General features: G+C 41.4%; 1 protein-coding gene and 1 long non-coding RNA gene across 4 annotated transcripts; both read right to left on the minus strand.

Moving 5' to 3' along the window:
* Nucleotides 1–928: 928 nt before the first annotated feature.
* LOC141994523 (uncharacterized) lies at nt 929–84782 on the minus strand. 2 transcript variants are annotated; one of them, XR_012641154.1, is made up of 4 exons: nt 84569–84782; nt 76456–76513; nt 1980–2066; nt 929–1148 (listed from the first exon to the last, which is right to left on the minus strand). It is a non-coding gene; the product is annotated as an uncharacterized LOC141994523 (long non-coding RNA). The 2 variants fall into 2 exon arrangements; XR_012641153.1 differs by lacking the exon at nt 84569–84782 and adding an exon at nt 77067–77367.
* Nucleotides 84783–95857: 11075 nt separating this feature from the next.
* LOC141995217 (neuronal acetylcholine receptor subunit alpha-7) lies at nt 95858–197655 on the minus strand. Of its 2 annotated transcripts, none has more exons than XM_074966233.1 (10): nt 197075–197655; nt 195347–195486; nt 140353–140397; nt 132227–132336; nt 107473–107552; nt 104866–105033; nt 102537–102731; nt 100860–100946; nt 99386–99495; nt 95858–96980 (listed from the first exon to the last, which is right to left on the minus strand). In XM_074966233.1, exons 1-10 carry the CDS (start codon nt 197127–197129, stop codon nt 96462–96464), a joined length of 1509 nt encoding a protein of 502 aa, XP_074822334.1. In that variant the 5' UTR covers nt 197130–197655; the 3' UTR covers nt 95858–96461. The 2 variants fall into 2 exon arrangements, with proteins under 2 accessions (XP_074822334.1, XP_074822335.1); XM_074966234.1 differs by having other exon boundaries at nt 96813–96980; nt 99381–99495.
* Nucleotides 197656–217546: the final 19891 nt, after the last annotated feature.

Here is a 217546-nt window from a genome sequence, read left to right on the forward strand (position 1 = left end):
CAAATATCAGGAAAATTAAAGTCACCCATGAGAACCAGGGCGTGCGATCTAGTAGCTTCTGCGAGTTGCTGGAAGAAAGCCTCATCCACCTCATCCCCCTGGTCCGGTGGTCTATAGCAAGACTCCCACCACTACATCACTCTTGTTGCTCACACTTCTAAACTTAATCCAGAGACACTCAGGTTTTTCTGCAGTTTCGTACCGGAGCTCTGAGCAGTCATACTGCTCCCTTACATACATACACTTGTTATACCATTTGTTATACCACTGAAGCTAGGTGTGAGACTGGCTTGGTACCCCCAGCTGACGACCCTGCCACTGACTCCAGACACCAGGCAGCCCTGTCACAACCGCAAGACCAGCACGGCCTGCCTCTAACCCAGTAGAACCAGTTGTTCTGCCTGATGAAGCATTGCCTCCTCTTCCCCCAGCGTCTTTGGACGACTTCTCAAAATTTCAAGATCTGTTCAAAAGAATTGCCAGTGAGCTACGAATTACCCTGGAGGAAGTCCTTGAATAGCAGCATGAGCTAGCCGACATCCTGCAGCCCTCTTCTTCTTCTAGAATTGCATTGCCTATCAACGCAGCCCTTTTAGAACCTGCCAGTACTTTATTCCTTCCAAGGGCTTGGAATTCCTTTCTACTCACCCAGCGCCAAGCTCGCAGGTAGTAGACGCAGTTAATCAAAAGAACAAACACCAGTGTCTCCACTCCACCCCTTCCGACAAGGACAGTAAGCGATTAGATCTGCTCGGACATAAGGTATATGCTTCCTCCATGTTGCAGTTTCGCATTGCTAATTATACAGCCGTTCTAGCAAAGTACGACCACAAAAATTACAATAAATTCATGGACTTTATTGATTACATTCCAGAAGAAAAGAAACAACAATTTACAGCCATAGTTTCCAAGGGACAAATCATCTCCTGCACTGCTCTTCAAGTTGTCCTTGATGTGGCCAATATTGCAGCCCGGTCCACTGCCGCAGCAGTCGTGATGCGCCGGGGTCATGGCTCTCATCCTCTTCCTTTCCCCTGGAGGTCCAGAGTACCATTGAGGATCTCTCCTTCAACGGTGACAAACTGTTTGCCTCCACCACAAATGACGCACTCCACTCCATGAAGGACTCCAGGGCAACTCTCCGGTCTCTAGGAATTCAAACCCCCGTGACCAGAAGGCAACAATATAGATACCAGCCTTACCAGGAACCACGCAACCCCACATACACCCAGCAATTCCATAGATCTCACGAGCAACAGCAACAACAGCAATGCCGGAGACCCAGATACCAACGCTGCCGTCCCAACTCCTTGGCAGTGTTTCAAACCCCTCTGACCAATAAGCGAATCTGAAGCTTTGGTCGAGGGTATAGAAAACAATATTCCCACTTCAGCGCTTACACCGCCTGCCCCTATTTTTGGTCACTGCCTACACCCATTCTCCCATCAATGGCGAAATATTACCACCAACAAGTGGGCTTTAGAGGTCATCACAGCTGGCTATTCCTTCCCTCCCCATCCCTCTTCAGGGACCCCTCTCATGAGCAACTGCTCCTCCAAGAAGTACAACATCTCCTTCAATTCGGGGCAGTGGAAATTGTGCCCGAACAAAACAGGGGGAAAGGTTTCTATTCCCATTACTTCTTAACAGAAAAGAAAACTGGGGGATGGCAACCAATCCTCGACCTTAGGTGGGCTAAACAAATTTATCAAAAAGCAAAAGTTCAAAATGGCTACCCTCACCACCAAAATCCCAGCACTGGAGCAGGGTGATTGGTTTTCAGCCCTCGAACTACAGGACTCCTATTTTCATGTGACTATTCACCCAGCCCACAGACGTTTTCTTCATTTTACCCGTTTGACACATTTTAAATACAGAGTGTTGCTCTTCAGCCTATCTACCACCCCCCAAGTTTTCTCCAAACTCATAGCCGTGGTTACTGCTCACCTAGGAAACAGGGCGTTATAATATTTCCTTACCTCGACGATTGTCTCCTCAAAGCCTCAACACTCAACGAAGCTCTTCAATCCACGCAGCTTACCATCGCTTGCTTCCTTTCCTTTGGCCTACAAAATAAACAAAAACAAATCTACCTTATCTCCTACCCAACAACTGGAGTTCATAGGAGTGCACCTCGGTTCCAGAATGGGAATAGTGTCTCTCCCACTCAATTGTTTCAACACCATAAAACTCCTGGTTACAAAACTTCGCAACAGTCCCCAGGTCATAGCACAAGACTGCCTGCAACTGTTAGGCCACATGGCCTCGTGTACTTTTGTGGTAAAAAATGCACGCCTATACATGAGGTGCTTCCAAGCTTGGTTGGACATGGTTTACAGACCGAACGTACATGCTCTAAACAAGCATCTATCCATACCCTTCAGAGTCAAAGACTCCCTCCGATGGTGGACAGTTCCCTCCAACCTCTGCTCAGGAGAAACAGCAGCTTCTGCCTTCTTAGCAATCCCTGAGAGCATGGAATAAGGGGAGTTGATGTTTTTCTTTTCTTTTCTTTTCTTTTCACTTCAGCTTTTGTAGCTATCCAAGTCTAGTTCACTGCAGTTGCAAACCTTCCTGTGAATAAACCCACTACCCTTAGGTGGGTGTTAGTTGCTTGTACAACACTTTGGATAAGAAATAAAATTCTGAAAGCAGCTAGATAGGCAAATAATCTGGAATGCTGCTGGGCCAGAATTGAAATACATCCAGACTATACATCTGCTTTATTAAAAAGCAAGAAAAGCTTCATCGAGACAAAGAAGTAATTTTGTTAGATGGGTTTATCAGCAGTGTTCTTATGCCCCAGGGAGTTGGAATGGCCTTTGGAGGACATAGATATATCATTAAATTCAAAGAAGCCTGTTCTTTCATTTCTTCCAACAAAGCAGAAGTAGTAGAGAGAACAAAATTGGATTCTTTGAAGGACTGAAATGTGTGGACTTTCAATAATCCCAGAACCTGTACATTTTTTTTTTCAATGGTGACATTTCTTTTCCCCATTGTTTGACATTCTGAAGGGAGACTTTCTACTTTTGTAGAGACACCCTCCCTCCTGTTGGGTTTTCTTATCTACACTTCAGCAAATTTTTACCTGTTGGTTTTTGGATTTATTTGTAGATTTCTTAACGTGAGTACCAACAAAGTAATTTCCTGTGTGTTACAATTACTTTAGTTACATTGTTTTTATGGTAGATCAACATTGGTTATTTCTACAAGACAGTTTGTTCTACTGTCCTGGGGAGGACAGAGGTTATTTATAATAATAGCGAGTCTTGGAGGAAATGTAGTACAGCCTATTAAACTATTTGATATAGCACGGTCAGGTTTAGTTACTTGTTCCTGCATTTGGTTTTTTATGATCAGAATTTACTGAATTATCTCCTTATGATTAGTTGAGTACCCATAACTCCAGCTGATCAATTGGAGCTACAGATGCTCAGCACTTCTGAATATCAAGACCTATCATTGACATGGCAAGTCAATGAATTACTGGTTACCTAGCTCATTCCTCAGCCAGTGTTGTTCCCTATTTTATGTTTTGTTGTATTGTATCTGTCTGGCCCTGATTAAAATGAGCCAAGTGCTGGATCTTCCACCACTTCCCTAGGGAGACTGCCATTCCACAATCTAATAAGGTTACAGCAGAACCTCAGAGTTATGAACAATACAGTTACAAACTGACCAATTAACCACACACCTCATTTGGAACCGGAAGTTTGCAATCAGGCAGCAGCAGAGACAAAACAAAAAAGCAAATACAGTACAGTACAGTGTTAAACGTAAGTTTCTAAAAAAAAATAAAGAGAAAGTTTAAAAAAAGGGTTGACAAGATAAGGAAACTGTTTCTGTGCTTGTTTCATTTAAGTTAAAATGGTTAAAAGCAACATTTTTCTTCTGCATAGTCAAGTTTCAAAGCTGAATTAAGTCAATGTTCAGTTATAAACTTTTGAAAGAACAGCCATAATGTTTTGTTTGGAGTTACAAAGATTTCAGAGTTACAAACAACCTCCATTCCCTAGGTGTTGTAACTCTGAGCTTCTACTGCATTAGGAATGTCTTTTCCTGATACTCAGCCCAAATTGTCCTTTGTTCAGCTTCATCAGCCACTTAAGCAATAGTTAAGATAACTAGACTCTCCGCATCTCCTCCTACAGGCTGACTAGGGGTATGTCTACAGCAAAGAAAAACCTATGGCTGGAACCATGCCAGCTGACTCAGTCTCGCGTGGCTCAGGCTGCAGGGCTGTTTCATTGATGTGTAGACTTCCTGGCTCTGGCACATTGGGACCCTCACACCTTGGAGCATCCCAGAGCCCAGCCAGCCTGAGCCTGGAAGTCTACACAGCAATGAAACAGCCTGAGCCCTGCAAGCCCGAGTCAACAGGAATGGGCCAGCCACGGGTTTTTCTTTGCTGTGTAGACATACCCCTGTACATTATTCCTCTCCTGGGCTCAGCAGTTCATTATGTGTGTGTAACAGGGTGACTTGTAATTCGCTTTGGCCCCTTTGAAAATCCAACCTGATTCACTGCCACTCAGTGATGCTGTAACTGGGGGTGTTACCACACCTTCTGGCTTGAAGCAGTAATAACAAACACCAAATACATGGTTTCCATCATCAGCGCCTAAATTATATAAATTGTTCTATCACCCCTGCTGACACTTCCCAGGTTAGTGATTGTTTAACATAAAATGGTGCATATTGTTAAATAAGAGTTGACAAGTAGATGGTAGTGACTATATTAGAAATTGCATGGGAGACTGACCGACAAAGTCATGTTTAGATAGATCAAATGAAGAAATATAAGTGATGCAAAAATACAACTGTACTTTTACAAGGGACAGTTCTTATAGACCATAATGTGCATATCTCAGTGTAAATGGACTTTTAAGTATTTTAGAACCCAGAAAATCCAACCAGGCATGAAACCATCTGGGGAAGATCAACAGTGTGGGAGGGAGGGCAGGGGTGTGTGAAGGTTGTTGGTTTGTTTTGGGGTCTTTTTTTTAATTATTAGTTTGATTTTCCTATTATTTTTTAAACTGAATTGTTTTTATTGTAGAGATGGGTTTGAATTACATCTCTAGAGATTAAATAAATTTAGGGGTGGCTTACAATTGGAACTGAACTTTGTGGCTTGGTACCATCTCCATACACTGTATTAAACAATACACCCAGAAAATTTTATAATAAAAAGAGCACAGTAGATTTTTTTTCCTCCTAGTTTGCAAGGAAATGTAAAAAGCCATGCTGACAAACCTCTTGATTAAGAGAGAAAATAGAATTGCTAAAGAACTGTCAGATAAAGGTTTCTTATAATTTCCCTTTAAATATGACATGAAGCAGTTATTGCATATTTTTATTAGCTATTAGAATTCCATTTACCATCTTATTTTATACAGAGATGGCAGATTTTTCTTCCATCATTAGCTAATTCAGTTTGTCTCTGAAATATATTAATTACCACCTGCTACAAACACACTTACAATATGTTCCACATTTCAACAAGTAAAAAGACATCACATTTCAGACCACTGAACAGATGAAAAGGGAGGAAAAGTTCAGGCATTAGTCACTGAAATGTGATATGAAAAGAAAGTATCTCAGAAGAACTAAAACTAACATAACCTGAACATCACATTAATAGGTTAGTTTTCTTCTGCATCTCATTAGAACTTTGCTCATATAAATGAAATATTTCAGTTTCATTGCCTAATATATTCTATGAAATATACCAGTGTTGTACTACTTTGTATTTTCCGCATACAGTTCTTTTTAACTTAAATGTTTAGACTACCTCATCTTAACAGCATAGAAAGGCCATAAACAGGGCAGCAAAGGACACAAATTCCAGAATATTGAAAAGGTTGCAGCTGTACAACAGAAAAGCATTGGCTTAATCCAAAAAGAGTTTCACAAACAGAGTCAAAAAACTATTCAAAATACATGTCAGACTCATCATATTATTACAATAATTTTACATTTAGTTATGAATACAACAGCAGGTACTGCAGAGATACTCTGCTGCTGCAAAAATGGAGACAGAGAATAAACTGGAGCTCTCAAATCTTTTAAAGCAACTAATGCCCCAGTCCTACATTGGGACCACTGTAGTGGTCCCTGGTACCCATGTGGAAACCCATAGACTTTGGGCCCTTAAAGCGAAAACAAAAGGTGACTTCTGGGATTTATCACCCAGCTTAACCCACTCTTTAGCATCAGTGGCCTGGGATTGTTTCCCACATTTGGCACATTAATTAACTCATTGTCACAATAGCTTTGTGAGGTAGGTATTACTTCTCCTATCACGGAGATGGAGAAACAGAGACTCAGAAAGATTCAGTGACTTGCTCAAGGTCATATAACAAATCATTAGCAAAGTGGGGACAAGACCAAGGTTTTCTGATTCTGTGTCCTGTGCTTCAACCTTATCAAAAGTGTTTTTCATTATAAAGATGTAGACACACATTAATACTGTACTATGGAAATTAAATACATGATATGCTGAGGTACTTTGCCAAAGCTAGTCATATTGTGACCCATTAATAAATAATTATACAACTAAATGGTCACATCCATTTAGTTTTTGATTACAAGTGGTTTCAATGATTCTCAGGTTCATGTCTTTCTAAAGTTGTTATGGCAAAGAATATAACTGCGTTAACAAATGAGCTCACTCGAACAGAAAAATCCATTTTCCTTTCCCCTTCATTCCCCTCACTAGCACCCAAACACAGTAATTGATAGGGCTATTATATCAAAAGAATATCAGTGAAACTACACAAAGGGCAGAATACAAAAGACATGGTTTATGGTTCCTTTGCTAATTAGAACTCTGGTTTTGTTGTTTTAAGACTATATTGTTCCAAATGTTTTTATTTTTTCCTTCTACAGCTCTGTGAAAAAATGCTGCTTCTTTGATCATTGGTTTAAAAAAAAGGGTTACGTCAAGAAACGCCACAAAATGCAGCGGTGAATATCATCTCTCTTTAATAGGTTTTTCATGGAGCTTTTAATAATGGATTTCAAAATGAAAAGACTATTTTTTATACAAAGCAGATGTCTGGAAAGGCACACAATAGGTCTACAGGTCTGCTATTTTTTCTGTGGGTCTCCCCGTCATTATATTATAATGTTGGTCTCCCAGTCATTATATAAAAAGATTTAAGATATCAGTTCAGTAGAGTGAGTTGATTAATCTCTCATACAGTTCCACTTGCCCTACTTAAGAAAAAGAAACCACAAAAGGCATTGTACAATCTGTCATCTATCTCTATGCAGACTTTAAATTTCAGTGTAGAACATCCCAATTCCTAAGTAAATTAATAGAGGTGCCACTAAGTTCAGTACTTCTAAAGGAACCGCCACATGGCCAACACCACTTAACATTTATCTGCCAGGTTCATTTCAGCACATCTTTTCTTTCCAACTGCCTTGTCTTAATAGTGAAGATGTTCTGGGGATTTCCACTACTACTGGACCTGCTTTTCTAGAATTAAACATATGCTTCTCCCCTTGTTGGCAAATCTGCTATAACAGGGCCCACTCCAAAGCCCATTTCAGTCAATGGGAGGCTTTCCACTCACTTTAGATCAGGCCCAAGAGCTTGATTGTGCTACCTGTAGTACCTTTTTTTACCATTGTTTGTTTGTTGCTAAAAACACTTATGTTGTGGTAGTGCCTAACGGCCACTACCAAATTGGGCCCATTGTACTAGATGCTATACAAATATCTACGAAATTATGGTCCCATTTCTTAGCTCTGATGCCTTCAAGGAGGTTCCAAGGCTTTTTCAGGTAGGAAGAGGTGGCTGGTACAGGAGCATGAGGCATGCCAACTTGGCAGGTGACCGAGATCCAATGGCTTCTCACCTGTGCTGACAACTTTAGCCCGTGCTTATTAAACTTTTGAGAGAATGGGTTTCTGGTTTGCAAAAGCATCTGTCCTGGAAAACAAGACTCAGTTCAATTAGATTAGAGGCGTGATACAAATATTTTGCATAGTTCTACTGCAGACCTGTTTCAATTTTGGAAACAATCAGAATGTGTATTTATTCCATTACAATGAAGTTTTTAGCTCTTTGATTTCACCTGTGCTAACTAAATAGGTAGCTGGCGAGTAGAGTTCCCATTTATAGATCTATTTTTTAATTATTTTGTTTAACTTCCATGACTTCTGTTATAATTCCTCAGTGATCAATATAGGCTGTTCAGCTCCCATCATGAGTTTTAGTGTAACTGTAAATTTTCACACTTGACAATTTAAATACTTTCTTGAGTCACATTGCATTTTTTGTGATGAATAATTAGAACATTATCCTTAAAAGAAACAACTTATTAAATTACCTGTAGCAAGACAAAGGACCAGCGGTAATGACATTCTTCTGGCATAAACTTCCCAAGGATAAGACATAAAAAATAAATGTCATTGGCCCAAAACTTTAAAGTAAAATATAATATAAAATTTCACCAAAAAGTCAAACATAAAACTTTATTAAAATAAAACTTTAATGTAAAGGTTTTACAGTTTAACAAACTCTGGTGCTAAAACCAATGGATTGGTATCAAAACAACCCCAAAAGTCTGCAGCTGGGACTAAAATGGTATGGTAGGTTGTTTTTCTAATTATGTCAGAAGCTGTCACAGCAAAGAAAAAAGCTACATCCGAAAGACAGTCAGATCCAGTGCATTTAATATAGTGCTCTGAGTTAGAGAAAGAGAGAAATATTGAGGGCATTTGTCATAAATATAAAGGGAAGGGTAAACCCCTTTAAAATCCCTCCTGGCCAGAGGAAAAATCCTCTCACCTGTAAAGGGTTAAGAAGCTAAAGGTAACCTCGCTGGCACCTGACCAAAATGACCAATGAGGAGACAAGATACTTTCAAAAGCTGGGAGGAGGGAGAGAAACAAAGGGTCTGTGTCTGTCTGTCTGTATGATGCTTTTGCCTGGGACAGAACAGGAATGGAGTCTTAGAACTTAGTAAGTAATCTAGCTAGGTATGTGTTAGATTATTATTTCTTTAAATGGCTGAGAAAATAGCTGTGCTGAATAGAATGAATATTCCTATCTGTGTGTCTTTTTTGTAACTTAAGGTTTTGCCTAGAGGGATTCTCTATGTTTTGAATCTAATTACCCTGTAAGGTATTTACCATCCTGATTTTACAGAGGTGATTCTTTTTTTACTTCTATTAAAAGTCTTCTTGTAAGGAAACTGAATGCTTTTTCATTGTTCTAAGATCCAAGGGTTTGGGTCTGTGGTCACCTATGCAAATTGGTGAGGATTTTTACCAAACCTTCCCCAGGAGGTGAGGTGCAAGGGTTGGGAGGATTTTGGGGGGAAAGACGTGTCCAAACTGTTTTTTTTTTTCAGGAACCCAGATAAAGTTTGGTGGTGGCAGTGGAAATCCAAGGGCAAAGGGTAAAATTAATTTGTACCTTGGGGAAGTTTTAACCTAAGCTGGTAAAAGTAAGCTTAGGAGGTTTTCATGCAGGTCCCCACATCTGTACCCTAGAGTTCAGCGTGGGGAAGGAACCTTGACAGCATTATTAATAATGACTGGCACTTTGTTTACTTTTCTTCCTTTGAACTAAAAATGAAAAAAAGCAAGTTTTCAGCTCTACAGAACACTTGATATGTCATGAGAGAAATTTCCAGTAGCTGCTTTAAGCATTCATAAGCCAGAATAAGCAATGAACTTGAAAAATAAAGAAATGACACATTAAAACAGCAGTGGTTCATAAAATAAATATAACTGAAAAGTCTGGTGGTATAAAGTAGCCGAGAAGAAATTCAAAACGCTTGAAATTGTGAGCAGTTTCCTGTTTGTTAGAAATTCAAAACTGTGGTCCATTTTAAATTAAATTAAAATGAGCACAATTTTGTATACAGTTATTCTCAGAAATAAAAGTAGGGCATTGGGGGAGACCCTCAAAAATGAGTGAAATGAAATTTTGCTGAGTATTTAAAAAAAAGAAGTGTCTGGAATGTCACGCCAAGCTTAATCAATTTTATTGTGAACAGGATGTTTTCACTTCAAGAATGACAGGCCCAGAACTGAGCCTGAGTTAAAAATTACATTTTTCAATAGAAAATGTCATCCTGATTTTGGAAAAAATGAAGGATACAATCTAGATAAAGCTTTCATTGCAATGCTGGCTGCTTGATATCACTTCCAACAGAGTGCTGGATTTGTCTGTGATAGCTGGTGAGTATGGGCATGGCATTGTAGTGATTGATGAATGTCTGTTGTGCTGGACTGTCATATTCCCATGGGCATCCTGGAGCATGGTTTCTACTCTATTTCAGTTCCGTGAGTGCTCTCAATGATGGGTTAGGCAGGTAAAGTGGAGAATGGGCAGAGAGCAGGGAGGATGCGGGCACTCACATGCAGCTGTAAATCAAAATCAAGTTAGTATGTCATTTTTGGCCTTACAGTATCCCTTCATTTTTTTTTCATACAATGGAATTTTGTCTATTAAAGTTCTCTTTTTGCCCTTAGAAGTTGTAATACTTCCAATTTGCCAGAAGGAAATAGTGGTGGAGCTTACATGAGGGAAAGAAAATCCTTTTTATAGCACTTTCTTTAGTTGATGAAGTAAAGTTGTCAGTGAGGTTCAGTTGGTAGCTCTCTTGCCTGGGATCCTAAAGTCTAACATGCTTGCCTCTAGGCCATTTGTCCGCATGCCAGTACAAGTCCCATATTCCAGGTTCTAAATCCAGTGACGACAATTCGGTGTAGTGCTTTTTTACCTAACTGCGTTGGCTGTGCAGATGGAAGTGAAAGATCCCTATGGCATGTTTTGAAAAGGGGAGGAGATAACTCCAGGGTGAGTCTAATGAGTGACTGTTCCCCCTCAGTAAAATAGTTTCTTATGTCAGAGCATATCATCTGCCAAAGTTGTCTGCATAGAGTCACTGCACTACTACTATCTAACTCATCACTCTGGAAAACTACATTTTGTTCCACTAAAAAAGTCTGGTTTCAGAGTGGTAGTCATGTTAGTCTGTATCAGCAAAAACAATGAGGAGTCCTTGTGGCACCTTAGAGACTAACAAATTTATTTGGACATAAGCTTTCATGGGCTAGAACCCACTTCATCTGATGCACTGAGTGGAAAATACAGGAGCAGGTATAAATACATGAAAGGATGGGAGTTGCTTTACCAAGTGTGAGGTCAGTCTAACGAGATAATTCACTTAACAGCAGGATACCAAGGGAGGAAAAATAACTTTTGAAGTGGTAATGAGAGTGCCCCATTTCAGACAGTTGACAAGAAGATGTGAGTAACAGTGGGGGAAATCAGTATTGGGGAAACGAGGTTTAGGTTGTGTAATGACCCAACCACTCCCAATCTTTATTCAGGCCTAATCTAATGGTGTCCAGTTTGCAAATTAATTCCAGTTCTGCAGTTTCACGTTGGAGTCTGTTTTTGAAGTTTTTTGTTGAAGAATTGCCACTTTTAGGTCTGTTATTGAATGACCAGAGAGATTGAAGTGTTCTCCTACTGATTTTTGAATGTTATGATTCCTGATGTCAGATTTGTGTCCATTTATTCTTTTACGTAGAGCCTGTCCAGTTTGGCCAACGTACATGGCAGAGGGGCATTGCTGGCACATGATGGCATGTATCACATTGGTAGATGTGCAGGTGAACGAGCCCCTGATGGTGTGGCTGATGTAGTTAGGTCCTATGATGGTGTTCCTTGAATAGATATATGGACAGAGTTGGCACCGGGGTTTGTTGCAGGGTTTGGTTCCTGGGTTGGTCTTTTTGTTGTATGGTGTGTAGTTGCTGGTGAGTATTTGCTTCAGGTTGGGGGGCTGTCTGTAAGCAAGGACTGGCCTGTCTCCCAAGGTCTGTGAGAGTGAGGGACCATCCTTCGGGATAGGTTATAGATCCTTGATGATGTGCTGGAGAGGTTTTAGTTGGGGGCTGTAGGTGACGGCTAGTGGCGTTCTGTTACTTTCTTTGATGGGCCTGTCTTGTAGTAGGTGACTTCTGGGTACCCTTCTGGCTCTGTCAATCTGTTTCTTCACTTCACCAGGTGGTTACTGTAGGTTTAAGAACGCTTGATAGAGATCCTGTAGGTGTTTATCTCTGTCTGAGGGATCGGAGCAAATGCGGTTGTATCTTAGAGCTTGGCTGTAGACAATAGATCATGTGGTGTGGTCTGGATGAAAACTGGAGGCATGTAGGTAAGTATAATGGAATAGTTTGGAATTTTATTGGTGTAAATAATTGCAAGGTTTGGCAACATTTGTTATCAGCAAAGGAATCTTTTCCAAACTACCTTAGTGCAAAACAAATTTAAATTTAACAGACTCTTGACAGCTCATATGACAGTAGCATCTCACATGGATACCAGAAGATTAGGTGTGATTTCTCTTAGATGATGTCTCACTAGTGAAACATTATTTTAGTTTTTTTCTGTTTTATTCTGTTACTTGAAAGTCTTGTTTATTTGTATTGAGGTAGCACCTAGAGGCCCCAATCCCACAGTGCTAGGCACTGTGCAAATCTATCACAGAAATGGCCCCTGCCCTAAAGAGTTCATAACATAAATACAAGATTATAAACAACAGGTGGCTACAAGCATACATAATACTTGGACAATTTAGATCAGTATGAAAAGCAATGATCAATTTTCATTTTGTTCTGAGATCAGGTGGAAGATGGAAGTACACCAAAGTTGAGAATCAAGAGCATGAACTTGTACTGAGTCACCATAAAAAATAAAGGCTTTATGGCTTGCATCAGATGTTTAATCATGCTTGTGCAATCTGTCAAATGTAGTTTTTCATGGTGTAGTTTCAGGGATGGGTGGGATGATTTAGCTGAGAACATTTTGGTTTTTAAAATCTTAGAAAAATATAGCACAAGTGGAACAAATCCTTTTAATTTAGGGGGATCAAGCAAATCATCATTCTCAACCTGGTTAGAAAAATCAACTTCATGGATTGTGTTAGATGTCAAATCACTTAAAGCATATCTCTTCACAATTGTTCAGCTCATTCACTGTGAGTCGAGCTGCCAGTTAGAACCAGTGCACCAGCCTGGTGATTATTCAACACTTTACACAGCGCACACTTTCTGATTTGCTTTTCCAAAATGTGTTTTTATATAATGTGAAGGACAGCTATGTGATCCTACAGCATCTGGAAGTAACGAGTGCTGCTCAGAGGAGATGCTGTAACTGGGAGATGCTGCAGCAGTTAAAGTACGGACAAGTGTGACACCTTCCATTTGGTTCAGATGCCACAAAAAGGTACAGGTCTTACTGATTTCTTTTGGAATACAATCCCTTAGTGACACAATACATGACTTGACAGAAACTCCAGCACAGAAGTTGTAGTGCCTTTGGCCTTGTAACAGAGTGGCAGGATTGTCCTTTTGCTTCACCCTATTGGTAAGTGTTGAGATCCTGCCTGGGAGCTGTAGGATAACTGCTGATGACTCACAAGGGACAGGTGTGGTTCCTTAGATTCCACTCTGAATGTGAGGGAGGAGAGAGTAGTTTAGCGACAGAGCAACCTAGTGTTTGGGACCGAGTCCTGAGGGAAGAAATACTAGGTTTAGCCAAATCTATAGTAAAGGAACTTTAGGAGTAGCCGTGCCTGCGGAGAAGGTTTAGACTGAGGACAATTTGGAGTTGGTTTGGAATTATCTTTTTGTTAAATTGGACCCCTAAAAAAAGTTTTATTTATTATTTGTATTATCATAGTACCTAGGAGCCCTAGTTATGGATCAAGACCCCATTGTGCTAAAACCCTGCTCCAAAAAACTTGGAATCAACATTAGATTGCCATAGAGGGATACAAACAAAGGGAGTACATGGATAGACTGGGTCTAAGCACACCAGTGGACTAACCCATGTCAAGCTTTTTGCAGGCATTATGGAAAAGGAGAGTTATACAGAGGGATTAGGTATATTCTCTCTGTATAATGAGGTGGCTTTGTGAATATTTATGGGGAGCTCCTCCCAAGTGTGAAGAGCAGTGTGAGAGAAGGAGGCTGACATCAGGGAGTGATCGGAGGCAGGAGTTAACATCTGATAGTGAACGGCAGATGGTAGGTAGGAATAGGTGAAGAAGGGCCTTGAAAGTGAAGAGAAGAAAGTTATGTTTGAGGGATCCAGTGAAGGGATGTAAAGAGAAGAGTGATGTCAAGGCTGATTCCCCACTCTGGCACTTCGAGTGCAGAGGTGGGGGCCTGCAAGGACTCTAAAAATTAATAGTGGCCACTCCAGGCTTGTATTAAACTCCCAAGGTTACAACTTCTTCTTTTTTTTTTTAACCTTGGATTGGTTAATGCTGCGACCACCTCAGCACAAAACCCCTCTGAGAACTTGGGAATTCCTTTCTGTGGGGTACTCTCAAGCCCTTTCACCCCCTTCCCCCCCAGGGAAGAGCTGAGAAAGAAGAACAAAGGAAATCAGCTGTTGCCGCCAGCTAATTAAACAATATATGCACAAACCTCTTAGGACACAAAAATCCAATTCTGTTCTTTAAAAAAAAAGGTAAATTTTATTAAAAAAACAAAAGGAAAAATACATTTTGGAACTTAGGCTATTGCTAGATTTAAAGAGAGCAGCTACAATGATTAAGCATCAAGAATAGTTTCTTGGGGTCCAGCTTAAAGGTTACAAGCAAAACAAAAGCATTTGGGGTTAGCACAGAGGAGTCCACAAGCCATAATGAAATAAAAGGAGATAAACCTAATCACATCTTCCTAGACATTTTCTGCTCTATTTACATATCTGGAGTTTTAAATGAGTAGTTTCTAGGTATGATACTGATGATTTTTTATACCTGGCCCCAAGCTTCTTACAGCATAGTTGCAGTCCTGTCTGCCTCTCCCCAAGAACAACAACAAACAGACAAAAGGGGACTCTTGTTTCAATTTTTAAAAAGTTCTAGCCTTCCCATTGGTTTTTTTGGCCAGGTGCCCACTCACTTCCTTTTACCTATGCATAGCAGTGACTTTTAACCCTTTACAGGTAAAGCAAGTAGAGAACACCTACTAAGAGGGATTTTATAGCTAACTGGCTGGCTGGGTCCAAAAAAGGGAGCTATTCTCTGCCCTCCCCCTCCCCCCATTGATTACAGGTGATATGGTCAAAGTGACAGGCTAAGAAATGATTTTTTGCAACCGCATTCTGAATGACTACGAGTGGGGTAATATTGTATTTGTGAAGACCAGAGAGAAGGATGTTGTAGTAATCAAGACACAAGATGAGACCCTGGGCTGAGAAGCTTAGTTGTATGGATTGATAGGAAAGGCTGTATCTCAGGGTATGTCTTCACTTCAATTAGACACCCCCAGCTGGCCCATGTCAGCTGACCTTGGCTCACAGGGCTCAGGCTAAGGGACTGTTTAATTGTGGTGTAGACATTTGGGCTTGGGCTGGACCCCTAGTTGCTGGCCTGAGTAACTGGCAGGAAGGCATGGTGAGAGTTTTGTGGAGGATGATTAAGAGCTCTGTTTTAGCCATGTAGAGTTTGGGCTGTCAGGTAGACATCCATGCAGAGATGTCAGAGAGACAGGCTGAGATTTTAGCTTGGACAGAAGGAATTAGGTCTGGAGTACAGAGGTAGATGTGTGAGTCATCAGCACAAAATTAAACCACCATCTCTACGCTGATGACTCACATCTACCTCTGTACTCCAGACCTAATTCCTTCTGTCCAAGCTAAAATCTCAGCCTGTCTGTCTCACATCTCTGCATGGATGTCTAGCTGACCGCCCAAACTCTACATGGCCAAAACAGAGCAATTAAGGATTGCTTATCAAGCCTAATTCTCCCTCAGGTGTGGCCTGTCAGGTTAATTGGCCACTTCTGAGCCTCTAACCCTTTTTCCAGGATAATTTGGGGTTAATGAGGCTCAGAAGTGGCCAATTAACCTGACAGGCCACACCTGAGGGAGAATTAGGCTTGATAAATTTGAGTAGCAGCTGTGTTAGTCTGTATTTGAAAAAAGAAAAGGAGTACTTGTGGCACCTTCATAGCTCACGAAAGCTTATGCTCAAATAAATTTGTTAGTCTCTAAGGTGCCACAAGTATTCCTTTTCTTTTAGGCTTGATAAGCAATCCTTAATTGAGGATGGAGCCCAGCTGAGCAGGAGCAGGCAGGGCCGGTATAAGGCCAGGAAGAAAGGACAGAAAAAGGTTGCAGTGTGGAAGCCTCTAGTTACTCTCTGGGCTTAGAGAAGGAAAGGAGAAAGCCCAGGGGGAGAGTAGAAGCCCTGGGATTCTGGCTCTGAGGGAAGAGTGTAGTGGAGCAGAAGCCTGATAGGGGTGGAGTAGGAAAGGCTCAGGGAAACTTCAGCAAGGATTGGGACAGGGCAGACCTTAGACACTGATTCGAGGGTCTCTGAGCTGGAGCCTGGAGTAGGGGGTGGGCCTGGATTTCCCTATCAGCCCCTGGTGAAGTGGCATTGCCTTGGATTGGAGGACAGTGGATATGATACCTGGTCAGCCAGTCCAGTGAGACTTTAATCCCTCGGAAGGGAGATGCCTTATAGTGACCTGGCCAAAGGACCAAGCCATGGAGAGGGAGCATCCCAAGTCACAAAGAGGAAGCACTGCAACTCCTGGAGCATGAAGCGGCTGCAGTGTGAACAAGAGACAGAAGTAGGCATCAGACCAGGCAGAGCTATTCCCCAGATGTAGCCCCAAGGAGGTGCCCCTAGTGATAAGTAGAGAACCCCATGACAATTGCCTAGACATATGGTGTAGAGGGAGAAGAGAAGGTGACTAAGGACAGAGAAAATTGGAGAGGAGATGAGAAGCATCCTCTGAAGGACACTCCAAAGGAGTAATTAGAGAGGTAGGAGGAGAACCAGGAGATTACAGAGTCTCGGAAGCAAAGAGAGGACAAAATTGCAAGAAGAAGAGCCTGTCAGTGGTGACGAAGGTATCATAACAGGCTAATGAGGATGGAGTACGAGTTTTGGCTAGAAGAGGTCATTACAGACTTTGGTAAGAGCTGTTTCAGTGGAATGCAGGGTGATTGCTGGATTGGAGAAGGTCTAGCATGGAATTAGAGGAGAGAAACTCCAGACAGCAATTGTAAACAGCATGTTCAATGAGATTTAAGATGAAATGGGGGGGGGGGGAGAGTTGGAGAAGCAAATGGGGTCAGGAGTGAGTTATTTAAGATGGGGAAAGACTCAAGCATGATTGTGTTGTAGAGGTTAAGGAGAAGAGTAAAGGAGGGAGATGAGATTGGGTGTGAAGGAGATGGATGGGAAGCTGTCAGTAGGGCAAGTGGAGGTGTTAGAGCACAGCTGGTGGGTGTGTGCTGACAACACAGCATATTTCACTACTGATTTAAAGTGCCATTTTCATATTGATAGAAATATTTTTTGCTAACAGTTTTTTATTTTGTCAGCAAAAGCCTTCTTCCCTTTATGAGAGCCCACCTGATGTAGATTGCGCTTTGTACTTTTTAAGCTTCTTTTTGGGGTGGGGTCACTGGCTAGGGGGAATGCAGACAAAGCAGGAGAATTCTGTAGGTCTGAGAGTGTCCTAAAGGCAGTATAGAAATGTTGTCAGTTGCATGCTGTGTTACATGCAAACACTTCTACATTTTGGGCTGTAAGTTTACACTCCTCTGCTACAACCACTGCTCCCGCTCACACAGGTTTCAACAGTAAATCTATATATCTAAAAGTTTTCAGCTGAGCTCCTTACTTGATGCAGGCCAAAGCCTCTGCCCTGAATGAAGGGGATGGAGTCTTACTAGGGTTGCCAAGTGCCCAGTTTTCAACCGGAACGTCCAGTCAAAAAGGGAACGTGGCAGCGTAGGTCTTACAGAGCACAGTATAGTGTTACACAGGGGCCATGAACTTATTGTGTGCTTCTCCCAGCCTTGGCCCCACTGTACCGTAAAGCTGCACCTCTCCTGTTTCCTATCAGGCTGTCTGCCCTGGTGGAGAGGGGCAAGATTTGCTCTGTAATGTTGATTCTGATTTCTAAAGCTAGAGCCTCTGATCCAGCCAGCCTGTAGACAGGAGAGCAAAGATGTTAATAAGCCATGTTTACACTCTCCTGGTTGTGAGGCCAGCCAGGGTGGATCAGTCCTTGGTGCAAGTTAAAAGATCTTGAAAGCTCCTCAAACTTATGCCTGGTTCCCAACAGCCAGAAGGGGCAGTTCCAGCAACTGGGGCTTACTGGGATGTAAAGATGCTACGTTTATAACTCTTTTTTTTCTCTGGGAGCAGCCACAGCACCAGGGGCCTAGAGAATGGATGGCCTATAAGCCACTACTATAGCCATACACAACCCAAGGATTCTTCTATGCTGGGGGAATCCTCAAGGGACTCCTCTGCACCTGGAGTAGCACAAAGCAGCCGGAGTAGAGCCAAGATACTGGCTCTGTATTAACGCTACACCAAAATGTTGTAAGCAAATCCAAAAGGAGAGAAATGAAAGCTGATGTTTCCCTGATTGTGTCTTTAGAGGGTGCTGCTCTTAAAATATAGTAGCATGTAAGAAAAATTTGTGTGGTGAGAGTTAACAGTGGGAGCAATACGACCTAAATAATTCGAAGAAGCTGACAGGCAGTGAAGTGCTTTGCCTGTTCTGTTCTCCTGTCTGCCTTAATGAGCACAGAGTTTAGAACTCTGTTAAGTCTTGCATTCAAATTGGCCTATTTGAATTTATAATAAAAGGACTGAATTACAATAAAAATATTGTAGTTATTTGCCTAGACATAATTAATATTAATGCTGCTAATAGTGTCAATGACATAATAAGTATTCCACATGGCTGATCATTAACTGGGAAAGCTAAACTTTCCTAAGTGTTTCAGGAGTCTGTATAGTTTTTGTGGAATGTTGACATGTGGTGGTAATTAGAGAGAACAATAGGCAAGTAAAATAATGCCTTTCATTTTCTTAGTGTTCCCTTAGCATATCAGCAGATCTCAGTAGTGATATGAAATGTTTGGTATGTGTCCTGTTCTACTGTCTGCATGTAGAGAAATGTTCCATTCCCACTTTGCCTCAAAACTTGCATGCTGGGAATTTAAACTGGGGGGGAAAAGACACCAACAGAACCTAGAACTGTAGATGTGTTTTAAAAGTCTTGGTGAAAAAAAGATGTATTTTTAAACCACAAGACTCTGAACATTACCTCAGCTCAAAAAAGATCAATTGATACCCTAAATCCTTGGATTAAGCTAAAATTACCTATGATCTATCACAAAAAAACCCCTCTTTTAAAGATAAATTACAACAAGTATTAAATATTTTGAAGACACAGAAACTAAACTATTACAATCCGTTCTCTATTACTAATCCATAACAGTTTATGTGACTTAATGAGCTCAGTCCTGGGCTCTGATCCTGGAAAGCTGCTCTGAACATGCAGCCAAGGAATCTTCCTCCGAGCGGGAAATCCTTGGATGGTGCAAAGATAGAGTAGCTGGCCCTCTGCAACCAGCCTACCCTGGCATAGAGGATGTGTTGGGGGAGGGGTGGTTGTTGCACAGAGCAGGGAAAGGGTGTGGTAGATTGCAGCCACTGGTTGCTGGCAACATAGCTTAAAGCAGCTCTGGAGCGGCTCTACATTTACACCAGGGACTCTTTTGGCCCCTGGCCAGTCTAAGGTTGAAGGAACAGAAAGATGGTTCAGAGCTGTTCCATCTCCGCACCCCACATAGAGCAGCTATGGAGCGAACCTAATATGTTCAGTGACTAATACTAATTGTATATTTTAGTGGAATTGCCCCGGTGATATAATGACAGAACACAGTAAGGATGGAACAGCCAATATCTTCCTTATTTGTTCACAAACCCCAGGAAAGCACATGTATAACAAGTGAGGCATTGCCACACCACTGAAAAAGAAATATAGGCCCATTTTATTACCTTTTAGGGCTGTGTAGAGCAAAAGCAATAATATTTCAATCTGATAATCTTCTTTGTGGTTTTAAGGATAATAAAAAGGAGCTATAATTCTTTGAAGGTGGTCTTGTGATTCCACACTGCTCATTTTGTTGCCTTGCTTGTTCCAAGTTTGTTTGGTCTCTCGAGAAAGGGCTTGTTGCTTGGGGATGAGCTTTTACTGCACTGTGCATGTTTATATCATCATCGCTCTTTTTAAAATGCTAGTCTGTAGTTTTGAATGGTTCTCAAAAAGAATTGTAGAACATAAACCATCTTACAGGGATTGCCAGGGCGAGGGGAAAACTGGACCCAGTTTTAAGTGTCTGTATAAGTATTTGTGCTGAGTGCCTGTCAGATTTAAAATGTGTCTGGCCTAGATCATTCCCTCTCAATGGATCCACTTGAGCTACAGTGCCATCCACACAGTCCCTGTCCTTCCACACTGGCTCTGAGGCCTCCTGTTCTAGGCTTACTCAGAGAGTAGCGCTATTGAGGTTGTGTTACCAGGGTCTCCCCTGGCCATGGCTACCCCAAGGATTCCTTTAGTAGAGGGAGGCATAGAAATGGTATAACAGAGTGGGAGGGTGTATTACTGTTTCCAGATCCCAGGTTTGGTTTGGGAACAGTCCACCCCCACCTACAGAGTTGTTCATTGCCCTAAAATCCTGGACTCTCTCTAGATTCTTAAGTTGGCTATAGTGCTACAAAGATTTCTCCCTTCAGTCTAGGATAGGAGAGGCCTGTTGATCTAGGATAGTCTGAGTGATAGTTTAACCCACAGTCTAAAGGGGCAGAGACATTGTTGGTGAAATAAAAACAACACAAGCTTTCCCCACCAGCAGTAAAAGTATATACAAAGGTGAGCTTTATACCTGATTTAAATATCACTTACAAATGGAGCATGAATTAGAAAGTCAGTGATCAGCAGGAGTCGTCTGATCAGATTAGGCCCACATCTCCATGCTATGGTAATTAGCACATGATGACAAAGATTTAAATGTGTTTTTTTTTTTAAAACATTACATTTTTTGACATAAATAATAAAGGGAGCAAATATGCCTGTAATTTATTTTTCTTTCTACAAAACATTGAGGATTGAATCAGACTGTCAGAGCAGCATAATATTAAATAGTTTGCTTTCTGGTGTTCAGGGAGCTGGTATCGGATTTCTGATCACACTCCTTGTTCTCAGAGGCAGCAAGGCAACCCTGTTTAGAGATGCATAAGTGATGAAGGATTCAGGTTCATGCAGTGTTGGCAGTTAATTAAAAATTATCTGCTGTTCATGAACAACCAATTCTAAACCCATCTGCCAGAAATTCAGATTAGATGTTTGCTTTCCAGAGCGATAGTGGGTAATCTGCTAAGCAAATCTTTGCCCCCCAAAATATTATTGAAAAATTTCAACAGCAATCTTCTCTGTTAAATGATGGATGGGAGAACTAGTTCTGTAAAAACAAGGAGTGATCTGGACCACAATCTGTTCACCAAACCAAATCTGAACTTTCATAAAGAAATTAGAAAATTATGGGGGGGGGGGAACCAACCCTGCTTCTCCCGCTCCAAATAATTCATTCTCTCTTCCCAACCTATAAAGTCTACTGGTTTCCCATCATTCAGTATTGCTTGCAATGTCCTGACCCTTCAGTAGGCTTTTCCAGCCACATCGCCCAACATGTCTGGCAGTGTCTCTCCTAGGGTTCTTGACTGTTGCTGCATACATGTTATCTTCAGAACTTGATGTGCATCTCTGATCAAGTTTCAGAGTAACAGCCATGTTAGTCTGTATTCGCAAAAAGAAAAGGAGTACTTGTGGCACCTTAGAGACTAACCAATTTATTTGAGCATGAGCTTTCGTGAGCTACAGCTCACTTCATCGGATCAAGGAAGACCACAAATATGGGGCATAGGGTCAAATACTGCACTCCCTTTGGCAGATTCTCTGACAGTTCTGGATGTGGCAGATCTGGTGCAGTTCTGCTGTACACTGAGGCTGGGGAACGGGCTGGATTTTAGGAAGCCATGCAAGAGGGTCCATATTTTCTGTACACCATGTAGCATAGCTCCTCCATACAACCACATGGAAACAAATCTGGAGAGAAGCAGCTGGATCCTCCCACAGATCCTTGAGATTGCAACAGCAGCTGAAATGTGATTCTGTAGTCTATCGCGGAGATTCCTTCTCCCCAAACCTCTGTGGACCACTCTAAAAAAGAGCCTGAATTGCTGATCTGAGCTAACTGTTTGGCTAACACTAGGATTTCCAAATCTAGAAAAGCTAGAGAGGGCTATGGATGGAATGCACTATAAAAACCTTTTGATTGGCTAGGAAAGACAATTAAATTAGACATTGTCCATCTTTAGCAAGAGAACAAATAACCATGCTAATAGCATTATCAGTAACTACAGGGCAATCAAAAGGCAAAATACGGTATGAATTCTGCAGCCTGAAGGCACTTTAGGATTGTGCCTTTTAAGCACTGGCCCACATTGGGGGCAGCACGGAACTGCACAAATGTAGTGGGAGCTCCAGGCAGTGATAGGTCACTTCCAAACATTGTGATGATACAGGTAATACATTTTACAGCACACAGTGGGTCTCTGCAGAAGAGCATAGGACTGGAAAACGAGGGTCAGGTGGGACACAGTGTGGAGTAATATCTGGAGCTTAGGAATGCAAGTTGGTGACCAGTCTGCCCCTGCCAGCCACATCACTTCTTATTGATAACAAAACCCACTTGAGGAAAAATATGTATGGTGGCCTCCATTTAAAAAATCAACAGTTCTGAGACTGATACAACTGTTATTTCTTAACCTAAAATATCAGGGCATCTCAGATAGCTGTTAGTAAATGCTGAATGGCAACCATTTTACACATGTGTTGAAATAAAAGCTTGTAGATGTTATGGTTGAACTGAAAGACCTGATTTTCAAAGGTTCTGACCCACCTGCTCTTGCCGATTTCCAGCAGAGCTGGGAGTGCTCAGGTCATTAGTGAATAATGAATACATATAAGAAAAGTCTCTGTATGAAAAGATATGCTGCTGATTGAACTACCCGCAGCTTTAGTTTCACTTGCGTTTGTATTATATATTTGAACCCTAAGCAGTTGTGTGGTACAATGTGTGTTCCAAAGTGACTAGGGAGCTAATATTGCAATGTGAAATGCAGAGTTTGAATAGTATAGCCATGGCTTCAAATCTGTGTGCTGCTTTTAGAATAGTCTGTGCTCCAGCAAAGCATTAGGCTGCAGCACACGAAGGAGAATAATAAGAAGGCCCAAACAAATTCATGGCAGTGAAAAGCACATCACGGACTGTGAAATCTGGTCTTTTGTCTACTTTTACCCTATACTATTCAGATTTCATGGGGGAGACCAGTGTTTCTCAAACTGGGGGGTCTCAACCCAAAAGATGGCTGTGGGAAGGGGGGGAGTGCAAGGTCATTATAGGGGGATTTCAGCATTGCTACTTTTACTTCTGCACTGCCTTCAGAGCTGGGCAGCCAGAGAGTGGTAGCTGCTGGCCGAGGGCCCAGCTCTGAAAGTAGCAGCACAGAAGTAAGGGTGGCAATACTGCGACTCCCCTACAATAACCTTGTGACCCACCCCACACACAACCTCCTTTCGAGTCAGGACCCCTACAGTTACATAACCATTGTTGGGGACACTGGGGCATGGCCACTAGGTAACTCGAGGGGATGGAAGACCATGAGTGTCGATGAAGCCCCCTCGCACTAGGCCCAAGTGTCCTTGGAGGGGGGGGGGCCCCCCACCTGGAGGCACTCGCAGCAGCTCTGCGTACTAGGCCCAAGTGTCCTTGGCCCCCCTGCCTGGAGGCACTCACAGCAGTTATGCTGAGGATCTGCAACAATATACTGCAGAGTCAGACTGCCTGAAACTAAACAAGGCCAAACAGGGCAGATATGGAAGAAAAATGCTGAATAAAGCAGCTTTATGTATGGTTTAACAAATGATACAGAGAACAAGGGAACTAGCTGGGAACTGGATTGGCTGGCTATATGGATACTTAGGGCAGCTTGCTATTGGATAAGTGTGCTGGGAAAAAGGATGTATAAAAGCCTGTGTAACTTCCTGCTCTGTGTGCAGGATTTGAGATTCTATTCTCCCTGTACCTTTTTGCAGCTGCAAATAAACTTTTCTGCTTCTCCAACCCGTTGTGATTATTGGGTGTAGCACACCGGGTAGCGAACCAACCTCAGCTGTTGTTTAGCCTCTTGGCACTGGGTGCCGGCAACACCATGACCTTTCAGATTTAAATAGCTGAAATCATGAAATTTACTATTTTTAAAAATCTTACGACTGTGAAATTGACCAAAATGGACCATGAATTTGGTAGGGCCCTAATAATAAGAGTGAAATATAATTTGCCCTGATGTCCTGCTTACGCTTGGATCTGCCAAAGGGTAGAATTTGGCTCTTTATTTATAGACTCTATATCTGAAATCTACATACATTGGGTCAACCCCAGAACTGGCCAGTTGCCTTAGATAACTAAGTAACATTACTCCGGGATTGCCAGCTTTCCCTTGATATTCTTTATTGTAAGTATAAGGAGTCCTGCAAGTACACAGACAGACAGACTTTATCTATCTAAGTGTACGGAGCCAGGGTGGCTTCCCTCCGAACCAGAGGGTAAAGAGCCACCCTCTCAGCCTGAGTGGACGGGGCCAGCCCAAGCTTATGCCAATCCCCGGAAGGGGAGGGGTGGGACAGGAAGTACAAAGGGTGGGGCCCTTTGCCCAGTGAGAGGCACACCAGGGAGGGAGACAGACACAGGCTGCTCCCTCCAGACCCTGCTGCCGACCCGGGGAGGCCCTGGGCCAGGAGGAACCTGACCAGGAGGAAGGCCTGTGGCAACCAGGACTGCCAGCCGCTGAGTACCCGAAGGACCTGGAGGGGCCAGGCTGTAACCCGGGCCAGCGTGAGCCCGACACATAGGGGGAGCTGGAGCTGCCAGCAGCTGAATACCCGGACGAGCTGGAGGGACCAGAGAGGCCCGCTTGAGAGACCGGGTAGGAAGTAGCCCAGGGGTAGAACTGCACCGTGTGGTGGGTGTGTTTGGTCAGCAGGGCGCAGATGGCCCCCTGCTGACCCAGCGGCGGGACCTTCGCCTCCCGCCACTGTCAGGGCCCTGGGCTGGAACGCAGTGGAGTTGGGTGGGCCTGCATTCCCTTACCCCGGCCAACCCGCCTTGGGCGCTCCCCTGCCGGAGGGGCACGCTTGCGGACTCGTGGGGGCGCTCCCCTGCCGGCACACCTTTTCCGCTAATTCCCCAGCGCCCAAAAGGTGTGACTAAGGCTGCCCGTGGGACCATAGCTCTCCATCGCCCCCTAGGGGCTCGGTGGACTGGTTGAAACCTGTCACATAAGGCAATAGGCAAGCTCATAAGGTTGACTATCATACCTGTTATAAGTCTTTTTATCTAATAATTCTGGTGGATTATAACTCATCCATGCTTTATTTCTAAAACAAAGTCAAAAATACAGCCTCATACCATAGCATGTACTAACATCTGAATGTAGCTGCTTCTTTTCAGCACTATAGTGGCCATAGTAAAAGTTGGAATACTGGGGAAATTCCAAATGACTTGAAGAGTATTAAAGTTTTACCAGTATTCAGAAAGGGAAAGCAGAATGACCCAGGTAATTATAGATTGATTAACCTGACATCAGTCCTGGGCAAAATAGTGGAAAAACTGATATGGACTTCAATAAAGAATGAAAAGACAGAAATATAATTAATGCCAATCAAAAATTTTTCATGGAAAATAGGTTTGGTTGATAAAGGGAACTTTGTAGAGTGTAATGTACTTAGGCATTTATAAAACAAATGATTTACTATCCCATGACATTCTCATAAAAAAATTAGCACGATATAGTATCACTAAAGCACATGCTAAATGTATAGAGAACTGGCTTGCTGACAGATCTCAAAGTATCTCTCAGTGGGGAATCATCATTGAATAAAAAGTGTTTCTAAGGGGGTTCCCCGGGGATTGGTTCTAGGCCTGGCGCTATTCAACATTTTTATCAATGTTCTGGGAGTAGGTATAAAATCACTGGTGATAAAATTTGTGGCCGATACAAAAACTGATGGAGTGGTAAATCATGAGGACAAAGCAATCATACAGGGTGATCCAGATAAAATAAAAAGCATTTTAACAGAGCCAAATGCAAGATCCTACATCTATGAGCAAATAATGAAGGCCATCCTACAAAATGGGGGATTGTACCCTGAAAAGTCTTTAAGGGTCACAGTAGACAAAAAGCTCAACATGCACTCCTAGTGCATTGCTGTGTCCATGGAATTTTTGGATGTATTAACAGGGGAGTAGGAGCAGGGAGGTGAATTTACCTCTGTATACACCATTAGAGAAACAAGTACCAGAATACTGCAAACAGTTCTGAGTTTTAGAAAGATGTTTGAAAAATTGGAGAGGGTGCTGAAAGAGCCATAAAATGATTCCAGGACTGGAGAAAATATCTTACGGTGAGAGATTTAAAGAGCTCAATCTGTTCAATTTATAAAAAAAAAATTTTTGAGAGATTGTATCTTGATTACAATGTGTAAGTACCTTCATGGGAAGAAAATACCTGCATTAAATGGCTCTTCAGCCTAGCAGAGAGGGCATAACAAAAGCTAATGGCTGAAGATGAATCCATACAAATTCAAATTAGAAATAAATCACTGATTTTTAATGGTGAGGGTGATTAACCACTGGAACAAATTACCAAGGGAAGCGGTGGAGTCTCTTGATGTCTTGAAATCAAGACTGGCTGCCATTCTGGAAGAGATGCATTAGCCAAACACAAGTGATTAGTAAATGGGTGAAATATAATGGCCTGTAAAGGCAGTCAGACTAGATGATCAAATAATCCATTTTGGCCTTAAAATCTATGAAGTTAGCAGAGCTGGGAAAACAGTGTAAACCCCCTTCAGTGAACATTCAGTTACATATTTAAATGCATTTATTTTGGCCATGCTCTCACCTCTTTTGTGTTTACTTTCTGCAAACAGCCAAGCAAGTAATTTTTACTGATGCAAATGTTTGCAGTAAGCAGAGTTCAAGGTCAAAAGTGCATGGGTCAAGTGTAGACACATGAGTATCTGTGCTGGAAGAGCTTGCATGTTCATCCAGTTGGAACCAGATCTATTCTGTTTATCTGACCAATCCGTACCTGATAGCACAACACAACTTGAATTTTGAATGTTTATTATTGAATGTGATCAGCTCTTCCAGTGAAAAAATGATATTGGAGGGATATGATGAAATTGCAATCTGCTTTGGATATTCTGTGAGCATAACAGGCTTTGTAAATCCATGAATGTTTGTGCATTATGCACTGCGCTCTAGAGGAATAAGTATTACATACGGTACCTTAGAGCTTTGCTGGGCCATGAACCACTAATGGATCAAAACCTCTACCCACCTCTAATCCCCTATTAGGAAAGAAGTATAGCAAAAGCTGAGCACTGGTCTGTAAGTTTCCTCCTGGAATTTAAGGATCTCTGAGTGTATTCTCCATATTTATGGTCTCTTCGCTAGCCCTTAAAGAGGGTGAAGAATGTAGGAATAAAATATCTAAACCAATGTTCAACATACTAGATGAGTGTCAGTTTTCTGATGACTTTTTAAAAGAAGCTGGGATTAACACAGTGTGAACCTCACGAACTCCATGGTTCTGTAAATTTGTTACCAAAGGGATGCTTGAATTCCGTGAAACGAGTTTGCATTTTGTGAATCCCAGCCTGTAAGTAGCTTGAGAATTTTGTTCATTTCTTTAGGCCTCATGTGAGGGGAGGGAGGTGAAGATCCCCAGTTGTTTCCTCCCAGAAGAAATAGGGGAGGAGTCCAGCATGGTGTATTTCTTTTCCTGCAGGGGAAGAGTGTTCTTCCATCCCTTCTCCTCTCCCTGATGGAGGGATCAAGCAGGAACCCTGCCTAAACGGGGAGTTTGTGTGTTCTTAGACAAGGTCTGTGTGGTGGCAGCAGACTGGAATTGGCAAAAATCCACTTCATAACACCATGTGAACCAAAAGGTTTGAATTATTCTTGTTTTTTGAACTCTTAGTATTGGCAGTTTGCCAGTGAGGCAAAACAGCCCTAATTAGGACAGCTACAGCTCTACCATTTCATTAAGTGACACAAAATAAAGTAAAAATAAAAGTTCTGACTCAGTTCCCTCACATGCAACACAATTTACTACAAGTTCTTTGATCTAAATCCAAATTTATCCTATGTGCATGTTGGATTTTTAAGATCAGCCTTATCATAATAATAAATTCTCATTAATGATTAGTCTGGGCCTATCAAAAGAAAGGGCAGGAGTTCTCAGGAGAGAATCTTGTCTCCTAGACATTCAAACAGTGGTAATATAGATGCTTCACTATTACTATTCTATAATGCAATGGGCAAATTAACTCTGAAGGCCTTGATTCTCCTCTTACTAAAGTCAAGGGGCGTTTTGCCATTGAATTGAGTCGGAACAAGGGCAGACACTAAATGTGTTTAAAGAAGCTACATGGGTAGTAAATGTTGTTCTATCTTCTCGTGTAAGGCAATAGGTGCAATCCCTTAATTAAATTTAGCATTCTGAGAGTAGCAGGCTCACTACATGTACTGTAAATTATTTTTATATATTTTTCAGTCACCTCACATTGTGACTGGTGCCTCTAAAAACAAACAGACATGGTTCCTGCCCCACAGTGCCTACAGTCTAAATTTATCGTGTCTCAACAAGTGAGGGTCATAGTGTACTGGAGGGAAGGGAATAGGAAGGACAAGGGCGGTACTCGGGAAGACATTGGCACATCTTGATGATTCTGCTACTTTTTTTATTTTGAACTCTGAAGACTTGAAACCAAGGAACTACTCTTCTAAAATTCACTAATGCTCTCGTGAAATATCATTTGACACAAAATACTCACATCTCACTGGTTCTGTTCTGTAGTGTCTTGTTTTTCTTAATATTATGACTAGCCTGAAATGTATCCAGTGAATGTTTTTGCTACAGTATAAGGTTGTGTTTTGGGAAGAGAAGCATCAGGCAGTAGCAGATGAGGAATTGTATTTAGAATGCTAATAATCATCTAACTGTGTCATGGTTTCACTGAATTAAACTCCTTTTGGCCAAAATAAATTTGACCTACAGGAAATCCCAATTACTGACTATGCAGCAAATCCCACTCCCGCCTTTGCTCAGGAAAATGCAAGAACTGCCTCTGTGACTGGCCCTGAGTGGGATGTGAAAGGTTTCTCATGCTTTTTCGTCTATGAACACGCATCCAGGGAATGGTCACGATCTTTATTAAATTAACTCAGGAATACCAAGAATAGGAAATATGTTCAAGTTTTTAAAAAATCTGTATAATAAACCCCAGTGTTTCCTACTCTGGGGCCTTGTCTTCTATTTATGCTAGGCATGACTCTACAATAAATTCAGGGCTTGAATGCTTTATTATAAAGAATTAAAATATGTGGTGGTGTTCCCTAAGGTATGGGGTGAAATAGCAACTATAGTCTACCCTATAGAAATGGGTGTAATAGTAACTGGGGAGTCAGTTATTCATAAATTACTGTAGAACCTCAGAGATATAAGCACCCTGGGAATGGAGGTTGTTCATAACTCTGAAATGTTCATAGTGCTGAACAAAATGTTACGGTTGTTCTTTCAAAAGTTCACAATGAACATTGTCTTAATACAGCTTTGAAACTTTACTGTGCAGAAGAAAAATGCTTTTTTTTTTTTTTTTTTTAGTAGTTTAACACAGTACTGAACTGTTTTGGGTTTTTTGTCTCTGCTGCTGCCTGATTATGTACTTCCAGCTCCAAATGAGGCATGTGGTTGACTGGTCAGTTCATAACTCTGGTGTTTGTAACTCTGAGGTTCTACTGTAGAAATCTAACTGGGGTGTCATCTGAGTTACGGTTTAATCCTATGCTAATGGGTAGCTTCTTGTTGCTCCTGGCATAGAGCATGATTTGACTGGCCATGGATTATAACAAAGGTACTGCAAAAGATAAACTGCCATTGAGAAAGGAGCTACACTTCCTCAGGAAAATAAGAACATAAGAAGATCTTGGTTTTCTCAGAATTAATGACAGAAAAGTGTCAGACATTCAGAACTGACTATCACCTAGACACCAAATCATGCTGGAAATTGCTTTCCCAGAGTTAACTGAGATGGGAAGATAAACCTGCATATATTCAGTATAACAATAACTGAAATTATGCCATGGGATGAAAGTACTTACTGAATGTACATATTGTAGATTCAGAATAGCATGCATCAGACAGTAGGGTAGTGTGAGACTTCACAGCACATCTGCACGAGACTGGAAGAATATTATATTTTCATAAAACTGAACTGTGACCTGTGTGAAATAAGGCTGAAACAATTTTACAACAATATGAAAACATAAGTTTCCAACAACAGAAACAGGGAGGTCATTATCAACTGTTTTGAAAGTGGTCAAAACCCTCACAAAGGAGGGCCACGCATTTGCTGCTATTATATAAGATAGACTTTTGAGGACTGTCATCTTTCATTCTCTAGGTATATCTCAAAGTGCTGTACAAGGTAGCAAGTTCAATATTGTAAGTACAATGAGGGTTTTGGTAAATGGAGGAGTCATTACTCATGCAACAATAACACAGCACTCAGCTTGGACCTTGGGATCAATCTGAGCCCTGATGCAGTGCCCACGCTTTTGAAAAGCAACATGACCTCTTTAACTCCCACCTAAGCAGTCACTAGCAAGCTATAATAGTTCATCCTTTACTGATCTATCATGCTGTTTTTCCACACCCACGCACCAGCAATGCTTCTAGGAGTTCCTTGGCTTTATTGTGTCATTATAATAGGACATACGAAACCTGTTCTTCTACATGGAAGAATAACAAAAAAAAAATACTTTGAACTTGTATAGCACTTTAGCAAAGCACTAAGATACAATTGTAACGATCAAACCCCACAATATAATTCTCTTTTTCAGAATAGCAGAAGAGAAACAGAAAATAGTAGCTGAAGGCCACAGTGCTGTTCATGAATCATGAAAGAAGACTGGTGTTGTGGCAAAACACTAGACTGGAACTCAGAAGATCTTGGTTCAGTTCCTAGGTATGCTGCAGACACTCTGTGTGGCTTTGGACAAGGTGCGGAGGCAGAGATTTTTCAAAGGATCACATGAGACTTATGTACCCAACTCCCTTGAAAATCTCCCTCTTAATCTCTATGGCCACAGGCTTTGACTTCTAAAATATTTGCTTATTTCCAAGATATTCCAAGCTCTTTGCTTATGTTTCTTCTCTTTACCCCAGCCCACTGCTGTTTATGTATTAAACCAATAGTCCATTGCTAACAACTAAAACTAGCATGTGCTAGTAAAAAAAAGTTTTCTGTCAACTACTTAAAATGCAGCTGTACTCTAAAAAGTCAGATTATCTGATTCCATTGCATCTTGATGAATTCCAGAAAATTTGCTCAGTTTAAAAAAAGAAGAGAGTGGGGTGGGGGAGTCTAACCATTACATCTGCAAGTCAATCTGGGTTCTTTCTAGTTCACACATCGTCGCAAGTAATAAAAATCCTGCTTTCAAAACTTAGTTAACAATGCTATTGATATGTGTATCCTCTCAGAGACTGTAAGGCACCAAGAGAGAACCAGTATATTCTGAAGGGTGCTGTTCTGACTCCATTATCTGCACAGACAGGAAAATGTTTGATCTGCAGGCCCCAGTGCATAGGGAAGCCATGGTCTCAATCCAAGACAAAGAGACCATATGTGAGAGGTAACCTTGAATGTTCCTTAGTTTCCAAATATGTCAAGTTAGCCCTAAGCTGATATGGTACCAAAGCATTTCAGAAACAATGCAGCTGAAAAAATGCTGATTTATGTTAATTAACGCAGAACCTTAAACAAATTAAAACTACTTGTTAATTCAGTTGGTGACAGAAGCCATGCTGAACCATCAGGGTTTAATAGCCTGGTCATTTATTACAGCTGTGATCTGCAGAGCACTGTAGAATGTTAATTTGGGTGGGTTAAAATTGCTAAAGGAATATGATTCATATGAATATGGATTCATGCCACAAGATTTAATCTGAGCAGGGAGAGACTCTCTCATGGGACCTTAGCTATTTGAAATCTGTTAAACTGCTAAAACTGCTGAGGCTTTCAAGTGAACTTCACCTCTCTTGAGGCTTTTTAGAGGGTCGTTTCCATCTATGGTGCTAAGTTATGAGTGAAGTACATCTCTCCTAAAGTTGAGACCATATTCTCACATTTATGTACTGCCCATGTTTGTGGCATAAAGTAAATGTAAGATAAGAAATGGAGCTCTTGTACTCAAATCCTGCAAAATGAATAATTGCCGTGGGAAGTGGCTTAAACTGTTTGAGTGTAAGAACCATTATTGAAAATAAACCCGTGCATCGCTGGGGCCACTGTCCAGATAAATGAGAGAGGTGTATGCCTGGTATAGGAGACAAAGGTTTTTGAGACACCAAAATAAAATAGCCTTAATAAAAACTGAAGTGGGAGGAGAAAAGCATAAATTACACCTTGCTATGCCAGTCTGACAGGCCTGTTAGAGGAGAGCTTCATCCTAAAAGAAGGCATGCCATTTCAATATCACCTGTCCTTTATTTTTATTTTTTATTTAATTGTTTCCTAAGATTGGGGCCCTTTTGTTCTGAGCACTGTGAAAATCCACATTAAGAAACAGTCCTTGACCCAAAGAGCTTACAATCAAAATAGAGTGACTATGGGTTGAAGTGATGTGCCTTAAGCCACTCAGCTGGTCACTGGTAGAGCCAGAAAAAGAACCCAGTGCTCTGGACTCACGTTCCAGGGACCTACATACCAGAATGTGCTGCCCTTTCTCTGGGCTTCTGTTGGGGGTGGGAAGTAGGGGCCATCTGCAAATCTGCCATGGCTCCTACTGACACCGGCTGCTGAAAGGACTGCATTGAATAAGTGGATCTCCCATAGCTGTCTTAGCCACATGTTATCTAGGCCAGGCCAGTCCACTCTTCAGGCTGTGCAGGCTTCTCTCATCTCTCCCTCCAGTAGAAGGACTCCTACTGAATCTATATCACATGCTAACCATCTACCCCACTGATACTTTCCAGATCTTATAACTATGAGCCATTAAACCTGACATCAGAGTTAATTCTATAGACAATATATTGTCCTATAACTTGTATTGACCATCAGCATCCTTACACTGGCCTGTGATTAAAAATCATCTCTGAGAATTACATGGACTCTCTTTAATAAATACAAACATTCCTTCCCTGGTTCTTAATCAAGAATTACAGGTTATATAATGGGTTTTTATACTCAAACATTTTCAGGCACTTGCCAAGATAAAAGCTGTATTACAGCTGGGGCATGATAATGAATAAAATGTACTGCATAACTACCAGGACAATAGACCAACTCATATTACTGAAGTCAGTATCCAGAATTCAATGTGAAGTTTGCAGTCTATGTGGAAATTCATGGTTTTAATTTTAATTATTTGTTTCAGATAGTTTCAAACGCAGTTAATAGAAGTTCTGGGGAATCACCCACCCTGTGTAATGAAGCTTCTATTCTTCGGCTAGTTTCAGATTAGAAATACAGAGGAAAATGGCAAAATTATTTGGAGCCAAATCTTCAGCTGTGTCTGAGGAGCACACCGTGCAGGAGCGAATGAAGTGACATAGAGTTCACCCTTACTGCTGCCTGGTCCTGGGATGGTAGTCCAGCCCATAGGCATAATCTAGAATAGCCTGAAGCTTTCTCTGAGTTATTTCCGTTATCAATGGCCCCAAGGGACTGAAACAGCGCTTGGGGATTTGAAGGGCATAAGAGCCTCTATACATCACAGAGCATTCCCCTTCCACTGGGCAATGCTCTTGGGATCAGATATGCTGGCTTTATGCACCTGGAAACCTGGCCATGTTGAGTAGGTAACTTAGGTGTGCACCATATGGACCTGCAAAAAGTACATGTATTTAGGATGGAGTAAGATGGTCACAGTTCTGTTGGGATCAGATAAGGTTAGAAGAAGGTGGTTCAACTTTCCTTTTAAGTAGAGCAGAGTACTTCTCTGCATCCAAATTCCCTGCTGAGTTGGAGAAGGAACTGTAGAAAGGCCAATACATTAATCGGTGATCTGTACCAGTTTGCAGAACCAGCGTGAAATTCTACCCTGACACTCACACCATGGAATTCCATTAACTTTAGTCAAGTTGCATAATGTTGTATAAAGTCAGGCTGGAATTTGGCCCTGACTATCTAATTTTGGGTCTCTGATTTATGAAGTGAGGAAACATGTTAGTAATGGTTCTCTCTCACAGTTGTTAAGCCTGGCCCATCTCCAAACTTCTGTGGCCTATCCAGTTATGTTCACATCCTTCTGTGTCTCTCTGGCTGCAGCCATGTGAACAGCATGCATAGGTCTCTTCCACATACCAATAGTCTTCCAGAGCTTTTGTTCCATAGAGGCACCCATGGTATTTAACTAACTTCCTCCCCTGCACTTCTGTTTCTCAGATCTAAAAATAGCTTGGTCCCCTTTTCCGTGGAGGGGAGGAGGAGGAGGGAAGGCGTTTGTTCTGCCCCTGCTGTAACTGCTCTGGGAATGTATGAAAGACTTTTTAGTCTCCATCTCCGCCTTTCACAAAATTTACCTCTTAAATAATTTCACAAGTGGCTTTACCCCACCTTTCCCCAAAATCTGTGAAAGGGGGAGTCTTTTCAAGTGTGTCATGTCCTACAATCTTTCCCTATGTTTGGACACATATATTCTGTTATTCATCAAAAGCCTATAACTACTGTGATATACCAGCAGCTATACATTTCCCTTTTGAAAAACCAATTATAAAACAAAATGCTAGCAATAAATATTGAAGGAATAGAGCCACTGCATATGGAGATGAAACAAAAAGTTGTATTAGATTTAGATAGCTATGGACATAATCATTCATCCTGTGATCCGCGAGCTTCTGGCTGCAATTCAAGGAAGGCTCCAATGAACTTGAATAAGAAATTAAAAATGAAAACCTTGACAAAAGTCCCCATGCACCAGAATGGATGTTTAAATCAGTTTTTCAGGAATACTAAGTCATCTGTGCAACAGTACCTCCTCTTCAGCCTCGCAACACTCCACTTGATTAAAAAAGTTCAGCGGAAATTTAGTTAGTGAAACAAAAAAGCTGCCCACAGCAGTCTGAGGGCAGATTAAGGCTAAACTATGGACTGATTTACACCTTGTGCAATCCCATTTATTTGTAAATCAGCAAAGAAATTTGGCCCAAAGTACTTTTACAGCCCTACCATTTCCATCTGGCTATAATTAATGGAAGTTATTACTGACTAAAATAAAACCTGTAGAGATTCTTAGAGAACCCCGGTGTATCTGTGGGTTCTGAAACATAAGGGACAGCCATGTTTTGACATTATTCCTTGAAGTATTTCCTCAGGAAGGCTATATTGCTGAAAAAGTAGATTCCATAGTGTTCTTTCTCATTTCCAAGGTTAAATAAAAGCAGCTGCCAAAGCACAGACATACCTTCAGGCTTCAAAGCAATTGAATGCTTGGAAGTACTGTATCTGAATGTTATCAAACTAGCAAATCTCCAGTAACTGCTCCTGTATTTTAATGGCATCCACTAGCCTGTGGTGAGGTCTGTTATGAAGACATCGGTACTGGTCTAGCGTTGTTTGCTATAACGCATTATGTATGTGAGAACTGTTTGTAGTAAGTCTATATCCTTCTCTTTGTTAGTTTCAAACCAAGGCATAAGGTATCCCTTGGTTTGTGTCATTGGTCTGTACCTGACAACTTTTCAGAATTAAAATTAGAAGGATAAGGAGGAGTCCACCCCATTCTGTTGCTGGGGAACTGAAAACATTAAAAAGTTATAGTCAAAATGCTGAATAAAGCAAACTTCCTATAAAAACTAATCACTCTCACTGTTTTCCCATTTTCTCTTTCTATGCTCCACTGTCACTTCATTTTGGCATGTCACACCCTGTGTCTCCACTGGGGGAAAAAAGATATGATTTTTTTTTTAAAAAAACAAGATAAGAATCTCATGTAAAATCCTAGTGGTAGTCCTAGGGAAACTATGTAGTTTTACCTTGATGTAGCTAGTTGAAGTAAACGGTAGACCTCTCCCCAGTGTTTACCTCAAATAGCTATCTGGAGATAAAACTGCCGGTACATTGATTCCTAGCAGAATTTTACAGTGAGATAACCATCTTGTGGAAAAACACCTTTTTCCTCATGAAGACAAGCCCTTACTGTGTCCCTATAATTATCTATAAATTTCTCTCCATTTTAATGTGTTTTTTCTCCTTACCTCATACACGTGCTCTCTCTCTGACATTGTGGGCCATATTCTCCAGTCCGTGATTGCAGCTTTGCAGTGATTTCAACTTGGGGCCTATTAGCCACTGGTGTGGTTTCGGTGACAAGAATACCAGGTTTTGATAGCGAGCAAAATCCATAGAGTTTTGTGAAAACCTGGAACTTGTCACTTTCAGTTTGTTTGGTTTGACAGAAGCAGCCATTCAAGTAACTCATCAGGTGCAAACATTTGGTTTTAGACTGGAATTGAGGGGAGTAGATTTGCCCAACTGGAGCACAGTCTTTGCTTTAGTCATTTTTTCTTGGAAAGTATTATTTTCATGGATTCTGGCAGTCCTAACTCTTCCTTTCATTATAAATTATTTTATGTTTCCATTAGGCAGTAAGTCACCCTGGAGCTTAAGTGTAATTTGTTCAGCCAATTTTTTACTACACACAATATTCAAAGATTCTTTTATTTCCACCATTGATTATAACTGTTTTCATATTTTTTTCATAGCCTCTAGTCAGGGTAAGTTGTCTGAGTTGGCAGCTGGAAAAAGCTTTGTTCTTGCATTCTCCGTTTAGTCTTGTGAAAATTAGTTTAAGATTGACATATCTCCGCAAATGAACTGATCACTGACAAAGGCATAGGATGAATTTCTTTAATTTAGTGAGAGGAAGGAAATGCATCTTACTGGTTGTATGGCCAGTATCTGCATGCCTAATATATATCTTCAGTCTCTTTCCTTTCTAATTAAAATACAGTATAAAAGGTATGCTTGACAATTTGTAAGACCTGATGAATATATAAAAATTCCGTTACATAGTTTTCAATTTATAAGATCATTTCATTACTTCAAGGTAATATATGTACTACAAGAGCCTCTTAAAATATCTCACTTTATGAAGTGTGGAAAATAATCTGTTGCTTTATATTAGGTTTGTAATGAGTGAGAAATGTGTTCATAATTGTCACTATCCATGTGCTCTGTAACATGCAAAGATACATATTATGTTTGAGTGACCAATTCAGGAACTTTTCCTCTGTCTTTCCCAAGCTATCTGTTTTTCGAGGAAGGGCAGTGGGTTTGGAGGATGTATTGCATGCTGTGTTCGCCTGCAGAGCCTTGCCAGGAGAAAGAAAATGCCTCTTTTGCGGGGTTGGCCATAGCGTCCACCTTAATAGTGCTAAGAAAATATTTTGAAATTTTATGGGAGTAATGAGTCCAAACAATTCAACGTTCTTTGGTGTAACCCCTGCAAAGAGAACCAAAATGCTTTAGCCATCTCATTTTAGATCTGAGGGAAAAGAGGCAGTGCTTTGATATTAACTAACTTAAAGTTACAGGTGCATTCAACTAGCTTTGGCAAAATTACTAGGCCTCTCATTACCATGCATCTAAAACTGCACACTGTATTGATTATGTGCTAAAATTAATTGAACATTACCGCTTGCTCTTGCACTCAGTATTTATTCTGTTCCATTTCCAAGATCCCTAATGTTTTTGATTAGGGTGGTGTTGCAGGTCATGTATCTCTATACACATGTAGGTGTTTTTGCCATATTTTCCATACTCATGCTGCTGTTTGAATTGAGATGAATTTTGTAGCTATAGTATATAATAATTTGGCATAGCACCCTTCAGTACCACAGAGTGATGAGATGGAGTTCGTTCCCCTATTAAATCTACACTGCACAGTAAACCTGACTACCGTAAGCATCCATGGCTATAGAGGCCCTACCTGCCCCTTGTGTTCCAATGGCCAGAAATCAGTGAACTTAAGAGGTCTTTTCAATTGTCCGCTCTGAAGAGTAGGTCTCAGTTAATAAATGTGCTTTATCTATTTACATTTTAAACAATGCAATAGTAGATAGGTCTTCTAATATGTAAATACAGGCTCTGGGTTTGTATTTACCGTGCAGTTTTGAGGGTTTGTATTTTCTATTGATCTGCTGAGATCCATAATCATTGCAACATCAGATTTTTAAAACTAGTGTCCCTGCTTCTCCACTCATTACTATGGTGTTAATAGGATATTTTGCAAATATCTTGGAATGGTGACTTAGTAGGTGGTTTCTTTGTAGCCCTTGAATGTACAGCAAGTCCTCAGAAGGTAACTGATTGACTAGTAAAATGAACTCTGCTTCAGTAATGTTTTCTGCTATTTCAAAGCATTTTGGCATGAAAGAGCCTTTGCCCAAAGTTCATGTCCTAAGAAAGTAGATTTTATTTAAATATTAAGGGCCAGATTTTGGAGCCCTGGCTGCTCCCACTGTGATTCCCCAGAGACACACATCATCCAAAGTGGTTGGGAGAAGGTGAACTAAGGTCCTATCCCTGCTCCCTATTGGACCATGGAAGTTGCTCAGTAAGAGAAAGGGAATGTGTTGCACCATCTGAAAGGCTGCTGCAGTGCATGTTCCCTTTTCACAGCAAAGGAAATGGGGAGGGTTCATGTCTCCTGAAATTGTTCGATATTATACTGAATTGTTTGCAAAATACTGTATGATCATGTAACTAAAATTGTATGATAAAGCATAGACACGAGTAGAAGAGTTATAGCTACATGTGTAACCTTAACTGCAGAATTTCCTGACTTAAGGTTAAAAGAAAAGGAGTACTTGTGGCACCTTAGAGACTAACAAATTTATTTGAGCATAAGCTTTCGTGAGCTACAGCTCACTTCATCGGATGCATTCAGTGGAAAATACAGTGGGGAGATTTATATACATAGAGAACATGAAACAATGGGTGTTACCATACACACTGTAACCAGAGTGATCACTTAAGGTGAGCTGTTACCAGCAGGAGAGCTGGGGGTGGGGTGGGGGGAAACCTTTTGTAGTGATAATCAAGGTGGGCCATTTTCAGCAGTTGACAAGAACATCTGAGGAACAGTGTCGGGGGGAGGGGGAAATAAACATGGGGAAATAGTTTTACTTTGTGTAATGACCCATCCACTCCCAGTCTCTATTCAAGCCTAAGTTAATTGTATCCAGTTTGCAAATTAATTCCAATTCAGCAGTCTCTCCTCGGAGTCTGTTTTTGAAGGTTTTTTGTTGAAGAATTGCAACTTTTAGGTCTGTAGTCGAGTGACCAAAGAGATTGAAGTGTTCTCCAACTGGTTTTTGAATGTTATAATTCTTGACGTCTGATTTGTGTCCATTTATTCTTTTACATACTGACTTAAGGTTGTGTGGTTAAATACTTAAACATTCTCCTTCCATAGTTTATTTGATGGAATGGTTATCCAGTCCCCTTTTTATTAGCTATGGTACTATAAACCAGATACCAGAGTGTAACAACCACATCAAAAGGACTTTTTTTTTTTATTTCTAGTTTGTTCTATTTCTGGTTTGCTTAGCTTTTATTTACTTGCTTCAGGCAGTTCTTTCTTGTTTTGTTTTAAATTTAGTTTCTCTTGGGTCACAGGAAATAAATCTTGAATAATAAACTATGTTTTAATCTTTTCTGCTAACTTGACTTTCAGTAGATGACAGGAGAGTGGAGTAATGTGGGTATACAGGAGTGGTCTGCTAGTGGAAATTTTACTGGGACCCTCAAAAGTGAATGGCCCCACTGCTCAGAAAGAACATCACATCTCTGAATTAGATGCAGTGTAGAAGAATATTTAAGGTACCGTGCCAAATATAAATTATTTAAGAGCACAAGCAGCAGGTGTTTTCAAGTGAATCTTGGTGAATTAAAAAATTGCTGACAAGAATGGGATCTCAATTATTTCCCAGGAATCTCAGTAACAAGAATGTGTGTTCTTTTGGAGGGGGTGGGTAAATCCAGAGGTGTGCAGGATGCTTGATTGGAAAAATAGAAAAGTCAAGGTTCTTGGCCCAGAGAAATTCCTATCTAAAGCTAGACCAAGGAAAACACAACAACATTCATGGAGTGATGCAGGTAGGACAGTGGTAAACAAAGGGAGGAAGGGATACAGTCCGGGACTGGATGGCTGGGATACAATCACCTGCCATAAGCAAAAGGCAGCGGCTGTTCTCACTGGTGATTGCAAGTTATGTGTATAATTAAGTCATATTAGAATGCATTAAGGGTTGGAGCACTTCAGTCAACTAATGTTTTAAAATATCCTTACACCTCAAGGATGGGCAGGAATAACAAGGTGCTAATTGCCTGTTTACGGATCCTGGCTATTGGTTCCTATAGAAAAACAATCTGAACTATTTTTAGATTACTTTAATTTATGTTCTTTAAACTAAATATATCAATTTAAATGTTGTATTAATTTCACATGCCCACATCTTGGGTCTAACAGTACAGCACTCTAACCATCCTAGGCTAGTATGCTTCTCAGCACAGCAAGCACTTTTACAGACACAAATGGATTTCATTAGATTTTGTTTAAACAGATATCATTTGCAGAGCACCATTTGGAACAACACATTGCCTTTCGATTGTGCTTGGGATAACAGCAGCTTAGCCCATGTGCACACAGCACGAGTCACCTTTTCCACTGTCTTGCCCCGGTATAGTCATCGAGACCTGTGCGATGGGGTTGTACAATCATGTTGCACTCCCTTTGCACAGCTGTAACTCCACAAGGGGCAGTGTGGTATAGGACCAATGGGGAGTGTTTGTGTGCACAAATTAAGATGTATAATGTCCTTGGCTATTAATTGTTAAACCCCAAGCACTGGATACAAGACAATAACATGATGTCGGATATTGTATATCGTACTTCACTAAGTATATTGTACTTCACAACCTTGAATGGCTTTTGAAACAAATGTTTATTTTTATAATAGAAATTGCTTTGGATAAGGATCAGAAGCCTCTCTGTATACTGTTGCTTAGAATTCTTTTTCATCTGTATAAATCGGGGTTTCCTTTTGCAAATTGTATGTAGTTTCAGATCTGTTTTATTACCCCATGTCGTTATTCATACTTCAACCCATGAATTTTAAGAGGTAGACATAGGAATAAATTTATTATTAATTTCCCCCACTTTGTGATTGCTGATTGTTATATGGAGCAGCAAACTGGAGAGGGAATATTCTAACTGAACTGACCTCAGATAACATGCTACTGTTACATCTATAGATAGGGAGAAGAGAGACAGCCCTTAGCCCTGGGCACTTTATTCAAACAGAAGTGAGCACCAATTCCCTTGTTACCGCTATGTCTTCTATCTACAATTTTTAGTCCTTGCACATCACTAAGGTATCTAAGTAGCTGGTTTTGTACAGGAAGAACCAAATGGCAATGCTCGTGAGAATGTGCTCTGCATGTTCTCATCTAAGACAAAATGATCAGTCTATTGTAAATTCTACCTAAATCAAAATAAGGGACAATAAAGACTTAAAGACAAGGCAAGATCGTTAAGAATGAAAAAGGAAATGTGAATGCTTTGATATTAATTTTACTATGAGATTTAAAAGATCTGATGGGAATTTGAATGTTAGTTAATTATTTGTTGAAGAAATCTGAATGAATTTTGAACTGGAGCCAGTAATATTTACAGAAGCAGCAACTGTTCCTGTTGTTCTTTGTCACAAAGACAGTTCTCAAGGTCTTAATAATAACCACCTAATTTCAATTTTAGCCATTGTCATTTAATAATATCTTACACTTAAAATAACCACATTCAATCCTTTCATCCAGAAGAACTCTCTAATGTGCTTTATGCTGTGTAGACAGGAATCATGTTACTGAAGTGCAGGTACTTCTGGGGTGGAACCCAGCAGCTATATAACAGCACACAGAAACAGTGTGCCACAATTTAGGACAGGAAATTAAGAAAAATATTTCCAATTAAGGTTGCAGAGAGTATTTAGGTAGACAGAATGTAATTACCTAGACTGGAATATGGCCAGGACTCCAGAACTAACAGCTTTATAATGAAATAAAAATTCTTTGTTTACAAATATTTTATTCTCATGAGAGCACTCTACATTCTTCTAATCAATTTCAGCATTATCAAAAAGAAACAAATGACAGCTATGATGCTATGAATAGGCATTACATGGTAGGGGACTTTTGTATTGATTTGTTCTGGGATTTCTGTCTCTGAACTGTAAGATCTAATTTATCTAATTTATAAAATTTCATTCATCTGTTTTCTCATATTTATCCCTAACAGATGAAATCTTACCCTCCTGATAGGAAACAGTTGATTCATTAAAAGACAGACAGATCTGATTTTTTTTTCCTGTCAGGTTATGCTGCCTTGTGTAGATTCTTGTTGTTTTCTGACTTTACCTTGAATTTAACCTACAGGTGCAGGTTATTCTCTCTTTCTTTATTCTGGCAACACTTTTCTTTCTTTATAAAAGTGCATTGGTGATTGCACTATTAATTGCATCACTATGCAGTAGTTTTTATTGTGATAATGTAATGCAAATCAGCTTGATTGAACTGAGCAAGCACTACATTTAGAAAGAATGCTGAAGTGTAATTTGCTAACAGTGTATATAAAATCACAATACTACGTCACAATCCATAAGCTACAAATCACTAGCACTTTTACACAGTTACGTTTAAATTCTCAGACTTCCATTCCTCTTATTGATATTTTAATTAAGGTGGACATGAAATGTGGTCTTTTTTTATTGCTCTGAACAAAACTCTCTTGTGCAAAATATATTCCCTCAGTTGCTACTGTCAGGCAACTGGGACCAGGGTGGTCTAGCATTGTGGTCAGAATAGGTGTCAGGCCCAGTGGTTGGAGCAGGAATTGGGAACCAAGGACAAGGGTCGGAGCCAGAGTCACTAGTTAGAAGCTGGAGCCAAGGGTCAAGCCAGAGGTCAAGAAATGGTTCCTACGTTAGTCATTAGGCACATTTGAAAAGGTTGCCCACACTGTGAAGAGCAGCTCCTGTGTTTACTCAGCTCTGATGCAGCCAAGAGAATTAGCTGTTTGGGTGCCAGATATACATTTCAGCTGAAATTGTAAATGTTGCGTAGGAGATCTGGATGCACGAATCCCCATTAACATGACTCTGTGCTTTGAAAATCTCAGCCTTCATTGTTAAGGTAAATTTGTAGTAGAGAAGCAGGATTCGCATTCTACCTTATCTAATGGTCCCATCTGGCCTTGAAGTCTAAGACTTAATGAATTGATGCTTGGTCTTGATGTATGTCAAATTGTACTTATTTTTTGCCTTTGGCATTCTGTACTGGGAGCTACATGCCCATGCCACGGAAGACTGTAACCTACAAAACCATAGAGGTATATAGATTTTAAATGCCTATGGGCAGAAATGGAGATGAGACCCGTAGTGTAACCCTGGCTCTGAATTCTTCCAGCCTTTGTTCAAAATCTGAACCCAGATCCAAAGTACTTGGTTGTCCCCTATGGACCAGACTCTACATTGTCTCGTGCTGCTGTGGACTTGGCAAAAGTCTCAGGTAGCAAAAAGTCCACCGGGGGACAAAGTTGCAGCGTTTGAACTCAGATACAACTTCAAAGGGAGCAGAGACTGGGCATGGCCAGACGCTGTGCTGATGCAGCAGCTCCAGGTACTCCCAGAAGAATTAAGGCTGAGGAAGGGAATTTGGCCAGATTTCAGTTCCAATCCCACAACACAAACCACCAGAGCTCATTTTCCCTAGAGAACTCCTTAAAAACCCCTCTGCTAATAATGCAGTACAGCTGATTTCAGTAGCAGCTCAGACACCCAAATTGATTCTGAGGGTCTTCATCTCACAACATCCCTATCCCAGTACCTAGGCTGATGTGACCAACGTTTTGTTAGGGAAACTGGGGCAGTAGCACCACCTGCCTGCAAATATCATTTGAGCTAGGAGCTTAGGCGGTTCAATTTCCCCTTAGCTTTCCTAAATCTATCTCATGCACTGTTGAGTCTGCCCTTACAGAATGCATACACATCATCATAACAATTAATTATTTGTACTTATATAAGCACCTTCCAGTGAAGGATCCAAGTTGGTTTTAATCTGTGTTTGTATCTAATATCCATATACTGATATTGCATTTTGTCTAAATCAATACACTGGTAAAGATGATTGTAGCCAGACAGCCAGCCCCCCCCCCTCAGACCAGCATTGCTGGAAACACACGGGAGCCAAAACACCAGGGCACTCCAGCACAGCCTTTGAAGCTGAGAGAAGCACAGGTGTGCTGCGACAATGTGCCTCTGGGAACGTATACAACAATTGGGCTCACAGCAGGCAGAGGCGCTGTGACAGACATGGCTCTTAGCCCCTACTAAAACAGCATGATGCACACACACCAACATCCTAGGTGGGAAAATATTTACCCTGATAAAAGAAGTGTCCAGTAGTCGAAACTTATTGTTTCTCCCTTGCAAGTGTGAACTACTCTTGCGAGAGCTGGCGTCACCCCGACAGACCAGCCCCAATTTAGCATAGAAAGGAGAAAGAGAATAAAGGAGTACAGAGGTATAAGTAGGGGACCTACAGCACCATGATTTTTGAGTGCTTTTCACTATCTATCTGCTGGTCAGATAAGTGACAGCCTCCCAAGGCTTCTGCAGCTAAGAGGGTCCCTGAGCCTTGTCCCTTATTCGTCTTTCCGCGGAATTGAGTGACCGATCCTGGCTTGGCACCGCTGGAATCGAGAGATGCAAGGAGGGTAAGAAGCACCCACACCTGATCTCCTATCTTTAGTGTACACATATTTTGAAATAGAGCTCTATACTTTGTTTTCTTTCTTTGGGATTGTAGCTTCAGTTTTGTAACTTGTTTGTGTGTGTAACATCTCTACATTTAAACAAGTAGGCACTAGCAATTTTGTAACCACATGATTAGAATCTAGTTTAATAAATTTTGGTAACCATTTGTGCATAAGCCTGACTTGTTTCTCTGGTTTACTGTGAAGCAGCCAACACAATTAAAGAACCTCAGCCGTTTTGGCTATAAAGCCTGGCCATTAGGTGAGAGTACTAAGACCCTAGCGTTGAGTTGTGCCGCCTCCACGGGGCAAACTCTTGGGGCACCTGTCAGTCAATCCTGACTGCCCGCTGCGAAGGAGCTCTGAGCTCTAGCAGTTAAAGTCACGGGTGTGGAGAGGCTCTTAGTGCTGCCATTGGGGCACCTGTCAGTCAGTGTTGACTGCCCGCTGCGAAGGAGCTCTGAGCTCTAGCAGTTAAAGTCACGGGTGGTTAGGACCTTGGGGCATCCGTCAGCCTAGCCCGGGCTGCCCGCCGCGAAGGGACAGTGCGTCCTAGCGGTTAAAGTCACGGATGGTATAAACGGGCATAGCTGGCACCTCACCAAACATCCCTGGCCATCGGCTAACAATGATATACCTTGTTATGAAATGAATTCTGTGACATTTAATTTTATGTTATTCCATACAGAAGGGAGAAGAAGAACCACCAGCAAATTGAATAGCAGACTATTAGAAAGGTCAAAGTGGTACAATTTACAACCCCATTCCACAGACTAAAATACAGCATTAATTAAAATTCTGAATGTATATTCTTGTTATAAATTGTAAAGAGAACAAAAGAAGCATAACACAAATCCATTTTTATGACAACTATAATGGGAACAGCTAATGCTTCATATTTAAATCATTCAGATGCCAAATAACATTGCGATTTTGTAATTTGCTATTTTATGATTCTCCACCAATGTTGTACTTCTATTCCATTTTTGCAAAGGAGATATTTCTATTTGGAGTTGTATGTAGTGGGATATGGAGCACATGTTAACTATTTTTCATTGGAACTACCCAGCATTTTCCAATAATTTCACAAACGTGAAAAAAAATACAAAGACTAGATTAGTTGCAGTGCTGTCCCAAGAGAGAGCATAAAGCAACCTGACCCTAAAGATACAGTACATTGCATGGGGGCGTATTCAGCTTCATATCAAGTAAGACAGTTTCACAATTACCAGACCCCCATCTGGCAATTAATTCGCCTCCTGATCATCCTGCAACCACGTACTCCTATGAATAAAGTATATGCATATGGAAGTGTTTGCAGGACTATCATCCATCTCTTTTTAGCCACCTAGCTGACTACAGAGAATTATAGCCAGCAGCTAATGATTGTTTTTAAGTGCAGGCAAAAATAAATACATAAGTTTGCATTTGATTTGCAGAGGCTTTGGTGACCAGAATCCATGCTTTATTAATTTTAGATATCTCTCTCTATTCCATGCTCCTTGGTTCTTTATGCCTCTGATTCATTGGCCACTGTTCAGCAGCCGTGCCTACACCAGATTAAAAGTAATCTCTTCCGCATCCTTGGTTTTACTAATGCTGCTTCTTGGCTCCAGGAGAGGGTCTGGCTCCTGGCACTTAAGCTCGTTTGCTTAGAACCTGTTTGTGCATCACTTTAGAGATGTAACTCCCTGACATTGCAAAGATCTGACAAATGGCAGTATAACTGAGAGCAGGCAGACAGAGTTGCTATTACAATATTTAAATATTAAGCACACTGGACTGAATTAACTAGAAAATGTAAACCAGGGGTGTAAATGAGGCAAAAAATGAGTAATTGCCATGGTAATATAAACTGTACCAATTTTGAATTCATATGTTATGCTAAGGGAATCTATCTCCAGTCAGTCACTGAGAAGTCATGAGGGAATGTAGCTGGGAAAGGGGACGTGGTCAGTCACAGGGTATTCCATGTGTGTCAAATAATAATAATAATTAATAATAATGTTGCAAACTCTCCTGAGATCTGTCTGGTGCTTTTCTTAAAGCCCCAGCTGCTCAGATCAGGTCAGAGATTACATGAGAAGCTCACCTTTCATTTTTTTTTTTTTAAAAGTAAGCTTCCAGCCCTCACATTTATGAAGAAAGGCTTGAAAATGAGAAGCGAGTGCACCCTAAAGACTCAGAAACCAGGAGGCAAATACAAAGAACTCAATATATTTTTTTTAAAAAAAACCCTCATGATTTTGGGTGACTGACTCATGATTTTTGAATGCTTGGGCTCAGCAGTACTACAGCTGAAGTCCTGGCAAGGCAATTCGATGGCCATGCAAGCAGCTGACAAATAACAAGATACAGTGGGGAAATTAAAGCATCCCTTGCCACACACAATAGCTGTTCTATCCCTGCCAGACAGGAGAAATACTACTAACACTTTCAGTAATTTAGGCAAACCTCATACAGAGCCCCAGCAATTTGGGGAAGCCAAACTGTCAGACCAAGCAGCATTTCAGCACTCAAAATATATTAAATGTTCTGAAATGACATTTTTTATAATGCTTTAATTTTTTGAATGGCATCCACTGAATTGGAGAATGGGATTAATATGGGAAAGCTAATACATATAAAATAATGGGATCAATTTGTGGCAAAGACTTTGCTAGCCTCAAGTACAGTAATAGGGATTTTTGAAAAATATTACACATCTGAGATGAATTTTCAATTTTTAAGAGATTCTGATCTGATTTTTAAAAAAATCCTCATTAGCCGCTTCTTTGGAATTTTCCCAGTCATTCTAGTTAGAGCAGAAATGGCAGATTGCTGGGATTTAGGATATTATATTAACTTTGTTACAGTAACAAGGACCTGAAATTGCCAAATGTGATTTCTGCTTGTAATCCCAGGTTGGAGCAGTCATTAAATATCTTCAACTAAATAAAGAAATGTGCATCCTTCTCTAATATGTATGTAGCTGTTCAAATATATTTAATTCGAATATTTAGGTAGTGTCTGTAAATAACTTTATAGGAATCAGTTATATTTTGTACAATATATTGATATCATTTTAATATTTTATTTTGCTGGATGTTACCAAATAATTACCTTATACCTGTATCAATTGTACATTTTTATGTTAGGTCTTTAGGTAACTCTCACTAACAGTGTGGCTCTTTGTCCTTGTCTAGTGGCTAGACTACATATAAAGAGTTTTATGAGCTGGCTACTGCCTTTGAACTAACCCCCGACCCCTCTCATTTGGTTCAAGCAGGAGGGTCTCATGCTTATGGATCCAAAGTTCCTGGATTCTCTCCCTGCAGATGACCCAACCGGGGGGGAGGGAGGGAAGGGGGCACTGACATGTATATGTAAAATATTGTTATCCTTTATAAACTATCTGGCTATACATAGGATTTCTATATTTTCATTTCCACTGAATAATAAAATCATAAAGAAATAGGAATGTAGGGAAAGGATCTTGAGATGTCATCAAGTTCATCCCCTTGCACTGAGTCAGGACCTCCTAGACCATCCCCGACAGTGTTTGTCCAACCTGTTCTTAAAAAACTCCAGGGATGGGGATCCCACAGCCTCCCCTGGAAGCCTATTCCAGGGTTTAACTGCCTTCATGGTTAGAAAGTTTTTCCTTATATCTAACCTAAATCTCCCTTGCTGCCGATTAAGCCCATTGCTTCTTGTCCTACCTTCAATGGACATTGAGAACAGTTATCTTCATAACAGCCCTTAACATATTTGAAGACTGTTAGCAGGTCTCCTCTTAGTCTTCTTTGCTCAAGGCTAAATGTGCCCAGTGTTTTTAACCTGTCCTCACAGGTCAGGTGTTCTAAACCTTTTAACACTTTTGTTGTTCTCCTCTAGACTCTCTTCAATTTGTCCACCTCTTTCTTAAAGTATGGTGCCCAGAATTGGGCACACTACTCCAGCTGAGGCCTCAGTGCCGAATAGAGTGGAATAATTGCCTCCTTTGTCTTGCATACCACACTTCTGTTGCCACACGTAGAATGATAGTAGCCTTTTTTGCAACTCCATCACATTGTTGACTAATATTCAATTTGTGATCCACTATAAGCCCCTGATCATATTCAACAGTATTGCCACCTGGCCAGTTACTCCCCATTTTGTTGTTGTGCATTTGATTTTTCCTAAGTATAGCACTTTCCACTTATCTTTATTGAATTTCATCTTTCTGGTTTCAGATGAATTCTCCAATTTGAAGGTCATTTTGAATTCTAATCCTGTCCTCCAAAGTGCTTGCAACCTCTCCCAGCTTGCTGTCATCTGCAAATTTTGTAAGCATACTCTCCACTCCATTATCCAAGTCATGAATGAAAATATTCAGTAGTACTGGCCCCAGAACTGAACCGTACAGGATTCCACTATAGATTCCCTCCCAGTTTCTCAGCAAACCATTAGTAACTGCTCTTTGAATGCAGGCTTTCAACCAGTTGTGCATCCACCTTATAATAATTTCATCTAGACCTCCTTTCCCTAGTTTACTTATGAGAATGTCATGTGGGACTGTGTCAAAAGCTTTACTTTAATCAATAGATATCACATCTATTGCTTTTCTTCATCCAGTAGGCCAGCAACCCTGTCTAAGAAGGAAATTAAGTTGGTTTGGCATGATTTGTTCTTGACAAATCCATGCTTGCTATTCCTTATAAGCCCATTATCTTCTAGGTGCTTCCAAATGGATTGTTTACTAATGTGTTCCAGTATCTTTCCATGTATCAAAGTTAGGCAGACTGGATTATAATTCATCAGGTCCTCTTTGTTCCTCTTTAAAGCTAGGTACTATGTTTGTCCTTCTCCAGTCCTCTGAGACCTCACCCATCTTCCATGAGTTCTCTAAGATATTTGCTAACCATTCTGAGATTGCTTCAGGTAGTTCCTTAAGTGTCCTAGGATCAATTGCTGACTTGAATACATCTAAATTATATAAATACTCTTTAAACTGTTCTTTCCCTATTTGTGGTTGTGTTTCTTCCTCTTTGTTGTTAATATTAATTGTGTTGAATAGTTGGTCACCATTAACCTTTTTAATAAAGACTGGCGAAAAATAGGCATTAAACTCCTCACACTTCTTGATGTTATTAGCTTTCCTTCCCCAGTAGATAGAGGAACTACACTTTCCTTCATCTTTCTTTTCATCCTAATGTATTTTAAAGAACCTCTTCTTCTTATGTCCATTGCTAAATATAATTCATTATGTGCCTTAGCCTTTCAGATATTGTCCATAAATACTTGTGCTATTCTTCTGTACCTTAGCAATTAGACCATATTTCCACTTTTTGAAGGATTCCTTTTTGATTTTCAGGTTGTTAAAGAGCCCCTGATGAACCAATATTTGCCTCTTACTATTCTTCCTCTCTTTCTTTCTTTCTGATTGGAATAGATTGTGGTTGTGCCTTTAATATTGTCTTCTTCAGAAACCACCAGCACTCTTGGACTCCTTTTTCTCTTAGATTTTCTTCCCATGGAACCTTACATACCAATTCTCTGAGTCTGCTTTCTTGAACTTCATTGTCCTTATTCTGCTGCTCTTATTCCTTCCTTTCCTTAGAATCATGAAATCTATGATTTCATGGTCACTTTCACCCAAATTGCCTTCCACCATGTTGGTCAAAATCAAGTCTAAAATGGCTGTCCTCTTGTTACTTCCTACACTTTCTGAAACAGAAAGTTGTCCCCAATACATTTCAAGAACTTGCTGAAAATTTTGTGTTTTTCCGTATTACTTTTCCAACAGATATCTGGGTAAAGCCCCCATTACTACCACGTCTTGCTTTTGGGATATTTCTGTTGTTTGTTCTAGGAATGCCTCATCTGCTGCCTCCTTCCTGATTTGGTGGTTGATGATAGACCACTACCATGATGTCACCCTTATTTTTTTCCCTTTTATCTTTATGCAGAATTTTCAACTGATCTGCCTCTCACCTCCTTCAGGACCTCAGAACAAGTGAATATATTCTTGATGTGTAATAAGATACCTCCTTCCTTTTTATCCTGCCTGTCTTTCCTGAAGAGTCTATACCAATATTCCAATCCTGAGACTTATCCCACCAAGTCTCTGTGATGCCAGTTAAGTCATAATTTAGTTTATGTACTAATACTTCCAGTTCTTCCTCTTTATTCCCCATTACAAGTAATTTGATTGGTATTCTGCATACTGTGTCAAATGTGGTCTCAAAGCTATGGGTGTATTTTGTCCTTTCAAGCAGTTCAGGTGTTTTGAACACTCAGTCAACATCTCAACTGCTTCCACTGAGTATACAACACTGTAAGAGGCAGAAATAGAAAGAAGCCAAATGGCTGATACTGTGGTGTGTCCCAAGAAAGGGAAAGTACTTTCCTTATGAGTAATAACATGGCAACAGCCTGAGGACCGCATGCGCAACAGGAAGGGAGTGAGCTGTGAGATACAGTGGTGACCCAAAACTCAACATCTGCCACAGTCGCAATAGTGGTACTATAGGATCTATAGGAAATCACTGAAGTTAATGTATATATCTGGACCAGTGAATGTTTAGTTTTAATGGTATCCACTCTGCACATGGGCAGCTGTATCATTTGGATATCTTACCAACTCTTATATTGAATTGTGAAAATATTTCTATTCATTTGGACTTGCTAGTGAAGAGAAGATAAATGAAAACAGAATTATGGTGAGCATACTGGTGTACAGACAAGAGATGTGCATACTAAGAAACGATCAGTCACATAAGTGCAAACCCACAGAATGTAGTGGGTTCCACAGATGTCAATGACAGCATCATCTATAGACTAGGAGTTGCTTTAGTGTCACTGTGAGCATCATTTAGCATCTGTATCCTTTAATATTGGTGGTGATGCAGGAGGAGAAAAGATCCCAACTTGACTCAGTTTCCAGTCTGAGTTTGCAGGATTGGCAGTTAGGGGAAAAGAAATATATTTGTATTTGTAAATTGGGCACATTAGATCTGGATATGATTGAGACGTGATGCCATTTTAGAGTCCCCTCTGGGATAAAACTACACTTGAAGGTAACCTGGCCAAATTTTAAATCAGGGAATTGGCATCTTTGTATCAGAGATTCTCTTTCAGATTCAAGTGGATCCTTGTTCACTTTCTCTCCTAAACAATTGGTAGCATTGCCAACTTTTCATCCTAAAAGTGACTGTATTGCAAGGGGGGATGAAATGATCCCTGCATTAAGTGTGGTTTCTAAAGTGCTTTGTGCTCCTTTTATATGAAATATGCAATATAAATGTGAGTCCTTATCATTTTTATTGGAGATTGCTAAATTTTCATTCCCTCCCTTCCCTCATATTTCTTTCTGAAATGTTGAGATAATTACTTAAAACAAACCAGTATTAGCTATTTGGCAAGATTATAAATTATTTAAAACTTTAGACAAGTCAGACTGAAAGCTAAGGGCAGAGTAGGGCAATAAATAATAATACCAGATACTGTTCTGTACATCAAAATGTAAATTTCCTATAAAGACATCATTGGTGTATCAATTCAAAGTTGTTTATCTATAAAAACCTATTAAAATAAATGTTTATAGAATTAGTAATTCTTTTGTGATGGAGAATGGGATTAACATTGGAAAGGGAATACATATTTAATAGAAGGATCAGTCTGTTGTAAGGAGTCTGCTCACCTTAATTAGATTTGTTTTGCATTATTAAAGAATGCCAATCACAATAGCATCTATGTGCTGTTATTCCTTTGAAGAGTTCCTAATCTTTCCATTTAGCTAAGAAATGCATCATGTTGTTGTTCAGGATATTCTGTCTGTTAAAGAACTATATAAATATCAAGAGAAATAGACTTTTTTTCAATCTTTTCTAAAATATCTCTTGGGCAGTGGCTAGGAAGAACTATTTCAGCTTATGAAAGCCACAGGATTATAACAGGTTATTAAAAAAAATGCTAATGGACCATTAATGGCATGATGGTTGGGGCAACACTATCACAATTTTGTCAAGTACACTCGGGTGAAATCTTGGCCTTATTGAAGTCAGTGGGAGTTTTGTCATTTAATTCAGTTGTCAGGATTTTACCCCAGGTTTCCAATTTGTTGCTAGTTTAGTTCATGTCCAGAAAAAGATATTTGTCCATAGAGCTGTTTTATTACTGCATAAAAACGTGTTGAGATAGATTGGGAATATGTTTGATAGCTATAATAGATGCCATGACACACTGCACAAACTCATTTAAAAAAAAACTCTTCGGAGCTAGCAATATGTCAAGTAAGATGTCCAGATGTGAAAGGGCTGGTGTGCATGGGAGAGGATTAACCTTAGCTTTCACGGTCCATGTGTGATCGACTAACAAATCTAATTATTCTGTATTTATCTAATTATGGGGAGTGGATGCCTCCTTAGTGACCCTTCAGACAGGCTATAAATAATTGGAGGTATTTATTTCATATGACAGACTGAATAGATGTTTTACATTCATCCAACTCGTGAATGATTTGTTTTTCCTTTTCTGTGCATACCTGGAATATCTGTCACATTCTATATTGACTTTTTTTCCATTGAAAGGAAATCATTTTCAGACTTCCTTAAAATAACTTCTGATACCATTTAAACTGGCTGGACATCTCCACTATCTGTTTATCTCACTAAGGAGAGAAAAATATTCAAGCTTTCGCCATCTATTCCAGTAGAACTCAGCTGTAACTGACGTCTTTGTTTAAGTATCTTATCATTTCTTGCCAAGCATCGTGATGGGTGCAGAGGCGGCAAGTTGTATGGGCCCGTGGTGCCAGGACTCCACCAATGTTCAGGGCTGGATCTCTCCCCCGGCCCCGCCTGCCACCCTACGCACCTCCCCTGGAGCATTCCCCAGCCCCGCCTGCCACCCCCGCACGCCTTCCCCGAGCATCCCTGCCTGCCCTGGACAGCGGGCGGCTGTCCCCTGCAGCTACATGGTGCACTCCCTTGCCGGCTGCTTCTGGCGACGGGGGCAGGCTGAGGCGGCTGCTGCGCCTGTGGAGAGAGGAGGCGCATGGCAGCCCTCCCACCTCCCCCGGCAGGCGACTCCGAGTTGAGTCCAAGGCAGGGCTTATCCTGGCTGGACCTCCTGAGCAGCAGCCTCGGGGAGCTTGGGCGAGTGTCATGCCGGGGGGGTTGGGGTCGGAGCTTGCTGCTGCCAGCGGGGAGAGGGCTGTGGTGAGTCCTCCTCTCTGGTCTCCTGCCCCAGCCCTGGGGCAGCCTGCCTGCTGCACCCCAAACTCATCTCTGGCCCAGCCCCATCCCTTCCACCCCTCCTGCACCCCAACCATCTGTCCCAGCCCAGAGCCCACACCCAACACCCCAAACCCCGTCCCGCAGCCTCCTGCATCCCAACCCCCTGTCCCAGCCCAGAGCCTGCACCCCAAACCCCCTCCTGAACCCCCTCCTGCAACCCAACCCCCAGCCCAGAGCCTGCACCAGGCACCCAAACTCCGTCCCAGAGCCTGCACTCCTCCCGCTCCCAAACTTTGTCCAAGAGCCTGCACCCCAAACCCCCTCCCGCCCCCAAACTCCCTCCCAGAGCCTTAGGCAGGTACGGGGGCGGGGGGGAGGGAACGACTTGGACCCGTTCTGGGCATCACCAAAAATTATACAAACCTGCCACCCCTGGATCGTTGTAATGTTTTTGTTATCTGAATATTTTTGGCTAATAAGGAGGGAGTCAGTTCTAAAAAAGTATATGCTTTTTTTTATATTCAGGATTCTCTCATTAGCCCTCATTTGTTTTCCAAAGAAGCAAAAATTAGAAAGAAACTAACTTACACAAAACAGTGGAAGAAAATTATAAGAGTCTTTCAATTTGGTAATGTGGTCTGAGCATTGCCTCAGTAATAGAATAAGAATGAATTGTTACCAATCTGATTTAGTAGCATTTTACCTCCACTTGCACTTCCTTTGTACTGTGTAAATAACTATACAGGGCCGTGAAGAATCAGTCCCAGAATATCCCCAACTGAGAAGACTTAACTTTGAACTCAAATCCAGAACTGAGATTTTCAACTCAGGCTCTATTTACCTCCCTCCAGATCAGATTGGTTCCATGGTGTCTCATTCTTATATGAAGAGTAAATATGATTCCATTCCTGTGATTAATGCATGTTCACACGAACAAACATACAATAATAGTCTGTCCTTGTCCCTCATTTATTGATGCTAGAGCCTTTTCAATTTTCTGGAAGTTAAACTTTAGCCAAACACAAATTATTGGACTCACAATGGGGTAACTGAGTGAAATATAACAACCTAGGGTATGCAGTAGGTCAGATTAGCTGATCTAATGATCTCTTCTAGCCTTAGAATCTGAAGCTATGAATCTGTCCTCATGACAGAAAAAGATTGGCTTAGAAACCAAAACCTGTGTTTCCAATATAATTTTGATATGTAAATTATCATCATGCACTTCTAAAAAATGAAAAGGCAATATTTTGAGAACTTGTATCCCCTTATCTCTAAAAGATGAATGTTGCCAAATTTGTCTGTAAAGATGAAATATATGATGAATTTAAGACATGGCTTATCTTCATAATTATAAGAAAATGTGAAGCTTAATGAATAATTCCTGCAGATAAAAGCCACAATGAATTAATTGTTTAAACATCTGAAAAAGTCTTATACTGAAGATTATTTATTGCTCAGACTGCCAGAGTATTAGAAGTTTCCACAGTAAAAAGAAATTACATGACAGATTTCTTCATGTTTTTATCTATGTGTATGTGCATTGAAAAGGTGTGGGAAAACTTTGTAATTACTGCAGCATTACCAACTTACAGCACTGTCTACCTGGAACAGGAAGTACAATGGAGATAAAAGTTCAGGATATATGATGTAGAATGTGTTGGTCATACTGCAGAGATGTAGGAATGGAAATGCAGTTACACTCTGGATACTCCTATCAACCCTAAGTAAGAAAGAAACACTTGTCAACTGAAAATGCCACAAAAAGGGAGGAGAAATAAGGCACCTTCAACATTAGCATTAAAAGTGTTTCTGCAGCACTTAAAACAAGAAATTATTAGTGCCAAATCACCTTTCAGAGTTCTATGTGCCTGGGTCAAAACAACAAAAACTATGGCTTGCCTGTTAATCATTCACTGGAAAATTGGTCACTTTTTAACTGATAATTTAAAAATGGAAGTGGTGGGTCTTGTTTTCTACTGTAAGCATCTGTGATTCAGTTTTTCTTCTCTTCCAGATGCGATTTTTTTTCATCACAGCCACCATCCTTTTATGAAAGTATGCGTTAAGTGAATCACATATAGTCTAGGAGGAAGTTGCATTTGGCCATGTCATAAATATAAAGGGAAGGGTAAACCCCTTTAAAATCCCTCCTGGCCAGAGGAAAAATCCTCTCACCTGTAAAGGGTTAAGAAGCTAAAGGTAACCTCGCTGGCACCTGACCAAAATGACCAATGAGGAGACAAGATACTTTCAAAAGCTGGGAGGAAGGAGAGAAACAAAGGGTCTGTGGCTGTCTGTATGCTGCTTTTGCTGGGGATAGAACAGGAATGGAGTCTTAGAACTTTTAGTAAGTAATCTAGCTAGGTATGTGTTAGATTATGATTTCTTCAAATGGCTGAGAAGAGTTGTGCTGAATAGAATGACTATTCTTGTCTGTGTGTCTTTTTTGTAACTTAAGGTTTTGCCTAGAGGGATTCTCTATGTTTTGAATCTAATTACCCTGTAAGGTATCTACCATCCTGATTTTACAGAGGTGATTCCTTTACTTCTATTACAAGTCTTCTTGTAAGAAAACTGAATGCTTTTCATTGTTCTAAGATCCAAGGGTTTGGGTCTATGGTCACCTATGCAAATTGGTGAGGATTTTTACCAAACCTTCTCGAGGAAGTGAGGTGCAAGGGTTGGGAGGATTTTGGGGGGAAAGACGTGTCCAAACTACGTTTCCCAGTAAACCCAGTTAAAGTTTGGTGGCAGCAGTGGAAATTCCAAGGGCAAAGGGTAAAATTAATTTGTACTTTGGGGAAGTTTTAACCTAAGCTGGTAAAGATAAGCTTAGGAGGTTTTCATGCAGGTCCCCACATCTGTACCCTAGAGTTCAGAGTGGGGAAGGAACCTTGACAGGCCACAGCTAGTTTCTGGACTCTGTTCAGTTACTGCTTGTGAGGGACAAGTCCAGAAGAACAACAAGAAAGAGTCAACAACTTCATATAGCTGATTTGCAACAAAGATCTCGTGAAATAATTTAACTAGTGAGAAAGTTGTTTTTTCTGCATTTTAAAGATAAACAGCAGAGGTGACTGAAGTTAACTGAGGGCAAGTCTACAGCAATTACTCTAATGCAGCTGTGCCACTGTAGCGCATCTGGTGAAGATGCGCTACGCCGATGGGAGAGAGCTCTGCCATCGGCATAATTACTCCACCTCCACAAGAGGCAGAAACTGTATCGGCTGGAGAGTATCTCCCACTGACATAACACAGAGTGGAAACTGCTTTAAGTCAATGTAACTTATGTCACTCAGAGGGGTGTCATTTTCACACCGCTGAGTGATGTAGGTTACATTGACTTAAGTGGTAATGTAGACCCGCTCTGAGGTGCTGCAGTTCAAAGTGACTCTTCCGATTACTTGCAAATGCATTTTATGGCAATTGTTTGTTCTCAAAGGTCAACAACAAAGGCAACTAAAAAAATTTAAGCCAAACATTTGCTATCTCCAGTGTTTCTTCTTTTAATTATTTCTCAGGTTATCCTTTATCTGTCACTGGTAATGGGAACCCAGTTAACATCACTAAGCCACATCTCATTTCATCTGTAGAAGCAGTATATTGTGGGTTTCTAAAGAAACATATTGGCTATATTTCCAGCATTGGATAGGCAAGAGGATACTTGGATGCAGTTACATATTATACTGTAATTTCTGAGTCATCATCTTCTGCCGCCTCTTTCTCTGTGCTAGCATGAAACACTCCATCAGTAAGGGACACTACACTTGATCCTTAACAATGGTATTCACCAGTATATTGGTATGGTCAAAAGAATGGTGTTGCATCAGTAGAACTGGTCACACCTGGGGCCAAAAACAAACATGCATGTGAGAGGTGCTGGGGGGAAAAGCCAAAAGGAAGTAAATCCTGTCATTGGGTAAGTCATTTCAGCTCTTTGTGCCTTAGTTTCCGTTCACATCGTTTGTCTGCCTTGTAGGCCACAAGCTTTTCAGAGAAGGGAGAGTCCTTCACTGTTTGTTCCGTGCCCACCACAATAGGGTCCTCCTTAGTCTGTTTACCGAGCTGTCTCTTCCCCCCACAGCCCATCTCCCTGTTGGGATCTGTCCAGGTGGCCACCTCTTCAGCCTGCCTATTCCCTCTTGGTTATTAACTACAGAAGGAGAACCCTCCCTTCAGGGTTGATTATTTTTGGCCAGAGTTTCAGGGTGGGTCTCATGTAAGCCTCTAACTCCAGAACAGATCATGAACTCCTTCCTCTCATGGCCCAGTGTGGGATGTGTAATCCCCATTACACTGGACCGTGTGTATTTGGGAAAGGATATATGATACAAATATGCTGTCTATGTAAATATATGTAATGCTAAAACTACATCACATCTGGAAAAAAACCTGACTCTCTGTGCCCTTATAGTTTCTGCCTGCCATAGATTCCTAGTAACTACCCTCTGGGGTGCTGAAAAGAAACAATATTCAAATACTCCAATATTATGTTCCCATCTTGCATTGCATGTACTTTTAAAGGTTCCTTTTCTATAGAAAGTCACTGCAAGTTTTTCAAGGATTAATCAAACTCTGCTACCAGGATTATGGAGTTTGTAAACAAGGGAAGCAGTCTCGAATGCTAACACATGCTTATGTCTCTCTGTGTATTTAAATATTCATATTATTTTTGCTCCACACTGTTATGTGTTGGGGGCTGGAAGAGAGCCTGTGAAATGGTGAGCTTAGCCAACCCAGTTTGCTTCCATATAGCTGCTGCACAGTGAGTTAGTGGCAGAACTTTATTTCCCAACACATTCTTTAAAAAGTTATAGAAAACCGGCCAAAAGGCATTAAGTTATTAAACGCTGAGAGCATCCTCCACTGAATTCTCTCTCTGACATGATTAATACTTTTCCTGTGCCCATATGCTTTGCAGGCCTAAACTATAAATAATTTAAAGGGAAACACTTTTCAGATTGATAAATAGTGCATTGAACACAGTCCTGGAAGAGTTTAGCTCACGTTTTCCTCTGTCAAGGTGCAATGATCCCTTACCTTTATTTTCTTTTGATAATACATGCAGCTACAGTGCAAGTACTTTACTGCAGCGTATAAAGTGCCACAAAGCTACGCTTTAGAAGAAACACAGAGCACTTTCAGAGCCTTAGCTCTCTCTTTTCCTATGGATAACAGCTAACTTTATTCACCAATTCTTTTATAAGTGGGTTTGAATTTATTTCAAGAGGATTTCAATATGACTTTGGTTCCACATCATAGAAACCCCCAACATAGCTCATGCTAATTGACACCCTGGTTGTTAGTCTCAGTAGACAGGTCAAGGAACGAATTTAAAGTGAATGCTCCTCTCCGGCCTATAGATTGTCTGTCTCTCCAGATTTGAGCTCAGGAAGAATCAGCCCTAATCTCCAACCTTTTCCATGCAGGATTGGGGCCCTAAATTACAAAACTGATGTAGGCAGGGAGCTTGCCATCAAACATGGACATAAAACTTCATGTACACCAATGCCAACAATGATGCCGGAATGGAAACCTGAGATGTGCCTGCTCTTGTTCCATGGGAGAAGGTAGACTAACGCTACCAGTCTAGCACTACGTTTTTTTTAACCAAAAAGTTTCAACTGCTGCCGAGTCCTGTTGTGCATTTGACATATCAACAAGTTGTTTTTCAAACAGTAACTTCTAGTCTCCTAACTTAGTGTCACTCCATCTTTGTCTTAAAGTTGGCCACAGACACTACATGAGTCATGCCAACTCCTACACGTTCCTGACATTCTCCCTCCTTCCATGTATTTCATATGAGCTCAGTTTTGGAATTCTATATGGCCCTTTCCTTGGGAGAAATGTATTCCCATCACTGCTGGCAATCAGTCAAGCAACGGGCATTCAGGACTGGATGGATGTAGGAGGAATCTATTGTTAGATCTGGATGGATGTAGGAGGAATCTATTGTTAGATCTGCTACATGCTAACTCAGGACCATATTCTTATGATCGTTCTGCAGGAAGCACCACTGTGTATTTTGAAAAGTTCCTTACTCCATGTGAGTATAGGTCTGAGGTTTGGTAGAACTGCATGAAGCTCCATGGTGTCAGTTCATGCCATCTTGAACTTAAGCTGACAGTCTCAAAACCACTGAGGGCTTGTCTTCACTATGGGGGTAAGTCAATCTAAGTTACGCTACTCCAGCTACGTGAATAATTTGAAACCATCAGTTCCTCCCCAGCAAGCCAAGGATTTGCTCAAATTTCATCCTAGGTTTCCTGAAAGTTTCATACACCTACCTTGGACTAGTTAGAGGTTAGGTTATGAAACATTCACACAGCATTAATTTTTAGAGACTGTGCACAGCTAAGATCAAAATCTGACCCTTACATTCCAGGTCTCGGGATCCTAAGCAGTGGTACCTGAGGAATATCCATATATAACAGTCATTAAAATCAGCCCAAGTCTTCACTGAGCTTTACTTGAGACTCTCCCACTGTGACTGAAGTGCACCAGTGCAGCTCTATTGGTTTAAGCGGGTACCAGTGTAGATCATCCACCAGCATTTTTATCAGTGTCTCCTCTCACTGTGCTCAGATTAGGACTATATGTCTATAAATACAGCGTTGCCTTGGTGGTGCTGTGGAACATCTGATGAAGATGTGTTATGCTGACAGGAGATGCGCTATCTCGTTGGCATAAAAAACCCACCTGCGAGCAGCAGAAGCTCTCCCGCTGACATGGCGCTGTGCACACGAGCGCTTATGTCAATGTAATTTATATTGCTCAGGGGATGGAATATTCACACTCCTGAGTGACATAAATTTTGCTGACATAGGCTATAGTGTAGACATCGCCTTATTGGTAAGAATACCAGCAACCAGGCTATACCAGCATATCTATCATTGCTAACACTGGTGCTAAAGAAACAATGGGAGATTTTCAGAAAACTAATATTGTAGACACAGCCTTAGTGGGTCTGTTTGTATGAATCCTGCACATGCGAAACATAGACTAGACCCCAAAAATCTATCTGCATGAGAAGCTGATTACAGAGTGAAGGAATAACACAGAACTGGTGATGCAGGCAATTAGATACAATGGGATAGGTTAAGAATGGAGTGGAAGCCTTAACTTTGAATTTCCCTTGTTATAGTGAGTCTGAAGCAACCCATTAAATATTATTTTAATGTATTCATTTGGGGTGAAATTCGCCCATGTGAAGAGGGCCTGCCCAGTCTATGCATTGCTTTCACCCTATTTAAGCCCTTGCAAAAGCCTTTTGTGATTGATTCATTTGAACATGGAATGAAGAAGGAAAAAAAACTCCATGAAAGTGTCTGAGAAACCCATTAGAACATAATGATATATTAACTCCATTGAGCTGATGTTGCTTTTTGTGTTAATGTGGCAAGAAATAGGTTTGTGTGGGTGGTTCTGTATACTAATCCCAGCTCTTATTACTTTTTACTTATAGAACAAGTGTGGGACTTAGAAACAAGACATGATAAAGAGAAAAATACACTTAAATCCTCCCTGAGCCATTACGTTACCTTTTTATATTATTACTAAGGTATATTATGTGGATACTTAGGGACTGATTCTGCAGTACACAAATAGGGCAAAACTTACCTCTTTGCAAGAGGATATAAGCCCTCTTCACTGTAACAAGAGTGCTCTCAGAAGAGATATATGTAGATAGTTAATACATAATGTGCCAGTAGATGGCTGTAAATAGCTTTCTTTGTTAAACTCTCTACATCAGCTTTTAACATGCAGCTCATAAACCCCATCTAAGTCGTCAAAACACTGGGACACAGGTCCCACTGCAGGTAAATGAATTTCACCTACAATGCTAACTCACATGAGTAGTTCCATTAATTTCAGTGGTACCTGATATCTCTTGTATGAATAACTATGGTAGAATCCCATCCTTATTGTGTTCCTAAGTGGCTGATTGGATGCGTGTTCATACTTTACTGGTAGATAAGTAGGTAGTACAATAGAGGAATAATAATACAGTAGATATTGCAATAACACAGAACCCTTTGCAATATTAATAAGAAGTAGTAATTCATTAAATTATTATATTACCCTATATTTTAAAACAACCATCTCTGTGTTTAAGGGTATTTGTATTTGATTACATTTAGGTTCAGCTAAACTGTTCTGTTGGTCTGATTGTGTGATTGGCAGTGGTGGCTCTATGCTTCTTGGCAACATAATTGAGGAATGAATTCAAGAAAACATTCTAAACAAAATGAGTGTTGATGAGTTAATTTGGTGGCTTATACAGTTGCATGATTTTGCAGAGCTGGAAGCAAGGAAGAGTCACTGTAGTGAGACAGCAAAATAAATAAATGAGCATATACAAAGGTGGGATAGGTATCTGGCATAGGTTGAAATTGTTCAACACTGAGCCAAGATGCAGTAACATGTCAACTTGGGAGTCAAAATGTTATCAGCTACATGTCATTGGCCTGATGAGGGAGCAGGGCTTTGCACCAAAGTCAGAAGGTACTTCAGAGCTAGTCTCTCCTCCAGCCAGCCATGTTCTTCATCAGCAACACAAAAAATAAGAAGGCTCAGCTGATGTAAATGTGTTGATGTGACTTTAAGCAACACTGAAGTCAGCGAAGCACCATTGATTTACACCAGCTGAGGCTCTTTCCACAAGGCTTTTTTCAGCAAAGCACCTAAACACGTGCTTAAGACTCATTAGCTTCAAATACATTCTTAAAATCAAACACATGCTTAAATGCTGTCCTGAATCGGAACCTGCATGTTTTCTAAATTTGTTTCTAGCTTATAAATCATGGCCAAAAGCTGTTAACAGTGTCTATCTAATTTTTACAGTCTTTATTTATAGTAAATGTTAAGGGCCAGATCCCTACTGATGTAAATTGTGACATGGCTTCACTGAAATCTGATTTAAATCATATGAGTCTCTGGGCCTATATTTATAAACATTTTGATTCATAACCTCACCCATTCTTATTTTTTAACTACTAAATTTGTATGCAGGCTGGATGGGAGGTTCCCGCAGCTATACATGGACTAAAAAAGGTATATATATCACCACAAATACAGGCATATCTATAATTTACATATCTTGTATACACATTGTATCCCATCAGGTTCCAAATAACGGAGGGGCGTAAATAATATTGACTTAAGTGCTTAAATATGATTTTAGGAACACTAAGCTACCCATTTTGAAACTCTTGGTCTGTTAATGCATATCTTAACATGATCTTCAATATGCCAATGCTACTGACACCTCCATAATAAAGTGTCTAACACTGTAGGATCTAGAAACATGTTTCATCTTCAATAGCCCATACAGTTCTCTTGTTATCTTAGACCTTCCTATTGTCTTAGACCCCCCTCCGCTCAAAAAGATAATGGAAGTAAATATCTAAGAAGCGAATCAAAATACAATTTTTACAAATTTTCATTACAAATATTTTTTATCTTGATATGTGCCTGTTTACAATTTCCTCTGTTTAGAAGACTATTAAAAATATGCTGTGATCTGTTTCTAGAACAGAAAACAATGGCAATAACTCTTGAACTGAGAGCCTATTCGTTTAATTAAGTGATGGGATAATTAATAAAGGGGCATTAAATTCCTAGATTTCAAAGTTGAAGCACAACTGTGGTAGGGTTAGAGAAGGAAATTCCATGTATATCGGAGAACTAGTGTTGCATTATTCATGGGGAGATTAATAGTGTACTCTCATTACTTGAAAGTTTGCATCTGATTACTCTTCTCTTCAACACCATGCCATAAAAGAAATGGGATTTTTAAAGATGTTTTATGACCTTGCTGCAGTTAAAATCTACTGCAATCATTTTCCACCCCGAAAAAACCCCAAGCCCAATCAATGAATTCATCCATGAATTTGTTAAGTTTATCTTGAGCTTTTAATACAAAAATATTTGTTCTAGTTCTAAAAAGTCTTTGATCTGTTATTAGGTTAATAAAACTTGGTAACTATTTCTCTAAGCAAATTCTGTCCTTTTTAAAGGTCTTCTTAACTCTAGGCAATGTGAAAAGAATAACAGAAATCTGTATAAAAGAGCTCCAAAGTAGTATTAATTTTATTAGACTATGTTAAGTGAGTCTTAGAGCTTGTCTAGGCTGTGGATTTCTGCACCAGTACAATATAGACTGAGGTACCTGCACTGGTGGGAACCCTTACTATAAATGATCTGCATTGGCTTACACATTTTATACCAGTGGAATGCAGCTACACTTAGGGCTTTGCCCCCTAGCTGCTACATTAGTGTATCTATATGGTGCAGAAAAACACAAAGTAGATCAGGGGTCGGCAACCTATGGCACGCGTGCCAAAGATGGCACGCGAGCCGATTTTTAATGGCACACTGCTGCCTATGAAGTCCCAGCCACAGGCCCCACTCAGCCCACTGCTGAACCCAGGCAGCAGTGTGCCATTAAAAATCCTGCCCGCCCCGACCCACTCTTCTCCGCCCCACCCCCGGGCAGGGTGAAGAAGCTTGGTCCTGCCGGCTGCTGCAGAGCAGGCAAGCTCCCCGTTCCCCGCCTCTTCCCCCAGCATGCTGGGTTCCTGCCCCTCCTCCTCTCCCTCCCTGCCGCCGATCAGCTGATGGCCCTTGCGAGGGAGGGGGAGAAGCGGAGCCACAGCGTGCTCGCTGCTCCGGGAAGGAGGCGGAGAAGAGGTGGGGACGGGGCCTTGGGGAAGAGGGGTGGAATCAGGGCATATCCTCTCCAGCCCCCTGCCATGAGCCGCTCAGGGCAGGGGGCTGGGAGCACCCCCACGACCCCAGCCCACCCCCCCAGCCCTCTGCCCTGACTCCTGCACGCCCCCACACCCGCAGCCCTGACTCCAGCCCCTCCACCCCTGACTCCTGCACCCCCCTCACATGCCCTCAGCCCTCTGCCCTGACTCTTGCACCCTCCTCACACACCCCCAGTCCCCCTCACACCCCATGTCCTGACTCTTGCACCCCCCACCCTGAGCACCAAACGGGAGCTCCTGCACCCCCCACCCCACCCCCCACATTCCCACCTGCACCCCTCGTACCAAATGGGAGCTTCCCAGGTAAGCACTCCACCCCCAAACCTCCTGCCCTAACTCTGAGCCTCCTGGATCATTCTAGCTCCTGGCCAGACCCTACACCCCAACCCCCAGCCTGCTCCTTCACTCCCAGCACTGTGCTCAGTGCACTCCCACCCTCAGCTCAGTGCAGAGAGAGAGGAAGAGAATGGGCTAGAACCAGGGAGAAGGTAGGTACCCACTCTATATGGGCCGGGCCGGGATCCCAGACCAGCAGCGGGCTGAGTGGGGCCGGCAGCTGGGACCCTGGCTGGCAGGAGCCAGCAGACGGAACCCCAGACCGGCAACGGGCTGAGTGGCAGCGGGCTGAGCCGCTCAGCCCACTGCCAGTCTGGGGTCCCAGCCACTGGCCCCACTCAGCCTGCTGCCAGTCTGGGATTCTGGTTGCTGGCCCCTTGCCAGCCAGGGTCCTGGCCACAGGCTCCGCTCAGCCTGCTGCTGGCCAAGGTAAATGGAACCACAGGCTGGCAGCGGGCTGAGCGGGCTCGCGGCGTAAGATCAGCGTTTTAATTTAATTTTAAATGAAGCTTCTTCAACATTTTGAAAACCTTGTTTACTTTACATACGACAATAGTTCAGTTATATAATATATAGACTTATAGAGAGAGACCTTCTAAAAAACGTTAAAATGTATTACTGGCACGCGAAACCTTAAATTAAAGTGAATAAATGAAGACTCGGCACACCACTTCTGAAAGGTTGCTGACCCCTGAAGCAGACCAACCCACAGTCCATATATATATAGAGGAAGACTCAAACATTTATTCCCTTTGACCTCAACTCAGAAGGGAATGTAAAGATGGTTGGGCCTGAGGCTCAAGGAATGCAATGTATTTTCCACTCTGCAGTCAGTCAGCTCTGCTAGCATGGTACAAAATGAGAGCTCGAACCCTGACCAGGCCCTCTCCTGCCCCATTTGGGGTGGCAAGCCATGTTAACAGTATTATCCCAGAGTGCTCCTTGCATTCAGATGAGCACAAGCACCATGACTCTGAGTTGGGGTGCAAGCAGGGTGAAGGCTCATTACACCCTCCCCACCTTTTACACCCATGAAGCTGTCAGTGAAAACATGGCTCTTATTTTTCAACACGCTGTAGTATATGGATCATATTATGGTGACTGTAATTGTTCTGTAGTGAATATTTTGCAATGCGTTAACGTGATACTTGGTGGAATTGAAATGAAGGCTGTTTAAGTGTTTAATTGCATTGAGTTGCATTATTTTTTCTTTTTCTTTTGTTATTTGTGATGTTAGATAACTAGCATTATTCAGAAAGGTTAATATATTCTATAATACATGTTGCTGCCAGGTAATGCTGTATTGCTATAACTGAAATAGAAATGGGAAGTACATTTATGAAGGTAAATTCCAGAACTGTAATAAATAAAACCTGTATGAAAAAAGGGCTGTTGAATTTCAGGCCTCTCTCTCTCATATAGAATCATAGAAGATTAGGGTTAGAAGAGATCTCAGGAGGTCATCAAGTCCAACCCCCTGCTCAAAGCAGGGCCAACCCCAACTAAATCGTCCTCGCCAGGGTTTTGTCAAGCCCGGCCTTAAAAACCTCTAAGGATGGAGATTCCACCACCTCCCTAGGGAACCCATTCCAGTGCTTCACCACCCTCCTAGTGAAATAGTTTTTCCTAATATCCAACCTAGACCTCCCCCACTGCAACTTGAGACCACTGATCCTTGTTCTGTCATCTGCAACCACTGAGAACAGCCTGGCTCCATCCTCTTTGGAACCCCCATTCAGGTAGTTGAAGGCTGCTATCAAATCCCCCACTCTGGACCCCATCCCTACCCTCCATCTTATCTACCTCTCCCCTCAGCATAGTGTCATCCACAAACTTGTTAAGGGTGCATCCATCCCATCATCCAGATCATTAATGAAGATGTTGAACAAAACCGGCCACAGGACCAATCCCTGGAGCACTCCGCTTGATACTGGCTGCCAGCTAGACATCGAGACCTTGATCACTACCCATTGAGCCTGATGATCTAGCCAGCTTTCTATCCACCTTATAGTCCATTCATCCAATCCATACTTTCTTAACTTGCTGGCAAGAATACTGTTAGAAGAAAAGGAGCAGGTTGACCCAGAGGCAGATTTTGAGTATGGGTTTCTTTATTGCGATACTTGTTCCCCTGGACCCAATTGTCCAGTAAGCACCAAATTAGTTACAGCACACTCTTTTTGTCTAAGTTAGTATGTGCATGCCTACATCTGTTACAACACCCCAAAAACCCTTATTAGGTAATAAAAACACCCATTCTGTTAGTAAACCCACCCTACCTATTGTGCACAGCATTATGCATATCACACAGGTATTTTTACCTTAAAAATACATTTCTTTGCAGCAATCTGCTGCTGCAGTTCTCAGGGGAGGGAGGAAGGGGCCATGACCCCGAGCTCATTTATGTAGCTGGGAAAGGAAGGGAGGGGGAGATAATACTGCTGTATGCAAAAAGTATCTTTTAGATCCCGACATTCCTTATGCAGCTGTGAGCTTATCTATCCTCAACAAACTGAAGGGGAGGGCGAGGGATGACACTTATCTATCAAGCAAAGAAATGGTGCCTACCTGTAACTTTACTCCCTAATACCATATCAGCACACCAGCGGTTTCCCAGGTCTCTGCTTAACCCTTACATATCCCAACAAATACTGTGGGAGACCGTATCAAAATCTTTGCTAAAGTCAAGATATATCACATCCACTGCTTTCCCCAAATCCACAGAGCCAGTTAGCTTATCATAGAGGGCAATTAGATTGGTCAGGCATGACTTGCCCTTGGTGAATCCATGTTGACTATTCCTGATCACCTTCCTCTCCTCCAAGCGCTTCAAAATGGATTCCTTGAGGACCTGCTCCATGATTTTTCCAGGGACTGAGGTAAGGCTGTAGTTCCCCAGATTCTCCTTCTTCCCTTTTTAAAGATGGGCACTATATTTGCCTTTTTCCAATTATCCGGGATCTCCCCCGATCACCACAAGTTTTCAAAGATAATGGCCAATGGCTCTGCAATCACATCAGCCAACCCCCTCAGAACCCTCAGATGCATTGCATCTGGACCCATGGGCTTGTGTGTGTCCAGTTTTTCTAAATAGTCCTTAACCTGTTCTTTCACCACTGAAGGCTGCTCACCTCCTCCCCACACTGTGCTGCCCAGTGCAGCAGTCTGGGAGCTGACCTTGTCTGTGAAGACGGAGGCAAAAAAAGCATTGAGTACTTCAGCTTTTTCCACATCCTCTGTCACTAGGTTGCCTCCGCCATTCAGTAAGAGTTCCACACTTTCCCTGATCACCTTTTTGTTGCTAACATATCTGTAGAAGCCCTTCTTGTTACCCTTCAAATCCCTTGCTAGCTGCAACTCCAATTGTGCTTTGGCATTCCTGATTACACCCCTGCATGCTCGAGCAATATTTTGTATTCCTCCCTAGTCATCTGTCCAAGTTTCCACGTCTTGTAAGCTTCCTTTTTGTGTTTAAGCTCACCAAAGATTTCTCTGTTAAGCCAAGCTGGTTGCCTGCCATATTTGCTATTTTCTGCACATTGGGATGTTGTTTTCCTGCACCCTCAATAAGACTTCTTTAAAATACAGCCAGCTCTTCTGGACTCCTTTCCCCCTCGTATTAGTTTCCCAAGGAATCCTACCCATCAGTTCCCTGAGGGAGTCAAAATCTGTTTTTCTGAAGTTCAGGGTCCATATTCAGGGTCTGCTGCTCTCCTTTCTTCCTTTTCTCAGGATCCTGAACTCGACCATCTCATGGTCACTGTTGCCCAGGTTGCCACCCACTTCTACTTCCCCTACCAATTCTTCCCTGTTGTGAGCAATAGGTCAAGAGGAGCACTGCCCCTAATTGGTTCCTCCAGCACTTGCACCAGGAAGTTGTCCCCAACACTCTCCAAAAACTTCCTGGATTGTCTGTGCACTGCTGTATTGCTCCCAGCAGATGTCAGTCTCCCACGAGAACCAGGGCCAGTGATCTGGAAACTTCTGTTAGTTGTCCGAAGAAAGCTTCGTCTACCTCTTCCTCCTGGTCTGGTGGCCTATAGCAGATGCCCACCACGACATCACCCTTGTTGCTCTTGCCTCTAAACTTAACCCAAAGACTCTCAACAGGCTTTTCTCCAGTTTCATACTGGAGCCATGAACAGTCATACCGCTCTCTTACATACAATGCAACTCCTCCACCTTTTCTCCCCTGCCTGTCCTTCCTGAACAGGTTATACTCATCCATGACAGTGCTCCAGTCATGTGAGTTACCCCACCAAGTTTCTGTTACTCCAATCACATCATAGTTCCTTGGCTGTGCCAGGACTTCCAATTCTTCCTGCATGTTCCCCAGACCTCTTGGATTCATGTACAGGCACCTAAGATAACTAGCCGATTGCCCTACTTCCTCTCTCTCTCATACTCACTCTCTCTCTCTCACACACACACACACACACACACACACACACACACACAATTAGTGTGTGAATTTAAGAAGCATAAAAATCTGTTGGTCTTTGCTGTTGCAAACCTTGATAGGAAAACTGTAGAGCACAACTCTGGCTTAAATTGATTGAACTGTCTGCCTCCACAAATTTGAGAGTCTTTGGTATTCAAGCCAGGCAAGGGATAGAGTAAGAGCAGCCATCTGATTAGCCGAAGACCTAGAGTTCAGCTTGTCTATTACAGGTGAAAATTGTTTTCCTTAGAGTGTCCAAGATATTAATCTGAAAATCATATGTTTGCTTTAAATTATTGTTTGGAATGGACATCAGAAAGGATTAAGGATTCTCTTATGAAATAATAGAACATTACTTTCATTTTCTAATAGTCTAGCCTTGTGTTCTGCTCTGAAAGCTATGCTATCCTGTTTACCCAGCACAGCCGGGCATGTCGTATGGGAAATATGGGTATCTGTGATTGCTGTGACTACACCTATAAGTACTGCCTGGTGTTTGAGAGCAAGCCATAAGTTCAGAGCCAGTGTAGCCAATTCTGTGCCTTTCCCTCACATTCTCTGCACTGTGGCAGTGGGAAGGTGCTCTGGCTATTTTTAGTTGGGGGACAGTCCCAGGGCGATTGTTGTAGCTGGTGGAGTTTTGAGCAGCACCATGGTGTCTGTCCAATAGAAACTGGGGGGAGGGGCCAAGAATCTGAGCCTAAAGTGGGTGGATTCATGTTTCCTGTAGCAGTGATGTGTCTATAATGATGTCTGCTGTGTGTTAACTACAGTAAAGAATAATTCGAAGTGTGAAAAACACACAATAATTTTTCCCTTTCATTGTTCATCAGCCCACATGCAAAGTGAAAATATAGATCTCTGCTTATTATTGATATAGGATACCAACACATTACATAAACAAACTCCTAAGTCTTTGGCTCTCTCCCACTGTACTTATTGTCCCAGAGACCGAAGGAAACTGCCTATTATTAATGGGCATTAGTTCATTACAAAAACTCATGAAAAGGAGAGTGACAGATTTATTCTTTTTTAGAGGGATTTTGATGTAGGCAGAATGTCTGGCACGTGGGTGTGTGGATTATATTGCATTAAATGAGTTGTGAGCCAGATTCTCTGCTGCCTTGAGCCTTGCCTAGTCATTTACACCTGTGCGAAGTGACTATAAAATGCTGCCTTTCTGATCTGGTGGCATCCCCCAACTACTCTGTATTCATATTGCACAAATATAAATGGTGAGAGGCAATGGCAAATCAAGCCTTGTGCAGCAGTGTTGGGAATGAGAACTACAAAGTGGTTCCTTCAGCCATTCTGGTCATCAGCGCATGGCCCAAATGTAAAATCATGTGTTCTATGTATGTGACTTCATCAAAGTACAGCCACAGTGCAGCTTCTTTTTATTTTTGCCTTGTCTCTAGGACCTACTGATGCAAACTGATCAATGTTTAATTGTCTTGGAAAAAGTCAATCAAATTCTCAAAAATCAGTCTTGCCTGGGGAACATAATGGAACATTCAGCTATATCTTACAAAAGGGATTTTACTTGCCATGAAACTTATTAAAGTGAACAATATGTGCTGATTTGAGACCATAATCCTGAAAACTCGTTCTTTTCAGCAAGGTTATTCCAGGCTATTTTATCAGGGAGAGTCTTGGATTTTTAGAAATATTTTGCATTTATAATTGGGAAATACGTGAAAGCTGCTGTCAGTTCATGAAACTGAGCTGTAAACTGAGTGTCTGTGAGAGGAGAATGTGTAAAAAATGGCTAGTTATAAAACTAGTAGAATATGTAAAAACAGTCTTGAAAAGTTATGAATAAAAGAACAATCTCTGTAGAAAATTAAAACAAAAGGAAAACAAAAAAGCAACAGCACAGGCTAGTGTTTATAATGCTAGTAAATAATGTATCATCTCTTTTAATAGTACCTAGTACCTTTTTAGTACATAGTAGTAACAGAGAGAGGGTTTAAAGATTTGTCAGTAAAACACCTAAAGGTTCTCTCTCCCATTCAATGCATGTGAATATTTTCCATTAAAGTTTATTAGGAGTCCATTGCCTGGAGTATAGCCCCTTAACTGGTAGGAGAACTCAGTTTGCTAGTGTAAGACAGCATCTCCATATAGATCCAAACTTTTGCTTTGTCATTCCAGACAAAATGATGTTGCAGTTAACAACTGTTTCTAGTATGGCTTTCCTGGTCTTCTGAATTAGATTTACCATTTTTGATTGTCCCTTCCTAATGTGTTCTCCTATACTCAGTAATTCAGTTAGTGAACTCTTTCCTTCATTTGTTTGACAGCTGGTCCTTGACAGCCAGCCCATAGTGTGGGGCAGGACTCAGGTGGAGAGAGGGAGTCACTTCCCTGGGTAGGCTCTGGTGGTTCCAGCCAATGGCAACCCTCCTTAATTATGGAGGCTGCCTTGGTTAATTCCCAGTGTTGTTTCACGGGCTGGGGTTGGCTGGCTAATAGGGGGTCATCTATAAAAGAACCGCAATGAGAAGAGGTGACCTTCCATGATCCACTCTGCATTGCAGCATGAAGAAATGCCTCTACCATTCACAAAGTTAATAGTCATAGATGAGGTGTCTGCCAAATTCACAGCTGTGAAAATCATGTCTCAGTCTGTGAAATATGGTCTCCCCCATCAAGTATGGTCTCCTCCATGAAATATGGTCTTTGGCTGCCCAACTTTGAAGGCAGAGCTGAGAGCAGCAGAGAAGTAAGGGTGGCACAGTATTGCTACTCTTACTTCTGTGCTGCTGGTGGTGGCAGTGCTGCCTTCAGACCTGGGCGCATGGCCAGCAGCTGCCACTCTCCTTCCACCCAGCCAGTCAGCACCACTGCCAGCAGCAGAGCAGAAGTAAGGGTGTCAATACTGTGGCCCCCTAATAGACTTGCAACCGCCTGTTAGGCCAACACCCCCAGTTTTAGTCTGTTTGTCTAGTTTCAATTTCCAGCCATTAAATCTTATCAGACCTTTGTCTGCTAGATTGAAGAGTCTTGTATTATCAAATTTCGTTCCCCACATGGGTATATATAGTCTGCAATCAATTCACTCCTTAAGCTTGTACTTGCTAAGTTAAACAGAGGTAGTTCCTTGAGTCTGTCACTATAAGGCATATTTTCCAATCCTTTTATCATTCTTGTGGCTCTTTGAACCCTCTCCAATTTTTCAATAGTTTCAGCAACAAGGGAAGTTGCTGGAATTGTTATCACCGGCTCAGTGACCTTGGACAAAAAGGGGATTTATTTCTGATGAAAGTTTTGATGGTCTATGGGAAGGTTGTTGTTTTTCTCCATAGTCTATTTCAGAGCTTCTGTACAGCTATGAAAAGAAGCCTAGCACTCAAAGGAAAGAAATGAATAAGATAGGTATTAGTAAAGACTGGACTACAGATATGTCAGCTCTTTAACAGCAAAAAAAAAAGTCCACAAATCCCAGGAGCAGATGGTTGAGCACAGTCTCCTGATAACATTGAAAATCCCCCCCAATTGTTTGCACAGAAAACTCATCTAAAGTGAAAGTAATGAACCATGAACAATTTAATTAAAGCCAGAGGAATTTGAGTGAGACCACTGAAGGGCACAGCAGCCATCTCTCCCTCATATCATCAAAATACATACATAGAATGACACAAGACTGAGTGGAGGTAGTACTGCTATGGGGAGATTTATGTTGCTGTGTTAGACATAATGAGGAAAGTCCAGATAATCAAATCTGGCCTTCTTAAACACATGCCCATAAACCATCATTATGATTCTTCTAGATCCATAAACAATTTGTCTCTCTGAAGCACCTCAGAATACTAGAGGTGCTTACAGAGCCAAGAATATAGTTGTTATCCTATTATATTACTCACAAATATTTGCAAGCAGATGGTGATTAGATCAATTGTAGCAGCATTTGTTATTATAAGATCTTGTATTGTGTGTGTTTGAGAAATAGGATTTGACTATGACATTTAGCACTGTGTCATAATGTGTATGCACAAAAGATTGTGCAGGCAATCTTACCTTTAGTGTTTCCTGAGTGTTGAGTGCTTAGTCATGCAACCATAACATTCTTGACTCTTCACATGTCTTTTGAATGGAAACCCATTTCTTCAACTTAGTTTTACTGCCCCCCAACCCCAAAAAGCCTTTCAAACACATCAGCATCTTCACACTTTTTCTTTTTATATTCCAGTGATAACATTAAGCTTGAACATGCTGGCATAGCTGGAAGGGGAATATTGTTGTGTTGACTTTTTGTGGCCACACTAGTCTGATACTATCATGATAGCTGCTATGCCCTTCAATGATAGTTGCTATGCGGTCTCACTCAGATAAAATCTCAGAGAAAGATGAGTCCAAATCAGAACCTATTACCTGAAACCTCCCAAACATTGGTGGTTAATGTAAAATAGAAGCTGAATTACCCCGGTTTGGAATTTGGAAAACTAATGTTAGGGCTGGTTGAAAATTTTCCATCAAAACTACTTTTTGACAGAAAATTGTGTTTGCTGCTATATGAAAACTTTTCCTGGAAAGTGTCTGATTTCTGCAGAAAAATTTGACTTTTATTTAAAGAAAACAAAAATTTTGGTATCTGTTTTTTCAACAAAAAGTCAATAATTTTCTTAAACAAGCAAACCATTTTCTGACCAACTCGAATCAAGACCCTGCCTTCTTGGATGGTTTCTGATATTGTGTGTTGATTTTCCCAGTTTCTTTTCTTTAAAAAGAGAAGAATCAATTAACAAAATGATACTAAGATAGCAAATCATGGATACCTACCATAATAACCCTAATTATAAACATTGCAAAATTAGACCTAGATGCCTGTTCTGATGAGTGTGAGCAGAAATAATTTCTCATGAATAAACTGACTGATTTCTCTATTGTAACGTAATAGAATAATAAGGCATGTGCATGTGTTCATACACACACATCAAAAGCCATTTGCAGTCAATGGAAAGATTCTCATGGACTTCAAATATGCTTTGGTTTGAGCCCTTAACGAACAAATAGCTAACACCTTTTAAAATGCATTTACATCTAAAATGAGATGTAAAACCATTTACAATATGACCTTACCTACATCTAAAATGAGATGTAAATGGTATTAATTTTAGTAAATAGAAAAATAAATTGAAGGAGTAAATAGGCATTTTAAAGCCTAAGCTAGTAGAAACCCTTTCATTGCTAGTTTTTCATTTTAGCTGTCAAGAATGGTTTCTGTCAACAGTTTGCCTTCCACTAAGCTAAACAGAAGGCAGAGGTTAGATCCAGACAGATGGCTGTCAGCAGACTGCTGGTAGCATTCTGTAGTCAAAAATTAATATTCAGCATCTGCAACTTAATACACTGAGTATAGTTTACAAAAGTATACAAAAATACAAAAGTATAGTTTCCTGCTCTTGTGCAAATAAATTTTGACCTGGAAAAAATGTTTATTTTAATATATTTGTTGATCCTGCAAACATTGCAAAAGCATTAAATAGGCCAAATAGCCTATGCAGCAACATGATCAATGGGCCACAGAGATGAAGTTTAGACTGATTTTAAAATTATATTACTCTGCCTGTTCTCAGAATGATGGTGAGAACAAGAAAAGAGGAAAGTGAAAGTCCCAGAAATCTTACCTGCTGCTGGAGCCGTCGAAAGCAGAAAAAACTCAAGTCTTTCTTGCTCTTATTCCCCTATTCTGTTTTCCTCTCTTACTCCCCTCACTATCCTTTGTAAGCATAGCCTTCTCCAGACTCCGCAGCCTCTCCTGGGCATTCTAACTGTCCCAGGCTCAGAACTCCAGGCTTCTCATTGGAACATTTACTTGTCCTCCACTTACTCAGAGGCTGTCACCCCCTGCTCTTCCTCAGGCTCTTAGAAGGTCAGGATTGGCCTCTTTTAGGACAGTGGTTCTCAGCCGGGGTACATGTACCCCTGGGGGTTTGCAGAGGCCTTCCAGTGGGTACATCAACTCATCTAGATATTTGCCTAGTTTTACAATGGCTACATAGTCAGTACAAACTACAATTTCATACAATGACTCTATATACTATGCACTGAAATGTAAGTACAATATTTTTATTCCAAATTATTTATTTTATAATTATATGATAAAAATGAGAACGGAAGCAATTTGCCAGTAATAGTGTGACACTTTTGTATTTTTATGTTGGATTTTGTAAGCAAATAGTTTTTAAGTAAGGTGAAACTTGGGGGTACTCAAGACAGATCACACTCCTGAAAGGGGTACAGTAGTCTGGAAAGGTTAAGAACCACTGTTTTAGCACATGTAATATGACAAGTTACATGTGTATGCCCCCTACTGTCATTAGTTACCTCAGAAGTGTATTGCGTGCCAGATCAGAGCCTGCTGAAATCAGTAGAAAGACTTCCATGAGGGTTAATCTCCACCTTTTTTGTATTTGTGCTGCAGCACTAACAGAAACCTATATAACAAATTAAGGGAGAATTTAAGGTCAATCATCAAAAGACTCTCCTACATGTTTGCACATTTTTCTTTCTCAGATGTATGTAGTCCATCATCCATAACATCCTCTGCCACGCTGACCTATTCAGATAGTGGTCAATAGTCGGTCAGACAGTCATTCAGGAGTAGAAGCAAGTAGATTTTTTTGAATATTTTCATGTACAAGAGGAGCGTGTTATATCTACATGTAAACTGAGAAATTAACTTGAGAAAATCCGTGATGGAGGGAAAAATGTGAGGAGTAAAAACCATGCTCGTCTCCTAGCATTAGAGAGAAACAAAATACAACCATTCTTCTCATTTCTTGAATAAAATAAAATAAAAATATGTTCACTTACTGACGAGGTTGAGAAGATTTCCGTGAGAGCATTATCTGTCTTACATTTGCCAAGATACCTGGGGGAAAAAATCACAATTGCATTTAACCACTGAGACACGACTAATAGACCAGAGAAGCACTCGTGCTTAGACAAAGTATTGCAAAGCTTTAAATCCTCTCATATCTAACTACATAGGAAAAGTAATTTGAAAACAATGGCTTCCCAGGAACTATAGGCAAAGGTATTTTAGATCATAAGTCTATTGTACCAGAATACACCAGTGGTCTATGGGAATCTGGTGTATGTCAATAATTTATAGTTCAAGGCAAGGGATAATTGATTACAAAAAACATTGAGGCCTATGTAAACGGAATATAGTCAGGCCAAATGATTTGTGAAAGATTGTACTTTGCGTTTGATAGTTAGGTATTGAAAGCTTAATCATCGTCAAAGGACCTTCACCCTTTCTGGGTTCCCAAACTGTAGTTACATGTCCCAGAAGCAGCGCACGAGTGAGCTTGCTGTTCCAGCCATTCACGTCACAGCATGGTTTTAAGAAGGCAGTACGTGAAGCAATAACGTTTGCGAACAACTGCGAGTAGACAGACTCTCCTAGAGAAGGCACTAACCTCTGTTGTGTGTTTGATCCCCAGAGAGCTGTCTTGGAAAACAGAGGATATTGCCTTCGATTGAGGGGGCTAATAAGAAGGCCCATAGGGTGAACAAGAGAGAGATCTCTGTGCAAACAGCAGCACAAAGCTGTTGCACTGACCAGGGAGGATGGAGAAGTGCCTTGCTGTCTCCAGATAAGCAAGGAAAATCTTCCTCCTCAATCAAGCTAAGCCTGAGATTTTGCAAAGTGCTAGGTCAGCTGTGTTATGCCAACCATTTCTTTTATTTTAGTCTAGTTTTCTATCTCCTTTTAATCTTAAAACTGCTGCTGTGCAGGTTTTTCACACGCAGCACTTTCAAAGAGAGCAAAGTCCTTCAATCCTTAAGCAAAGGCAGGGGTGAAAGTAAGTTAAAGGACTTGCCAGTACCCCGGAGTCCTGAGTAGGGGGCATGGCCTCAACCGGAATAGGTGTGGCCTCAACCGGAAGAGGCAGGGCCTTAAATCCCTGGGCCCTTTAAATCTTGATTTAAAGGGCCCAGGGTTTCAGCTGTGGTAGTGGCAGCTGGGAGCCCCAGGCCCTTTAAATCACCCCTGAGCTACCAGCTGCAGAGGCAGCTGAGAGCCCCAGGGCTTGGGGACGATTTACTGGGCCTAGGGCTCCAGCTGCCGCTACCTCAACAGAGCCCCAGGCCCTTTAAATCACTGAGGAGCCCTGGGGACTCCCAGCTGCCACCGCTACCCCAGGGCTCTGGGCTCTGGCAGAGCTTTAAAGGGCCTGGGGCTCCGCTGTGATAGTGGCTGCTGGAGCCCCGAGCCCTTTAAATCCCCACCTGAGTCCTGCTGCCCGAGCCCTGGGGTAGTGGCGGCCGGGCTCCGTCAGGGATTTGAATGGCCGGGGCAGTAGCGGGGGCTGGGAGCTGAAAGTCAAGCTGGGTTCTTTTTGGCTTGTGTGTAATCACTGCAGCTACTACAAAAACAAAAATTCTACAGGCCCAGTTCTGTCCTCTTTTAAACCGATATGGCCCCATCATCTTAAATGAGATTGCACGTGTGTAACTGCAGGCAGAATTTGTCCTTCTGTCGTAGCTTTGTTAACAATTCTGCTGATGCATAAGCCAGAACAGAACTCTGCTCGTATTGATGCTGCCATCTTGAAACATAAAATCTAAGGCGCTGTGACCCTGAATACACCCAGAATGGGATTTACTCCACAGAAGAGTCTATGCAACATTTAAATCACCAATTAAGACCCATTTTTAGGATTTAAGTGGTACATAGGATTTTGCGTGAGCCCTGTGCCCAAGGCCTATTGGGAATAGAACCATTAAAGTAAGAGAGTGACATTTTTTCATAGGGCCTGATCCAAAGCACATTGAACTCAATGGGAATTTTCCTATTGACTTTAATGAGAATACATTCAGGCCTATAGCAGGTCAGTTTGTGACCCTGCTGTGGTTTAAGTTCCATATGTGATGCCTTGTTCTCCCTTTGAATTGCCCATCTTTGAAGTTCTCTCCTGTCCGAAGAAGCTCTATCATCTGAGATTTATTATGAATTTTCCTTAAGCAGCTCACAAGTGTTTTTAATTAGAAAAATATGAGAGCTGAATCCTTCCAATCATTTTTACACTGCTTGCTTTTTCTGTGGTATTTATGACTAAACAGGTTTCCAGGGAAATACCTTTTTGGAAGACAGAATGAGGGTAGCGATAAAAGCTTTAGAAATATTGTGGGCTTAAAGAACGGGTTCTACTTTAAACATAAACTGTCCTGAGGGGGAACAAAATTACTGAATGATATTATTTAACATGCTTTTCAGAGCCCCTATTATGGGTTTTTATAAAGGTAATTGTTTTGAATGGGAAGTTGCTGTGGCGATGCTGTGATTGTTGTAAAGATATTCTGATTAAATTATGCTTATTTCTAGTTCACTACAAGATTGTTCAGTGGGAAAATGGGCATGTATATACCTACAGTCAACATACAGACTATTGAGAATTGTATGCATTTTCAACAAGTGTATTTGCAGATTTACAAGGCACTTTGTAATGGCTCCTTCAACACAAGCGAGCTCATTACCATACAGCCTATTATTCCCACATGGAAAAAAATTTAAAATAAAACCCCAAATCATTACTTTGTTTCTTGCCGTTTTCAGCACAAACTATTACAGTCTTTGAAAGGTTCATATCTGTGGCAGTTTTTGTTAAACTGAAATCTTCACTAAAAATAAAAGCATTCATTAGCCCTTCCCAATTTGTATGGGAACCCTGACACAGGGCCTAGTTGTACATTGCAGCCTTTGCCTTCCTTGAGCTATAGGCCCCACATGGGCAATGGAATGACAACACTGACATCAGTGGGCTTTGGATCAGACCCCAAATTGTTTTAAGTAGATGGGGGGTGTTGGGCTAGCATGGTGGCCTAAGATAGGGATGGAAGTAAATGGATTGATGGATTTGGGAAGGGGGGTCAGGGGGAAAGTATTGTATCTAGGGAATGGCCTGATTCCCTAGTGAGGAAAATAATGAAAATTTCTGATGAAGGTACAGAAAGCCGGAATAAAAAGGCATTTTCATCTTTGTTAACAAATCATGTAAAAAATTTGATTTTGAAAACCTGAGACACCAGAATTGGTACACAAATAATGTGAGTGCAGTCACATACCAAATATGTGCACATTGGTCACAAATTTTGTATCTGCATATAGGAGATTTGCATATGCAAGTGGCCAATTTGGTATTTCTTTTTCGGTACACAAATATCCAATTTGCAAATACAATAGCAGTCATTATGGCAGATCACAGCACGTGTTTTTACAGGTAACTGCGGGTTCCTCCCAGTTTAAAAATCGGGCCCCAAAGCATTGTTAGAACACAAAAGTTCATGCACCCTTACCCATGCATGCCTTCCACTTCCCTGTTTTAAATTAAGGATGTAATCCACTGTGTGTAAACAACATTCAAAGCCATTGAACTGGACATGTGTGATAGGATTTCAGACAGCTCTTTTTAGATGTAAGTGCCCTTTAATAGAGGAGTGCAGATGTTTATAATGAATACAATATGTTTCCCATACTTCAGAATTAAATTATTGAAACCTGGGCATTAGAACCTATAACCTGGGATAAACACTCAAATAGAATAGAAATATCTTTACTAGTTTACAAAATATACAGCAATTTACAAGATAACATAAACACCCAGCATACTGCTGAGCTATATAAGTAGATTCAGTTGTTTTTAAAGTGCACACACAAATTTGCAAACAATTCCATTTTCGCTTGAGTTGCATGCACAAAAAGCATTCAGGGTGAAATCTTGGCCTCACTGACATCAATGGGGATTTTGCCATTGTCTTCAGTGGAGCCAGGATTGTGCCCTCAGTGTCCACATGCAAATCAGTGCTGCAAATCCTCAATGGGGGCCAAATCCTCTGCACCAGCCAAACTCCACTCTGTGTGGGGCTAAAGAAGGAGCAATGCAAAGATGGCTTTTGTAGTTGCCAATACAGACAGAACACACAGATACCATTTTTAACATTAAAAAAACAAACTGACTATTGTGACGACCTATCTTTAAGAGCCAATAATACTGAAATGAAAGAAGGAGTTATAAACACTACAGCAATAGATATTTGAAATTCAGAAGAATTTCTGGATTTTCTAAAGTACAGTATGAAATAATTTAGACCCTAAATTTGATAGTGTACTTTTCAAAAGACAGTAACAGCTGGAGATGGTCTGTGTTTTCATTGTACACCTAGTAATTAACCATAATTTCCTGGTCTCCCCCTTTTGTTGCTGTATCTAATCCTGTTTTGCTGCTGTATCTATCTGAGGTCAGTTTTCAAAGATTTGCATCAGAGGGCCAATCCTGCTCTCATTGAAGTCAATAGGAGTTTTGCTGTTAACTTCAGTGCAGTGAAGGATGGGACCCAGAAAGTTCCACCTGAAGGTACAAGGCTAAAAATAATACAGGACTCAACTCAGTTAAACAGAAAATTCCTGCAGCAATCATAAAAAGAAACGGAAGTTCTTATAGTAGCACCTTCAGTGCATTGTTGTTCTTCGATTAGCATCGTGCTGATTCAGCAGTTTAATTAGTAAGAACGTCGTTACTTTCCCACACTTTCTTTTCCTGCCCTGGATAACAATCCATGTCATCCGTTTTTTCATTGTATTTCATCTATTTAGTTATGAGATTCACAAGGGCTGAGGTGTTGAATCTGTCATTGTAGTGGCTTCTGCACTAGGTGTGGTGCTTGAATAAGGACTGCTGATATCTGTGAATCATAAAAAAGATGGATAATAGAGTGTAGGGGTAGGCAGATTTTAAGCAGGGTAGTTAAATAACACCTAAAACCCATTTAATTCACATATGTGCAATAACAAAAGTTCATCTCACACATAAATAATTCACGTTCTGACGCAAATCAGTTCCTCATATTTTAGATGTCTTTTTGATGCTAATGTTTCACGCACTTAGCCCACAGGCGTTCTCAAGTTAATAAACCTCTACTTGTTCCTTACTTATCTAGGGTTGGGCTCTTGATTTTGTATGATGTGTGTAGTGTATTAAACAGTCACAGTTATATCATTTTCAGCACATAGCTGCATATGATTATTTCAAGGTATTTCAGTGGCTTCCAAGAGTTTCTTCGATTTGAAATCTTAAAAACATAACAGCCATACTGGGTCAGACCAATGGTTTATCTAGGCCACTATCCTGTCTCTGACAATGGGAAGTGCCAGATTCTTCAGCGAGAATGAACAGAACGGAACCATTTCAAGTGACCCATCCCCTGTTGTCCAGTCCAAGATTCTGGCAGTCAGAGATTTAGGGCCACCTGAAGCTTGGGGTTTGCATCCCTGACTAACCTGGCTCATAGTCATTGGTGGATCTATCCTTCGAGAACTTATCTGATTCTTTTTTTTAACCTAGTTATACTTTTGTCTTTCACAACAGCCCATGGCAACAAGTTCCGAATCTTTCCTCATTTGAAACTCTTTTCCTCATTGGTTGCTATGATATTGTAAGGCTGGAGTTCAGAAGTTTCTCAGTTTGTCCTGCATTAATTCATTTTTTATTTATTTGTATTGTGGTAGCGCCTAGGACCATGGACCAGGACCTTATTGTGCTAGGTACTGCACAAATGACAGTCCCCGCCCCACTTTGCTGTCTTGTGTCTGTCTTTCCAGTAAACAATGCCACTCCTGCTCATTTAAACTTCACAAACCATTCCCTTTAGCAGTGTGCAGTAAGTAAAAGGAGCATTGCATTGACTTGAATGTCATAAGTTTCTGTTTTATCATGGTACAAATGTCCTGTTTTCAGCACTAAACACAGTACATTTTATTGGGCTAAATCTCATCAGTGACTCCAAGTGTTTTTTTCCAGATAGAAAGTAGGAAAAAGTTTAATAGTCTAACAACTGGCCTTTTAATTATTGATGTCTGTAACTCTCGAGATATAAGGAAGTAATAAATAGTCCCAGGTACAACTTGTGGGTTTCCTAAGATCCTCTCTCTGACCACCACTAACATTTGACCAATTTATACCATGGTTCAATGACCTCCGAAAATTCACTGACCTCAGCCTGTTGGCTACTCATTGGTTTTTCTTCAAAATAAAATGCTGACTTTTAATTATCAAATTCACAGGGTCTCAGTTCTACAGGACAATTTATAATATTCATGAGAGCTGGGACTTAATTAAGTTTTCAAGACAGACCTGCCCAGTGGAGCAAACTTGAGCTCCTAGGCAGGCCCCTGCTCCCTGGTGTAGCCCAAAAGGGATTCTGCACAGATGTAGGGATGTGCCATCACAGAGCAACTTTCAGGACTGGAGCCTTGGGGGGGAGCAGTCATTCAAACAGAAAGCAGCTCCTCTGCTTATAACTTTCTGGCTTGTCTCTATAATTATTTCAGGGGTGTGTGTTTAAATAAAAGCTCTCGTCTAACCACACTCTTTTCCGGCTTGATATTGCAGAGAAGTCCCCATAATCCTGGAGGTCAGTCTCTTGTTCAGTGACATTATTGCAGGATCAAGTAGGAAACAAAGTTGATATGGAAAAGGGCAAAGTTGAAGCATAAAGTCAAATGTCTTGGATAAATAGCAAACAGCACAGGAACAAAATTATGGAAAACATGAAAAGTAGCCCTGGATCTGAAAGTCTTTTTTTTTTTTTTTTAATGAAGCTGTGGAAGCTTAAAAAACTTAAAATATATGTGATCTTCTGGAATGCCAGAGGCTACATATTGTGACTGCTCAGTGTGCTGACAGGAATGCTGTTTGGTAAATTGTGTGGTAAACTAGTTTGTAATAGCAACAGTAACAACCCTGCTGCTATCATGCTCTGACAACCCAAATGGTATGTGCGTAACACACCTAGTCACTTGGGATGCCTGGATGTCTAGTACATTGTTGTTGCTACCTGAAACAAATAATATAGAATAACATGGTTTTCCTTCCACTTTGTCTCCCTAATCTATTAGACCTCAGTTCCTTATAACAGGTAAAAGATGGAAGGTGGGGAAAAAATAATGGAACCCAATATTTAATTCCCATCCTCTTATGTGTGTGCAGTTAGCACTAGTTGCAGACCTATTAAATTCAGTGGAACAGTTCACAGATGTTCGAAAGGCAAAGCACGCACCATTTACCCTCACAAATCCAAATAATTTTCCCTTCGTGCAGCTTTCCGGTGGTAGCAATGGTGGAATCTATAGCATAGAGGAAGCATATACGTTTTTTACACTATGATGCCTGTCCTTACTCATCAGACAACACAGCTGTAAAAAAACCAACAAAACAACTTTGCTCTCACCAAACTACAGCTTCAACCAGTGGATGTGCATTAGTGGTGATTTTTGTGTCTGATTTTCCTAGTGTAGAAAAGGTCAATGGTTCAAAAACTCACTGGGAATTAGGTGCCTAAATACCTTTTAAAATCTGGGCCTTAAGTGCATAAATCACTTTTGAAAATGGGGGGCTTAGATTAAGTCACTAGGTCTTTTTTGAAAAGTGTACCCAAGGCTTTTCTGGATCTTGTATGATTTAGAGCTTTTTCAATTTAAAAAAAAATGCTGGTGTAAATCAGGGAAGTCAATGAAATGGTGCTAATTTATACCAGCTGAGGATCTTGTCCTCTGTCTCTCTATTTAGCTATAAGTCAATAAACCAGTGTACTTCATACAAATAAGATCTGCATCCAAATTAAAATTAAGGGCTCACGACTTACCAAGGAGATCCATTTTCCAAGCACAGCCACATACTCGTATAAAAGCATTCTCTTTTATTACAAAAGTTTTCAATGTTGTATAGAGTTTGCCACACCCACCACAGCAGCAGATTCTCAGTCCCCTGTTAACAGTCCTGTTATATCTACGTAGGTAACAGGCAAAATCGCTTGACAAAGGAGGTAAGAAAGAAGTACTTCCCTGTAGAGTTTTGCCCTCACTGAAGTTCCACCTCCCACCCCCCCACCCCCCCCCTCTACTTTCCTTTTAGCTCCTTACCTTATGTTAAGTGGCAATATCAATCACGCTGTCTCCCATCAGACCAGCCTTTCCACACTCACTCGTTTCCAGAAGTGTTGTGACTCAGCATAGCTTGCTGTATCTTCCATCACAAAATAGCAGACCTAGTGAACCCTCTGCAGTGCAGTAACTGAACATTTATAACCTCACAGGTTCCTTTGAATGAGTGTTACGATGAAAAATATATCTGTGTTCACCAGCTTCTTTAAAGGAATCTCTTCCTTTGTTTCTTGCTTTGGCCTGCTATCGCAGGTATTGGACTCTAGCTACCAAGGAATTTTATCCCCAAGGATAGGGGAAAGCAAACAAAAGTAGGTTTCAGAGTAGCAGCCATGTTAGTCTGTATTCGCAAAAAGAAAAGGAGTACTTGTAGAAAAGTAGAAATCCTGTAGTAATAGTTGCACTTTGGTTTAATTTGCAAAACATTATCCATTGCTTTCACTCATTATGCCTAAATTCAGCAAGAAAAATGTATTTGGGGCAGAGGCATATACTCTAATTAACACAAAGAGAAGCTTTCTTAAAATGTCCATAAAGGAATGCCCATTGTTTTTCTCAAGAGAATGAGAAATCAATGTTGCTATAGTCTGCAGGAAAAGGCTATGGATTACCTGTAAACTCATGCCACTCCCTGACACAGATCATTTTCCAAATCAATTATTCAGTTTGCAGCGTTGCAGAAAGAATACTGAAGGTTCTTGAAACCAACTCATCACAAATGACTAAAATGCGAAGGAGAAAATACCCAGTCTGTTGCACAGATATATAACAGCACAACTTCTGCTGGTGGTAATGAAAACTGGCTGAGCAAACACACCGCACACCATACTGAGCAAAAGGAAACTGAGACACGATGAAAAGCCCCAGAAACTCATGGAATGGAGAAGATAAAAAATGAAATATTTAAGTTGGTCTTGTGACTTTAGCCAAAATACTCAAACTTGGCTGTTTAACGTTAGGCTTACAAAAATGAGCCTGTAGCTCATCCAGTGCTTTCATTTTACACATACACTGCTGAATTCCAACCTCCTTTTGTACTGATAAAATGGCAGTCAGTGTCTGTTGCAGCCCTGTCCTCATGCCAGGTCGTAGCACAATTTCCACTGGTTCTGGGGCTGTCAGGAGCCAGAATGGGAAGGTACAAGAAGAGGTTAACTATACAGAGACACATATGGGGAGATGTGAAGCCAGATCCTCCTCTGGCTTCATGTGTTTATACTATGTACATCCATAGAATTCAGTGCGGTTATTCTTGATTTTATACCCACGTAGGATTTCTACACTGCAGCAGATGGGACATTTTCCACTGCATTACAGAAAATGCATGAGAAAATAAATGAACTTTATTCCAATACTTAGTGGCTGTGAATCCTGGCTCGAAGAATGGGCGTTTGGAAGCCTTACATCTCTGCAGTGAAATTCATTACAGGGTGGGCACCATTGGGTTCACAGTGCAATCTGCTAAGTGATTTCAAACCGACAAGGAGCTTTCTAAAAAGGCAGACCAGGAGCTGAAAATAATTGTGATGCTCCTAGGGAGCTTGTACATCCTAATCCCTTCAACCTGCAGTTAAAAATTCCTGTAAAATCTCAGGAGGGTTTTTTTCCCCCTTGTACAGAATGGCATGATAACAGGCCAGGCATAATTACTGTAACAGAAAACCTATTAGGGAAGCTACTTTCAGTTCCTATAATTTTGTAGAGAATTTAATTATATTTATTCAGTCTTGTAAGCCTTGTCAGCCTTTTGGCATTGTATGTCATATTATGCTTAGGCAAATGAAAAACATAGGTTAGCCACCTTTTTTGCTGTTTACATTTTGCTGAGTAAAACCCAAGTAGCTGTTTAAACCTTTAAATATGTTTTGTTTAGTAGAACCAAAATATATTATAATTTGTTAAGTGTTACCTTGTATATGCAGCTATGTCGTGTATTGCTCTGAGTATCTCTCTGAGATTTAAGTGCCAAAACCCCCAAAATAAGTTTCTCCATTCTTTATGCTACATACTGCCCTTGAACCTTGCATAGAAATCACATGGAAATCAATGGCAGTTCTATCACCAATCAAGGACTCCGAATATGTACATCAAGGATCAAACTGTGATAAGTGATGGTTCTTTCAGAACTCTTGGATGAATACCATCTGATCTTGGTGACTTATTACTGTTTAATTTATCAATTCTTTCCAACTCCTCCTCTACTGACACCTCAATCTGGGACAGTTCCTCAGATTTGTCACCTAAAAAGAATGGCTCAGGTGTGGGCTCTCCAGTGAAAACCAGTGCAAATAATTCATTTAACTTCTCCAACATAAGAAGGGCCCTACTGGGTCAGACCAAAGGTCCATCTAGCCCAGTATCCTGTCTTCTGATAGTGGCCAGTGCCAGGTGCCTCAGAGGAAGTGAACAGAACAGGCAATCATCAAGTGATCCAGCCCCTATCACTCATTCCCAGCTTCTGGCAAACAGAGGCTAGGGACACCATTCCTGTCCATCCTGGCTAATAGTCACTGATGGACCTATCCTCCATGAATTTATCTAATGCTTTTTTGAACCCTGTTATGGTCTTGGCCTTCACAACATCCTCTGGCAAGGATTTCCACAGGTTGACTGTGCGCTGTGTGAAGAAATACTTCCTTTTATTTATTTTTTAACCTGCTGCCTATTAATTTCATTTGGTGACCCCTAGTTCTTGTGTTATGAGAAGTAGTAAACAACACTTCCTTATCTACTTTCTCTACACCACTCCACAATGGCCTTGTCTTACTTGCATGTTTCTTTAGCATCTCAGTTGTTCAATGATTCAATCAATAACCCATTGATTGTTTTGGCGGGCTTCCTGCTTCTGAGGTACTAAAAGAATTGCTGTTAGTTTTTGTGGCTTTTGCTAGTTGATCTTCAAAATTTTTTTTTTTGCCTGCCTAATTGTATCTTTACACTTAACTTGCGAAAGTTTATGCTCCTTTCTATTTTCCTCAGTAGGAGTTGACATCCTATTCTGAAAGGATGTCTTTAACCGTCTTGTTTGCTCTGCTGTTTAGCCATGGTGGCATTTGTTTAGTCCGCTTACTGTTTTTTTAAATGGGGGTATATATATAGTTTGAGCCTCTATTATGGTGGGTTTTTTAAAGTTTCCGTGCAGCTTGCAAGCTTTTCACTCTTGTGACTGTCCCATTTAACTACCTTCCTCATTTTTGTGTAGTTCCCCTTTTTGACATTAAATGCTACTGTGGTGGGTTTCTTTGGTATTCCACCCTCTCCCCCTCCTTCCAACAATGTTATATTTAATTACATTATGGTTGCTATTACCAAGTGGTTAATCTATATTCACCTCTTGGACCAGATCCTATGCACTATTTAGGGCTAAATCAAGAATTGCCTCTCTCCTTGTGGGTTCCAGGACAAACTGCTCCAAGAAGCAGTCTGTCTAGAAACTTTATCTCTGCATCCCTTCCTGAGGTGCCATGTACCCAGTCAATAAGGGAATAGATTTTCTGTTTTTGTAGCCTCCCTGAGTATTTCATAATCACCATCCTGGTCAGGTGGTTGGTAATATATTCCTACTTCTATATTCTAATTACTCAATCATGGAATTTCTACCCAGGGAGATTTAAGATTTTTACTATATTTGACTCTATGCTTTCTTTCACATATGGTGCCACTCCCACACCAGCACAACCTTACTCTATCATGCCCTAGATATTTTGTACCCTGGTATTGCTACGCCCCATTGATTATCATAGTTCCACCAAGCTTCTATAATGCTATTTAATACCAGGCACTCAGTAGTTAAGCTGTCTTATTGTTTGGACTTCTAGTGTTTGCATACAGCCACTTATAAAATTTGTCAATATTTAGTCGTCTGCCTTCATATGATGTCGTTGAATGGAACTCTTTTTTTCATTTGACTGTTTCTCTTCAGTTCCTACCTGTACTTTATCCTCTCCTCCTTACTAGAATATAGAGAGACCCCTTTTAATAAGTCCTCCCCTCCGGGACATCTCTGTCCTAACTATCTGTTCCTCCATGCCTGTCGGTTTTTGCCCGGACCTTAGTTTAAAAACTCCTCTACACCCTTTTTAACTTTACATACCAACAATCTGGTTTCATTATGGTTTAGGTGAAGCCCATCCTTCCTGTACAGTGGAGGCGACAGGGATGGAGGGGTCTGTGCTTATTCAGTGAATCATCCAGCTGATATAGCAAGGAACCCTTCCTGACTAGATATACACACCTGCCTACCACTTTCAAGTTTCTTTTGCTTTTAGACAATAAATTGCTACAAAGCAAAACCTTAAAAGCCAAACTTAGCCATGGAGCCTGACTCTGTGCCCACTTATCTAAGGGTTATGGAAGGCAAGGCAAGTTCTAAAATACTTGGCCCAGTATTTATTCTTGCAACGGTTTCATTTTTCTGTTTAAAAAATATTTTACAAAAAATATCACTTGATCAGTGAGAGATGGGAAACTGTGTGTTTACAACAAAGTTGCATTGATATAGTAACTATGTATCATTAAATGGTTTAACAGCAGCATGTAATTTCTCAGCATGTGATGACTAATTCAGTACTGCCCCACGGATATCATGTATGTATCACAGTTTAAGATCAGATTATCCCAGATTTTTGGTTTCTGAAGTAACACCAAGCAAATAGATGTGCTACTTTCAATGTATTGCTATTTCCTCCTCCTTTTCCATGTTTGCAATAAGCCAGAATAGTGGGTAAGTGATAACTACTGGAATTTTATACTAATTATGGTCCTGTCCCATGGGGATAGATTGATTCCCATTGACTCTAAAGGGTATTGGACCAGATCCTGTAACACCTAAAGGGTAAGAGATAAGTGTTACATAGTCAATACGTTGCTTTCATTACAATCTTTTCTTGTTTAGGTTTTATGAAAAACCTCAGTTATCAACGAGATGTACATGGTCCAATGTGACATGAAAAGGTGCCTTGTTATTTTTAATAGGTAATTTAGTAATTATTTGCCTACTACAGATTTGGAGCGTAATTGTTCAACATCCCTTCTTGGGTTTTTTACAGATGCAAATCAGTACATTTCTGAGAACCCAATAAGTTACAGGTGACAAAGATGCAACTGAGTTAACACAGAGGTGGGCAAACTACAGCCCACGAGACCGTCCTGCCTGGCCCCTGAGCTCCTGGCCTGGGAGGCTAGCCCCCGGCCCCTCTGCCGCTGTCCCCTCTCCCCTGTAGCTACGCCACCACATGGGCGGTGCTCTGGGCAGCGGGGCTGCACACTCATGCAGGGCAGCGCGGTAGCGTGTCTGGCTCCGGCCGGGTGATGCGGCTGCCAAACATGCTGCTCTGAGCGGCATGGTAAGGGGGCTGGGGGTTGGATAAGGGGCAGGGGGTCCTGGGGGGCAGTCAGGGGACAGGGAGCAGTTGGATAGGGCAGAGGTTCTGGGGGGGTGGGGTCTTGGGGGGCGGTTAGGGGCAGAGGTGGGGACAAGGAGCTGGGGGGGTTCTGAGGAGGGCAGTCAGGGGGCGGGAATTGGAAGGGGTTGGATGGGAGGGGGCCAGGCCGTTTGGGGAGGCATAGCCTTCCCTATCCGGCCCTCCATACAGTTTCGCACCCTGATGTGGCCCTCGGGCCAAAAAGTTTGCCCACCCCTGAGTTAACATGACCAGAAGTTGATTGAAAAGCCTTGTACTTTTTCCCTTTGATGGTCTAAATGAAAGTTATGAGAGAATTTAGTTTTTGTTGCATTTAACTCTAGTAGCATTGATGACTGCAATTCTATTAATAAAAGGTTGCCCTTGAGGGTAAGTCTACCCTGGAGAAAAATAAAACCCACAGCAACGGGTTTCAGCGCCTGTATCAACTGACCCGTCTTACAAATAGCTACATTTGGCTAATAGGGCTAAAAATAGCAGTGCAGATATTGCGGCTGGAGCCCCGGCTCCTCGGCCCACCCTCCTCACCGGGTTTCAAGAACCTGGGCCCCAGCCTGAGCAGGAACAGCCACGCTGCTATTTTAAGCCCTGAGTCTCGGCTCTGAGACTTTTGCAGTGTTGCTGTACCCTTAGAAAGGAAGTATGTGCTTTTCTAGGTCAGAAAAGAGATGGTGTGAGCTCATGTGAAATTTAGTCTCTGTGTATGGCATCTTATGCAAATAAGGGATGGATTCCTAATTCCTTTCAAGGTGTTTTTAATATGTAATGTACTGTTGTTTGGTTTTAAATAGCAGCAGCGATGTTAAAAGTGAAGTAACAGCAGAAGGTATTCTCTTGTGAATGTAGACATGCCAGACATTAGATCTAGTGTAATATCAAGTACTGGATCTGTTCAGAGCCTTGCTACACTATGTTGATCATCATAATTAAAGAACAAGTAATTGATTGGTATGGGTCTGGAGAACGTTTTCAAGTGTTGCCCAGGCCTTCTTGACCTCCCTTAGACTCCCCGCTCCTGTTAGGGTCAATATACTTTCTATCATGATTCACTCCTCTCATCTATAGTACATAATAAACTGGTATGAGTCTGGGTTTCCACTGTATGGAATGTAATACCTGTGCAAGTGTTTGTTTTGAAACTGTCACCTTCTTTTGGTTGAATACTTATTGCCACACATAGTTGAATGCACTTGAGTTTTGGAATCTGTAACCTTCTGGTACCTGCGTTCTACAGAAGCATGAATTTTTCATGACTTGCCATTAATGACCACATAAGAAAAATATGAAATTAGTGCATCCTCTTTTGAAATGATATCGAAAGTCTCAGCCTAATGCCAGATAGTAAGAACCAGGGAGGAAGGGAATGATATAAACAGAACCTCTTCTATGCTGTAGTTCTCAGTAGACTTTTTCCCTATGGATGTTCCACTGATTCAATTTTCTATGTAAATTACATGCTCCTTGATCTGCTCAGTACAATATTCTTCTTGTGTAGCCCACACAGAAACCTTACAACTGCCAGAATGTGGCTGTTTATGTATTCAGTTGATAGCTTTTTCTCCTGTTAACCCTTGATGTAGAACACACACAAGATTAACTTCACCATAGTTACAAAGTGCCCCAGCCCAAGGCATATGTGCCACTTCAGCTTCCTTTGAGGGACTTATAAGAAACATATGGTGATATTTACTCCCATGCAGAAGGCCAGCACAAAGTTCATGCATCACTTAAGTGGTTTGCTAGGCAGAGTATGACTATACAGAGATCAGGAAATTTCCACTGAACTTCTTCAATCATCCTGAGAAACTTTATTTCAGTTATTTGGGGTTTGTAAATGTATTGATCAACAAAATACAAGGAAGAAACAGATCAAAGAACTTTTGATCTAAAATATTTATTTGGACTGGACCAAAAAGGTGTCGCATTACTTGTATAACAAACAATATTTAATGGATGTATCATCTCTTTCTAATGCAAGCTGTCCTTTGTTTCTTATTCAAAATAATGTAGCAAAAGGAAACTAACTCAGGGCTTTGGTTTACTTTTTTTTTTCCAATACAAAGTAAAAAGTGGAGCAGTCACAAGTGATCTGAGATTAAACCCCACAGCTATAGTCAACATAAATTTCAAGAATCCTTTAAAAAAAAAACTTTTACACAATATTGTTAAATCCCATATAAAATAATTTACTATTTTAAATATTGTTTAAATATTTTATCTATCTTTAAAACTATTAACTTTTTAATTTATGGTTGGAATTGATTTTTGGCATAATGACAATTTATTTTTTAAATATTAAAAAGCTTCATATTCAATATAAAAACAGACAAAGTAATGTCTATTGTCCACTAATATTGTATATGATACCAGCGCTCTAGAGTGAGCTTTTTAGTGTGTTTGCCAGACAAGTCACTTGAGAGAACTCACTCACCACAGTGTAAGATCATAACAGATCACTATCAACATGTATCTTCTATATATTATGTACACACAGAGTATATAATATTTAATTCCCAACTTGATGCATAGGGTTTTAAGTGTACTTCCCCCAGCATTTAGATCAGACTATCTTTTAGCACATATACATATAATACCTACAGTTTGGCAAGAAAATTTTACCTATTTTGCTCAGGCCAGCAGTCTGAAAATTTACAACTTTAAGCAGTATCTTCACGTAACAAAATAAAAATTCACTGTTGTAATTGCTGGCAACTGTCATCTTGCTATTTGTCTAACAGGCTGTCTCCACTCTAAGAAAATTAGGACTCATAATTTATCATTGGTGCATTTCTGTGTTGGCAGTGATGGAGGCTATAGTGTAGACATGAGGCTGGTGTCTTACCACCAAGCTGTCAAGCCCAATTCTTAATAGTGTGAAATATCAGTGGTAAAACACCTGAGATTTAGATATACTATGGCCTCCACCGTTGCTACCTCTGGCAGAGCTGCCCCATAGAAAACTATAGGTCCCACTTTTCCAAGTGTAGACATGGAATGGTAACATAGGAGCTCAATGTCAGATTGTAATCCACTTTCCATTGGGCTACACAACTACTTCAACAATGAACTTTAGAGTGTAAATACGAAAGATTTTGTTTAACACTAAATTCCATTTGATGGGGAGCAGTGTAGACTGACAAAACATTTCTACCGCCATCTTACATTGTACCAGAAATTTTGTCCATATCCAGCCAGATGGTCACATTAACAATGATTTCTAAGCCAACATTTTTAGAAATAATTTTTTTTCGAGGGAGTGGATAGCTCAGAGTATTGGTAGAGATCTTTGAGAACTACAAGCAGGTGAGCAAATCTCAAGAATATACTCCATTTATATTCACTCAACTAAACAACTGAATTTGATTCATCCTGTACTTGCACTCACTTTCTGTGAATATGCTAACAGGTGAATTGGCTAGCAGGAATTTTTGCTGACTCAGCACATTTTAAGCGATTGTTTAATAAATCGCTCTAAAGACTTTTCAACTTGAACACAAGTATTTGCACAAGAAAGCCATTTGGCAGAGCATAACTCCTAGAATCAGGGAATCATACCATGTGACTCCACTCAAACTCAGGTTTCAGAGTAGCAGCCGTGTTAGTCTGTATCCGCAAAAAGAAAAGGAGGACGTGTGGCACCTTAGAGACTAACAAACAGTGAACTGCTGATGAGCAATCTACAAACCAAGAATTATTCAGTGAATAATTTTGAATAAATACATCTAAGAAACTGATTTCCTCATGGACAAATCAAAACCAAAGAGACTAAATTAACTAATCAGTGTAAATTATTTGCTCAGCTCTAGATATTATAGGTGGGATTCTGTGCTGCACTTCAAGAGGCACAGCACCAGGGGAGGGGAGCTAACATAGCTTTAAGCCTCCCCTTGCGCCTCCTGATCCTGGGCTGCACAAACCCCCGGGTGCAACATGCCCAGGCCTGTCTAGATTACAGCAACCTCCCTGGCCTGCCCTATGGGAAGCAGCACTGCCAGGAATCTCCACAGTGCTGTGTATTGTGGCTCAACATCCTTCCCACTGCCAGCATGCCCCCTATGCCAGAAGAATACTCCCCCAGCTATATAGAGGACTTTTTAGGGACCCCTTTCACCACTCTAGGCTTTTTATTTGGCAGTAAGGGACCAAAGTGGGGATGAAGCTCTCACCCAAAGCCTTTCAACTGTTTGTAATTCAAAACCGGCTAAAATCAGTAATAACCAAAAGAGGCTCCTATCCCATTGCTCTTACAGCTGTCTGAGAAGTTAGTTGGATTCTCAGTCTAATATCCACTTCAATAAAAACCTCCCACAACTGGCATCAATTTGCAGCCTTCTTGGCAATCTCAGAACTGAACTAGCTTCTGCTGCCTAAAAAGAGCCCCGTCCTCTGAGATCATAGTTCAGGCACATTGGCAGGACAGAGTAGGGTTACTTTTGAGCACCTGCTTTGTAGACACAGGCTGCAGTCTCCAGCATGTCAGCTCAGCACTTTCCTTGAGCACCACATTCACTTGAAAAGTTTAACATTCCATGGGGAGAATTTTAAAGGTACAAATGGTTAATGTTAAGCACCTAATTACTTATTTGTGCACTTAAAACTTTGCCCACAGAATGATTTTCTAAAAAGGAATTCCTATTTAAAGTTTCCTGGTGAATATTTACAGCTTATGCACAACAAGAAGAGTTTTCAGCATTAAACAATGCACTGAGCAAAAAAGCTAACCAGTTTTCTTTCCATAATACATATTGGTAAATCAACAGAAAGATGATGCTATATCTAAAAGACTGTGCATGCATCAGACAAAACATTAATTTTGAACACTTAAATGGCTCATTTTGCTTTAGATTTGTCATTTATTTTTGAGTTTGTATAGAGAGAGTTATTTTTGCCACATTGGAAAGCAATCAGTAAAAAGACACGAGTCTCTCTTTAACAAATGAAGATGTAGAGATCTTGAATCCTGCATTTTCCTTTTAAAAAAAGACAGACATCAATATAGCAAAATAGGTTCAACAAAACTTGGCAGTTCAAAGAATGTCTTTGCTGGAGAAGGCAGTGGGTATAAGCCCCAAAATTAAATTCCTTGACAAATCATTTCAAGTGTGTTTTAAAAATTCAGCCCCCACTTTTAGTGCTGTTAAAATTAGGATCTATGCTTCAGAGCCGGCTCCCATTAAAGTTGGTAGTGTCCATTTTGGCAGCCTCAGTTTTTAGGAGCCCAACTAGACACACTTTTCTGGGGCCTGATTTTCAGTACAGTAACTACTCGCTTAACGTTGTAGTTATATTCCTGAAAAATGCTACTTTAAGCGAAACAATGTTAAGCGAATCCAATTTCCCCATAAGAATTAATGTAAACGGGGTGGGGGGGATTAGGTTGCAGGGAAATTTTTTTCGCCAGACAAAAGACATTATATACATATACAGTATAAGTTTTAAATAATTTTAAACAAACTAATACTGTACTCACCAAAGATACTGTGAAGCTTGGTTGAGGTGGGGCGTAGTAGGGATAAGGCACAGGGGTTTGCCCCACTCCGCCCGTCTGGCGCTCCTGCCGGGGAGTGGGGTCGGGGGCTTGCCCACTCCCCGCCTGGAATGCCAGGCGGACGGAGTGGGATAAGCCCCCATGCCCCAACCCTGCTCCCCAGCAGGAGCACCAGGTAGGCGGATTGGGGCAAGCCCCAACGCCCTGACCCCGCTCCCCGGCAGGAGCGCCGGGCAGGCAGGTGGAGCGGGGCGAGCCCCAACGCCCTGACCCCGCTCCCCGGCAGGAGCGCCGGGCAGGCAGGTGGAGCAGGGCGAGCCCCAACGCCCTGACCCCGCTCCCCGGCAGGAGCACCGGGCAGGCAGGTGGAGCGGGGCGAGCCAAAGAACTTTATAACGGAACGTTGCGCAACTTTAAATGAGTATTTTCTCTAATAGATCAGCAACCGATCGAAACAATGTTAATCGGGACGACTTTAAGTGAGGAGTTACTGTATTGCTGAGTACCTACCCTCTGAAAATCAGGAGGGTCAGCTTGGGCCCCCTCCCACCCCCATTCACTAGTTGCTTCTGACAACATAAGCTGGTGGGAGTGTTCCCCCATTATAGCGCTTGTGTCATTTATTAGCTAAGGGCCTGATCCAAAGCTCATTGCAGTGAATGGAAATCTTTCCATTAATGCCAGTGGCCTTAGATTGGTCCATCAGATACTTTAGCAATAGCTCACAAACTGTGGACTCAACCCTACAAACCGAATGTCCTATTTACACACTTCAGTGGGAGTTAAGGTCCCTCAGCATCTCACAGGTTGGAGTGAGCCCTATAGACATTTTACTGTTTTTAAATGTGTCACTGAGTAAGAGTATATTCATGATATGGCATGTTTTTTTTTAAAAAAAAGACCATGTACTCATCTATATGCTACATAGCATACCTTGAAGGATCACAGACACTTTGCAGAATTAAGCAAAATCTTTAGACACAGCCTCTACAAAGTTTGGTGCCGACATTAAAATGCCGATCGTACAAATGATTGTGAAGACAGAAAAGGCCATCAAGCAGAGACGGTCTACCACGGAGGCTGCAAACTTCCATTCATTGCAAATGGCTTCCTCCTCATCCTGGTCTCTGAATCGGTTTGCAATATATCGGACTTCCTCCAAGATCTTAGCCAAATCTGGGTCACCTTCAGAGGGGTGTCCACTGTGCAGGAGAGTCTCTTCTTCTGTTGGTGAACAGGTCATCCTCCCACAAATTACCCCAGAATCAGTGGTCGGAGTGCAATGGACCCCTTCCAGCCCCCGGAACCCAATATAGAGCATATTCCCATTACTGGCTTGTTGTCCACTCACAGTGTTCATATCTACACTTGACAAGCTACATCGACGCTGCTTATGCTGACAGGCAGGGCGTACTTTATCCTCCCCTGGTCTCTTCATCCTCAGGAACCAGGCACACCAGTTCAGAAGGATGATTCTTGTCTGGAAGAAAATTGAGAAGTAAAACATCTTTGTAAACAGAAACTGATCATCATCAATAGCTATTTGTATTTTAGAGCTCTAGTGCTCTCTGCTCCCCATAGGTGCGGTGGGCACTGCCACATGCCCTGGCTTGAAGTGGTTTCCATTCTACACAGTGTTTATTACAATTTGGCTAAATGGCTCTCAGGACCTCCACTATAAAAATTGTTCCAGCGCTCCTGTGCTCCCTGGTCTCTATTTGCTGATCTTGCCCTGTAGCCTAGTGGTGATGTCATAATTGTCCTACAGTCACTCTCAGCCATTGAGTCCATTGTCCCACTCCCAGCAGGCTGCTAATGGCCATATGCAACTGTCAAATTATGATTGCTGTGGGCTGGTCTGACAGGTTGATTTTTTTATCACATTCATGTCAGAACAGTGACATGACAAACTTTGCTGTTTTTAAATTGAAACTATGGACTTTCCTTTGATTAGAAAACAATTATTTTCAATGAGACTCGAAATAGTTTTGCTTTATACTTGAGGTAATAAATAAAATAAGTGTTACAAACAGAAATAAGAGTGAAAGAATTGCAGTCTAATACTTCAGTGCTTTTTGGAGGCAGTTGCTAAAAATATGCCATACTAATTGGATTGAATTGCTATATTTTACAGTGTCTTTACTATACTCGCACTCAATCCTTTTATGACAGCTGATTGCAAACTGTATAAAACAGACCTGCATATACCACAGGGTGCAGATGGAACAGAAAAGTCCTTGGTAAAAACGATTAGTTTCGTTCCAGTGGCAAATCAAATCACTAGGTTTCATTTTATTGGGTTTTGCACTGCTATTCAAAGAATGCTCCAGTTCAAATTCAGGCTTCCAAAATTCAGCTCTAGCCGGATTTCAAAAAATAATTCCAGTGTTTCTTTTTCCCAGTCATAATGTCATTTCATTATCTCAAACCACATGTCACTCTTGCAATGTAATTTATATTGGATTTAGTCCATTTGTTATGATTTTAGAATGCCACTTAGGGTAGATAGATATACTCCTGATGCCATTTTGAGGGTAAATGTTTTTGCTAAAGACAGATTTCACATGCTCTTGTCTTCATATTTCTCCCCCAGCCCCGCACTAATGTAATTCAGCTAAAAAAATAGACCACCTTTATTAATCTAAGGCCTGATCCAAAAGCCTGTTGACTCCTACTGAGTTTAAATGGGCTTTTGATCAGGTCTTCAGTGCTAAGTCTTGCTTATTTTACATGAGTATTCCAACTTATTCCAGCAGGAATATTTATGCAAATACAGTCATCAATATTTGGTTTTCTATCTCACACTGCATTGGTCTATACATAATCAGTTCTATTTCTGCATTGGTTGATACTTAATCAGTTCTCTTTCAATTTTAATTTCCAATGCCACCACCTAACTGCCTATAATGTAAGCTCTTCGGGGCAGGGAATATCTAATGTTTGTAAGGCACTGGGGCATGGGACTGTAGGTATGGGACTGTATGAAGTAGTGATCACTCGTTCCTGCCTAAAATCTAAGGAGAGTACTTTCCACCTTCACTATTGACCTGATGCTGCAGGATGCAAGGTGAAATATATGGGAATTGAGAATGCACCTTACCCTTTGCAATATCAAGCTATGCAGGATTCATAGGGTATGTCCACACAGCAATTAAACACCCACAGCTGACCCGAGTCAGCTGACTGGGGCTTGTAAAATTGGGGTGTAGACATTCTGGCTTGAGCTACACCCCAGGCTCTGGGGTTTAGACATACCCTTAGCATTATCTCATCAATATTCAGTTACTATGCAAGATTCTAGTTCTCAGCCATGCTATGATAGTGCTTTCCATAAAAACAATAATTCATGGTACTAGCTCATGAAGATGGCATTATACTTCAGCGACAGTGGAATATGACAGACAAAGATACTAACTTTTCATTTGTAGTTGACATAGTCCCTGGCTTGATGGTAAAGTCAGTATATAACTCACAGAAAGCTCAAAAATTCTCGCTTCCACCTTAACATACCTCTCTAACATATGGTCATAGCTGCAGCTGTTCACAAGTAAACAATACTTAAATCTATAGCAGCGGCTGTAATGAAATTAATGTGTTCTTATTGGACAGAGTACTTCATATTCTAGGTGGTTTTAGTTGTATTGCAGGAAATTTTTAAGATAGAAACAAGATGACGATCTTAGTTCTTGCAAGTGTTTCCCTCTTTCTGAAAAATGAGAGGCCCACAAAAGGAAACGTATGCGGACATTTTTGCTCAGCTGTGAAGCTTCGGTGGGGGAGGGTATCAAGAAGTAATGATAGGTCACCTGCCACTATGACACATCTCTAATCTGAAAATTTATATAGTGAATAAGTAGATATAAATGAACTGGAATCAGACCTTACCCACTTTGGCATTTTCCCCCCATCTGGGTCATGATGGTGATATTGCAGAACAATAACAGTGACAACAACTGAAAGGCCAACAATAATCATGGTGCTGGCAAAATACTGAGCTGCAAAAATAAACACATAATCAAGATATGTAAAATTATAGTGATATACAGGTGCTTCATACACCTATATAAACAGGTATTAATCTAAAGGAACACAGTTAAAATGGAAAACAAACCTGATTCTACACAAGCTACTTTTTAATGCATTTGGGAGAGATTTTTCAAAAGCAGAAAGAGTAGTCAGGCTCCAATCTCTCACTGATTTTTCAATGGGAGTTGGCAACTGTTATGTTCATAGCATATACATAGGGAAAATAGATAAAAGAATTAAATATTCTTCCTGTAAAGTTGCGGCATAACACTGCTTTATTCCTTAACACCCATGAACCAAACCCAGAGAGCGACAAAACAGGCTGCTCCCTAAAGCAAGGCAGAGCTTAGTCCACTGACAGCATAAGAGACATATCAGACTCTTCCTTAGAGAGCACTATACCCTGCAAGCAGGACCAGGAAACCCCTTACATATTTAAAGTGATAATGTGTAATTTTAACACTGTTTTTAATAAAACATAAGCACCAGACTCTTTTTAGTGCCTTTGAAAATCTCCCCTTTCGTTATTGTTATCATCATTATTAGTTAGTTGGTTAATATCAGAGAGAGTGGTTGGGGTTTTCTGCTTATATATCAATTGCCATGTGGAGGAACTGTAATGAAAAATTTCCTCTCCCCCTTCCAGAGTATATTTCAATCTGCTGTTTTATAGACCCCTCGCTTACTGTGTTCCAAGACGCAACAACTGCATACTCCAAAGAAAATTCTTTGGCATTATCCCCAGTGATGTCCCATTTGTTTTCTTTATTTTGATCCAGATCTTCCAGCAGACCAGAGGACTCAAAAAATATGTAAGAAACCAGAGAAACCCCCCCACAAGAGGACCCTGCTTATGACAAACTTCACTGGATGCCAAGGTAGTAAGAGAGGAAACTACTATGAGTGGATAGGAGGCCTGCAGTGATCAAACCCTTCAGCAAGCAAACCCTTCAGCAAGCACCCTGCCTGCTCTGCAGTGTCTCCTACCCCCAAGTGAGTGTTTTCTCACCCAAATGTCCCTATGTTACCACCACTGCGCCTTTGTGCTCCCCCAGCACATGTTCCATAACCATTCTCATTGTCCCCCTAGTGTGCTCCCTATTTTCCTCCCAATATACGTTCCCCCAGAAGGAGTGGTAAGCAGCCTCGATTCCCACTAAAATCATTGCTCTGCACCATGCAGGATCAGTCCTAAACATCTCTGATTCAACTGCACACAAATCATACACTTTCTAAATGTGCCTTATTTTTGGCCTTGAAGTGATTTAATTACAACTTGTCTGATTTAAAAAAAGAGAGAGAAAGAAAGAGAGAGAGAATAAATTGAAGTTACCTATTAATGGCACAGAATCTGATGTTGCTGGCATAATTTCTGCCACAAGTAGCATAAAGACAGTAAGAGACAATAAAACTGTTATACCTGAAAGATAAACATGAAGTACAGAATTAGGACAGCAGCTTATCAGGTAATTGCTATCCACTAAAGAACAGATTTGAAGAAGTGCTGTGTGAAATTTATTCTCACAATCATACCCTTACACTGATTGTACTCAATCCTGTTCTCTTTTGATACTACTTTAAAAACTCCCATTTTAGAGGGTAGAAATCTTGCCAAACTAGTTTAATTTTTTCTAAATCTGTGTTTTTGATATATCTGATACAAAAGCCTTCGTGATTAGGTCCCAGTTTTTGTGCACTTGTACAAATGTAGAAGCTGGACCTAATAATTTCTTTTTGGCCTTGTTAAACCTTGCTAGACTAATACAGCACTGTTCACTTCGCATCACTGTCCAAGGGATTTGATAAAATATGACAAATTAAAGTACTTTTTGTTTTATGTTCCATCACCCCTTTTGAAAAGTTCACGAGGGAGTCTTTTGTTTTGAGCTTTCAATAACTTGATACAGTATGTGATGTGCTGATCAATAGGTTTGGAAGACATGAAGCTAAAAAGTACAGTAGTTAATCCCAGAAAACAGAAATTGCCCTGGGAGAGAGACTGATGTTCTCTCTGAAATTAGCAGTTGATCTCTGAGAGTTGCTTGCTCTAAGCAGTTCTGATACTGATTTCTGGATTTTGATTTTTGTTGCTCACTGATTTGCCCCTCTGAATATGACTCAGCTGTTGTCCTGATAGGATCTCAGGATTAGGTTTGCACAGAGGGAACCACTGTCAGCTGGAAAGGGACTGAAGGACAGGATAGCGCATCCTAAAAATTCAGAGGGTAGTCAGAAGTCAAGGGCTAGGGAAGCTGGTTCTGAAATCCAAGAGAAACATACACTAAACATTAAAATGGCACTTGTGCAGAGATGCCCAGTTTACATTCTGTCTTTTGAACAACCATTTTCATTAAATAGAAATTAATACATTTGTTATGTCCAAATTGGTGGTGTAAAATTTCATAAAATATTTAGCAGCTACCTTAACTATCGTGTATCAAAAAGATTCCAGTTTATCCACTCCCCACAATCCAACATTTAGCCATACATTTACAAAAAGAAGATGGCCTCACCACTAAAATATTTAAATGGAAGGAGCCCAACTTTTTCAAAAGGATGCAAAGGGTGACTCCTGGCTCTTAATGTATCACTTACTAGTAAGAGGAATATAGACTGAAAATAATGCCAGACTAAAATGCCAAAATACATGTTCTTTCCAACATAACCTTTATTCAGTGAAATTATTTTTCCCTCCAGCACATAAGTGTCAAACAGTAGCTCTATTTGTAATACAGGATTATACAGTTAAACATTGTAATGCTACTTGTATGTTTTTGTTGTTTATGTAACTCCTAGCTCCACCCTAACTAGTAGTATGACCTATTCTTTCATATCTTTGCTAAGATACCACCGTAAGAGATGCTTTAAAAACACCTACATACTTTTTATTAGATAGAAATGCAGCAAGACAGACAAACTTTTTCCCTGAGCATGCTGAGGCTATCTAGCTACATTGAAATCAGAAGACTCTTATAGAGCCAACTTTTAAAATACTTGGTAATGTGTTTACCTAGTGAGATCTTCTCTCCTGAGTCAGCCGGAAGCAGAAAAACTAATAGGGCAAGTGCAGATATCAGCACGCAAGGAATGAGAAGATTGAGTCCATAATACAGAGTCCTACGTCTCATAGTCACTGTGAATGTCACATCTGGGTAAGGTTCTTTACAACATTCATAAAAACTCTCACTCCTCTTCCCAGGAACTCCTGCACAGGAAAAAAAACAGGGAGAAAAGCAGAAACTAATCTGCATATAACCTATGTTAATGTAGAAGCTACATTTAGACAAAAGCCTCCAAGTATCTTCTGTGAAGTCCCACAGCAATTAAAATGTTCCTCTTCAATGCCAATTCTCCTCTCTGTTACATGACCAAAATTAGGTAATAAAGAATCTGAGTCAAAAAGGTTTTCAATGAACTTGCAATGATCAGAGTTCTCTCAGTGCCTCATAGAATCATAGAATATCAGGGTTGGAAGGGACCTCAGGAGGTCATCTAGTCCAACCCCCCGCTCTAAGCAGGACCGATCCCCAACTAAATCATCCCAGCCAGGGCTTTGTCAAGCCTGACCTCAAAAACCTCTAAGGAAGAAGATTCTACCACCTTCCTTGGTAACGCACTCCAGTGTTTCACCACCCTCATAATGAAAAAGTTTTTCCTAATATCCAACCTAAACCTCCCCCACTGCAACTTGAGACCTTTACTCCTTGTTCTGTCATCTGCTACCACTGAGAACAGTCTAGATCCATCCTCTTTGGAATCACCTCTCAGGTAGTTGAAAGCAGCTATCAAATCCCCCCTCATTCTTCTCTTCTGAAGACTAAACATCCCCAGTTCCCTCAGCCTCTCCTCATAAGTCATGTGTTCCAGTCCCCTAATCATTTTTGTTGCCCTTTGCTGGACTCTCTCCAATTTATCCACATCCTTCTTGTAGTGTGGGGCCCAAAACTGGACACAGTACTCCAGATGAGGCCTCACCAATGTCAAATAGAGGGGAACGATCACGTCCCTCGATCTGCTGGCAATGCCCCTACTTATACATCCCAAAATGCCATTGGCCTTCTTGGCAACAAGGGAACACTGTTGACTCATATCCAACTTCTCGTCCACTGTAACCCCTAGGTCCTTTTCTGCAGAACTGCTGCCGAGCCATTCAGTCCCTAGTCTGTAGCGATGCATGGGATTCTTCTGTCCTAAGTGCAGGACTCTGCACTTGTCCTTGTTGAACCTCATCAGATTTCTTTTGGCCCAATCCTCCAATTTGTCTAGGTCCCTCTGTATCCTATCCCTACCCTCCAGCGTATCCACCACTCCTCCCAGTTTAGTGTCATCTGCAAACTTGCTGAGGGTGCAATCCACACCATCCTCCAGATCATTTATGAAGATATTGAACAAAACCGGCCCCAGGACCGACCCCTGGGGCACTCCACTTGATACCGGCTGCCAACTAGACATGGAGCCATTGATCACTACCCATTGAGCCCGACAATCTAGCCAGCTTTCTATCCACCTTATAGTCCATTCATCCAGCCCATACTTCTTTAACTTGCTGGCAAGAATACTGTGGGAGACCATGTCAAAAGCTTTGCTAAAGTCAAGGAACAACACGTCCACTGCTTTCCCTTCATCCACAGAGCCAGTTATCTTGTCATAGAAGGCAATTAGATTAGTCAGGCATGACTTGCCCTTGGTGAATCCATGCTGACTGTTCCTGATCACTTGCCTCTCCTCTAAGTGCTTCAGAATTGATTCCTTGAGGACCTGCTCCATGATTTTTCCAGGGACTGAGGTGAGGCTGACTGGCCTGTAGTTCCCAGGATCCTCCTTCTTCCCTTTTTAAAAGATGGGCACTACATTAGCCTTTTTCCAGTCATCTGGGACCTCCCCCGATCGCCATGAGTTTTCAAAGATAATGGCCAATGGCTCTGCAATCACATCTGCCAACTCCTTTAGCCTCCACCGTCTTCATATGTTCTTCACCTTTTATCTTTTTTTCCACCACATTTAAAATGCCACTGTCTCAGACCTTCATAGCATGTACCAATCCACTGCTTGCTAACCCTAACATGTAGCTTTTTTTTTTTAATATATCTACAAAGAATGCTGGTTCATGTGTCTGCCAAGGATCTGTTAGTAAATGGACTGATGGATCAGCATGCATTTGTACTGGTACTTGCTACCTGAGCTGTGTACATTTTTACGATCTGAAAAAAAAGACAAGGGGCCTGATCATCATTTACACAAAGGTCCTTTTATACTGATCTACCTTTCCATCCACTTTAAAGCCCCTTTACATTCCCAAAGTACAGAGTGTAAATGAAAATCAGGTCCAAGGAGCTTACCTACTAGATCCCACTCTCCATTTGAAATGTATCCAGATATATCTGCTTCTTGCATTTGTAAGTCCAAGGACCATCCACCATAGGTCCAGGATCCAAACTTCAGATTACACTTCTGAACATCAAATGGAAACCAGCGCACATCTATGTAGCAGGAGCTCTTGAATATGCCTAGAGTTTAAATAGAACCAAAAAAAAATCTATAGAAATGCTTGTTTCACATACTGTTTCATCTGTTTTTGTAAATGATCCCTGTTACACACTGCAGCTGTCCAGTACTTACTCTGAGAGTATGTCTACACAGCAAAGAAAATCCCGCAGTTGGCCTGTGCCAGCTGACTTGGGTTCGCAGGGCTGCAGCCCAAGCCCAGAAGCGTACACAGCAATGAAACAGCCCCGTAGTCCGAGCCACGTGAGCCTGAATCAGCTGCCATGGTCCAGCAGCAGGTTTTTCTTTGCTGTGTAGACAGACCGTAAAAGTACACTTAATATACCTCAAGAAGTGAAAAGGAAGACAATTCAAACTTACTATAGTAATAGATTTGCAGAATCTATATATTGATTATATACCTCCTTTCACTGAATTGCATCGGTCACTTCTCTACTTCTCTTTTCCTGGTGTTACTATTCTCTTCATGATGTGGCTGGGATGGGATTTCTGTTACTAAATATAATGAGAGGCCCTGCAAGATGATTTACTGTCTTTTAAGATTTACATAACATTGGCTCATTCCTTTCAAGAAGGCTAACCTCTATTTGTTGCGTTTATTGTATAAAACGATGGACAAAGTTAAACATGACAGATCAAGGACCCATCACTCAGCACCTTGAAAGATCAAGTCCATAAACACCAATTGGAGCTTCCTATGAGCAGAAGGGTAGGAGACTCCATGGACCATACCTAGGACCGCAGTACATTTAATTTACCTGGGAAGCACTTGGATGCTACAGGGATGGGCACTCTATAAGACCCCAAGTTAGACAGAAGAAACCTGATTCTAAGAATTATATTCTAGGGAACAGAAATAGCACCAGGTGTCCAATCAAACACGGATCACTATGTTTCAAAAATGAAATAAAAGCATTCTCAGGAATGAGCTACAGACCAAAAGCTGTTCTGAGAAAGTGTTTGGTGCATCATTTCAAATAGCAAATCCATCCAAGAAATTAGTAAACTATTTACTATAAGAATGAATTCATGAACAGAAGCGCCAAATTCATGGAATAAATTAATCATGTTTAATTATTCCCTCAGCCTCAGGAAACAATATTTTTGTATGTCAAAGGGTCATGTGATTTTTATTTCTATTCATACTTCCATACTTCTGAAACCATAAATTGATACAGTAACTCCTCGCTTAACGTTGTAGATATGTTCCTGAAAAATGCTACTTCAAGCGAAACGATGTTAAGTGAATCCAATTTTCCCATAAGAATAAATGTAAATAGGGGGGATTAGGTTCCAGGGAAAACATTTTTGCCAGACAAAAGACCACACACACACACACACACACACACACACACACACACACAGAGTATACGTTTTAAACAAACAGTTGTTTGTACACAGCAATGAAGAGTGTGAAGTTTGGTTGAGGTGGCTAAGTCAGAGGACGGAAGAGGGTGGGATATTTCCCAGGGAATGCCTTACTATTAAATGATGAACTAGCACTTGGCTGAGCTCTCAAGGGTTAACATATTGTTGTTAATGTACCTCACACTCTACAAGGCAGCACGAATGGAAAGAGAGGAAGACAGCATGGCAGAGAGAGACAGACACACGTGTGAGAGAGAGAGAGGCACGCATTACCCCTTTAAGTTTGCTGACCCTACTCTGAGTACATTGCCTTTTTAAGTAGATCAGCAAGTTGAGACAGCAGCTGCTGCCAGCAAGCTCCCTCCATCCTAAACCCCGTCGTCATCCCCCTGCTCTGTGGAGATAAGGTGCAGGAGCAGGGGGAGGGGGATATCCTGACATTAGCACCCTTCTTCCCCCCACCTCTGCACAGCAAGCAGAAAGCTCCTGGGAGCAGCTCCAAGGCAGAGGGCAGGAGCAGCACCCGGCAGTGAGGGGAGGGACAGCTGAACTGCCAGCAATTGGTAGCTTGCTGGGCAGCTGCTGCACAGGGAACTTAGGGGAGCGGGGAGTTGCTAGAGGGCTGCTGGTCCACCCTGGTTCCAAGCCCCCACCAGCTCGCTCCAACGGCTAAGGTAAAGCAGGCGGCTGCTAAACAACGTTGTAAGGGAGCATTGCGCAAGTTTAAACGAGCATGTTCCCTAATTGATCAGCAACGTAACAATGTTAACCAAGACGATTTTGAGTGAAGTGTTACTGTAATAGGAAATGGGGCTAAACCAGTGATATGACAAAGGATTTATATCATTGCAATTGATAATTTTTTTTTGTATGGTGGTATCCATGCAAGATTGTGTTCTTAAATAATGCATACATAATTACAGGTACATATGTGTAATTTATATAGTTTTAAATCTAGCAAACAGGTACTATCTAGATTTATATGGCGTATGAAAGAGTTTATATCCAAACTATGAGATGACTTCATATATGAGTAGGCAAGAGCTATTACATGAAAACAATCTACTTCTTACCTGGGGGCAGGTATTGGCAGTGTCCTGAAGAATTGACCAAAACATTGGTATGAAATGTCGCATCAAATCGCTCATCAGCACTAGAATGGGAGGGAAGAAGACCTGAATTACACTCTTTGATGGAATCAATGAGGTCTTAAAGAATTGCAGTATTCTTACAAAATTTGGATTTCCCCTACCCTCCCAAACCAAAAACCTCTTGATTGTATTCTCCTCTAACTCCAACTTTGTCCCAATGTCATGTACCTGACTTCAGTGAAGTTACTCCCAGTAAACACAGCTGCAAATCAACAGTTAATCATCTCATTTGCTCACTCGCTGATCAACTGGTGTAAGTCTAGATTAATTACCATGGCATCGTGTGATTTATTTCCCAAATTGAAACCAGCCCTTCCCCAAAATCCTAGCGGAACTGTACAAGGAGATCTGGTCTCCTCTTGTTGCCAGCAGCATATAACTTTCATTAGCATTAAGAGGAGTTAATGAACATTGAGAGGATTTATGACCAATTTCTCCCCCTTGCCTGCCCCCAATACAATTACAGACTACTTTTCGTCAGTGAAAAGACTATTTAGTATATCTTAAAGTCTGGTCAATCCCCACTGACATCAACAGGCGTCTTCCATTCACTCTGTGGTCACCAGATCAAACTCTGAGTATTTAACTCAGAATCGACAAACCAGGAGGCTGGTTAACTAAAATCAGACCTTATTATTGTTTCATCTTTTAATCTAATAGTGCTGTGAAATAATTACTATTAGTTCTGTTTGTAATGCCTTAGATCAGAGGCCATCAACCGGTCAATCGTGCTCAACTGGTCCATCCTGGAGCCTCTGACAGTCGATCACAATCTCCAGCCGCTAAAAGTCTGGTGCGCAGCGAGGCTAAGGCAGGCTCCCTGCCTGCCTTGGCCATGCACAACTCCCGAAAGCAGCCAACCCACCCCTGAGGCCCCGGGGGAGTGGGGAGGCAGTGGTTTCCCTCTGCATGCTGCTCCTGCCTGGAATAGGGAACTGTGGCCAATGGGAGCTGGAGTGGGGAGGGGCAGTGCCTGCAGAGAGGGGCAGCATGCAATGCCACGGGCTGCAGGGGGTGTGATGGCCGCTCCCAGGTACATTGTAGGGGCAGGGCAGGCAGGGAGCCTGCCTTAGCCCTGCTGCGCTGCTGACCAGGAGCTGCCCGACAAGGAAAGTGCCTCCCAGCAGGAGCCCGCACCCCAACCTCCAGCCCTGAGCCCCCTCCTGTACCCCAACCCCCTCCCATACTCCAAACCCCTCAACCCCCTTCCCCAGCCCAGTGAAAGTGAGTGAGGGCGGTGGGGGGGGCCTCAGGGAAGGGGCAGAGTAGATCCTGAGTTGCACTTAAATTCAAAAAGTGATCTTGTGCATAAAAAGGTGGGAGTCCACTGCCTTATATTATCAGTATAGATGCAACTATTATTAAGACTAGGAATGAATTAGCTTCTTTCCTTTGTTTTAAAATGTTGCTTAATTGCATATTTGTGTGTGTACAAAAAAAAATCAATTATTGTCAAGTGATATCTCAAATACATTTGGCCTGGTATGAGGACGTTCTATAGCTTGTGTATACAGGAGGTCGATCTAGATGGTCACAGTGTTCCCTTTTGGCCTTGGACTCTGTCATTAATGATTTTCTTAGGTGATACACATGCTAGAAGCTGCTATATGTAACATATATTAAAATGAACCAAAACCAAACCAACCCAAAAAACCCACTTTCTGTTCCTGAGACAAAAGTGTAATGGATTAACTGCCTTAATTCTATTTGTTATCAACAGAGATTTTTAACTAGTCATAACAGCAAATAGCTACGTATTGTTTACTGTTTGGGCTGGTTTCAGGCCTCCTCCTTTTTTCAGCCTCTTAAATGAATTTGGGGTGATTGGACTGATGGGTATTTGGTTTGTGCCATGTCTTTTTGTTTGTAAATCATGTATGTGTGTGTAACTGATATATTTTAAAAATCGTGAAGTGAGGAACTGCTGTACAATCCCGATTCTGAGGCAGCTCTCAACTCATGATATTTCCAGATGTTTGGGATGCTCTAGTGATATGGTCTGTAAAAGTATCACCTGAATGGAACGTCTTACAAGGGTTTGGGGTGAGACTTTCCTATTGCCAGTGTCCCACAGGGGATTCTTTTGTTCTATATATGTGCAGTACCGTAGTACTCTGCTGGTAAGTAACCCTAACCCTAAGTAACATCCACCACTCGTTTACACTAAAATCATCCCATTTGGGTAAGAATTTTTGGCACTATCAAAAACAAACCAGAAGCTTGGTGTAGACAGCTTGGGTATAGGGTCTCCTAGCTGTGGACCTGCACATGAGAAAATCCCAGAAAATACAGGTGAAATTAGTCTGGGCCATGAGGAAATGCTGCCAGCCCCTCTTGAGACACTGAAAATAGGTGACAGCACCCTCAGTCATCTGTCTCCAAGACACAGTCTGTGCTTTTAGCTCATTAAGACACCCAAGTTATCTACAGGATGGTTTGAAATTGACCAGGCTCTGATCTCCCTGCCTATTAGCAGTTTAGGTTCTTCTCAACTTCAAAAACAGCATCAGCAAAGTAGGCTTTGGATCTGAGCTAGGGTGAAGGTACAATATTCATGAGTCTGGTGGAAAATAAATTGCACTGAAGAAAAAACTACATGAAAGGAACTGAAACCAATTAATAAAGCTAAATTAAGAGAAAGTAGAGAAGAAAGAACACCCAAACTTCAGCAAAAAAGGGAAAGAACTGGAATGCTGAATGAAAAATTGTGAGAAAAATGAATTAGGAAGCAGCACTAGCAGCAAAAGAACGTGTATCCCTATTTTAAATCCTCTTTTCCCATTAATTTCTACCAGTCCATTCTATTCCCAAGCCTAGTTTTTCATCGTGTTTTCAGTATTGTGACATATCAATCATGTCTGTGTAAAATGGATTCTTCATTTTTTGTGTCGTTCAGCACTTACTGTGGGTCCACTTAAAGCAATTGAGAGTTATAAGCACTCATCGCTTTTCAAAATCCAACCAGTTATTTAGGTGCTTAATTTTAGGTACCCAAGTTTGGCTACATTTCTTCCATCTACAACATCCCAATATAGGGCTTCAGCCTGAGGACCAGATTTTCAAAAGTGTTTAGGCACCTAAAGATACAGAGTGGCATGTGATGGAATTCTCAAAAGAGCCTAAGCAGGTTAGGTGCTTAATGGCCATTGGTTTAAATTGAAGTTAGGCACCTAAATTGCTTAGTTACTAGCTACATCTGTAGGCACCTAAATGCCTTTGAAAATCTGGCCCCTTGTGCATTCAACTCCCACTGTCTACCTAATTACGACATAGCACTCAACACCATAGTATCTGAATGCCTTTACTTTAATGGTACTTAAGGACATTCAGCACCTCACAGGATTGTACCTTTAACCCCTAGTAAACTATTCCAGAGTACTCTAAAGAAAGAGGACCCAAATATTTGGCCTACTTTGCTGCATAGTTCTGTGTTTGAAAAACTAAAAGTAAAGCATTCATCATTTTAGAGTTGGTTACTTTGTACTTCAATTTTTTCCCCCTCAAAGTTTCCTTTGACTCTTTACTATTAATATTATCTTAACGCTTTTAAAAATGTATCCAACTATTGATGATTGAAGCAGGAAGGACCAAGGACACAGTTGGAAACGTAAGAGGTATTGTCAGTGAGTACAAATGCAGAATTAGGAAGGGCTGTGGATTGAGGGGTATTAAGAAGGACAAGGGTGCATAAGGAAAGGGTTTGAGTCTAAAAGACTCTAAGGCCTGGTCTACACTGTGGGGGGGGGGGTCGATCTAAGATACGCAACTTCAGCTACGAGAATAGCGTAGCTGAAGTCGACGAATCTTAGATCGACTTAGAATCACTTACTTCGCGTCCTCGCAGCGCAGGATCGACAGCCGCCACAACCCCATCGACTCTGCTTCCGCCTCTTACCGTGGTGGAGTGCTGGAGTCGACGGCAGAGCAATTGGGGATCGATTTATCACATCTACACTAGATGCGATAAATCGATCCCTGATAGATAGATCACTACCCGCCAATCCGGCAGGTAGTGCAGACATGGCCTAAAACAGCAAATGCTCCATAATTGAAACTGAGGATGAGAGGAAGCCGTGTGCCCTTCTAGCACAGACCCACCAAGCAATACTAAGAAGCTATCTTTATTGCATGCATTGTTTTTAAAAGGCAAAACAGAATTATTTTGTATATACCATAGATCGAAGCATTGATTTTGTACAGTACTGCAATTTAGGTGAGATATTCCAATGATGATTGGCCATTGCATTCAGAGGCACCAACTCCATGGGTGCTCCGGGGCTGGAGCACCCACGGGGAAAAATTAGTGGGTGCTCTGCATTCACTGGCAGCCAAATTCCCACCCCACCCCCCCCCCGGCCCCATCACCTCCTCCCCTGCCTCCTCCCAGTGCTTGTGCTGCCAAACAGTTGTAGCAAGCTCTGGGAGGGAGGGGGGGCTGGGATTTGGGGAAGGAGTCGAATAAGGACAGGAACGGGGTGGAGTTGGGGCAGGGACTTTGGGGAAGGGGTTGGAATGGGGGAGGGAGGGAGTGGGGGGGTTGAAGAAGTCAGTGCCTATGATTGCATTGATATATTTTTGAATACTGTAACTCAGTGTGGTCATGGAACAAGGCAAGAAGTGTTTGATTACTAGGTAGATATTCTCTAACCACTGTTTAGTGCCGGTAATTAATATATTAAAAGAAATAATTCTGAATAATTTGCAAAACAGAGAAAAGAGATCTGCAAGAGTAATTTAATCAACTGTAGTTACATTGTTTCAAGTTCTGAACAGAAAGTTTACCATATTAAACAATGTATTTGTCAGTGTCTTTGAAACAAATTAATGTGAAGGCTGAAGACAGCGACAGAGCTAAATTTTGCAACTGTGATGTGCATGGATATTGGTTAGAGAATGTGTTTCCAGAGAAATGAAAGCAGAAGATGCAACTCATTCACTTTAAAAGAAAAAAGGCCCAGTTCTGCACTCCGTACTGTTCGATCATATTAAAGAAGTTCTGTATTAAAATCACAAATGAGTTTGATTCCCCAGAGTTTAAATTCCAGGGTATAACTAATTAAGAGGTCTCTTGGGTTTTGATACTGTTTCTCTCCCTCTCTGTGTGAAACGTGCAAGCTGCTAATTGTGTTAGTACATCCTAAGACAGAGTCTGTTCTCAAAGCAATACTTTGTAACAACAGAAACAGCACACAGAGACTCCCCGCCCTTTTGTTGTATTTATTTCGCTTTGTTAACAATTGTGACTAAAATAGAGATAGAGGATGTATGTGGATGGATCCTTGGTGTGGATAATAACTGAATGACCAGGGAGGTGCCGGCCTAAGAATCCAGTGTCCATCGGCCGAAGAAGGCTTCAAGTGGAAACAACGAGAGGACCCCCGGAGGGCAGACTGGAATCCACCCAACAGCCTCAAGGATGGGAGAACCAAAGAACAAGATAACATCTGGCAGCACGGAGCCGTCAGGAACGTGCCATCTGCTGATTGGTTCAGCAACAGCATGATGAAACAATTCCCATAGACTGGCATAGGAAGAAATTCCTATAAAAATGGACTCTAGAAAGTGAGAACTTTGGGGTCTGATTCTGCAAACCAACTTCCAGGAGCATCAGATGAGCATCTGACAAGGCCCTGCTCCCTCCTCGTGTCCAGGCCACCTGGCCAGTGGCTTGGCATGAACAACTCTAAGGCTGGTAACTATGATAACAACCTTGCAGAACCTGTGTGTGTATGAATGAATAAATATGAAATTGAATGGAATGTTATAGCTATAACTAACTGCTTAGTATGATTCTTTCTGTATTCACAATAAATGTGGTATTTTGCCTTTTCCCCTTAAATAAGATCCTGCTGGTTTTTATTTACTGGTATAACACTACTGACATTAAATACTTACTCATGCAAGTAAATGCACTGACATCAGTAAGGGGTGCAGGCCAAGGCCCAAACTAATTAGAGTTAAAAACAAACATAACACTGTGTAACATGAGTGGAGACACTGAGGTACATAAAGGAATATTAACTTACTGGAACAGATTCTAGTCCTCTCCTGACCCAGAGACTGAGCCATGCACCACACAGTTATTCCCAGGTTTCAGAGTAGCAGCCATGTTAGTCTGTATTCGCAAAAAGAAAAGGAGTACTTGTGCCACAAGTACTCCTTTTCTTTTTACAGTTATTCCCGAGGATCTTAGCCTGCCCCTCTCCCCCCGATTTCTGGGAATTTTGCATAGGGTAAAATTTTCCAAAGCATCAAAGTGACTTAGGTGCTTAGTCGCATTTTCAAGAGAGACTTGGGTGCAGAATTCTGACTGAAAATCATCAGTGGGATATAGCCCTCTTATTGCTCTTTAGAAATGGGACTAAGGCACATTTGAAAATTCTACCCATAGTCGAGTTTTTAAATTGCTTTTTGAAGTGCAACGCTTCAAACTGAGATACGTTAGCTACCTAAAAACATGTTTTTCCTAATGAAGCTTCAGAACTTCATAACAGGGTATCATCATGATACGGACATAATGATATGTTCACATAGAGGGGTGCAGAAGAATCTGACAGTTTTTTAAGAGGTGCAGATACTGATTGGTATAAATTGAGGATGAAAGTGTTCTGGGCTTAAACACAAGGGCAGTTCTGACACAGAGTCATCTACTCAGAAAATTAATACATTTAATGCAGGGTAAACCTGTGGTGCACATTCCAGTGATGGGCTCCTAGGCAGCAGGCAAATGGCTAAAGAGCATACCCACATGTCACTGACTTTTAAGGTGCTATGTAAATTATCAGCTGCATTCACTGGCAGCCACTAAAGAGAACTTTCCGAGGTGGCTTTAGTTTGCATGTATGTGCAGCTAAAATAGAACACCAGGAATCAAGATTTACCATGGCTCAAACACAGGTCTCCTATTTGTACAGCAGACACAGAGTTGGACTTTATGCTATTTATCATTGCAAAAGGAAGTAAGTATGCAAATGTAATTATTACATTCACCCCCTCCATATTGGGACTGCAACACATACTCCATACGGTAGGCCTGCCCCACAGATGGCCATCCTTGGAGTAAGGGTGAAGGAGCAAATCTTTTGGTGCATGCAAGGGAGCTTGACTCCATACCAGCTCTGCCAAAGAGACTGCGGGAGGAGGGGAAGTTGGTAGTTTCCTAAAAGAGGAGATGGGGCTGTATTCAAACCCATGAAGGAGACGTGCATGAACCAAGGTCTGCAGTAGCAATCGTGGTGAAGCTGTGAAGCTGCCAATAGCGTGCCACTGACGTGATTTGGATTTTCTCTCCACCTAGCCCCTCACATAGTTGACTACATATTAAAATGTCTTTTGTACCCTGAAAGCAGATGGTGAAATTCTACAGAAAAAAATTATCACAGAGTAAAAAAAAGCTAAATTCTGTTATGAGACTTAATTAACATGGAATGATGAAAACAATGAAGTCAGAACATTGTAGCTGGAAAATAATAAGCACACCTCACTAATATGGGTGTGATAGTCTATACCATCATGTTCACCATTTTTGCAATACAGTACTATGATAAATTTGCACAAAGGCTGCCTTGGGAGGTATCATTTGAAATGTCATAATCTGCTGAATATAATTAGCCTGGTGAAATGTGTAGCAACACTATGTGTGAATTTAAAAGCTCCTTCTATATGATCATTACTGAAATAGGTTGTGACTCTGGGTAATGCCCACAAACCAGTTCTTCGCAGACAAAGACACACTGGCCCCAACCAGGAGTTACAACAACTATCAGCTGCTTAAGTGTCCAGTCTCCAGCAGGGGGAAGAGGTAAACAAGAAATTTACATTTCGTCACAGATATGGTCCAAAGTGCACATCCACAAGCAACTGCTTGTTGCCTGCACTCCAGCAGGGTGTGTGTGTGTGTGTTCAGTAGTGAGCTGGATAGTACAAGATGCACATTTCTGGGGGAATAAGGCTGGGACTAAGAAGTTGCTGGTGTTGCCCTATCCGTAATTCATGAGTGCCTGGTCAGGGTGTGCATGTATTTAATCAGGAGTGGATGTTCTGACAGAAAAGCAGTGTATAAAGCACCCAAGGCTAAAAAATTAAGGGGGCACAGCTGTTCAACAGTCCAGATTGTACCCTGGGGGATGTCACAATAGGGCAAGGCAACAAAACATTCTACTCTAACCCCCACTGCATCAGTCCAGGCAAAATTCTCACTGATGGCAATGAACAAAGGGAACTACTGAAATGGGCTCTAGGTGTTTAGGTACCATCTTCAGGACTGGCCACAGTTCATGTATCTACTTACAACCTAGAGACCATCAATAGTTAAAAGAACAGGAGTACTTGTGGCATCTTAGAGACTAACAAATTTATTAGAGTATAAGCTTTTGTGGGCTACAGCTCACTTCATCGGACGCATAGAATGGAACATATAGTAAGAAGATATATATATACATACAGAGAAGGTGGAAGTTGCCATACAAACTGTAAGAGGCTAATTAATTAAGATGCGATATTATCAGCAGGAGAAAAAAAACTTTTGTAGTGATACTCAAGATGGCCCATTTAGACAGTTGACAAGAGGCTATGAGGACATTAACATGGGGAAATAGATTCAATATGTGTAATGACCCAGCCACTCCCACAAAAGTTTATGCTCTAATAAATTTGTTAGTCTCTAAGGTGCCACAAGTACTCCTGTTCTTTTTGCGGATACAGCCTAACACGGCGGCTACTCTGAAACCTATCAATAGTTAAGGTACTATATAGCAGCTGAAATAAACTGTACTTCATACAGCAGGTAAATCATTTTAACATAACTTCTGTCAACCATACACCTCATTTGGAACCAGAAGTACACAATCACACAGCAGAGACCCAAAAAAGGGCAAATACAGTACTGCGTTAAATGTAAAACTACTAAAAAATTAAAGGAGAGCAGCATTTTTCTCCTGCATAGTAAAGTTTAAAAGCTGTATTAGGTCACTATGCATAGATTATCCAACCCCCTGCTCAAAGCAGGACCAATCCCCAATTTTTGCCCCAATCCCAAATGGCCCGCTCAGGGATTGAACTCACAACGCTGGGTTTAGCAGGCCAATGCTCAAACCACTGAGCTATCCCTCCCCAAATTCAGTTGTATACGTGTGAAAGAACAGCTATACCGTTTTTGTTCAGACTTATGAACATTTCAGAGTTATGAACACCCTCCATTCCCAAGGTATTCATAACTCTGGGGTTCTACTGTAGAAGTTTTAAAGAGAAATGAAGGCTTGCAGCTACTGTTAATAATAAATTGGCAAAGATTATATACACAGGCACAGTGGGCTGATAGTAAAGTTTACTGTAGCTGCAGTGAGCTTCCCTCCATTAGGATACAGCTACCAGTGAACATAGGTAAGGCTTGGGGAAATGGTTAAATATAAGCATAAATCAAAGTGAAGAAGCAGTCTAATATCTATGGCTTTAAATTTGCAGTTACAGCTACAAGTCCATATGTAAGTCAACAGGAAATGAAAGTACCTGTTTCAAAATACCATGCAATTATATGAGACAGTTGTGAGAAGACAATTACGCTACACTATCCACAATGGAAAAATTACACAAGAATAAGGATTATTTTTAAAATATAGTCAATTCAGTCAGGTAATTAAATGTCTGCCTGTAGGATTTTTTGTAATAAACATATGTACCAAATAGTATTAGTTTTCAGTAAAAGTGGTGTAAAAGTTAATGTACCAGGATTATAAAAACAACATGAATTAAGCATGACACTCAGAAGTAATGCAGACATCACATTCAACTTCCAGTTATATGAATTAGTGGTACATATCGTTATCATAAACAGTGTAAGTATTCACCAGTACTATCAAGTATAGCAACATTTTTCAAAAGTGGCCTCTAATTTTGGGTGCCCAGATACCTAGGTACTGATTTTCAGGAGTTGCTAGCACCCGCCTTGCCCACTGAGTGCTGTTGGTTTTGAGAGACCTCAGCATCTCTGTAAATAACCATTTTCCATGCCCAGCATGGGACAACGAAGTAGAGGTATCAAAAATTATGCCCAACATTTCAAAATCAGACTTAAAATAACTTTAGTTTGCATCACTGAATAGAGACAAAAAGCTATATATTAGTATGTTAGATATACTTGTCATACCTCATTGTATACATCAGTACACTTCCAAAAGTACAGATTTTAAGGCATGCATTTAAACATGTTAGTCACTGGTAGTCTGGACATGAATGAACAAATTGTCCACTTTTTGAGTTGCCATTTCACTGCTAGTCATGCATGAGAGAAAATGTAACGAGGATCAGGGACTGGAAAAGACACTCAAGGAAAAACTAATTTGCAGCAAAAGATATATTAAGCAAAATCAATGTTGTGAAAACACCTGTTCAGGTCACACGATGCTCCATCTTGTGAATGGAACATTTCAGGGATTTTTGTTTTAGGCTGATGTGTGGACAAGTGCAGTACTAATTACACTGCTTAAATTAGAAACAGCCACCTAATCCTGATAGCAATTACGCTAGGTATGGAGAACGCTTTAGCAGAATTCATCCTCAGTTTCCTCACTCATTTAATACTGAATGCAAAAGCACTCAAGCATGCTGTAAGCAGGGCAGCAATGTGGGCCCTAGAGAGATGCACTCAAGTGGTTGACAGTAAAGCCTTGTCACTATGTGCTGCTATAACAATATTGTGATTCAACAACACCTGCGACAATGACATTAATCATCTAGATGATTATCAAGTAGACAAGAGGGCAATGTAACTGCAACTGAGATATTGGATGCAACTACTGTATACAAAACTAGTGAAACAAACAATGCAGCTTCTGAAAGGGAGAAGGGAAATCTGGTTGTTACACACAGCAGGGGTGTGTTTAATCAGAAAACATATGGTGAAGACAGGAAACAAAATCACTAGAAGCCATCAGAAAAACAAAAGGGTCATATCATCTCCATGGACAAAGAATGATAGAAAAACCTCTTATCTAGCACATAAGAACCAGGAAAACAGATGTACAAAGCAGATATATTGTCTTTCCCTAAGCTGGGGAATTATACACCTACACCTGCAGCAGACTGCAGAAAAAGACAGGAAATTCGTGATTAAAGAGCAGCCATCTGTCAAAGCTTTAATATGGCTGCTTTGGTAGAAAGGGTGGCTAGCTAGTGGTGCCAAATGGCATTGCATATCCTAGAGGGCGTATACCTGGGGACTAGGAATGGGATTGGCTATGGCCATCCCAACCTGTGTATCACTTATGCCCAGCCCAAAAGCACACTTAAGGCAAAGCCAGCCAGTGCCGGAGGAAGCCATACGTTGCTGAACTGCTGCTCTACTGAGCATCCAGCAGACATTGTCCCTCCATATCACCCGTTGTACACCCCCTTGGCCCTCCAGAGCCATAATTTGGCCCTACAGGCAATTTAGCAATAATCTCAGGTGTGACTGCATTAACCATAATTTTAAAAGATATGACAGGCTAAATTCTGCTCTTTGTTACACCTCCTATGAGCTACTGATTTCAGTGGGACTGCAGGAACACTACTAAGGCTAGAATTTGGCCCAGGATAGCCACACTACAATTGATCGGATTGGGTGTCTCCCCTGTTTAAAAAAAAAAAGTATGTAGTCAATGGGGCAGGTTTTGGTATTTACATTGGTATAACTAAGCAATGCCATTGACTTCCTCAAGGTTCCTCCATAGTTACAATGGCGTATCCAGGCTCAAAATCTAGTCTTATGCTGCCATGCTGCCAATTTGCTACAGCAATTTTTGATGTATCTGTGGGATGGGAAGAGGGCTAAAGAGGCCAGACGATGCCTTTAAACTAAAGTGAGATTCTGCTACTCATTAAAACACTTTTAATAAAAATATTCAGGAACATAGGAATTGCCAGCCCAGATCAGCCCCCAGGTCCAGCTAGTCCAGAATCCTGTCTCTGATTGTGGCCAACACCAGATGTATTGGTGTAAGACACACTCCCTCCTGCCCCCCTGGCCCGCACCCCACCCCCGATGGCAGATATGGGATAATCTGCCTCCTCACATAGTTCCCATCCTGATCACTAATACTGAAATACTGGCTTAAACCCTGAAGCAGGAGTCTTAACATCCTTCCAAAAATGTTATTTATCTTAATAAGGCTGGATATCACACTAAAATCACACTAAATTCTTGGTCTTAATTTCCTGTGGCCGAGAGTCCTAATTATGTGTTATAAGAAAAAGTATTTCCTTCTTAATCAGTTCTGAAATTGCTTCTTTTTAATTTAGTGGAACATGTTCTTGTGTTATGAGACAGAGTGTTTGCTGAATCTTCTGTAACTAACAGTTCAAGTCACTATATGAACTATCTGCAGTAGCTGAGTATTTATCTGCCTTCCTATAACTGTTATTTCTATTGCGGTTTTTTTTTTTTTTAATATGAAATGTTCCTTGGACTGTGAGTCACACAAGATATATAGGTTTTTGTCTGTTAAGTAAGAAGAGAGATCAGCATAAAAATTCATTGAAAGAAATAGAAATATGGACCTAATTTTTAGAACAGCCTCATCCCCAGCTTCCACTGGTGCATCCAAACTCTCACCTTGGAGCACTAAATAGGTTGTAAAAGAGGGTGAAGAGCTTGTTCATTTCAGCAACTGAAGTCCTTAGGCAACCCTTAACTGCGCATTTCCTGGTTTTTCAGAAGTTTGAGTTTTGCTCAACTCAAAGTTCTGCATGGGGATGACAGGCCACCAAGCAACCTCAACTCTGTGTCACTGTATTTTTTTGCCATTGAATTTCCTAGTTTTTTTTTTAACAGGAAAAGCTCTATTGTTGCTAGGAGTTAGTAGTAATTTAGGCAGCTGTACATATCATGTCTCTCAATTTGCATACCGAGACAACCGGACCTTCCCACCCACACACGTCAGCTGGACCCCATCAGCCCTGCTTTGGCACACTTTCCTAGCCGCACCTCTGACCCATTCAATGTGTTCACCCATTCAACCTGGCCCCCTCCCCAATACTTTACCCAGCACCCCCCACTGTCAGCAGGGATCACATCTCCCTGAAGTCCTCCCTCCCTGGTATAGAAACGGCAATATCCACCCCAACCCCCACCCCGCTCCCTGATAGGTACCCCAGGACTCCCATGCCTATCCAACCCCCCTGTTCTCCGTCCCCTGTTATTTGCCGTTATTTCCCTCACCATATAACCTAACTGACAGGCAGAGCCTGGAGCAAAGCACAACCACGTTACAATAGATGGGTGCTCCTGGTCGTGTTTCACAACGGTTGGAGGGTGTAGTTCGTGGCACAGCCAGTGAGAGAAATCACAGACAGTGTTTCTGTTCCAAAATCCTAACAGTCTTATGTTTGAAAGAAAGATCTCTGGCCTCTGTCCAACAGACATTCCCCATCTCTGAAAACCAGTGTAGTGTCAGAGCTTGTAATGTTTCTATGGCATACAATACACATTTTTGGTCAGCCATTAACCTTCCATTTTCCCAGTTAATGTTTTTCCAACAGTAATTCATAGTTTTCATGTTGTCACTGTAGCAATTATTCAGCCAAATCAGCAAAAACTCTCACAGCACCTGGACACAGTCCTGATGTAGTCCAAATCTGCTCTCATATATTGTATGAGGAGCACATCAGGAATAAGGCCCAGATCATTTCCTCCCAAGTGAATCACCACAATGTCCAGTATACCACAACCTCTTAAGGCACAAGTTAGATGCTACCAACTAGGCAAAACAACTATGGCCAATGCAGCCCACTTCTTTTCAACCAGTCAGCCTGTAGTCAACAATCCCCATGTCATGGTGTACTCCTTGCTTGCTTCTGCAACCTTGTGGTCCAGGAGTTGTCCAGAATCCACACGCTGGCAACCCTGACAGCACCCATATTTCTTTTCCCTCTGGGTCAAGGACCTGTGCTGTCAGTTCCAAATCTCCATGCTGTCTCTCTTTGGAAAAACCATGTTAATCTGCTCCCAGATTAAGTGGTAGCCAAAATACAGATTTTCTCAAACAACCAATCAAAGGCCTGCTTACCACCTGTTCTCATTTTCCACTACCTCCATCACTGCAACCCTACCCCTGTTTCCCCATTCCCACCCTCCAACACACACAGATCGCTGTCTCCAACTCCTCTGCCCCCAATAGAACAAAAATGTTGGTTAGAGCGGTTGGTGACTATTCTGCTGTGTTCTCAGTAAACCTCCTTGTAAATTAAACACACATTAGAACGAGACAACCTGCAGCAAGAAACATGAGTTATTAAATTGTTATTGCACAGGAGCACAAAGGTTTGAACTACAAATATCAGGGTTTGTGTGTTCACTGGGACAATGGTGTCAGTATATTTCCTCTAACTGCCCAGCTAAGCAAAAAGTGACTGCATAGAATCCCTCTCACTTTTTTTCTTTGTTGGTGCATATGGAATGTAATAATTCCACACTACATATCTACGCAAAGAACACATCTGGCCTACGGGACCGTCCTGCCCAGCCCTTGAGCTCCTGGCTGGGGAGGCAAGCCCCCACCCCCTCCCCCTCAGCTGCAGCTCGCCATGCCGCCAGCACTCTGAGTGGTGGGTCTGCGAGCTCCTACCGGGCAGCGCAGCAGCATGGCTGCCTCCGGCCGGGCGGTGTAGCCACCCATCCTGCTGCTCTGAGCGGCATGGTAAGGGGGCGGGGAGCAGGGGGGGTTGGATAAGGAGCAGGGGATTCCGGGGGGCAGTCAGGGGACAGGAAGCAGGGGGTGGTTGGATGGGGCGGAGGATCTGGGGGCGGAGGCAGTCAGGGGACGGAGAACGGGGGTTTGGATAGGCATGGGAGTCCCGGGGTACCTATCAGGGAGCAGGGTGGGGGGTGGATAGGGGTTGGGGCAATCAGGGACCGGGGGGGGAGGTTAAGGGGGGGTCCTGGGGGGACAGTTAGGGGCAAGGGTTCCTGGGAGGGAGCAGTCAGGGGACAAGGTGCAGGGGGGTTGGATGGGTGGGGGTTCTGAGGGGGGCATGCGGGGCAGGAAGTAGAAGTGTGAGGGGGCAGATAAGGGGTGGGGGCCAGGCTGTTTGGGGAGACATAGCCTTCCCTACCTGGCCCTTCATACAGTTTTGGAACCCCAATATGGCCCTCAGGCCAAAAAGTTTGGCCACCCCTGATTTAGTGGGTGCCATGAACTCCCTTGGGTAAAAGTCAACAGATTAAGACCATTTTGACCACATTGATTCAATGGTGATCGCTAGGTCTTCGCAAAAAAAACAACAGCAACAAAAAAAAACACCTAAAAACTTTTTGGAAAATGATTGTTTTGGAGAAAATGGTGGGGGGGTCTTGGATCTCTGCAACACCTAGCTCAAATGACCCCAGATTTGGATCACCAACCCTATCCTGCACCCCACTGAGGCACACCATATTTTAAAGGAATACGACTAATCATGTCAATGTTAGAGGATTTTAAAAGGTCAACCTTTAAACAGATGTTATGACACAACTCAACTATAATACACACACCCAGGGTTCCTTAAAGTCAATGATTTTTTAAAAAAAAAATTTAAAAATCAGATTTTTTTTATTTAATTCGGATTTTTTTGATAAAATATTTTTTGAAGAAAAAAAAACCATCTAAAGATAGCTTTAATTAAGATACATTATAGCTCAAAGATATCTCATCATGGAACAGGGGTTATAATTCTAATTCTATTGTATGAGACAACATATTCATGTAATGTTTAAGAAAAGTTTTGTAAATGAGTTCCAATAGTTCATGGATTAGGGACCCAATCTTATGGGGTTCCAGGGGCTTCTGTATAGATTATTTAGATTAATCTTTCTATCTACCCAATGGGACTCAGTGCTCAATCTAGATGATACCATCCTGTGGATTTGTGTCTCCAGAGGTAACATGCTTGTTAACAGCAAAAATGTTTTTAAATAAAATAAAAAAATAAATAATAGAGGTGAGAAATAACAGACCTCAACCCTATTGTTCCTCTGCAAATTTGTGTACACAGAGTCAATTCCTTACCTCTCTCTAAAAGTGCAAAGTTTCAAAAAGTTCAATGAATAGAAGATTTTTGGGGGTGGAATAGATCTGCACAAGGAGAAGAAGTCTGGAAATAAATGTGAGAAGGGACGGACAGGTAGTGGAAACAAAAGTGAAACTGAGCAGCATATTCCAGAAGTCTTGAGGTCTTTCTGCGTGTAGCCTTCATTGATTTGAGATCTACCATACCATTCTCTCACTAGAAGGGAAAACCTATAATGGCAGCAGGCTGTAAAAAAGACCCAGTTTGGGAATATTTTAATGAAGTTCCTCTACCTGTGGGTAAGACAGGCATGCGTGCAAAATGCAAACAGTGCAACAAAGAAATGCAAGGCCTGGTTGCCCGAATGAAACAACATCATGAGAAGTGTCCCTTCTCAGGAGGAAGCTGCATTGAAGATGATGAAAGGAACATGTCTGAACATGCAGGATCTTCAGGTTGGTAAACTTTTTTATTTCATACTTCTCGCTTAAGGACTGCCTGTCTTCCTTCCGGACTATTCTTGAATTTTCATGTTTGAACAAAAAATATAGTTGTTACTCTATGGTACTATCATTTTAGATGCAGTTGTGATAAAAAAAATAAAGAGCTGAAATAGGCAGATCTTCCTTTTACAATTTCATCTTTAAAGTAGTACTGAGTGTCAATGAATGCAATGAGTAATACTAAATGAGCAGTATGGTAATAATAATTAAATAACTGCATTGACTTATTTTGAGACTCCATCCTCAACATACAGGATTCTGAAGACTATCCACCTTGAAGATCACCGTCATTTTCTATAGTTTCAGAGTTATCTGCCAATGATAGCGTTTCAGTCACATCATGTATGTCACATAGCCACAGTATATCACCTGTAGCAAAAAGAAAAAAAAAAACTCCATCATCCAGAAACAACCACAGATAAATTTGTGATAAGAACCAGCAGATTAGAAAAAGAGGTAATTGATGAAAAAATTGTCCAGTTTGTTTATGCAACAAACTCTCCTTTCCGTATGATTGAGAACCCACACTTCATTAATACTCTTCAGTCATTAAGACCAGGATACAGTCCACCCAACAGAGCAGATGTCGCAGGCAAATTGCTGGATAAAGCGTATGAAAGAGAAATTGAGCAGTGTGCAAAAGGTCTAGAGGGTAAAATTGTTAACCTGAGTCTTGATGGGTGGAGCAATGTCCACAACGATCCTGTTGTATGTGCTTGCGTGACAACAAAAGAAAGGAATGTCTTCCTTACAGAAACAATTGATACATCAGGAAATACACACACAGCAGAATACTTACAAGAAGTAGCAGTAAAAGCTATAAGAAACTGTGAAAAAAAATTCAAATGTCTAGCATGCAGCTTGGTCACAGACAATGCTGCAAATGTATCCAAGATGAGAAGAAATTATTTAGAAGAGAGTCCCAAGCTAATAACATACGGTTGCAGTGCTCATTTGATGCGCCTCCTAGACTCCAGAAAGACTTCAGTGTTCCAGAAATAAAGGCTAATGTTGAAATTGCAAAATATTTCCATAACAACCACTTTGCAGCAGCTGCTCTGAAAAAAGTGGGAGGAACTAAGCGAACTCTCCCATAAGACATGCGATGGAACTCAGTAGTGGACTGTTTTGAGCACTGTATCAAGAACTGGCCTAATCTGATGACAGTTTGTGAACCAAATTGTGAAAAAATAGATGGCACTGTCACAGCCAAAGTTCTCAACACTGGGCTTAAGAGAAAGGTTGAACACATGCTGAGTACCCTGACACCTATTTCTGTAGCCTTGAACAAAATGCAGGGAAATAGCTGTTTTATTGCTGATGCTGTTGAAATTTGGAAGGAACTGAGTGAGATCTTAAAAAGAGAAATGTGCAATGACAGAGTTCAATTACAAGCATTAAAAAAACAAATGGGGCAAGCACTATCTCCAGCTCATTTTCTTGCAAATATTCTCAGTACCAGGGTCAAACCTTAACGGCTGAAGAAGAGGAGTTGGCTATGACATGGACATCCAGCAATCTTCCCTCCATAATGCCAACTATAATAAACTTCAGAGCTAATGGGGAACCATTCAAGAAATATATGTTTGCTGATGATGTTTTAAAGAAAGTCACACCAGTGAACTGGTGGAAGTCACTTAAGCACTTGGATTCAGAGACTGTTGAAGTGATAATCTCACTTTTAACAGCAGTAGCTTCTTCTGCTGGTGTAGAAAGAATATTTTCTTCCTTTGGACTAATTCATTCCAAACTGAGAAATCGTTTGGGACCTGAAAAAGCAGGAAAGCTGGTTTTTATTTTCCAGATTATGAACAAACAGGAAAATGAAGGTGAAGACGACTGAGTTAGCTGCAGAAGCCAGTATTATAAGTTTCTCATGTTGACCTGGCTGACATAGTCGGTTTAAATTTTGGGGTTTATATATATATATATATTTAACTATTTTAGTTAAAAACAATTTTAACAAAAACAAACCTGATTTTAAAAAACTTGAGTATTTAACTAAATTCAAAAATTCATATGCTTGTTTTGTTAAAATATTCTATGTTTGCTGTTGAAGAAAAAAATCCAGAATCCATTACATTGTTGTTTTAGTTAAATAAAACAATTTAAATGTCTGTCTGGTGATGTTCTCCTCCTAATACAGCATGGCAAGAAAATCCTCCAAATATTAATGATTAACCTGTTGAATTGGAGATAGTTCACCTCCCAATGACTTCATAAATATCTGCTTCAATTACGTCTGGTAAATGAAATAACTAAACAATCATTCATTGTCTGATATAGCTGTAAAACTGATCTGAAACTTTTTCAAAATAAATTGCTTTAAAAATGTATAGTGTGTACCTTCTAAAAATGAAACCTACATCTATCTCTGAGTTGTGAAGAATATGTATTAAGGTTATAACAACCAACAAGAATGCACTTTTATGTAGAAATCCATGATTAAATCGAGTCTTCCTGACTAGTGATTTAAATCAAATCCACCCTGCACATACCATTCCTGTTCAACTTGGGGCTGTCAGAAATGTGCTCTCTCAAATACAGACACAGAGCAAGGATATGGGAAAAACAGCTGTAATAACCTATCACCTCCCATTCAGTCATTGCCACTGCTAGTAGAGGAAAAAACCTGACAATACAACTACTGCTGCTGGTAACAGTACACACTCTGGAGTTGCTACTAAACATCCACTGTCTCAAAAATGGTTTGCAATAGGTGTTTGTAACATTGTCCATTGTTGGGCCTCAGTTAATGAGAAGTTCTGCTTGTTTCACTTGTAAGGAGACTGTGACAACCCCAGAAGAATTTTGTGCTATCTGCCATCTTCAATCAAAGTACTGCCAAGCTGCATTTCAAAACAAAGTGGAGACATTTCTCAACCTTATGGCACAATGTACACATGGGTCCTGAACAGTCTCTAGACTGAAAAACAAAATCATACAATTGAAAGGGATAATTCTGTAGCCACTAAAAGATAAAAATTATAATCACCCAACACACAGAGATACTATATCACGCCAAATACAAATGTGCTAATCTATTGTAGAGACCAGTGCTGTCCCTTGTTGTGACAGATGGACACTCTGTAGCCAAAATCCCCAGGCTGTATCCTTTGTGTGGTCTCCCAGGCAGTTCACAGCAGTGCAGGAGCTATACTATCCTTGGAGAGGTGCAGCGTGCTATCTACTCTGCTCTGCTAGCCGCTGAAGAGAAGGACTCGGCTATGGCCTTGCTCTTATTCCACACTTTCAGCATCCAATACACATGGTTGCGGCTCTAATGGCACAGAGCCCCCTGCCTCCCGCTTCCCAGTTGCTGATTCTTGTTGCAAAGTGGGGTGGAGGGAGGAGAGAATGCTTGTGCCTGCAATCGGTTCCACATTGTCAAGCATTTTTATGTTTCATTTGATTTCATTTCACTCTTTCAAACTCATCAGTTAGGCTCCAATTCAGGGAGGCAATCCTAGTCAGTTCAACACTTAAGCATGGGCTTACAGTGACGCAAGCTGTTCTGAACAGAGATGCACTTAAGTACATGCTTGAGTGCTTTCCTCATTCCATTTCTAGTTTGTGTGCTATTCAAGGCAAAAATTTTGAAACTCTAGCCCCATGTCCTTTGTTCTGAGGTACCATGCAGGAAAAAATATGAGTATACAGCATACATATTTAATCTGAATACTTGTTATTTTCCCATTATAAGTTGCAGAATGTATTTGCAAAGTGTGCAAACACCACAGCTGAGAGTGAAATGAGAACAGTGTTACTTCAGATGAGCAACATTGGTAACCAGAGGAGTGAAAACAAATGTCAACAACCTGGCAATATTTAAGCAAGCCTTTGGCTTAATCCTGCTCTCAGATACTGTATGCTGGCAAACATTGCTGTACAATCAGTTACGGTCCTTGAATATGCAGGTGATGTATCTGATTCTACAAGACACATGGAGATGCACATGCACATATATGCAATTTCATCATCAGCACAAGTGAAATGAATATATAGACTGAAAATGCTATAGTTATTCATCACCAAAACAGGAGGAGAGAGGTTTTAAGGTAAGTTTTGTTTGATAGGTTCTTTAATTATTTTGCCCTGCAGAAAACAATATTGACAATGCATTGGTCATTTTTGCTAGCATTCAGCAGATTTTGACACAAAGAGGAATGCTCTGGTCGGAGGCACTAAATTAAAGATGTTCAGTGTCTACAGATGGAGGTTTTTAAATAATTGAAGCTGTTTTTCCTCATGCTCTCACCCATCCTTTATGGCAAATATCAGTCCTGCAACTTCCATGAAAACTTTTTATCCTATTCATTTCAACAGGGAGGCAAACTGATCCAGCAAAGAAATGTTTAACACAAAAATCAGTATGGATGGGTACTTTGTAACATGGCACATCTGAAGAAGTGCCATGAAGTTGCATTTGAAGAAGTGGGTTTTTTACCCACAAAAGCTTAAGCCCAAATAAATCTGTTAGTCTTTAAGGTCCCATCGGACTCCTCGTTGTTTTTATTTTAAAAACTGTGTATTATACCTATTTATGATTTTATGGTCATGTGACATTTATGTCTGTATTGGTATAAGAGAACTAGCTGATAGCATATGGTACTGATTATATTACACAGACACACACAGACACAAACAAACACACCATGATTGGAAATTGTAATTCTGCTATAGAATAGTTACTCTGAGTATCAAATTGAATTTTTGGAGATAAATTTTCAAATATGGCCATCTGAGTTGCACACACAAAATCTGCACATACAAAATAAGTGACTGTATACAAACAGGTATTTGTGATGATTGTAGTTGGGGTGCACATATGCATGTATTACAGACTCAATTTGGTGCCAAAGTCTGCTCCCAGCTTGTTTATGGAATTTTTTCTTAAAAAGGAGTGAGATAAAAGCTGTACAAAGAGGCTGCTGTATAAGTAAGGGCAGAATCTGACTTGTTGGATTTAGACAAAAGGATGGAGAGCACAATTATCTCACAAAGGCACTACAATAAAGCTCCTTTTGTTTCATAACAGAAACCTACAATATATCATACATGATGTTGATCCAACATTACACGAAAGGTGCTCAAGTAGCAAATTCTACTAAATCCAAAAGCCATCAAGATCCGTGACAATACAAATACACAACAAAGTAGATTTTGCTAGCTGAAGGCTCTCTTTTCCACTTTATACATTTTGAGTAGAAGCTTTAAAAAAAAATCTGTTTAAAACTCAATCAACTTTGCTGTAAAAGTAACATATCTGAGCTCCTGATAGAACTTTGGTGACAGTAGCACTGAAATTACTGTTGGAATCTGCTCTCACGTCTCCTGATATGGTTCATATCCCCATTCATCTATCTCCTTACACACATATCCTCTCCTGTCTCCAGCTCTGGCGTGAGACCCATTCCCCCACACCTGGCTTTTCTTAATAATAAATTAGCTAAATACATATTTTTTAAAATGCTATGTAAAACTGGAGCTAGAAGCAGAATGAATCAGTTCACATACATCTGTTCAATACCACTGTGACCCTCAGCCACAGGGCTTATTGGTAATCAATCCTGCTCCTCCAGGAAGACTGCACGCTATGTTGTCTGAAGACAACAGAAGAAAAGCTATTGAGCAACTGCAATGTAAAGACAGATGGTCTCATTTTTATAGTATTGTAGAGCCTTGGACTGTATGAGGCAATTAGTGTAATCAAGGTAATTCTGAAAGGTGTTAATATTAGTGAAGTGAAATAATTTATTTTCATAACACTGAAGAGAAAGTTGAATTCAAAAGAGTAGCATTGGGCCCCACGGGGCTAAATTCTGCCCCGTGAGTAACCCATGCAATCCTGGGATTACATTGGGGTTGCAGAAGGTATAATCAGGACAGAATATATCCAAATAGATTTACTTCTGCAATACCAAACAGTCTTTATATTTCTCAAAGCTTCTCTTAGATGTACATCATGAATCCATGCATAATATATACATTATTGAAAGAGTATCTCAGACTAATGTCTTATGGTGAAGAAAAGTCTTGCCGTTCAAATAAATGACATGCTTTAACAGGCAGTTCTCACTGATTCTGAAACCTGCAGAAAAACTGACTACACGCTGCCAAAGGCTAGATACACTCAGCACTGTCAGAACAAATGCTAATAGAATACTTTGGGGTTTGTTACACTGTGGTGATGCCTACTCACCAAATTACATTTCATGCGCAAAACAAACCCACATTTCATCTCCTACTCCATCAAGTATTTTGAGTAATCAAAGTGGCAGCACCAAGTATTTATCAATGGACTATGAATCTTGTCTTAACAAAATATTGAAGATTAAAGACGTTATTCTACACCCAGTTTTCACACAAAACTCCTATTAAAGTTAATGAGACTTCTACTTGATGGATGAATGAGAATAGGATATGGCATCTTTATTATTAAATAAGTTTAGATGGCTTTTGGTTTTGCAGTGTATTTATCAATAGGTGACACTCCTGGTATGAAGTCCTGAATGTACTAGCACGTGTACTCAACTCAGACTTACTACCGGAACACCATAAAATAAAGGGATTCCATAGTTAAGGCTGCTTTGAAAGTTTCATTATGGCCTTAGGGTGAACCCATCTAAAAATTAACTGAGTAAGTGATTCGCTGGAAATATTTTATGTAATTTTTTTTTAAGTTTCATAGTTTTCACAAGAGTTCATACAAAATTACCCTTGTACTAATTTTGCTGCTGCATCATTTTTCAGCCCATTTCTTCAGCACAGAATATACTTTAAACACACAGACTGAGTAGTAATGTACCATCTTTGCTATTAACCAAATTCCACAAATGAAGCTGGCAGATAAAGATGCAAGACGAGGATTTATCAGTGCCGCCCAAACTCCCTTCATTGAGCAATTGGTAATTTCTGCTGCTATCTACCTGCCTGCCCTGAAAGAATTAGAGTCAATTGTTTAGAGAAGACAGCAGCAGTTCCTTAAATGGTATGCTAACATTTCCTATAGCTTGGGGGAGCACAGACAGCAGCATTGGACAGGAGAATAAGGAAAAGGTGTGTGGCCTCTTTGAGGGCTAGAAAGCCAGTGATTTGCTGTGGCAACTTCAGCTCAGGTCAGAGTGGGGACACTGAGATCTCTCCCCACCAGATGACCAGAAGAGGGGGGTCTATTTAGGTCCACACTGGGGCAGGAAAAGCCCTCTTTTACCAGATCCAAGTGGAACAGCACTCACCTTCCCACCCCTGGGACTAGTTAAATACCAGGGTCTGTCATGATTTGCTGTGTGAATTATGCTAGTTGGTCCTCTCTCAGTGGGCTGGGAAGGACTTTTTTCCTCAATGCCAGATTGGCCAAAGTGACGTGGGGGCTTTTTTCCTTCCCACAGAAGGTTGGAGGCTCAGTTTGGGTGAACATGAAATGGGGCAGGGGTAGGCTGTGATGTTGCAACTCATTATGTAGACATGGAGAGGATGTCAAGTGCAGGTACTCCGTAGGGAAGGAACACAACAATCAGATGAAATGCACTGGTAAGGGATTTAGAGGAAGTATTCTTTAAAGGAGTGGAAACAGGAGGAGATTGGGGCTCCTATGAGTGGTACGGGAGGGAGCCAAACCCCTCCCACCCTCCATAGCCCCCCCTTAGCCCTCATTTAGGGGGGCCTGGCAGGGTCCCAGCAGCAGGTTGGCTGGGGACCAGGATGGGTAAAGTGGCAGGTAAATGTAAATGACTGTGGCATACCTGCATTGCACACTTTTATCTGCCAGGTAGTCCCAGACATTTAGGAATAAAGCTGCAGACTAATTAAAGCACATCCAGCGTCTCCTGGCCTTCTTCCTGCATAGCCGGACAAAGAGTAAGAGCTGGCCTATAGGCAATCAAGCTCTTCTACCTCAAAAAGAGTGACATTTCAGCCAGGAGCAGGGGAAAATTGTCCTCACATCATCAAACAGTGCAAGTAAAGGTTTAGTTTTCTAATAATCACACTTTATCTGAAACTTAAACTATGTTTTTTGGTAAGCACTTGCATCATCATCTTTCTTGTTGTAAATACCATAATGGTTGCTTTCCATACACTGAATGTTAGTACCCAACACCTAGACATTCTAAAGGAATAGTTATGCTTTCTTTTCATGAAGATGTGCCTACCTGTTGTACAGAAGAATATCTGGCTTCCAAATCTGACCATCAGGAAAACGAACATTCTTCACTCCGGGGTAGTCTGACATGTTCCATTGTAAATAGTAATCTGTCCAATACTGACACAAAGAAATGTGTTAGTGTCACTTTTTTCCACTCGCTGCCTCTCTCTAGGGATTATCTAGCCCCAACCAAACAAGTTTATTTTTATTTTAAAAGTATTATTTAGCTTCAGACAATGAAATGTTTAGAAAGAATGACTTTAGCCACCTTGAAAATAACATGCAAAGCACAAAAATCCCATTTTTAGTTTAGCTGTAGCGATTGCATGCAACAGCCTACAAAAGCAGGTTCAATATGCTTGTATTCTATTGTTTGTGCTGTCTTGAGCACAAAATTAGAATAGAACAGATTTTTTTTAATACTAATACTAATTCCAATTACATTTCTCTTCTGAGACATAACTTGGATAGTTCCTTTTGTTAAAAATGACTGGATTATGTAACCATTTAGAGGCACTTTGGGTATAGCAGCCAAGAGTCTCTTCTGATAAGGGTTACACTACTGAATTTCTAGCCTCTAAATGAAACAATGCAAATCTACTACAGAAAAGAATGTCTGCTATGAAAGAGTTTCAGTCCATGTTTTCCACCCTCAAAAAAGAATGTTAATTGCTGTGGTTTTGAAAACCAGGGGCCCTATCCTGAGACGTGCTGAACACAACTCCCATAGATAGCTGCTCAGCCCAGTGCAAGCAACAATGGTCAAGACCAGGCTTTTAGTTCAGGGTTAGTTAATCCTGTGTTGTTAGAAGGTCTGGATCTGTCACTCTTTAAGGAATGAATGTAAAATGCATTAATGTCAGGGATCTCATTTCCTATCATCAACTGTATCACACTTTGACTGCAATAATTTTATTGACCTTTTTTAGGAAATGAGTCAAAATTGGATAAAATAACTGGCCAGAAACATCACACAAATCTTTCCAGAGGTTTGCAAAAGTTCAATTCATTGGTTTTTAAAAATTGTGTGTGCATGGCTGCTGTCCTGGTTTTGCGCCACGAGCAAGGTTGTTCTCACTATATTTGGCCCAGACACATCACATGGAAACATCCAGACCAAAATTCAGAAAAATTCCAATAAATAGGTCAGGGTTTCAAGACCCACTACTGCTCTCCATAAACAAGACAATCCCTTTGACCACTAAGCTGCAAGCAGCTCGCTCACAATTTGTGGTAATCAGCAGACATGACATTTGGGAGGGGAGGGGAGTAAACAGCTTAAAATCAGATTTAAACTGTGCTTTTCCATAAACGTGCATCTTAATATTGAAACCGCGCTCCGTTACGTCCTGCACAGCATGAATAAGTGTGGCAGACTCAAACCCACGATGTGTTTGGCTCATGTTTGACTATTATTCTAAGAATAGCTGCGCACCAACTGGTCAACAACTTTGAGAGGGAAAAGACCACCTCAGTCTTGAACTGCGTGGCAATAACAGCTCTTGGGAATACTACAATTTCTATTTTTTACATACATCAAATTTTGAGACTACATCTGTGAGACCGACATGCTTATCCAACAAAAGGATGGGCCACATTATCGCCTGCACTGTAGCCACGTTGCACCACACTGCCAGCACAAAGAAGCCCTAAAGCTGGCCTAGCCAGCCACCAGCGGATCACCCCAATGTACGGGAATCTTCCAGTGGCACAACTGGCACAGCAGTTCCTAATAGCTCCTTCTAGACAGCCCCTCTAAACGAGGGACATGACCAGCGGCTTTCCTGTTATCTAGCATTTCTTAGTTGCTGTAACAGTCCCTTTGGAAAAATCCTCTTTGCAGCCATTGTAATTTAGAGAGGTCCTTGGGCTCCTCTAATTTACAATGGGAGACTAGTCTGGAACACTGACAACCTAAATTTGTGGGGAGCAGAAAGGTGGCTTCAAGCTGGGCTGTATGCTTCTCAGCTGTAGACAAGAATCTAGAATGCGGATCTGGCTCTTTCCTTGGTTTTTAAATGAGTATGTTCACTATCAAGCCTTTCTAGCATTTCCTGTGTAATGACCTCTCATACACTTAGCTCATCATGATAAACCCAAAAGGATACTGACTTCTCTTCTGCCCACTCTTGTACAATTGTCTCCTTCAGCTTCTGCAAAGCTATATTTGAAAGGGGTTCAGGCTTTAGTCTGTCATATGCTTTTGTGGCCAGAATTATGACGTGTGTCACAGTAACCTCAAAGTCTTCATCAATATTATTCAGTACAGAAGACCTTTTAGGCTTAGTAGGTCCTTGTAGCCCTAAGTCACCTAAGCACGTGCTCAGAGTTATTACTGAATTGGTGCCACAACAGAAGTTATTTTCCTGGTTACCATTTAATATCAAAGACTATCATTACAAGAAGGCAGCAATGGCTTAGGGGTGGCCTGTTCCCAATAGCGCTGCTGCCAAGCCACATGAAATTGCATACTCAGAGCTTTACAGGTTGATTAAATCAAAGTAAGGCATGCAAATAGCTTTTGAAGTGTTTTATTTTCTTGACACTGAGCTTGCACTTCACCCCATATCAACTGGCATTTTTGTCAGGAAGCAGAGGCAGTACACATGTACGCAGTGGGAAGGGGTGATTATAGTATGATACATGCGCATACCATGAATCTTTGAAGTGCATCTTTCCCTTGTGGCAGTTCCATCTCACAAAGAGCTTCTACATTTTTTTGGTAAGGTTTAACATTGTGTTCACTGAACATGTGGACAATTTCCTTTTTAGCTCATATTGGCAATTTGCTTTAACTTGGTTTGATTTCTCTCATAGTTTCTGTGACATTTTACATACCTTTCATTATGCATCCCCCATTCCCCTGCATTAACTTCCACCCAAACTAGCCATCAGATATCTCCCATATAATACTTCAGTACTTGCAGGGCTGCTCCAAAGCCAAATGGCAGGCTTTTAAACATAGACTTTCTAAACAGGACATTAAATGCACACAATATGGAATTTTAATCATCCAATGGCACTTGCCAAAAACCTTTGACAGGCATTTAGAACAGAAAAATTTTTACCTCGGGCATTCTGGAAACATTATCTATCATTCTCATGGGGGATAGACAAATTCTACTTGGGTTTACCTCCATCATCATTCTGCTGCCCCAATCAGACTCCTGTTACTCACATTCAAGTTTTATTTTATTTTTTTAAACATTTTGGCTTAACAAAATTGTGTTGTTAGAGTAGCACTGTTTCAAAGTGATTAGTTTTGCTGCATGCTGTACATGTGACACCACGTACTGGACACTTTTGACTTTTCTATAGTCATCGCTATAGAGTTTGCTGAAATATGTGCTTTTCACCCTTTGGCTAATTTGTTTACAACACTGTCAGCCTGACCAATGATCCAAGCAGTATGTATGTTGTTTGCTCCTTTAGCTCTACAGATGTCAGTTGCTTGATGTAGACTTAAACCAGGATATCTAAGTACCTTTGGGGCCTGCCCCCCCCCCGCCCTGCTTATTCCACTAACAATTCTTTTTAATCAAACAGTCTGAATTGCTCAAGTTCCACATTTTCTATAAGCTAAACAATTATTTCCTATCTTCCAATTTCTGCTAAAGCACCTTACCTATGCCAGTTTTTATAATAACTGCATTACGCCTGAAACCTTTTTGTCATTTTTAACTTGCCAACTTCCGGATCCTTGTGAAAATAAATATGATTTTTTTTTGGTCCCTCCCCTTCTTGCAGTGTGTAGCAATGTTGAGTCTATTCCTGCATCTGGATTTTTGATTGAGTCTACTAGCATGGACAAATATTTTACATGTGTAAGCAGAGTACGAATGAGCTCTCCCCTGACATCTAGTGGTGAGCTGTCGAAAAGGACTTCAGGAGCTGATCGTATTTGTATGGACACACCCACCTTGCCTAGGTGCTCAGCATGATGGGATTTCTTGCCCAAAGGATCACTTGTGGCTGGTGCTGAATCCCCAGTCTCCTTGTTATTGGGACAGGTGTAATAAAAGGTTGTTATCCTTGTTGTGTGAACCAAGGGCAGCAGAACTGTACCTGGCATACGCCAATGGAGGGACTCATCATCAACTGAAAGGCACTCACTAGGCAGGGGACATGGGTTCCAAAGCCCAATCAGTTGAGAAAAGGTGTGGCTAGGTATTTGTACCTGGTGGTGTGGGCCCTCTGTAAGGGACCCAGACACCACTTGACCCTTCCTCTCTCCAGGTATAATGAAAGAGCTAATTGAGAGTCTTATTACACCCTGCAGAGCTGAAATCACTGATATCTAAGTCTAAGCATTAGACCTACTTTGGGATAGTGTCTCTATTGCAAGACATTGCCCACTGTGCACCAGCAGTGAGGCTCCCCCACTAACCGCTGAAATCAGTGAGAGCTGTGTTAAGTGGTGGGCCCTGAAGACATCTTGATGAGTCAGCAGCTGGTGGAGAGGTGTGGGCAGCTGGTGGAGAAGCGTGGCAAGCAGCCAGCAGGGCTCAGCCTCTGTGCTTGCGAGGCACCCAGGGGATGGTGTATAATTGTCCCCGGTCACTGGGTGGGGGCTTGAGCCAGTTTTGTGTTGTATTGTTGAAAAGGAGCCCCTAGCTACTGAACCCGGCCCTTGTGGCTGCCACATTCCTTTCAAAACAATGTGTACTTGCTGGCTTCAGGGAATTAATTTTAAGCTGTTTTGATAGGAAGTACTATCCATTCTGTATTTCATTTTGATCAGAGGTTCCCAGACTATGGTACACAGAGCACTTGGTGGCTGTCCAGGCAACTGGCTGGTTACATGGTGCTGGCTCTCCTTCTCCTTTCCAGCTATTAAATTGCATTAAACGATAGTTAGACGTTAAATATTTTCCTATTACTACTTTCCAAGTAAGCAATTTCTGTAGTTGCCATATGGACATGATGTGATGGTGAATGGGCAGGAGATGGTCCATGAAAGAAAATCTATTCATTAAAATGTGGTCCACACTAGGAAGAGAGTTTGGAAACCTCTTACTTTGTCTAACTGGGTCAAATCTTCACACTAACATGTGCTCTTTTGTGAGCATTCGCCTTAGGCATGTGCACTATGGCCTTTGCTCACCCAAATTGCGCACACTTTTTAAAATTTGAGGCTAGATTCTCCAAGATATACTTGGTGCACCTGAAAATAGGGAGCAGCTCTGGGACCAGCTGAAGTCCCTCCTGGGTCCTGCTGTAACCTAGAGGATATTCAGGGTTACTCTTGACTATCTCCATGTAGGAAGGGGATATCCCTTAAGGTAAAGCAGGAGCAAGAGTTTAATGTGCAAACATCAGGTTTATATTTTTTACCGCAAGAGATAAACTTAGCATTTAGGCACTTGGATGATGGACAGATAAACATATATCAGATACTGCTGGTATCAGTAATTATAATCAGAAATATAAGCACCGTTTATTGTCGAATCACACAAATGCAGTGAAAGTCATTCTTCTTAATCCACACAAGATAACATAATAGAAAGATGGCCACTGAATTCAATGGGTTTTGAATCAGGCCGATCTATGAATTGTATTGTTATTTGTTACCAGACTAGCCATACAAAATCACTTACAACATTGATTCTTTTACTGTTCATATAAACTTAGTCTACACATTGGCCACAAGCAGCAGTTACAGTATTGATAGTAAACAGCTGATCTGTGAACTAGTGTCTTCCCTGCACCATATAGAATACAAGAACAAATAAATGAAAAGAAACTTAATGTGACAGTGTAAAAGAATTAAGAATTCCCTTAGGAAAAAAAACAAAAAAATAAGGAAACAGGAAGAAGAGAAACATAAAAGACAAAATAAGTAAATTATAGTCTTTGGAAAATGAACTGTTGTTTCTTATCCTGTGTTTAGAAATCACAGTGACTGATGTCACTGTAACTCAGAGCGGGAAACAGATTATATTTGACAATTTTGATCTTATTGTAAAACTACTGTGTAACTAGTATGAGCTGACTGCTTCCTCCACATCAGCCTCTCTTTGTGAACAGATGTAACAATCACACTATCCTCAGTAGCTTTCCAAAATTGTCTTTCATTTGTATCCTAAGATCTGCCAGAATGAGAGAGGCACTCTATAAAAGTTATAGTAAAAGGAAAAAGATGGACTCTCAGAGAAAGAATTAAACTGAGTGAGTTTATCATTTTGAGTAAGGCAAGAGAGATCAAATTTCTGCTGACACAACAGAGTTGTTTTGAACAATAAAACTGTTCTGTAAACTACCACTTGAGTTCAGGTTCTCTATTACAAGCAGCAGTTAAAGGAAAGGAAAGTTCCTATCCCCTCTACAGAAAGTGGAGGGAGAGCTCCGCATCTCCTCCCCCAACCCAGTCTCAGGAAGCACTGACAACCTATGGCAGTCTCTCCATCTAGTGGTATGAGGACCCTGTCTCATCAGGCAGGAGAGCAAGAAACAATAATCCTGAGGGCTCTCTCCCACTGGAGGTACTGCCCAGGGAGGTGAGCATCCTGTTCTGCACGTGTGAGCAGAAGCAAAGCACTCTATCTGTGCTCATAGCCTCCCCTGCTAAAAACCAGACACTGCAATCTCCCTCTCCTATCTGACCTTCTTTTGCCCAAATAAGGACTGAGCAAACAGTTATAGTACATTGTGAGTGGAGGTGGTTCCCACAAGCTTTGTGGTAGAAGCAGAAAGGAATTATGTGTTGTTGTTTCCATATAAAATTGTAAATGTCAGAGATGTGATGTAAACCCAAAAAGGAAAGTGCCAAAGCATGTGAATAATTCTCCTTGCTTTCATTCATCCTCCTACTTTTGCTCTTTCAATGTCAGCCTGGGCCCATTAAACTGCAATGGCTCCAACTTGGAATGAGTCAGTCCAAAGCTTACATTAATGCCAAGCTTGTGGGAAAATATTACAAGTCAAATCAAAGTAAATATGAATGGGCATTAGTGAAATTAAAGAAGGAAAAAAAAAACCCTCGCAAGGTTATGCCTTTTAAAATTCCACTGTATCTTCCAATTGTCAAAACATGAGTGAAACCCATTTGCCACCTGTTCCCATAATGTCAAGAATTAAATTGTATCGGGCCAGATTTTCGGATGGTGTAAATTAGCATAGCTTCACTACGATCATTTAACATCCACCAATGTACATCAGTGGAGAATTGGTATTCAATGGTAACTGCAAGAATTTGTCACTGCAGCATAGTTAAAGGTAGGGCTAAATTTTGGACAATGTGCACCCTGCCACACATTCACAAAACAAATAGGAGCACCAGGAAAATGCATGAATGTGCCCATAATTGAACATTACGCAACTGGAGACAGGGTGTGCCATTACCCATGCTCTGCATGCAACTAAGTCTCGGAATTATGGACATTTAGCCCAAATAATTCCTTTCTTTTCACAGTTACTTTTGACACAGTACTATGTATAAATAATTTATTTTAGGTATCACTTGCAATCATAGGCATTTGATTAAAATCCTCTTGCAGTTTCTAAAAAGAGACAGACAGTAAATGTAGCAAACATGGAAAGACTGATATCCTTAGGAGAATGGCAACAGACCACAGGAATAAATAACTCCTTTGGGATAAGCCCATCCTCCATAAGAAGAAACGTCTAGAGAGTCTCAGAATACTCACTATATCGACAAGGTTGGCAAAATATTTATGTAAATGTGTGAAATTGTATTTCATGTTCTCTTTCACTATTAAATATGATTTAAGAAAAGATGCCAGATTTGTTGCAGTGGGTGCATTTTCTACAATACTGTAAGTATCACTATCTGGGACCCCTTAGGACTGCAATATCTTGCAGTAATCCAGTGTTTAGAGTGACTGAAACAAATGCAATGTATTGAGTTTATAAATCCTTCAGATACGGTACAACAATACAACTCATACAATTTTATAAGTATCTGTGAGACGATGTGAAGTCCTTCTCCTGACAGTCTAAAACCTTAAACCCAGAATCCTCCATTCTACAGGTTGTATCACCTCAAAGCTGTCCTGTATGTCTCAGAACAAACAACAGCTTGCAAGCAACATGAATGTGGGTTTTATATTTGTGGAACATGAAAAGCACATTTAAAGCTGCATTTGAAGAGATATTTTATGTTTCACAACTTACCATTTGTAACCAAATGTTGGTTGTTAAAACTTGATTCTTTTCATCCTGGGGAGAAGAGAAAAAAAAAATGAACAACTCAACATTTGTTCAAGGAAAGGACTGTGGTAACATTGTTCGAGAAGTTTTAGTGAAATCAAATAGTCAGGCAGTTATGTTAATGTATCTTTCAATAAAAGTGATCCTGAGTAGTATGTCCTGCTAGGCTATATGAAACCAGTTATGACTCTCTGTACCCCACTGTAACAGTTTTTGAGTGTTTCTTTTTAAGCTACTACAGCCCTTTACTGCTGGCATCTCCGAAGTGTTTCTTCTTGGTTTGTCCCTGAGCAAAGGCAGAACGAACTGCATTAGAGGTTGCCCATTTCAACTTCGCTTACAAGCTGCTCATCTACTAGTTAACCTAACACATCGGAAATGGAGTTACACCAGCATGCACAAATTATAGGAACAATATGAACAAAAAAAACTGGATAATTGCAAATAGGTATTTATGCAAGGTTAGGGCCTGTTTCTGCTACTCTTACCCATGCTAAGTAGTATCTTACTGTACAGAGTCCTGTTGATTTCAATGTATCATGGTTTTACCAAAACCCTGTGTATGGGGAAGTGCATTGCTACAATGCCCCAAGAGCATCCTGGAAACCAGACGGACTCAAAAAAATCTCAGTTTGTTGCAGAGGTCTACACAAACACACTCCAGGTGCATGTACTTTACACCAGCCCTATCGCTGAAGCAGCATAGGTCCTCAATATACTGGCATAGAAAAGTTCCCTCACGTACTACGGGGTGGAGCTGTTGCTTGGCTGGCCACCCACCAGTTTGGGATGGGAAGTAGCAGCTCTGCATAGCCCCTAACTTACCTAAATGGGCACACACAACATAACAGGTCAAGAAAAAGGTATTACTCAATGCAAGTACGGGTGGCAGAACTAATGCCTTAACTTTATCTAAAAAGATAATTTCCTCAGTTCTCAGACATGGATAAATATTTGTAACCTCAATACCCTGCACCTATCAGCAATTACTCAGCCCTCAACCATACCTTCCTCAGGGTATTTCTGCCTCAGTGGGATTCTATCAAGGTAATGGGATACACTGAGCTCCAATTCCCATCACTAGAATTTGTTTTCTAAGCTGAATGTAAAACACCCAGCCTTTTCTGTCTTAAATCAAACTGAAGCTCCCTCTCCGTAAGTTTTACCTCCACTCCCACCCCCACCCCTGAGCTCTACCAAACAAAGTACATGGGAATTCACTCTTTGGAAATTCCACAGCATATCCCAGAGTCACTTGTACAGTGTGAAAGGGCTCTCAAACCAGATGATACATCTACAACCTCTAGAATTTTAAAGCAAAAGTAATCTATGTTTTATTCTTCACCAAATAATAAATGTCCAAAGACAACCGTATTCAAATTTTTACATACAAGAGTCTTCTTAAACTGAAAATGTATATATGCAATTTAATCTGTAATCCATTGGTTTGCAGACTTTTGAATGAATGGAAGGACTGAAAGACCTTTAACTGTAGCAGTATCAGGGCAGTGCATTAATAGTCATACAGCATGTAAAACTAGCTATAGCTGCCAGAGAAGATGACATTTTAATAGCAAATGGAGACATGTAAAGAGGAACATCAGTAAAGGTGTGAAACTGTTACTGAATCGCATGGGATCCCAAGAACTGAATGTACAACATAAAAGCAAATGAAAGAATTCAGATAAAAATACCCCCTAATTAGTATTCTGCCTGGCTCCATTCTCCCCCTAGATGAGTGTACCTAGCCCCCATAAAAGTCAGTAGGATCTGTGCCCACAGCCAGTGGCAGCATTTAAAACTTTCTCTTTATATTCTGTCTCGTTCATTCAGTGAATCCTGCCTTTCATCCAAGACTCCCTCCAACAGGCAAACATTTATGTCATTTATGAGTCTTCAGGGCAGGGGGGAGGAAATTGTCTCATCTACCCTTCAATACTAGAAGTACAGTACTTGCTGCAGGCTAAAGTTATGTCTTATGAGAGTAAAACCGCTATTATGGTTGCCAAAAATATAGCTGATGGTTGAGTAAAGATGTTGCTTTTTCTGTAGAGATTCACAACAGTCCTTGATTGATATTAACAGCTATTACTCTGTAACATTTGTGTGATGCATCACTCAAGCACCTATCCGTGTTCTCAGAGAGTTTGCCAGTCTCAGTAGCATAACAGGGCTAGCTTCCAGTGGACATTAACTCATTAATTAATGAAGAAATGATGTCCACTGGATCATTCACAATATTGCAGTCAAAAAGTTTAAATACTTTTCTATTCACTGGTGTTATCCACCTTTTGGGTGAGGTGTAAAATCAAGATTCTGACAACTTGTGATCAGTATCATCTCCAGCACCCTGTGTCTGATTCCACACCCGTGGCTCGCAGTTCTGAGCAATATTGCTCCTCCTCATATCAGACGAGAGGTTGCTACTAGCAAGTTACTGAGGAAGTATGAGCCAACTCAAGCCTGCCGAGGCACAATGACCTTTTTAAACCACCAGCTGTACGTTTTCCATCAAGTCGTCCATTATGATTTCATCCGCCACAGCAGGATGTTAGGACGGAAACACTCTGGCGAGAGGAATGGATATCTGTTATAATCCCCAACCAGTCCCTTGTTGCCAACCCTACAATTTGCCCACCTGGTTTTGACCTGTCCCGTTGCCAATGGTCCCTGTTGAACAGGTTCCGGACCGGGCAAGGGTTTCTGTGCAGCCAACCAGTATCGCTGGGGCCTTCGTGACAGCCCTTTGTGCAGCTGTGCAGCCCTTCGTGACAGCCCTTTGTGCAGCAACACAGATGATGACGCGCATTGTCGATGAATGCCTGCTGACTAGGTTCAGCGGTGGCCTAGAAGAACTGCATCATGCCACTGAAGATGCCATCGCTTGGCTAGACAGCTATGCACACGCTAAATAAATTAAAGATCTCATAGCACTTTTCTCAAGGCTATGCGTTTTAAACACAGGTGGGCAGACAAATTCCAATTACACCTTGTCTAGTCTGTAACAGCCATGCAAAAGCATATGCAGGACACTACCAGCGTGTGAATTCGAATTGGGAGCATTTTACATGCACTTTCCTCTGTGTAAATGGCTGCACAAGGTGCAAGGCAGTAGAGAAGCAGGTAGCTGGTTGAAATCTTGTTGCAGAACTGTTAGCCTAGTGAATGTGCACCACTAAGCAACACACTGACCGCCTATTGTGTATTTTGTTATTTTAAAAGTTCAGAACCTGAAAGAGGGGATTTGAACATAATGGTGCCCATTTGGATCACAATATTAAAGGTCCCATCAGTGGTTTAATCATAAATCCCCAACTTCCAAGGCATTGTAACTCAGCTGTAAAAACTTCACTGCAGGCTGAAGCTTGGTTTATAATATTCCTGTCCTAGAGAAAATTATTTCACACAATTTAGTTAAAATTGGTTTGGCTGATTTTCATCAAAAAGAGGGAGAGACTGGCAGTTCTCCGGTTTCAGAAGCTTTGCATTTTACTCTGCAATCTCACGAACAGCTTCAATTGGCGTGGGAGGGGACATTCTTCAGGGGTTTTTTGTGTGTGTGTCTCATGCTGAACAATGCATTTGAATATGATGGATGAATTCTGAAAAAACAGCTTCTCAGCAAAATACATTTACATTGTTTTCCATCACAGCTGTGCACAACCTCTTAACAAAATGTTTTGACACTAAAATGGATCATGAAATTTTGCTCAAACTCCATCACATTTCAAATTTGTCATCATTTTGCAGTATTTTAGCAGCAACTACTTGGGGGGGGAAGTGTCGCACGCAGTGAGGCAAACCATTTCTAGAGCTTCTCTTACAAATATTGTTTTTAATATGAAAAGGAAAGAAGGACTTCACATTGCACCTGGAGGTGTCATAAACAACAACACAGAAAACAAGGCCAGGAACAAAATGACTCACTTTGTGGGGGGTGGGGAGGGGGTTACTATGTTAGCTACTTTAGTTAATGCAGGCCTTAAATCACACAAGAACAGGGGTTCTCAAACTGGGAGTCGTGAGGTTATTACGTGGGGGGTTGCAAGCTGTCAGCCTCCAACCCCAAACCCCACTTTGTCTCCAGCATTTATAATAGTGCTAAATATAAAAAAGTGGTTTTAATATATAAGGGGGGGTTGCACTCAGAGGCTTGCTGTGTGAAAGGGGTCACCAATACAAAAGTCTGAGAAACACTGCACAAGAATAATAGTGTGATGAGTGGTGACTATGGAGAAAGTATTGGTCAAATAGCTCAGCTCACTAAAGAGTGTTACTTTATTCATTTAGTGGCAGCCTTTGGCTACCAAACTCATAGCAATAGTAACGATTCAATACTGTACAGGGTAAATTGTTGTCAAGCTAATTATGACAGTAGGCTGGGCCTATGGAAGTAATGAAAGGGAGGTAACTGTGATCAGTGAGGCTGGGGAGGTTATACATTCTCTGTTCCTAAGTGGATGGGGATGGAACTGAAAGCTGGAAATTTCTCTATGTACACTTCTAACAGTAATAGAACTGCCTTCTCTCCCCCTTCCCTTTGTTGTTGTTGTTCTTAACATTCAACAATCTCTCAGGCTAACTTTCTTTGGGAAACCCAGTATCATACCCTTGCTCTACTCTTCCCAAAACCTCCACCTTCAACAAAACATACTTGGAGAAGATACAGGGAAACGTAACAAACATCCTTATAAGGGGCCTTAACCCAGCCAGCTTTCAAATGGGCACGAGCCCAGCTAGTATTCATGTCTCAGATTTTAAGCACATCAAAGGATGAGCAGTGAACCCACCTGCAATTCTGTGATAAATGCTAACGGGATAACTTTCTCCCTAACGACAGTGTCTGGCAATCCACCTGCCCATGCACTCCAAAACAGAATTAAGGGCTAGATGGTGCTTTTCTCACTTAGCCATGAGTAAGGGGTAGCATGCAGCTGCACCACTGTCAGAGGAGCTGCAGGAGGCACTGTGTCTCACAGACAAAGAATTCCTCTCCAGCTCTCCTATTGGTCTACTAGGAAAGTAAATTACTTCATCCTTCTTCAGGGTTCAGCTTACTCCACTCAGCTCGCTCTTCTGACCAATGCATCAGGTACAGGTGAGAGGGGAGAGAGAGTCACGGCATGGCTCCACCCACTTCCATCTATGGCCCGGGAGAACACTGGCTGCACAGCCCCTACTATAATCCATGTAATCCTAATGCAGCAGCACAGAAGATGAGCGAGAGCCTTCTTCTCCTGCACGGGGTTTATGTAAATCTAGTCATAAAAGTTCCCATCTGTTTTTCTTAGCAATTGCACAAAGTAAATGTGTACACTGTGATGTCAAGTGGTTTGAACAGTGAGCTATTCAGACATTCAGAACATTTTCAGCACTTGCTGGTGGGCTGTTTTGGAATGGTATCACTAACTATTAAAACTATCAGAATATGAAGGCTTTATGCAACGTTTAGTGATAACAAAGCTCCAACACAAGCTTGATTCCTCACAATGTATTTCTTACTTACAGAAAACATGCACTAAATATATGAATAAATGTAACCCTTATATAAACCAAACTGTGGCTCCACTAATATCCAAATAGTGACCAGTAATACTACTGAATAATAATTTACTGTTTGATTCTTATTCCCTGCTTGAATATATGGTAGAACAAACCATAATCAAGCAATAATTTACAATTCCGCAAGCCATACAATTAAAAAGGCTGAATGCTCCCCTGAACTGTGCTGCAGTGCAATTCAAACATTTTATAAAACCAGTAAGCTTTTAAGTTTACTTTAAGAAGTGACGCTATTGAGGCGCAATCACACTTCTTTGGTGCCTTTCCAACCAGTTCTTCTCAATACATTTGTTATCCTTTTTACAATTCCTCCATTAAAAAAAAACTTGTGTTAACTCTTTGGACTGTTTCAGTTGTGATGAAAAATGTAACGTTTTGTGAAAACGTAATTTTTCAAAAATCACTGAATGCCTGTTTCAGAAACATATTCTCCCAGACCAAGATTTTCAAAAGTGACTCATGATTTTGGAGTAACTCAGTTTATGGGTCTCTAACTTGACACGCCATAAAGAAGCCTGATTTCCAGAAGCACCTTTAAGGTTGCTCAAGTTGATCACCCAAAAATTGGCACCCAAGATCACTAATCACTTAGAAAAATCTTAGCCCCAGCACTCTTGGATCCCATATTGGAAAGACCAACCATTATAATGCTTATATACAGGGCTAGTAAGTTCGAGTGGACATTGGAACCTTAACTGTGAATTACCTAGGATACTAGTTTTCACTTGCACTCCACACATTATTTTAATGTAAGTAAATGAGTGAAATACTGGCCATGCTGAAGTCAATAGCAAAACTCCCAGTGACTTCAACAAGGCCAGGATTTCAGCCAATGATTTTGAGAAGGAAGCCTGTTCAGTGTTTGCTGGCTGACCACATCAAGCCTCTTAAATGCTAATTTTTCATGTGATTAAAAGTTGCAAGGATGATCCACTAAAAGGTTTCTCCCTTCTTTTAATGACACAGCTTGCTTCCAGACTCCACCAAGAAAGGCCTCCTTGTACTGGATCAATTGCACCGTATGGCAAAGGATTTTTTAAAAAACATTGTAAGCCATACCTCATTATAGAAAAATGCTGAGCTCCCAAGCAGCTAGTCATAATGAGACAAGACTGTTTCAGCCAGTTGCTGGCCACCAACAACACAACTATCAATTTCTTATTCTATACTGTCACTTATTTACAGGTTTTAGCAGGGTAACATTCAAGTAGGTTATTCACTTCATTCTCTCTTATGTCATTGTCTCAGCACTTCCTAATTAAATATTTGAAGCATCTTTTGACCCACTAGGTTAAATAACTGGCACCTAATGACGTTTTTTCCTTCTTTTTTGAAACCCTAACAATGTGCTCTAGTTAATGAATTTACCACTTAATAGAGTGAGGTTTTCCTCCTATGCACTATACCTCAGCAGAGTGAAAGAGACAGAATTAAGGTCTGATCCCTTCAGCCTCCACAGCCTTTACTGTTCATAATTAAGGTTGGAGGGTGATTTAGACCCACCTAAAAATCAATTGCAATTGGCAAAAAGACACTAAAAATCCTCTCTACACTCTGTGCTGCTCCTTGGCTTCTAATTGATAGTTTTGTGACAAGGTCATACCAAGCTATTGTCAAGAGGAAGCTGAGGTTCACTGAAGCTTTCAGGCCATATGAGACATAAGCAGATAAATTTATTTTCATAGCGATGTGCTGGAGGTGGCTGCTAAAAGCCCCTTGCTGCAGTTCTGCCACAAAACTAAACAGGTTGGGATGATTTCCCTGATCCTGAAAGCAGTACGCAGAGGATGTGTGAAGCTAACTCATCCGTAACATTTCAACTTTTATAGGAGCCCCTCTTAAAATTAGCAAACAAAACCTGTTTGGAGACGAAGAAAGGTCCAGTGGCCAGGGAACTAGCCCAGACCCTGATCTGCCACAGACTTCCTGTGTGACCTTGGGCAAATCAGTGAGGTTCTCTGTGCCTCAATTGCCCATCTGTAAAATGGGGAGAATAGCACTTCCTACCTCACGGGTGTATTGTATGGATAAATCCATTAAAGACGGTCAGATGCTCAGATTGTGCTGTGATGGGGATTATATTGGAGCCATAGATATAACGGTAGTTAATGCTGTGGCAGGACAAACACCATCCATCCAAATGGAAATAAGAGATTAAGGGAAAATACTGTGCATTCCTCTCTACTTTCACATTTTCTGCACTATCAATAATGAACTCCAGCACCTCCATCTCCAACAGATATTCAAAAGAAATATGTACCCCATCTTCATCAAACTTGCATTCTAACACGAAACCTAACAGTGACCTCGTATACTTTTATAACAGCACATTCCATGCAGTTAGGAAATTAACATTGCTGAGGTAGCTGTTAAGGTTTTGCATTAGAGTCAAAGTTTAATGAAGTGAGGGTATGCTTACTTTTTGTTATCTGGAGGTGAGCACCTTATGTAGTGTATAACTGATAGCACTGCAGGCAATATGAAAATGGAAAGGAATGCAGTGGATAAGATTTGTTAGAAGAGGTGAGATGTGAATTTCTGGTTTCCCCTTTCCCAGCCCAGGGAACTTTTCCCTAGGCTACAGTGTGGTGGGCGGATGAGTGAGTGGACTGGATAGGGTTGGTCTCTTCCCTCCCCCGGGAAGAAACTTTTTTACTCCTGTTAGAAGTCTACATGGAGCTGAGTGCTAGAAATTTCTCTATCACTTAGAGATAGGAAATGTTTAACCTCACACACACACACACCCCAACAACTACCACCTCCCCCTTCATTAATTAAACAGACCCTACCAAAGTCTTTGTTTTAATGAAAGTTATTTCTAATCCGATTGACAACTGCTAAAGTACAGGACATAGCCAACTAAATGGTTAGATAGAGGGGTCATTGAATGTTGGTTATACATACAAACCAAAAAATAAACAATAAATAGAATCAGAGAATCATAGAAGATTAGGGTTGGAAGAGACCTCAGGAGGTCATCTAGTCCAACCCCTTGCTCAAAGCAGGACCAACACCAACTAAATCATCCCAGCCAGGGCTTTGTCAAGCTCAGCCTTAAAAACCTCTAAAGGATGGAGATTCCACCATCTCCCTAGGTAATCCATTCCAGTGCTTCACCACCCTCCTAATGAAATGGTGTTTTCTAATATCCAACCTAGACCTCCTCCACTGCAACTTGAAGCCATTGCTTCTTGTTCTGCCATCTGCCACCACTGAGAACAGCCTAGCTCCATCCTCTTTGGAACCCCGCTTCAGGTAGTTGAAGGCTGCTATCAAATTCCCCCCTGACTCTTCTCTTCTGAAGACTAAACAAGCCCAGTTCCCTCAGCCTCTCCTCATAAGTCATGTGCCCCAGCCCACAGATCATTTTCGTTGCCCTCAACTGGACTCTCTCCAATTTGTCTACATCCTTTCTGTAGTGGGGGCCCCAAAAACTGAACGCAATACTCCAGATGCGGCCTCACCAGTGCCGAATAGAGGGGAATAATCATTTCCCTTGATCTGCTGGCAATGCTCTACTAATGCAGCCTAATATGCCGTTAGCCTTCTTGGCAACTCATATCCAACTTCTCATCCACTGTAATCCCCAGGTCCTTTTCTGCAGAACTGCTGATTAGCCAGTCGGTCCCCAGCCTGTAGTGGTGCATGGGATTCTTCTGTCCTAAGTGCAGGACTCTGCACTTGTCCTTGTTGAGCCTCATCAGATTTCTTTTGGCCCAATCCTCCAATTTGTCTAGGTCACTCTGGACCCTATCCCTACCCTCCAGCATATCTACCTAAAACACTAATCAACTAATGTGTTGTCAAAAGTCAATCTGGGGGTTCGGTTCAGAGAACATATTTACCATTATGTCTAAAATCTTCTGTAGACAAACCCTACCAATGTAATTAATATACTAGGAAACAGTGCATGAGGAGGAATGGTATGGACAAAGGACAGATCCCAGAGAACTTTAGATTTCTTGCAAAAGGGGTACAAATAAATATGAGACAATCTAGTGAAAAAACTGTGAAAAGGGGTGATTTTTAAACTATTATTCTTTCTGTATCGATTCATTTCTCATCAAATCACCAAGAAAAATTCAAATCATACTCAAAGTTTAGATTCTATATTCTGGGTTTTGTAATTCCAATAAGATATTTTTGCATAACAGAGGTTTAAACTGCTGCAAATCCTACCTCGACGCCTCAACATGGTGCAGCAGTGACCCTGGCTGTTCAACAGCAATGATAGCAGGTCTAACCATGCTATCAAGGTGTCAGACTGTCAGCCCAGCAAGGGGGTTGCTTCCTCTGTGAGGGGCGTATAATCCCTCTTTCTGAGGCTGTAAGCTAGCTAAGTTGAGGAGGTAAATGCGCCACAGACAGCCCAGCCAGTGGATGGCTGAAAACAATGGATAAAACAATATGGAAAACCAAGTCTCAGTTCTCTGCACGTTCCTCGATCCCCACTCCAGAGGCAGTGAGGCATTCAAATGACGAGAGGCTGCAAAGAATCTCAGGTGCCAGGTTGCCAAAAGGAAACCGGACAAGTCTCTCAGTGTGCACTTATAACTGCAGAACACTGATGAGGGAGGAATCAATAAACCATCTCATGGAGGAAAAGGCAAAAACAGCCTGCGATGTGCTGGGTGTTTGCAAAACACGACAGAAGGAGATGGAGGTCAGCTGGAGGGATGGAAGCACGGTCATTCTAGGAAAAGGAGAAGGCACAAGTACAGTTGGAGGAGTCGAATGCATCATAAACAAGGAATGGTCTTTGAAAATTGTCTCATGCCATTTGAAGTAATTGCATATCGGGGTGCTTTACCTCTGATTGAACCGAAATAGTACTCTCAAAACCATCCAGATCTATGCTCCCACAAGTGCATGCGAAGATGATGATGTGGAAGGATTCTATCAGGAACTGGAGGAAACCCCCACTCAGAGTTCCACATATGCGATTGTGATGGGAGATTTTAATGCCAAGGTTGGAAGAGGGAGAGAGGGCAAAAAGTTCATAGGAAGGTACGGTATCACAGAACAAAACGCGCGAGGAGAACGACTAGCTATATTGACAGAGATGAGGAGAGTGTTCATTGGTAACGTCTGGTTCCGAAAGAAGGCCAACAGAAGATGGACCTGGATCGCACCAAACGCAAAGACAAAAAATGAAATCTATTACTTTCTGATCAATAGACGACGCATCGTGCAGGATATTTCAGTAGTGCCATCATTCAGTATCGGTAGCGATCATCACCTACTGAGAGCCAAACTCACGTTCATTGTGAAGGTGGAGAAAAAGGAGCTGTGTATGGCAAACAGAAGGCACCAACCGGTAGCTTTCGATGAGGCAGTCCTGAAGGAAAACATTTCTAGGGAAGATTCGAGCCTCCTGGAAGACTGCGACAACGATTATGAGAACTTTAGTAAGAGACTGAAACGGTGTATGAAATCAGCTGAGCGTGAAAGACCAAGAAGAGCTAGCAGAAGAATCTCTGAGAATACAAAGACTTTATTGGAGAAGAGGAAGGAAATTAAAAGAAATGGCAGCGACAGGCTTGAGTACTCCCTTCTCTGCAAGCTCATACAAATAAAGTTGAAGGAAGACTTCGAGAAATTTGGAACTGAAAAGCTCCTAAAGGCTGCTGAAGGTCGTAAAAGTCTCCAAAAATGCAAACGGGAACTGGCGTTGTACAGGTCATCATTATCGGCTTTGAAGAACAGGGAAGGAGAATCAGTAACCGATCGAACAGAGGTGGAGGCGATCAGCTGTTTGCATCCCGTATAGACGTCCCAATGCCATCACTTCAACAAACCAATGAACACATGCTCCTGGTTCTCATTAGCAAAGTCCGTCACGCAGTCCATCAAATGAAAGAGAGGAAGGCTCCAGGCAAGGACGGTCTGACAGCAGAAGTGGTTAAGGCGGGAGGGCAGGAACTTTGGAAAGCATTCACCCAAAGATTCAGCCGCTACCTGGAAATCCAGAAGATACCGTCCAGTTGGAAAGAGTCCAATACCATCTTGCTGCATAAGAAAGGCGATCGAGAAAAATCTAAAGAACTATCACCCGATCTGTCTGCTTTCGCATATCTATAAGTTGTTCACTAAAATAATAACAAATCAACTGTCGGGAAACCTGGATGAACAGCAACCTAGAGAGAAGGCCGGCTTTCGAAGGAATTACAGCATGATAGACCATATCTTCACTCTAAACCAACTACTAGAGCATTCAAGGGAATACAAGTTCCCTTTGTGCATTGCCTTCGTGGACTACGAGAAGGTGATCGACAGCATAGAGACTAACGCCGTTCTTGAAGTTCTTTCAGAACAGGGCATCAGCGCAAAATACATCACATTACTAAAGGAAGAGAACTCTGGCTGCAGCACGGACATACCGTTGTTCGATACTCCCTTCCAAATCCCCATTGAGAAAGGTGTGAAACAAGGAGATACAGTTTCATCAAAATTATTCACAGCCTGTCTTGAATTGGTTTTTCGACGAGCAGACTTGAAAGGCAGGATTAATATAAATGGCGAGCGGCTAAACCATCTCAGGTTCGCAGATGATATAGTGCTGATAGACAAAAATACAGCCCAGCTTGAGGGAATGCTTAAAGAACTAAACGCGAAAAGTAGTCAAGTCGGATTAAAAATGAACCGGTCGAAAATGAAATACATGAGATCAGATGTTTTGCCAAGAACCCAAATAACTCTTGGAGGAGAGCAGATTCAAGAGGTTGATAAATACATTTGGGCCAGGAAGTCAACATGCGCCATGATCAGAAAGGCAAACTGTCACGCAGAAAAAAAGCTAGATGATGCGCATTCAACGATATGAAGGACATCCTCCAAGGAAAGATCAGCAAAACAACTTGTGCAAATCTTTTTAAATTGACCGTGCTTCCAGCGATGTTATATAGCAGTGAAACATGCTCACTGACAAAGATTGAAGAACATCAACTGTCTGTCACACAGAGGGCAATGGAATGAACATTTTGGGGCATTTCGCTCCGTGATCACATCCCCAACAAAATAATTAGGTAGCAGTCTGGAGTGCGAGAAGTTGTTGTTGAAAGCAGGCTCAGCAAAATGAGGTGGGCGGGACATGCGGCCTGACTCAGCGACAACAGATGGACCGCAGCTATATCCGAGTGGTATCCGCGAGAACAGAAACGGCCACGCGGTTGGACTCCAAAGAGGTGGGATGATTTCCTAACAAGGAGATATGGACAAGCATGGCAAAGGATGGCCAGAGCAAGAGAAGATTGGAAGACGTGTTATGATCAGCTCAGTCTCAACTGATGAAGGACCAACAGTCTACGCAGGTTTAAAGCTCTGTTAAAAGGGAACTCTGTAACACAGCCTTAACTACGTTGCAGCAGCAACAGTTTTGAGAATCCATCACTGTCTTAAGCTCTAAAAATGACAGCAAAAGACACAACCTTTCACAAACGGAAATTAAGCAGGTGAGCTACTATACAGCCCAACCTGCTGTATATTTCACCTCTTTCATGGTTGCTCCCCCAACCCTGACATCCTAGGCTTCTGGTGTAAAAGGAGTTTCCTCTGAAGCCAACTGAATACCCGATGCATCTGGCAGTGCTGGAGCAGATTGTAAAGTGCTGAATGCCTCCTGAAAGCCGCTGGCCACTCTAAACCCAACCACTCTAACCCCTGAGTGGAAGTTGAAGGCATCCAAGACATCATCTTTTTTCCTCTTCTACATTCTACATACAAGGCCAAATTCAGGCATGGGGCAACTTTTCTGCTAGAGTTGTACTGGACTCAGTCACTCTCACATCCTTTCAACTCTGAATCTCTCTGGCTTTAATCAGACCATTTAATACTAGATAAAATATTACAGCAGTCCTCAGGATTGAGCCATGTGCCTCCTGTAACATTAATGGGAGTCTTGCTGGAAAATCCATACAATCTACCCTGAAAATGTCTCCATTATTGTTAACAATACTTGGTGGTTGTTCTGTGGTTCAATTTAGTTGCACATTTTATTGAAGTATTAAAATAAATGTTAAAAAACAATGAAACTTTTTAAAAAACTAAGTCTAAAAAGAAAAACCTTTCCATTAAACTCTGAAGGCCCTTGGGCTTAATTCAATTATGGTCTATAGGCAGCGTGCACAGCTGCCTCCAGCTCATTCTCAACACACAATCTTTGTAAAATAGGATATTAGCATGTGTGAGCAGCAACTACTCTAGTAAATGACGTAACTCAGTTATTTTGCTCCTGAGAACAAAAGTTGTTAATGTATGCATAGAAATTATAATATATAAAATTATACATATATATAGTATGTGGGTGCGCAAGTGTGGTTTACATGTGCACACACACACAAAATAACTTCCAAGTTGTCTTAAAATGACAGTTTTCAGTTAAACATGCATGAAAGAATACTTATTATTACTGATGCCCTTTAATCCATGCAGAAGAAGAAGAGTGCTTTAACCCATAAAATACCCTACACAATTCTCAGTGTGAAGTCATGGTATGACATCTTTAACTCTTTCTGTGAAGAGTTTTATCTTGGGTACTCTAAAAAAAAATTAAAAGTGTCCATCTTCTCTACGAGCTAAAGTGCTAGCAAAAGGCTTGTTTTGCAAAACTGCTACTACAGCCAATCACAATACTCAGCACTACTGTAAACATGTTCACAAGTGTAATCTTTTGCACTGCAGGTATAGCTCACCTTGCTGCAGCTGAGAGTACCACATGTGCTTTCTCCAATTCCAGAGGTTTGCATGTGTTAATAGGGAGAAGGAGAAGAGAAAGGCTGGGAAACAAAGCCAAGTAACACAAACTGTCACCCCAAAAGGGCACAAATATAAAAAAATACGGTGGGTAGAAAAAAGCAGCCTGGGGACAGTTTGGATCCAGGGCTTCAATCTTTAATTACTGTGCAGTCCATCCACCGGAAAGGTTTAGCTTTCCCCGCAGGCCACTGTGTAAAAGTCTGATCCTGCAATTACTTAATACCAGGCTTGCTATCAAACCATGCAAAGTAGCAATCCCCATGCTTCTTAGTGTTTGGTGGACTGGGCCCTTAGCAGCCTATGGAAAACCAAAATCTTTTTAGTATATGGGCTACAGAGTCATCAAACACCAAAGCTCTGAATCTGAACTATTCCACTACACTGCTAGTGTGTGTCACTCACTACCACTGATAGTTATGCATGTGCATCCAATGTAGGATATACTGAAATCACTTTATATGTTGGAACAGAAAAGCTTTAAAGGTTCTAAAGCTATCATTTTCTATCCTCATTTTTGGATTCACTGTTTTTGCTTCTTTGGGGGGGCTGATAGGAAGGGTCTTTTTTGTTTGTTTTTTCCCTCTTTGTAGATATAAAATATCTTTTCAAAACAATGAGGAAAACTTAACCAAAGTTATGTCAAAGCTTGGTTCAGGATCAGTTTGGGTTTGGAGCAAGAGTTGGAGGCCTCAGATTGCTTTATTCTTCCTTAATTACAGATAAAATTCTACACTCTTTTTCAGAGACAGCTCATGTGGTAACACCACCTTAGGCACCCAGAAACTCCACAAGGCTCCACACACACACTAATCACCCCTATTTCAGGGGCAAACTTTGCCTCTTCCTCCCTGCCACTCTCCTTCTCCCATGGAAGAGATTTAGCACAGATCTTTTAGGATCATGCAAATCTTGGGCACACCAAGGATAAAGAATTATCTGCACTGGGACCTGAAGCAGCTCTGGGCCCTGCAATTCTGTCATGCTCTCGGACAACATCACTGATTCCTTAGTGCAAAAAGGCTCCTGAAGAAACTTGCAATAGCCTCTTACTGTATTGACTTTTCTGCTATGTTCGCCACCCCTGGTCCCTCTTTTCACATAGATTCTTTGCCCTATGGTGGAGGAATGGAAAAATACTGCCATGGTGGAAACACCCCCACCCCTATTCAGCATAGAGATGGGATATCCACAAAGAGAGAGCTCCCTCGATGCTGAGATCAGAACAGCAACATCTGGGCCTTAGTTTTTACACCATACTTATTCCGCAATCTCTCATTATCCTTCTTGTTCACCACTGACGTTCATTGGAATTTGCCTGAGTGAGGGCCTCATCCTCAGGATATGGCCCTACATGTTCTCTTCCAACTTCCTAGCAAAGAAGTGGATGTTATAAATACACTCAGCTACAACTAGCTGTGAAGCTCCAGTTATAACAAACATTAACTACTTCATGGTACCCCTCCAGCTCATACGGAGACTTCATTGCAATAGTAGCTGCTTTTTTTTAAATTTTTTTTAACTTATTACAAAAAAAGAGTGGTGTGTAACTCTGAACACACACTTCTTTTCAAAGAAGAATAAAAAACATGTTCATTAAGTCAACAGAATAAATCCCAGCTAATCAAATACTTTTTTAACACACCTTGTTTTTCCACAATATTATCATGGACAGGATACGACAGAGACAGAGAGAGAGAGAGAGAGACAACAGTTGATTTGCTTGATTTATGAATTCCCACAACTCACCGCACACCTTTCTATTCAGTTCAATTATAAAATAAATCTCAAGACTTAAAACTAGTTACATTTATTGCAAGCATGCATTGTAATAACTGTGTTCTGTAAATTTATTTTAGGGATAAATCTCGATTCCATTGAATTCACTCGCAAAACTCCCAGTGACTTCAATCGGATCAGATTTAACCCTGAATTAGAGTTAAATGCTAGATTTAAGGCCAGATTCACATTGACACTCAGACAATGCAGAGGAGCTAGACTCCAACTGGGATCAGAAAATTTATAATCTCACCTTGGGTAGGGAAGCTCTTAATTGGCAGAAGGCTGGCAGTGTGTTCCTGTGCTAATTTCCCCCCACACACCACAAATCACACAGGAGACCTATTAGGGGATGGGGGGGAGGAGAGAAAGCAAGGAGAGAGGAAGTTGGCTTTACCAGTTCTCAGCTGGTATGTGTTCCCTTGGAGACCACACACCACTGGTGTAAGTTAGAGTAGTCTACCTACGAGCTGCTCTGACTCATGCTGGAACCAGGTGTAGCACAGAATGGCCCACAGGATCAGGGAGCTGTAAATGATCTCTTACAGCCCCCCAACCCTCCCGTGCCGGGCAGAGATTAGGCACAAGAAGGGATCCATCTCTCTCACTTCATATTTTAGTTTATTAGTTTGACGATTTTTTTTAAACTTTCCATATAAAACCTGTACAACCAGCCAATGCACAATGTATAAATCAAAGGGCCTGGGAAGCTTCTAATTAGAATTTTATTACTTTTTGATTTAATCTATGTTTACACTTATTTATCTACTTATATATCAGATCTAAGTACGCAAGTATTTATCCTCACCATACTCATATAAGGTACAGAAGTATTATCCCAGGGGTTCTCAAACTCCCCTCGGAGGTCATGAGGTTATTACATTGGGGGGGGGGGGTCGTGAGCAGTTATCCACCACCCCAAACAGCGCATCACCTCCAGCATTTATAATAGTGTTAAATATTTTTAAGTGTTTTTAATTTATAAGGGGGGGGTCACACTCAGAGGCTTGCTGTGCAGTACAAAAGTTTGAGAACCACTATATTATCCCCATCAATAAATGATGAACTGAAGAAGAAAGATCAGGCAAGTTGTCCAAGGTCATACAGAAATCCCATGGCAAAGCCAGGAATTGACCCTAGCTCCAAGTCCAAGCCTCGACCAGAAGACAATCCTTCTTTCCTATGGTGATTGGAGGTCTAGAAATACACTAAACCCAAGCATCAACCCCTGTGAAAAGCCGCCAACGTACTTCACTGATAAGGTCAACCAAATATGTACGGAGCTGACAGGGAAAGAAAATTCCACTCCCAAACTATTATCCACCTCATCACCCGAACTGAGTTTGGCCTTATCATACACACCTAAGCCATATTAGAACCACAACCTGTGAAACAGATCCTTGCCCCACCTGATTGGTAAAACCCAGTAAAGAGCAGCTATGTCTTCTACTAAGGGAAATGGTTAATGACTCTTTCAGAGAAACACACCTACCAGGCTCCTTGAAAGTAGTACACCCAAGCCTCAAAAAGCTAACACTCAGACACAAAGCTCTCTCCAACTACTGTCCCATCTCCAACTTCTCATTGGTAGGCAAAATAAATGTGAAAGTAGTAACCCCCAAGCTCCAACAACAAGTGATATCAGCCAGCAACCTGGATACCTCACAATCAAAGTTTGCACCAGGCCACAGCACAGAGACGGCTCTGGTGGCACTAAAAGATGACCTCCTCGTGGCCAGGGACAAAGATAAGATTCCGGGCTCACACTACCGGACCTCTTTGAAGCCTCTGACACAGTGGACAAGGTTCTGCTAATGTGACACAGCTAGAGTAGATGGTCCAGCACTATAACGGTTCCAACAGTTCCTCTCCAGCAGAGTTCAGAGAAGTGATGGGTAACTGCTCCTCCCTCCCAAAGGCCCTCACCTGCAGGGTCTCGCAGTGATCAATACTATCCCCTCTTTTCTTCAATATCTACATGAGACCACTCAGAAACACAGTGAGACACTAGGGGCTTGCTGCCAATGGTACGCTGATGACACCCAAATATATAGTTCATTCTCAAGAGATACAACCACCCCCACTATTACAATGTCAGAGCTTGGCCATCTTTAGGAAATGTTATAAACCCTTCCTCTTTGAGAAGGTCTTTTCCACAATAAGCGGTGCTGTCCCAATGCAAACATTCTCCTCATGCCCAGCACCCCCCAAAAAACTCTACCCCAAGCAGAATTTGACCCCAGAAGGGAGAAGTGCCAGAGACTCCATGAAGACCACTAGAGACTTCATTATTTCTACTGATTTCACATGTAAGGTGCTCAGATACTATGTTGATGGGTGGCAGTATAAAAAGCAAGATAAATACCATAGACAGAAAAGGGTTCAAATGTAAAAATATTTGCATATGTTTGTACAATTAAAGAAAGTTATACAGATTTTATTAAAATAGTAACAAAGTATTTTACAAGATAATGCATTCAGCATGGGAGTCAGAAGGTTTGAGTTCCAAGTCATGTAACCTCTCTTGCCTCAGTTTCCCCACTTTTAAAATTGGGATAATGACCCTTATCCACATCTAAAAATGTTCCTTGAGGTCTATTAATTAAAAACTCTTATAATAATGCTACTTAGCACCACTATTATTATTATTAGCTCACTATTTTGAGTAGGGGAGGAGAGAGCATTTTATTTCTTGCTAACTTCAAGCCATTCTCTGAATTTCCAAAAAAAAATCTCTGGATATTAGTATAGCCACATCTGATTTAATTCATTACTGATGACAATAGCACTACAGTGGCCTGTACTAAATCTGTGATAAGAAAAATTCCTCTTTAGACTGTACCTGCACATAAATGCTCACAGAACTCAAGATACTGACGTTCTATATTTAACCCTTCACAACAGAATTTGCTCTGACTTTGTACAATTTAAGCAGCATGTAAGTAAATATGATTTAGTTTCAGTTCAAATCTATCTCCATCCAAACTAGAAAGTACAAACGTTGTAATGGTTCAAGCACTTCCACAAAAATGGAAAAATCCCTAATTTTTTAGCAAATATTGTACAGCTGTTACTTTATAATAAATGGCAAGTTTTCCTTTAGAATTCATAGTAATACAAATTATGATGAAGTTTATGTGCACAGAATCCCCTAGTAAACACAAACAAATGTTATAGATAACTCTGACCAAGCGTCGTATGATTAACAGAGCGTTAGTGAACTGTTACACAGAAGCTGCAAATTCTTCAAAATTCATGAGTTATCTGTTGTTTTGCAATTCAGTCCTACGTTAAGGCAAAAGAGTAGGCTGGCACCTACATTTCTAAAGCTCCTCTCCATATAGTTTCTGCAAATGATATAGTACAATAGCAGCAGGTTCATGATCTTTCCACATATCAGGGAACTCCTTAAGCTCCCAGCCCCCCACAGTTGATATCAGCTCAGGGTGTTCTGAGCAGTAGTTACAGATATCCACAGATCTTCAGGCTGCTGCTGCCAGCACTTCCAAAAAAAAAAAAAAAATCTAGCCTATCAAAAGAACATTCCTGAACTGACAGGGCCGGGAACGAGTCCGAACTCCAACATCCAATAAAAATGTTCATTTGACTCTTCTTAGGTCAGTGGGTGCTTTGATTGAATATCTGATATTTCCATCCACTTGAGCAGTAACTGATTAGTGCATTTAGTAGGGGTGTCAAGCAATTAAAAAAATTAATCGTGGTTAATCACACTATTAAACAATAATAGGATACCATTTATTTAAATATTTTTGGATGTTTTCAACATTTTCAAATGTATTGATTTCAATTACAACACAGAATACAAAGTGTACAGTGCTCAATTTATATTTATTTTTAATTTCAAATATTTGCACTGTAAAAAGCAAGAAATAGTATTTTTCAGTTCACCTAATATAAGTACTGTAGTGCAATCTCTTTATCATGAAAGTTGAACTTACAAATGTAGAATTATGTACAAAAAAAACTGCATTCAAAAATAAAACAATGTAAAACTTACAAGTCCACTCAGGCCTACTTCAGCCAATCGCGCAGACAAACAAGTTTAGTTACAATTTGCAGGAGATAATGCTGCCTGCTTCTTATTTACAATGTCACCTGAAAGTGAGAACAGGTGTTTGCATGGCACTGTTGTAGCCGGCATCACAAGATATTTATGTGCCAGATCCGCTAAAGATTCATATGTCCCTTCATGCTTCAACCACCATTCCAAAGGACAGGCATCTATACTAATGACAGGTTTTGCTCAATAACGATCCAAAGCAGAGCGGACTAACCCATGTTCATTTTCATCATCTGAGTCAGATGCCACCAGCAGAAGGCTGATTTTTTTTTTTTTTGGTGGTTTGGGTTCTGTACTTTCCCTATTGGAGTGTTGCTCTTTTAAGACTTCTGAAAACATGCTCCACACCTCATCCCTCTCAGATTTTAGGACGGCACTTCAGATTCTTAAACCTAATGTTGAATGCTGTAGCTATTTTTAGAAATCTCACATTGGTACCTTCTTTGCGTTTTGTCAAATCTGCAGTGACAGTGTTTTTAAAATGAACATGTGCTAGGTCATCATCCGAGACTGCTATAACATGAAATATATGGTAGAATGCAGGTAAAACAGAACAGGAGACATACAATTCTCCCCCAAGGAGTTCAGTCATGAATTCAATGAACGCATTATTTTTTAACGAGCATCATCAGCATGGAAGCATGTCCTCTGGTGGCCAAAGCATGAAGGTGCATACGAATGTTTGGCATATCTGGCATGTAAATACTTTGCAAAGCCAGCTACAGAAGTGCCACACGAATGCCTGTTCTCACTTTCAGGTGACATTGTAAATAAGAAGCAAGCAGCATTATCTCCTGTCAGTGTAAACAAACTTGTTTGTCTTAGCAATTGGCAGAACAAGAAGTAGGACTGAGTGGACTTGTAGACGCTAAAGTTTTACATTGTTTTGTTTTTGAGTGCAGTTATGTAACAAAAAAAATCTACATTTGTAAGTTACATTTTCACAATAAAAAGATTGCACCACAGTACTTGTATGAGATGAATTGAAAAATACTATTTCTTTTGTTTATCATTTTTAAAGTGCAAATATTTGTCATCAAAAATAATAATACCAAGTGAGCTCTGTACACTTTGTATTCTGTGTTGTTATAGAAATCAATATATTTGAAATGTAGAAAAACATCCAATAATATTTAATAAATTTCAATTGGTATTCTATCGTTTAACAGTGTGATTAATCACGATTAATTTGTTTGAGTTAATCGCATAAGTTGACTGCGATTAATTGACAGCCCAAGCATTTAGTGATATTGTTGTGTCATCAACCTGACTAAGAGGCCTGCTTCTCCCACTGAAATAGACAATGTAACTCTGGAATTCTTCAGGGAACATTTCTAGGGCTGCCAACCTCAGAAACACCCTTGTTATAACGAAGGCTACGATATTGTTATGGAGGTCGCAGAAGTCACGGAATCCGTAACTTCCAAAGACCTCCGAGACTTAAGCCCCAGCGGCTGGGAGCTGCAGGGTCCCGCCGCCTCCCGCAGCAGCAGGGACCTGTAAGGTATCCCCAGCCACCATGGGCAGTGGGAGTACCCAGCAGCTCCCTGGCTGCCGCAGAAGAGGGGGTAGGGGTACCCTGGAGCTCTGAGCCCCCCCCCCGGGTGGTGGGGGCCTTGGACCTCCCAGCCATCCCGCAGTTGCCCAGCCCCTTCCCATTTTATCATGGATATTTTTAGTAAAAGTCAGGGACAAGTCAAGGGTTTCCATTAATTTTTCTTTATTACCCATGACCTGTCTGTGACTTTTACTAAAAATATCCATGACAAAATCTTAGCCTTAGTTATAACTGAACAAAGAAAAAGCCACTAAAACACCACATGGAGCTGTTTTAGAAGTAAATCTGTACATTGGTTCAGGGCACTAGGGATGTTTATTGGCTGATTTCCCTGCAGGTGGTTCCATTAACAAGGTTAAATAAGTGGTAAGTAGACATGCGGTTATGGGCTTCATACCACTTCCTGAGCATTTCAGATAGATTAACTGTCTACAGTTCCCTAATCTTATATTTCTGTAAATAAAGTGCTTTGCTCTTGGTGCCTCCCATTTTAGGCCAAATTTTGCCTTCAGTTAATAGTATGTAAATCAATGGGGTGACACAGATGTAAGTGAAGGGAGAGTCTGACTCTTCTTTTTTCTGGTTATTCTTAGGGAGCAATCATGTTTAATTTTCAACAACATAAACAGGTTGTTTTTTGCTACTCCATATGCAAGTGCTTTTATATGTAGCGTACATTTATTTAGTAGATTTATTGGGAACTGGGGAAACTTTTGGGAAAGAGGGAGGCTATATAGAAAGAATGGGCTCCACCTAAACCAAAATGGAACCAGATTGCTGGCACTTAACAATAAAAAGGTCATAGAACAGTTTTTAAACTAAGGGCTGGGGGAAAGCTGACAGGTGCAGAGGAGCACGTGGTTCAGGCATCCCTTAGGGGAGGATCTATTAATAGAGAATTTCTATGTCCTAGTGAGGATGAGAGGATGGAAAATGATAAAATAGAGGCAGGGTCTGATCAGAAACAGTCAAATAAAAAAGAGTCCCATTCAATTACATCATGTAATGGCAGACAGCTAAAAGGAGACAAGTTTTTAAGTGCTTATATACCAATGCTAGAAGTCTAAATAATAAAATCGGTGAACTAGAGTGCCTCATATTAAATGAGAATATTGATATAATAGGAATCACAGAAACTTGATGGAATAAGGATAATCAATGGGATACAGTAATACCAGAGGTCAAAACATATTCGAAGGACAGAACAGGTCGTGCTGGTGGGCGAGTGGCATTACATGTGAAAGAACACGTAGAATCAAATGAAGTAAAAATCATAAATGAATGAAACTGTACCACAGAATCTCTCTGGATAGAAATTCCATGCTCTAATAAGAAGAAAATAGCACTAGGAATATATTACTGATCACCTGACCAGGATGGTGATAGTGACTGTGAAATCCTCAGGGAGATTAGAGAGGCTATTAAAATAAAAAACTCGATGATAATAATAATAATAATGGGGGATTTCAATTATCCCCTTATTAACTGGGTACATGTCACCTCAGGACGGGATGCAGAGATAAAGTTTCTTGACACCTTAAATGACTGCTTCTTGGAGCAACTGGTCCTGGAATCCACCAGAGGAGAGGCAATTCTTGATTTAGTCCTAAGTGGAGCACAGGATCTGGTCCAAGAGGTGAATATAGCTGGACCGCTTGGTAATAGTGACCATAATATAATTAAATTTAATATCCCTATGGCAGGAAAAACACCACAGTGGCCCAACACTGTAGCATTTGATTTCAGAAAGGGGAACTACACAAAAATGAGGAGATTAGTTAAACAGAAATTAAAGGGTACAGTGCCAAAAGTGAAATCTCTGCAAGCTGCGTGGAAACTTTTAAAGACACTATAATAGAGGCTCAACTTAAATGTATACCCCAAATTAAAAAACACAGTAAAAGAACCAAAGTAATGCACATTGGAAAGCATAATCCCAACTATACATATAAAATGATGGGGTCTAAATTAGCTCTTACCACTCAAGAAAGAGATCTTGGAGTCATTATGGATAGTTCTTTGAAAACATCCACTCAATGTGCAGCAGCAGTCAAAAAAGCAAACAGAATGCTGAGAATAATTAAGAAAGGGATAGATAATAGGACAGAAAATATCATGTTGCCTCTATATAAATCCATGGTACGCCCACATCTTGAATACTGTGTGCAAATGTAGTCGCCCCATCTCAAAAAGATATATTGGAACTGGAAAAGATTCAGAAAAGGGCAACAAAAATGATTAGTAACAGCTTCCATTCGAGGAGAGAGTAATAAGACTGGGACTTTTCAGCTTGGAAAAGAGACGGCTAAGGGGAGATATGATTGAGGTCTATAAAATCATGACTAGTGTAGAGAAAGTAGATAAGGAAGTGTTGTTTACTACTTCTCATAACACAAGAACTAGGGGTCACTAAATGAAATTAAAGGCAGCAGGTTTAAAACAAATAAAAGGAATATTTCTTCACATAACACACAGTCAACCTGTGGAACTCCTTGCCAGAGGATGTTGTGAAGGCCAAGACCATAACAGGGTTCAAAAAAGAACTAGATAAATTCATGGAGGATAGGTCCATCAATGGCTATTAGCCAAGATGGGCAGGAATGGTGTCCCTAACCTCTGTTTGCCAGAAGCTGGGAATGAGCAACAGGGGATGGATCACTTGGTGATTACCTGTTCTGTTCATTCCCTCTGGGGCACCGGGCACTGGCCACTGTCGGAAGACAGGATACTGGGCTAGATGGACCCTTGGTCTGATCCAGTACGGCCGTTCTTATGTACATTATCACTGTCTCATTCCAAGCGTATATAAGCTAAGAGCATCCAGATTGGTTTGAAGACATGTCAGGCAAAGAAGTTCTATTCAGAAGACACAATATTAATTCAAATAAGTACCATGTTTGGTTATAATATTTAAGATTTGAATTCTTCTATTGGAGAAGTAGTCTATAATTTGGAAAAGAGTTTTCTTTCATTCTGTTTACATTATATTGAAAGTAGTTTGTTCATATTCCATCATCACTTTTTATATCAATATGTTGCACAGTAATAACTTATTATGGTATATCCTTTTCTGCAAGAGTTCATATAAATGTAAATTAAAAGGAGATTAACATTTTATTTACTATTCTGGAACATAGTAATATATAGGGGCAGATCCACAACTGATGTTAACCAATGTAGCTCCACCCCAACAGACTTACAACTAGTTGAAGACAAGTATGTTGTAAAATCAAACATGGACTAAATTCAGCCCTCACATACTCGTCTATTTCCTGTTAACTTCCGTAGGGATGTAACATTGTAGAATTTGGTTTATATATGTAAAGAGAAAAGGTTTTGTTCTCTGTATGCAGAGTGTATTAAGTAATAATATAATTTACTGTTCAGTGGCTGCAACATAAAACAGTACTTAGTCTTCACTGTTTTCTTTTTTTAAAAACAACTGAAGAACAATAACTCTGAACTTTCATTTCCATTGTGACAATTGCATAGAATGTATTTATTTCAATCCCAAACTTTCTTGACTTACCATTTATGTAGAATATACTTGAGCTACCCAGGCTCAGTGCACAGAAATTACGTCCAATGCTGTAATTTTATTTTATTAGCTGCTTTATTGTGACTATTAATAACTACTGTAAGACATGTGAATTTGCTGATTCTGTTATTTTAGTAAAAGGTGCTATGTAAAATGTGAAAGCTTTATGTTCTCATCCCTGTACTCTACAGCAATCCATCATTAAAGAATCTCTTTTCTAGGACCTTAATCATTTTCACAGTAAGGCTCCAAACCTCCTCAATCACAGGTGGCATATTATTAAATGCCCACTTATAAAGATGATGTGTTAACTGCTATACTTTCTGAATTAATGGAGAATCCATACCTACATAGCTGGGAAATTTAAAGAAGTGAAGTTGTTTGCTTCTATGAATACTGCTAATTAGTTAATTCACGGCAAATTATTTGCCTACAATTGTACCTCAAAAGGAAAATGAAAGAGAAGGAGGTTACTCACCTGTGCAGTAACTGTTGTTCTTAGAGATGGGTCCCTGTGGGTGCTCCACTCCAGGTGTCGATGAGCCCTGCGGCTTTGCTTGGAGATTTTTAAAGCAATACCCACACAGGACTAGCACGCCAACCGTGCCTCAATTTGCGCGCCCGGGCTCCTCAGTTCCTTCTCTACAACGGAGACCATTCCAACTCCGAAGTAGAGAGGAAGAGGGTGGGTAGTGGAGCATCCACAAGACACCCATCTCAAAGATCAGTTACTGCACAGGTGAGTAACCTCCTCTTCTTCTTCAAGAGATGTCCTTGTGGGTGCTCCACTCAAGGTGACTGAAAAGCCGTGTCTCTTAAGGAGGTAGAGACTTCGGATCTGGTAGGAAAGCTGTGGATAACACAGCCCAGCCCTTACGAGTATCAGTTAGTGGTCCTTGAGTAAGAATACAGTGTTTTGCAAATGTATGCTCAGAAGCCCAAGTGTCAGCCTTGCAAATATCTGTGAGGGAAACGTTACGTAGGAAAGCCACAGACGTCAACATAGATCTGGTGGAATGTGCCCTAACAGAAGTTGGAGAAGTCATGTTCTTCAGCTGATAACAAAGGCGGATGCAGCCCACTATCCAATTGGAAAGTCTCTGGTTAGAGATGGATGTACCTCTGGATCGCTCTGCGATGGAAACGAAGAGTTTCGGTGAAGTCCTAAAAAGTTTAGTCCTGTCCAAATAAAAGGATAATGCTCTGCGCACATCTAGTGTGTGCATTGTTGACTCAAAAGTGTTTGCATGCGGTTTAGGGGAAAAGGTAGGCAAATGGATAGGTTCGTTGATTTGAAAAGACGAGTGCATCTTGGGAAGAAATTTGGGGTTCATTCGGAGGGTGACTCAGTCCTTAAAAAAATATAATGTATGGTGGGAGAGCCACGAGCGCTCCAATTTCTCCTGCACATCTGGCGGATGTAATTACAACTAAAAACACAGTTTTCATGGAAAGATGCAGGAGGGAGCATGTTGCTAGTGGTTCAAATGGTTGGTGCATCAAGCATGTGAGAAGTGAAGGTCTCACGGTGGAGTGGGTGGTTTAATGTCTGGGTATAGGGACTGGAGGCCCTTGAGGAACCATTTTGTCTCAGGTCTTGTGGTGAAATGCCATAATTGCAGCTAGATGCACTTTTATGGAGCTGAGGGAGAGTCCTGATAGTTTAAGCTTTAAGAGACAGTCAAGTATTAGCAGAAGAGGCATCGTTTGTTTGGCAGCGCACCAGTGGGTGAATCTCATCCACTTATGAAGATAGGTGGTACATGTGGATTTTGTTCTATGTAATAGTACCCTTTGTACCTGTTCAGTGCATTCTAGTTCCTCATTAAAGAACCATTGAGGAGCCATGCTTTGAGGTGTAGCATGGTTATGTTGGGGTGGTGTAGTACCAGTCTCCTTGCTCCAGCGCTGGAATTATGGTTGTGAGGGTAACCATTTTGAATTTTTGCTTTTTGACTAACTTGTTGAGTCATCTGAGGTCGAGAATGGGCCGCCATCCCCCATTTTTCTTTTCTGTTAAAAAATAGTGGGAGTAAAACCCCTTTCCTTTGTGTTGGTCGGACACTGTCTCCACTGCTCCTATTGGAAGGAGATGATGGACCTCTCAGTGTAGCAAGTGGTCATGAGAGGGGTCCCTGAAGAGGGAAGGGGTGGGGGGAGTATAGACAGGAAGGGAATGGAGTAGCCCAATCTGATGACCTCTAGGGCCAATTTGTTCATAGTGATGGCCTGCCAGTTGTGGTAGAAAGGAAGCAAATGGCGCACAAAAATCTGGGTAGGTAGTATGAGCACTGGAGTGTGTGGGAGGTCTTCTATACCCTCGACCAAGGCTTCAAATCTGCTTGTTTGGTGGAGGGGGTTGGGATGGTGCAACGGTGGGAGGCGTCGTCGTAGGTGCCTAGGTCTCTGGCTTTGTTGATTTTGTTGATCATATGGCCTCTAGTGTTGTTGAGTGTAGGCCGGATATAGTGGGCGTTGATAAGGCTGATACCTATATTGTCTCATTCTAGGTGATGGTGTGTGGAAGAGGTCCTGAAAATGAGTAAAATCATCCACTGTTGTTGGAGGTGGGGGCATAATAGCCTCGTCCAGTGAGAGGGATGATTTATTATTGGTCAGAGAGGTGTCAGGTGCCCCCTTTTCCGTGTGCAGGGTTGGAGGTTGTTCCTGTCCTTCAGTCGCAGAAGTATGCACAGGTTCAGGAGGAGATCTGTTGTCACCTCTTCTGGGGCTGTGTCAGTCACTATGGTGTCTCCTGTATAATCCCCATGAGCTCCAGTAACGCCATTGTCTGGGGAATGGCATGGGTGGTCCCATCCATGGATGTCCATACGATGGTGGTAGGTCCTTGGAATATGAGGACCTTGGTCTCCTTGGTCCCATGCTAGTAGGAATGTGAAGGGCGGAGGAATGGTATGGTAAAAAAACTCCCTGAACATCGTCATCCTCATCACTAGAGAAGTGAGAGGGAATAGCGGATAGCTGTCGGAGCCATGCTGACGGTTCTGATGAGAGATCAGTACCGAGCAGCGGGGATTCTGGGGTCAGTGATACTAGCAAATCCCTTGAATGAATAAATTGTGGTACCGAGGTAGTTGCAGCCATAGTATATCGCGTTGGAGGCAACGGTGGTGTCATGGGGTCAGCCGATGCCGAGTGCTGCTGTGTCATATGGGCAGGTATAGGAGATTGAGGTGTCAGTGCCGCAGCAGCAACCTTACTTGGCTGTGGCATGGGCAGGCTCTGTTGAGTCAGCACCAGGACTTTTGCGGTGCCATATGAGAAGAGGCAGGCAAATTTAAGCTTAAAGCCTCGGCACCAGAATGATGCATATCGGCAGCAGCCGGGATACGGGTGGTGCCAGAGGTACCCGGAGCGTCGTATGTGCTGAGCCTCGGAGCGGTCGGCACCGACGAGACAGACCTGCTCAGAGATCATTTGGAAAGTGGTTGGTCTCGGTGAGGCAAGGAAGGTGGCCGTTTTCTAATCTTTTATTTACCTAGGTGGTCGTTGTCTTGAGGAGGACTCTGCACCTGGGTCAGAGGTAGGTCTGAGGAACTTCTCCATTAAGATTAACTTGAGCCTCAGGTCTCTGTCCTTTCATGCCCTGGCCTTTAACTTATTGCACTGGGCACATTTTGGGGGGATGTGGACCCCCCAAACAGCTAACACATTGAGACTGGCCCTCCGAGATGGGAATGGCATCTCTGCCTATAGTGCATCTCTTAAAACCTGGTGAGCCAGGCATAGTATGAACTGTCTAACTGACAGAAAAACGGGAAGGGAAAAATTTTGTTTGTTTGCTTTTTGTTGGAGAGAACAGGGAAAGGAGAATTCAAACTAAAAACTGGGTAAAACTATTTAAAAATTAACTAAACTAGCTAAAGCGGGGGAAAAAATTGAGCGAGTCTGCTGAGCTCCGTCTCAGACTGGGGACAGTAGAGAAGGAACTGGAGAGCCTGACCACACAAGTGAGCTATTGAGGCACAGTTGCCGTGCAAGGCAGGCACTGCATATGCGCGGCCCTTGCAGGCACTGCTGTAAAAATCTCTGAGCGAAGGCGTAGGGACGCACCAACACCGACAGGGACATCTCTCGAAGAAGAAGTTAAAATCTTTAGGTCAAAATTAGAGATGGGCTCAAATCAAAACCCCAGATCCAAATTCCCACTTCCTCTCATAAAATATGTGACATGTTTCACCATGAAATTCCTGCTTTCCATTCATAAAAGGATGGACAGAGGTCATGACCTGATTCTTTCTCTGAAAGCAATAACCAAATTCCACCCTAAATCAGATTACACAGGTATAAATTATGGTGGAATTTGCCTAATATGGATAAATCTGAACTAACCGGAGAGATTTCTGGGACATGTATTAACATGATTGTTGTATTAACAAGAGGTGTAATATGCAGAACATGGCAGGTAGTTGTCCCATTCTAAGTGGCATTGTGAGGCCTCAACTGGAGAACCGAGTCCAATTCTGGGTGCCACAATTTAGGAAAGATGTGAACAAAAGGGACACAGTCCTGAGGAGAGTAACAAAAATTATAACAGGTTTTAGAAAACCTGACATGAGGAAAAGTTAACAAAACTGCATAAATGTAGTCTTGAGAAAAGAAGACTAAAGGGGAACCTTGTAACACTCTTCAAGTATAGTGAGGGCTTTTATAAAGACATCAGTGGATTGTTCTCCATGTCCACCAATGGCAGGACAAGAAGTAATGGGCTTAATCTTCAACAAGGGAGATTTAGTTAGATTTTAGGGAAAAAATTCTAAATATAAAGGTTGTTCATCACTGGAATATGCTTGCAAGGGATGTTGTGGAATCCCCATCACTGGAGGGTTTTTTAAGAACAGGTTGGACAAACACATAAGAACGGACATGCTGGGTCAAACCAAAAGTCCATGTAGCCCAGTATCCTGTCTTCCAACAGTGGTCAATTCCAGATGCCCCAGAGGGAATGAACAGAACAGGTGATCATCAAGTGATCCAGCCCCTGTCTTCTTGTCTTCTTCCCAGCTTCTTGCAAACAGAGGCTAGGGCAGCGGTTCTCATGACAATTTTTTTGGTGGCCTCAGAATGCAGCCATCAACTCTTACTGGTGACCACTCAGACAATTTTTCTTAAAGTATTTAGTTAACTTTAGAAAAAACACAAATATGCACATATACATGTCCAAATCATAGGAATTTATTTATGTAGGGTTTTTTTGCAGACTCAATAATAAAAATAACGTGCAGTTGTCTCCATTCTTTGCTGGACCTAAACAGAATAGAAACACAAATAAGGTGCTTTGCATGTTCTTGTCTTTTTTTTATAGTTTCTTTTGCTTTTTTAGTTGCATTTTTTAGACTAGTTTGCCGCTGTGAAAAGTGACATTTGCATGTTTGTTTATATCACTTTTCACAGCAGCAGACCCCTTAGCTAGCTGGGAGGCAATGAAAAGTGATATTAACAAATATACAAATATCACTTTTCACAGCAGAATTACTCAGCCCTGGCAAGCTGGAGGACAAATTAAGCCTTGAATGGGGAGGCGGGTAGGGAGGCAGCAGGGACCATGAAGGAGGTGGTGAGCCCGGAGATGGGAGTCCTGCAGCCAGGGGATGGAGCCTGCCGCTGCGCAGCCAAAGCCCAGAGCCCAGTGGTCAGAGCCCGTGGCAGGAGCCCACTGCCATGCAGCCGGAGCCTGCCACCCACTACACGAGGGCTAAGGCCAGAAGCCTGAGCCCCACTGCCCCTGTGAAGGTGGGTAACTCACACTGGCTGTCTGCTCTTCCGGTGTTTTTGGCTCCAGAGGAGGGCAGGTCCCAACCCAGAGGAGGGGCCGCTGTTTTGGCCTTCCCCCCTCAATCACCACCCAAGAGGCTATAGCAGCAAGAAAAGCTCCTGATGATCCCAGGGCTGGTCTAGGTTTGCTTGGTCCTGCCTCAGCACAGGACTTGTTGATTTCTCGAAGTCCCTTCCAGCCCTACATGTCTATGATATTTTAATTTCTCTGGTTAGGTAAGATTTATCCATATTAGGCAAATTCTACCCTAATTTACATCCTACATTTGATGTTGCATTATCCAGTCCCCATGGTCTAAATTTTCAGAGGCTAACTAGTAATTTGGGGTGGCTCCATTTTGTTTACCCAACTAGAGGCACCTTAAGAAGTCTGATTTTTAGCAAGTGTTGTGCATGGGACCCTGAAAAAATGAGGCCCCTTTAAGTGCCTGAAGTTGGACTCTGAAAAATGAGGCACCCAAAAAGTCACCTGTCACTTTTTGAAAATGACGATTACTCAATGGAAGCATTGCACTCCCTGAGGTTCCAGCACATAGACCATCTAGACACTTTTGGTAGATGACAGCTGTGCTTGGCTCACTCCATCTTACTTTAATTGATGCCAAAGCACAGCTAAAACCTAGCTTAATTATTGACCTTAGCCTCACCTCCCCCAGCCATAGTGCTGGAATTCTGAAGACCAAAGGAAGCATTTAGGCAAAAGTATTTGATGATAGAATTTTGTTTATTTACTTTTATTTAACACAATCATTCAGTCTAATGATTTGCTGCCACACTCAGGATATATTTTCACTGTTTTTCCTTTTCACCCACCTTTACTATGGTCTCGAGTATTACTTGGGGTACACACAGACCCAAAATGAAAGAACTAACAAAAGCCAACAATGTCCAATGCAAAGGACTTTGATTTTGCAGATGTGTCTGCCAGCCTTTATCTTATTTACACATATATTTTGCATGCATTTATTATGGTATGGCAAACCTTATTTATGAGATTGATGGCTGTTGACGGGTTTAATGAGGAATAAACTACAAAACTAGTTTTGTAGTTTTAGCCTCTGTTTATATGAGCAATTCAATTTATGCTATTTATAGTACATATTAGAATCATCTCTGTGCTTTCCTTCTGAGCATGTACATTTCAACTGGAATTCTGAAAATGCGTCATTTCCACCACACTGTGGTAATATCCAAGACACTGTATAAATTCTTTCTTAACACTTATTGGGCTTGAAACCCAGACAAGCCCTAATACCCTAGTACTACCAAAAGTCACTATTTCACCCTTTGTGCCTCATCTCCTGACAGAGAATGGGGGCTCTGCACAGGTTCATGGAGTCCTATCCTTAAATCTCTTCATTTTCAGTTTAAAATGATTTTTACCAAAAAATTCCCAGGCTTTACAAAAAGTATTATTCATTTTTTTCAGATTTTCACCCTAGTTTTGTATCATTCAAATATATAAAAAATAACTTGTTTTATTAGGAAAATACAATACATTGCATGAGATATATGTATTACGATCATACATTAATCTGTGTGTATATGCAAAGCTGCCTATTGAAGTAAGGCTATGTATTAGTCTAGAAGATACACAAAATAAACAAACAGACATGCATGCAAGCTCTGAAGTCCGTGCGTGTCTGAACGTACTGATGAATCTCATGCCCACCACATACACATTTCACGCTGTTAGCAGATAACAGTTTAAATAGGATACACTAAAATGGGAAGAAAATTAAAATCTGTATCAGAATACATTTCAGAACACAAGGAAGTAGAGGTATTCAAAAGTTTTAAGAAAACAAAAACAGGAGAAAAGGATGAAGTTGAGTGGATGCGCTGCAAATGGTGTGGCCCAATTATTAAATGTAAATATTTATAGGCTAATAGTTCTAAATCTACAACAGTAAACTGTTTGTTGAAATGAAAAGTTTTATTTGGGGATTAGAGATATATTGTTTTCTTAAGCTCAGAGGTGGTATTGTGATTTGAGTTCTGCAGCAAACCATATTGATGCACAGCATTCAAACCATTAATTTACTTTTCAAATAAACCCCAATATTTATCCATAAAAATTAATAGGTTTTTGCACTGATTTTCACCTGTTTTTGTTGTTGTGGTAATAAACACTGACAAATTCCCAGGAAAAAATAAATAAAATAAAAACTGCCTACAGTACACCTGAAAAATCCCCAATCATCCTTAGATCTTAGTTTCTCCTGAGCCATTGACACAATGGGCAGTCCAGTTCCTGCACTGATTACGATCACTTTCCAGTTGTGGTACTTCTTCCCAGGTGATGCCAGATCATTCAATCTCTCTGTCACAATCCCCTACCAATTCTTTCTTGGCCTTCTTCACTTTGTCTTTTCTCCCTCACATACCCAATTCAGTGTTTACTTAACATGTCTCCTATCTACCATATGGTGTACATGTCTAAACCACAAGCCTTCTTTCTGGGATATTTTCTAACATGTCCTGCTCTGTTAGCTCCCTTACTCTCTCATTTGTTATTTTGCCTTTCCATGAAATTTGGAATATCTTCCTCAGCCATATGTGATGGGCAGCCTCCTTTTTTGTTTGTCCCTATCATCAGCCAAGTCTATGCTCCACACAGTAGCATGCTCAGTACAATCACGCAGTATAATGCAATCTTTAATTGGGTATGGAGACCTCTGTTTGACCAGATGTTGTTTATCTTTCCAAAAGTCGTGTTTGCTTTTCCCTATCTCATATGAATATTTTTATTGCAGCCACCTTCAAATGTCACCACACTCCCCAGGAAGGAGAATTCGTCTACCCGTTAGATCTCTTTTCCATCCATGTACACCTTTGCATCAGTTGTCCAGTTTCCTACCATTATAATCTTAGTTTTCTCTGCATTTACTTTCAATCTAATTTTTGCTGCTTCCTGTTCTACCTCTGATGTAGGGGCAGTCATTCCATTCTTCATCATACTTAGAAAAGGAATGTTGTCAGCAAAGTCAACCTCATGTAACTCATCTCCACTAATCTATTTTATACCATCCACAATGCCTTCTGTTGTCTGTTTCATCACCCAATCTACTGCTTACATTGATCAGCTTGTTTGGTATCCCACAGCGGATCTCTGTGGACACTACTGAATGCTTTCTTAAAGTCAATAAAATGGATTAAGATAAGTCTTTGCCAAAGAGTAGCTTTTTCGATGATCTGTCAAAGGGTGAATATCAGTTCACCACATGATGCACCTGTTCCTCTCATAACATTTCATCCACTGCCTTCTTCATGCTATTCAGCATAATGGTAGACAATACTTTACACAGGATTGGTAGCAGTATAATACCTCTCCAGTCCACGCACCAAATAAAATCACCCCTTTTTTGGCAATGCAACAATTATATCATCTTTCCAGTCTTGTGGCACTTGTTCTTTCACCTGTATTTTGTTAGAGTTTTGTTAAGTACTCAATCAGATGTTCACTTCCCACCTTTAGTGCCTCTGCTTGAATTCTGTCAACCCCAGGAGATTTCCCATTTGACAGCTGCTTTAAATACATCAGGTGTTATTGGTCCCTCTCTCTTATTGCTAAGCCTATGGCTACACTATAGCTTAAGTTGACATAAGTTATGTTGCTCAGAGGAGTAAATAAGCACCGGTGTGGACAGCACCATGTCAGCCTGGAGAGCCTCTCCCACCAACATAGCTACTGCAGTTCGCGGGGACTGGAGTAATTAAGCTGACGGGAGAGCTCTCTAGTGTAGCCATATCCTAACTTAGTGTTAGCATTGCTCTCGAACCATACGTGATCATCAGATCTGGACAGTTTAACATGGAAGTGTGTGTGACTATCTGGTTCTTCCTGAAAAGTCTTTCATCATTCTACAGAGCTGCTTTAAGACTCCTCTCTGTGCTGCTGCTTCTGTAGCCTTCTCTTGATTCCAGGCATTTCTATCTTTCCTGCATCTCTTCTTTATCTTTTCCTCTGTATCTTTCATATGCCTCTAAGACTTCTACTTGTGCCTTGCACTGTTCCTTTTTTGCCTTCAGAGCTTTCCAATTGTCAATCACTGCCCATGTTCCAGCTGTAATCCATGCATCTTTCTTCCACCCTCTTTGGAAGCCCAATACTTCCCTCTGCTGTCTTGACTACCACCTTCTTCCAGACTTTCATCAGCCTGGTCCTGTAAAACACTGGAACGGTTCCTAAGTGCAATCTGAAGTCTGATCTGCATTTCTTTATCCCTGAACTTCTCTATTGCTATAACACACTTTTTGTACACCTTTGTGATCTTTTGGCGTTTAAGTTCTAATGTGGCTGCTAAAAGATAATTATCTGAGCCAACATCAGCTCCTGTGCTGGCTCTGACATCCCCCAAAGAAGAAGCTCATTGTGACACTACACCCCATATTCATCATGGGGATTATGGCATAATTATGATGCATTTTGTACAAGATGGGTCATGTAAGGTGTCACTGGAAAAGCTGATTTGCTGAATATGATTATCCTATTTGTATGCATGTATCATTTTTGTATCTGAAGTTATGAATATTGACTATGGATCTGTATTTCAAATGTGTTTACTCTCGAAAAACACCCACAGCTAGCCTTTCAGGTACAACAATGATGAAGCTAGATGGTGCTAATAGCTCATCAATAAAGACAATGGGCTGTGGAAAAGCTCAGCCTTCCTGTAAACATTTCTGCCCGCCTGTAAGTAATGGCTGCTATGACTCAGTGAGGGCTCTGTGGTACCCCAGTTCCAGGTGGCACCCCGGGGGGAACTCGTCACACTCATCTCTTAGATACACAAACAAGAGATATCTGGTTGACAGCTATATTGTCTGGTGATCTCCATGTCAACTAATGAAGCCTCTTGTGCAGGAAGAGATTGTCTCCTATCTTTGTGCCACAGAGCTTTCCGCCATTATCACTTTGGATGCCTTCCATTGCCCCACTGATGACTTCTTCCCAGACGATAAAGTTGTTGCCAATTTGTGGGTTGCAGTTGCTTATAATCAATGTGATATCACAGTTAGGCAATACTTGCTCCACCTGTTCATGGAACATATCCTTTTCACCATTGCCTGCTGCACCTGTCAGTGCATATACTTGGATTATTGTATGCTTGACATGTCTTGTTTGTAGCCTGGCTGTTATTAATCTGTCATTCACTGGCTCCCAAGCCAGCAGTCTTCACTCTGATGTTATCCAGGATAGCTCCTACACCTCTTTTGTGTTTTCCTCTTTCTCAGTATAAGACGGTAGCACCATCAAACAACATCTTGCCACTCCCTGTCCATCTTGTCTCACTGATGCCAAGCACATTCAAAGTGTATTTTTTAATTTCTCATGTAACTTGTGCCAATTTTCCAATACTATACAAAGTAGGCCCATTCCACATGTCTATTCTTGTTACAGATTTGGTCATCAGGATTCGATGAGTCAAGATCTCAGCTTTCTTTTGACTTTCACTGAGATCTGTCATGCTTGGGTTTTGAGCTCCAACTGCACCTACCATCCTCAAATTTGGATTTAACTGAAATGTTTCCTCACAATAAGGTTTTACATGAGTGAGTCACAAACCCAACTGCAGCATCTTCCTCTTTTATCCAGGCTTGGGACCTACACCATTGATAGCAGCAGTAGAGTTCCTAATGTATCACTGCGGGAAAAGATACCATTGTGCTGATTTTAGTTTAATGTTCTTGAAGTTGATCCCAGAAAATTTGCTAGGGGATGATACTACAGCAACTGTCCCATGGCCAACTCCAAACTAAAAATCAGAGAGGATGATTGATCCTCTAATGGTTCAAGAAAATGCTCTCTCAATGCTTAAAGAGTTTGTTTCTCTAAGAAAATATGTTTCACAAATGAGCTTACATTTTACAGTATTTAGCTGACCTAGGTGTCAATTCTGAGATGCAGGAATAAGCCACAATTAAATATAGATTATGGAATACTGTTGGCTTTACAGATTTTCATGCTAACAGGTATATATGGAACTGACAGAGATTTTTATGTTTCAAATATGGACCAACTCACTTTCATTCTTAAATATATGCTAGGAAGCTTTCTGCACTTTCAAATTTCTGAACTTTTGAATTTTCAAACACTGAACATCTATACAATCGGACTCGAGTGAAATTTCTATCAGCACTGCCACATTAATGTAAGAGAATGCAATTGACCAGGGGCCTGGAATAACCTTTCTAGACAAGAACAAAGCTTTCCTAGTAAATTGTTAACTATTATTTAGAAAAATTGGACAGAGTGATTTGTCCAGAGATCGGCAACCAGGTGAATTAAGTGATTATAATCAAAAAGCCTTGAGACCACTTTTCTAGTTTTTTTGCTAATGATGTCTCTGAATATTGTCCACATATAACAACCAGAGTTGAACAGAGTATTAGATAAGACTAAGTATTTTAATTATACTACTGGAAAATAATACAGAGTTCCACCACCCCCATTAGTAATCATAAAATGTTTTATGGCTTTATGATGAGTGCTGGAGAAATTTGATCCACTTTTATATAATTTATATAGTCATATATATAATTATTTGACTTAAATTTACTGATAATGTATTTTGAGCTATAGTATGTAAAGATGGCAGGTTACAAACCACTGTTTCATTTTTTAATATACCAAAGACTATAATGCCCTCAGAGTCTCATTTATCAATCCTAATCATAGACTGATTTCCTTGGAACCTCAGATACTGAGATCCTAGGTTAGAGAATACAGGAAGTGAGTTTTCACTTTGTTGCTTTAGAAGGCTAGAGGAAGCTAGGAAGTGTCTTTAATACTTGCCTTTGTTTACTGGACACCAAAAAATAAATTAAAACAAAATAATTAACATTGAAGAATTTTAAAAGCAGGCACTTATCTTGAAAAAGGAGCTCATCAGTGGACTTGCATCAATGTAACATTGTGGTACTACCAACTTTTTAGGGCCAGATTCTGCACCCCTTACTCATGCTGAACGGACACCAATAGTCCCAATAAAGGCAATGGGACTGGGTGGTGTAAGTGTTGCTCAATGCAAGGGGGTTGCAGAGTCTGGCCCATAATGCATTAACTCCACATTTTCAAAGTACTATGAAGGGATTTAATTAGGTAGCTCTCATTATTATTAATTACATGACTAAAGTCCTACACAAAATCTTAGGAACTCTTCTTATTTTCTTGTTTAATGTGTTCATTATTATTCATTATTTCTGTTGTGGTAGCAGCTAGAGGGCAGGGCCCCATTGTACTTACAAACACTTAAAGAAATGGCCCTTGCTTCGAAGAGCTGATGTGTTACTGTGATATCGTTATGGTTTAATACAATGGTGTTCCCTGGGCCCCTCAAAATCTGTATGTTGTATCTCGTGAGGATTTATTGATCTAGGTAAAACAGTTAATATATACATTTGTACTGTTTCTTTAAGAACTGAACGCTCATGCCAATCATGAACCTACTGTCCTGTTAACAGGAAGTTCTGCAAATGATCTCAAGTTACTGAACAGAGCAGACCTTTTACCCTACTGTAATAATAAGTATTCAATAAATCTTTTTAAGACATAGGAAGTCGTGTGACCCCTCAATTCGTAATAACAGCACGGCCTTACAAAGGATATGAGAGAAAATGTTAGATGTATGAATTGCTTTACTGATAACTAATGAAAATATTTTTCTTCTTGGTACAGTAATTCTGAAGCAGTTCTCTACAGAAATTATCCATTACAAAATAGCCACGCTCCTGGACATTGAAAGGAGAGTTCACAAGTCTTGATGTTCATAGACAAGGGCCTGATCCGAAGTCCAGTGAATACAGAAACAGTTTTAAAAAGAAGAAACATCGTGACCTTTATTTTTCTTTAGGCCAGTAGTTTAAATAGTCTTTTGTTCTTCACCACTGTGCATCCTACAGCAGACTGAATTTATTTGAGATCTCTTTCAAGAGACAGCACAGCTTGAGAAGAATGGGTGGGAACAGGAAACTAACAGAGGCAAAATTATTAGCCAAGCCATAATTTAGAAAGTAAAATCATTAAGAAGCACATACAGACTCTCCCATCTCGCAGGGTCCTAGAGCCCAGGCTCCAGCCTGAGCCTGCATGTCTACACCATAATTCAACAGCCCCTTAGCTCTTTGCCTGAGCCCCACAAGTCCAAGTCAGCTGACATGGGCCAGCTGCAGGTTTTTAATTGCAGTGTATACATTTCCTCTGTCAATCCAGTTACTTTCAAGAGCACCAAATTCATTTAAAACTATTGGAAAATATATTCCAGCACTGCTCCATTTTTCCACAATCCAAGGAAAAAACTTACTCTATGGAGATTAAAGGGTTGCACATTTTCTCTGCAGAATGGAGAGAGGAAGACAGAACAGGGAAAGAGAGCAGAGACAGACTCAGAGAGCCTTTTTCTAAAGTCCACAAATGAATGCTAACAATTATGAAGAACAATGCAGATTTGATGAGCTTCTCCCAGAGCTATTGTTTGCAAAAGAAGCTGTTGAGACTTGATAAGCAGCTTATCCATGTCCTTAGCACTCCTTTTCAACGTGCCTGTTGATTCAGCTCCATTTTATTAATTTCTTCCAGATTTATTTTTTTCCCTCTTTTCTTCGATGGGTGATTGGTTGTATAGAATTCATTGTTCTCTCTGAATAAGAGTGTGATTTTCTTTTAACATTTCATAATATTTCACACTGGTATTTGTTTGTTGGATCCAAATGATTTGTTATCTAACTTAGGCCTTGATCTTGCAAAGACATATATGCAGGCTTAACTAAGCATGGTGTGTATCCCTGTTGAAATGAATAGCGTTACTCACAGTGTGTAAAATTTAGCATGTGCAAACCTTCGCATGACCAGGGACTTCGCTTTGTATAGCCAGGTTTCCAGAGGTGAAAGTATGATGAGCAAACCGCAGTTCAGCTGAGATAAGCTGCCAGAAGTCTGGATCCTTTTATATATTTTGTCTGCAAAACTGAACTGAAAAGCCAACAAGAACACATTTGCATGAGATACTATTCACAAACAATATCTCAGCATTTTTGTTTTCTGTGCTGAGAAGAAACGAAACAGACCAGAAGCAGGAGAAAATGAAAAATAATGGCGTGAAGCATTTATCTGAAATATTTGGCAGATGGGGAGGTTTAATTCAATTTAGCGCAAATATTGCCAAAAATTGAGTCATCTCTCAGATTAATTAGAACAATTCAACAGTACCTAGTTAACAAGCTATTTAATAGTTGAGAAAAAATTCCACACAAAATAGTTGGTTTCACATCAAAAGAAGCGAGATTTTGAAAATAAATTTATTCACCCAAAAAAGGGAAAAATCAAACAAATTTTCAAAATATAGATGTTTGTGCCCAACAGCAATACTATGTTTGTGTGAAATGGTTGCAATTAAAACCACAAACTACACAACTCACTTGGTTGCAGGTTTTGCTATGGAATCGAAAAGAGAGACCATTTTTGTCTAGAGACTCTCCAAGGTTATGAATCTGGCTCAGTTTTGAGACCAACTGAGTTAATTTAGTTTTGCTTGGAAATTATAAGAGGTACATGAATTTTATGTGAAATCAGGAGAAACTCTTGAGTTTTACATTGAGATACTGTGTACAAACTCTAGATTTAAAGCAAAACGTAAGGGGTTTAAACCCATGCATCTCAAAAGAGAATGAAGTATACACACAAACATCTGCAAACTAAAACGTCCGAGTTTCTACTGAAGCTCTTATTACTGGACCCTACCAGAAAGCATATACCTAGCTTTAAAAGCCAGGGTCTGGTACAGTACAGCAATTCTTTTATTCCTAACTTTCAAACATCTCACCTGGTTAAAAAAAGTCTGCATGAACAAGGATAAAACTTGTATACAAAATTCCAGTCCAATGTAAAATGAGAGAGACAAGATATCTTGCCTGCTTACACACAGACTCCAAATGCTCCCACTTCATGGTTTAAAATGAAAATATTTACAAAACCTCATTATAGCTCCAATTCAGAAAAGCACTTAAGTACCAGATTAAGTCCCGATGACAACAAGCACATCTCCAAATACTCTGCTGATCTGGGACCTAAAAGTACATCAATGAGTGCCATTAGGATATATTTACACCAACAAGGAAGGAGACCACTAATGCCTTGAAGCAACAAGCTCCCAGACACAAAATGTCATTTTTGAAAGAAAACAGCACAAGCAAAAACATTCAGTTAAATGAGTTCAACGCTTCACTCTGTTTGAGCTGGAAAAAAGGAGACAAGTACAGCGTGGAAGAGGAAATGCTTTGAAGCAAATAGCCAATAATTCTGTTAAACTTCATGTCATAAATAGAAAGGGAAGGGTAAACCCCTTTAAAATCCCTCCTGGCCAGAGGAAATCTCCTCTCACCTGTAAAGGGTTAAGAAGCTAAAGGTAACCTCGCTGGCACCTGACCAAAATGACCAATGAGGAGACAAGATACTTTCAAAAGCTGGTAGGAGGGAGAGAAACAAAGGGTTTGTGTGTCTGTCTACATTTTGTCTTTGCCGGGGATAGACCAGGAATGAAGCCTTAGAACTTTTAGTAAGTAATCTAGCTAGGTATGTGTTAGATTATGATTTCTTTAAATGGCTGAGAAAAGAATTGTGCTGAATAGAATAACTATTTCTGTCTGTGTATCTTTTTTGTAACTTAAGGTTTTTGCCTAGAGGGGTTCTCTATGTTTTGAATCTAATTACCCTGTAAGGTATTTACCATCCTGATTTTACAGGGGGGATTTCTTATTTCTAATTCTATTTTTATTAAAAGTCTTCTTGTAAGAAAACTGAATGCTTTTTCATTGTTCTCAGATCCAGGGGTTTGGGTCTGTGGTCACCTATGCAAATTGGTGAGGCTTTTTATCCAACATTTCCCAGGAAAGGGAGGGTGCAAGTGTTGGGAGGATTGTTCATTGTTCTTAAGATCCAAGGGTCTGGGTCTGTAGTCACCTAGGCAAATTGGTGAGGCTTTTTACCAAACCTTGTCCAGGAAGTAGGGTGCAAGGTTTTGGGGAAGTATTTTGGGGGGAAAGACGTGTCCAAACAGCTCTTCCCCAGTAACCAGTATTTGTTTGGTGGTGGTAGCGGCCAATCCAAGGACAAAAGGGTGGAATATTTTGTACCTTGGGGAAGTTTTGACCTAAGCTGGTAAAGATAAGCTTAGGAGGTTTTTCATGCAGGTCCCCACATCTGTACCCTAGAGTTCAGAGTGGGGGAGGAACCTTGACATGGTGGCAGAGTGGTGGGATTAACCTGAAATCATTTTGAGATCCAGTTGAGATTTTTTTGAACTAGAAATACAGATTTTTAAAAAGGAGATTTTTTTTCTCTTTCCTTTGGAAAGGAAGTCCAGAAGCAGCTGAAACTGAAAGCAGCTTGTTTTTTTCTCTGCTTTGTGGCCAAGCAAAGACAAAAGGGGATTATCTTTGTGAATTGCAGGTTTTCTTTGCCTGGAGGCAGGGTACTTAACTCCTGCAGGGAAATTCACAGTCTTCCAACCCAGAGTTGTTTTTTTTTTTCCCCTAAAAGTAAATAGAAGGGGGGGTGTTCTACCCATTTGCCTGGAGACAAAAGTGGCAGGGTTTTTTTTTTTGGATTTTGAGTTTTTACAAGGAGCACAAGTTTAAAAAGGAAACTTGTTTTTTCTTTGGGCTGGGTAAACAGGTTTCCAAGTAGTTGGAAGTTTTTTGCTTTGATTTGGGCCCAGAGCAGAGACAAGGGAATTGTCTTTTTCTGTAGGCTGACAATCACTATCAGAGAATAGGTATTCTATTCCAGCACAGCAAAATTTTACAGCCAAGTTTTGTTTGTTTATTTCTAAACTTTGGGTGTAAAGTTAGTTAAAAACAGAGAGGTTAGAATGACCAAAACCGCGGCTCGACTACAGCTGGAATTAGCCAGATTTCAGGCTGAGGAAAGACAAAGGGAACATGAAAGACAGATAGAACTCATGCGGCTGAAGAAGGAGGAGAAGGAACAAGAAAGGGAGGCAGCGAAAGAGGCAGCAAAAGAGGCAGAACAACACCAAGCGGCTGCTCACAGGAGAGCTATGGAAGCAAGGGACAAAGAACTGGAGGAGAAGGAAAAAGAGAGGAAGTATGTGGAGGAGATAGAGAAGATAAAGGCTCAGCAGAATATCCCAACAAACCCTAGCAGTCCTTCTCCAAGTACCACTTCCCATCCCAGAAAGTTCCCCACCTACAAGGCAGGCGATGATACTGAGGCCTTCCTAGAAAACTTCGAAAGGGCCTGCCTTGGGTACAACATCTCTACTGACCAATACATGGTAGAGCTGAGGCCACAGCTCAGTGGACCCTTAGCTGAGGTAGCAGCTGAAATGCCTAAAGAACACATGAACAAGTATGAACTGTTTAAATCCAAGGCAAGAGTCAGAATGGGGATAACACCCGAGCAGTCTCGTCGGAGGTTCAGAGCCCTAAGGTGGAAACCAGACGTGTCATTTACCCGACATGCCTACCACATTGTGAAACATTGGGATGCCTGGATATCAGGAGCAAGTGGTGAGTCTCCAGTAAATTTGCCCTTCCTAATGCAAATGGAACAATTCTTAGAGGGTGTTCCTGAAGAAATAGAAAGGTACATCCTAGATGGGAAGCCCAAAACTGTAATCGAGGCAGGAGAGATTGGAGCCAGATGGGTGGAGGTGGCAGAGAAGAAAAAAACTGGTCGCAGTTGGAGCGGAGACCAGAAGGGACAACCCCAGGCCACACCCTATTACCGGGGGCCGCCCAAAGCCCCACCTACCTCCCAAAGAACCCTCCAGACCCCTTATCGTCCCACCCCCCCGTTCTCCAGCAACCCTCCTCGCCCCAGTGACCCATCAGCTGGACGATGTTTTAAATGTAACGAGCTGGGGCATGTAAAGGCCAACTGCCCCAAGAACCCCAACAGATTACAGTTCATTGCACCGGAATCACACCAGAGGTCCACAGGCCCAGATACCTCCCAGATACCCTTGGAGCGGAGGGAAACTGTGAGTGTGGGCGGGAAGAAGGTCACCGCGTGGAGGGACACCGGAGCACAAGTGTCAGCTATCCATGCTTCCTTAGTGGACCCCAAGTTAATCAACCCAGAGATCCAAGTGACAATTCAACCCTTCAAGTCCAACTCTTTCGATTTGCCTACAGCCAAGTTGCCTGTCCAGTACAAGGGCTGGTCAGGAACGTGGACTTTTGCAGTCTATGATGATTATCCCATCCCCATGCTGTTGGGGGAAGACTTGGCCAATCATGTGAAGCAGGCCAAGAGGGTGGGAACGGTCACCCGCAGCCAGGCTAAACAAGCCGTGAGGCCTAGCTCTGTTCCGGAAACTTCTATCAGGACCCGGTCAGAGGTGATGGACCCGGACCCCAGACCAATGTCTGCAACAGCAGTAGTGGATCCAGTCCCAGAGACCCAGACGGAACCAGTCCCAGAACCGGAACCAGCCGAACAACCAACACCAGACCCATTGCCAGCACTGAATCCAGTACTTGCAACCTCAACACCAGAGGGCCCCACCGACCCTGAACTGGTAGCAGCCGATAACCCTACACAAGAGGCTCAGCCGGAGCCTGAATCCCAACATAGTGCACCAGCGGAGAGCGGTTCACAGTCAACAGAAACAGCTCCATCCCCTATATCGCTTCCAGAGGGACCAAGCCTAGGTCCACAATCCAATGAGGAACTGATGTCTCCAGCATCAAGGGAACAGTTTCAGACCGAACAGGAAGCAGATGAAAGCCTCCAGAGAGCTTGGACGGCGGCACGGAGCAACCCACCGCCTCTCAGCTCTTCTAATCGATCCAGGTTTGTTGTAGAAAGAGGACTTTTATACAAGGAAACTCTTTCTGGTGGACACCAGGAAGACTGGCATCCTCAGAGACAGTTGGTAGTTCCAACTAAATACCGGGCCAAGCTCTTGAGCTTAGCCCATGATCACCCTAGTGGCCATGCTGGGGTGAACAGGACCAAAGACCGTTTGGGGGGGTCATTCCACTGGGAGGGAATGGGCAAGGATGTTTCTACCTATGTCCAGTCTTGTGAGGTGTGCCAAAGAGTGGGAAAGCCCCAAGACCAGGTCAAAGCCCCTCTCCAGCCACTCCCCATCATTGAAGTTCCATTTCAGCGAGTAGCTGTGGATATTCTGGGTCCTTTTCCGAAAAAGACACCCAGAGGAAAGCAGTACATACTGACTTTCATGGATTTTGCCACCCGATGGCCGGAAGCAGTAGCTCTAAGCAACACCAGGGCTAACAGTGTGTGCCAGGCACTAGCAGACATTTTTGCCAGGGTAGGTTGGCCCTCCGACATCCTCACAGATGCAGGGACTAATTTCCTGGCAGGAACTATGAAAAACCTTTGGGAAGCTCATGGGGTAAATCACTTGGTTGCCACTCCTTACCACCATCAAACAAATGGCATGGTGGAGAAGTTTAATGGAACTTTGGGGGCCATGATACGTAAATTCGTAAATGAGCACTCCAATGATTGGGACCTAGTGTTGCAGCAGTTGCTCTTTGCCTACAGAGCTGTACCACACCCCAGTTTAGGGTTTTCCCCATTTGAACTTGTATATGGCCGTGAGGTTAAGGGGCCATTGCAGTTGGTGAAGCAGCAATGGGAGGGATTTACACCTTCACCAGGAACTAACATTCTGGACTTTGTAACCAACCTACAAAACACCCTCCGAACCTCTTTAGCCCTTGCTAAAGAAAACTTACAGGATGCTCAAAAAGAGCAAAAAGCCTGGTATGATAAACATGCCAGAGAGCGTTCCTTCAAAGTAGGGGACCAGGTCATGGTCTTAAAGGCGCTCCAGGCCCATAAAATGGAAGCATCGTGGGAAGGGCCGTTCACGGTCCAGGAGCGCCTGGGAGCTGTTAATTATCTCATAGCATTCCCCACCTCCAACCGAAAGCCTAAGGTGTACCATATTAATTCTCTAAAGCCCTTTTATTCCAGAGAATTAAAGGTTTGTCAGTTTACAGCCCAGGGAGGAGACGACGCTGAGTGGCCTGAAGGTGTCTACTACGAAGGGAAATGTGCTGGTGGTGTGGAAGAGGTGAACCTCTCCATGACCCTTGGGCGTATGCAGCGACAGCAGATCCAGGAGCTGTGCACTAGCTACGCGCCAACGTTCTCAGCCACCCCAGGACTGACTGAACGGGCATATCACTCCATTGACACAGGTAATGCTCACCCAATTAGAGTCCAACCTTACCGGGTGTCTCCTCAAGCTAAAACTGCTATAGAACGGGAGATCCGGGATATGTTACAGATGGGTGTAATCCGCCCCTCTGAAAGTGCATGGGCATCTCCAGTGGTTCTAGTTCCCAAACCAGATGGGGAAATACGTTTTTGCGTGGACTACCGTAAGCTAAATGCTGTAACTCGCCCAGACAACTATCCAATGCCACGCACAGATGAACTATTAGAGAAACTGGGACGGGCCCAGTTCATCTCTACCTTGGACTTAACCAAGGGGTACTGGCAGGTACCGCTAGATGAATCTGCCAAGGAAAGGTCAGCCTTCACCACACATCTCGGGCTGTATGAATTTAATGTACTCCCTTTCGGGCTGCGAAATGCACCCGCCACCTTCCAAAGACTTGTAGATGGTCTCCTAGCGGGATTAGGAGAATATGCAGTCGCCTACCTTGACGATGTGGCCATATTTTTGGATTCCTGGGCAGACCACCTGGAACATCTACAAAAAGTCCTTGAGCGCATAAGGGAGGCAGGACTAACTGTTAAGGCTAAGAAGTGTCAAATAGGCCTAAACAGAGTGACTTACCTTGGACACCAGGTGGGTCAAGGAACTATCAGCCCCCTACAGGCCAAAGTGGATGCTATCCAAAGGTGGCCTGTCCCAAAGACGATTTGTACCGCACTACAGCCAAATCGCCGCCCCACTGACAGACCTAACCAAAAAGAAACAGCCAAATGCTGTTCAGTGGACCGAAAAGTGTCAGAAGGCCTTTAACAAGCTAAAAGCGACCCTCATGTCTGACCCTGTACTAAGGGCCCCAGACTTTGACAAACCGTTCCTAGTAACCACAGATGCGTCCGAGCGTGGTGTGGGAGCAGTTTTAATGCAGAAAGGACCTGATCAAGAATTCCACCCTGTAGTGTTCCTCAGCAAAAAACTGTCCGAGAGGGAAAGCAACTGGTCAATCACTGAAAAAGAATGTTACGCCATTGTCTACGCTCTGGAAAAGCTACGCCCATATGTTTGGGGACGGCGTTTCCACCTGCAAACCGACCATGCTGCACTGAAGTGGCTTCACACCGTCAAAGAAAATAACAAAAAACTTCTTCGGTGGAGTTTAGCTCTCCAAGATTTTGATTTCGACATCCAACACATCTCAGGAGCTTCTAACAAAGTGGCTGATGCACTCTCACGTGAAAGTTTCCCAGACTCAACTGGTTAAAATCGTCCTTGAGATGTGGAAAATATTGTTAGTCTTTATGTACTTGGTAGCATATTTAGAGATGCATGTGTCTTATTAACTCTGTTTTCCTAGAGCTCCAGGAAGAAATCCCAGCCAGTGTTTCACCCTAGCTGAGATTTGGGGGGCGTGTCATAAATAGAAAGGGAAGGGTAAACCCCTTTAAAATCCCTCCTGGCCAGAGGAAATCTCCTCTCACCTGTAAAGGGTTAAGAAGCTAAAGGTAACCTCGCTGGCACCTGACCAAAATGACCAATGAGGAGACAAGATACTTTCAAAAGCTGGTAGGAGGGAGAGAAACAAAGGGTTTGTGTGTCTGTCTACATTTTGTCTTTGCCGGGGATAGACCAGGAATGAAGCCTTAGAACTTTTAGTAAGTAATCTAGCTAGGTATGTGTTAGATTATGATTTCTTTAAATGGCTGAGAAAAGAATTGTGCTGAATAGAATAACTATTTCTGTCTGTGTATCTTTTTTGTAACTTAAGGTTTTTGCCTAGAGGGGTTCTCTATGTTTTGAATCTAATTACCCTGTAAGGTATTTACCATCCTGATTTTACAGGGGGGATTTCTTATTTCTAATTCTATTTTTATTAAAAGTCTTCTTGTAAGAAAACTGAATGCTTTTTCATTGTTCTCAGATCCAGGGGTTTGGGTCTGTGGTCACCTATGCAAATTGGTGAGGCTTTTTATCCAACATTTCCCAGGAAAGGGAGGGTGCAAGTGTTGGGAGGATTGTTCATTGTTCTTAAGATCCAAGGGTCTGGGTCTGTAGTCACCTAGGCAAATTGGTGAGGCTTTTTACCAAACCTTGTCCAGGAAGTAGGGTGCAAGGTTTTGGGGAAGTATTTTGGGGGGAAAGACGTGTCCAAACAGCTCTTCCCCAGTAACCAGTATTTGTTTGGTGGTGGTAGCGGCCAATCCAAGGACAAAAGGGTGGAATATTTTGTACCTTGGGGAAGTTTTGACCTAAGCTGGTAAAGATAAGCTTAGGAGGTTTTTCATGCAGGTCCCCACATCTGTACCCTAGAGTTCAGAGTGGGGGAGGAACCTTGACACTTCATCTAAAGTATTTTTTCTTGTATCAGACAGTCCTGTTGGAGAGGGCAAAGGGTTGGAGAGGGTTTTTAAATGTTGTTTCTGCAACCTCTACAAATGCAAAAAAAACAAAATATAAAAGACAGTACTTGAACAGTATAGCATCTCAGATGTTCTGACTCTTTCTCCCTGACTCTCTTGAGAAGTCTACAGTGGGGACTTATGCTGATTTTGCATTCATTGATTAGAGTTTTCACATTATGTCTCATGACATTTTGTGGTGTCCCTGAGATCTTTTGGAAAAGCTTCTCTAGATCATGTTATCTCACAGTAAACCTAAATATATCCACTGAGAAATTTCATAAAAGGAATAAAAAACTCCTGCCATCATCACTGTATGTTGTTCAGCTACCATCTTTCCTTTCTGAGTGTCCTTTATAGACGTGGAACTGCATTCATTTTGCTACCTGCTTCAATTGAACGCTACAGAGGAAGGGCAAGGAATGTGATATGAAATTGCTGCCCCTAAATTCTTAGGCAGCAATTTCATATCACATTCCTATGTAGCTCCAGACTCAGACTTACAATAGTGTGAAAAGCATGAGAAGTTAGGAAAAAATAATTTAACCAAGTCATGTTTAAAAAACACCCTGATTTATCCTATGGGAAAATATATATTTTCAATAGATTTCATAAAATATATTGTGTGAGATTTTATACACTGGCAGCTTTTTCATGTAATACAGGATTATTTGGGTTCACATCCAATGCTGACACTGCAGAGTAGTACTAGGGAGTATGGAGGGACTAGAAGTATAGCCATTTATGATAGCAGTATGTTTCTATCACTGGGGATAGGGAGAATAAGAACAGTCTACATAAAGGACTATGTTTTTAAAAGGCATGCCCCACATCTTTTATACATGATCATTGCTGATGCTGCTATATCCTACCCACCTAGGAATCCCTCCTCTACTACTGCCACTAAAGGGTACAGATATCAGAATAATAAAGGGGAGAGTTAATTCTCTCTCTCTGCTCTTGAAATGTTCCCATTGCTCCCTATTCCTAAAAGTCTTGGTTCATTTCTTACTCCTTTTATTTCCAGTTTGTTTGTCTTGATCCCAAAATTACCAAATGTTTTCTAAACAACAGGCCCCCTGAATTTGAATATCAGCCTATTTGCTCATCCTAAATTGCTTTGCCACAAGAAGTTTCAAAATAAGATTTCAGCAAATGACAAGTCACAGAGAAAGCAGGTTATTTTTCATTCCGTTTATCAAAGTGGTTGGCAGTTCTCATTTCAAAAAAGGTGAAACAAAAATAAAGACTATGGGAAAATGTTAATCTGTATCTAGATCATCATAATAAACTGCCCTTAAAAACCAGTTCCGGTTGACTGTCACCACCTCCCCTTAAAACCTGAGGATGGTACAATATGGAAAAAAAGATAAGTTGGACACACAGGATAAAGATTTCAGTGCATAGAGGTGCATGCAACGATTTTCTGTTGGTGAGCACAGATATGAAGACCAAATGGTACATAGAATCCACCCACACTTTTAGAAATAAATTGTCACAAATCTCCTTCCACACCCACCTCCACTCAACCACAGGACTGACTCTTCCCATCTCATCCCCCACTCATCTTCCCATTCCAAATCCCATCTTTCCTCTGAAGAATCCTCCCCAGTCTCTCCTCTTGATCCCCTCCAGGTCTTCCCAGTTTCTCCTCTTCTTAACAGACCTCCCAGTTCCCAGTGCCTGTTCTTCCTACTGTGCCCCAGTTTCTTTCTTGGCATGTTCCCCTTGTTTCCCCTCCCCCTTCTTGCACTCCCTCAGTGACCACTCTTCCCATAAGGCCTGGTGCTAACGTCATCTCTCAATTCACCACCACCACCACGAGACCTGAGACGCTCCCTCTCTATCTAATGCTGATGCCAGCCTCTAGACTAATAAGCACAGCAGTAAAGAGGACTCAGTAGCCTCAGGGGGTTGCGGGGGGGGAGCATTCATTGGGCCTTTCAGGGAGCATTAAAACCTGTGAGGAGGTAACCCCCACTGTGGCAGAGGGGCTGGAAGTACTTTCTGCCCCTTTTCCCGTGCAGGAGAAAACAGGAGAGAGATGAGCAAGTAACAGCAGCTGGGCTGTGGGCCTGCACGTTCTATTCACCAGGGGAAATTAAAGGGCCTCCTGCAGAGGTGGTGTCCAGTCTGGTGCACTAGAGATGCACCCTTAATCCACCACTAAATGAGTCAAGTAAAGAGAATGCATCAGTCACCAGGAAGTATGTTGGTGGCACATTTTGTTACTAGCTCATTAAGTAATTGTTGTGACGAGTACTCATCATCCCCTTCAGTATTTGATTCTAGTTGAAAATCCACAATACTCATTTATTTTATACTGTGAAGCCTGGTTGGTTTCTCCCCATGCCTGTCAATCCCATCACTTCGAGGCAGAGACGCAATCAATTTTACAGCAACTACAGTATCACTGGCTTGTTGTTGTTTGAATTTAAAAAAAAAAAAAAAACCAAAGTACAGAAAGGAGTTTTCAGTCTAATGATAAATGGATATTTGCCTTTTCCTCTATTATTTTTGATTATACTCGATAACTCCAGAAGAAATGACAGTTCTGTAAAGTTCACTGGCTGTTGGCCTTTAGTCATTTGCGTATCCAACTATTTGCACGCTGGTTAATGTTCATTTGGGTTCGGTCTACACTTAACAATTTTGCCTGCATTGCTGTTGGTTAGGAGTGTGGGGGAAAAAAAATCTTGCCCCTCATCGTCATAGCTATGCTGGCAAAAGCTCCAGCCTATATGCAGTTATATCAGTGGCAAAGCCTCCCAGCATAGTTTATTTCATTCAGAGAACTGGTATAAGTATAGCAGTAAAGGAACTCTTTTGTTGATATAAATTACATCCCCACTAGGAGGATTTGCCAGTACAGCTATATTGGCAAACCCTTTCTGGTGTAGACACAGATTAACATATATGGTCCAAATTAATTCCAGGAATAACTGCATTGACTTCAGTAAGGCTACATCACATATGTCTATATTTTTAAAGCCCTTAAATGTAATTAATTTTGTTATAAACAGCACCTTTAATTATTAAAATAAATAATTTTTAAACGTCTTTCATCTTTTCATGCTATTTGTTTGCTTTCTATATTTCAGCTCAAACAAATATAGACTAATTAGTTTTCTTATTGTCTAGCTAACCAGTTCCCTGTCAATTTCACTTTCAGGATCTGGGGCATCAGCATAATGCTGAAATGGGTTAAATGCACTGCAAAGGGAGCACTGATTTGCCTTTTTTTTTTTTAAATGAAACTTACTTTTGGAATTAAATCGATATGGAAATGCTCTGATTGGTCTTAGGTTTTATAAAAACGTATTTGTACAAGAGGCACAGGCTATGGAGGGGATCACGCTGCACTGTCAGAATTCCTGCAGGGGAAGGCACATACTCAAGCAGGAACTCTGCAGCTGGAGGCCAGGTTGGAAATGAGATCAATGGTGTAGAAGGCTTTTTTGAAATATATTTGGAGTTCAGCTAAGATACTTTGCACCATGTTGAAGTTTGCATTTGTAACTGTACGTAATTACACATTAGACCAGAAGAGGTGGCAGCCAGATTTTCAAGTGCTCATCATCCAGAGTGCTGAACTCTTTTGAAAGTTTGGCCCCAATAAGGAGTGCTGAGCTCTTCTGATAATTCTGGCACTATCAAGACAGGAAGGCACAAAAAGATGAAATCTAAAGTAAGTAAGTAGGTGCAGAAAGCACACACGGAGAGCCAGAGAATCCAGTCGGGGCCACTCTTCCTCCCCAGCATCTCTCTGGACCCAGAACTGAACTGAGGAGCCTCCTCTACCCTGAAACCTCCTCTACTCTGGAGGCACTAGGACCCAAGTGGTGCCTCTCCTCCTTTCCCCTCTTCTTCCTCCCCCCTATGTGTCCTTAGAGAAGAACTGCTGAGAGGAACCAGCCAGACACTCCATCTGGTAGGAGAGGCTGCAGAAGCAGCCAAAGCAGGGGCCTTCGGAGATTCAGGGAACTTTCTACAGTTGAGTGGACTTCCTCTGCCTGCACTGATTGGCTGTTTGCTCCAACCCTCTCCTTCCCACTCCCTTCAACTCAGTTTCCATCTACATCAGCCCCTATTACTCTCTTGTTCCCTGCCCTGTCCCCCTTTCCTTCAGGGTGCTCTCTCCCTTCGTTTTTCTTTCCATTTAGCTGATCACCTCCTAATTAAGCCCACCCCACTCCCCAAAAATATGTGGAACTAACATGTTTGCTGTCATCCCATTGTTCATTATGCTTCTGTTTAACACCCCTTCCCCCAGCCGGTGCTTGTCTTGTCCATTTAGATTGTAAGCTCTTTGGGGAGGGGCAGTCTGTAACTCTGGATTTGTAGAGCACCTAGCACCATGGGGCCCCATTCTTGGTCGGTTCTTAGGCACTACCATAACAAACAGTTACTACTACTACCACCATCGCTCCGTATACCGTCCAAAAGGGAAAATAGTACCATCTACAGTACTAGTCTACTGCTGTGCCTGTGCGTCTAACCACATCATAGCTGACCTCTCCCGATACTATGTGCCCATGCAGGTGCAGCCACAGTCTGTGATTAAATTATGCATCAAATTTAACCTGCCAGTGCCTCTTCAAATTGCCTATTCCAGCCTACATAAAACACCCATCCTTCCCTCCCTAATGCACCTAGAAACACGCTGCCTGTAATTTCTGTCCTCCTATCCAGTGTCCCACCAGTTCCACAGGTTGATGCACCATCAACCCACAGAACTCATTGCCAGGAGATGCTGTGAAGGCCAAAAGTATAAATGGGTTAAAAAAAGAATTAGATAAGTTCATGGAGGATAGGTCCATCAATGGCCATTAGCCAAGATGGTCAGGGATGCAACCCTACACTTTGTCCCTAAACTTGCTTGCTAGAAGCTGGGACTGGAGAACGGGGGGGGAATGCATCATTGGATAAACTGCCCTATTCTGTTCATTCCTTCTGAAGCACCAGACACCAGCCACTGTTGGAAGACCAGATACTGAGCTAGAAGGACCATTGGTCTGACCCAATATGGCCATTGTTATGTTCTCATGTGCCATGTATAAAAACTCTTATTTTTTTAAAAATAAATTTAAATAAATAAATAAATAAATAAATTTAAAACAGCCACAACTAGAATATAAGTGACAGGTTTACTTGTTGGCTTTAATTGCACAGACACAAACAGTTGCCTATTACTAGCTACACTCATGTCAGTGAATAATAAATCTCACGCTGGAAATACCTACCATGATTCCCATTTAGGTCTTGGAAATCTAAAACTTACACCCTAAAAGTTATATTTATTAGAGACTAGGAACATTTAAGCCTGCACAGTGTACTGACCTTTTGATAGTAAATCAACAATGACCAGCTTTTGCCAATCGGCAGCTTGTAAGGAAATAAAAAAATAACAAGCTATCTGTCATATATAATCCCATCAGTTTATTTAATTCTGCTGCTCCTAATGTTTTTTACTTTGAACATCTGCTGGAGACGTTATGGCATTTAGAGGTTAACTATTAGTTTTTAAATAACTAATCTCTTTACTAAATGACTTTAAATCTAATAAAAAGGAATGATGTGGTGAACAGTAAAGTATAACCATCCTGATATCACATATCAATGACCTCATGTGGTACATTCTAGCTATTCATGGGATTTTTCCCAGCAGTTTTGTCATTTCACAAATGCAAATATAACAAACTCTGCACAGGAATCACTTCATTCACCATTGATATGCAACCAGTTGTGGCATGGAACACAGCCGCTAATTAACAGCACACAGTTACATAAAAGTTTAGGACAGGATATGAAGAATAGCTGATCTAAATTAAGATACAGGAGCAATGTAAAATGCAATTACCCAAGATGAGATTTTGCCAGATACCCCACCACCAGCAAAAAGTGCCATGAGTTCTTTAACAGCCACTGTAATCAGGATCTTTGTTTTACATCTCTTTCAAAAGACAGCACTTTCACACTGGATCAAAGTATAATTAAGGATTAGAATAAAGCAAAGAAGAAACCTTGACTCCTTCTTTGAAAGCAATCTGTTCTGAGAATTGGTAGGTTTGTGAATATCTAGGAGGTTGAGTACATCTCAGAAAGAGACTTAAATTTGACATAGCTAAAATCTTGATTTATTTTTTTTTAAATGAATCCGTCAAAACTTGGCTTTGGACTGTCTGAGTTACCCGTGCTTTCCCAAAGAAGCTCTACCATCCATTCATCACAGTCATATTTCCATGGCTAAGTCAATTGGGTGCAGTAATACTTAGCCTCTTAAAGAAGTAGCATCCTGTAATATTAAAGACTTACCACATCCATGATCTGCATGAGGCTAAGAGTGAAGTAGACAGTGAGCGGCTGGGAATCATTGGCCACAGGCCTCTCCAGAGGATTGTAATTCTTCAGCAACTCCTTATAGAGCTTCCTCTGGAACTCTCCTTGCAGGGACACTTTGAACAAGTAAATTGTTTGAATAAGTAAATTGATAAATACTTAGGAATATACTGTCAGCATTATGATGTAAAAGAATGCAGCATTCAGAAATGCTTTCCATTCAGAATCTGCTCCCATTAGCCAAATCAGGCATTATGTTACCTTTTAGTTTATACTTCCTCCTTCCAAGAAATTCTACCATAATTTATGTATTACATCTGTTCCATTAATTACCATACCAAACTCTTATCCCAAAACTGCTACCACTCACCTCTTCTCTTCCCTGACTCTCAGTAGGTAGAACTTCTGGTTGATGTGTCTCACCTTTCAGAATCTGCCACTCTGACCAGTTCCCCTCTTTAGCCAGGGAGAGCAATTTCCAAACATTAAGATCAATGTGTCAACATTTGCATCCTTTGGATCAGGGATGAGAACTAGTGAGATGTAGCAGTTTTTAATGGATGAAATACACTGCTCATAATTTGATACTTGCTGTAGCATAGCTGTAACTAGAAAAACAGAAGAATGTGATATACCTGAAAATGACGGAATGACTGGAAGATTACAAGGACAATCAAAGTACCCATATCATTGGACTGTAAACTCTCTGGGGCAGGGACAGTTTTCTTGCCCTGTGCTTGAACCACGCCTAGGACATTGGGGTCCTGGTCCATGACTAGGATTCCAAGGCTTTACAGTAATACAAATACTAAATCACACCACTGGGGAAATTTTATCATCTTTGTGCACCTCAAAGCTCCATATCATTCTAGAGAAGACACTGATTCTGTCATTTACTTTTGGTGAGAGAGAAATCATACCCCTGAGATGGAAGTATGGAAGAGCCAATACAGGAGAGAATTAGAGAACTGTGTAAAAATGGAAATCCACATCACTGTAGGAATCAGTCCTTTTTGTGTTTGACCTGTGTGTCTGTCCCCACCCCAAACCAATGTTGTCACCTGTCCCCCACCTCCCTGCTTATTTCCTGATCACCAACCTTGTGTTCCCCACACAAAGGACGCCCAGGTCCCTACCCTGAGGAACTTACTGTCTAAAAGCCAGGAGTATGTTTCCCCTCCCGCTCATCTTTTAGCCCCTACTCCTGCCAAGGGGGTAAAAACCATTGAGTCTGATCCCAGACAGTGATCTGGGCTAGGGAACAGTTTTCATGCCACTGGTCTGAGCACCAATGCAACAGCAGGATGTGGGGAGAGGGAACAATCTGGGGGTGGGCATCAGTCCACCCACCACTGCAGAAGAGTCCTGCAGAAGACTCTCCAAAAGGATTTAAAGGCAATTGCCTTTCTTCCTAACCCACATGGGTATCCCTTACATGCCAGCACATTAGGGATCACATCCCCTCCTCTCAGCTTGCCAAACACTGCCCATGGCTACCTGTTGGGCTAGGGGCAGTTTGCAGAGCATCTGCACAGTGGCCTCATCACCCAGCCTACATCTGATGACTAAGAACCAGGAGAGTAAACTCCAGCCCGAAGCCTGTGGAGAGAAGGGGCTAAGCAAAGGATGTGTGGGCAAGCAGAGCCCTCAGATACACAGCCACAAGAGGAAGAAAGGGAAAGAGAAGCACAAAAGTCCACTCACCATGTACGAGCCCCACAGCCACGATCAGCCAGACAGTCAGCTCCCGGAGTCCCATCCCCAGAGCCAGCCTCGCTGGGGAAGTGCAGCAGCTGCAGAGCCCCAGACCCAGAAGCAAAGTTCAGCTCGAGCCCCAAATCAGCCAGGCAGCTGCCGAGAACAGGCACTCAGAGCAGGATAAAGAAAGGGAAAGAGACGCAGAGCAGAAACTAGAAGGCGAGTGCTTGGTGGTACACAGGGCTGAGGGGTTCTGGGGGACGGGGTGTCAGGAACAGGGCTCCAGCTCCTCTTCCTGGTCCCAGCTCCCTTCCTGGGCTGGCCCCGGATCTCTCCTTGAGATGCTGCCAGCTCAGACACAGCACAGGAATGCTAATGACTGCCCCCCTCCCTCCACCTCCTCCTGCACGTAATGGATTTCCCTACTTTCCTTAATCCCTCTAGACCCTCAGGCAGGGCAGAGGGGAGGCAGAGACGTTGCAGCAGCAGGAGAAATGCAGCCCGTTCAACGGAGCAGCCCTAGCTTTATAGGGCTGTGTGTATGAGCTAAGAGCGGATCTCACTCTCCACCCCTTCCCTCCCTCCATGGCTACTCAGCCCTGTGACAGTCACTCAGGCACAACTCCCCTCTGGCCGCATCCCACTGCCAGTCTCTGCAGTTCACTCCAAGAGGGGCACTTCGCTACCGCAGGATCAAGCTACTCTTGCTCACGTTTTAACAACCAAGCTGAGCTGCAGCCTTCTCCTTTAGGGTACGAAGCACAGGGGAGGCAGGAGCTCTGGCTCATCCCTGCCTGCTGAGACACTTCTCTCTGCACAGCCGCCACAAATCCAGCAATTCCTAGTAAATGGAGCTGACTCAGCAGTATAGGGGCTCCTCTCCTGGGACAAATAAGGGAAAAGCAAAACTTGTGCCAAACTTGCATTTATTTATAAGGCAGGAATATACATTCTGGTGGTCCCTTAAGTGAGAGCACCTTATTGGAACCTGATCAGTTTTCTAGTGATTGGACTTTTAATTGCACTTAAAGCTAAAAATAAGAGCCCCCACTCCTACCTTGCTCAACCCCTTGCACACTGGTCTTAACTGGCCCCGGGGAGGATAACCCCACATAAGATGCTCTGCTCGTGCAGAGGTGGCTTTCTGCCTCTCTCACTCCAGGCTGCCGGGGTAGCAAGGACAAAGAGCATGTCTGGGACCCCCTCTGCCATGCTGCTCCTCAGCAGTGCCTTCAGCTCCAGGTGCCATTGCAGACTGGCTCTGGCATGAACTTGCTGCTCTAACATGGCAAAGAAGGGTACTGGTCTATCCATAGCTGCAGCAGAATAAAGGACTGCAGAGGAGAGCTTTAAGTCACTGTTGCCCCCCTCCCCAACCCCAACTTGCACTGTGTGCACTGCAGCCATAGCCAAGGATCTGACCCCTAGTCACATTTGTTTTGGGGGGCATGTGGAATCAGATAATGTTGTATATGCATGAACCATTTTGTGCCCTTTAGATCCCAGCTGCCGCACAGAGCTGGGAGCTCAAGTGTGAGATGGTTATTTTTTTCCCCAGTGTCTAGAATACCATGTAATTTAAAAAGAGTTGCAGGAGAAATCCATGGCCCCTGATTTATTGATGACACTAAACACATTTTTTAAAGGACACCAGAAAGTCAGCCAGATCTGGGATGGAGTCCACAGCCTCAAACCCTCGCCATGCTACTCACCCAATGAGATTCAGGTCCATTTGCTCTTACACTGAAGCAACAAAAATCTTAGTTTTCCAAGGTCTGGTTTCCTTTCCTTCAAAAAAAAATTGCCTTTACATGCTATTAATATTTTTATGTTCTTCCTTAAGGGTTTCAGTCCTCCTGGGTGGCAAATGCTGGATGTTCAGCATCCTTCACATCCATGGACTTCAACGGGCATTGAAGCTACTCATCAGGCTCAGGCTTCTAAAGCTGTTCAGGAGTGTATTAAAATATTGGATTACTTTATACCCAGTAGTGTTTCTATATTTGCTTGTCTTTCAACCAAAGGATACTGAAGCACTTTAACAAACCTAAATTTATTCACAAATCCCATAAAGGGATCACTTCATCAACCAGTAAAATGTAGTCATAACAGCCACCCTTCTCCCCCACCCCACCTCACCTCACCCCATCATACACACCCTTGCTTAAACCTTCTGTGAAGCACAGATTTGCAAAGAGACATCTCCATTTTGGTGGAGAGCTTTACTAATTGCTAATTCTTAGATCAGCATCTGCGTGGCATTTACAGTTCACTAAACCGTAACTTATAGTAAAAGCACATTTCCAGGGAAACAAACACTTAGGCTACTGCCTTAAAACCATAAATCCTAAGTAATCAGCGCTTAGGAGAAAAAAAATGTGCATTTGCCACAACTCTGTACTTTTGATTGGAACTGGCTAGAAATAGTCAAAATACAAATTTATGAATAGGGTTTTTTTAATGTATCTATTTTGCCAGAAACTTTCACTTAGCCTGAAATCCATAGCCCATGTGCAGAACCTGAGTAAATGGGTGGGGATGGGGAGAAGCTTCGGAATATGTAGATGAAATTTTTCTCCTAGCAGCAGAACACACAGTGGATCCCTGCAGCTCATGGATATACTGACTCTGCCTCCACCTCCTCACGCTCTCTCTCAGCTTAAGCACACATCCCTAGTCCCTACACAAACACAGATACTGATGTGGAGGAGTGGCACCATGATATTTAGGTCTGGTCTACATACTGTTTTGTACCAATTCAATTATTTCAGTTAGGGACTTGTTTTCCTACTGAAATTTAATCCCTCCTGTGGATGTAGCTATACTGTTAGACTTTATTCCCCTTACCTTATAAGAAGAAACTATACTAATTTAACTGAAAGTTCAGTAGAGGGGCTGTATCACTAACTATACGTGGTACAATGTGTGTGTAGACAAGTCCTCAGTCCCACAGTACGTAGAAAGATGCAGAGTCCCTCATGCATAGCCTCTCTTCCCAGCCTCCTTCCACACAGCACAGCCAGGGTGCTTCAGTTGCACTTGGGCCTTTCTGTAGCCACATTAAGGCTAGGGATTGACTGAATCCTGCTGGGGCAACAAAGTACAAACTGCAACTCCCTGCATGAGCAGATATCAGTGCATTTCAGACCAAGGATTCAGTCTCATGGAGGGTGGCAATGTTTGCGCTACCCTTGCTCATGATGTGGAAGTAAAAAGAAAACAGTAGAGTTTAAGCACAGAAGTTTCTGGTTATCAGGGAATAAGGTACATATTATCAAGGGGTGCGAAATTCGGTTTAGGAACGGATGGCGTAAGGAATACATAATCTGCAATCTCCCTGATTGGGAGTAAAAGTTTAACACGTCAAAGTACGGACATTGAGATATGGGGGTATGTTGTTCATATAATGGCTATGTTCTGGTGTGGAGTATAATGAGTGGATACAATGATGAGGATGGATTGTAGTTGAGACTCCATTGGATCTCCACCAGCAGGCATTGCATGGGGCTCACCACTCCCGCTGGCCATCCCTGACCACATTTTAGGTTGTGCCGGCTTGCTGTGTACTCTCCTCTCCAACACCATAATGCAAGATTTACTGGTACAAATCAACCCTTCTCCATGCAGACTTTCTGTGGTCAGGAGCTCATTGACATGGGTTATACTGTGCAATGTCCGATGGAAAGTTAACAGCAGTCCCGGAGGGGGAGGACAGGGGGGTCAATGGACTGAGCTGGTGACTAGCTGGAGTGTAGGATCAATTTCTGATTACTTTTAGTCGTTAAAATGGCTTTGGTAAGTTTAGCCACCCCATAAATTGCTGTCACATTGTATTTCTGAGAAACATAAAGGTTGATTTCATGACAAACACATGATTGCATAGAAAAGATCCTGATGCAGTTCTAATGTACAAAATTTGGAAGATAATCATGATAAATGCAACATTTATTATGTATTTTAAAATATTTGACTGTGTTTCCCATTTACAATGTTTAAAGTATTTTAAGCCAATAAGTGGGTTATTACTTTCGGTTCAAATCCCTGACCTCAGATTCTGTGCTTTTGCTACAATAGTTTAACGTCCTGGACAACTGCATCTTAGCAGATATTTGCTATTGTTTTGCTTATCTGTGATAGAACACAGTGAGCGTTCATCGAATAATACGGAAAACTGCAGTTTATCAGTCACTGTTAGTTTTGAACTCTGAAGAGCTACTTACTCACCTAAGTTACCTACCGTCTGTTTGGTTATCTCTAAAGGGCCTGTCACTTGGTACCTAGGTGCCTGCCCTCAGGCCCAGGAAGGAAAAGCAACAGCTAAGTGTGCACAGCCTGAGCAGGGCAGAACATTTCTGCTTTTTCACGTATAAGGTGGTGTATTTCCTACAGCCTCTCTGGCACACTGGCCAATGAGATGCAAGCTGAGGCAATGGAAAAGCCATGCTCATTTGAAACCACACAATACACAAGGCGTGTCCAGTCATCAAGACCAATCCCCCCCGCCGCCACAGGATACTCTCCCCCCAGGGGATATACTTTTCTGACAGGGTAACGCCTCAGTGGCTTCCTTTTAAATGCTCTGCCTGAGGCCGAGACTGACACTGATTTTTGGGCTGGAATCAGATCTCGGCAGCACTGAAGAGCTGGGAATCGGGGACAAACCCCCAGCTGACCGCGGCTTCGCTCCAGCCAGCGCTCGGTAGCATTTCTCCTCCCCCTGCCATCATCCCTTTGCAACCAGCCCTCCCCGCGGGCCGTAGCTGCTCGCAGCGCCCGGCTCCAGAGGCTGCCCGCGCCGGCTCTGGTTCTGCCACAGGCCGCCTGAGGGAGCCATCTGCGCACGCGACCCACCGCCCGGGGACCGCGTCCACGGCTCAGCGCTGCCCTCTGCTGGCGGGCTGCGATCCCGCCGCTCTGGCCCGCCCCCCCAGCGACTTGGCCGCCGAACGGCGAGTCAGCGGGGCCACGGCCTGCCTGGGAGCGGCGCCCTGCCCCCACCCGCTCCTCGCTCCCTCCCCCACTCGCCCAGCCCCAGCCTCTCCACCTGCTGCTGCTGCGCGCAGCCGGCCCGCGCCGGGTGGGGCTCAGCAGCCCCTGCGGCAGAGGCTGCACTGCAGGTTTCCACCTGCCTGCGCAGCCGGCCGGCCAGAGCTGGTCCCGGGGCCCCGCTGCGGTGCGCTGACCCGGGGCCGTAGCCTCAGGCCGCCCCTGTTCCCCGCAGCCTGACGAGGGGAAGGGCAGTTACACCCAGACCTGGGTGCACCGAAAGGTCCCTTCCCCCGTCACCATGGTGAAGTTTGCATTTGTAACTCGGAATTGCTGTCACAGCAGCAATCGAGCGGCTCACGCTGCGCCCTTTATAGAATCACAGGAGCAGCGAGAGGGACCGCGCGGGTCATTGAGTCTAACCCCCACCCAGGTGCAGGATTGCAGCCCCGCCGTTTGGGTGAGCGCCTGGGATCTGGGAGACTTACCTTCAAATTGCAAATCAAAAAGAAATTTAAAAGCAGATCGCCTGCATCCCCGGTGAGTGCCCTAGCCCTAGGGCTATTGGCTATAAGGGTTCACGCCACTTAACTCAAGAAGAGGGTTCACAGCCATGAATCCTTAACAAAGAGGCACCTATGTCCCTTTGTAGATACAGGCCCTAAGTGCTTCTTCAGTAGTTCACTCCTGAGTAGCTTAGGGAGTTCCCTGCTCAGCTTGCTGGCTTCTGTGAAGCCCTACAATGGATGGGGTGCCTGGACACCTAACTCCGAGCTATGAATTCCACTAGGTGACAGGGCACCCTTAAGTGTTGCAACACCTAAGACCCCTTTGTGAATCTTGCCCTATGCAGGCTACACCAGTGCTTCTCAAGCTATCTGATGTGGGGGACCAGCAGTTTTTTTTTCCAGTGTGGGCGCAGACTGGCAGCCGATGGCTCGCGGACCGCCACCGGTCCGCGGACCACCACTTTGAGTAGCACTGCTCTAGCCTGAGCTTCCATTTTTGAGCATTGCTCTATCACCTCAACATATGCCAGTTAAAGACAAACACAACCATGTTATTTAGAACCATTTGGGGTCCTCACCATCTTTCCTTCTTAGTAATTAAAAGCAAACTCAGTTATAAAAATTCTTCTGTTACCAAGGATGAGCTCATTAACATTAATAAAGAATAAACTTGCAGTAAAAATAAACTAATTAACACTTACCTGTAGAAACTCAGAATAAATCAGTAACTTAATTGTTTATTAGGAAAGGTTAAAAAGAAAAGTCTGTTCTTCATGGATCGTATGGAAGCCCAACCTCCACTAATAGAAGAGCTGAGAGAATAATTCATAGCAAATAATTTCCTTGATAAATCTTATTTTTCTGTTTGTGGAATAGCTCACATTTGTTATTTGAAGTTATTAAATCCATTTTATATACTCCATAGTTTGCTATTAAATTAAAAATCCATAATGTGAACTCTGATGCTTAGCTGTGAGTGGGCACATAAATCTTGTGGTATTATTTCTGTTCCCTCACTGGAGTTTAACTCTTATGAGATTTCTGGTGTGACTGCTCACAGGAAGTGGCTCAAGTTTAAAATATTATCATGAATATTCATAGAGAGTGAAAAGACATATGAAGCAAACAGAAAAGGGTGCAAGCATCGCTGTACATTCCTTGGCTGTTTCAGCAGCCTGGGCAGATAAGCAAACCTCATATCCAGATCCTTTAAAGGCCCTTGACTCAGGGCTCCCTTTGTAATTTGTAAACAGAGGACATAAATAACACAAAAGAAAACAAATTTGCTGACAAATGCTATCTCAGTCCCCCAAGGCTTTTCCCTTGCCTCCAACACCCAGGGAGAAAAATCCACTCAGTTCCAGTCCACCCTGTAGGTCCAGCTTCCTCTTTCTTACAGATGTCATCCAGCCATGTGATAGGCAGTGATCCTTTAGCCCTTCCCAGAGAGCTGCTTCATCTTGTCACAATGGTCAAAGCAAACTCATTTAAAAATGCAAACAAATATCTGCAGAAAATCTTGATCACCCACTTCTGGGTAGCATGTAGAATACAGAACTATTAACATACCAAAAAACCACTACTGAATATAAATTATTTTGTTTTTCCAACATATTGATCCAGTTTTTCAAAATTAGAAAATACAGTTGTATCCATACACATCTGTGATTGAGTCATACTCAGTAAAATTAGGAAAGCTGTGCATTTGAAGAGTAAGATTGGGTGCAAGCAAATATCTGTGCACAAATTTATTTGTCTAACTTGAAAATGTGGCCTGTTTCTCTCTCTCTCTTATGCAACAAGAGAAATGTATTCCTGTGCAGCACATCTAGGCATTGCATAGATCTCACTTAAACCCTATTTTGAGAGCTTACATGAAATTTTAATGGTGCAAAGGTCTCTATTGGCCTTCTGCACAGGGGTATATTCCACCCAAATAGCACAGAAAACTACTGTTGAAAAAGCTGCAAAATCCTGCATTAAAGCTTATGTGAAACTCCCCCCCCCCCCCATTGTTACATAAACCGTAGCTCATTTATACCTGAGAGCTCTTCTAGTTTCATATACAGTATAAGGAAGCTTAGTATAGTTGTCAATGCACAGGGGACAAGGACTGAAGACAATTCAAAGTGATTTGCTAGTTGACTGCAAAATTATTAGGATTGTGCAGTGACTGCAATATGCTGCACTGGTTCAGTGACTGATTCATATCTGTGAGTGTGAGTGAAGATCTTTTTCTCTCTGCAAAGACCTAGGCCATGCAAAGCAATTAACATGACAGAAAAATGATACGACAGTCCTGAGATTATATCATTGCAAAAGTGACTGTGATTTAGATGCAACTAGAAAGGGACTGTAGTGGTTTCTGACTTTGATCTAATTATTGTATGACTGCAGTGACCCAGGACTTGCCTTGTCATAAGAGATCTGATATTGCAAGTCATGTAGACCAGATACGATAGATGTAGAATAGGCTAGAAGAGTATGCCTTTCAGTTAAAAAAAGTAAATTACAATATATGTGAGCAGTTTAGTTGCTTGCCCTACAAAAGAGAACTCATTCCTGAATATATTTAAATTTTCTAATTATTCAAATAATATTTTATGTAACTGTTTAGTTACTTCCCATACATTCAGATTTTAAGGTGAGTCCTAGCAAGTGCTTGGTGTTGTATTTACAGTGGTCTAATTTGTTCAAACAGTGGCATCAGCCCTCTGAAAATGTAACCATGTATTGTACTTCTTGGACTTTCTTTTTCTTTCTGGGCTACTCTGACATTATAAAAGTATTGTCATCCCTTTACCAAGAGGTTGCAGATCTTAGAGTCTTGCAGGTCAGGTTCCGACTGGAGAAGACGTCAGTGAGTTGGAGTCTAGCTATTTCCTTAATGCAACTGGTTTATTTACAATATTAGAACACTTGTCAGGGGAGGTCTAGATAATATTCAGTCTGCCTTGAGTGCTAGAAGACCTCTCAAAGTCTCTTCCAGTCCTATGATTCTATAATATATATACACACACCAGTTCTTGAAAAGAGGTGGACACAAACACTGCACAGGCAATCTGTCCTTTTTTGAAATCTCAGCTCCAACACCAATATCAGAGAATCATAGGGTACAAGGGATCACAAGGGTCATCTAGTCTAACCATCGGCCAAGATGCAGGATTTGTTGTGTCTAAACCATCTGTCAAGGTTCCTCCCCCACTCTGAACTCTAGGGTACAGATGTGGGGACCTGCATGAAAAACCTCCTAAGCTTATCTTTACCAGCTTAGGTCAAAACTTCCCCAAGGTACAAAATATTCCACCCTTTTGTCCTTGGATTGGCCGCTACCACCACCAAACAAATACTGGTTACTGGGGAAGAGCTGTTTGGACACGTCTTTCCCCCCAAAATACTTCCCCAAAACCTTGCACCCTACTTCCTGGACAAGGTTTGGTAAAAAGCCTCACCAATTTGCCTAGGTGACTACAGACCCAGACCCTTGGATCTTAAGAACAATGAACAATCCTCCCAACACTTGCACCCTCCCTTTCCTGGGAAATGTTGGATAAAAAGCCTCACCAATTTGCATAGGTGACCACAGACCCAAACCCCTGGATCTGAGAACAATGAAAAAGCATTCAGTTTTCTTACAAGAAGACTTTTAATAAAAATAGAATTAGAAATAAGAAATCCCCCCTGTAAAATCAGGATGGTAAATACCTTACAGGGTAATTAGATTCAAAACATAGAGAACCCCTCTAGGCAAAAACCTTAAGTTACAAAAAAGATACACAGACAGACATAGTTATTCTATTCAGCACAATTCTTTTCTCAGCCATTTAAAGAAATCATAATCTAACACATACCTAGCTAGATTACTTACTAAAAGTTCTAAGGCTTCATTCCTGGTCTATCCCCGGCAAAGACAAAATGTAGACAGACACACAAACCCTTTGTTTCTCTCCCTCCTACCAGCTTTTGAAAGTATCTTGTCTCCTCATTGGTCATTTTGGTCAGGTGCCAGCGAGGTTACCTTTAGCTTCTTAACCCTTTACAGGTGAGAGGAGATTTCCTCTGGCCAGGAGGGATTTTAAAGGGGTTTATCCTTCCCTTTCTATTTATGACACCATCCAAGACAGATGGCCCTCCAGCCTCTTTCTGAAAACTTTTAGTGAAGGAGCTTCCACAACCTCCCTAGGCAGTCTGTTCCATTGTCCTACTGTTCTACAGTTAGGAAGTTTTTCCTGAGATTGAATCTAAATCTGCTATACAGTAGTTTGAACCCATTGCCTCTTGTCCTGCCCTCTGTGGCAAGAGAGAACAACTTTTCTCCTTTTTTATGGCAGCCTTTCAGGTATTTGAAGACCAATATCATGTCCCCTCTTTATCTCCTCTTTTCTAAGCAAAAATACCCAATTCCTTCAGCCTTTGTTCATATAGCTTGCATTCAACCTCTTTGATAATCTTTGTCGCTCGCTTCTGGGTCTTTTCCCGTTTCTCTACATCCTTTCTACATATTAGTGACCAAAACTGGACGTAGTACTCCAGCTGAGGCCTAACCAGAGTAGAGCTGTACTATCAACTCTCGTGACTTGCATGCTATGCCTCTGTTAATGCGATCTATAATTGCATTTGATTTTTTTGCCGCAGCATCACGTTGAGGTTGTGATGCACCACAACTCCCACATCCTTTTTGGCAGTGCTGCTGCCAAGCCAGTTATCCCACATTCTGTATTTGTGTGTTTGTTCTCCCCCCACCCCCAAGCGTAGCACCTTACATTTGTCTTTGTTGAATTTCATTTTGTTGGCTGTAGCCCAGATCTCCGATTTATCAAGAGCTAAAATTCAGAGGGCTCTATCTTCCAAAGTGTTGGCAACCTCTTCTGCCCCCTCCCCCCCAGCTTTGAGTCATAAGCAGATTTGTTCAATATGCTCTCTATTCCTACATCCAGGTCATTAATAAAGATGTTAAACACCAGACCCAGAACTAAATCCCAGAAAGCAATTCTGCCCCCCAAAATTGACTCTAGGTAGAGAGATGAAGGCAGAGAGTAAATTCTTTTGCTGTTTGCAACAACTTTCTAAAAAAAGAACCCATAATCATCAAACAACAATGCAGTATTTCTTAAGACTTAACAGTGCTCACATGGTAAGAATAAAAACATGTAAAATCATGGGTAACAGTGCCATCTGGTCAATCCCGACATAACTATATCTTTTAAAGTTCCATCCTTTTGGCCTTTATATATATTGTCTCCACCAATTATGCCAGAGATGAACTTTTGTATCTCTTATAATGGTAGGTCCAATTAAATAAAAGTGGGTTTCCCTGCTTCTGACAGCTGGAGCCTAGTCACTGGGTGTCACGCATGTAAGTATCAGAGATTTCCCAACAAATACCCCACAGGTGCTTTCCCCTGTTGAGAGCTGTCCTGAATTTTCATTCATATCACACCAGGCACATTTCCATTTTGACTTCTAGAGCAGTAATTACTTGGTGCTGTCATTTCAGCTTCTGTCAAGTCCTGGTGAGGCATTTTGTGGTTGCAGGGCACTGCCGTCGCTTCTGACTGACACTGCAATCACAGCATAACACTGTCACTTTGCCATCTCACTGCATCAATCTAGAAACTTGGCAAAACTCTTTTCTTTATCCCAGTTAATTTTAAATGACTGAACATAAATTTCAGTGCCTTAGAAGACCATTAATTTTGACACAAAATCTGCATATTTTGAGAGCCTGCAGCTCTAACAGATCCTGATCTATAAGAATCTGAAAAATCAATTTTTTTTCCTGCTGGAGCAAAACACTAGACAGTCTCCTCTTTAACCATCTCCTACATTTTAAATAGCTAAATGAATTCCCGTCCAAAATGACAGTTTTGTGCACGGAGGCTAATGTTAATAAGGGCCTCTGAAAATGAAGCTTAACTCTAATCCTTTCAAAGAAAGGATTGTTTGAAATTTGGTCTTTTACTGGCAGCCCTTCATAAAGGTGGGTTAAAATGGAAACCATTTGTCCAAATTCACTCAAACTTTGGCAATCCAAACAAAGTAGGACCCAGATTTGAAATATCCCAGTTTTGCAAAGCCAAACCTTGAGCAATGAGGTTTGGCAAACACAAAAGCACCTTGGTTTTGATCTCCACATCTTAAAAAGCACCATATTTTTGGTCCATGTGGCATTTTTATGATTGTTTAATTTCTTCAATTAAATACATCTGCCATAAGGATGATATGAAAAAGAAGGGTTTTAAATGTTAAAGGTGTCTCTGTTTGCTCTTGAGATGCAGGCGTTTGAAAACTTACAGGGATATTTTCCATCTTGCATGTAAGCAACACATTGTTACACTGTACAGCCTCCCCTCCCAACCTCTCACTCCCATGTTCTCAGTCTCATTGCCAACTTCCATCAATCATGCAAGGACAGAAAGTCAGGCAAGTCTGCGTGTGATATTTTTAATTAATCCAGAAGTGATGGATATTTCAAGCATTTGGAACTAACTCAAATACTGTGTATCATCTGCTGCTTTTAAAATTATGTATGTATAATTATCTCCTTCCTACCACCATCCTGAATCGTTCTCACTACAAGAAAGAGCAAATGTGGTGGTGTTACTATGAAGATAGAATAAGGAATTCATCACCATCAGTATCTTAGAATAGATGCCAGTCATGTCTCAATGAAACAACTGTTTTCTTGCTGATTGTCTCCAAGCATGTTGGCGATAAGTTCTTCAAGGGATGTCTCACCAACTGTGAGCATTTCTTTAGAGAAAGGAAGAACAAAACTAAGTCATTTTTGTAGTGGGAATGCATCATCTTCAAAGGCCATGGGTCCTTCAGAGAAGGGAAAACTTTGAAAAGGAGATTCCCCAATAGCATGTCACATTAAAGGAACTCTCAGAGAACTATGAGATTGTCTCTTTGATAAACACTTATGGACTTGCAGCTATGAAAGTGGCTAGTGAAACATCTCAGCATGTTCCGTTTCTCGAAGCAGCCACTGGAATCTAAGCAATTACAGCCTTTTAAGTATCAAAAGTGGTTATAGTAAGTTTTGACTAGCAGACTGTCTCTTGGAACATTTGAAATATAAAAGTAGTTAACTCATTTTAGCTAGCTGTCAGAACGTTTTAGCTGTCAAAATACCTGTAAGGATTCTAGCTCGCGAGCTGTTTTCTCCTGTCACCTTAAGTTTTCAGTCTGAAAATTCTTTCCTAAAAATAAGAAGTTTGTGATAGAGGTGTTTTCCATGGTATGTTCAAACTAGGGTCACGGACAATGAAATACAACTCCCCTAATTAACTTAATATGCAAAATATGATATTTTAAAGCAAATTTTCTCCAAAGTTACAGGGATAGATGATACTCAGTAAAAAGTGAAGATATAAAACACCACAGGCCTGATCCAGTTTCCGTTGACTAATATAGCAAAATTCTCCTTGACGTCAGTGGAAACAGGATCAGGCCTGACAGCTCATAGCATTTCAGTACAATAGTATCTGCAATTTAGCATGTCAGTAATCAGCCATAATGAAACTACTGAATTGAAACAGAGATTTAGTTTACTATTAAAACAGGAATTGGTGGTTAATCACATCTGTTTTTGGCCTTGGAAAACCAAACCCAAAGCTACTGCAGCAATAAAATGTCACATACATACATGAAATACAGGTTCAGTAGTCATTACAATATGACAAAATGCAGCAGAGAAAATTAACCTATTGTGGCCAGTCTGTTGTTGGAAATGAATTCAAGTACTTTAATTTTAAATCATAACAACACTGTCAGGTGATCTGTGACTCACATCAAAGCTGTCTAGGCCCACTGGTATTTTATAATGCATTCTGTATTTGGAATTTTTAATTTTCAGAAGTATATTCAAAGGTCCTTTGATGTTAGAGGTAAACGATTGGTGTTTAAGCAGTTTGCTTTAGTCAAAAAGCCAAAAACAGGGATATCAACGCCTGCAGTTGTCTCTTGTCCTGTCCAGTTAGTTGGTTCAGCTTTTCTCTCATTTTTGCTCCCCGCTCGTTCATTTTTCTGCATCTTTTTGACCACATGTAATTAATCAGTTTGATAGTAAAATAAAAAGCAGCTATCGTGTATGTATTCAGGCAAATTCTGTTGTTGGTTGTAGGAGTAATAAGAGCAAGATTTGGCCCACTCTTTTTACTCTTGCAAGGAAGGATAGATTTCTCTACATGTATTAGATTAGTGAGATTTTATTTTGACACTCGAAAAACAATGTCAAATGTAGCCAATAGAAAGCATCGACTGTCTCCAAGCGCCATCCAGAAATGTCCAACCACATTAGGAGGAGGTGGTCCTCTCCCAACTCGACTTCTGATATTGCTACATGTGTTGAAGTGACAGGGATTTGATTTTACCCTGATTCTTCTTAGTAAAAATAGGCAGGCTGTCTTTGACCTTGACTGAGCTAGCCAACATGTGGGGGGTTGCCTGTGGCAGGTGTCAACTGCATGAATCACGAAGCGGAAGAGTGCAATTAGCTCTGCTAATTATGGTAAAGCAAAATTATATATATATATATATATATATATATATATATGGCAACATGTCTCCACTCCCAATAAAACTATTCATTTTTTAGTTTATCATTTCTTTTCCTAGGGAGAAGAGCCATGTGTGGCTCTCTTTACAGGAAGTGTTGCTGAGGTTCTGACTCACAGGCAGTAAATATTGTTTATTAACATGCCAGAGGAAAACCAAATCAGGATAGGCTCTGAGAGGTATTGATTCCTGAGAAATAATTATATGTAGTAGCGTATGCACAGTGATTTAATGTAAGTACCAAGAGTTAATACCTTCTGAGCTAGTGAGAGGCTTGTATAGAATATGACAGTGTACTTTGTAGTCACTAGTTCTTGGATGAGCTGGTTCAGTAAACTTCAGGTGTATCTTAAACTAGAACTCTTTTGCTCCTCCCACATCCCCTACCCCATCTTAGAATCCAGGAAAGAAAGAGGAAAGGTCTACTGCACAGTTAAGCAATATTTCACTTTTCCCTTTTCTACTATCTTCTCTCTTTCCCATTTTTTTCTTAAAAAATGGTGGCTACCTTAGCACAAGTGCTCTTGTTTTTTTAATTTCTGCTGAAAGATTTTGTTACTCATGACTGAATCCTATGTCCCTCAAGGAGAGTTTCTTCAAACGGTTTATTAAAAAAAACCAAGGTAACTTTGTATAGTTACTATGGACAGATTAATGCTAGAACTTCCCTTTTTCTGTGGGAGAGAAGTTAATTGAAACAGGGAAAGGAAGGGAGAATTAGGGAAAGAGGCAGGGATCCTGGAGAGCATATTTTTACTCTGAGTTTTAAATTTAATTCAGTGTAGATTTTCAGGCTTGAAGGTGCTTATGGGTTGTTTGTTTTAGAGTTTCTTCAGCAGGAGGAATTTCAGAGCTCTTGCCATTTTAATTACTAGACATGAGATCAAGGACAGATGATCTGGTTAAAATAAAATAAAAACTGATGAAAACATTTGCCTCAAACTCAGATCAGTGTAACCTGCAACCTCTTGTGAATTCAGAGATAAGCTTGATTCACACGGTTTGTTTGAATTTGTATCTGCTCTGCATTTCTTGACAGCAGAGACACAACAAGCCAGATTTATTCATTTTGTAATTCAATATCAATAGAGTTTCATTAAAAATATTGAAAGAACATGGGAAATATCATGGTGTTCCCAGACTGGCTGAAAGCAAGAGAAAGCAACTCACTAGAAAGCCTGTTCTCGTAAGAGTTCCAAGGTTGATTTTTCAACCATAAAAGTTTGAATACACAGGCTTATGTGAATGAAGCTGAACTTACACAGATTTGTTTATCACTACCTCCTTATATGCAACTGGAAAATACACAGAATCTGTCACCTTATTAAAATAATGTTCCTACATTTACTGATTCACATAAATAAAATCTTAATTCATAATTGAAGCTATTGTTCCTAATGAATCCTCTGGGAATGCCTAAATAAAAAATGCCATTGACTTCTTTAATAGTTTTAATGCTAAGCTATCTTTTTATGATGGAAATTCTTTTTAGAACTCCTATTCTGAATTCCCATTTCATTAAGAAGATGATATGGCAGATCAATGGCAACAGTAATATCTCTAATATCAGACTATGATTGTAGTGTGTGAGTAGCTCCGATGGCTTTGGACATTTAAGTCAATTAATTTCCTTATTCATCCTCTGTGGTACGGACACTGATAGCATTTTATTTTATTTTTTACTTGTTGAACAGTAGATTAAATATAGTTACTAAAGGTAAATATTTCAGAGGTGACTAAGGGCTTGTCTATGGTACAGGGACTATACCCGAATAGCTATAGCCTTGTAGCTATGCCAACATAATCCTACATCATAGAGACAACCCACAGAGATGGAAGGAGTTTTTCTGTTGCTGCAGGAGCAACACTTCCCCAAGTGATGGTATCTAGGTAAACAGAAGAATGCTTCTTCCATCAAACAAGTTCCATCTACACTGGGGGTTAGGTTGGCATAGCTGCATTGCTCAGGGGTGTGAAAAACATACCTATGTTGACCTAAAGTTTAAGGTTGAGACTAGATCAAAATAACGTAGGAGCCAAACGTGACTTAGGCATTTAGTATCCTAAGTCTTATTGAATGTCTATGGGTTTTAGGTGCCTAAAGGGAATATTTTTCAAAGGTGCAAGCAGGAGGCACCAAACTCCCATTGACTTTCAATGGGAGTTAGGGTAAAATTTTCAAAAGCAGTCAAATGACTTAAGAGCCTAAGTCCCATTTTCAGAAGTAATTTGAACACTTTAGTGCCTTTGAAATCTTCCCCTTCATGTTTAAATTAGTTTTTAAAATGGGACTTAGGCTCTTAAGTTATTTGGGTGGTTTTGAAAATTTTACACTAAGGCTTTATCATGTGTGTATTTATCTTAATTTTTAGTGTTTAAAGTGATTTAGTACTTGTGAAATGTACTTGAGAGCGCGCCCTGGAATCTGGAGACCTCAAACCAAAGAGGCTGGTTGTATCTATCCTGCAATCAAAAGGTGTGATTGCAGCTCAAAACAGACATGCCTGCATTAGCTTTAATCTAGCAGGCACAGCTAAAAATAGAAGTGAAGCCACAGCACACAAGTTTCAGTGCAGATTGTATGAGCCCACCCAGTCCCCCTGGGTATGTACTCACATTCCTAGACCCGGCTGAAACCTATGTCACCATGGCTTCACTGCTATTTTTAGCCACACGAGCTAGATTAAAGCTGGCACAGGTAAGTCTACCCCAGGTGCAGTCATGCCTTCGACTGCAGTGTAGACATACCCACAGTAGGTCATAAAGCAATGATAGCACAAGTTTCCTGATATGCAGGTCCATTGTAAATAGGGCTTCAGTTAAGACATAAGAATGGCTATGCTGGGTCAGACCAGTGGTCCATCTAGCCCAGGATCCTGTCTTTCAACAATGGCCAATGCCAGCTGCTTTAGAGGAACGAACAAAACAGAATAATTATAGAGTGATCCATCCCATCATCCACTCCCAGCTTCTGGCAGTTAGAGGCTTATGACAACCCCAGAGCATGGGGTTGCATCCCTGGTCATCTTGGCTAATAGCCACGGATGGACCTGTCCTTCATGAACATATCTAATTTTTTTTAGCCCAGTTATAGTTTTTGCCTTCAAAATACCCCTGGCAACAAATTCCACAGATTGCCCGTGCACTGTATAATGTAGAACTTCCTTTGTTTGTTTTTAACCTGATGCCTATTAATTTCATTGGGTAACCTCTGTTCTTATGTCATTTACCCCCTCCACATAACACTTTCCTATTCACTTTTGCCACACCATTCATTCTAGAGACCTCTATTATATCCCCCCCCTTAGGCGTCTCTTTTTCTAAATGAAAAGTCCCAAGCAGTCCCAAGTCCTCTCCTCATATGGGAGCTGTTCCATACACTTAATCATTTTTGTTGCCCTTCTCTTTATCTTTTCCAGTTCTAATATATCTTCTTATGAGACAGGGTGACCAGAATCACACGCAGTGTTCAAGGGAGGAGCATATCATAGACGGACAAAATAATGCAACTATATCTATCTATCTCTTTCTTAATGGTTCCTAACAACGTGTTAGTTTTTTTGAGTGTTGCTGCACACTGAAAATATCTGCTCAGAGAACTGTCCACAAACTCTTTCTTGAGTGGTAACAGCTAATTTGGACCTCATCATTTTGTATGTCTAGTGGGGACTGTGTTTTCTAATGTGCATTATTTTGCATTTATCAACACTGAATTTCATCTGCCATTTTGGTGCCCAGTCACCCAGTTTTGTGAAATCCCATTGTAAGTCTGCACAGTCTGCTTTGGACTTAAATAGCCGAGAAGGATGTTAAATTAGTTCCAATTCCATTAGGATTGCGGGGGGGGGGGAGGGGTTAAATGTGGAACTGACATAATTTGGCAGCTTTAGCTGCGTTCAAATAGGTCACTGGACAGCAGTGGTGCAGTGGCACATTTTGATCACTGGCAAACTGGTTTGGAGTTGAACCATTCTGTTGAGACATCCATATCTCTAGCATCTTCTGAATTGTTGTAGATTTGTTCTCACTCCTTTTCTTGTTTGTAGCAGTTTGGTTATGATTTATGTATCACACTGCCATGATCTGAAGCCCACCCCACACTAGGGTTCAGAGTCAGAGCCCGAATGTCTACATAGCTATTCCTAGCACCACAGCACAAGCCCAGATCTTATACCCAAGCTCTGAGACATGCTGCTGCAGGTTTCTGCTTGGCATGTAGACACAGCTAGGCACCTAGACTGAGGATATGAGCAGTGATGAAACTGACAAGAATTTCAATTTCAGTCAGCAGCTGCAGGTTCCAGGAGCATACTGCATTTCAGAAACAGTCATTTCAGAAACAGTATGTGCTGATGTTTCCAAAATAAATTTGAGATTTTCAAAAAATTCTGGGGGGTCAAAAAAAATGGTTTGTTCCAGTTCAGAATGAAAAACTATAAAATGTCTGAATTTCTCATGAACCAGAAATCCCAAATATCAGCCAGCTTGCTAATAATCTTTTTGGTACAGGGATATTGTGAAGATAAGTACATTAAAAAGACTGTGAGGCACTCAAATGCGACAGTAAGGGGGGGGTCAGATAAATACCCAAGATAGATAGAGTCCCAAATCAGGTTGGGGAAAAAGAGCCAACTAGATTTTTAATTTTTCTCCTCTTTGAGCATCTTTTTTACGCCAGATGCTCCTGGAGAGTTTGCCTTTGGGGAAAGTCAGCTGAATTCAAATGAAGGAGGCTTAAAAGAAAATATGATAAAATATTCCACAGAACACTGTTTCTGAAGATCCTGTCTCCTAGGCTGCAAAGTAAGCTCCACCCCATCTTTCCAGTGTAACCTTGTACTGTATATACTTACAAGAAAGTCCTGTCAAGTCAATGGGTGTAGGAGATATGAGGTTTGTAGTTATTTATCTTCTAATATTAAGATCTTTAAATTTTTAAGATAGCAAGAGGCTTTTTTCCACATTCTGAATGTCTCATGGAGCAAAACTATCACTACTGTCAGTGAGAGTTTGGCTCAGTTAGGCCCTGATCCTGCAAACACTTATGTTTGAGTTTAACTCTAAGCACATAGGTAGTCCCATTGAAAGCCACTGGGACTACTCACTTGCTTGAAGTTACACACATGCTTAAGGGTACTGCAGGATTGAGGGCCTTAAAGAACCACAGAATAACGCCATACAAGTTCAGCTGTAGTTGACATTTTGTGAATACAGTTTCAAGCACCTCATCTGTCTATAAGAGAAGCCCTTTTCTTTCCCCATGTATGGTAACTAGAAATGGACTTTTATACACCCCGAACAACCTTGTGGGAGATTCAGAATTCAAACCAGGCCCTGGATCTGAATATCATGGCCTTAGGCCAGCTCCTCATCTGTGGGTATAACCCAGCTGAGGATCTGGTCCAATAGCTCTGCAGTGAATCACTCCAAAAACCCAGATCCACACAGCTTTGAATTTTAGGGAGAATCCAAATCCACAAACAGATCTAGAACTGAACTGTGAAGCTTGGACCCACCTCTAGTAATAATGGAGAGTCAGAAACTCTGTTCTTTGTTTTTAAATTGATCAAATTTCTGCATTTTTTCAAACTACAGTTGGCTGTGCACAGGGTCATTTCACTGACATTTATAAAGACTTTTGTAAGGTTTAGGAAACAGACATTTCCCTTCCTGAATGCTCTGTTGCTGTTTATAAAAGAAACCAAAGGATCCACCGATTCCTGGAGGTAGAGAATATTACTGTCTTCAGGGAAAACACTTTCCTTTGGGAGCTAGAAGATTTCCTTCTCAGTTTTTTAACTGAGAAAATGCATGGCTTTTATAGAAATCCTTGAAATGAATCACCGGAAATACTTTATAAATATCTGCAATGAGACTTGGCAATATTCTGAGGGAGCAGTTATTTAAATATTAACTACTGAAATACTTTTTCATAAAAAAATATTTTAGCAGGAGAATTCTCTATAAATAGGATATTCTCCTGACATGGTAGAATTTAACACTTGTTGTCAAGTTGTCCTACAGTGGCTCAAGAGCATGAGTACCAACCTCAGGACTGACTGTAAGCAGGGCACAAACCCCAAATTGGCTGAGAGTTCAGAAGTTAAATTTCTTTCATCAACCAATTATCAAGTATAAACTGCTTAGGCACTAACAGCCTGAACATGGAGTCAGAGACAGCCCCCTTGGCTATTCCAGTCAGTCAGTCTTACCACCCAGGTAAGCTAACCTTTCTTACAGCAAAGATCACAGTAACACAGGGCCTAATAACATCAGCCACACTATCAGAGGCTCGTTCACCTGCACATCCACCAATGTGATATATGCCATCATGTGCCAGCAATGCCCCTCTGCCATGTACATTGGTCAAACTGGACAGTCTCTACGTAAAAGAATAAATGGACACAAATCAGATGTCAAG

Source organism: Natator depressus, chromosome 10 (genome assembly GCF_965152275.1).
Source record: "Natator depressus isolate rNatDep1 chromosome 10, rNatDep2.hap1, whole genome shotgun sequence".
Taxonomy (NCBI): Eukaryota; Metazoa; Chordata; order Testudines; family Cheloniidae; genus Natator; species Natator depressus.

What these genes read in the sequence shown, in the direction of transcription:
- LOC141995217 (XM_074966233.1), bottom strand. Translation starts at nt 197,129, where the DNA reads ATGGGACTCCGGGAGCTGACTGTCTGGCTGATCGTGGCTGTGGGGCTC. An exon ending in AGGAGAGAAGATCTCACTAG is followed by an intron (nt 100,947 to 102,536) that starts GTAAACACATTA and finishes TTTATCTTTCAG; the next exon opens with GTATAACAGTTTTATTGTCT. An exon ending in AGATTCTGTGCCATTAATAG is followed by an intron (nt 99,496 to 100,859) that starts GTAACTTCAATT and finishes TTATTTTTGCAG; the next exon opens with CTCAGTATTTTGCCAGCACC.